Genomic DNA, 288,358 nt, shown 5'->3' on the forward strand with positions numbered 1-288,358 from the left:
TGAGATCGAGCCCCACATCGGGCTTGGTGCTGAGTGTGAATCCTGGTTGGGATTTGCTCTCTCTCTCTCTCTCTCCCACTCATGCTCTCTCTCTCAAAATCAATCAATCAATCAATAAATAAACAAACATAAAAAAAAAAGAACACATGTGGCCTATTAAGGGCACATCAAGAAGACCAGTGAGGCTGGAACACAACAGGAAAAGGGAAGAAGTGGTCAGGAAGGGGATCAGGACAGATTGGATGGCACAGTAGTTCTCAACCTCCATGAGCATGACAATCACTCAGTGTGCTTTAAAAACTCAAGATACCCTGGCACCACCCCACTGGTATTTCATGTTGACTTTTAGGCTCTCTGGTTTCTCCACTGAAAATGAATATTGTTGCTGCTATCATTGTTTATGAAAAAATACTTGCTCTTTGAAATTTTACTGCACCAAAGGCCATTAGCTCAAGCAGTTCAGACCCTCTCTGGAGAGTGTGTGTGAGGATAATGAGAGCACATGACTTTAAAGAGGTTGTTTCTTACCTGAGAGATCCAATTGGAAAGTAGTTGGGCTTCAGGGGGGTCAATAATCTTTAGACAGTTGAAGCTGCTAAAATATGGTGGCTGTCCCAGCTGGAGAGGTAAGCATCTTGATGAGCTTGGGTGAGGTGTATGCAGTTCCTGTTGGTTACATGGATTAACGTCGGAGTCAGGCTGGAAAGGTCAGGGAGCAGCCCTGGCAGTAGTTTTGCATGTGGAAGATGTCAAATAATAAAGTAAGTGGGGACAGAGCATTTCCTGCTTGCTCTGAGCCCTGACCCTCCCTTTGCTCCCTTTGGGTGTTGAGTATGCTTCATTGCTTCTCCATCTCCCTTTTCTCCTTCCTCCAGTCATTGCTTCACCAGCTGTGAAAAACCAGCCAACTCTTTCACTCTAAGATATTGCAGCAGATGGGAGCAACAGTATCTCCCATTCCATGTGCTGTTCTTTTAAGTTGACCGTGACGTTCCTCCCATTGAGTGGTGGAGTCTATGCTTTCTCTCTTTGAACTTGAACCTTTGGCTGCCTCAAACAATAGAGTATGGTTGGAGGATATGACTCCTGAGACTAAATAAAAAATATACTCTATATACTTCTACCTTCTTCTGTGGGAACACTCAGTCTTGGAACCCAGGTACCCAAATAAGTCTAGGTAGAGGGACCCCATCGAGAAACCCTACACAGGTGTCTTAATCAACAGCCCTGCTGAGGTCTTAGTCAAGTGCCAGCATTAACCACCAAATATGTGAGTGTAGCTATGTCCAGATGATCCCAGCCCCTAGCCATTTGGTTACCCCTGGCTTTCAGGTCTTAGTGAAATCTCTAAACATTGTGAAGCCATATTCTCTCTGAACTTCTGAGTCAGTTCAAATATCTACTTAAATAATAACTCCTTGGAGAGCACTTCCTTGACCACCTTTGTCTAAAATGGTATTTTTAAAAAATTGAGATATAATTGACATATAACATTATATTAGTTTCAGGTGTATAACATAATGATTCAATATTTGTATGTCTTGCTAAATGACCATCTCAATAAATCTAGTTAACATCCATCACCATGCATAGTTACAAATTTTTTTCTTGTGTTGAGAACTTTTAAGATCGACTGTCTTGGGGTGCCTGGCTGGCTCAGTTGGTTAAGTGTCCAACTTCAGCTCAGGTCACAATCTCATGGTTCATGGGTTTGGGCCCCACATCAGGCTCTGTGCTGACATCTCAGAGCCTGGAGCTTATTTTGTATTCTGTGTCTCCCTCACTCTGCCCCTCCCCCACTCATGCTTTTTCTCTCTCTCTCAAAAATAAACATTAAAAAAATTTAAAAAAAAAGATCTACTGTCTTAGCAATTTAAAAATATGCAATACAGTATTACTATTATTTTTTCTTTTTAAATTTAATTAACTTTAATTTAGAATTCCAGTATAGTTAGCTTATAGAGGGGGAGGCAGAGGGAGGGACAGAGAGGATCCCAAGCAGTCTCCACACTCAGCATAGAGCCTGACACAGGGCTCGATCTCACGACTGAGATCATGACCTGTGCTGAAATCAGGAGTCAGATGCTTAACTGACTGTGTCACCCAGGTGCTCCATCAGTGTATATTAGTTTCAGGTGTGCAATATAGTGATTCAACACTTTCATACATCCCCCCTGCTCATCACAGCAAGTGCACTCCTTAATCCCCATCACCTATTTCACCCAAACCCCCATTTACCTCCCCTCTGGTGACCATCAGTTTGTTCTCTATAGTTTGTCTCTCTCTTTCTCTTTCTCTCTTTTTTCTCCTTTGCTCATTTTTTTTTGTTTCTTAAATTCCACATACAGTATTTGTCTTTCTCTGACTTATTTTACTTAGCATAATACCCTTTAGTTCCATCCACATAATTGCAAGTGGCAAGTTTTCATTCTTTTTGATGGCTTAATAATATTCCATTGTGTACAATACAGTATTATTAATTATAGTCACCATGCTATACACTGCATCCCCAGGACTGACTTATTTTATATCTCAAAGTTTGTATCTGTTGACCACCTTCACCCATTTTGCCTTAAAATGTTATTCTTGAATACTTTCTATAGTCTTCTTTTTTTCCTTCGTAGCATTTACCTGGTAAGTCACTACAGGCTTCTCACAGTGTAATGTGAACTCTGTAGTGATAGGGACATTGACACTTAGAGAAGTGCCTACACATATTATAAAGGTATTTGTACAATAAATGTTTGTGGAATAATAAAACTTGACAATTACCACTAGTTAATTCTCCCAGAGTCATATCAGACACTTTTTTAAATTTTCTTTTTCTTTTTTTTTTTTATTAAGCACCTATTTATTTATTTTTAAAATTTACATCCAAGTTAGTATATAGTGCAATAATGATTTCAGGAGTAGATTCCAGTGATTCATCCCCTATGTATAACACCCAGTGCTCATCCTAACAAGTGTCTTCCTTAGTGCCCCTTACTCATTTAGCCCATCTCCCCACCAACAACCCCTCCAGAAACTCTCAGTTTGTTCTCTGTATTTAATAGTCTCTTAGGTTTGTCCCCCTGCCTGTTTTAATATTATTTTTATTTCCCTTCCCTTCTGTTCATTTGCTTTGTATCTTAAATTCCACATAGGAGTGAAGTCATATGATACTTGTCTTTGACTGACTAATTTTGCTTAGCATAATACCTTCTAGTTCCATCCAAGTTGTTGCAAATGGCAAGCTCTCATTCTTTTTGATTGCCAAGTAATGCTCTCTCTCTCTCTCTCTCTATATATATATATATATGCACCACTTCTTTATCCATTCAGCTGACGTCAGACACTTTTAAACAGTCCCAACACTCTTTGCCCTGGAGCCTGCATCATACCTCAGAATAACTCAATACAATCATGCATTACTTATCTGAGTTAGCAGATGAAATTAAACCTGTTTTCTATACCTGATCTATACTTGTTTTCTATACCTGATCTAATTTTGACATGTTCATTTATTATCTTATTGTTATTTGGGTGTGTCCAACCAGATACTAGATACAATCTGGAGACATAGATTCAGTCACATACTGTTTTTAGCACCTAGAAGTTAAAAAAGTTCTAGATGATTGTAATAATCATCGGATCAACCCTTTACCAAGGTAGAAGGAGAGCTTAATCAGCATGTGATCATGAGGCTTCCCAAGATAAGAGGTGAATACTTTGCACCACACGAGTACAAGAAATTTTGAAGACTGAATGAAAGGAAGCTACTTCCTAGCAAATACAGTGGATCAAAAAGTCAGGTCTGATGCCAGAGATTTGGGGTTACCAGGTACTCAATATGAAGCTTTGTAGGATTTGAAAAGCAGACCTTTCTCCACCTAACCCACCACAAAGCACCGACCTTCATTTGCATCGTCTGCTTGCTTTTGGTATGATGTGGCGCACATGGAATTTCTACAGGGCCAGTCCTAGAAGCAGAGGTTAGGCTTGGGGTGAGGGAGAAGGTGGGGTGGAAAAGTGACAGCTGTAATGCATTCCTTCAGACTTGAAGATCAAAGGGACCCCATTGACAGATTTTGCTGGGAATTTGCTCATTTGATTTAGGGCAAATGAGATTTGGAATAGTCCTCAACCTGGAAGGCCCTGATTTCCTGGGTGGACTTTGGGTCAAGTTTTTCTCAGTAGAAGCATGTTTTCCTGGCTGTCAGCTGAGGGCCTGACTCAGGCCAAGTGTTTTTAAGACAGGAGAGATATATCCTAATTGGTTATGAATGCAATCATTTTTGCTTCAGGAGATGCATAATCAAGAAGAACACTCTCAATGAAATTGAAGATAAATACCATTTTTGGAAAGAACTAGTTCCAATAAAAATTACCATCACACAGAGACATCATCCACCCACTACCAATACATCCGTCCAGCAAAAATAACCCAACCTATGAAAAGAATACAAAAAGATATTCCACTGGGATGAGCTCAGATATTTACCCCTCCCTGTACCTCTCATCTCAGTGAGTTGCAAATAGATATAGGGATCAATAAAACCATTCTATTCCCCAATGAACTGTTGGGATAAAACCAGAAAAATGATCCAATGGGAGACACTGCCCTATGCTGCAGTTGGAAAAGGTTGCTTAGTATTTGGGTAGCTGGAGGAATGCTCTGTTGTTTAGGAGACAGGTATAGATCCCACTGCTTAGGCTCCAGGCAATGACTTTACTTTAGGTGCTATGGTAGGCTCAATAAAAATCAGGCAGTGAACGCCATGAAAATCAAGCAGTTCATATTGGCATAAAATTGTAAAAGTCTACTTTAAATCTTTATTTAGCCTTTGATCATCTCTCCTGGACTGATTCTGTGTGTGTGTGTGGTGGGGGTGGGGGGGTGGGGCACGGAAGATGGTGGGGATATCAAGGGAGAATCAGAATTGCCATCTCGGGCCTTTTTCAGAAATTGCCATAAGTGTATAAAATGCTGTGTGACAGAAATTTGTTTAGGTTCAAGTAAATAATTATTAAATTTGTTTTTGCATAATCGAGGGAAAATTCAATGATGCCCTTTCGAATAAGGCCTTGTGTACATTTGTGGGAGGATGATTATGTTTGAGATTCTGTAATTTTGGCAAGTTAATCAAGGTGAATTTATCTTTTGATGTTGTTCAGAATGATTTCAGTAGCTTTTTGGCACAGAAGCAAAAGAGGATGCAAAATTTTTCACCCATATTTACTCACCGGCACATGACACTTCCATCAATGTGCCCATCAACTTGAACAGGTGTTTTTTCAGAAGTTCAAAATAGAGGTTAGTAGGCAGATTAGACTGTTCTCCTCCAAGATGCCCTCAGGTCCTTACTCTTCTGAATGTCCCCTCCATGACTTCCACTTACCTTTAACAGCCCATACTTGAGACTCTCATGGGAGGGTTTCCTTCAGGCTTCTGGAGCCACTTCCTTCAATTCTCTGATGCCAGAGAACCTTAAATTGTCAGGGATTTACAATTATCCCCACCCCTCCCCTGCCCAGAGCACTTAGCCTTTGATCACCATTGTAGGAATAAGAAATCCAACTCTGAGGTGTAGTTCATACTCCAGGGTATGCCTTGAGATCTAGCTGAGAGTGGGACTCCCTGAAACTGTCCCCTCCTCCTTTCTTCCTTCCTCTTAATGGTCTCACCTAAGGGCACTTCCTAAATAAATCACTAGAATGTGAATCTTCATCTCAGGGTCTGCTTCTGGGGAGTCCTATACCTTCCCCATAAGGTAAAGTTGTGAAAATTAAATGAGATAAATGCATGTAAAGTATTTATCATAGTGATTGGCCATGATATATATGAAAAATGATGTATTATTATTATTATGGCTCTCACATCACTTATTTAGGACTCTGGTAGATTGGTGCCTAGGCTTGGAACATCAATCCAAGTTATGGCACTGTGAAGAAACACTTGAATATTATTGGGAGAGTGTGTGAGAGTTCATCCTAGCAGTCTCACCACTCAGGCTCTCAACACAAATGTAAGCAAAATGAGAGCAAGGGTAACCAGCAGTACAGAATTTTCTGGGGAGATAGTCCAGATTATTATTTATTATTATTATTAAAGATTGGTGAGCCCATTTCTGTAATAGTTGAAGGTTAGAGTTAAGAAGGACCCACTATGACTACTTATTTGTATTTTTTTTTTAGTGTTTATTTTATTTTTGAGAGGGAGAGAGGGAAAGCATGCACAAATGTGGGATGGTGGAAGAGGCAGGGGAGGGGCAGAGAGAGAGAGAGAGAGACAGAGGATCCAAAGCAGGCACTGACAGCAGAGAGCCCAGCAGAGAGCCCGGCATGGGGCTTGAACTCACGAACCATGAGATTAATACCTGAGCCACTTAACTGACTGAACCACCCAAACATCCCATCTATGCTTATTTTTAAAGAGATCTCTGTGATTCACTAAGTAAAAGACTGTCTTGACAGTGGTGACGGTGAAGTCTGAGCATCCCAGTGGGAGTAGGGCTGGGAGGGAAATCACAGTGGCCTGAACACGCTCCATCTGATGAATTAAGAGGTGTTGTTTTCGGCTGACCACCAAAGGCAGGAAACTAGGAAAAAGGGAAGTTTTATATTCAAGTTGATAGATTCTAGGGAATTTAAGAATCATAAAGAAACTGAAAGCTCTGAGACAGTTTGAACAATCTACTGAATTTGTACTAGCAGTTTACTTTTCCTTTAGACTTCATGTGCCATAAAATTAGAAGGCAACCTTCAATTAGCATGCACAAGCCCAGCAAGGATTCTTTTAAGGCAGAAAATCAGGGATGTTAGTGTTCAAGGGGCTCCTGAGAGGCCATCTTGTCCTTTGGCATTTCGTGAGAGTCACAGGACACAAAATGCCAGAGCCAGATGGGATTGACTACCTCATTCCAGTAGGCCACAACTTTCACCATCAGGAGAGCCTCTTAGCCTCTCAGGTGGCAGGGAGTTAAGCCCATTTTCTCTTCTTGTGGGCCAGAGGACAGCAAGTGTCTGGGCTGTGTCAGAGCTTTGCAGGTTTTTTGAGTCTTGAATTCTATAGAATCCTATCAACCGACTGCTGGGAGCAGGGAAAGGTTTTCATCATTGAGTTCACTCACCAGTGAGTTCCCACATGTGTCCATCAGCTCAGAGGCTTTGGTTTATACATCTGGAGGGAGTCCCAGAATCTGTTTTTTAGATCTTGACCCCAGGGTGTGTGCGAGGAGGTTCGTTTGCAATGCCAGGGAGAGAGGATTAATGTTCCCATCACCAGTGGGATTGGAGAGTGAAGTGTGGATATGATCTAAGGAAAACCATGCAGCTATGGGAGGCATAGGACTGGGTGCAGTGTTATATGGCTGGGTTTCCAAAAACAATGTGGAGCCTGAAAGATGGATCAATGAAATTAATGATCGCACACCTGAAACAGCACTGTATCTAAGGATATCCACACATGTAAAGACATATATTGAACATGTTATGGGAGTGGGTATTATGAAAGAGAAGGGTCTTGTAGGACTGCAGCTGATAATGCTAAGCACTCAGGGCATTGAGGAGCCTGGTTAACTAGACTCTTCACATCCAAAAATAAGAAAAAAAGGTGACTGGGAGGAATGAAAGAGAAAATGCTCCAAAGGAATCAGAGACTCAAGCCAAGTTTGGCCTTGGGGTAGTGCAGCCCTTATTCTATAGAGACAGGGCAGCCTAGGGAGGGAGGAGCCCTTGTGGAAAGTGCTATACCTTCCTCCATATTGCCATTACCCGCCTTTACTTTCTGGCTTGTTTTTTTTATTTTCCCATAGCTTTTATTGTCTAATTTTTAAATCGCTGTCATGAAGCATTAAGCAGCAAGATTTTAAGGAAAAGAGGAAAAGCCCACATTGTTCTATTCTGAAACATGCAGTGTTGTACTCTCTCAGATTTCTTATCTTGGTAGTCAACGCGCTTAGATCACAGGTTCATTTACTGAGGGCTTACTATATGCCAGGAACTGTGCAAGTGCTTTGCTTAAATCATCTCATTTAATCTGCACCCAAAAAAGTGAAAACCATTCCCATGTTTTAGATGACTAAAGCTTAGGGAGGTTGTGTATCTTTTCACACAAAAGCTTATCCCCTGGGTAGATACCCACTCTGATCGGAACCACCATGAATCATCAAAGCAAAAGGATGTTTCTTTTTATTAGTCTGGGAGGGAATAATATAATAATAATAATAATAAAATGCCCAAACTTTGGTTGTGTCAATCTTAAAAAATAAAATAGCCAGTTACTTCCTAGCAAAATGAGTTTATTCAGGAACAGCGGTGGAGTTGCACTTCAGAACATGCAAGCTATGATGAACCACAGGCAAAGGGAAGGTCAGCTTTTATTAGGTTTTAGGAGGAAATTGAAGGCCGCTGTTTAAACAGCAGTTCATTGGAGAAGAACAAGAGTTTAAGGTTGTAGTGTTTCTCATTGGCTGCAGGTAGGAGGCTAGTGCGCTGTTGCTGGGGCAGGGAGGGATCTTCCTTGTTTTTCTTAAAAGCAGGAGATGAAATTCTTATGTGAAAAATGCCTCTCTTGTCAAGATAATTCTTCTTTCTGCTGTTTATGCAGGCTGCGGAGTGGTACATGTGTGAGAGCACCCCCTTCAGGGCTTCCTGACTTCGTTTTAAATGAGGTTTCCTTTATTTTCACCGTGGGCATCCAAGCAGAGAGAGAGAAGGGAATCAAGTTCTTTCCTCAATGATTGCCTGCAAAAATCTAACCATTCTCGTCTTTGGATTGAGAATGTGTTCAGGCTCAAAGGATTCAAATACTCCTTGCATGAGGCCGCATTTGCGTATTACCCATCTCATCTACATTCTACTGGATATTGTGTAACTGAGACGTTGTGTTCCTAGAAATTTTTGTGAGCAATAGGAGTGATTGCTGACAAGTCACTTCATGTCTCCTATCATTGTTTCTACCACTTTCATGCCTGTGGATGTGCAACTATGTGGTTGGTTTCTACCCAAGAGTTACTGCTCCTAAATTATTCCCATATTTTGTAGACTGTAGTCAGATAATACCTAACTTATGAGGCACCTACACATGAACCCAGTGAAAAACCATGAATCTAAATTGTTTAAGTAAACACATACAATTTAAAGGCATAAGATAGAGTTTTCAAGTCCAGCCAGAGGGAACAGAACAGCTTTCTAGAAGCATTGCGTTTACAAGTCACCAGTGTTGCCACACCAGTGTCTTTACATGTTGCATACATCACCTGCCTTCTAACTGGAAATTCAAGAAAGCAAAGTCTTCATCCAAAAATAAATTCAGCCATAAGATATGGAGTAATCTCAAAACTTGGCATTTTGAAACAGAGTACATCTGTGTCTCAGAGTGCTTACTGCAACTTTGAAGTGTGGCTTTGGTCAGTGCTTGTTCTCCGTTTTTCTTTTTTTCGTTCTTTTTTAAAATTATCTTTAGCATTTTGTTTGCTTTGTTGAGCTGCTTCTTCATTACACATATAACAGAAACACATTCTCCTTGGTTAACTTTTAACTCTATATCTTTTTTTTTTTTTTTTTGAGAGAGTGTGGGTGAGTGTGGGAAGGGCAGAGAGCGAAGGAGGGAGAGAATCCCAAGCAGGCTCTGCATTGTCAGCATGGAGTCTGACTCGGGGCTTGAAATCACAAACTATGAGATCATGACATGAGCCAAAATCAAGAATCGGATGCTTAACTGAGCCACCCAGGTGCCCCTTCTCTGTATCTTTAAGGCGATAGTCACGTTCTTCTAGGTAAGAGGAGTTATTGCTACTTGTCCACTAGCATCCAATTAGAGTATTGGATTAAAGAAATGCCCAATTCAAGAAGAAGCCTGATGGCCAAAATTAACTCAGGAAACAACAGATGTTGGTGAAGAGGTGGAGAAAGGGAACACTTTTGCACTCTTGGTGGGAATGCAAACTGGTGCAGCCACTGTGGAGAACAGTATGGAGGTTCCTCAAAAAGTTAAAAATAGAGTCACCCTATGACCCAGCAATTGCATTAGTAGGTATTTATCCAAAGGATACAAAAATGCTGATTTGAAGGGGCACACGCTCCCCAATGTTTATAGCAGTGCTATCGACAATAGCCAAAGTATGGAAAGAGCCCAAATGTCTACTGACTGATAAATGGATAAAGAAGATGTGGTTTATATATACAATGGAATATTACTCAGCGATCAAAAAGAATGAAATCTTGCCATTTGCAACAACGTGGATGGAACTAGAGTATATTATGCTCTAAAAAAAATGCCAAATAAGTCAGAGAAAGACAAATATCATATAATTTCACTCGTATGTGGAATTTAAGAAACACAACAGATGAACATAGGGGAAGGGAAGGAAAAATAAGATGAAAACAGAGAGGGAAGCAAACCATAAAAGACTCTTAAATACAGAGAACAAACTGAGGGTTGCTAGAAGGGAGATGGGTTGGGGGGGAAGGGTTAAATGGGTTGATGGGAATTAAGGACACTTGTTGGGATGAGCACTAGGTGTTCTATGTAAGTGATGAATCACTAAATTCTACTCCTGAAATCATTATTACACTATATGTTAACTAACTTCGATTTAAATAATAAAAAGAAAAGAAAGAGCCTGGTAAATCTTTAGCTTGCAGAAAGGCATTCATTTCAGAAATGCTATACTCATAAAATAGTTTTGAAACTCAGGATTCATTTTATTTTTTCCTCTGACTAGTAGAAGTCAATGTCACAGTGATGAAAACTGAATTTTGATAACTGATATACCATACAATGGAAACAAATGTGAAAAAAAAATCCTAGCAACACTGAATTCTTGCCTTTGAATGTCCATAAAGAAAATACTTGAGTGACCTCTGAACCAGTAGGATTTGTGGGTATTATAATGCCAATGTTGAAATCTTTGATGATTTGCCAGGCATTCCTCTGGGAGAAACTTAGATCAGTGCTTCCTATAGGTAGGACTTCATTGGTATATATTATGTAAATGGTGTCATGATATGGACTACCCACCTTTGAAAGGTGTGGGAAGGTGTTGGAAATCTCACTGTCTTTTCTCTGCAGTTATTTTGTATAGTTGTCAACTCCTTTCCATGGAGTTATAGGAGATATGCCACTCAGAAGAGTGCTGTTATGAGATCTCATTGGAGACCCTTCTTTCCTCTGAGTTTGGGTAGACATTATACTAACTAGAAGTCTAGAAATTGTTTACAGATTTTCCCATAGTCTTTCTTAGGTTTGCTTCTAAAGAAAATATTGATCTTCATAAGACCAAAATGCAACCTTTCACTTAATTGCTGGAAGAATTGTCCAAACCCAGACTATAATAAATCCATTAGGGTAGAGACACCATTTCTTTTTTTCTTTACGTTTATTTATTTATTTTGAGAGAGACAGAGAGAGCACCAGCTGGGGAGGGGCAGAGAGAGGGAGAGAGAGAGAGAGAATCCCAAGCAGGCTCTGGCTGTCAGTACAGAGCCCAATGTGGGGCTTGATCTCACAAAACATGAGATCATGATCTGAGCTGAAATCAGGAGTTGGACGCTTAACTGACTGAGCCACCCAGGAGCCCCCACACCATTTCTGCTTTTTCCAATGCTCTGTCATGTCTAGTGACATAACTGTATTATCCAAGGACAAAGAGCCAGATCCCTCATTTGGCATTTGATTGTCTGCTGGCAATACCAAAAAGATGACGGTCATTAACATGCCTTGTTATGGAAGCACACACAGCCCCCATGACCCAGCACCTTTATCATTTTGACTTTTTTTTTTAAAGCTATTAAAATTATACACATGATATTTTGGTAGTCCTTAAAAACAAAAAGGAGGCATTTTATAGCTAAACAGTTTTATTGGCTTTTTGTGAAATAAAAAACACGAAAACAAACCACCATGGTTAAAGGCCATAATCAGCATCAACCAAATGAACCAGCCACTTGGTTACAGTAGCTGATGACAAACACTAGTGGATATTATTGCTTATTCCCCAGGGTTCATTTACATGTCCATTATATTTTGGCAAGATTACAATCACATGGGAGCTTTGGTTGTATAAATTCAACTCTGACCATTCACTAAAAACTCAACTGTTGCCATTTTATGGTGGGATATATGTCAAATCGTCCTGAGTCTTGACATTTATCCTCTCATTCTGTCTCCTTTCTCCTTCTGTTAATGCTTTACAGCCCCACTGACCAAAAGTTAAAGTAAAAGCATTTACAACCATCCATCTCTACTCTAGTGCCCTCTCCTTTGTCATGAGAGGGTGATGCATTTCTGGGCCTCTCCAAACTCTTGTATCTGGTGTGTATCCACTGCCAGTAAATAAATGTCCATCCGTAATCTGGATAGATTTTCAAATGCATATGGTTGTCAACACTGGGTTTAGACTCAACTCTCTTCTAACTTCCGACAACTAGAAAAAAAATCAACAGCCTTTAGCATCAGTAAGTTGACCTCTCAACAAAATAAGCCCTAGCCCCCGCCATACAACATCCTATGGCAAGTATGGAGCTGTTGCCTTAAAATGCTCTGTATGAGTGCTGTAACGTTTTAATGTACAGAGAAGCAATGATTGACTGCTTCTATAAAGCTCCCCTGCTCAATGCTTTCTATTTTAACACTGAAAACTCAGAATGACAAAGGGTCAGGACTAACTCACAATAGCACCATTTCCTAGACTCTTGGAATAAGATTCCTGTCTGCGTTGGAGAATGCAGGGACCTCAGACGACCCAGCCTCCAGCTTTGTGCTTTCATAGGCCCCGCTGAATCTCAGTAGGGGTGGGTGGTCTGCCTCAGCCTACTTCTACAGTGGCATGAATTTTCCCTGGGAAGAATTAAAAATGCGTGTCTTACAAAGTGAAGTTGGCTGCAGGTGAGAGACCTGAGGAAGCCTGTTTCGGTTGGAAAGACGATGGGACAAAGTCTGGAGATCTTTCCCTCGCCCATCTCGATTCAAGTCATTAGAGAATCTGCATGCAGAAGCATGGCAAGATCAAGGAATACTGCATGACACAAACCCGAACACAGCAATCCAAACACCAACACTCTTATGGTATCTTTTGTATTCAGGTCCACTGGTGGGTTTGCCCTGGATAATGCTGGGATTTAATAAGCCCTTCTAATGATTATAAAGATTATCCTCTTGAATCTGGACATTTTAAACAACAGAAGATTTGATATCACTGTATTTTACATGGCACATATAACCATATAATTACTAGCACTTACACGGCAAATATTGTAAATACACATTCTTGGAGTTGACTTGGTAATTATACCAATGTTATTCAGCAGAACAAAGATTAAACACTCTCTAACTTGCGCTTGGGGGAATTTCATTCCAACCCTTTACTTTACAACGAAAGGATAACCCTCTAATTATGTAATAATGCTTGGTGGTCATGTGGGCAGAGAATCACAGGGTGACTTCATGGTTAATTTGTGGCCTGTAAAATAAAGTAATACATAGTATTTTCATTTCAACAAAATACAAGAGACCATATAAAAATATTTTCCAATTTGGAATTTGAAACATGAAAGCTGGATTTTTTTTCCTTTGTATAAAAACAAACGGAATAACGGACTAAAGTTTATTAAGCCTTCTAACAAAAAATATACATATAGGTTTAAGGAATGCAGTGAGCGTCAACTTCCCTTTTTGTCCAGGCTCATTGATGGGGAGGCTTGTGCTTTGATCCCAACAAAGATAAATGCACAAAAGTGGAGGAAGATCAGTGCCTGAAACCTGAACTATGACTTATCTCTAATAATAGGACTAATTTTACAGTAGTGCTTTTAAAAGTGTGTGTCAGATTACTGATTTTTGTTTCTCTTCCTCCTCAGGCGACTGCTGGAGATGAATTCCAGAAGCACCACTTCCGTCTCGAGTGATGTTTATTTAGTGCAATGTCTTCCTTCTCTCGTTCCCTTTTCACGCGCTGGTAGTGGTCTTCTTCCTTCAGGTACCACACAGGGGGCCAGCGGTGCCGCTCAAAGTATTCCTGGTTGTCTGATGAAGGAAAGATGAAGATGATAATACTCTTGGTTCATCGAATGCTTCCATATTCTAGGTTCTGTGCCTAATGTTTCTCATATATGCTCTCTTATGTATTCTCTCAACAGCCCGGTGTGTAGGACCATTTGCAGATAGTGACAGGCAAGTTTTGAGAGTTACCATCACTTGCCTGAAGTAGCTGGGCACAGAGAACCTGAACCCAGGACCGCCTACTTCAGAGTGTAGGCTTGGCCCTAGGCATGCCCCCCTAGACAAGGATGAGCAACAACCTCGGCTGGGTGTGCAGCAGGGAACCCCGATCCCCACTCCACCCAAATCCCTCAAGGATGAAGTTCTTCAAAGAGAATTCCCAACCCACAAGTCCTTGTGTCACGTCACATGCATGTGACTGCCAGCCAGTCACAAGGAATTCTCCATGAGCTGCCTGCTGCTCATGGACCTTCCCAAGGGCACAGAGGTAAATGCTTCGGTTGGAGGCGATGAGAGCCGGACACATAGGGACCCACAGTCTCACCTGCAGATTTCGATTTGATTTCCTTGCGGAACTTGGAACAAACGCTGTTGTAGTTGGTGCAGATGTGGTGCAAACACCAGGCGGCCAACTGGTGGGCGTTGTGGAACTACAGGGAAGTGACCAAAAAGGGGGGGGTCAGACTCTGCTTTCTAAAGTGGGGCCACAAAGAATAGGAAGCCATGAGAGGGGTGAAAGAGATAAAGGGCCCGTGTGACTAATTCAGTAAACCTCTTGTTTTGACTACAATGTTTTGACTTTGGCCATGGTTCCAACGCCAGCCAAATATAGTGTTTGGCACACCCCTTCCTTGCCCCTGTGATAGGCGCACCGAAAATAATCACCATGCCAGATCAGGAGCTGAGAGTGCGCCTTATCTCCCAGCTTCCCCCATTGCTGGCCCACTCGCGACAAATGACCAAGGCCTCAAGAAGGTGCCAGCCAGCAGTGGAGCAGGGACACCAACTCTGTTTAGGGAAGCCTAGGCCATGGAGCACTCTGTGTCGCATGTCAGAGCTCAACTTGCTGGGGCCGAAGATCTGAAAGAGGAGACTGAAGAATGTGTAACTGTCCTATACCTGTCCTTTGGTTACCTGAGAAGAGGGGGTGGTGTGGGCAGGGTGGCAGGGAGTCGACACTCACAGCATCTCCTTTCTGAGCAGGTGCCTGGGGAGGTAGCAGCTGAGGGAGCTGTGATCAGAACAGACTTCGTGCTCAAAGATCGACAGTCACCTCCCCATTTCTCCCCAAATTTGGCAGGTCTACACCTCACACTCTGTCAACGTCTTTCTCAGACATCCATTCAGTTGTTGGTCCTGAGGTTTCTTTGATTGGGTGAAGCCCCGAAAGTGACAGGGTGCTTCCTCTCTACCCATGTCTCTACCGTGAACAAAGGCCCAGAAGAAAGGCGAAGTCCTCAGAAAATAACTCAAGAAATTCTGAGAATTGCAACCCCAACATTATAGACAATTTTGGCTGACGCTTCCAACTTCTCCTGATAATCAGGTTTCTTTCGGAAAGTAAGATTAGGGCACTGGTGTCCTGGAGTTGGCCTGCACCCACCCAAGGGAGTCAGTTGTGCCTATTTCTTCCCTACTCTGAGTTCAACAATTTCACGTTGTTAAGGTGGGGGGATTTACACCGTGGAAACTGGAAAATGCAACAACAGATCAGGGTCTCACCTGTCCCCAGGCTCATTGTGAAACAAGCCGAGCATGCCACTAGGCCAGGGTATAATGAATGAGCTAAGATATGGAAGACACCATCCTCAACTCTTCCTGCCAATGCATGTCAGGGCAGGGACACAGAGCAAATCAACACAACTGCAAATCATTACCTCAAGTGGCCTCGCCCTATATGGAATTCTGGGTCATTTCATTTTTCTCCAGGAGGAGTATTTACTGGAGAGAGCACAAGTTGTAAACTATGCTCCAGACCTGTTTCAAAAGACCTCAGATTCCAAGTATGGACAACCAGTTAAAAAAATTTTTTTTTAACATTTTATTTTTGAGAGACAGAGAGAGACAGAGCGTGAGCAGGGGAGAGGCAGAGAGAGGGTAAGACACAGAATCTGAAGCAGGATCCAGGCTCTGAGCTGTCAGCACAGACCTTGATGCGGGGCTCCAACCCACAAACTGTGAGGTCATGACCTGAGCCGAGGTTGACCCCTGGCCTAATGAGCCACCCAGGCGCCCCTGGTTTTGATGGGAGCTTGCTAATCCTACTGCAACAGATGTCTGTTCTTGGTTTTAATTGTAACCTCTACTAGGCTGTGTTTCCCACTGGATTTTAGTAATTCATGCTTCTATTTCTGTCACTGCCTATGATTGCCCCATACCATTTGTAGCCACATGTCCTCTTGTCTAGGGTGGTGTCTGATATGTGGGGAGAAAATAAAAGTACTTGTTGCATGGTAAGTTACAATGAGCAGGTTGCTGTGAAGTCCTCTTCTGCCTTTTCCCCTTGGGAATCCCAGCCATCTCGGCCTGCTACTTCCTCCCCCCTTCTCCCTGAAACCACTTCCTCTCCCTTAACTGAGAAGGATCTAAGACTTAGTAAACCACTGCCCTAACACATAAAGGGAGCGAAAACCAAAGCCAGTGGGCTGAGCAAAGGACTGAAGAATTTTTTCTTAGTTCCTCCGTAAACTCATTGTCAGTGAAGTCTATGCCAGGGAGTAAGCATCCCGCATGGGTGCCTTGTATTGTGAGAGGGCTTCTACTCTTCACTGCTCTTTCTTGGACATTCTTTCCCACTTGATTCTCAAAATAATCTGTAAGGTTGACAGGATGATAAGGAAACTGAGGCAGAGTTTAGCTTTGTGCCTTGAGTAAGTTATGCATGACAAAGCTGGAGCTGGATCTTGGGTCCTCGCTGGAAGAGTGCAAGTGTGTACTGGGATTATGGAATCACAATATTGATATTAACAAATACTGATTTTGGAAAACCCCAGGAGAGCTGCAGTAAGATGTAGGGCATTACAGGGCTTCGTGGAGTTCTAGAAACTGTCTGATCTTGGCCAATATGTGTCCAAGAATTCAAACAAGGAGAGACAAAACCTTCCCCTATCATGCCCCACGTTGTTCTCCCACATGTGAAGCTGGTGCCTCGGGGGACAATGGGGCTGGCGTGGGGTAGGGTCCTTGTTGTTTTCTCAAACGAAGCCCAGCAGGGTGAATGGTGCATGAAACGTGAAACTCTCAGATCTTCTCAGTGTACACAGGGCCCTCTGTGACTCAGTGGTGACATCTTTATTTAGACAGATGCAACAGCGGAATGTTTTATCAGCATTAAGTGAACTGGTTGAACACACTGAAAAGGTGAAAGGCAAACTGTTACAGACCTGGGCCAGTTCCAAATAAGAGAGCACTTCCCCGTCGATGCCCACGCCGCTCATTGAGGCCTTCGTCAGCTCCTGAACAGCATATTGCTCTGGGGAAGAGACAGAACGGGAGAAAGTTGAACCATACCCTGTAAGCCAGACATCTCGCCTAGAGGGTCTGGTCTGGGACCACCTAACTGGAGAGGAAGTATGGGACACAGCTCTGGTAGCCATCTGAACTCAGCTCAGGGTGGCCTGTCAGCATGGGGAATTCTGGTCTCCAGCCACTGTACCAACAACTGTGGGACACTCGTTTGCACTTCTGAAATAGCCAGGGTCCTCCAGACCTTTGCTGTCCAGTATGGTAACTACCGGCCACATGAGACAAGTTCAACTTAAATTAAAATTAACTAAAATTAAAAATTCACACCCTCAGTCACACTGAAGTGCTCAATAGCCACATGTATATTGGGCAAAACAGATGCAGAACATTTCCATCCCTGCAGAAAGTTCTATCGGATAGTTCTGCTCTGGAGAATCCAGCGCCTTCATAGAATCCTCTAGACTCTCTGCTATCTTCCTGTTTCACAGTTTCTCCACTCCTATCACTCCAATTCTCAACAGTCTCTGACAGTGGAGGGACTGAGTATCAGAGGAATGGATCCATATGGGGAATTAAAAATTTGAATGCCTATGTCTGTCTCAACAGCTGAAGATGGGTGACATCTTTATTGCTCAGCGTCTTAGAGTCTAAAGACTGGGGAGACCTTCACCCAGAGGTAACAAAAATATGGTTGGGAGAGCCACTTAAGCCTGGGAGCTGCGTCCAAGGCTTGGAAGCTGAATTGGAATAGTGGCTCTGAGACTGAACTGTCTTTGCCTCTGTTTGGGGCCATCACCTGCATTTGGGATTGACCTGTGTGGGTACAATCTAGGCTCCCATTTCTAGCTCCTTGATGTCAAGGTGCTTTTTTCATCTCTAGCCACTGAATCTATTCTTCTAGTCCAATAAACTGTCTTAATCATGCTTACCTTCTGTTCTGGCTCTACGTACGTCTTAGTCAACATGCCTCTATCTGGTCAATACGAGATCTATGTTTGAATGGTTTCTTTGGCACAATCTTCCTTGGCTGGACTGACAAAGAACTATTTGGGACTAAATTTTCCAAAGAAGTCATTGGACTTTTTAATTTCAAGTTAATAGCAACATTTCTTGACATTCCTTTAACATGTAGGTTTGCAAAGCATTTTCACGCCACAAACTGATTTAAAAAAAAAAACAAAACATGTTCTAAACACTCTGTACTAACCAAACACTATAAATGATTAAGGGAATTTTCTTAGGAAGCTCTATATTAATCATAATAGTAATGATAGCATTTAATAACAAAAGGAAAGATGCACAGAAGTCTGTCGTTTACCCGAGAAGCTCTCTTTGATTCAGTTCCTTTCACGGAGAAGTCAGTCCCATGTTTTCATCACCATACTTAATATTTAAGCAGAAATGGCATTATTTTAAGATTAATCACAAACCTTCTTCAGCATATCTGGCTCCAAATTGGTTTTGACTATTTAAAAAAAAAATCAGTTCATCCTCAAAGGATAAATACTTGTAAAAACTGGATAGTCAAATGGATCAGAATCTCTACCTCTGAAAAAAGGAACTGCTTCCTGCAGCCTACTAGAGTTAGAATTTAAAAAATAAGTACACTCTGGGTGTACTGGTTAAAAATAGTTTTTAAAAAGTCAAATAGCAATGCTTCAACAATCTCTTTCTTTCCAGTGGGGGAAGAAGCAAGGCAAGGAGGACTTTGATCTCCTGGTAGAAACCTGGAGTCCAGAGGAATACATTTTCTTTTCTAAAGACACTGCCAGAAAGTCAAGTGCAGATAAGACCAGTTAGTTTGTTCCGACATTCATTTTCATTCACTTAATGATTCAACAGGTATTTACTGGGAAGCTAATATGCTCAGGCACTTTTCCGCATGAGGGGGGCAGGCAGGCCAATGTATGAAACTGGCACTATTTCTGCTTTCACGATTAACAGGCATCAGCTAACGTAGTGACAAACACCCAGATTGCTAACTGACACCTGCAGTGAATGAAGCTGAAGGTTTACATTTAAAAAAAAAGGTATGTGAATATATATATCCTATTTAGACCTGTTTCAGCTTACCAGCCGAACAAATCCAGAAATGACACATAGATTTTGAGAAGTGAAGCCAAGTCCCCCTTTTTCTTTCTCCCAAAATGCTCTTGACAATGTCAGAACATTTTCTAAAATAGCTTAAAAAAAAACCACTTACATAATGCTTACTAGGTGCCAGACACTGTTCTGAGAACTTTATATATATATCTTAACTCCTTAATCTTCGTAACAACTCTACAGTAGAATAACATGGTCCCCATTCCAAAGAGAGAGAAAGCGGAGACACAGTGGTTAAGTGTGAAGTCATCTAGCCAGGAAATGGTGGAGTCAGGATCTGAGCCCGAGAAATCTGGCTCTGTAGCCTATGTTCTTAGCCACTGCCTCCTACTGCCTCTTTCTTAGAGACTGTGTCTGAGCACACATTATGGGGATAATATGGACACAATAGTTTTATTTCAAATTCCATGGTCCACAAATGAGGCAGAGTGCATAGAGCTTCGGTCTCAAGAGCAGGGATCATGCGTTACTCATCTTGATAACTGCATCACCCAACAGGGCCTAGCACAAAGTAGGTGCTTAAGAAAATATTTGTGGAATTGAATTGGGCTGTCTGATTCATCTGATCAATTCCCACCACCCTGAACAAGACAGTTTTATGTTGGGTGATACAAAATTAATTTTTATTCCCTGGAAACATTATTTTTGTTTAAGTGTAATTTTGACAAGCCCGACAGTCAGACGCTGCATGGCCCCCAGTCATCGGCCTTACCTGCAAGTGCAACCAAGTGTGGCAGGCAAAATCTGTTTGCCAAGGCAATTAATTCCAGTGGGTCCAGGTCCAAGTTAGGTGACAACTGCTTGGTATAAAGATAATCCAATACCGCTTGCATTGACATCTTGTTTATGTTCGGGAGATACACCTGAAACGTTATTTAAAAAGCTAAGTTCTGCTGAAGAAAGCAGTGGGTACATTTTCAGGCTACACTGCTTATAAATATCCCAACTGCACGATTTGATATTGGCAAGTCTGGGACACTTGCTTTGAGGCTGTGTATAGAAGTCATTTACTATTTACTGCTTTACACATAACAGTGTGATTTGTAGATGACAAAAGAGTGGGGCTGCCTGACAAAGCCTGATTTGGAATTTTTAAATGGCTATTTGGACTTATAAATCAGACAAATGGGCTGTAAATGTATGATGACATTATGGGCTCTCTTTGCCAAGTACCTTATAATACTCTATTGTGGGGAAAGAAATCTCCTAGCGACATGACAGGTGTTGGGGGGAGCTGCAAACCACACTGTTGCTGACACACGATAGAGCCCAGCTCTCTAAGATGTCAAAACAGAGGATGAGGAACCACCTAGTTGCCACAGTGACTGGCTCGATTCCAACATTCTATCGATAGCAGCTAACACAATATACACACTTCATTGTTTTTCCTATGACACGACTGCATAGATTCAAAATTATCGGAACATTATCAGGTATCAGTAGATTCAGAGAACCCATAGAAATCCTTACCTGGGACATCTGGGGAATAGTTGGTTGGGCATCTTCTTTGTAGGATTTACCTAATCTGTCTCCTGAGTACCTGTAGTTGTTGCTAATATTAATATATGCTGGAGTTCATTAGAGAACCAAGGCATGGATCAATGAGGATGCACACTGCTGGGCAACATAGAGACTCTAAGTAACTCTACAAGACGGACCCCGGCACAGTACAGAACAGTACCATTGGTATTAGCTACTGGAATGATAATGATAAAAATTGAAGGCTTCTTATACACAAGGTACTGTGATCTACTCTGATCCTTGTATCCTCCCCAGGAAGAAGAGACTATTATTTTTGCCATTTTACAGGTATGGAAATTGAGGTTCAGGGAGGTTAAGTCCCAAATCCAAGGTCACAGAGCTAGTCAGTGTCTGGGATTTGAACTTAGGGAGCATAATTCTAAGGTCTGTGGTCAGAGCCACTGTGCAGTATAAGAAACCCTTCATGGCAAGGAAGCAAAGGTTTGTTTGGCACACAGTATAATAAAGTACTGTATTTCACTAACAGTTTTTAAGAATCAGATTTTAAGTTGAGAAGGATAAACAGTTATAAACTTCTGATTTCTGGTGCTTAGCAAACCTCTATATACCACAGAAAGATGATTACATCTCTATTATACATCTAATCTCTCCCTCCTTCTCTCTCTCTCCACAATCTACATGGGTCTCATGGTCAATGCATTCTAGTGTTGTGGTTCCAGAATCATTTAAGCTATCTCAGCCTTCTACGTCATTCTCCTGCATGGCCACCAGCCACCTCAGACAGGGACTGTCCTTTCAGACAGAGCTTTCTCGCTATGTATCAGAGGGAAGGCCCAAAGAACTTCCCAGAAATAGTAAGAAAATTCCACACACACCCCCTTTCAGACATAGTCAATGAAAACAGTTATGATTTGGTAAATAAGCTGTATGGGTTACTACCATCAAGGATTTGACAAAGGTCTTCATTTCAAGTTTCTAGGCAACCTCTACAGTAGATAGAACCTGGCAAGTAGACACTGTTACTGGTGTGATTTTAAAATAAAGAAGCTGTTGTATTGTAATTAATTCCTATTCCAGTGAATCTAATATCAGTTGTACCTGTGCATATGCTTACATACATATACGTTTTTGTACACATGCATTTATCTTATGCAGATCGTGTTTGGATTAGTACAATTTTATACATAATTGAAGGTTAAGTTGTGAAACTTTAAAATTTGGACCATTTTGGTAGTGAAGGTATGTACATTTTACAAAGTCCTAAGTGTGATAAAGTGTTAGTGATCATAAATATAAAAAGTCGCAGAGCTTTCTGTGAAAACCTGCTCTCTCAGCTACGGGGAGGTCTGCTGTTTTGAAAACAACGTCTTAGATGCCAGGGCAAGAGGCTGGGAAAGGCCTGGGGGTTTGTCACTAAAATGAGTGTGACCTTTGACTAATCATTCTCCCTCTCTGATCCTCGGTTTCCTCATCTGTTACATGGGAGAGATTTGGAAGAGGTGATAACCTTCAGCTTTTTCTTCTTCACGGAGACTCTGGATTTGGAAGCTATTCATATTACCTTAGCATTTTTTGTTAAGACTGTGTTCTAAGTCATGACAAAATGAACATCCTAAGTGAAAAGAAATTATTTCTAGCAACAAGAGATGACAGATTCCTGTAAGCAGCCCTGCCCCAATACTTTCAATGTCTTTGGAGTGTTCTGACATTTGATTAAAATAATTTTTTTAACGTTTATTTATTTTTGAGACTGAGAGAGAGAGAGAGAGAGAGAGAGAGAGAGAGATTGTAAGTGGGGGAGGGGCAGAGTGAGAATGACACAGAGAATCCATAGCAGGCTCCAGGCTCCAAGCTGTCAGCACAGAGCCCGATGCAGGGCTTGAACTTACAAGCCTCAAGATCATGACCTGAGCCGAAGTTGGAAGCTCAACCAACTGAGCCCCCCAGCTGCCCCTGGAGTGTTCTGACATTTATCATCATCTGTGGCTTGCTTTTTCCTTCTTGTGTAACATAAGGCAAACAATTTTTTGAAGTGATGGCTTTTTTTGGGCAAATAATGTTAAGGACCATTAGAGCAAATGAAAACAAACGAAAAACACGTTTAGAACACACACCATTCTCGTGTTTCTTTTTTTTTTAAGCCCGTTTCTGTCATTTCAACATTTATGTTTAACTGCATAACAATGGAGAGACTACTTTATAGAACTTTAAAAACAATATAAATGAAGCTATATAAGAAATGGAATTAAGAATTTTGCATCCTACCTGCTGGACATAGCTTAGAAGAAATAAGAGTCAACAAAGAGACTCTAATGCTATCCTAAACTACGTCTCTTATTCCAGTTTCGTTGGTTTAAAATTTTAATTGCAAAGATCAGCTCAGACTATTAGGCTTATAATTAGAGACAGTCTCACAGAGGATGAGAAAGTTTTCCAGATTCAGAGCATTGCTTACTACAATTCAGGCATGCATTTTTAATGAACCACTTGCTGAGCACCTCTGGGGAGAGAATTATGCTTACTGCTACATTAAAAGTAATGAGAAAAATAGAAGTAAAATACAATGTCTTCTTAAATATTAAATGACAAAAAATGTCAAAGTAACGTCAATGGGTATATCTTATTCCTTTCTGGATATGTATGAGAATTCTGTTAATGCCAAAAAGAAAGAAAGACTGAATTTTGAGGTTCGGGAAGTCAGGTTTTCACAGGACAATAAAGAGTTAAAAGGTGGCCTACAAAGGACAGATCCCAAGTCATGGAATATTTACTGAGCATTTAACTGATGTTCCTCCCTCCCCGTGACACGTCCACCACACTTGGCTGGTTTAGGAAGTGTGGAACTGGGGTTTTTTTTAACTTGGGGCTTTCAGGGGACAAAGACTTTCAATTACTCATGGAAAGAATTTAACAAGGATCCTCCAGGACAATGGTCACCAACATTTCTTGAGCTTTCATATGTTCCAAGCACCAAATTCCATGTTTTACACATGTACTCTCATGACTTATCTGCCCTCTGAAGAAGGTTCTCTTGTTATCCCCATATTAAAGATGAGGACACAGGTTTGGAGAGGGCCGGTCGCTTTCCCAAGGTCAAACTGAGACTAGAGTTCAAACTATATAACCATTATAGTCTACTCTGGAAATCAAGAGAAGGGGCAGATGAGGGCACACATGTCAACAGCTCATGGCATTCCTGATTCACTGGCTAAAGGAATTTGGCACAGACCTCCTGTTGCTTGGGTCCATGGTCTCTGTCTTCTAAGCTGGGTAGAAGCCATCCATATGTATTAGCCTCAGCTATCGTTCTAAGTGGCAAATGACCTAGTGTTTCTAAGAGGTAGTGCTAAACAGGTGGCCCCCTCCAAGAGAGGCTGTTAACCATAGACGAGTGCATTCATGTTCACTGCCAAGTTTTTGTTTTGGTCACCTCTCCTGCCCATTTTAATCTGGAGACGATTACAGTCCTTTCTGGGAAGGGATAAAGGGGATTAGCATTTGTGAGGTCAGCTCTGACAGTGTCTCTTTGTGCCTGGGTTCCTGACCTTGATCAAGTTCTCTGCTGGTTCAGTAGCAGGTGCTCTGCCGCACAATCAGCACACATTTCAGTGAGCTGGACACATAAGGGAAGCAAGCCTCTGGGCTCCTCATCTCTGGAGATTACTGGAGCTGGTGAAGTGCCATTCGGATGAAGGCTTATTAATCGGTGCTTCCCCAAATTTTCTTGGAAGTGAGAGTGAAAGAATATGAACACGACCGACATCAAAATAACACTAATGGCAGCGACCATTTACTTAATGCTCATGAGGATCTGCGAGTGTTGACTTTTGCACTTCACCACCACACTGTGGCTATTATCCTGCTTTCCAGAGAGGGAGGATGCCCAGGGCCACACAGCTTATATGTGGAGGAGCTGAGATTCAACCCCTGCGCCCTTCACTGGGCGGCGTCTACCACGCTGGCGTAGTTTCAGTGACATGGCTTGGAAACATCTTTGGTGGCACAGGAAAGACTTCACTACTCACAGCTGCAGACCTCCGGGCTTATAAAGGCCGGCAGACAGCTAGCGAGGTCATCAGAACAATCCTAACATTTCTCCTCCCCCCACAGCAGACAGGCTTTTGCTGGGAGTTGGTTTAGGAGCAGCTGCAGTTTGTTCTGAAAGCAGGAGGTGGCCTAGTGACCTCCTCTGCCCCAGCCATCCCTGCTTGTGAGGCCGTGACTCTGCTTCCCTACTTGGGGATGCAAATGCAGGCTCCCGGGTCACTGTGGGAGTGCTCAGATTTCTGGTGTGAGTGCCTTTCGAGAAGTTAGCTCTTGTTTTCTCTATTTCTTTTAAAAGTGTGGAGAGATGCTGAGATCAGCAAAGCGAGCCTCTTAGGACAATAAACTTGATGGGGTGTCCCCCTTTAAAAAAAAGATGGTTAAAAAATACTTTCAGAACTCAACAAAAATGCTTGCTCTTCTAGACTAAAGTTAGAAGTGCTTGAATGGAATTTTTCTTTCTTTTCCAACAGGGTTTGTAAAAAGATGAACACAGAATGGTTTCAAGATACTGCTTACTCTGCTCTAAGAATATCTTTTATTCGGAGATAGGGCCAGCGTCTGAGAAGTGACTCAGTGGCTTCCACTAGATCTAAGCATTGACAGCGGTGTGTTCAGAGGAATGGCCATTTGCTCCATTACTGTCTTCCTCCAGTTAACAAAGGCTTGGAGAAGATGAGTCGGGGCAGTGCCTCGGGGGATGCTGTAGCTCAAGGAGATGTCGAGGGCCATCCAGTGCACCCCTCATGGTGCAGATGAGAAGGCAGGGGCACAAGGATGTGGCTTCTCTGGTTGGGGGCTCAGCTGAGCCCAGGATGCGGGTAAGCGAAGAAACTTTTCACCCACCGAACTTCTGGAAGACAGACTGCCCCAATTGCATGTGAGTTTGATAGTGTCTTGCTTGGTGACATTTGAAAAAAGTATAGCTGATCATGTTTTACAAATGATAGCAGTGACCATAAAAGGGTGATGCGCAGGTACCACTCAGGTGCTCACACACCACGAGTGAACAGTGGACCATGGCTCCCCATAACAGCAAAATTAAGAAGAGGGTGACCTCCATGGAAGCAGTTGAAGAGCTGAAGTCGTCTGGTTAACCAAACACACACACAGTCATAAAGATACTACTTAGGCTTCTCGGAAGGCACATACCTCACTGTTGGCGCTTTCCACAAACGAGCCCCCAAACATGGCAGCCATCCACTTGCAGCTACAGATCAGCAACGGTTTGTGGGCACTGATGGCTCCATCATCCAACCTGAACGTCACATCTGCCCAAAGATCGAAGAAACATAACCATGAGCCAGCTTTGCTGAGAGTTCAACCCACAGTCACCAACCTGCGTCTCTTACTCTCTTTTCCGTGTCTCTACTTAGTGATTTGGTATCAACCACTACACCCAGATCCCTCTATGTCATCCAAGGATTGAGGAGTAAGTATATAAGATGACACATGAGATCACGATACAAATTCTCTGAACCACATGGTAACATAAAGGAGAGGAATAGTTTTTCTCCCTTACTATGAAAAATTTCAAACATACGGAACAGTGGAAGAAACAGTACAATGATAACTCATTTATCACACTGTTAACATTTTGCCATGTTTTCTTTAACTATGGGTGAATGAGTATGTGTGTGTGTATATGTAGTGAATATGTGTGTATGTGTATATATACGTGTGTAAACATTTTTTAAATGTTTATATTTATTTTTGAGACAGAGAGAGACAGAGCCTGAGTGTGGGAGGGGCAAAGAGAGAGAGAGACACAGAATCTGAAGCAGGCTCCAGGCTCTGAGCTGTCAGCACAGAGCCCAATGTGGCACTTGAACTCATCAACTGTGAGATCATGACCTGAGCGGAAGTCAGACACTTAACCAACTGAGCCACCCAGGTGACCCTATGTGTGTAGACATTTTTAAAAGCATGACACTTCTAACTACTTTATCAAGAGTTTTCTAAAAATAAGAATATACTTCTAGATAATCATATCATTATTACTCCTAAGAAAATTAGTAATATCATCGTCTAGTTCATACTCAAAATTTTCCAATTATCTCTAAATTGTATTTATAGGTTTTTTTTTTAAAGACAATCCAGTTGAAGTTCCATGTTGTATTTGGTCATTATGCCTTTGCATTAAGGGGAGGGCGATTCAATCCATTTCACTTAAGGTCCATTGTTTACTGCAGGTTTGTAACATTTCTTTTCATGATTGTTTCTATTTCATGATGGTCAATGTTTCAAGTAAATATTATTCATAAGTTTTAAAATTAATGAACAGACTCAGTAATCAATTACTGAATGTATAGTACTAAATATGTACTACCAAGGCATTATGAAAGATAAAGACAAAATGGAAGTATCCACGTAAATAAAAGTCAGGAAGTCAAACTTTAACAATGAAATACACACACACACACAGACACACACACACACACTCACACACACAGAAGGCTATTTCAGAATTTAGTAGAAACAAACAAGCAATTATGTGAGGACACTGTGGTCAGCATACAGCATAGTTATCAAGGATAAAGAAGAGGCAAGAGAAATAGAGAAGTGTAGGGTGGTAGAGTGCGAGAAAGGATAGGGAGGGGGAAAAGGACAGATGAGGCACCCTTGATAGGAAGGCAGAGGGTTGCCAAAATCACCTCAAGGATTTCAAGGCCAAAAGGTCAGTGGAGAGCAGATGTGGTCAGGGAAGGGAGCCTGAAGGAGTTGAACATCGAGCTGACTTGCTCTGGCTCTGGTGCAGGCTCAGGAGGAATGTGACCTAACTGAGAAGCGCCGTGAGGGTACTTTAGAGGGCAGCTTGCGTGCAAATGCTGGCTCTACCATTTACTACTGTACAACCTGGAGGCAATATGCCTAACCTCCCTGTCAATTTCCCCATCTTCAAAATGGAATAGTATTTGGCCCATTAGTCTGATAAGAATTAAATAGATGGATACATTCAAACTAGAAGGTTACATAAAAAAATAAGCATGGACACATGTTAGTGCTGGTTACTCTCTTGCCTATTTGGGAACAGCTAATGTTTGATAAATCACAATCAAAGGGATCGATGACTTTACCGTTGGACCCCTCACCTGAGAACGACCCTTTGCTGAGGCACTCTTTTATCCGATTGGCCTTCCTGACATGAAATGCTTTCGTAATCTCCTGGTTCATGAAGGCTTCCTTGTTCATGATGTTTTCCACCATCATCCTCAAATCAAACATCTCCAGAACCTCTGCGATCTGAGCCAGGCCCACCAAGTCCTTTTCCTTTTCATCCAGTTGTCCCGTATAAAGAAACTGGAGCAGGGTCCGGAAAGGGCCTGGCTGGACGGAGGAGTCCATCCTGACCACAGTGACAGGGCCCACGCGCTTTGAAACGGGATTGGCTTGCATTTCCTTGTGCATGCCAAGGAACCCCTTGCTCCAGCCTGATAAGGTCTGTGTCTCCGGAGTCGAGCTCTCGCCTTCCAGAGCCAGACTCTCCTGCTGGGACAGGTTCTGGCTCGAGGCCTTCCACTGATTGGCCTGAGGTGTCCTTGGCGTTCCTTCCTCCCGCTCCTCGTCTGGGTCAAGGCTCAATGCCGGCCCCTGGCAATCCCTGCTCTGCTTCTCTTTCTCACCAGCTCCTTCGCTCCAATTTGGGGTTTCTTCACATTCCATTAAAAAAAGATCATAAAATTTGGAAGAGGAGGTAGCGAGGTAAATTCGATGTGCAAAGATGTGCTCTTGGTCCTGAAGGATGAACAGGACGTCGGCACACAGAGGATTGTCCAGTAAACAGGCAGCTTCGCTTGTCCCCATGGAGGGACATTCTGGAACCTTGATGACCGGCGGAGGGGCTTTTGGAGGTAGGAATGGTGCCTGAAGTAAAGGCTTCTGGACTTTCTTTAGGTGGGATTTCCAGAACTGCAGGTGTCGGCGGGAAATCAGGGCTGCTCGGATCGCATTGTCAAACACGTCCTTGATTCCGAACTGGTCAAACACGCTTGTCTCATAGTACGGTATGCCCAGCTCCTTTGCAACCTCTCGGCCTTTTTCTGGGGGCAGAATATCCCCTCTCTTTATGGGCCTAAAATGGAGTATTTAAAAAAAATTATAATCAGCCTTATTTTAGGGAAAAAAAAAGTAACAAGGGTCTATCAAAGCACCTAATAGAATTGTGCCTTTAAAGTCCTTATTCAGACTTTTAATAAGGCTCTTGAAAAATCGATCTACCTCAAGCTTTCCAAATATAAAGGACTCAGGCCTGCAGGGGAAAATGCTTTCAGGAATAACTATAGTAACTGAAGTATCGGCCATTTGCTTGCTATTTGATCCTGGGCAAGTTACTTAACCTTCTTAAGCCTTGGTTCTCCCAACTGTAAAATAGGAATAAGAATAATAAACACCTACATCTTAAAGGACTACTGAGAAGTTGAAATGAGATCATATGCTTAGCATGGTGCCTGGTCCACAGGGAGTGCCTGACAAATATTAGCTGTTACAACGATCACAACTGTGACGTCTGCACCTTCATCACCACGTTATGCTTACATTTTGCTTGATAACTTTACAGTGAATCCATATACCTTTTCTCACTTGAGCCTCACAAAAACCCTAGGGGTGTTATTCGCATGCCACCTCGTGAAGAAACCGAGGCAGAGAGTCTAAAGGGTTTGCTTCAGGTCACATTCGCAAGTTGAAGAGAGACCCCTGCCCAGCAGTTAAGAGTCTAGAAGCCCCTAGTCCTAGACTAGTTAAACGGTCCCCATCCAATAGCCAATTAAGTCTCTTGCATCAGATCTGTGCTTCTCCTTTCATGCCTAACTGCTTCTCTTCTCTTCTGCCTCTGCAGTCACGCCCTCAGCCTCTTTCACTTGGACTACGGCATTAGCCTCTGCACTGTCTTTCTTCAGACTCTCCACATTTCAGCCCACAGTTTCCACTGCTGCACGAAACATCCTTACATCACACAAGCATGACTTTCAGCTGTAATTCTTTTTAAAAATTTCCTCTGGTTCCACACAGCCCTTCAGGCTGGCACACAAGGCCCCTTTACATTCTAATCAAACCCAGGGAGGCCAGGCGGAATAGTGCTGTGACTATGGCATAGCATAGTAAAAGACAGGTTCCAGAACATAATTAACTTTGTTGTTCCATTCTTCACAAACACACACTTGATTCTGAGACACACTCTTAGGAATTGATCTTCCTAAATAAATATTTGGCTTCCAAAATCGAAGGCAATGTGTGTGAAGTGCACTGGTCTTAGGAGAAATACGGTAATACTGGTTACCGAATTGGATCTGAAGCCCTGGACAGAGCACAAGGAAAAAAGGCAGGGTGTTGCAAAGGCAGAGGGAAGTGCAGGGAAGAAGACTTAACTTCAAAGTTTGCTTCTCTGGGCTTTTTGTGCTCCTTCTTCCTGGGACTGACTTGGAAATCACTAACTGGCAAAACTCTTCAAGGCTGCGCTCAAATACCAGCTCCTTCATGGGATCGGGACTGTCCCCTCTGCTGTCCTCTAGTGCTCTGTAACTCTCCTCCTGTCCTCCACACGTCTATGGTTGTGAGGCCTGATTATCTCAGCATATTCTTTTACACAGAAAGTTCTGGATGCCAGGGGCAGTCTCTCTTTCACTGTGAGTCCCCTTTCCCTCTATGTGGCTTCTAACATTCAATTCCTAGTCCATGCATTTAATAGAGGGACTGTGAAAACAACATGAAACATTTTCAGAAAATTTATCCAAAATGCAACAAGAACATCCGAAATTGTCTAAAGAAAATACTATTTGCTTTTGCTGTGAGAGTGTAAAAAGCTGTGTCTGTACAAAATTGCAACAAGCCTATCAGGCAAACATTGAAGGAAGGTATTAATATCAACACTTTTGGGAAAGCTATGCTCTCTGGCAAAAAATGTAGTTAAACATAAAATATATATAAAGTTATTTTCTTTTATGACAGGAAAATGGAAGGGGCATGGGCTTTAAAAAACTCTTACTTCCCCCTAATATTGGTATTCACATTTTATACAAGTAAAACAAATCCCCCCTCAGTTTGATTTTTAAAGTTGTGACATTTTAAAAAACATCTACTAGATGGAGCACCACTAGGGTGGCTCAGTCGGTTAAGCGTCCAACATCTGTGCAGGTCATGATCTCACGGTTCGTGGGTCTGAGCCCTGCATTGGGCGCTGCGCTGACAGCTCTGAGCTTCAGATTCTGTGTCTCCCTCTCTTTCTGCCCCTCCCTCACTCATGCTCTGTCTCTGTCTCTCTCTCAAAAAATAAATAAACATTAAAAAAAATTTAAAAACAATTACTAGTAACATTTAAATACCAGTGTTCCTGTTTTGCAACTATAGGTCCATATGATGTTTTAAAACTAGACACCACCATTTTGGGAATGAAATATTCTCAGAGGTTGGATTGGGGAAAACGAGAAGGTTAAAAACACTTGGATATGTGTATTTGCATGAACCTGATGTTCTGGGGGGCCAAGAACCGGGACTAGTCAATCTGAATGTTCATTAACTTTATTAAACTAATCATAGTTTCAAGAATGACATTACTATGAGTAGCTACTATTTTGTTTAGTATTTTGCAAATTTCAAGGCACTTATAATTTTTTTTTAAATATTTACTTATTTTTGAGAGACAGAGACAGAGACAGAGTGTGAGTGGGGGAGGGACAGAGACACATGAAGACACAGAATCCGAACTAGGCTCCAGGCTCTGAGCAGTCAGCACAGAGCCCAATGCAGGGCTGGAATGTGGGGCTCAAACTCGTGTCGCCAAAGTCAGACGCTTAACTGACTGAGCCACCCAGGTGCCTCAAGGCACTTAAAAAAATTATTTATTTATTTTGAGAAAGCACACGTGGGAGGGGCAGAGAGGGAAAGAGAGAATCCCAATCAGGCTCTGCACGGACAGTGCAACTCAGGGCTTGAACTCATGAACCATGAGATCATGACCTTAGCCAAAACCAAGAGTAGGTCGGTTAACTGACTGAGACACCCAGGTGCTCCCAAGACACTTTTATTCACACCAGGTTGCAATTATAAAATTCATTTCCAGAACTGGCCAACCAGTTTACAAAAATGGGTTCCTCACCTAAGAGGGGACGGTGAGCACGAGAAGGGTCAGTATTAACAAACTAACTTAAAGCATATGGCTGATTGATGGGGTCCCAGAACCACCGAAGAGCATAACCCTAGGCTACAGGGACATCTGTTACCTCTAAACTTTAATTTGGCCAGCACAGCAAAATACTGAGTCCCTTGGCTTACCTTGCTAAAGGGCGTCTGGCTCGATTAACAGCTTCAAGATCAGCATAGCGGAGATCTAGCTGGCAGCCAACTAGAACAACAGGTGTGCGAGGGCAAAAGTGCTTGATTTCTTGATACCACATGGTTTTCACATGATTTAGGGAATTGGGATTAGCAATCGAAAAACAGAGGACCACAACATCAGACCTAAAAAGAAATCACAAAAGAAGCTGTATTTCCATATAACTTTTTTTTCTTTTATCATTACAGTTCCTCCCCTCCCCCATCCATCTAATGCCATATCATGTCACAATTAAAAAAAAAAAAAGGATAGTATAATACATCTCGGAGTCATGCAAACAGCCGGATAAGCCCCCACATCCCAGCACCAAACACAGCCCGAGTTCATTTTCATATTGCACTGCAGAACGCCTATGTATTAAAGTTTCCAAAGATGTTCTTTTACAATACACATGACTACCCAAATTTGATTCAGTCCTGGAGCCACAACATGCTGAACTATTTCTGTTAATCACAAGAAATAGTTTCAAGATAAAATAAAATAATAAGAACTACCTTTTACCAGTTTAAACAGAAAGGTGATGATGACTCAACCCAATGAGATAAAGCAAACAGTTTAAACATTACTGAAAACATAACAGGTATTTGCTGTACAGGGTCAGCAAATACACAGAAGGATTTCTGCCCTTCTTCCCACTTAAGCACACATGTAGAGAGCACAACCACTTATCTGTTTCTGAAAAGAAAATGTCCTGAATTTGCAGGAATTTTGACTCTTTACTAGATATATGGCAAGAAGGTAGTATTTAACAGAAAACTAGCAATAGTTGGATGGGTAATAAGAGAATGTTGGAAGCAGATTTCTCAAATGGTATATATGACACAGCAGGTAAACGGGGAAAAGAAAAAGTATTTTACAGTCAATTTTGACATAAAGATCTTCTATTTTTACATAACAACTTACCATTTTAGAGGCCAAAGAACCGTTTCATAAAACGGTTGTTCAATTATGGTGTTTGACAGCTGCTAAAAGGTATCTTTAATAAGAATTATAAACCAATCATCTAGGTTAAAATATGCTGAATGGTGACTTTGAAAACATTGAGGCAAAAGAATATAAAGAACAGGAAAAATTATGCCCAAGGATTCAAGACTATCTTGCAGCTAAATTCAGAAATAAACTCTTACAATTTTATTAGATGTTAATTTATTGCCTTTATTGTTTATGTAATGAGAAGAATCAAGTCGATGAATCAAAACACCTTCTTTTTAAATCATTAATGAGCTTTTTCCCCCTACATATCAATGAAGACAAACAAATATATCCAGGCAACCATAAAATTTCTAAAAATAATCATTTGCAATGCAGAAAACTGCAGGGTGCTTACATTAAATGTAATTCACAAGTTGAGTCTTTAAATTTATACTCCAGGAAAACTGCATCAGACCATAGCAAGTAGAGGGGAAAATCCTGAGATTAAAATATTTACAAATTATAAAAGAGGACCTGGGACTCAAAGTAGATGAATGTATTAATCTGCAGGTTTAGAATGTCCTTGAAATGAAGATATTATCAGAGATTCATAGACACTGGAAAATATAATATGTGTAAAAATATGCATAAATATATAAATGAAAGGGAAGCCTGTCTTGTCGTCGGGATTCTGATTTAGTTAGTGGAATATTCTGTGCACAGCCTTACTTCTAATCAGCATAAATAACAGTACCCAGCAATGCTTTGAATTTTACATTTTTTAGGAGCTGAGTTTTCTATTATTCATAATCCTATTTGTATAGGACATCTGATACAGCTCTGCTATAAGCTTCATCCTGATCATAAAACAAAGCCACCGTGAATTTTGGCACAGTGAGATTAACATGGCAATATGTGAGGTTCAATACTGTAGAGGAAGAATTGAGGAATGTACCCAGCACCTAAATGTGGACTAGTATGTATATGCATAAAATTGTTCTAATTGGCGCCTATTTCCATATTGAAGCACATGGCTATAAAAGAAATATTCTCAGAGCTTAATTTATATGACAGACATGAAGCTAAATGTCAATTCTGTTATCTAATTTTATGATACAGCATGTGAGGTTTTGAAATCAGAGCTGGCTCGGTTGCCAAGGTTACGGTGATAACACTCAAGCCACTGAGCACACACGAGTTACTATTCGGTTGACCTGTAAACAAGTACAGACAGGACCTTGGGGGTTGGAAACAATGGAATCTCTTGATGATAATAGCATAATGCCGTCACCCAATACAGGTCCGGAGGGCCCGACTTCTAACTGTGTCGCAGCAATATCTCAATGCATGAAATGCTGTTGGATGGCTAGAAAAATAATTCCATGTTATGTAAATATTTTGCCTCAAAAGGATGATAGTTAAAGAGAAGAGGTTGTATTGAGCACAACACTACCTTTGAAGCTAAAATAATTCTTGATAATTCTCAATAAAATATTGAGTCAAAATTCTACTTGTATCCTTGGAATAAAGAAATTTTTTTCCTTTTTTTTTTTTTAATGCACAGTTAGGGGCTATGAGAATATATCTCCATTACTTTACACTCAAAGCACTTAAGAAATAAGATCATATTTTACCTACCAACTTGCTTCAGCGTCTTTGGTTTAACTGTTGTTGATCTAAATATGAATGCAAGTTAAGAAAACATTCTATATAAATTATAGAGGCCATTTTTCTGGCCTGCCCTAATAATGTAGTACCCTAACCCTGATTTTAACCAAAAGGCTGGGGAATCAGCGGATGTAGTGATACAGCTACAGAAAGATGCTGTTTTGACACATTGCTCCTTATTCTTTTCTCATTCTATATTCTTTTCTAATTCCTAATTCTTCACATAGCAGTATTCTCTGCTACATAAACACATATACAATCAAGTAACTATTTTGAGAACACCGCATATTCCCTGTAGATTTTTAGCCTCTTTTCTATCTAGTCAAGGAAGGCACAGGACCTGCAGCTAAGAATATCTCCCCCTTTAGGCAGAATTCCAAGGAACTAGAGCTATTAAATAACTTTTAATCAAAACATTCATTCCTGTGTGGAGACTGTTCAGTGTCTGACACAAGCTCGTGTTTAAAAATGCCATTCCTGTGGAAGATAAAAAGAAAAAGGCAGGTTCTAGCACCTCCACTTCCATGGCTCTGTTACATTTTTTTACTTTGAAGAGTTGAGTTTAAAAATAATTGGGAGGGGAATGTGTGATGAGGGCATTCTCACATATTATGCAGCAGGGTTAGCCTAGAAATGACCTCAGGGTTCCTATTTCAGCTGTAAAAAGAATCTGATAGGATTTAAATGGCGTCCTACAGCTATTTGGAGTAGAAAGCACAAAAATTTGAGAATTCTTTGCAGAAGCAAAGCACGGAGTAGACAAAACTCTAAACTCCAGCACTTGAATACTGAGAAGGGGTAGGAAGAGGTTTGGAATTTTTTGTTGTTGTTGTGGACCCGGCTAAGTGGCTTTATTAAAGAAAGCCAGGGTTACAAAGGACTTAAGCATGCAGGGTCTCAGTTGCTTGCCTACGGAATGTTTATTTTGGGGAGAAAAATGTAATTTCTTTTCCCTAAGGGGAAAATGTTACTGTAAAAGTTTCTCTAGGGTACTAACACATCAAATAATGCCCATGCAATGATGTTTTGATTAGTTAAGTAAAAAATAATCCAAAGTAAATCTGTGTGTGGAAATAATTGCGGATCTTGCTTCATACAGGGGTAGAGGGCAGCAGGGCGGGGGGGGGGGTGGGTGTCACAGAAGGCCCAAGTCCTCCAAAAATGCTTGTGCTGATAAAGCCAACCTGAGTTGTACCAGTTTTTCTTCAGATATTAAACAAACAAGACAGCATATTTTTTTTCAGTTATCTTTCAAGGAGAACACCGGCCAAAGATAGCATGTAAAAAATTGGCAAAGGTATTTGGATAACATAAGAAGTGTGTGCAAAGTTGGGACCAATCTTTATTGAAGGATGAAAGAGAAAAAAATCTGAACACAGTGCATCTTGCCCACATATCTTGGCCCAAGCTAGACTTGAAACAGCAAAGGCCGTACAAGTTCCCAAGGCCTGTCTTTGTAATATCTATAGTCAAATATAGCAAACGTGGTGGGAAAAGGTCAGAGAGGCAACCAGAAGCAATGCTGCTTTTCCAATCTGAAATACCAAATTCATCCTTTGAAGAAGTGGTTGAAACAGGGTAGATAGTCACTATAAAAAAATGTGTTGTTAAGAATGGATTTTCCAAGTTCTTTCCTATCACACAAGTGCTCTTATCTTCTTGGTTTATCTTTCCTTTCCTAGTCCCATCCAGTCCACCACCACTGTCGGCTAGGGGGCTGCCTTTGCATTTTCTTATCTGGTTAAGTGAAGGAAAAATACCTAAATTATCCTTTATCTAAGAGCCCAACATCAGGCCAGTCTGACAGGCCATTGTGAACGTTTGTGGGTTCCATCTGGTCCTCCACATAGCTGTGAGCAGGATGGCCAAATGCCCTTCTCCAAAAGGTCAATTCCTTGCTGACGAACACTTGGTGACCAATAAGTATGTCATTGTTAATATGCCCCTTGAAGTCTTTCATTCTGTGGTAGGACGCCACCTCTTTATATGTCAGTACTGCTTATTATTTCCTTTTCGAGTAGAAACTCCTATATCCTTTATATTGGTAGAGATCACAATCACATTTTAATGGCCTTCTTTCCTTTGCCAATGAGCACAGGTCTCCTTCTGGCAAAGGTTCACGCAGGAGTCCCTGACCTCCACCTTTGGGGCTTCAAGCTTCCTTCTCCCCCTACAACTTAGGTAGGTTCTTTACAGAAACATTTTTGAAACCATTCAAGTCAACAACACACCTTTCATGCATGTAGTCTGACAGCGCTATGCAAACAGATCAAAACAGCACAGAACAGCTGGGAGCATGGCAGAGAAAAGGAATGTGTAACACGTGGCTTTGGAGAATTTTAGTAGGGAAGCAGCCCGGTGTGTATGAGATGCAGGGGGAGTTGTCAGTGATTGGTGAACATAACCACCAGGAGATGAATGGCTCTGTAAGCTCATACTCATGGAAGATGGAGAGGTCTGTAGGGGAGCGCCTGGCAGGGGATCTGGGGAGAGCAGGGCAGGACCATGCAGTGCCCTGGATGTGAGCAGAGAAATCAAGTCAATACTTTACCAATAGCAGTGAGGCTTCTTAAGTACAGATGTTATGTGGGGAAAACTGTCAAAACACCCTGCAATATATCCAGATTTGGGAGTGATTAGCATGCGCAACTATTTCTTCTAAGCCCATAACTGCACGTTTAGTAGGAAGCAATACTTTAAACCAGTCTTTCCCCCACCCTCCAAAACTGAGTAGCCAAAGCAGTGCATGCTCTTAAGTGCAGGAAAGCCTTATCAACATCCCACCAATGCCACCAAACCCTGAGATAGATAAAACTTGAGTCTTAAGAACAGTTGCTTCTTCTATCACGATACAAATATCACAGGGGGCATTGGCCTCTACCACAGAAGGTTGTGGGTTATCATCCAATAGAAACTGGCTATTTTTCACTCAATATACCATTTTCCATACTGAACAATCTAAGCTCCATTTAGTATATTCTTAAATCTCATACAATCATCAGAAAAAGTTGAATGCATGGGAAATTGAGTGAAACACAAGTAATTTATTAGAAGAAATCTTATTTAACTCCTGGTCAATGAGAACAGAAAGCATTGACATAAAGAAGGCTTGTTTAACAGGAGAAGGTGAAATTGTGGTAATAAATTCCTTCCCATCACCACCTCTCATTTTCATTCCTTTTTGGCTTTCCCTGAAGAGAAATGATGGAGGTACTTCCTTCCTGTACTGTTCATGTTTTCTCCTGAGAGCAAGACTAGCTGTAGATACAGGAAAGCCTCCATATCAGCCTGAATGCCAGATGGGAGGTCTCTGGGATTAAGCTCCTTAACTCTTTTGAAAGGAAACTATGTAAACCAGCAAGATCATTCCACCACACAAGAAAGTGTGAAGTGAAAGGGTAAAGAGACTTTACCCAGACCTCTCAGCAATCTTCTCTGAATTCATAAAGGTGAAAGGACTTGTCCCATGCCACTTATCTAATAGTAATACACAGTCATTCCTCTCAGCAATATTAACTGATAATGCACTATGTATCAGGTACTCTTCTAGACACTGAGGATACAGCAATTAGCTAAAAATACAAATCACTCATGCTTATCTTCATGCTCATATTCTAGTGGAGAACAAAGACAATAAGCAAGAAAAATATGTACACTAGGTGCTGTGTTAGGTAGTGACAAGTGCCAAACAGAAAATAAAGCAAGGAAGAGGGACAGAAATATTAGGGAACAGAAGATACTTTTGGAATGAGGTGACCAGGGAGGGCCTCACTGAGCAGCTGACATTTCAGTAAAGACCTGAGGAGGTGAGGGAGCTAACATGCTGCTATCTGCGGGGGAGAGCCCTGTGGAAAAGGAAACAGCTCATGCAAAGGCTCTGAGGAAGGTTGTCTCCCTTGGGTGAGGGGGGGAAATAGCAGGAGCTGAGCTCAGGAAGGCAATGCTGGACTGAGGTAGGGAGGGCCTCATGGGGTCTGGCTCTTACTTTGAATGAACTGGTGGACCGTTGGGATTTTTTAAGCAGAATAACATAATTTATGTTTGAACAGGAGAGCTGACCAAACGGTGGTGGTGGTGTTGGTGGTAGTGATGGTGGTGGTGGAGGGGGCGTGTCAGGGGGAAAAGGCAGAAGGATGGAACCAGTGAAAAGGTAACAATCCCAAGAGAGGCGATTGGACTTTGGCCTGGGAGCAGTGCAGGTGGTGAGAGGTGGCCGCATTCCCTATATTTGCGCAGCGGGGAGCCAGCAGGGTTTGCTGACGGACCACGTGTGGGATATGCCCAAGAGGAGTCAAGGATGATGCTAGAGAGCTTGTGCTGAGTGATTCTGTATTCCCTGTTCCTGGTGCTGACATCTGTACTTTAGCATCTCTAACACTGAACTGTAATTATTATGTTGCTGTCTCCCTGCTGTACCCTGAGTTTCTTCTTCAGGGACTTTGTTCCATTCCTATTAGTTCCTCTTGCATGGTGTATATATAACACAGCATTTGTGACAAAAGAGGCTCCCAATGACTGTTTATCAAGTAAAATGGCCTTCTAGATATTGAAGGATAAAGGACATAGATGCAAATACGTCTGCAGTCCTAAAGTCTAAAAGAAAGGAGTTCAGGCGTATAGTAAGTCAGTTATGGAATACGTTTTAATAAAGAATGAAAACAGTATGTGAGCTATTATATTTCTTCAGACAATTACTGCTGAAAGGCAACCATATAATATCTCTGGTATACAGCAGAGATTAACCAGTTAATATATATTTCTTAATTATTGGAATTTATCTAAAAAATCCATTTACCCCATCTAATTGCATAGTTTTATAACACTGGGATAATAATGTATTAATGATCACTTCATGGAGTTAGATAATCTCCAGAAGCAAAGGAAATGTAAAGAAATAGGTTACTTTCAACCCACTAATTTCTGTGTTACACAGAATCAAGGCTGAAGGGAACACCCTCTATTTCACAGACCATCTTGTTTTTTTAAAAAAAAACATAGCAAACACTAAAAACAAAAATCAGTAAGATAGATAGCCAAGGTGATAAATTGAAAAGACAATCTGCTAATTTGCTTTATCTTTCTGTAATTCAGCACTGTCCTTCAGATGATATCTAGGCTGGGGACACAGGGGTTCCAGGGGAAGAATAAAGTGGTGGAACAATTTTGGAAACCTAATAAATGGCCAATATTAAAAGTTACTGATAGAACTGTTGACAAGGTTCACTAAGAAACATATCTGTGAAAGTGTTCTGCAAACTTTACACTACCAATTATTGTCCAACAAATATGATCATGGGTTCAAAAGTCACCACAGGATATATTTTATATGTTGTAGCCAATAAGAATTGCGGAATATTCTCATCACGAGATGTTTTCCTTTTGGTGTACCAGCTCATGTCGTTAACTGAAATATAACTGCTGAAAGCTAGTAACAGAATCATCCTCAGAAGACACTGCAGAATTACTCAACAGTCTCTTTTTTCTTACCACCTAATGTAAAAGGGAAAACTGTAGTGCTGAAATATATTTCCTCATCAGAATGTTATAGTATAGAAACATCACAAACTGATGAAAAGTTAACACACTTAGCTATTATTTGACCCAACTGGTCAAGCTTGCAGTTATTAAGTAGTAATAGAAAAAAAGGTAGTAAGAAGGCAGAACACAAGACGTTAATATACTGAACAATGTGTATGTCCTATTCTCCTTACCTATTCCAGTGGCCTCATTATTCATGTCTCTATGGCACCTTTTGAGGCCATCAATGCTTTTCTGGGCTGCCACAATGGACAGTTTTTCCTAGTCATGTGACCAGTGTTTGGGCAGCAGCCAGCATCTGTCTAGGTCCTGGAACACGAGTGACCCCACTCATCAATCAAATCCTGTTGCTATCTCATTTGGCACTGTTGTTTCTCAAGGACAGATTCATCCTGGGGCCAGGGCTCAGTTGGACAAAGAAATTCCAGCTTTCTGATGTTTTGTCTTCCGGTCACAATATGAGATGTAGCAGTTCAGAGCAGGAAGGACAGTGCGGGACAGTAGGCTGAGGGTGGTACAGAGCACGGCATGTTTTCTGTCTGCCGGATGATCTGGCATCACGGAAATCTTGTTTGGGTGTTTTAGTGCACAATCTACAAATCTCCACCACATTTAAGTTTTTGAATCCTTTCTATGCATTTAGTCTGATGCATTTTTGTTTATTTGTTTTGGTTAAGCACAAAGCAGTAATAATCCACCTTCAATTTTTCTACTCACTGCCCTCATCTTTGGGCAAATGAATTTAAAATAAATAAATAAATAAATAAATAAATTTAAAAATATGATTATTTAAAAAATATTTTTCAGTATTTATCTTTGAGAGAGAGAGAGAGAGAGAGAGAGAAAGCGAGAGCACGAGTAGGGTAGGCACAGAGAGGGAGACACAGAATCCAAAACAGACTCCAGGCTCTGAACTCTTAGTACAGAGCCCAATGTGGGGCTCGATCCCACAAACTGAACTATGAGATCATGACCTGAACCAAAGTCAGACGCTTAACTGACTGAACCACCCAGGTGCCCCTAAAATATGATTCTTATAAGGATCTTGGAAATGACACTAAGAGGACAAACAACCTTACAACTGGAAAATCGTTAGTATTGACATAAGTAATTTTCTATTTAAGAGGGCACCTGTTGGGATGAACACTGGGTGTTGTATAGAAACCCATTTGACAATAAATTTCATATTAAAAAAGAAAAAAGGAATACTCCTTCAAACAAGGCTTTACAAAAATAATTCACAAATCTAAAAATATTTGTGGAGAAAATGTGGGTTTCAGGGTGTGGGTCAGTGTACCTCCATTCTTTTTCTCCTGGTCTAGCTCATCTCCTAGCTAATCTTTTCATTTGCTCATTCATTAAGGAGAGGTTAGGCACCAGTGTTTTCTGTCTTTGTCACTTTCACATAGGTACATGATTTGTGATTCTTACTATAAAAATGCAAACATAAAATTCAACCTAGTGAAATAGTTTGGAGTTTGTTACAATGGCATTTCCTTGTAAATGCCTTAGAAGAGCCTGCCATGTACAAGACTGATGGACAGATTCATGCACTCATTCAACTAACATTCATTAAACTCTTACTATGTGCCACGCCCACGCATAGGGCAGACAGACAAAATTCCTGTTCTACAGATAGTAGGAGTCATAGCATAAGGGCAACTGAAGAAGATGATGAAGGAGCCAACTTTCAAGTGTGTGATCATAGTGATGAGAGGGATTTGCCAAGGAGTCCTGAGGAACATAAGGAGGGACATTTCACCTGGATCCTGAAGGTAACAGGGAGTTGGGGGAGAGTATGGAGGGGACTTCTGGGAATTTGTGCCTCTTATTCTAAAGTCTTAGAATAGTTGTGGTAATTAAGTAGGTAAAGAATAGGCAGGTGGGAGTATAATTTCTATGCAGGTGTAATGCACATTTGTGGGCCTAGAGGCTACAGACCATACACAATTAAAATATCAGGTTATGTCTGGAGCAAGACAGGAGGTTGGACAGGCAGGCTGGGACTCAGTCCAGAGAAACAAACCAGAGTGGAGCCTCATATCCAACGTGCAGCTACCTCACCCAGGGAAAGGACACTTCTCGTCCAGCTCTGCACCTGATTCTCAGCTAAGGTGAATGAGCACAAAACAGACAAGGTCATCTGTGCATTCCCACAGGTTCTCATTGCACCCTCCAGTTCCAGAATGAACCAACTACAAAAGACCACACGGTTACTATTTGATGGGGAAACAGAGAAATAGAAAACTTTCAGGGAACTGTGGGGTCAGCTATCACAGGATACCTGGTCCAATGTATCTTTTTAGAAAAAGATACAAACATAACCACAGCCGAAGACACAGGCCACTTGGTCAGACTCTGATCCACACAGCTGAGGGCTTATCTCTAGGAAAAGGGAATCAGCATGATTTGGGGACAATTTGACAGTGTTTCATTATTGAGCCTTGAGATTCAAGACCATCCTGTTTCCCATACTCTTCTATTAAGGATCTTGTCCCATTTCCCGCCCTAAGTGCACACAAATAATTTGTATTTCAGTGAGAATTAACTCTAAATTCTATAAATTAAAACATATGTTGTCTACCACATACATTTCCTCAGACATAATAGATTTTTTTTGTTCATTAAAATACTTGTACTTAAAAAATATTGAGATACAATTTAAATACAATAAACTTTGCAGACTTAAAATGTTCGGTCTGATTAGTTTTGACTTACGTATGCACCCCAATACTATCATCCCTATCAAAATCATGAACATTTCCATCACCTCCAAAGTTTCCTGTGTCCCTTTGCAATCCATCCCTCCCTCTTCGTCCTCTTTCCCAGGCAACCAGTGATCTACTTTCTATCACCATGGATTGCATTTTCCGGAATTTTATAGACATGATATCACACAGTATGTGTTCCTTTCCTCTGGTTTCCTTCACTTAAAAGCTTTGTCTCTAATCTTTAAGAGATTCTTCCCTTTTGGCTGAGGTTCAGTAAAGAGCATGATAATCATGATGATTCCACAGTAGTGCTTACCAAAGCATGCCTTGAGGACCACCTGCTTTATAATCATCCAGGGACTGGCTAAAATGTGCTGATTTACCTCTCCCTAGAACTCTGACATCAGAATAGCCAGCATATGTGGGCATACTTAAGCCTGCAATTTAGTTCAACCTTTTAGGGAACGACGGTTCCTGTTTCTGGGTCTAGCTACTTATTCCTCTAAGTCTTTCTATTGTTTTGTTTTTTTCTCTACATTTTTTTTTAACATTTATTCATTTTTGAGAGACAGAGAGAAACAGAGCGTGAGTGGGGGAGGGGCAGAGAGCGAGGGAGACACAGACTCTGAAGCAGGCTCCAGTCTCTGAGCTGTCAGCACAGAGCCCGACACGGGGCTCAAAACTACGGACCACGAGATCATGATCTGAGCCAAAGTCGGATGCTTAACCGACTGAGCCACCCAAGTGCCCTGGTCTTTCTACAGTTTTCTATAACCTGGGCAAACTTTTAGGCCACAGCAGGACACAGGACTTTAGGACAAAGGTTGCAATAATTTTCCTAGATCCCATTGTGCCCACATTTAGAAACGCGGTTTGAGTTACTTTTCCATATAGTACATGCATTGTGAACTTTCCTCCTTTTCAAGTCTACCATGGGGGTCAGGACTCTAGCGAAGACAGTCCTGTGAGTGAGTAGGACTCCTTTATCACAGGTGCAAAATTCAGTGAGGTGCCAAATAACTACATAATCCAGGTGCCCAATATTAAAAAAACAACAAACAAACAAAAAACAAAATTAAGGCAAAATAAATCCCTGATGAACAAAATACCAAAATATTAAATAAAGTCAGGACCAGTAACCTTGCCATACTGAGCCATACTGAGTTTGAAGCAGAAAGAAAAAATTAGTGATCCTATCTTTTAAAAGTTATTACTATTTATATTTTATGCCCAATGTGAGTGCCCTATTGCCTCAGCCTAGTCCTGGCCCAGACTCACCTCCACCTGATATATTTTACTGTCCAACAGGCTTTTTGCTGTCCTGAAATTGTCATTAGAATGTTACTTCTGGCCCAGCATTTATAATGTGCCAGGGACAAGAAGAGCTCATTCAAAGCACCCTATCTGGACACATTAGACATTTCCTACTTTTCCCCTTGCCATTAACCACAAGTACAGCCAATCCCAGACAAACACATAAACACTGGTCACCCATAGTCCTGAATTTTTAAAAGAGCCTCAACCAAGCATTCAAAATGGGATGTATTCATGGTGTATCTGATTACGTGTGCCTTCAGCATGAAACTAGACCTATCTAAATAGACACACAGAAACCATGGCTCTGATTAATATTATCATTTAAAACACATACTGCACTTCTCATAGGAGCTAACATTTGAGAAAAATCCACGCGTGAAAATAATCTGTATTAATAAATGAGTTTCAACCGAATAGAAAATATGCCCAGAAACTGGGGTGTAAGGGCATGTTTAAGTTCACTTTTTTTAGGGGAAAGCATGCCATATAAAGGACCCAAGGCTCCTACTCACTCTCAGAAAGTTCACTTGGATGTATTATTTTTAATGAAAATGAAAGCACTCATGTTTAGCTATACAAAGAATTAAGCTATTTGTTATGTATTAAAGAATTTACGAGGCACAATGGCATACTAGAGCTGGTGACAGATGGAGAATACTGGTCTTCAGTGTCCACATAGAACAGCATACAAATTAGACTGGACTAGGGATAAATTTAAGGTAAGCTTGTCATCAGCCATCATCACCAGCCATGACAGCACGGTGGAAAGGGAAGGTATGGGTTCTGGAGTCCGACAGAACTAGCAGGAAAAGTTCAGTTCTACTCTTTCCTAGCTGACTGACCTTGGCCCCTTTCTGTGCCTGTTTGCTCAACTGTGAAATGAGCCTACTTTGCAGGGTCACCACAAGAATGAAGTGGTGGACATCAGGCACAGGCCCGGCCTTGATTAAACTGTAGCTGTTGTTATCACCACCTTCAGTGCCACAAGCTTTATGATGTGTTTGAAGGTTATCCAATCCTGAGACAGATCAATGCTGGAGGTTTTCAAGGAAAGGAAACATAAAATTTGTAATTATTTACGTGTGGGGTGACTATACGAGAGGGACAGGGGCCCAGATATCCTGTTGAAAGGCAGAGCCCACCCTCCTTGTCTCCCTTTTTAGTGCCTAATTGTGAACATTTCATTCTTATAATAGTTTGAGAGAAAAACCGAGAGTGATACCCCTTTATTATTTTAGAGAGGGAGAGAGAGAGTGTGTGTGTGAGGAGGGGAGAGGGAGAGAGAGGGAGAATCTTAAGCAGGCTCTATGCTCAGCGTGGAGCCTGATGCGGGGCTCGATCCCATGACCCTGGGATCATGACCTGAGCCAAAGTCAAGACTCAGATGCTCAACAAACTGAGCCACCCAGCCCCAACCCCGCGCCCCCCCCACCCCCGCCGCCACTTTAAAAAGAGGCTGTTTTCTTGCCAAAAAAGGGCAGCTGATCACAGTCCTGGTTACTAGGTATAGTTTTGTTCTTGATATTTTAAAAGAGCCAGAAAAAGTTCATCCAAAGTGGATAGAAAGTAGGTGGTGGGAAGAAAGGCTGCGAGAGTTGGAGTCATTCACTCCAGACAAGACAGGGTTTGACGGATTCTAAATGTGTTAAGTGGTGCTGAGGCTGCTGTGCCACCTTCCTTCTCCATCCACAGAAGGACTCCCGTACTCAACATTTTTTCTTGGATGGATGATTTTCCTTCCTGAAGAAAAGGGGTCACCTAGATGACCTTGTGAGGCCTCTTCCAGTTCTAAGCCTTCGCACAAATACAGAAGAGCAAAGAGACACCCAGCTCGTCAATGTGGGGGTGGGTTGCAGCCGCATCTGTTTAAAATGAGGCTGAGGTAGCTTGGTACAGAAGAAAGAGTGGGGGCTGGGATTCAGGCAGAGGTGGGTTGGAATCTGCCTCTGAAACTCACTCTTGGGCAAGTTATGGGAGTGAAAGAACTCAGCTCTGTCCTCCCTTGTAGCATGGAGATAATCTCTGCCTTCTAGGGTTCCTGAAAGGATTAACTGAAATAATGTTGGCAAGGCACCTAATATTTTGACTGGCACATATAAGCCTTTGATAAATTGGAGCTATTATTCCAGTTGGTTGAAAAATGGGGTGAAAGATTAACGCCCTTCTGCTTATAGTTATACAAATTCCTGTAGGCAGACCAACACCACTGTGGCCCACAGGATCCACACTGCAAGTGGAGCCTGTCCACACCAGACGATGTTTGAGGGGACAACTTATTAACCACTGTGGTCCTTAGGGGCAGAAGACACCAAAGACAAGGCCTAAGGCATCTTGGTAGGGCTCTGGTTTCTCTCACTGTCACCAAAAGAATCACAGGAATTATTTTAAAAAGGTTCCAAATACATCCAGGTATAAAGAATATATCACATCCCACTGATTTGTCATTCACACCAAGTACAGTAAAAAACATCTGTCAAAAAGCAGGTTTGCAAACCAAATGGATTGTCAGAAATTGTAATTAGGATTATTTTCCTTCACGAATGACACAAAGCTAAAAATGGAAGTCATCAAGAAATTGATCAGCTCTTCAAAGCAATGAAATACAGTGGCCAGAACCCTATACCAAGTAAAAGGCACTCCTATTACCATCAGACTTTTCCACAAAATGCAATTTTTTGGTGTTACATGAATGTGGAATTGCATAATATTTAGCATTTACAGAAAGATGCTGGAGGCTGAGGCAGAACAGCTCTGCTTTTTGTTCTTTACCAATAGTGCGGTCCGTGGCAGGACACCTGTGAGGCTGTGGAGAACTGGAGAGGACAGAGGAAATGCAAGGTACAGACATGCATATAAAGTGAGGCCCACGGACAGCTGGGCCAGAAACATGGGAGTGTTTCCTGAAGCCCTTCTGTGTCATTCGGAGAATCAAACTTGGCTTGGAAAACACATCCTGTTTCCATCAAAGGAGGAACAGGTTACAGCTGATAGAACCGAGCTTTACAGACAAGGGAGCAGAACAATGCAGTCTCAACTGATGCAGTCACATGAAAGAGCAGCCTATTTTTGTTGGGCATAAACAAACACAGGCATGACACGTGGTGAAGTGACTCCAGATACATCAGGAGCTGGACAAGGCCCAGTGTGGATGTCTGTCAGTGTGAGATCTATGAAGGCCATCATGCCATTAAATCAATCCTAAGCAGGAATCTCACATGACAGTGAAGCAGCCCTTGTATTACCCAAAGATAAGCGTTACATTAAACCAAGTAAAACTCGGGGCCAAGTTAAAACTCGTTCTTTTCAGCTGTGTAACATTCCAGTGGCAACATGAAACGGTCCAGAGCAGCTAAACCCAAAACCTTCGGTAAGCTCATCAATAGGCCCATCATCTTCGGACAGCTGTTTGGAAGTGAGGGTGCAAAATGTCCACAGAAATCTATCACATCCATCCTTGCTTTGCTTAAAGTCATCATTTTATGATGCTTTAGATATTACAAATCCGACTGCATGGTCCTTAAATGGCACTTTACTATTATTGTTTGTATATGTGGAATAACTGGACAAAAGAAAAACCACAAAGTGGCAACTAATATAATAATCAAGAACACCATGGAAAGAAAAGAAATGATAAAACAGGATTTTCAAGGAGAGGAAAAGTATCTACAACTCTGGAAATTAACCTCAAAAGTCCTCATTACCAAGGGGACATTAACATCGATGTTTTACTTCCCAGATGCCCTTTTCTGAGTCCCCACGAACATCCTGGTCTAAGTGGCAGATTCTCTCAGGGTGTGAACAACTTCTTAGGAATAGGGCAAACCCTTTCAGCAGTTTATTGAGTAGCTCAGACCACTTGGATAAATGCCAATAAAAGTCTGCTCAGAGCCTTAGAGAGCCACCGGCTTGGAGAAACGTGCGGGGCTCCCAGGTGGCTGAGTACGTTGGGTGTCTAACTTCGGCTCAGGTCATGATCTCACGGTTCGTGGGTTCGAGCCCCACATCAGGCTCTGTGCTGATAGCTTGGAGCCTGGGGCCTGCTTTGGATGCTGTCTCTGTCTCTCTGTCTCTCTCTCTCTCTGCCCACCCCCGCTTGTGCTCTGTCTCTCAAAACTGAATAAACATTAAAAAAAAAAAAAAAAAGGACTAGAGGTGCTTTCAGAAATGATTATCTCAACGCCAAGGAGTAACTCATGTGGTTGTAGTATCTGCCTAATCCAATCCTGCGAGGTAACAGGACATTTGAGGTTAACGAGGGACAACTGATTCATGACACCTAAATTCTAAACTTACGATAAGATGTGTTAATTTACAATTAAGAGGTAAGAAAATCTCTGTATCTGGGTTTTGATAGCTTATAACACATTCATCGAGAGAAAGACCTTAAGTTATGGTGGCAAGAAGAAGTTGCTGAATATTCTAAGGCAATTTGACCATGTTCCTAGTCTTATTAATGTCCTTCTAGATTTACTACAGGGATTTCACTTGATTTTTCCTTCTTCTGGAATTTTGCTTGATTTTTAATGTAAAATACACATTAGTGCTTCAGTTCATTTTGGAAACGTGCCTTGTGAAGGATTTCAGAGATATTTTTCTTTCTTTTCAAAAACGACCTTCAAATAAAAATAATAGACTTTCAGATAACAAAGCCCAAAGCGAAAAACATCAGACTCTGCTAATGTGGTCAGGAAAAGACCAAAGAGACCTTCTGAAGTGGGGTGGCCGAGTGCTGAAATAACTTAAAACATTTTAGCAAAAGGTAAATAAAGTACCATTCAGGAAACCTGCCATCAAAGCAGCCAGGGCCGGAGGGCACACCAGAAACCTCTAGCTAACGTCCCAGTTTGACTAACACTGGTTGTTTCAAATGAGGGACTTCCTGGGAGGGACCTAGCGTCAAGGCAGACTGCTTTTCTTGACATCAGAAAACAATTCCACATTTTTTTTCTTTTTTCTTAAACACAGCACAGAATCCAACACATTTCAAGGCCATGTGACGTGGCTTTTGTTGCTTTATGAAGCAGCTGCAGGTTTGGAAAAGGAAATTGTATTCAGGTTCAAACACACTACACTGGTCTTGGTTTACCTGCCATATGCAAAACGCCTGTCTTTGTGATGATCGCCAAAAGTATCCCAAAGCCTGAGAGAAACGCTCACTTCATCAACAACATCCCGGGAACGCTCCAGGACCTGCAGGAGAGAGAGTGCAGTCCTGCTCAGTGTCACTCAGAGGCTCCTCAGGAGAAGGATGTCTAGGTCAGCACACCTCAAGGCTCACTTGACCCACCTGCCTTTAGTTTTGTCATTGCATCTAACAGGACTTGACTAAGTCCTAATTCTCTTTCTGGAATCATGTGACCCAAACCCTCATTCAAGAAACCGCAGCCATACGCCCGAGTTTGCGTTTTACTTTTGTTTTCTCTTGTGGCACTAAAAACATAAGCTTTCTTTCGCGTGCACAAGTTACCCGTACTCCCTGGCAATAGCAGGGGATGTGCCATCAAATCCGGACTGGCAATAGCAGTGATGTGCCCTTAGGAGTCTAAAGAAACTCTGTACGTCTTACCTCCTGGCACACTCGGTACTGGTCGATCGCCCACACGGTAGGCACGTGGGTGGCCAGCAGCTGATACTGCGTTAGCGTTGTGTTACACGCTCTGGCACAGATCAAGCGCGTCTTCCCCACGGCGTTGTCTCCCACGACCACACACTTGATGGTTTCAACGTTGGGTCTTTCGTAGTCCATGTCAGTGTCCATTTATAAAACTCTGGAAGAAGAGAGTTACAGAGCAATCACAGGGGAGAGGGGTTCAGGCCGTTTCCCCTTTGTCTGGGCTCTTCTTCGGAAGTGCCCAGGCATAAGCGAGAGGTTTGGAACTTCATACTAAGCCTAAGTGAAACTCAAGTTTTCTATTTATGTCTCACACAAGTGCAAAAACACCGCCGGCTTGTTATTTTGACCCCAAACGGTTTATGCCGGTTAACATGTTATTTTCTCCTTGGTTTTCTCTAAACACAACCTGCCTACTGAAAATCCATCCAGGCAAATGAGAGTGCTGGCACACATTTATAGCTCACTAGCTACTCATGTTGATCCACTAAAGACACTGGTCACCTGCAGGTTTAACCTTAGACACTGGGGCACGAGACACCTTGGCAATATTAGTGACCATGCCATCTCAATCTCCCAACGAGCCAATCTCTCTATCTGAAAAGCAGTTTCCTGCAGGCTCTACACCATCATGGTGACTTAGGGGAGGCTCAAAAGTGCAAGCAGAGAGGATTAGCCTGCTTTAAAGATGAGTCAACAGTCCAACTGAATTTTTATTTTTTGAATTTTGAATTTTATGAATCAAATTCATAAAAACAATATTCTTAAAAGGGGCACCATAAAGCAATGTATTTTTTTTTTAATTCTCTTTCTCTCTGTGTTTTCATTAAGAAATCTGGAGCATATGGTGAAGAATGATTTTACCAGGATGAGGAGCTAGTTTGGAATCTCCCTGAAAGCATCAAGAAAGGTTTAAGAGAGTTGCTGAGTGACAGGGCAAGAGGAAGAGAAAAAGCTGTCATGAGCTCTGCTTCCCCGGGGGGGTCAGGAACCTCCATAAAACGCAGAGCAGACTGCTTCTTGGCAGCAGTTGGATGGCTGGCCAACCATGGAAGATTCTAAGGTTTTAATGAATTATAATTGCCCTTTTGAAGAAGTCTACTGTTTTTTAATTTTGTTTTTAAAGTAGGCTTCACACCCAGTGCAGAGCCCAACACAGGGCTTGAACTCAAGACCCTGAGATCAAGACCTGAGCTGAGATCTACGGGTAGCATGCTTAAGCAACCGAGCCACCCAGGCACTCTGAGGAAGTAACTGTTAAAAGGAGAAAACTGGTTAGATGGTCACTTTTAATGAGCCAATAATGGTTTTAGTGGTCATATTGGTAAAGAAACTGCTCAGAGTAGGGCCTGATACATAACTGGGGCTCGGTAAGTGTTTGTTTAATTCAACTGATTTGAGAAAAATGATAATTTGGATAATATGAGATTAAGAGTACAGAAGGAGAGACAGAAGAAAGAATATGAAATAGGATGAATACTTTTTCCCAGTTAGGACCATCTGAACATGAGACTGTCTCCTGTAACACCATAACAGGAGGTGTTGAACCCGAGACTACAGACTATTTGGCAAGACTTGAGTGGAGTGATTCAAACAACAGATGTGTGGTGAGGTCAGGATCTGGTCTCAGGATCCTGTCTGTAGTTTACACACCATAGAGAGGCTTAAAATAGATATCTGTGCCCACCAGCAAATGTAGATTCTGAAGGTCTTGGGTGGAGAAAGAGAGGCTTAAGAAAAACTCCAATTCTGATGATCACCCACAGGTGGTGACTCCTCAAATTGATCTCTTCTAATTTCTAGTCTATGGTTTTATTAGTTCCCTATTTCATAGTCTAACGTGGCAAAAACCTGACTTTGGCATCAGATCAGTGGTCCTGCAATACCTGCCAGAGAACATTTAGCAAAGTCTGCAGACATCTTTGGCTGTCACAATGGGGTTGGGGGAGAGGCCAGAGATGTTTTGAAACATACTATAATACAAGGTACAGGTCCCACGACATGGAGTAATTGGGGCCCAATGGTCACAGTGCTGAGGTTGAGAAATCTCAGCCTTAGAGGAGATGTGACTTTGAATCCTACTCTCCCCATTTTCCAGCCATTTTGTCACTGACAAGACATTTGCACTTTCAGCCATAGCTTCCGCATCTGTTAAGTGGGAACTATAGTACCAGGCTCCTAAAGTAGTGAGGATTTGGTGAACTGACTGATGTACCTGACACACCCATGACTCCCAGGATTCTAATCGTGGTGCTGAAGGTGAGTTGAGTGCCTTGAAGGGACAACAAAACAGTCAGGGGAAGCCCAGGATTAGCCGTGAAATCATAAACTTAATAACCACGAAGATCTATACGAAGGACGAATTTCAGTAGAGCAATCACAGAGTAATTCAGTGAAAAACAAGCATAAATGCAAGATGGAGCAGAGCTGACTTTGCATCAAGAAGGCAGGGAAACTTCTGGGTGGGAGTTGGACACAGTTAGCTAAGCAATAATAGAATTGGAAAGGTAGGTTAGAAATATTTTCCTGGGGCATTTCTAGCTTCTAGGATAAAAAATGGTAACACTTGTTGTGGATAAGAAATTTGATATGTTTCTGGTGATATTACTGTAGGGTATATACCCTGTGTCAGAAAAACAGGATCTGTTTGGAGCTTCACAACTCTGGAAACTAAGGTACATTATTTTGATCATCCTAAGTGGTGGAAAATCTTACTCTTTTGAAAGTGAATTTTATTTTTTTAGATGGATAAAAGCCATGGAGAGCCAATCCTTAAAATTCGGGGGAACGTTTGGATTTAGTCAAAACTGAAATAGACACACACAAAACACACAGTTGGTTTTCTTGTCAGATTGCAAACTAGCTTTGAGAGCAGCCCCCTGAAAGGAACCCCCAAATAATTTGAATCATAACAGCATTGGTGGAAGAGCTGTGTAGCTTTTACACAAGACTACTTTGAAGGGGATGAAAGCTCTCCTGCTTTTATATTAAGGCTATGATTACAAAACTATCATTACTTATTTATAGACACACCTCATGCACAGTTCTGAAAAGAATTTCTGTGTCAAGGGTGAGAATAACATCCATGGGTCCTCTAATCTCTAGCAATCTGCTCAAAACCCAAGTGACTGCCAAAGGTGCTAAACCCTGTACAAAGGGGACAACATGGAAGGGAAGTGAAAGGCAGGGCAGAATTAAACACTCGTAGCCCAGCTCACTCACTGCAGACGTGGAATTTCCAGGAAGGGTTTTCTGGATTCCAAATACTGAAAATCTTTTCTTTGGGGTATAAATTTGATTTTGTGGTAATCTAAAAATTATTTTAAGTGTAAGAAGTCACAGCCAAGCATGCAAAGCCATGCTACACATGTATTATAAACTGTTCATCCTTTATAAATAAAGTTATGATAATTATAAAAATATGCAATATTATCCTTCTTTACTTGTTATGGGCTCTAATTTATTCATATTTAGCACTCTTACAGTTGAGTGAGCTCTTAGGACCATCTGGTTAATGACTATCTGGTTTCTGACTTTCATTTACCTAGAATGAGAGCAATAAATATTATTCCTTTAACACTGTTAATAAATTTCACCACCATGAACCCTGCCGATCAGTGCAGATACTCTTTTGCCTTTAGATACGAATCTGAGGAAACAAAGAAAGTATAAAAGAAAGAGCTAGAAAGGACTGACACTGGTAACCTATTACCACGGCAGCTTTGTAATCTTACTCAAAACTGACCTGACCTTCATTTCATACTTTTTCTGAATCCTCGGGACATGGATGCTGACCATTAAGTGTTGAAGGACATACCCGCACACTGTGGATGTCAGAAGCAGTTAAGTTTATTTAGAACTGACCAGTGAACAAGACAACGTGGTGGGTGGGGAGTGAGGACTCGGTGAGGTGGCCCAGGGTGGCTGCCCCCTGGGTGTTGGTGCCCACCATCAACTTAGAGACTGTGGTCACGATGGCCCCATGTGCTCACACCATGATTACTGTCACCTTCCAGACTTCAGGTCTCTCCTGAAGATCCACATTCACCACCAGCTCAGGCTTCTTGTCACGTCCACAGGGCAACACATCCTACATCTAGCCTCTCGGCTGCTCCACCTAACCTTCCCCACACTCTACTTGGGCTGTTCATGCTCTTGGCCATGTGCTGGATATTGTCATCCAGAAACATTTTACCCCTGAAATGTCGAGTTTCAAAATCCTACTCTCAAAGTAAAACTCCTATCTTTACAGCCTCTGCTTGGTGAAGCGTGGGCGCGGCAGCAACTCCCATCAGGAGACAGAATCTGTTTCCCTTCCTCTAGAATCTGAGCTAGCCTTGTGACTGCGTGGCCCATTCCAAAAGAATGTGGTGGTGATGCTCTGTGAGTTCCAGAGCCAGGGTCTCCAGAAGGCCTGCAGCTCCACCCTCACGCTGTTGGAATGCTGTCTTGAGGCTGTCCTCTGAGGAAGCTGGCCTAGCCCCACAGAGGATGAGAATTCCCAGTGAGAATAACTGAAGCAGCCCTGCCGATGGCTTCACCAGATGCCATATAATGTGAGGCTACCTGAATCCTCTAGCCCAGCCAACTGTCCAGGTGAATGAACCTTTATGAGTGAGCCCAGCTAAGGAATCACCTAGCCAACCTACAGAATCAGGAGAAAGTACAGTACGTTTTGGGGTGATTTGTTATCACGAGCAGGGGAGGGGCAGAGAGAGATGCACACAGAATCCGAAGCAGGCTCCAGGCTCTGAGCTGTCAGCACAGAGCCTGATGCAGGGCTCGAACCCATGAACCATGAGATCATGACCTGAGCCGAAGTTGGATGCTTAACTGACTGAGACACCCGGGTGCCCCTGGATGATCTTTTCTACCTAGGGTTGATGGATCACGCCAACTTTCTCTTCACCATCATCCTCAGCATCTTGTATTGCATATGTGGGAGGCAGAATAATGGTCCCTCAAGGATGTTAATGTCCTAATCTCTGGGATCTGTGAATACGTTCTGCTACATGGCATGGGGCAAATAGGGTAGCAGATGAAATTAAGGTTGCTAATCGGCTGACTTTAAGGAGCTCATTCCGGATTGTCTGGGAAGGCCCAATGTAGTCTCTCAGGTTCTTTCATATAGAAAAAGGAGGTAGGAGATCAGAGTCAGAGAGATATGTGAAGATGTTACATTGCTGGCTTTGAAGATGGAGCCAAGGGCCATAAACAAGGAGTGCACGTGACCTCTAGAAGCTGAAAAAGGAAGGAGACAGATTTTTCTCCTAGAGCTCCAGAAGGAACGCAGCCTACCAACATCTTAATTTTAGCCCAATGAAACCCATTTCAGATTTTTAACCTCCAGAACTATAAGATAATACATTTGTTTTGTTTTAAGCCATGACATTTTTGGTAACTTTTTATGGCAGTGATGGCATGATGGCATGCTTTTGCCCCACAAAATGGTTTCCTAAATTCTAAATGTCGTTGGCTGCTTCAGTCCCTTTAACATATACCATTCCTGCAGCCAACCCTCTACCACTCCTTGTCTGCCTGGAAAACTTCATTCGTTCCTTAAAACCTTATTCAGATATTACCTCCTCTAAAAAGCTTTCCTAATTGCCCTGCCTCCACACAGACTGATTTACTTTCTCCTCTGTAACATAAATGGTTCCGGGAGAATGAATCACAAGCACAAATACACATATACCCCCATTTTTCCTATATTAGCAAACCATAGAATGGTCATTTGTGAACTTTTTATTTTTCCTGTGGCTATACCTTCAAAGTGCACATCTAATGCCCTTAATGAATCATCAAGTGTTTCTGGGGTACTACGGTATGCCAAAGGGCTTGGAATATAAGACTATACCATGCCCCACTTTAGTAAAGCTTTCTTTGACTATTCATTCTGGTCCATAGGTCCTCCATTATTTGTGACCCTCTTTTAGGAACAACCATGACCCGAATAGTGACATAGCCAAATCTGAACTTAGCTGACCTCATCTCCTTTATAAATCATTTCTCTTCCCAATGGTGGTACTTTTTCCTACTTTCAGTCCTTGAGATGATGGCCTTCCTGGTGTCCTGTTCCTCTCTTAAGACACAGGCTCTTAGGAAGTGCCAGACACATTTACTATGGCTCAATGACCATCAGAGTCCTGTCTCCGTAATTCAATAATTCAGAGGCACTGTGGGTGATGAAACTCAAGATATTCTTGCTTGCTCTGGATAGGTGCATTTTAGTATAGAGCCACTCTTTTTTTTTTTTTAACGTTTACTTATTTTTGAGAAAGAGAGAGAGAGAGAGACAAAGAGAGAGAGACAGAGAGAGATAGAGCGCAAATGGGGGAGGGGCAGAGAGAGAGGGAAACACAGAATCTGAAGCAGGCTTCAGGCTCTGGGCTGTCAGCACAGAGCCCGACATGGGGCTCAAACCCATGAACCGTGAGATCATGACCTGAGCTGAAATTGGACGCTTAACCGACTGAGCCACCCAGACGCCCCAGTACAGAGCCACTCTTTACGTCCAGGTGAATGTGTGAGTCTCTTCTACCATGAGAAATTCAGATATTAGGGAGGGTGGGCAGGGAAAGTTTGTCATTTGTCTATGATATCTTACTAAAGCATTGTCTAATTGCTCTAAATCACCCACCATCGGAATATGCCACCTCTTCCCATGACCTGTGTTGTGTTTCTTGTTCTGCCTGCTCTTTGAATCAAAGTGTGGTGAGCAGTCCACTCAAAGACAAAACTCTAAGGCCAGAGAAGGCCTCTGTACTTCCAGTTCCATTCAGCTGTTCATAGACAGTTTGAACAATGCTATTGCACAACCACTAAATTTTCTTGTCCTTTAGAAAAGCATATAGTCTGAACTTTGAGAAATAATTTAACTTGGTCATTAAAAAAATACTAGTGGAACAAATTTTTGTGTGTTGGAAGAGTTAGCTCAGAAAGAAAAACTGGGAATTGTATATTATTGACAGAAACAAAAGAGAAATGTTAAGAGTTGCGTAATAACTGTAGCCAACAGCCAAGTTTCAACTGTGCAGATTTCATTATCCTGAGCTCTTAATCACCAGTCCTAGGCAGGCAGGAGCTGCTCTGTGCATAATATAAACATCTCAGCTGGAATGGAGAACGGGTCCAGATCTGGGAAAGAGGCAGTCAGGGCTGGGCTGCGCTTCCCTAAATCAAAAGTTTAAAGAAATATATCTCTAGCATAAAATCGCCTTTCACATCAACAATATTTTTTTCAACTCAAAGTTTTGATTAAAACAGAAAGGAAAAGAGTTTAAGTAACAGAAAGGACAGTGCATATAAGTTCAGGAATACAGATAATACAGAGACACCTTTTAAAACATCCACTCATTATCCTCACGAGAGCCCTGTGATAATGGAGATGTCCACAAGATCATGCTCCCCATCTTTTTTAAACTTGTCAGTGGGGAAGGTGAGCCAGGATTGGAAATAAAGTTGCTATCTATCCACTGACCTTAGTAAATGCTGTCCCAGTTGAAAAATAAGGAATAAAAAACTTAGCTTAAAAGATGCATACATAAAAAATCCAGGCTAATTTTCAGAACCACCATAAGTAAACTGTATGCTACGTTCTAGACATTCTGGTTGACTTTGTCTACAAATATGCCAGGTAACCTCTCCTTTGGTGACTTTGCTCTTGCTACTCTACTCAGACATCCTTTCTCATGCCCCTGACCCACCACTGAAATTGTTCTGCACCTTTAGGACTCAGGCAGTCGTAATTAAAGAAATAATAGGCTGAGTGCTTCATGAGTGGCAGGCCTACAGTATTAGGTATGCAGTGGTAAACAGGCCAGGCGCTATTCTTGCTCTCATGGACTTCGTAATGGGGGGGGGGGGGGGGGACAGGTAGTTGTAATCATAGACTTGATTTCAGTTCCTTGAAGAATGAAAGGGTGTTATGAGAAAATAATGGGTGGGAGGCCTGCAGGAAAGACGAGGGAGGCCTCTGTGAAGAGGGCCCATTTTCTGGCTACTTGAAGAATGAGCAGGGCCCAGGCATGAGGAGGGAAAGGAAGCAGGCCCACTGGAGCTGGGGGCAGGGGAACAGGAGAGAGGAAGGTCGGACAGGAGGCAGGTGTCACATTACACACAGCCTTTTGGACTACAAAGGGGAACCTGAATTTTGTTCTAAGTACAGTGAGAAGACACTGAAATGTTGTAGGCAGAAGAATAACAGGTTCTGATTTGCTTTTTAAAAGCATTACTGATGGGGCACCTGGGGGGCTCAGTCAGTTAACAGTCCAGGTCATGATCTCATGGTTTGTGAGTTCAAGCCCCTCTTCGGGCTCCATGCTGATAGTGCGGAGCCTGCTTGGGATTCCCTCCCTCTCTTTTTGCCACTCTCCCACTTGTGCACATGTGTGCTCTCTCTCTCTCTCAAAAAATAAACATTTAAAAAATGTTTTTTTTATTTTTATTTTATTATTTTTTTTAATTTTTATTTTTCAACATTTATTTATTTTTGGGACAGAGAGAGACAGAGCATGAATGGGGGAGGGGCAGCGAGAGAGGGAGACACAGAATGGGAAACAGGCTCCAGGCTCTGAGCCATCAGCCCAGAGCCTGACTCGGGGCTCGAACTCACGGACCGCGAGATCGTGACCTGGCTGAAGTCGGACGCTTAACCGACTGCGCCACCCAGGCGCCCCAAAAATGTTTTTTTTTTAAAGCAAACACTGAGACTGCTGTGTGGAGAACATAGCATGGGGAGTGGAAGGACTGGTTAGGATGCCCCCAGGTTCTCCGGGGAGGAGGATGGGGGCTTGGACCAGGAACTGGTCGAGATGGAGCAAAGTAGACAGATATAAGTTACACTTTAGAAGAAGGTGCACTGAAAACATTCTTCCTTTATACCAGGAATTCCTAGGGTATTCAACAAGTTCCAATTTGTCATATTGGCAGTTATGCTTATAGGTGTATGTGGTTGCTTTCACCTCACCAAGATTATACATTTTTGACAGCAGAGACTGTTATTCACCTTTAAATCCTCAAGTCTTTTCAATGCCTTGGCCATTTGTGGCTTTCAATAAATATTTGTTCAGTGGGATATCAAAGTACAGCGATTCCACCTTCCTCAGGAAACCCTCCACCTGGATCCGCTTGCAGACTTGCACTCGGCTATCTCTGGTGACTGATCACTAAGCCCGTGGCCTCGAGAGCAGCAGCATGTGGCTAAGCCCACAGTCAGTGAGAGGAACACCTTGAGGGACATCTGTGTGGCCCATCATGAGAGCGGTATTTGACAGATGGCATCACACCAGCCGTGGCTCCCCATCAGGAAGAGCATCAGTAACCATGGGAACCACCAGGGACCAAGAACCAGGCGCCTTCACCAAATGATAAGGCAGGGGGCAGGAGGGAGCCCATATATAGGCACAGTGGAGCTTAGGGCTGAATTTGGGGGAAAAAAAAGTAATGTCATCATTTGTCATGCTCTAGTGGGGAGAGCCAATTTATGAATCTCAATAATATTCACATGTAAGTGTCTCATAAAACTCCCATCAACTTGTGGACTTCAACATCCCCATTCAAGGGATTTCTAACCTTTTTGGCGAGTCACTAATTGGCTGGGAAAGAAGTGGAAAATGGAGGTACATGCACCCACTACCTATGGAGAGTGATTTATAAATGAACCTTGAATGAGGAAATTCAATCTATGCCTAAAAGACATCACAAGAGGCAATAGGTTGGACCTGAAGGCAAGACAGCATTGGAATACATGCCTTGGATCTCCTGCTACACAGTCTCACTGAAATTAACCTTATTCTGCACAAAGAGCAGACTCCACAACAGTATCAGAATAAAGCTAAGGAGTAACCATATACCAGAAATTGGAAGGATTTCTGCCAAATTCACTTCCATGGAGCCAAGTGAGAACATCACTGAAGACCAAGCAGACTGCCCATTTCCACAGGGAAAAGAGCTGGGCTGGGAGGTAAGTAGGATGCTCTTGGGCACAGATGCTCATAGTCTGGAGTAATGAGAGCTGGCCTGACATGGGACCGAGGTGGAAGAAACCAGCTGTGGAGCCACTGGAAAGTCATGAGGAACCTGGTATGCTGTCCTAGGGGAGGATTAGTTCCAGTAAGCACCCCTTGCTGAGGGTGTACCAGGTAGACAGCACTGAGCATGGAAAAGACTCATTTTTGTTTTTCCTCCCCCAGCCTGCTTAGCCAAGCTGTTTCAGTTTTGATACTGCCACAGAAGTGACTGATCTTGTTAATGTGACAGGGGTAGGGGTAGGGGTGCAACCTCTAAGGCTGACCATTGGTATATCTTCAGTGGTGACACTCCTCGCTAGTGGTCTTTTTAAAAATTTTTTTTATTGAAAACTTTTTTTTTTAACGTTTACTTATTTTTGAGACAGAGGGAGACAGAGTACAAGTGGGGGAGGGGCAGAGCGAGAGGGAGACATAGAATCTGAAGCAGGCTCCAGGCTCTGAGCTGTCAGCACAGAGCCTGGTGTGGGGCCCGAACTCACGAACCACAAGATTATGACCTGAGCCGAAGTCAGATGCCCAGCTGACTGAGCCACCCAGGCGCCCCCTCATTAGTGATCTTATCTTACCCTCCACAGATGTCTCTACATGCACAAGACTGAATAGCTTTGCTTGTCCACTCTGGAACTGAGTGGGCTCCTGAGTCACTATAGAGCCCTACTTTGCTCTCCAACACAGCCTAGGTTATCTAACCATTTGGAATATACTTTAATCCTTGGCCAGAGGAATCCTTTTCTATGTGGATGGAGTAAACAGAGACCAGCTAACATATGGTCTATTAAAAACCCTGACATGAAGGAAATGTCTTCTACTGAAGTAGATATACTGTAAGAAACAGCAAAAGAAGGGGTGCCTGGGTAGCTCAGACAGTTAGTGTCTAGCTTTTGATTTTGGCTCAGATCATGATCCCACAGTTTGTGAGATTGAGCCCTGCATTAGGCTCTGTGCTGATAGTGGGGAGCCTGCTTGGGATTCTCTCTCCTTGCCCTTCTTCCCACTCGTTTTTTCTCTCTCTCTCTCAAAATAAATAAATAAACTTAAAAAAAAAGAAAGAGCAGAAGAAAATATTTCTTTAAAAATATCTAAACCATGTAATTGATCACACAAAAGAAGATAATGCAGGTATACAAACTAATAGCACATGAGGCTATAAAGAGGCAAAAGACAAGTAAAGACCATGGATAAGTGAAATATAAGAGAGCCAAATTAAAAAGCATAATGGCAACAGTAAAGAGCTTTGAAAATGTAGTAAAATGGATTCATGAGGTACAGAACAGACATGAGAAACTATGTATAGAAGGAAGGCCACCTGCAAATGATGTAACCAAAGATAATAAAGAGGCTGACCATTGATAGGCAATCCCCGGATAGTATGGCTTCTTGAGGAACTAAAGGAGCAAACCTTGATTTAATAAAACAAAATTTTCCCAATACAAAAAGGAGAAGAAGGAAAAAAAAACACTCTAGATCTATTTTCAGTAAAAGGTTTAAATACCAGTGGCAGAAAAAACTATATAATAACCTTACAAATATTTTAGCAAAACATCTTCTAAAATTAACAGCCAAAGGCATTTCTTTCTAGAAGGAAATAATAATATGGACGACCACACACTTCACCAATACACTATTTTAAGACAGTAGAAAAACATAGAGCCTTGAAAGAAAAAGGACATAATAACAAGTTTCTGAATCTGGTCAAATTGTTATTTATGTAAAGGGAACCATAAGACTATTTTTAGGTATAAAAGACTCAGGGAGCAAAAACTCAGATTTCTTTGAATTAAACTGCTCAAGGATACTTGACAAAACACTCAGAGATAATTCAAGATTAAAAACTAAAACAAACAAACAAACCAAAAAACGTCTATTTCTGTGTAAAAGGACTGTGGAAACCAAAACCAACTGAAAATATAAAACTAACCTGCATAGTTATTTTGATTGTGATTTCAAAATTAGATAGAAAAAGTATCTGTAAAAGATAATTTAGGAGGTAAAAAAAAAGGCAATTTGTGGTAAAAGCATAACAGTAATAATGAACCTTCACAGACCAAAAAGCATACACTAAAAATGAAGACAAATTCTGTAAGGAGAAATCAATGAAAATTATCTACATGTAGGAGATGAAGAATCAGAATCAACATCAGATTAAGAAAGCAAAACTGAAAAACAACACAGGGAGGGCTTGAATAGCATAAAAAGTAGTGATAAATGGGGGTGCCTGGATGGCTCAGTACGTTAAACTTCCAACTTTGGTTCAGGTCAGGATTTCACAGTTGGTGAGTTTGAGCCCCACATCAGGCTGTTTGCTGTTAGCATGGAGCCTGCTTCTGATCCTCTGTCTTCCTCTCTCTCTCTGTCCCTCCCCTGCTCGTGTGCATGCTCTTTCTCTCTCTCAAAAATAAATAAACATTAAAAAAAGTGATAAATGAATAGATATCTCATATTCAATAAACTCCATGATAAGAGAGTGCACTGTCTTTTCAGGTGTTCTTGGCACATTTACAGAAGTTGACTAACCCACCAGAAGGAGAAAACCCCCCTCCCAAAGCATAAGTTGTATCAATCAAATTCCCTAGCCACACACACAAATAAATAAATAAATGAAAAAGTTAAAAGGAATGGTTTTATTGACAGCAACAACAACAAAAAGCTCAGCCATTTGGAAATTAAAAAAAAATATGTTCTGGTATATCCATCTAAGGAAATGACTTTGTAAAAAGAAAATGTTTTAAAAGCAAATATATTTATCACATCTTTATCAAGAATAAGAAAAAAAAGGAAAACCACCCAAATCTATGACAAGGGAGGGAATAATTAAGGCACTGGCTTATCTGATCTTGGGCCAATTACTTAATCTCTCTAAACTTCTGTATCCTTATCTGTAAACTGGGGACAGTTGCCTCCCCTGATGGGTTGTTGTAAAGATTAAATTAGATAATTCTTGTAAAATATTTTAATCACTATACCTGCCATCAAGAAAATACCCAAGAAGTCTTTTCTATTAAGACTGTCATTATTTACAATCATGTTTATGTTGAGTTTGCACTAATATAGAAAAATGCTAATGTTACCCTATCTACGGGCAAGACCAGGAGAGCAATCTAAAAAATAGTTGATGAAAACCAGATAAAATAAACAAATATGTGTAACTCAAATAAATTTGGGCCTCCTTGTTCTTTCATTTTAAATACCATCTTAGCACGGTGACACATCTAAAAGAAACGCAAATGTGACTTTTAGAAAGCTGGGAAACAACATGGGTATTTAAGGATTGAGGGGAGTGGTTGACATGATATATATTGGGCATCTCGCAGCTAAACTCCTAAAAAGTTTCTTTGAGATGTGTCCCTGAAGAGTTCCACCCCTTGTGGTAACTGCTCAGGTCTGTCTGTCTTTCTGCCTCTTGGGACCGCAGATATTTTCTCCTGAGATGCTTCTCTATTACCTCTCCATGATAGCCATGGCTATCTTCTTATTTTACTATATCTCCATCATTATTCCCCTCCACCATCTAAATGGATTTTCCTTGGATTTATCATTCCCACCCCCCTGCCCCCCAGGGGTAGGGGAGGAATAGGTGTGTATTAATATGTGAATACTTTAATAATTGTGTCTCCATCATTGAAAGGGAAGCTGTTCCTCTTGCAAGAGCAATATACAGAAGGAAAATTCGAAGGAAGTGCACTGAACAGATAACAGGGATTGCTGTTGGATAATGGGGCTAAAACTTGTTGCCATTCTCCTACTTTCCTTTACTTTACAAATTTTCTATGACAAAAATATATTACCTTTTTAACAAAATTGGGATAAAGGTCACATGTTATAAAACTCATCCTTTTAAAGCATACAGTTTGAGGTTTTTTATTACATTCACAAAGCCCTACAACCATGCCCACTATCTAATTCTGGAACATTTTCATCATCCCAAAAAGAAACATTGTGCCCATTAGCAGTCATTCTGTTCTCCACTGCCCCCCAACTCTGGAAACCATTAATTTACTTCCTGTCTCTATGAATTTGCCTGTTCTGTATATTTCTTATAAATGAAATCATACAATAAGCAGCCTTTTGTGTCTGTCTGCTTCTATTGAACAAAATGCTTTCAAGTTCATCCATGTTGTATCATATATTCATGCTTCATTACTTTTTATGGATGAATAATATTCTTAAATGTATTCTACAATGGGAGAAATATCTTAGTTTTTTAAAAAGCTAATGGGTACACAAGTCTAACCTTTGACTGTCAATTCTAATAAGAGTATATATATATATATACAGTTCAATAATAATAAATGATTTTTGATGATGTATAAATTATTTTTCAAAATCATGTATTTATAAAGCTTCATGAGACTGTTAAACTTTTTTTTTTCTCACTCAGGCTTTCAACTAAAAAACCCCCATGGGAATCTAAATGATAATCTAGCTGAATACCAGACAAAGAAATTGAACCACAGAGAGAGACAGCTGTGGACACCCAGGACACATATATTTCAAGCACAAGATGAAAAATTCTTGGCCTTTAAATTTTGAGTGTTCAGAAGGACTACTTAGAGTAACTGAAATGAGAAATTAAAAAAAAATTGTTTAGAAACATATCACATGAAATATTCTGTGATAATCAATTGTAGTTAAGATATTTGAAGCTTGGATCAATATAGTATAATTCAGCCTTACATTCATTAAGAAGAAAGAAATTCCAAATCTGTTTGTATGCACGCTGTGTATGTATTTGTGTACCTGCAAATCACAAACATATAGATACTGATGTACACTCAGTGTACAAATTTAATGTTATAATCTTTACTTGGAAAGGCAGATTGTACGTGTTTTCAGTTACAAGGGAGATAGCTCGATCAAAGCTGACTGCAGCTAGCTCACATTAAAGTGAGGGTTCAGTGAAAAATCAAATTCTATAAATGAATGACTTACCCAGGACATAAAATCTGGAGCATTTCAAACACACAGAGGGTGCACTGGGGTGATGTCCAAAAGTGGGGTGCTGGTGATATCGAGTTCTTGATCTAGGTGCTCATTACATATGTTCGGTTTTCAAAAATTCATCAAACTGTATACTTGTGATCTAAACACATTTCTCTATAGACATTATCCTTAAATATTTTTTTTAAGTTAAAAAAATTAAAGCAACAAAAGACACTACACATTGATTTTGGAGGGGCTGTGTATAAACCTTAGCTAAGGGCTGCATTAGGAAGATATGTCAAAAATTAATAATTAACACATTGGTTTAGTCTACAGAGAGATGTCAAAGTTGTAAGTGCTCATTTGAGAAAGCTAATATCAAGTCTGTAGACCAGATATGCTTAAAAATCCAACCTAATGAAGAAAGTCTCTGTTCACTGAAAGCATTCTCTGAAGATGTCACTGGGTCAGCTTCTGCAGGACCAGAGAGACCACTTGCTGTGAAACGTTCAGATACGATGACAGTAAAGCAACTGCATTTAATCATTTAGGAGACTATAATATGCCAGTTAGGATTAGGTTACGCTCTGATTCAGACAAATGAAGAAAACTGTTTTGTTTTTCTCTCCCAGGATTTTTTTTTAGCAAATTAGACCATAAATACAAAAGTGTTGTGGATAAAAAGCAGACTCCTTAAAATCTCATATTTTATTAGAGGTTTTTGGCTAACATCAATGCACAGATTCCAGCTAATAATTTCAGGACACGTCCCTATACCCTCCAACTCTAGCTACGACTTATCACATAGAAGATTGTACGTTTTTTGAAAGCGGGATGAGGCACTGTTTGTGGGAGTGGAAAATAATACCATTATTTTGGAGTGCAACTGGTACTCAGAAGACTTTAAAATGCCCATACTTTTCATCTAATTATAAGACTTTATTCCTGGATAAATAATTAGGGTATACAAAAAGATTCCATTAAAGGAATGTTATCATATCATTATTTGTGGAAACAAAGTATTGGAAACAATTTTGGAAATCCAACGACAGGGGGTTGATTAAAAACAAAGAAACCCACAACAATAAATGCCCACATAGTAGGAGAGTATATAGCCATCAAAAATGTGTTATAGGAGTACATTAATATTTATGTTTATGATAAACATATTTAAATGAAAAGAAGATTGCAAAAAAATTTACAGAATAACACCATTCCTTAAAAATTAAGTACCTAAATATACACAGCAACATTTGGCATCAAGAAACATTAAAATATTAATGCCAACTAGGATTATAATTGATTTAAACATTTTTCTTATCTATATATTCCATCTTTTCTAGAATAAACGTGTGTTATTTTATAACAAAGAAATTTTATAGAAAAGTGAGATGGGGAAGTAGGAAAACCAGGGACTAGAATATTTATGCATGTGAGAATGCATTCTTCCTTCATTAGGTGGAACTAATGTCTACTCTCTACCTTTGCTCTGCATACCTTGAAAGCTTTACGTTAAGTGCCTTTCAGTGCCTGCTGCCCCAGAAACCTTTCTTTAAATTCTGAGCAGCCATCCCACATCACCAGTGTTATCCTGGAGCTCCTGGTCATTCAGCTCCCTTGACTTAAATCAAAGGAACTAACATCTCAGTCGGCCCAAACACACACAAAACCACACAGCCACTCAGCCTAGAACAATGCGGCAAAGGATACACCTGCTGAACACCAGGGAAAACCTCCTTCTCTAATCTTTCCAGATCAAGTCATCAGACTTTGAGAGATTTCAGTTCTCTTTCAGAAGAGTCCTTGGTCTACTTCACATAAGTGGATTTTTAAAAATATTAGAATCTGAAATATTCTAAGGGTTCATTGTTGATTTTTGTTTGATAAACACAAAGGGAAACAATTCCCCTGCTTTGAAGCCTCTTTCTAGGATCCCTAATGATCAGCGGCCAAATTTAGCCTTGGCTGCATCTCCACTGTATCTATTATTCCTCCATGCTATTGATGTGAGGCTCAATCTCATCCCTATTTAGAGTGCACAAGAGCCAGCGTCTTGATGAAAGGGGAGGTTGGTGAACGTCAATTGAAAAGAGCCGGGAGAACATACTGTAATGAATGGAAACATACAACTTCATGGTTTATGGTACTAAAATTACATTCACACAAAAGAATCAATAGCCTTGATCATATTATATGAGAAATAAGAAAGGAGGGGGAGTTGTAGAGAAGGCAGTCAAGATATCAGCTGATTAGAATTATTCCAGGTAATTTATTTAGTTTTGTTTTAAGTACTTCTGCCGGTATGATATCATTTTTTAAAGTTATTTATTTATTTATTTATTTATTTATTTATTTATTTATAGCAATCTCTACACCCAACATGAGGCTCGAACCCACAACCTCAACATCAAGAGTCACACGCTCTTCACGCCAGGCGTCTCACGATTATTCTTGACAGCACTATTAATAATAGCCAACAGGTGGAAACAATCCACCAGCAGTAGAATAAAGAAGAATAAAGAAGAAATTGAACTCTAGTCATATACTGGGATACTACACAATGGATGAACTCTTGCTACATACATTAGGAATAAATCTCACAAACATAATATTGAGGGGATGAAGCCAGACACTAAAGAGATTTTGTTTATGTAAATGCTCAAAAGCAGGAAAATGAGTCTATGGTTACAAGTGAAGATAGCGGTTTCCTTGTTTGGGAAGTGACTGAGTAGGGATTTAAAAAGAGCTTCTGGGTGCTGGTGACTTTCTGTTTCTATATGTAGGTGCTGGTTATGTGGGTGTGTTCAGTTTGTGAAAAATCCTTTAAATTATATACTTATGATTTACGTATTTTTCTTTTAATAAGATACACATCAATAGGAATGTTTTAAATTCCAGTTCCTTGGCCCTGACTAAAATCTACTGACTTTAGGTTATGGTTTTCTTGGGGTAGTCCAATGTGAAGCAAAGGTTGAGACTCACTGGACCAGACCATCTCTATCTAGTGGTGTGCTACAGCCAGCCTCTACCAGCTTGTGAGAGCTGGCTGTTAAATTCCAGGATTTTTGCAAACCTGTTAAAGCCTAATGTACAGAGTTGTCAAGCTGTGATGTTGTACACATGAAATTAATGTAATATGTGTCACTATACTTCAGTTAAAAAAATAAACAAAATAGGTTCAGTATTAAAAATTAAATTAGATCAAGTTTCAAACAAAGAAATACTAAAAACAAAGGTACTAAATGCTCAAAGCTCATCATTTTCTAATTGTTGCATTACATTTTACAGTTACCTACATTTTGAGGTTATTTATGCCAATTTTGTCTGTATGATGGAAATACTTCACCACAGTGTTTATTGGGCCATCTCTCCCCAACTCCACACTCAGTGGCAATGGTAGCTTGAAACTGACTGAGGTGAGAGTCTGTATACCACAGAAATTGGCAACCACTACCAATTCAGGGCTTGCTTTGTTGTTTTGTTGCTTGACTTAAGAAAATGATTAAAAAATGTTAATGATGCAGATTAAATTTAGAAGTGTGTTACATGTGAATAGCACACTTTCGGAAATATCGTTATAGTATTTAAAAACTATTATCCGGTTCAGCAAAGAAGGTATTCGTATCTTTGATAAATGAGTACAATTCTGACATGCCTTTGTTGTTGCACTTTTATCCTGCTTATTAACATAATGGAAAATATCAGCCAATATTTATAAGGGAATTACACCCTTTCATCAATTGTACTGCAGGTAGCTTATGGATAAAAGAGTTGGACCAAAACCAGTGAGCATTCTATAAAACCCAACTGGCTTTACGGAATTTACAATAAAGAGTGTTGTATATTTTTTTATTATTTGTAAATTGTGTGCTACATACATTCTTTATGTCAGTAAAATTTATAATAGACTTATGTATGCACATAAATACATTCTTTTTTTTCCCAGAGACCTGGTTGATTTACTAGCCCACTGCTGTATATATCTCCTCCATGTTTAAGATTCCATGAGTGTCTATTATGATTTAATAAACAAGCAAAAAAAGAAAAAAAGAAAAAAGAAACAAGCAAACAAAATAAGCAGCCTGTAAGGCATGAGTTTCAGCATAAGATATAGCAAAACCTACGCTTTAGACCTTCACTATTCAAGATGTGGTCTTTGGCATCTATGGGGAGCTTGTGAGAAATTCATAATCCCACGCCAGAATTCCTCAATCAGAATCTGCATTTTATCAGGATGCCCAGGGGATTTGCATGCACAATTAAAGTTTGAGAGGGGCGCCTGGGTGGCTCAGTCAGTTAAGCGTCTGACTTCAACTCAAGTCATGATCTCACAGTCTGTGAGTTCGAGCCCCGTGTCGGGCTCTGTGCTGACAGCTCAGAGCCTGGAGCCTGCTTCAGACTCTGTGTCTCCCTCTCCCTCTGCCCCTCCCCTGCTCATGCTCTGTCTCTCTCTGTCTCAAAAATAAATAAAAATATTAAAAACAAATTTAAAAAAGTTTGAGAAGCACTGCTTTAAAAATAAACTCCTTGGTATGAACTGAAATTTACATAATCGATTTGGGATTAGTAATAAGGTTAGGGTCAGTCTAGCACCAGTTCAGCCCCTTCATAGCAAAGGAAAAAAACACATAATTGCTATACATAAACCTGAAGAAAAGGACATGCCTCTTACAATATAGCTTTGTCAAACACTGAAAGGGAGACTGTGCCACCAGGAAAATAAAGGCTATTCTGGGCCACTTGGATTAGTAACTTAAAAAGGGGGGGGAAAGCACAAGAAGGAAAAAATCACAACACTAGCTTCCCTCCATGTATGTGATGAATAAGACACGTTGCCAAAGACTTGGTTCCAAAAATCCAAAGCAGGGCAGTGACAGCCACATGACAGAGTGCGGCAGCTGGGGAGAGGAGTGTGAGGAAATACTTTCCAGAGATGTAATTTAGTCTAGGGTAGTTATCAAGTACGGAGGGTAAAAGGGGGAAATTGTAGTGCTTATGTTTTTCCTATCCATAGATCAGTCAGCAACATAGGACAAAAGGAAAAGCTAGGGCCAGAGCACAGAGAATACTTAATGCTACAGTTAATTGAAATGACGGTAGGAAAGTCTCGTGTATTTTGAAATTGAAAGCAAAAATGTTCTACTGGCGGTAATATTCTCTGAAAGTATTTCTTCGTTACTCGGCTGAAAATATAGTAGTTGCTTTGAGATGCAAAGGTCTGTGTGGAAAACGTGTTAGATACTTAAACAGTTCCGGAAGGAAATGGGAGCCACAAATCTCCAAGAGGAGCTTGGTATTAGTTTGTGGCAGATACTGAAGCAATAAAATAATTCAAGTAAGCCATAGCAACCCTAGAGTACAAAGAGAACAAATGTAGTTGTGACTGGGCCACTGGTACCCCAAGAGACCCCGGCATGTGTTTTTACCCAAGGAAAAAGGTTACTGTAATAACCCCCTGCAATATCAAAATTCAAACAACTCTAGTTCATTTAGGGAAAAAATGATAGGACTGCCCTAGTGTGTTATTAACATTTCCCCTTGAAATACTCTAGAAAGGCTTAGAAGAGAACTATCCCTTACTGAGCAACTACTATGTGCTTTACATGTGTCATTTCATAACATCCTCATAATTCTCAAAGAGAGGTGATACTGTCTGCATTTCATAGATGAGAAAAATGAGGTCCAAAGAAGATTTACAGACATAGTCTGTAAAGAGCCAGAGCTCCACAGACAAAATTGAAAAGCTCCATACTTGATTAAAACTGATCGTTCCACGAAGACAGAGTGGTAGGGATGGGAGTGTGGGGCTGCTATGCTTTAAGTAAGCAGGAAGACTGTTCTACACCACCATCAATGAACAGAATTCAGGTTTCTCTTAGTGCCCCGAGATCCTCTTATCACCCATTTTGGGATGTATCTTAGGTTTCAGATGGATTTCATACTTGATAGTTGTAATTTTGGCTATGCTGGAGGCTTTGGAAGACTTGGCACAGTTCAGGTAGTGTTATGTTCTAGAACTAAGTCCTGGGCTCAGACTTGGGGACCCAGGTTTGCTTCCAGATGCGTTAGATATTAACTATGAGAGGGGGTAAGCTCTATCACCTCTTTGGGTGGTAGGTTTTTCCACTTACATGAAGTTGTCTTAAGTATCTTTGAGGACCTTTCTGGATCCATGATTCTACCCTTCACAACTCAACTGTTTTAAGATTTGACTTTCATCAAAACATGTTAGAAATGACCTGGAAGGTTAACAAATTTGTCTGAACAAGCCAGCTATGTAGTTCAAGTCAGATTAAAAACAAAGCAAACAAAACAAAAAAACACCGTAACAACAATTATTTAACCCCTGTACTCCACCATCTGCAAAGCTAACCTGGGATAAAATGGTTTAAAGTGATTTTCCCCCCTTAGCAATTCATCTAAAACAAATGTATGTTCAAGTTCTTAAGCAGACCTGGGTGCAAATCCAAGCTCTACTTCCTGTTGCTCTTTGAACTTAGCATATCTGGAGTTCCATTTTTTGCTTCCACAAAATTGGAATTGATAATGAATATTAATTGAAATGCAGTAAAATGTCTGGCATCTAGTAGGAGCATATTAATTGCTGGTTATTGTTATTCTAGTGCTCATTAGGGGTTTGGACTATGGTTGAGTAACAGTTCAAAGGAACTTTCTTCACAGAGGGATGGAGCCTGAGATGGTAACCTCATTAGCACTGGGAACTTGGCATTAACGTGTGTCTAGGCACTAAATTAACAAAGGTGCAGAATGGAGACATGTAATTGCTTCTTCTGGACCTACTGGCATCCCTTTCTTTCTTTGTAAAACTTCCTAATTCACCCCTTAGTGGATAAAACCTTACCAGAGACATGCTAACATACTTTATGGGACAGCTGGAGGGAGTATTTGAAGAGAGAAGTGTCCTGGGGCACCTAGAAAGAGTGGTTGTCACACCCACAGTTCATATCAGGTTCTTTATTTGCCCATTTCCCGATTTCTGCCCTTTGTGCACAAAGAATATAGGGTTTCAGGAAGAGGAGGTGGAGACTTTGTTTATAAACTAACAAAAAAAATTCTGATGCTGACATGTAAACAACCAGTCCATACACATCCCATCTGTTTGAGTGACTGCCTCTTGGCCTCCACACCAAAGCTTTCCCCCTTCGGCCCTCCCCGCCCCCCCCCCATCCCACCTCCAGCCTCTTTCTATACAACATAAGTCACTCTTTTGTGACTTTATGTTTCCTTCCTTTCCCAAGTTTTGTTTTGGTGTTGTGAGGTTGGTGAGAAGCCTGAGTAGAGAAAAGAAGATGAACACAAAAACCAAATTCAGATCACCTGCACTCTTTGAACCCTATTTATATGAAACCAGAGTGAGACCTTCAAATAATGAGACTGAACTGCCTGTTTTCCAAAAGGAAGACCAATAGAAAAGATTAAAAAAATTTTTTTTTGTTTAGTATTTATTTATTTTTGAGGGGGGGGGAGGGGCAGAGAGAGAGAGGGAGACCCAGAATCAGAAGCAGGCTCCAGGCTCTGAGCTGTCAGCACAGCGCCTGACACAGGGCTCAAACTCGCAAACCGTGAGATCATGATCTGAGCTGAAGTCAGTCGCTTAACCGACTGAGCCACCCAGGCACCCCAGAAAGATTTTTAAAAATTCCTATTTACTACAGGTAAATTTCCCAAGTGAAAAACATAATAAAATTTCAAGTGTTTCCATCCATGTTTTGAAATAGGTCAAGCATATTAACCAAAGCCTTCTGAAGTTCAATAAAGCAAATGAATGACTGCCGATTAAATTATTACCAGGGATAACATGCTAATTATAAGGTCTCTTTTGGTCTCTTATGATTCAGAGTATAATTTTACTTTTTTACTTTTAGATTAAAAAAATTTTTTTTATGTTTATTTATTTTTGATAGAGACAGAGCACAAGTGGTGGAGGGGCAGAGAGCGAAGGAGACACAGAATCTGAAGCAGGCTCCAGGCTCTGAGCTGTCAGCACAGAGCCTGATGTGGGGCTCAAACTCACAAACCATGAGATCATGACCTGAGCCAAAATCGAACGCCCACCGACTGAGCCACCCAGGTGCCCCATAGATTTAGATTTTTTAAAGTAAACTCTATGCCCAGCATGGGGTGTGAACTCAGGACCCTAAGATCAAGACTCACATGCTCTACTGACTAAGCCAGACAGGCTCTCTTATTTTTACTTTTTAAATAATTACAGGTTTATAGTTGCTATATTGATATTTTTATGACATATCAGTCTTACAGTCAACCAAATATCAGTTGATGATGAGGTCTTAACCTGTAATTGGATCTTCTCAGTGTTCTTATGATCTATTCTGTAATAATACAGTATATAACAGCTTATACAGGACAAAGCTGTTATATAGGACAGCTTATAACAACCCCTTAAATGCTTAAAAGTATCTCTTAGCTAATTAAGGTTTTAGGGCTATTAGCTTGAGTTGGGGATATTAGTACATTTTAAAAAAGATGATATATGAAGGTTTTATCAATTGTTCTCCATTTCATTTTTAATTATTTTTATATAATACTCCCTAAGAAGGATTATTATATTGTATTGTAACAACTGTTACAAATTATTTTGCAAAAATAGGCAAGAGGGGAAGAGAAGGCTGTCAACCCTGGTAAAAATGGAAAATGTCCTGCTTAATCTTTACTGGCCATTTTCAGGACTTTGCTTGAGATTTATCTATTATGCATCCAAATCTATCTACATGGCACATTTTAGGCAAATTGAGGTTCCAAAAGGAATTGAGTGTTTTAAAGTATCATGCTAAATAGTAAAGCTTTCTCAAAGATGCTGTGCAGATTCAAACAGCTCACAATTTTGTTACAATGCTTTTGAAGCAATAACACCTTTGAGTATGAGATACTGTAATTTAGCAGTTCTAGATGACTGCATAATCTCTCCCTGTTGGGTTGAAATTCTGCCTTCTGTCTTTTCCTAAACTTGCACTCATTTATCATCTATCCAGACAAAATATGTGCTTGGACTTTCTTCCATGCATACATGGAATTGGAAAGTAATCCCACAGAATGGAAAATGCTGAACTTCTCGTAAATGTACCACTGACCTCCCAATTTAGCCTTTTGGCATGCATGATCTTGATGTATTCTTTAACTTTTCATACGTGGATGTTTAACATCTTGCCTTTTAAATCTGTTCATAAGATCCTTAAGACCACAGACCCCCTGATAAAAACTTTCTTAAATCTTAGAGAGTGCCATGCCAGAAAGTACACATGAATACTTATTATTTCACTGTTTTATTTAAGAGAATGGTATTTATTCTTTTTCAGCAGTTGGGCCATTTCATGTTATTATATGAACTGTAATCACCATGTTATCTTAGGCAAGTCACTTAACCTTTCTTTGCCCCAACTTCCCTATTGGAGAAGAATTTTTCAACTAGAAAGTTTAGGTTTTAGAGTAAGATGGGATTTTTAAAAAATCCTATTTCTTCCATTTACTAAAAGTAGGAATTGAATATATTATCTAACCTCTCTACACTTCCAATTCTTCACCTGTCTTATGGGGATCAAGAGAGTGGTTTTACTCCACAGGGTTTTTTGTTGGTTTTTGTTTTTAGGTGCAGAATGAGAACATAAATGTAAAGAATGCAGCACATTAACTGAAAATAAAAAGAGAGCTATTATTATATCAAGTTTCTTCCAGCTCTAGAGTGTTAAGATTAGGGTAGAAGTAAAACTTTAATAATCAAACACCCAGATCCCCAGTATCCTCAATGATTCTGGCATCCCTCTGATCCCAACATAAAAAAAAAAAAGTCAAAGTACAAACCTATTCAAGGTCCATTTTAGTGCCATTTTACTCACAGAGTAAATAGAATAATTTTATTAATCGTTGAACTTGTGATGCTCATAACTGAGTCCCTGAAAAAAATGTTAAAGTCAATTGTTTTAAGACAAATGACTAAGAAACCTGTTCTGAAATACATGCTCAGAATTAGACACAAGATGTCATCGAGCTATGGCCATGGGTTTGCACAAAGACACTGACCTGGCTTGCTGGAAGTGAAGAACAGAACACCCTGCTCACAGCTGGGCTCACCTACATAGAAAAGAGAAACACTTTATAAGACTTACTTCTGGCCAGAAGCACATGGACAACCACTAACATTTTCAACACATAATTTTCTGTCCCCCCACCCCCCGAAAGGGCAGAATCCGCTTTACTTTTGCCAAGTGCCAGTGTTAAAGTGGCATTTCTTTGGGTCAAATACTTCCTGAAATAGCTAGGTTAACATTTTGTAGCATTTGTGAAAAATGTATTTCTGAGCATTTGGGGATGATACAAAAAAAGCACTTGGCCCAAACCCACGGATGGGAACAAGGAAAACCTTACAGGCATTTTACCATACAGAAGTCATACACGTGGACACACTACTCTTCCTAAATAACATTTTTTGGGCTATATTATCATAAATAAAAGGCCATATGCTTCTAGGTTTTTCCTTTCAAGTTATATTTGAATAGTTTATAAGTTTATAACTTACAAAACTCGTCATTGGGTGAATGACATCAAATTATTTGTGTTTCTATTTTTACCTCTGTGATCACACACAGCACTACGTACTTACATTTGTACTACCTTCAAAATTTGGGATAAAAACAATCAATGGGCAAGGTCAGAAGAATACTGACCATGATTTTATTGTTTCCCAATAATCATTTCAAAGTCTTCCACACTGAGAGGAACTGGTTAAACCCCTTTCCCACTATATCTGCATATGATCCAGGAATCTCAGAGGCAACCTCATATAATAATTGACTGCTTACTCCACCTGCAGAGCAGTAGGCAGACATTATTTATACCGAAAATAACTCGTGTTTATTTTCTACCAACCAGTGACTCTTCTGCATCCACAAAGTTATTGGAAAGGAAATAGAATTCCAAATTTTAAAGTGTTTGTAAACAAACTTATCAATGTATGTTTAGAAAAGCCTGGAGCTTGTAGGAGGTCACACAACCACAGCCTATTGGCTATTTATATCTGCTGATAGTGAGAGGACTTTATACAAAGATGAAAACTACCAATAACAATATTTTCCTCAGTTTAGAGAGGATACACAGGCCAGTGTAAACTATACAGCATAGCCCTAGTTGAGGATGAGGGAGCCCCAAACTAGAGAAACCTCAAGTTGAGCACCTGGCTGGAGTCCAGCAGAACTGCATGAACAGAACAGGTTCGGGGGAGTTCAAAGTCAAGGCGACTCTTCTGGTCTTAACTTCCTGGATCTTCCTAGGCCTGGATGTCTTTGTATATATATCAACCTTCATGCAATTTTTCCCCCAGCAAATGTGTACAGTCAGCTCGAAAGGCACAGCTTGTGTGCTGACGTGCAAAGCCAAGTCAAAACCCTGCGCTTGGCGCTCCCTTCTAACTTTCTGGCTTGTCCAAGTCTAAATATTGACATTGCTCCTCAGTTGAGATGTTTGATACTGCTGAGGATAGAAAAGGCTCAGCTAAAAGTAGGATCTAATGATATATTTTTACATAGTTGTGCCTTCTTTCCACTCCTTCCTTCCTTCCTTCCTTCCTTCCTTCCTTCCTTTTTCTTTCTTTCGAAAGGGTGTTGGATTCCCTTGTCTGCACATCTCCCCTTCCCCACCCTTCACGCCATTGTTCTCCCCGAAAGCTGAGCACACAGAAGCAAGGTAAGGTGTTTTGCAAGCCCCTCATGGCAGCTCCTCCTGTTGTCACAGCAACTCACAACAGATTCCATAGACACGGGATTGGGGGTGGGGAGCGCCAAACTGTGGGCTGACCCGTCAACTCTCCAGGGGGTGCAAGCGTTAAAGGGACTAGCGATCCACCTTTTCAGGTCCTCCGGCTCCCCACCACTGTTCTTCGAAGGAAAAGAGCCCTGTCGTCGACGCGGCACCACCCCCTCCCTAGCGCCGCCAGCCTGCTAAGGGTGCCTGTTGTACATTTTCTCAGCTCCAAGAAGGGGTGCGGCTGTGCGGGCGCTCCTAGAAATCTCTTCGGCTTGCCTCTGCCGTGAGAGTTCCCGGCCTCGCAGAGAGGCGAGGGCGGCTCCCACAGCAGCTCGGTCCCACAACTCTCTCTCGGGACGCTGCGGGCCGCTTGGCGCGGCCCCGAGGCCCCCACCTGCCCCCCGCTGGGGCCCGGGCGGTGGGGAGGGGGGCCCCGCGGCGGCTGCTCCAAGAATAAGTTTCATACCATAGCGCACTCACGACACAGAACCTACCCAGAAGCCGAGCGAGACGCGAGCTCTCTCCGCCTTCAAGGGGTGGGGGGAGTGTGTAGGGGGGTCCCCGCCACTCAGCAGCAGCCACGACTGCGCGCGGTCGCGGGTGTGCGGGACCCCTGCGCGCCGCGTGCAGCCCGCCGCCCAACTTTGCACAAAGGCAGCATGGCACTGCCTCCCGGTTCGGGCTCGCCCGGCGCCGCGGCCGCTCTTCCCGGTCCGGGGGAGAGGGGCTCGCCCTTTGCCACCCCAGCCCTCCCCGCTTGCTTGTGCCCCCACCCCGCTCCCGGGCGGGCCAGCCTGGCGGAACCCAGCGGCCGGCCCCGAGCTCCGCCGCCGTGGCGGCCGCCGCTCGCACTGTGACGTTAGCAGCCTTCGCGGCTATTTATATCCACACGATTGGATTTCATTCATGAAACCAGGGCCTGGTGTGTCTGTGCGCTGGGGCGCCGGTGGCAAAGGTGCCTTAGCTTTACGCAGATCCGGGGGGGCCCGGGCTGGGAAGCGGGCTGCCCGGGACAAACAGGCGCAGAGCGGGGAGACCCCGACCCTTCTCCCACGCGGCAGGGAGGGTCGGGTCAGGGCGACCTGTGCCCCCTCTCTATTCCCCAGCGCCCCACCCACACCCCAACAACTGATGGCCCTTTGTCCCAGGCTCTGGAAAAGTAAGTTGGGCCACTAACCGGCTGGGCAGCATGGCTTTCTTCCCCCTAGGAGCTGACCGGCCGCGGACTCCGAGGGAGGACATTGGCTTTTGTTTCAAAAGCGAGCCCAGCTGCTGACTAAGGACTGCGTTAGCCCAGCCTCCTCCTCTCCTGGGAGGTTGCACGTGCTGCCGGGCTCCCCCCTCTGGGTTACCTTCCTCTGTGACTTGGGGTCCCCGCAGGGGGCGTAAGCACGACTTGGCTGTCCCCAGAACCGAGGAAGGAGGGGATTTACGACCTCCTACAAATGGCTGAGTGAGGAAGTGAAATTGGCGTCGGGCGCTCATGGGTTGTCAGTATTCTTGGAAGGCCAGGACAGTGCATTCCTCCTCATGAACTTTCCCCCCTCTTCTAGGCTGGCCGTGATCCCTGAGGACAGGACCAGGGGTAGTTTTCATGCATTCACATAACAAAAACTTATTGAGTGCTCACCCAGTGTCAGGTGCCCTGCGAAGCTCTAAGAGAGAGACAACGAACACAGCCAGCTTTGTCCTGGCCCTCAAGGAGCTTTCACTCAGTCTGCTAAAATTAGGGTGCCTTAAACCTCCTTAGTCCTGGCGGATAAAGAACTGGGGGATAAAGGTATTGATGTGTTCAGCTGCCTTAGGAACTTATTCATTTTATAAATGTAGATGGCTGTGTACCAAGGGGGATACAAAGATGGCAACAATGTGCCCTTAGTCCCCAAGGAGTTTTCAGGTACTGTGTTCCTAAGGTGTTGAAAAGCTAGGGAAAAGGGAGCCTTTTAAGGGCAACTGCTTTGTTCAAGCCATCCCCATTGAACTGTCTTTGGAAATGGAGTCATGGGTCCATAATCTTTGATATCCAGAAGAGAGAGAGGGTAGTGAAAAGTCAAACATGGGGATCTACTCTAAGAACTTCAAGACAGAGACCTGAGGAGGTGATCGTTTACTTGGCCCAAAACAGACCTCCCTTAGTCTATTTAAAAATGACCCTATTTTGAAAGGTTTAATCAATACAGATTCTTTTCAGGAACACATTTCTTGGGAAAAGTTAATTAACCCTGTTCATTGCTGGCAATCAGTCCTTTTTATTGCAAGCTATTTCTCTTCAAACTGCTCTGGGGACTAAGAAATAGGGTAGAAATTCAAAAGAAACAGGAACCAACATGTATTGCAGCACTCATATGTGGTAGGTGATAGTCTAGGAGGTTTAAAGCAATTTTCTCAATTAATACCAATGATGAGGTGGGTGCTATTATCATCATAACAATTTTATATATGAGAAACTGAGGCATGCAGAAGTAGGTGTTTGTTTTTGTTTTTTAGATTTTGACAGCTGCATTTGCACAGCTGTTAGCCTGGCCAAGACCTTCTTTTAACGATGTTGACAGCGTTAGCCCGGCCAAGACCTTCTTTTATCATTAACTTGCTTTTTGACATCCTTTCTTTCATTTCCTCAATTATAAATTTAAAAAGAATTAAGCAGCATGCTTAAGCACAAACAAGTACTAGGACCAGAAAGATACCTATACAAAGATACCCATACCCAGTTGACAGGCTACCTACCATTTGCCATCCACCCCCAGGGGACACAGAGGCTCACTTAGGTCTTCCAGAAGATGCTTCTTATAATAGGAGCTAAATAACAAATAGTCATCATGGAACTACCCAGTTTGATGTCTAAATTTGAGGGAAACTGACAGGAAGAACTTTCAGGAAAATAAACTGGTGTAAATGGTAAATCAGATAAGGCAGAGGAAAAGTCACTGTTCCAGGAAGTCCTTTCAAACAAAAGCAGTGATCTGAGGAAGAGATTGCCATAACGGTGCTTTGTAGCCCCCAAATGTTACACAGAAAACCCCTGATTCTGTAAAAGTGGGAGAAAATGAGCAAAAAATATAGACTATATTATGCCAACAAGAGCGAAAAGGAACACAAAGAATCCCTTGAGTCACTGCCATGAGTGTATCCTCGTTCTTATTACCGCAGAATAATTCACATTTAAATACTAAAATTGTTGCATGGTAATAAAATCAATACTATTAGCTTTTAATAAATATTCAAAATTGGTACTTCAGCTTAATTAAACCAACACTGTATTTAAACACTTTTGGAATTGCTTGAAAGCGGTGTAAAAACTTTTGACTAGCTTTTATGGTAAATATTTACCAAAGTCATAGGATTAAAAAAAATTCCCACAAGCAAGAAACAGAACTGTTTCATTATCACAAATGAACTTCCTCCTCCTACCTCTTTGTATTTGCATCCCCCCGCAACATTAATCTGTCCTTCATCACCAGAGTTTTGCCACTGTGAGACTGTTAAATTAACCGGTAGCATACAGTTGACTTTTTTTTTTTTTTAACGAAGCATAATGCCCTTGAAGTTCATCCAGGGTGTTACATGTATCACTAGCTCATTCCTTTTTATTACTAAATAAATTTCTATTGCATGGATGCATCAGAGTTTGTCCATCCATTTACCCACTGAAGGATGTTTGAGTAATTCTCAGTATTTTGCTGTTACCAATAACACTTCTGTAAACATTTGTGTATAGACATTTGTATGAACATGGGTTTTTATTTCTTTGGGATGAATGCCAAAGAATACAATTGTTGGGTCATATGCTAAGAAACTGTCAAACAGCGTTCCAGAGTACCATTTTACATTTCCACCACTAATGTTTGAGAGATCTAGTTTCTCCACATTCTCACCAGCCTTTGGTATTATCACTATTTTTTTAATTTCTTTTTTTTAAGTTTATTTATTTGAGAGAGAGGGAGAGCATATGCACATATGCATAAGCAAAGGGCAAAGAGAGAGACAGAGAGACAGAGAGACAGAGAGACAGAGAGAGAGAGAGAGAGAGAGAGAGAATCCCAAGCAGGCTCCACACTGTGGAGCCCTATTGAGGGCTGGAACATTAACCATGAGATCATGACCTGAGTCGAAGTTGGAAACTTAACCAACTGAACCACCCAGGCTCACTATTTTTTAAAAACACACTTGTTCAGTAATTTTGTTGGGACAACACATTGTTTTAATTTTCATTTCCCAAATGTCTAATGATTTTGAACATCTTTTCTTGTTCTTTTTTGCCATCCATATCCCTTTTTTGCTGAAATACCTGTTCATGTCTTTTGCTTATTTTATAATCGGAATATTACTATTTTTAATTACTGAGTTTTGAGAGTTTTTTCAAAAATATATTCTAGGATTGGGGCGCCTGGGTGGCGCAGTCGGTTAAGCGTCCGACTTCAGCCAGGTCACGATCTCGCGGTCCGGGAGTTCGAGCCCCGCGTCGGGCTCTGGGCTGATGGCTCAGAGCCTGGAGCCTGTTTCCGATTCTGTGTCTCCCTCTCTCTCTGCCCCTCCCCCATTCATGCTCTGTCTCTCTCTGTCCCAAAAATAAATAAACGTTGAAAAAAAAAATTTAAAAAAAAAAAATATATATATTCTAGGATAATAGAATTTTCAAAGTGCAAATTAAATACTACCGCAAGACCATTCTAATTTCGATGCCATCACTATTGTTCAACATTTCTGTTGCCATTAGTTTTATAGAGAACATTCTCAGACAGTTACATGAAGTATTCTAAAGCACTTACATGAAACCTCTCTAGTGAGAGCCCTTTCAGGGTTTTATAAACCTGCATTTCAGCGGTGGGTAACAGCCTCAGAACGGCCAGCGCACGGGGTTGCAGCCCAAGACCCCGAGACCACGCCGCCGCGCAGGCGCAAACGCTCCTCCAGCGCCCAGGCCCAGCGAGGCAGCTGCCCCAGCCGTGGGCGCCCTGAGGAGGACCGCCTTGCGCGGTAGGCGTCATCCCCCTTGGACGTGGGGAGGGTGTCGTTGCTATTTGGAGAATAGTATCCTGGGTGGCGAGTTCCAGGTGTTCCAGAGAAATTTCATGGGCAAGTACTACCAAGTGTTGAGCGCGTGGAAGGGAATGAACTCACCCATGTTTTTAAGAACAGGTGCGTTTGGTAGAAAGATGCTAAAAAAAACAGCTGTTGGAGCAGATTCCTGGAGTTACACGGCAGCTCACGTAACGGCCAACAAGTCCGCTGCACTGTGAAAATGCTAGTGGCATGGTTGATCTACTGACCCACATTTTTGGGTTTTCTGGCTTTTAAAGAAACGTTTCTGGACTCCTGAACAGAATAGGGTCTCTGGGCCCTGGCCTCAAGCGGTGGTTTAATGGCGACTTGCTTGTACATCTTGCATGCTAGAAGAACCATGACTCTAGCCCCCACTGCCTGGCAGTGGGGTCGGTCTGGTCAGTGGGGTCCAAAAGGCTGGGTGCGGCTCGGCTAATAATGACAGGCAGGTAAGATGGACCCTGGTGTGGGTCTCTTCATTAATGCCAAACATTGAAGGCTCAGAAAGGAAATGACCTGAGCCTTCTGGCATCTCTGTTTCTCCTGAAAGATTTTCTGTATTCAGGAATTCTAGTACTTCTTCTGCCAGAGTAGATACTTCTCCAAGGTGTCAGACTACTCCTAGGCCAGATGTTGTCCAGCATTCTTTAGGGAGGGTAGGGGCCCATCCCTAGCTTTCATGTAGTTGATACATCAATGAAATGGAGACACCTGAGGTCAGTGAATCCTTTCTGTCCCATATACTACAGGCAGGTTTTGCATGAATCTGTATGTTCATAGCTTTTTCACTTGGATAAAAGTAAAAACCCTTAAGTCCAAGTAGCTAAGCTGTGTGTGTGTGTGTGTGTGTGTGTGTGTGTGTGTGTGTTTGACTACTTGGAAATTTATCTCAGGTGTTACTCAAACCAGTTCTTGAGATCTCTGAAGGTTCTACTTTCTGTTCACTGTTTTGGGGAAATCTTGTCTGTGGGAATCAACGGAAAGAGATGTCCTTTACCTAAAAACTACAAGTGGAAATGAACTCCTAGTCTTGGGTTTGTGGTCCAGTTATCACTGTTTGTCCTAATTTAGTCTGTATGAGAAACTTAAAAAAATTTTTTTTAATGTTTATTTTTGAGAGAGAGAGACAGAGCACAAGCAGAGGAAAGGGGGAGAAAGAGAGACAGACAGACATGAAGACACAGAATATGAAGCAGGCTTCAGGCTCTGAGCTGTCAGCACAGAGCCCATCACGGGGCTTGAACCCACAAACTACAAGATCATAACCTAAGCTGAAGTCGTAAGTTAACCGACTGAGCCACCCAAGTGCCCCTGAGAAACTTTTTTTTTTAAAGAGCCATTTAAGTATAGATAGATATAGAAAGTATAGGTAGATGGACAGACAGATGAATACATGAATACTTAAAATAATCTAGTGGATCCAATCTTGGAATTTTCATGATACCCTTTTAAAGATAGAAACATTAAATATTAGGTACTTTTTAGTTCTATGAAGGCAAACATGTTTTTCATATTGGAGTTCCTGTTTTACTGGGCACTAATGGATATAGGCTATGTGCTGGAAATTGACACTAAGGTATTCTTTTTTTTATAGCATGTTAAATATATTTGTGCAGGTTTGCATAAAAATCCTTTCTGTATGGGGTGCCTGGGTGGCTCAGTCTGTTGAGTGGCTGACTCTTGATTTCAGCTCAAGTTATGATCCCAGAGTTGTGGGATCAAGGCCTCTGTTTGGCTCAGCATTGAACATGGAGCCTGCTTGAGATTCTCTCTCTCTTCCTCTGCCCCTCTCCCCTGCTTGCACTTCTCTCCCTCTCTCTCTTTAAAATAATAATAATAATAAATCCTTTATGGATCCGTTCATTAGGTTTTCTGTTGGCTTGGGGTGAGTCTGGCAAAAATGTGATTTTTGCAAGCTCCGCAAATCTAACTACATTTCTTCCTGCCCAAATCTCTCATACCAAGATGGTGTTCTGCTGGTCTAGCTCAGCAGAGGAGGTAAGAGGAGGTAAAAAATAGCTTTTGTGTTTATCTGCAGGTCTTTCTTTAGTATGGCATTACTAATTGGAAAATATATGTCATACCTTTAGAGAGAAGGAAAACACAACAATCTAATGCACAATGTATATATTTGATTTTTTTAAATATGATTTTTAAAGTAAAGGTATGATTCTTTCATAAAACTATGAAAACATGTATCATACCTCTAGTAAGCAGAAAAACACAACAGTCTAATGCACAATGTGTATCTTTGATTTTTTTTAAAGTAAATATGATAAAAAAATCTGCACGTGAAAAAAAATCTGCACGTGAAAGGGGTATTTCTTTCAGGAATAAGCTATATTTCTAATATTAAAAATGTGTTAATGCTAGACTTAAGATTTACCTAGTGAAAAGTATATGACAATATTTATGTATCATAACATATTTAAGGCTATCTTGCCTGACCAACTGTTTCATACAAAAAATACCAAACTGTTTCTCTTCATGAAACAAGTGAAAACAACAACAACAACAACAACAACAAAAACCCACCACCACCAAAACTCCAGAAAACCCAAACACACATAGTGTACTGGACACAGTAGGAAAATATAATTGTATTTTGGCTATCCCATCAACGAGCCACATAATTCTGTGCTCATCCCTTAGTCCATTGTATCTCAAAGTTCCATATATAAAATGAGGAAAAGAAACACAACTTTATAGAAGTTGTTAAGAGGACTATATGAACAAATGTTTGTGGAAAGTGTAAATATGAAGCTCTGTACACACTGGTAAATGTAAAAATGGACTCATCATGAGGCCACTCAAAAGCACTGTGCAGCACAGAGTATCACTTGATTTGGGAGTGCCAAAGATCAATCCTATAGGAACTATCTCATTCCCACAACTCATCTCTGAGTGCTGACTGTAAGTATTAGACATAATAGCTTCCACCAAACTCTCTCCATAAGGTAGAAAGTTTAATATTTGAGATTTGACTTTTTGCTCTGCCAGTGATTTGCAATTGCTGCATTTTCTCCCATCCATAGAAGTGAGCTAAACTACATTCAGAAACTAGAAAAATAAATGGACCACACAGACACACACAGCCCAATTCAGAAGAATAATTCCACCTATGTTCGTATCACATTTTTCTGCTTACCCAGCATCTCTAATATATGTGTCACTTAATCTTCATGACAAGCTTGAGAATTATCTCAAATATGAGAGATGGGAATGAAGTTTCCTAGACAGTGACTTGCTCTCCGTTAGTACAGGGGCACCAGAATTCTAACCTGATTGTCTGGCCATGTGGAAGTAACTATTCTGAGGTAATCTAGTGTACAGTAGACTAACTTGTGTGCAGATACCATTACACAACTTACGTATGGATACATGGTTGTAAGAAACACAAGTGGCCTGGAAGCAGACCCACCAGTCAGCCCCTAGGAAGAAAGCTGAGTTGTGGAGGCTTTTCCTTCATTGGCATTTGCCCTGTTTTCATAATGATTCCTTATCTGAAAACACAGAGGAGCTGACTCCTGGCCCTGGAGACAAGAGCAGCTGTATTTGTGCACACAACTGAGTCTCTCCTTAGCGCTGTAAATATTTATGTTTGCTGTAATATTTCACATGACCTCTAATGTACCACTTGGTAAACTCCCCTTTATGGACAAGTAGTTAGCTGCATCACATGTGAGTGAGATAAGCAGTTAGACGTCAAGATCGATACTGAAGGAGCACAATCCCTTAGCCTGTAAACATAAGCTGATGAGTCCTGGGCTCAGGCATAGGTTCTCACTTCCCATCCTCCTGTCAGTCTTAGAAAACACTGAGATTTTGCTGAAGGGCATGGCAGTGCCCTTGTGTTTCCATTTCTACAGAGCCTTGAACAGCAGGGTGGGCAAGAAGGCCCACACTGAATGGTTTTCAATAATGTTACATGAGAAAGCTTGTACCTTAGTTCTACCTTCTAACTACTCATATATACAGGCCACCTGTGTTACTTGTGAAAAAGCTGCAATCTTAAGGGAAAACTACCCTTCATGGTTTCATTTGTTCCACTGTAATCACGACATTACATTGGTCATTCGTGAAAAGGTACTTTGAGGTCCTGAAAGTGTTTTGCAAAGATTAAAGTGTAAAAATAAAAAGATAAGGTACTAGTATGCACAAATAATAGTAGTAAACACCAAGATCACCACCAGACGTTTTAATCCATAATTATATTAGTATTCAGTAAGCACCTGCTATGTGTTGGGCATGGTGCTAAATGCTTTCACATTGACATTAAATCCTTACAGTGACTTTATGAGAGAGGTACCACTATCATCCCCATTTTATAGATGAAGAAACTGGGGACCAGAAAGGTCAAATCACTTGCCAGAGGTAAAATACCTATTTAAGTATTATTCATTCTAAAGTTCATTTATTTTATTTTGAGAGAGAGAGAGAGAGAGAGAGAGAGAGAGTGCGTGCGTGAGCCTGAGAGGGGAAGGGGCAGAGAGAGAGGGAGACAGAGAATCCCAAGCAGGCAACTTGCTGTCAGCACGGGGCCCAACATGAGGATTGATCTCAGGAACCATGAGATCATGAGATAAGCTGAAATCAAGAGTAAGCCATTTAACCAACGGAATCACCTAGGTGCCCTAAGTATTATTCATTTTAAAATAGGAACTCCTGATAAAGATTCTACTTCCATATAATTAGCACTTCATATTTATGATTCCTTATTTATTCAAAGTAATGCTGTATGTATGACAGTGTATGACATTGCATTGTGTCATTGGACACTAATGGGCCACAGCGTCTCTTAAACTCTAATATCAAACTCAGGTAAACTGCCTTAATACTTTGTATTTTAGAAATCTCTGGTAGGTTAAAGGTTAAGTAGAGTTGAAGGGTGCTCATTTTTATGGGACGACAATTTCAGGATTCCCAGGGTCCTTGACAAGATGGCCAATACCTGTGGGTCAGGTGTGGATGAGTGATATGGCCTCACCACCACCATGTCACAGAAAGCACATAATTCATGGAAAAATATACGATGCAATCCCCAGTCCATTTCTTGATATTTCTTGAAATTAAAATATTGCTCTACTTCCTAATGGAACAAGTGGCATACTATAATGGTTTCACCTTGTGCCAGCAATGTCAAGTTGATGAGATAAGAGGGGAAGGTTATGCAGGAAAAACCCAGCTCATTTTAACAGATGATGTGATTATGAAGTCTGATTTAAATATATGGGTAATACAGATAAGGCAGGGACTTAGGCTCCTAGTGAGCTTATCATTCTCAATTACCAAGTGAAGGGTATTTCTTGATGTTTAAATATCCACGTCTATCTCCACATCTATCTAGTGAGGGAATAAGCTGTATACGTAAGAACTCATTAGTTTGAAACTGATGCTTCTTTCTTTCTCATTCTTGGCCAACCTGAAATCCCTGTTGAAGATGTGGCATCCCTCACTCCTTTCTCTGAGTCACATAGCACCTGAAGGGACAGTGGTATTTGTATGATGGGTACTAAATGCAAAACCCACAGGCAACAAAGCAGTACCTGAGTGTCTTCTTAGCAGTTTGCAATAGTCCAATCCAAACGATACCTCTTTTTAATAGTAAAGGTGATGTATCATCTGTGAATGGAAGTGGTTCTTCTGCTTTCTATAGAACAAAAACTGTGCTCGTATAAGCACTACTGCTTGTACTGTGAGATTATTGCTGGGCTTGATGTTTTTCTCAATAACACACTTGAGGTGACTAATGGATGAAAATAAGCATATATGTCCTGCACAATAGTTTATAAATAGAAACAGTAGGCACACAAAAGACATCCTGGTATTCTTTTTAAATTTGCACTCTTGCATACTATACAATAATGGGGGACTGAGACACTGGGAGATACTGAACCACCTTCTGACTGATGAAGGAAACATTAGCTTATATACAGTATAGTTAAAGCTTTAAATTTATTTTAATTGTATTCCGTTTTATTCTGATTTTATTAAGCTTCATTACTAAAATGTAGCTAACTTAATTAGCAACTATATTTTGGTAAACTTAGCAACTATAATTTAGAACACTTGATTAACTAGTTCATCACCTTTTTAAAGCCCTACCAAATATGTGCACAATGATAAAGATAGCCTTGTTGGCTTGCAAGTTAGGTAACAAGAACTTGAGACTGACAGTTTTCAACTCCTTGTGGGAGAATTTCCTTGAGCAAGTCAAGTCACTTCTCTCGGGGCTCAGTTTCCTCATCTATGAAATCAAGAGCTCACACTGGAGCATAAGAATTTATTTCAGTCTTGCGTTCCAGAGTGACTTCACTACTCATGTTGGAATTATTATAAAAAGGCCAAATATAGTTGTTTCAAAAAGTGTGTCATACTTTTGTTATTATGAAAGATTCAAGAAACATTCAGCAAGCATTGAATGAGTTCCTTGCATGTACTTATTACTAAATTAAGCTGAGTTCCTTTAATTACTCACTGATAGTCCTCATTTGGCTTGGGGTTAAAATACAGGACACCCAATTACATTTCAGTGTCTCATGCAATATTTGGGACATACTTATATTAAAAAATTATTGATTGTCTGAAATTCAAATGTAACTGGGTATCCAGTTCTTATTTTAATTAATTAATTTGCTATATCTGGCAATGTAATGGGTTGGAAAGGATAAGGAACAGGGAGAAAAATTGGATGGAAGGAAAGCAGACAAAAATATTTTTGGAATTATCAAATAGTGAATTTAATAGTAAATAGGAGATATATTAATCAAGTAGCTTTTCCCAATTCTCTTGGAGCAGTCCTGAGTGAAACTCTATTAATAAAGGGGAATAGACTTTGTTTATAAATGGTCAAGTAAGTTTGGGAAATACTTTGCATTCTGTCCTCTTCTTAAAGTTATATTTCTTATTGCAAGACTTCTCAGGATGTTTATATGTGACAGTAAATTATGCAACGATAAGAGGAAAATAGCCTTATGCTGAATAGCCCATATTTATTTGATGAGGAACCCTTCTTTTGATATTAGAATACCTATCAACAATCCAGTGTTCCACTGAATAATGCACTTCCTGAACATCAAAGTAAATAATAGAAAAACAGTGTACTGGTGGGGCATTCATTTCAAAGAACTTGATGTGGAGGCTTCCTTCTGATTGGGCAGACATGTGGGTCACTGTGGTCAATTATTCAAGGAATAGCTGTCCTGGGTTACCCCAAACCACAGATAATTGCCAGCTATCATTACATAGCACAAATACATTCATTTAAATTGCCAGTCCAGTATACACCAGCAGTGCTGATTATAAAGCAGTATAACTATTTAGGGTAATATAGAAGCACTGACACAGTATTAGAAAGCATTTTCTTAGTCTACATTTGTGGTCTATAACTTGTAGTCAGTGATAGATACTCAGGAGAGTCCAGTTTTTGATTGCATAAGAGATAGGAACCCACATGTGCACCAAGTTTGTTTGTTGTTTGGAAAAGAATTTTGCTGTTTTAACAATTAAAGTATGCTATTGTGGCTGATGACGTATCTTTCATTTAAACACGTTATTAAATTCATAACAATTTTTAGCCATTAGTTTTCTCAACGGATACATCAAATTACTCTCACGTGGGATTCTACAAAAGTTTTAGTTGGGACTCATTTGTTTATAGGCTGACAGTGCTCTTCTGAATGACTTCAGCTGTTCCCAAACAGTTTGGTGCTGTGCTGTACCCACCACTAAGTGTTAGGAGTCAGCTCAGATTCCCTCCTCCTCCTGTCTTCCAAACCAACCTGAATCAAATGCTATATGGTACTGAGAATGATGCAGGTCCAAGTGAGTAAGTAATAGAAGGGAAGAAAAAACACCACAAAGTTTTTGGATAATCACAAATTTAGTAGTCCCGTTCTGAGTAACTGAAAGATTTTCTTAATAATTTGTCCAATGATAATAACACAACAATATTTATTGATTGCTTACTCCATGGCTACACAGTGTTTAGTGGTTTGCATGCTTTATCTCATGTAATCCTCAAGGCAACTCTGTGAGGTACTTTTATCCTCTTGTTCAGGTGGGAAAGCTGAGGTATAGGGAGGTCAGTCACTTGTGCAAGGTCACATCCCTAGAAAGACGACTTCAAGGATTAACATCCTAAGTCTAAATTCAATCCCAAATTCATACTTGTTATATAGGACTGCTGCAAAGTGGAAGGACTTACTGTGAGCAGATACCACTTGTGAGTGTATTTTCTGTGCTTTACCAGAACAGACACAGATTTCACTGTTAATCGGATTAAAAAGTCAGTAATTGGATCCTCAAAACATGTGGTTAAAAGAGTCAGTGCAGGGAACAAAAAGGCTAATACCAAATTAAAGGAGGTGGAAAAGTCAAGCACCTCTAAGGAAGAAATCACAGGGAACTTGACTTGCTTCCATTTTTATATGTATAAAATCGAAGCTTGAAAACATTTAGTTTCAAGCACAGTGTATTAAAAGAATGCTAATGCAATCCTAAGTTTTCTGAAAAATGCTAAACTCTCATTTCTTTTAAAAACCAAAATTTATGTCGCACCTGGGTGGCTCAGTTGGTTAAGCATGTGACTCTTGATTTCGGCTCAGGTCATGATCTCACAGTTCGTGAGATGGAGCTCTGCATGGGGTTCTGCCCTGACAGCACAGAGCCTGATTGGGATCCTCTGTCTGCCCCTGCACCACTGCTCTCACTTGTTTGCTCTCTTTCTCAAAAATTAATTAATAAACTTTAGCCAAAAAAAAAAAACCCTCCAAAAAATTCCAAAATTTCCGAGCTGGCCATCTTGCAGAAGAAACTCAACAGGTTTTAGTTTTAAAGGGTTTGGGACCTTGATATTACACAGGTCAGAGGAGCTACATTACTTTTGATGAGTAAGCATAACTGGATCTTTAAAAACTTGGAATTAAAATATTGTTTACATATGAATTTCTAAAATATTTTTATTTGAGAAAATCTCACAAAATATCAACTATCGACCATATTTTCAACAGAGGACAATGTGCAATGGCACATTCTGCCTGTGGGTGGTAAGGGTGTCAGAATCTTCCAAGAAATGTCCCAGAAGGAACATCATTAATGTTAGGCCTTGAAGGATGACAGGGACTCTCATAGGAAGAGAGAGGTGTGGAGGAGAGTCATTCTGTGCAGAAGGAAGAACATTAGCAAAGTTCTGACAGTAGGAAACAGTATGATAGTTTTCAGTAATTAAAAGTAATCTGTGTGGCCATGTTGCAAGGTGAAGTATAAAGATTACCCAGCTATCCAAACAAACAGAACCCTTGGATGTCATTCTAATGAACTTGCTTAAGGACACAGTGAAACTATATGAGTGACTTTTAAAATTGTACTTAAATGAGGTGTAGTTTGCATACAGTGGAATGTCTATAACTTATGTTCATTATCTGTCAATACCTATGTGACCACCACTTGGATCAAGATGAAGCCATCATTAATACTCATGACAAAACTTGACATCATGAGCATATACCCACAAATCCTGAACATATTATCAAATAAAAAAACATTAGCAAATCTAGCAATTTAACAAAGGACAACATATCAAGACCAAGTGAACAGGAATGCAAGGTTGGTTTAACATTCAAAAACCAATAAAGTAAATCACTATATTAGTAGAATAGAAAACTATATGATCATCTCAATAGATACAGATACAGTAATTGATAAAATGCAAAATCCATTCATGATAAAAACCTATTATCTGAGTATTTAAAGCAAGGGAAAGGCATGGCCAGATCAGTGCTGCTTAGGGTAGAAGACCTTTTCTGAAGCAGTCATAGATTTTGGCCTTGGAATAGGGAGCTAAGGATGACATTCTCTAGGAGAAGCTTCCAGAGATATGGGAGAAAGCAAAATCCACAGACCTCTAACTTTACCACTTGAGAAACTGTGCCAAGTGCTGACTGCCAAGTGAGCAATAGATTTACTCCAGACCTCTTTAAGAGCAATGCAGACAAGCATAGGACTCAGACAGAGTCCATTAAAAATGTGATTGCACTACACATCACAGGCAGCAATGCTAATGGATATTGTTTACATGTCTCTGAGCCTGGCTGCTGTATGCTGAAACAGAAATAAGACAGAATAAAAAGCTGAAGAGCTCAGGCCTATAGTGATGGCTCAAGAAAATAAAGGTAACTGGTGGAAACCTGAGTCCCAGTTTTGTCTCCATTCTCCAGCTATGTGTCCTGTAGAAAGACAGGTTACTCCTCTGGGTCAATTTCTGTGTCTGTGAAATAAACAGATTAGCCTAGGTGGGCCATAAAATAAGTCAGATCTAGGTTTCAATCCTGGCTCTATACCATCTATGTGACCTGTGCCTCAGTTTCTACATCTGTATAATGAAAAGAAACCTCAAAGTGTTTCTCTATAGATTAAATAAGCTCATATAAGTGGAGCTGTTAACACATTCACTGAACATGAGCTCTCAATAAAAGTAGATGTTATTAATGTTTTTAAGAATTAGCTATTAGGCTTTAAAATGCCACAATGATAAACAGTAGACTGGAAATACTAATTTGTTCTGACATGGAGATTGGTAGGTGTTGTGGAAAGCTTTGAAATTCTGCATAGCCTGCCTATCATCACAGGTGGTACTGTAAGAAGCTAGATAATTTTAGCAGGAAGGAAAACAGAAGGGTAGATATTCTTTCATGATTTAATCTTGGTAATGTACCTATGCTTTCATTACCATGTGAAAAAAACTATGATGGCATTTCTTATATTTTGATAAGTACTAAGTGAAAAATCTAATTAAATGATGTGTCCATAGAATTTCTATAGAATATAATTAATGTGACAACCAGACCCCCCTATTGATTATGGTGGTGAATTTAATCAAATAGTATGTGTATTTAAGTAATTCAACAGAATTTGCTGTCCACAGACACACATGTGGTTTTTGCCAGTTGTTAATAAGCTGTTCACAGGAACAAAGTACTCCCTTTGAGAACTAGAAATTTAATCACCTGCATTTGCAACTTCACATACTGAATCAAATAAATTAGACTGCTTTTTCTGAGAGCCATTTTCATAGTATCTATCTGAGAGTTTGAACTACTTGGTTGGACCATGTATTCAAACTGAAAATACTCATAAGCAAAATGTAAATGATACTACTTTTGGATCATGCCCCTACTGTGCACTTTGGAGTCTTTCTTACTTGTGGGCAGTTGTAGCCCACGTTGTGAAGGGCTTGTGGTGACTACAGCTGGAATGCACCTTCTGTGGTCTCATCAGCTGTACTGGCAGCTTGGCTACTCCCATAGGCCTGTACCCTTAGGTGCCATTGGCTACTACTCCATTGTTTATCACCTCTAATACCCATGAACTGGCCATTTCAGGAAGACGCCCTGTCACCATGGTGTCAACAGGGCCGACAGCAGGATTGTGAAGTTTTTTTCAAACTTCTTTCTGTAGCCCTTCCTCATTTTTCTACTGACTTGGGGTTGGGTTTGTGGGTAGGGGAGTCATGACTCTGTCCTGTACTCAGAGAGTCAAGTGAGCTTTACTCAGACCCTCTTTTTCTTATAAGCCTTCAATCAACCAGAGAACAAGGAGGGGTGGCTGCCATTCTCAGAGGGCCCTGGGATTTCCTGTATTACTTCAGTTGTCCTCTGTTGATGCTCAAGGGACACTGTGCCATTCTACGCAAGTTATATGCAAAACAGCCCACACCAACATCATCCGGGCCATGTAGGAAACCTTGTATTCAATGAAAACACACAACAGTGAGGCAGAAAGAAGTCTGCAAAGAACTGCCTGACAGAGTGTTAAAGTAGAACACAGGAGAGGGAAAGCCCAGTCTAGAATAGGTGGCATTGGAAAGAAAAATGCTTTACTGGCAGCCACGTGGCTTTGGAGCCGGACACCCCCAGGTTGGAACCCCGACTCCACCGCTCTCTAGCTGTGTCATTCTGGATGCATTACTTAGCCTTGTTGGGGCTCTGCTTCCTCCTCCCTAAAAAGGAGACCTGTGTGTTGCCTACACATAATAAAAGCACCGCTGTGCATATGTTACATGTACATCTAAGTAGGCTGCCTGGTGTAAGAAAATGAACACAACCATGTGGTAAATACAGCCTCACTAGAATGTCACGTAGATCTAGACTCGAGTGAAGAGACCTTGCCTGGAAAGAGCTCAGCTATTTTCTAGCTATGTGACCTTGGGAAACTCCCCCAAGCTTTCTAATTCTTAGAAATGTCTGGAATGGACTTAACTACACCCACCTAGGATCAGCATGAGTTCAAGTGCATTACTCTGTGTGCAAGTGCTTTTACAAACTGTAAATTCTAAGCAAGATAGGTTATTCTGTGGATATGATATTGCAGTGCCATTAAATGTAGTGATCATTTATAATGTTTTTAAGGGAACTGGCCATTTTTCTGCACCCGACATCCAGTGGTAGGACTACTGTGAGTAGAAAGTTTCAAAATGAGCCACATGGTAGAAAATGTCTGCTGATTATATGCAGTTAGTGGTCTAATTCTTGTTGGAACTAACATGAAAATCATCTGGTTTTCCCTGGCTTCCAATAGAAACAGGAGATACTTTCCTACAACAGATAATATATCAGAATATACCCAATGGTTATATGTTCTTTTTAAACATGAGCACACAGAAAGAGCAGAGGAGAGAGGAATGATTAAGGTTTAATAGTAGCCATTTTATAGACTCATTTCAAATTGCAAATGCAAAATAAAGTTAGGAGTCCAAATTAGCTCTTATACTCTTTCTACAAACATTTTTTTTTTTGACTTTTAGGGGAAATTTCCACACCCTCAGAAAGAAGCAAGTTATGTAGTGTTTTTTTCTCCTCATAAAATGTCTAGTGTAAATGTCTAGATCCTTATAATTTTCCGTTTTTTTCTAAAGAAGTTTTCCACTTGACAAGTACTTAGAAGCTTATCTGTCCTTTGATAAGGTCTTAAGATGATTTACTATAGCTCTGGAAATAACAGTTGGCTTAGTCAGTTCTGGGCAAATAGAAATAATTTTAAATATGCTGTGGTTCCTGGTCCAGTGGTAACAATTTTGTTCCCTGGGTTAGTCCTGGCTTCGTCAGCCTAACCTGTCCACTGACAGTACTATGATCCTGCTACTTTAAATCTTGAAAGTAACTTCACTTAAATTATCCACCGGTTTCAATGTACTTAAACAAATACGTCATTCCTTAGAGTCAGAATATCATAAATGATTACCAGACATATTGTTAGGACTGAAAGTCCATTTTCTAGCATCTCAATAAAGCCTTGATTGTAATGCAGACTGAAGGCCACAGGTACAGATATGGTAGATTTCTCCCAGGAAGTATTGCAAATATGTATAATTCCCAGCCACAGTGATCTGCATAAACAAGCAGCCACATAAACAGACCTCAGCATTTGGTTTGACTAAAAGTTATGGCAAGAATGTTCTCAGAGCCACTCACTGCTGTATCGGTAGACAATTTTCATTATCCTCTGCTCTATACAGAAAACCCAAATGGCTTAGCAAATATTGACTGAATTATAATTCTGACATCATTAATCTTTTCCTTCACATACTTGAAATGCATGTTGCTCCCAATTTCACAAGATGAAAGTGAATAAAAAGTTTAATCAGCAAATAATCTGAATACAATAAAAGAGATCCCAGAAGATAAATTTACAGGTATTATAAGAGGCTTTTAGGGCAACCTTGCAAAAGTCTCTTTTGAAAGTTGCACCCTTTGCATAAAAATGTCTCTGAGCAGAATAAAATATTTAAACAGCAACATTAACTAAAAAAGAAAACCTCAGCATTAGTAAAGTGCTCACTCAGGCTCTCCCTTCCTACTTAGGAAGCTTCCTGTGGTTCGTCATCACCTTTTAAATATAAAGTTATGTGTTCTGTTGGAACAGGACAAGGATTTCTTCAGACCCATGGGCCTCCAAGAGAAAGCCAGAATGTTTGTAAAAGGCGCAACAATTTTTGATGTTACATTGCTACACAGTTCGTAATTATTTGGGTACATTACTGTGTCATCCTTCCCTGTATCACGTAATTTAGTGTCATTTTCTTAATTATAAGGTTCCTGAAGTAATTTCTCTGTTCCACACATTACTAAATGCAACACCTGATATATGGTTCTTACACATTAGGTAATTCTTTTTTTTTTTTTTTTCAACGTTTATTTATTTTTGGGACAGAGAGAGACAGAGCATGAACGGGGGAGGGGCAGAGAGAGAGGGAGACACAGAATCGGAAACAGGCTCCAGACTCTGAGCCATCAGCCCAGAGCCCGACACGGGGCTCGAACTCCCGGACCGCAAGATCGCGACCTGGCTGAAGTCGGACGCTTAACCGACTGCGCCACCCAGGCGCCCCATACGTTAGGTAATTCTTGAGTGAATAAATGAATGAATAGGTATTCGGTAATACTATGGTTTATTTCAAACCAACTAAAGGAAAAAATTGATTTCTTTGCTTTGACACATCTTATAATTTTTTTCCCAACCATCTCAAGCCATTGCCTACTCTAAAATGCATGAAAGGTGCATGATAGGACAGTTAGGATGTGGATGTGTGTTGATATATACACTTTCTTTTCTTTCAATCTCTGTAAAAACATACTTCATGCAACATTCTTGTCTAATATTTAATGGTTTTGCTAGTTAGGTACTCAGAAATAAACACTCAGAAATATCATTGTCAACTTGCTTACAGAAGACAGGTGTGTGAGAAATGGCAAAGGGACTGCAGTAGAGGCTGGCCCAGAGAGGATACAGGACTGACCAAAAAAAAAAAAAAAAAAAAAAAAAAAAATCTTTTCCTGTGTTTTGGGCCACCGCTGCCCTCTAGGGGACATATTGAAAATAAGCAAAGTCTCTTAAACTGCCAGAAATCCGAGAAGACCTTGGGGAATCATCTCATCTATCCAACTTTTATTGAGGAGGACATAATTAAAAACTAAAATTACTTCAAGGCTAGCTGTATAATCCCAAAAATATTTTTACATTTGCATGCTTTTTTAGGATTGCCTGAATTAGAGTTACTTTCAACACGTAAAAAATTCTTTCTTTTGTCTATCTTAATTTTCCTGCAGCATTTTAAACATGTTATTTCTTGTCCTGTTAAGGAACAGCTGTTTACTATGACTAACGTGTTAGTCACTGTTTGTACTTGCAGCAGAAACCAGAAACCCCAGCCCTTTCAGTCTTTCTTTATAAAGTTAGTTCATAAAGAGAAAATGTACAAACATTTACAACGTTGTGTAATTGTAACTCATTTCTGGACAAAGAAGCCTCACTAATTCAAAGTGAAGAGCAAATATGAACTTGTGATTTTCACATGGCAGATCCAATTTGAAATACCTTCTGATCAAACTTATTTATATAAAACTTGAAAAATTGGGGGTAATATCTATTGTAATCCGACTTTACAGGCAGAAATTAATCTGCTTTCATTTCTAGAATCTTGAAGCATAATTTATATGATTAATACAAAATGAAGTTTCTGGAAGTAAATATTTGGCTTTAAGAGAGAATTTCAGGGGCGCCTGGGTGGCGCAGTCGGTTAAGCGTCCGACTTCAGCCAGGTCACGATCTCGCGGTCCGTGAGTTCGAGCCCCGCGTCGGGCTCTGGGCTGATGGCTCGGAGCCTGGAGCCTGTTTCCGATTCTGTGTCTCCCTCTCTCTCTGCCCCTCCCCCGTTCATGCTCTGTCTCTCTCTGTCCCAAAAATAAATAAACGTTGAAAAAAAAATTAAAAAAAAAAAGAGAGAATTTCATCATTTTAGGGCAATATTGCAGAATTACTTACAAAACATCTATTTGTTCATGTATTTAACATTTGTTGAGTATTCCATCACTCATAACATACTATATTAAGGATTCTAAGTGTACAAAGAAATTTACCATTCAGAAGAGAGCATAATTAGTATTACAGTATCACATTTTGCCCTGTATTTAATTGTATTCAACAAGTATTATTGAATGCTTACCTTTTATGTATATTATCTACTAGATTTCAAGTATCTCAAGAATAGGGAATTTTGCTCATCTTTGGATTATAGTATGTTGGATGATTTAATTTCTCAAGTTTCATAGTAGTGCTTTAAGCCTGTGTTGTTATTCTCAGTTTATAGATGAAATAAACTATTCAGTAATTCTTAAGCTAGCACGTAGTGGAAATTAAACCCAAGTGTGTCTGTATCCTTGACATTACGATTCCTTCCTGCTTATGTGCCTGGTGTAGCACCTGGCACCTAGTAGGTGTTAAGTAACTATTTGTAAAATAATTGTGTGCTTTTCCTTAGTAGTGTGCAGTTGACAACACAGGTTTGACCTGTGTGGGTGTACTTAAACATGGATTTTTTTTGATAAATGTAGGACAATGCTGTAAATGTATTTTCTATATGATTTTATTAATATTCTCTGTAGCTTACTGTATTGTGAGAGGATGGTATAAAATACATATAATATACAAAATATGTGTTAATTGACTATGTTATTGGTAAGGCTTCTGGTCAGTAGCAGGCTATAAGTTGTTAAGCTTTTGGGGAGTCCAAAGTTACTCATGGAATTTTGACTGTGTGTTGGGGGGTGGTTAGTGCCCCTAACTCCTATGTTGTTCAAGGGTCAACTGTATTCTTTGCCTTTATTTTGGTATTTCAAGTGCTTCAAACAATTTTGGCACATAATGGGTCTTCAATAATTAATCATTGGATGGATGAGTGAATGAAGATTTCTTGGAAGTCTTTTGTGAGTATTTTCCCACTACCTAATTCTTATGGTATATCCATAATGGTAGAATAGTCTTAAGACTGAATGAGACAAGTATTTCGTGAGATACCGTATCAATGGTAGTCTCTAGCCAGCTATGCTGGAATTCATTTTCAATTAAACTAGGGACACCGATATATTATTGACCTGCCTTGTTGGCAATTTTATTGTTTAAAAATTTGAATTGAGAGAACTGATATTTCAGAAAAAAATGAAATTCTAGTTCATGAGGGGGAAACTGGCTGGCCATGTGGAAGTAACAGGAATTTTATAGAACAATAAAAATGTAGTTTTAAAAACTGTGATGGGGATAGAAAGTCTGAAAAATATCAGACAAATATGGCAAATTTATGAGAACAGATTTTTAAAAGTTCAGGGAACAGATTAGAAGAATTCTACAGCACAAGAATTTGAAAGGGAAGATGACTTGAAAAGATTGAGAAGTTAGCAGAAATTCTAAACATACTCCCAAACTCTTAAGATCAGTTTTCCCTAGTATTAGGATTGTGAGTAATTTCTTTTATTAAATTTTTTTTTAACATTTATTTATTTTTGAGAGAGAGAGTGTGTTCACAGGTGTGAGTCAGGAAAGGGCAGAGACAGAGGGAGACAGAGGATCTGAAGCAGGCTCTGTGCTGTGAGCGCAGAGCCCAATGTGGGGCTCAAACCCACGAACTGTGAGATCGTCACCTGATCCCAAATCAGGAGTTGGCTGCCGGACGAACTGAGCTACCCAGGGGCCACATAAGTAACTTATTTTAAGTTTTACCACTTTATTTTTTTACCTTGTCTAAAATTTTCAGATTATCAAAGCATTGCTGGTTATATTATATTCTACAGAATAAAAAAAAATTTACTTTAAAATGAGCCATTTCTACCATTAGCCATTTCTAGAAATTAGTTGTACATAATTCTGAAGTGAAAGAGAAGACAAAGAAGTCTTTGTCTGAGTATTTCTGAGTATTTGTCACTTCATGCATTGGGCATATGTTTATTGAGAAACTTCTGGGTAGCAGCACTGTTCTTGGCACTGGGGACGCTGATGTGAACAAGGCCAAGTCCTTGTTCTTAGAGGCCTTTTTTCTAGGCGGGGAGAAGGACAAAGAAGGTGTGTCTTTAATTGCATGCAGTAGTGTGTGCTTTTAAGAAAACCAGGGCTGAGTAGGGGAAAGGGAGAAACACAGTGTGATTGCTTCAGTCAGGGTGGTCGAGAGGCCATCTTTGAAAAGATGGCACTTCTTTGTCAGGGGCTTGAATACTATGAACTGGCCTTGGGAAAAGTCAGGTGAAGGGTTGTCCAGGCAGGAGGACAGCAAATATAAAGGGAAACCTGCAGACGACCTGAGACCTGTTGAAAAGAACGTCCGGATACATGTTTGCTTTTTTTTGTGTTTGTTTTGTTTTATTTTTTGTTTGTTTGCTTTTTAAGCTCATGGAGCACGTTGTTGTTCCAATAAAAGATGGACATGTAGCTTAGAGGTGACAGTAACACTGATGGATTAGAAAGAGAGCAGAATTGTAGGACTTCTGTTTTCTTTGTGTCAAGGAGAGACTGGGGATGACATACTGCTTCTGCTGAGAGGGAAGACAAGATGAACAGAGAGGGTGTAAGAGGATGCCCACGTTCTCCATGCCTTCCAGGACTCTTGGTAGTGGGAGCTGTGTCCCTGCACATCACTTTTTTTCAGTCCCTCAGAAATGACAGCAACCTTGGGGCAAAGAGACAGTGTTGGTGTTTCTGTAATTCTTTTGAGTATCTCAAATCTCAGTTACCAGGATTTTATTGAAATGTGAGATTTGTCATCATCACCTTCTTTGTTAGCGTGTTCCACCTGAAATTCTCCTTTCCTTCTGGCTTAAATTTCCCTAAGGAGTGTGATAAAAGGAGAGCTGTAGGTTATATTATGCTAGCAGAGGAGGGGCCAGGTCCTAAGAGAATTTGGCTCTGGAGATGAACAAAAGGGAACAGAGGAACAGAGAAAGGGTGCAGTGCTAGGGGCACAGAGGGATGAGGCCTCATGGAACAACTTGGAAGCCTCCCTCCCTTCTCCTCCAAAGTCTGGCTTTGCCTTCTTATATTCTTTAATGTCTCCACACCCCCAAACAATTCAAATATGGCTCCTTCTGAGCCTCAGTAGGAACACTAGTGCCCAGATGTCTCCAGGTGAAATCCAGACCATCTTTCTGTAAACCTGGGGGATGTCATTTACAACCACAGGAAGAAAGTGTGGCATGTGATCGGTTGTGAGAGTGTTCTTGGTTCAATTCAAAATTCTAATGTGGTGTATAAATTAATATGGTCTTCTGACCTATAAGATTCTTATTTTAGAGTTTTAAAAACATGAATATAAACACCCAAATATCAAGTTTGGACTGTGCTTTTCCTTTGTGTAAAAGTTTATTTATTAGAGAGAGAGAGAGAGAGAGAGAGAGAGAGAGCGGGGGAGGGGCAGAGAGCAGGAGAGAGAGAATCTCAAGCAGGCTCCACGCCATCAGTGTGGAGCCCGATGTGTGGCTCAGTCTCACAACCTTGGAATCAATGATCTGAGCTGATATTTTTGACTGAGTATTTTAACTTGAGTATTTTGAGTCCTTAAAAATAGTAGGATGCCTCTTCCATTCTAGACACTGTGCTAGGTGCTAGGGACAATGAATAAGCTGAGACCCCTGCAGCATATGAAACCTGTGACACCCCTGCTGACATTTCTGAGGGACTGTCGGGACTGTGAGAAGCATGAATGGAGATTGGCAGATGTGAATCTGATTTCTAAAGGGGCAGGGATGCAGATTCTTAAAATGTACATATCTGTGAGCCTCAAATCACTGTGGTAAGGCTCACAGCTGGATTCCAAAAGAGTCACCATGAAATAGATCATGTAGATGATGAACATCATTTCCTTCTCTGAAAGGGTTAATGGATTAGCCAATGGGGGTAACTAGTATATCTGGATTTCTGCAGGATATCTGCCAAGGGATTTGTGTAGTGTCTTGTTGGCTAAGGTGAAGATATGAGCTAAAAATCCAGGGTGTTGGCAATTTTGTTGAATAGCCACCCCTAGAGAATAGAAATGAATGATTAATGGCTACCTAGAAGGGCATTTCTTCTTCTTCTTCTTCTTTTTTTTTTAATGTTTATTTATTTTTGAGACAGACACAGAGAGAGAGAGTAGGGTGTGAATGTGGGAGGGGCAGAGAGAGAGGGAGACACAGAATCCGAAGCAGGCTCCAGGCTCTGAGCTGTCAGCACAGAGCCCGATGTGGGGCTTGAACTCAAGGACCATGAGATCATGACCTGAACCAAAGATGGATGCTCATGAAAGGGTATTTTTAATAGTGATGCCTCAGTCCTGTTATTGTCAACATTTAAAAAGATCAGGTATTAGGGCATGTCAGTGGCTCACTTGGTTAAGCATCTGACTCTTGCTTTCAGTTTATAATCTTATCTCATGGTTCATGAGTTCAAGCCCCATATCAGGCTCTGCCCTGGCAGCATGGAACCTTCTTGGGATTCCCTCTCTCTCTCTCTCTCTCTCTCTCTCTCTCTCTGCCCCTCCCCCACTCATGCTGTCTCTCTCTCAAAATAGATAAATACACTTTAAAAAGATCAGGTATTAATATAAATAGAGAATGTGCTAGTCAGATTTATAGATGATACTAGTTAGGATTTTACATAGTGGATAAGCGAGATGACAGGATTAGAATTCATTCTTCATTCCTCATGAAAAAACATTAAAGTTGGTAGGATGGAACAAATTTAATGAGGTAACATTAATGAAATCTACTATGATGGTCCAAAACCAGGAGACAAAAACTCAGCTACACAGGTACCGGATGGGGTACATGTGACTTAGTTTAGATATTTGAGAAGCACGTAGGAATTTCAAGTGTCACTCTGATATAGTTGCCACAACAGCAAATTCAGTATTAATAGCAAGACAGTGCTTGGAATTGTGTTTCATCCTGCGCAAGTCCCAATCATACTCTGAATTTGCGAAATGTTAAAAAATTGAACCATGTTCAGGGGATCTGGGTGGCTCAGTCAGTTAAGCATTGCAACTGACTCTTGATTTTGGCTCAGGTCATGGTCTCACAGTTTGTGAATTTGAGCCCTGTACTGTCAGTGCAGAGTCTGCTTGGGATTCTGTCTCTCTCTCTGCCCCTTCCCTCCTCAAAAATAAACAACATAAAAAAATTGGACCATGTTGAGAGGAAAGTGACAAGGGCATTGAGGAAGGAAACCAGAGAGAATGAGGAAGCATTGGAAAGGAACTTCTTGGAGTATCAAAGAGGACATAAACATTAAATTAGTTCCAAAGGTTACATTAAAGACCAGTAAGTGGAATTTGCAGAGAGCCACATTATAGTTAATGTAAGGACTTTGTATCAATTAGAGCAATCTGAAGTTGGGAGGACAAGAGATTGATTCCTATCATCACTGGTGTTTGAATATCACTTCAATCATCAGAAGAGTGTAGGATCATCATTTATGACCTTTAAGGTTCCCTTCAACCTTAAGAGTCTTTTAGTTCCAGAGCTGCTTGCCAACCATTTATTGTACAATGGCATTGACTTAGCTCTTTTGGTCACCGTCAGGCTGTACTTTTAGAAGTTTGGGAGATGGAGTAAGTGAGACCATACAGTCCCTTTCTCCATCTCAAGGTGAAAGCCCTGGAGAGCAGACGATGGGATTGCAGACATTTTTAACAGTCTGAGTTATGATGTCAGCAGGGGAAGAACTGGAAAACCAGGGCAACTGCTTAATTGATACATACAAGGCCAATGGGGTAAAACCATCACCCAGAAACTCCATTTCCAGTGTGGTCTCCAATGGTTTCTGGCAGAGCGAGCATTCAGTGCTATGGGTGAGTCTTGCTGTCATTTAGCAGAATGGCATGGTGATCCGTGATTGTTTGCCTATAATAGTGTCAGCTTTTCAAAAAAACATAGGTTGTGGTTGTTGACAGTTCTATTCCAATTATACACATTGCACTAAAAATACTTCTCAGTTTACGGGGTACCTGGGTGGCTCAGTCGGTTGAGCGTCCGACTTCGGCTCAGGTCATAATTTCACAGTCTCTGAGTTCCAGCCCCGTGTTGGGCTCTGTGCTGTCAGTTCAGAGTCTGGAGCCTGCTTTGTATTCTGTGTCTCCCTCTCTCTCTCTCTGCTCCTCCCCCACTCACACTCTGTGTCTCTCTCTCTCAAAAAATAAATAAATGTTAAAATAAAATAAAATAAATAAAATAAAATAAAATAAAATAAAATAAAATAAAATACTTCCCAGTTTTGAATAGAGTGGGGCTTACTGACATGATGTGAGTGGCAGGCAGACCTTACATTAGGCACAACCAAATGCTACCCTCTGTAGGTATATAAACCCACTATTCTACCCATAAGACATGTATTTATTCAAGAGACAAGGAATATGATAATACATGGCTTTTCTTTTTAGCAGCTTATATCAAGTATTTGCTGATCAATACAACTCAGATCTGTGTTTAATATTAATTCTATATTTCTTGGTTCTTGGCAAATGTATAAAGTTCAGTGCTGCCCATTTACTGGAGGAACTGATAAGTTTTTGATAAAAATAGTTCACTATGAAATTTCAGACTAATTTTTAACTCTAGTGTAATTCTTTTTGCACTTACGGTACACACAATAGAAAAGCTACCAAACAACACAAGAGTTAAATATTTTCTAACAATACTAAGCTCAGAAAAGAGCTTACATAGCATTTTTTCTGCTTGCTTTACATTTATATTTGTGTCACAATACAAATAGGGCTTTTACAGTCCAAGATTAATGCTATGGTTTTCTGTGTTCATTCTATATCATCCAAACTGCAGTTGGACCAAACAACAACAAAAAATAATCAACTGAATGCTGAACAACTCATTGAAAAATACTCATGGACGCTCCGAGTCAATATCAGAAAAAAAATGTCCCAGAATATATGCATAACTCACCATTTTTATTTTGGTAAAACTCCAGAGAATGGTTGTTGAGGATTCAATATAAATAATCTGTGTAAAGCTCTGCCAGAGATTAGCTCAGGGTAGCTAGTTTTTATGTAACACTCTTATCATCATCATTAGTAGTACTGATAATGTAATTAATAATATTAGCACCTGAATCTAGAGTCAAGTAGATCATCCATTTGATATGTGGAAGGGCTGTTTTTCACTTTATGTCTAAAGTTTTCCACTGGTTCAAAAACAGCTGATTAAAAAGCAATGAAAACTAATAATCTAATTTCTGTGCCTGCAAGTATCCTCACTGGCTGGGCACACACAACCAGTAGTGGTGGATTAAATGGCAGGCTCAAGGTCTGTTTAATCTAACTACAGCTAATCTTTACTAAACGGACTTGTCAGATGTAATTTGCTCTATGGCTGCCCCGCTCAGAAAGTAGCCTCGCTTGGAACTAAAATGTCTACTGGTACTAACATACGTCTCCTTTTTAAGTAGAAAAATTGTGGTATAGAAAGCAAGAATGGTTTTAGGTTTAAGAAAGTGGAGTTCATGAATCCTTTAACCACGTCTACAGGAGTAAATGTTTCTAATGCAGAACAATAAAGTCAAAAGTCAAGAAATAAATTGCATGTCATTATATAATATGTCTGCTAATTTTTCTTTTATGATTTTCTTTGGATTTAATGATTCAATATAGGCTGCCTTGAATATAAATGTAAGCAATTGTTAAGAAAATTACTTCCAAGAAAACAAGCAGAATCTTTCCTCCATTAAAAGGTTTTCATCTGTTAAACACTCTCATATCTTAGGGCAGATTAGATTTTAGTGTTTAGAGAAAATGAAATGCTGGAAGCTAAGATTATCACAGAGTCACAGGGCTGGAAGATCATCAAGAGGTCACTTAGTTCATCCTGTCACCGTTCAAAATAGCATCCAAGAAAGAAAAGTATTCATACTCTTCTTGAAAATTTTCAGCATAAACTCCATTTGAGCCTTATCTGAGATAGCCTTCTTTTGTTTGCTCTTTGTTTTTAATATGTAAATTTCTGAAGGAATTTTGAAAAAAATATTTAGGGGGTTATATCATAGAAGCATCAGAGCTACAGTGAGGAGGGCAACACCCTTTGGGTTTTATACTCCAAAGAAACAACCCTGACATCTGGAAACACGGAGACACCCATTAAGAAAGGAGGCCTGGGAGGATGCAGAGAATATAGATTCAAACCAAGCATTACAAGGATGAAGAACCAAGACTATGGAGAATAAATTAGTGCTACATTACTTGCAGAGGAGAAGATACGGGCCATTTTGGGAGAGACTTTACTTAGATATTAGGAAGAATTTACTCAAATTGAGGAGGTAGGCTAAACACTGAAATGAATTCCTGTTTGTATTATACAATATCAATCTTTAGTGATAATCTTTTCTTAAAGAAAGATTTTAATGTTGGAACTAGTTTAAGCAAAATAGTTTCCTGGAAAATGGAAGGATGACCTCATTAAATGAAGTCAAACTGACTGAATAAATATTTGATACCTATGATTCTTTTTTTTTTTTCAACGTTTATTTATTTTTTGGGGGGACAGAGAGAGACAGAGCATGAACGGGGGAGGGGCAGCGAGAGAGGGAGACACAGAATCGGAAACAGGCTCCAGGCTCTGAGCCATCAGCCCAGAGCCTGACGCGGGGCTCAAACTCACGGACCGCGAGATCGTGACCTGGCTGAAGTCGGACGCTTAACCGACTGCGCCACCCAGGCGCCCCGTATGATTCTTTTTTTTATTACAAAAATTTTTTAAGTGTTTATTTATTTTTGGCAGAGAGAGAGAGAGACAGAGCATGAATGGGGGAGGGGCAGAGAGAGAGGGAGACACAGAATTGGAAGCAGGCTCCAGGCTATGAGCTGTCAGCACAGAGCCCGACGCAGGGTGCTAACTCACAAACCGCGAAATCATGACCTGAGCCTAAGTCGGATGGTCCACCGACTCAGCCACCCAGGCGCCCCAATACCTGATTCTTTAAGATTTAAAAATCATCTCCAGAATTTTCTGTTCATCTCCATAACATGAAATATAATTCTCCTAATACCTAACATGCATGGTCAAAATCCAAAATATTTCATCTCTGTCTCACCAAGCTTATAATTAATTTAGGAGTGCCCTCACCTCTATTCCTACCAGCTCCAATTAAATAGGTTTAAGACCTTTTTCAGATTAGTTTTAGGTAAAAAATATAAAAGTATACTTGGGAACAATTAAAGCTATATTTCAATTAACAAAATGTAATAATGGGAGCTGGTTTCATAACTAGCCAGACCAAATAAAGAGATATGAATAGACAATGAAAGACAGCTATGAAATTGCTTGGTAAAATAATTATCATTTCTCTTTGCTTTTCCCGTTCCCTGGTAATATACAATCCATTCTTAAGTTTACTATGAACAAATGTCTTTGTGTTGAATTACTTTAAAAATCAGACTCCAATATATATATATAGCTAAATCATCAGACAAGGTTTCTGCACATGTCCATGAAGATAAAAGCGCCAGATAGAGAACACCAACTTCTTGGATGGGAGATTTGGGTTTAGGCTTGTTTAGAGGAAACAGCCAGTAGGATCAGTGTTTTTCTCTAGCAGCCAGGGAGTACTTACCTGCTTCTCCTAGTCACAGCCTATGTTGCTATAAGTGGATTCTAAGTAAAGACATAAGTTTAGTTGAAAGGGCATCTATCAGACCTGAGTTTTAATCTCTGTTAGTTACTGGTTGGGTGAACCTGAACAAATAACTTTCTTTGAGGATAGTGTGTAAGACTATCGACTATCATTTCTTACAAGCGTTAGTTCCCTTTCCTGTGGGGTGGGGAAGGCATTGTGATAGCATGTATGGGAGTGGCTATATTTTAAAAGCAAATATGGATGAGAAATGACTCTTTTTAGTCTCATGTTCCAGAAATGGAACTTTTACCTCTGTACGTGTGGCTGAGAATTTTATAATTTTAAAATGATCTCATTGACAATATTTATAGTAATTAAAAAGCGTCTTTACAGAAAAATCCCAATATATTAACTTATAATAAGAAATATATCCATCAACCTAATGAGTTATATTGACTGCTGTATTTTCTCCCTGTAGGTATAGATATATACACATAAGTAGATGAGAAGAAGAATTCTAATCAATGAACTGATTACCAAGTGAATGTGGGTTCAGGACCTGGCAAGTGTAAATGGCTGATGTTTCAAAGCCATGACAACCTAATGGATTTTTCTCTCTTCAGGGATATATTTGCTCCATGGTCTAGAGATCCATGTTCTCGGGCCAGGATCTTCTTACCCTATTAGGGCTGGAAAGGCACTTCCCATATTTACTCCTTTGAACTTCCTTCTTCTGTACCAACTTCTGATGGACAAGAATGCTTACTTGTAAGAGATTTTTAGTTAAGTGTAAACTAGAAGCTGAAATTTTAACCTGAAATACTTTTTATTAGTTTTCATGGAAGTTCTAGGTAATAACTGTGTAAATGCTATATTGACTTTATCAGGAAGCAAAATTGAGTTTCAGCAACTTCTCCATCTATGCAGTTCTGGAAAATCATGATACTTGGTGAAAAGTTCTCTCTTTAAAAAAGAATAAATGTTTTTCCTTAGCATGAACATTGTATTTCAGTTTTTCCATATAAGAATCCCTCCTCGAAGTGTTTCTTTTTGGCAAAAGCTTACAGAATTATATAAAAAGATGACAATTGATGAAAACAGAAACACCATAATAATGGATTCTGGGATTACGAGACTGAGAACTGGGAATCAAGCCCAGTTCAACATTTACAATAATGGGACACTCACTTGTGTTTCATGTTATGTGAGGGGTGGGTGGTGGAAAACAAGGAAGTGTGAGGGAGTCTTACGCTTTTCTGCCCATTTAGTTCATTGTTGCATCAGAAAGTGATATAACTCACAGTTCTCCTGTAAGGCTATGTAAGGACACCAAGTTCTCAGGGAAGATGATGTATCCAATTTAGAAGCTGCAATATGGGTCAAATAAATGTAAATGGGAATAATAAATGCCTTTGGGAAAGTCTTGGACTAGGAAAAGCCTTGGGGTATTAGATATTGGAACTGTGGCATGTAAGGAAACTATGATAGCACTCCATTTGGACATTTTATTAGATGGAACGATTTTTAAAAGGAAGAAATTTATGTATTTCATACATTTAATTTATACTTTAATACTTGAAATGTTTCTTCTGATGACACGTTTTCTCTATTTTTATAACAGAGTAAGGCTAAAATCTCTGTGTGTGTGCATTTACACACACACACACACACACACATATATATATATATATATATATATATATATGGAGAGAGAGAGTGGGAATCATTATATGAAAATAATCCACTGTGCTTATTTAAGGGTCAAGTCCATCTAATTCGGAGTTAGAAAATAGCACACTGGGGTGCTGATTCCTTTCATTACTGATCTCTAAGCAGGAAGCCTGGGGATGGTACTTCAGTGACCTTCCTCTCTGGTAATGCTCCTTGTTTTACAGATTTATTTTTAAAACATCTGTGTCCTGAATACATAGATACTGTTCAGTAGGTCCCATAGCAAATCACATAAATTTAAAAAATATTACTTCATAATATGTTATCTTACTAGTAGATCTGATGTAATGGAGTTTATATTTCAGTGTGTACAAAAAATTTTTATAATATTTATTTATTTTGAGATAGAGAGAGAGAGAGAGAGAGAGAGCGTGCAAGTGTGAGCAGGGGAGGGGAAGAAAGAGAGGGATACAGAGAATCCCAAGCAGACTCCACACTGTCAGGGCAGAGCCTTATGTGGGGCTCGATCCCATGAACTGTGAGATGTTAAGAGTCAGATGCTTAACTAACTGAGCCACCCAGGCGACCCCCAAATTTTTAATAATATAAATATTTTCACAAAATTGGCATCACTTCCTGGGTCTTTAAGTACATTTTAAGTTTGAAAGAGACAATTTCTGAATCTGGAAGCATTTAAGTATCCAGCACACACAATGTGTTTTAAATCATCTGCCTTTGACAGCTAACATGCCAATATTTAGACTTTTGCATGTGAAATTAGGGCTGGAATCTTTGCAATGAATTTTAAAAATCCTTAGCTTTATTGGCTAAATTTAAGAGTCTTGAGATCAATAAATAAGGGAAAATTATATGTTATGTTATTGTGAAAAGAAATTATATTTCTAATTAGCTAAAAAATTTGACTTATGGATGAATGAACTTCTTGGTGCTTTGTCCTCTATAGGGGTAAAGTATGAAATGATATTAGAGGGTATTGCTGAGTTAGTGCTTAGGGAGCATTTTGAGAACCTTGGACTTCATATGCCACACCCATTGAAAAGCAGTTTTGCTGATAGCTCACTAGAGCGCAATATGGAGAGAGAATGCAAATACTGTAGACACGTTATCCTTTTTATTAAGCCTTAATATATCACTCGTGTGGGGTTACTTATACTTGTTCATACCAGCAGCCACAACAACCATCTTAGTGAAGGAGAACTGATAAAGAAAATGAAAGGAAAAAATGGAGGCACATAAGAAAGAGGGAAGAAAAAACAGGCAAGGTAGAAGCCCCCCAATTGCAAGTTATTCTATAGGCAGATATAAATGATAAGATTTGTTTACTCTTGAACTTTGCCAGATGTAATTATAAACCTTTTGGTATTTCTCTTCAGTTAAGATTTTAAGCTCTGAAAATCTCAGCACATCTTTTCCATGTCACAGGACGGATGCCACGTGGTCATTTTATAGAAGGGCCATTGCTTACCCACATGGATGAGAGCAGGGAGAAAGGGCGCTGCTTGATTTAAATACCCTCACTCAGAATTTACTGTGGATTTAAAATCTCTGACTTAATGTTGCATTAACTACTGGTGACTGCTTTACTGCCTTTAAAACATGCATATATAATTGGATACTGTAATGCTTTGTCGGTAAAATAAATACCAACTCACACTAAAATAAATACTCTGCATGATGAAGTTCATGCAGACATAAATTAATCATTTACCAGTTAACCAATATGCAGGAAAGAAATAGATCACTTATTAAAGGTTGCCTCATCTATAAAATGGGAAAAATAAAATACCGATATATTTTACAGTGGCGCTGTGAGGAAAAATATATAAAATTATTGCTAAGCAGTTTATAAACCATAAAATGCAGTATGAACATTAAATTAATAATATTTGTACTAATTCAGATTCAACACCCTCTGCATTAAATATATCTTTTTGCCTATTGAAACACACACAAAACCAAGCTGAGGCTTTTTATTTAATTTTTAATGGTGTCTTCAGAATTCTGCAGAGCATTGCAGAAGTTATTGGTTATGTTAAAAACTTTTCAGTGGCTCACTCCCACCATTTCTAAGATACAGTTCTTGGCCATTCACATCCCCAAGCCCCTTTTTAAAATCCTCTCCCAGAGAGCTTTATGTCTTTCACTTGCATGGCCATAGTAGTTATGAAGGGAACATAGGCTTGAATTTTTTAATCAGGTGGAAGTTGTTAACATGCTATGTGCCTTGATTTATTCTAAATTTTAGGTTGAAATAGGGAAACATTGTTACACTGGGTGGAGGGCAGGTGCCTTGAGTCTCTGTTGCATAACTGCAGGGTAATCCTGTGCTGGGACCGCAGCATGGCCTGAAGCAGCAGGGTCTCCAGACCATCATGCTGCTCAGAATGTTAGAGGCTTTGGAGACAAATCAAGCTTCTGTTTCTCAGAAACAGTTTCTCAAGTCTAGAAATACCATTCAGGGGCACAAGGGAGAAGTAAGCAACGTAGAACATAGTTCCTTTTTTCTTCTACTACTTTTTTGAAAAAGGAGTCTTCTTGTTTAGAAGACCAACTTGTACAAAACCTGTAATCTACTCAGCACATTTTTAACATTGTCAGTGTCCCTTTGACTCTCAATGATAAAACACATCAGATGTTTCTTCACTCACTCCCTTATTACAGGGGCTGTTAATATAGAAATACCTCCTCATCTTCCACTGTGAAATGATAAATGGCTGACTGGAGATGTCTGAAATATTGCCAGATCTCCCCAACGTATCATGTGTCACCAGCAATAATAAACAGTGACTAATCTTTGGTCATGAACTATATTTATGGCTTTCTTGTCATCAGGAAGTACGTACTTTCTTGAATCAGGTTTAAGGATCTAATATTTATGCTAGGAACATGTGTGCTAAGAAAAGGATACCTATTTATAGAGCTTAGCATTTCCATCTCTCTCTCCCTCTCTCCCTCTCTTTTCCATCAAGATTCACCCAGGAGTGTTCTGATCAGGAATCTAATTTATCCCGGTCAGTTCACCATTTTGGTGATAACAATCTCCTCATCTAATAGGAAAGGAATATGGCTAAAATGCAAACTTAAGCCAGTAAAGCTTGTCAGTGACCAGTGAAAAGGAAGCACAGTTAAACTGTTTCTTCCATTTCCAAAATCCACCTGGGGGTTGGGGGATCAAAGATGTCCTATAGGAGCTATAATGGCAGAACACGAGAAGATAAGGACTAACAGAAGGGAAATGAAAGCTTTGAGGGAAATGAAATAAGGTCAATAAGTGTGTAATTTTACTTCAATTCAGTTTAACTAATATCTATCAAGTGTCTGCCAGATACTAGGCATTGGAGTAGGTGCTTGGTCAAAAATAACAAAAATTGCTGCCCTCATGAAGCTTACATTCTAGTGGAGGGAGACAGAAAACAAATAAGAAAACCACAGAAATTATTAGAGAATGACCAGTATTATGGAGAAAAATAAACCAAGGAAGGAAAATAGTGTGGGAAGGGGTTACATTTTTTTTCATTTATTTTTTATTTAAAAAAATTTTGGGGGCATGCCTGGGTGACTCAATCGGTTAAGAGTTTGACTGCAGCTCAGGTTATGTTCTCATGGTTCATGAGTTTGAGCCCCACATTGGGCTCTTCTGTTGACAGTGCAGAGCCTACTTTGGATCCTCTGTGCCCCCTTTCTCCCTGCCTCTCCCCACCCCCATCTCTCTCTCTCTCTCTCTCAAAAACAAACATGCTTATTTTTGAGAGAGAGATAGTGTGCGAGTGCAGGAGCATGTGTGCAAGTGGGGGAGGGGCAGAGGCAGAGAGAGAAGAAGACAGGATCCCAAGTGGTCTCTGCCTCGACAGCAGAGAGCTCGATGTGGGGCTTGAACTCAGGAGCTGCGAGATCATGACCAGAGACGAAGTCAGATGCTTAACTGGCTGAGCTACCCAGCCTCCCCGCCCTTTTTTTTTTTAAAGGAAGGGGTTGCATTTTTAGAAGAGTGGTCAGTGAAGGTCTTATTGAGAAGTTGACATTTGAACAAAGACTTGAAGGAGATGAGAGAGTAAATCATGTGTAGTCCTGGGGGAAGACTGTCTCAGACAAGAAATAGCAAGTGCAAAGGCCCTGAGACAGAGATATGTCTGGTATACCAGCAGAACTGTAAGGAAACCAGAGTAATTAGAGTGGAGTGAGTGTACAAGTTGGGGCAGGAGATGGTGGTCATGGTAGTCACATATATGGCATTGAGGACCATCATTAGGCTCTAGCTTTTACTCAGATTGAAGTGGATCTACTGGAGAGTTCTGAGTCAAGGAACAAAATTATCTGACTCATACTTTATTGAAAATAGACTGTAGGAGGCAAGGGGTGAAAGCAAGGAAATAATTAAAGTGAGAAGTTCACCTCTCTTGTCTGTATATGTTTAATGGATATGAGCCAGAAATTAATGAGAGACAATAGTATACAATTACATTCAAATATATTGAAGTTGTAATTACACAAAGCTAAAACTGATTGGAAGAGAGATTTAATAAAGCAATCAATTTATTAATCAATTAATAAAGCAAAAGTTGGTGAGTTTGAAAACATTTTAGACTAAGGTGATGAGCAACTAATGATAAAAAGTATATTAAGGATTGAGAAATTCAAACATCTATTGCTAAGGAATAGACTAAAAAGTAATCTCCCTCCTTGGCACAGTCTGGGTTGTGGAATTAAACCTTGAGACGGTCTCCTCACATGCCTTCCAGCCTCCTGCTTCTCAGGAGCTGGAAGTAAGGGAAACCTGAGTTGAGAAGACACCAAACTCCCAAGAAAATGAAGGAGGGTGTAGTTTGGATTATGTGTAAATGTTTTTGTTTTCAAATTTAAAACATTTGAATGATGGGAGCACAAAAAAAAAAAAAAAAGAGTTGGGTCTTCTCCAGGGAACAAAGAAAAGAGAAAAATAAAAATACCAATGAAAGGTGAACTTGGCCTTATTGTCAACCTTCCTGGCAGTGGGAATTATTAGGTTATGAAACACAGCTCTCCCCATCTCTCCTGGGCCAGTTAGCCTTAGAACAAATTGAACCTGAAAAAGTGTCAAAATTCACAGTAGGAGCGCCCACTCAGAGCTCCATTTCTCTCTCTGAAGTAGGTTACTACATTCACCTAGGGAAATTTCTATTGAATTATAATTAGGTGGCTAATTAAAAAGTGGATTATCAACTATATTAAAATATGCTGGAAAGATATGCACATCATTCATTCTTTAATTTAGGAAATCCATCTTTTCCTTAAAAAAAATTCTCACTGGGAAATTCCATGTATAATATGTACCTTTTCTTTTTTCTTCTTAAATCACTTTTATTGAAGTAAGTCTAAGATTTTTTGTTTATTGAGGCTATGAATTATTTTGGGCTTCCTCTGTTAATAAAAAGTATCTACACATCATAGTTACCATTCTTACAATAAAAACCAGTGGCTATGATAACAACCTCAAGGCAATGCAAGGTCTCCAGAAGAAATGGTAATAATTATTCACTACTGATAAATGTCAAATGCTGCAGGTATCATTTAATTCTCTCAACAACCCTGTGACATAATTTTCTGTCTATTAAACAGATGAGGAAACTGAGCTCAAAGAAGACAAACCATTCAAGGTCACACAGCTTGAAGGTCATAAAGCTGAAATTCAAACTCAGGTCTTTTTGACCTTGAAGGTTTTGCATTAAGCAAGAGTTTTTCCTCTCTAAACGGTTTTAACATAAAGCTAAAACTATTTTGTTGCATTCAATTTGTTTTAAAATTGATAACATTTGTGTACCATATATAGTCAAGATCTTATGTTAACCAGAAGACCATATTTCCATTTGCCAGACAAATGATGTCCAGATATCAACTTATTTTGTAAAGTAAATGATCATCAAGGGGCGCCTGGGTGGCTCAGTCAGTTAAGCGTCCGACTTCAGCTCAGGTCATGATCTCGCGGTCCGTGAGTTCGAGCCCCGCGTTGGGCTCTGCGCTGACCTCTCAGAGCCTGGAGCCTGTTTCGGATTCTGTGTCTCCCTCTCTCTCTGACCCTCTCCCATTCATGCTCTGTCTCTCTCTGTCTCAAAAATAAATAAACGTTAAAAAAAATAAAAAAAAATGATCATCAGGAGACTCATGAGCCATTACTAATAGCAAGAGTTAGAAAGTAATAGTCACCTGGTACAATAAGTTACTTTTTATTTGTCTTTTCCTGTTTTTTTCCTAATTTCTAAGAAGGTACAAATTACATGATAGCCCATGGACTTTGGTACAATCCTATCTGTGAGTTTGGTAGACTAGTCAGGCATTAAGTGGGTCAGTCCATTCCTGAAGGCACCTAAAAATTGGACAGTCCATCTGATGACTTAGCAGATAAGCATTATTGTACTGGAATGGGCTTACTGAATTGCTTGTAGTACCCAGTCCTGATACCACCAGGGTGATTTGGAGTTTCTTATCAAACAAATAATGACAACAATAACAATGTAATTATACTAATATTTTTTGAGGGCCTACTGTATTTCAGACATTATGCTCATTACATACATGACTTCACTGTTCTCCAGTGTTTCTCAGTCTTGGCACTATTGACCTTTGGACCAGTGGACTCTATTTTGGGGGCTGTCCTGTGCATCTTGTATAGCATCGTCCCTGGCTTCTACTCCCCAAATGCCCATATCACACCCACTGCCTCCAGTTGGGACAGGCCAAATCATCTCCAGGCATTACCAAATGTCTCCTGGTGGGAAAAAAAATCACCCCTAGTTTAAACGAACCTCTGTTTTACTTCCTCAATAACTTTAGGAGGTTGGTACTATTAGACTAGTAATATTATTGATGAGGAAACTGTGGCTCTGTGAGTTTCAAGTAAAATGCCTAAGGTCTCACAGTTAATAAATTATAGAGCTGGAATGCACATAGATTGCCTGCCTCTTTTGAAGGCTGTTACTATGTGGTTCGAACTCACAAGTGATCTTCACTTCTGTATCTTGTTGTGGGGTGTGGCCCTGGGAGGGAGGAAGGCATGCACATGACATAGTACGTGGAACTTTTATTGCACCATGGCCTTTTATTTGGCAGATTAATTCCATTTTAATTGGAGTTCTGGAAACTAATGAAAAAAAATTACAAGTGTTAGATGGTCTGTTCTTAGGGTTTTTGAATCTGTCTGATTTAATTCTAACCAATTAGCATGCTATTATGGAGCAGTATTATGTTGAGAATCAATATTGCACTAAACACTAATATTTTATTCAGTATTAAAAATTTATACGAGTGGTAATACATGTGCTTTATTTCTACTTTGTCTAAATGAGAAGAAATGCTTCCTTAGGGCGATTCCAACTACAAAGAAAATGTTATCTTCTTAGGATACTGTTGGCATTATGCTTTACATAGATCATGACTTGAATGAATTAATAAAACTTAATTGAATGAAAATTGCTTCTTTTACTATAAAGTGTATGAATTTTAAAGTGTATCAAAAATTGTTCTCCATTTTATACTTATATCTCATGTTAGATGTCAATAAAAGTACATTATTGTCCAATATTGCCAAAAAGGTCAAAATAATTCATACTTATCCTGATTTTAGGATATCCTTCCTCTTTCCCTCCCTCCCTTGCTTCCTTTTCTTTCTTTGTCCATTTGGATACTCTATCCTTTTTTGATTCTGCTATAAACTTAGGCTGGAATTGGTACCCAAATGTATCCAGACTCTGCATTTTGTGTCTTTTTTGCAAAGAGGAACTAATAAGCTAGATAAACTATAAATGGGGTGACATGTAATAACCATCTAGAGATAGTTCAGTTAGGTATGATTTCAGAACTGGATTTCCAGATCACCTTTCCAGATTGTGCCCCTGGATGCCTTTCCCAGCATCTGGCCTTGCCAAGTACTTGGGTCTTAGATCCTGGGCCCACTGTGTATATCCTGTGAGGCGCTTCCTGGCCTCTCTTCCATCTACTTTTTCTACTCTCCTAAATTCAGTAGCATTTTCAAGCTTCCAAACTTGGGCAGCACAGAAAAATTTCTACAGTTTGGATACAACAAAGGCATTTACAATTTTTATCACTTATGCACTTTAATTCACAACTTCTCAAATATTTGAAAACTAAGAGAAAACAAACCCTTAAAAAAATATCCCTAACTTGTTGAATTATTATACTTGTTCTTTAGTATTAGATTTAGAAAAGCTTTGCTTTGTGTTTTAGTGATCTCCCAACTGGGTTGGCAAGATCAATCAGTTAATATGCACATACCTTGAAAAAAACCACCCTTTGAGAAAAGGTCGCTTGTAATTCTAAAGGCGTATTAGAAGTTAAAAACTGCCATGCAAAATCAAAGCAAAAAAAAAATCATTGAATAAATTAAGCTAACCAAAAAATTAGAAATTGGAAGTATGTTCAGCATAGTAATCACCATTACAAATAGGAAAATTTAAACTAAAAAAAAACCATTTAATGGGTTGACTTTTCTAAAATATTGATTGAATTTCATTAATAACCATTTTATGCATATGGCTATTCTGAAAGTTCCTTTAAAAATGAAAGACTAATGCCTTAATGAGAGGTATTATTACATGAACATATTTGAATCTGGCTTATGAAAAATAGGACTTGAGAATTTAAAATGTGTGCATAAAATGCAAATGGATTTAATTAACTGAAAACCCATAAGACAGAACTTCTTCAAATAAGCAATTACTTTGGGGACTAATAGAGTAAATAGGATCCTGATTCATTAGCACAAATATCCATATGAGAGAAGGATCAGCAAATTTTATTCTTTAAGTTATTTATGCACACATGGTAATATCTCATTAATTTACGGCTTCAATAAATTTAAAATCTTTTGATAATTTGTTCATAAGCTGGGCTGATGTTTACCTTTGCTTTGCAAACACTTTACTTATAGGTAGGTAATATATGGTGTTTTAAACATTTATTTTCAATCTTGCATACACTTTTTAGACACAGAATAAACTATTTTCAGTGAACCTCAGGCACTTTACAAGCTCCTACACACATCCAATCTATATGCTAATAACAAAATGTTCATATGATTTATTATTACAGGTCTCCTTAAGGATTTCTACTTTGTAATGTTTTGTTGAAGTTACTACATGTAGTTTAAAGAATAAAAGCCACATCTATTTAAAAGTTATCTATAATTCAGCCTCCCCACAAATTCACATATGCCTCCCTCCCTAATTTGTTACAATGAATGAAATTTATTAATGAATATTCACAACTATACATATAAAATTTTTCCTTTAAACATGCATTAGCACATATAAAGAAAAATAAAATATAGTGAAGAGTGAAAATAACAGATGATTTTGTAGGTGGACAAAGGAATCAACTATCTCAAATCATTTTTAAATCCTTCAGGCACAATACCTAGAAGAACTTGATAATGTTGCCCTTTCTTTAAAACCCGATTTTGTTCATGTGGGATCAGTCAGTTCTAATCACTTGCAAGGGGATATGTCTTTCCAGTTAAAGACAGTTAGTGCCCAGGCCAAATGGGGGTGGATGCTCCAAGCTAGGGCTTCTGGGATGAAGAGAAATGCCCCTGCACAGCAACCTGGCAGTTCTAAACCTTCCTTGTATGTGGCCATGTTCAGAGTCCACATGTCAGTTTTCACTAGAGAATTACAAGTGTATATAAAGTGGGTAGAAGAGTTATGTTAATTACCCAAACTCGTATGTAGTTCAAAATGACTCCAATTCTAAACCAGATAAAACATGTTAAACTAGAATTTATAAAAACCACAACTGAACTGAAAAAATGGAAATTCTCCTTTTTAATGAAATATTCTGAAGACAAATCTGGATATTATTCACAAGTCATGCCACCTTCATACCAGGAGCATTTCCATTTCTTTTGTAAATACTGTGAGGAAATTAGGAGGAGGAGAAAGGCAATTCTGTTACCCAAATTCATAGTTACTTACCGTACGAAGGGGGAACATAAGCTTCAATTCCATTTTCATAACTTAATCAAGAATACTGGATGAGAGGCCTCTTTCATGTGCTTCTTGAATGTTATAAAATCTGGGGAGGACATACAAACATGGACTATTTCATCATCAAGAAGAAAACTGCTCAAAACAAGACTAGTTTCATATGTCAGTGATTAGTTTTCATCGGAACAAGAGCTATCCCAGCCAGCCATATGCCATGTACACATCGGCCAGCTGCCCACAGAAGTTTGAGCCACATAGGCTGAAATGACCACTCTGCCACTAGAGAAAGATGCCCCAGGGTTGAATTCCACTCAGTGTTTGTCTGGGTGAACTTTATGTCCTTAACCTCACTGAGACTCTGTTCCCTCATGGCTCTGGTGGGAGTAATAAGACCAGCTAGTCAATGGCTTGTTCTGACGATCAAGTGAGATGATGTCTGGAAAGACATTTAGTTAATAGTGAACGTACTTATTTATGCCCTGGCTTTTCATCTTAAGGATTTGGGGTGACTTCCAAAAAGAAAAATCATGAAATATGAATAAAAATAACAAGGTTGAGAGTGAAAAAGAAAGGAAGTTCATTATGCCACCTATATATTGGTCAACAGTTGAAATAATTGAAGTTACCATTTGGATTTGAATTTCTTGGAAATTTAGGTAAAAGGAGAACATAATTTCTTCTATAACACCTATTGTTAGGAGAAAAAATGCATTACTTCCCTCAAAGAAATATTCCTGACACAAAATTCATGGGAAAAAATTTCATGGAAAACAGGATACACAAACAGTGAAATAAAATCAACTATTTAACAAAAGCGGGAATGACTACCTACCATGAAAAATGAAGGGCAAAACAATACTTATGCTTGGAGGTAGTTGTTATTGCTATAAAATCGTATTACTCCTAGAGACAAACATGAAGCTTGAATTATGGAAATCCTAAATATAAACCCGGCTCTCCTCCCTTGTTGTGCCTTCCTAACACACACACACACACACACACACACACACACACACACACTCTCAATAGTTGGGAGGAGTTTCCCAAGGAAGTCACTGACTGCTGATGACTCTAGGCCAGTCACTGCTCATTAGTAAATAGTGGGTAGAGCTGCAAGCCTGAAGTGTGAACCTAGACGTGATACAACACTGGCAGCTGCACAGCCCATTTCTTGGGGCCAATCCAGAAGGGAAGAAAGAATGATACAACCAAATGATTATACACCTGAACCCTGAACAATGGAGGGGTTAGGGGGTGCTGACCCTGTGCAGTCACAAATCTGCATATAACTTTTGGCTTCCCCAAAACTTAAATACAAATAGCCTACTGTTGACTGGAAGCCTCACAGATAACATATGTTACATGTATTATATACTGTATTCTCATAACATAAGCTAGAGAAAGAAAATCATAAGGCAGAGAAAATACATTTATAGTACTGTATTGTATTTATAAAAAAAAAATCTACATATTAGTGGACTCCTGCATTTCAAACCCATGTTATTCAAGGGTCAGCTCTATAAATGAAACCTATCACAACATGAGTCCTTTTCCTTGAAGCTTTTTCTTGGCTTCCTTGAAATCTCACTTCTAATCTTGTAGGAAATGCCTCAAATTTTCCTTCTGGCCCTTCTCCCTTCCTTAAATGTGGGCCTTCACCAAGGTTCTCCACATAGAAGCAATTTCATTTACACCCATGACTTAAATGTCTTAATACCTTTTTTCACGCTTTCTAGCTAGATCCTCATCCCCATCATCTCCTGAATTTGCTTTTCTTTCATACCTAATACCAGTGGCATTGTCCCTCTCCCTGGCTTGAACACCTGGCGTCCTCTTCATTCTACCCCATCACCACACCTTCCAAACACACACCTCCAACTGATCATAACTACTTCGTGCACAAGAAGCTCAACTTCCCCTTTCCGTGTTCAAGGCTGTCGTCATGGCAGAAATTCACCCACCATCCACCATCTATCTCCCATCCAGACAGGGGCCTCCCATCTCATGTACTCCCTGCTTCCAGTCCCCATTGATTCGTAATTTTCCTGATGGTCCCAGTTTTCTTCCTAAACCTCATGCTTCCCCACTTGCCTGAAAACTTCTAACACTTCCAGTCACTGTAGGATCAAGTCTAGGACTCCTCAGCAGAGCTTTCCAGGATCCCAGATCTGTGCATTCACTGCTTTCCACACAGCCTCTCTAACCATACCAAACTATTTCTCCTCGCTCTTCTGGCTCCTCCAAAAAGTAGTTTTCTGCCACTGCGATTTTGCTTACTAGCTTTCTGCTATCTGAAAGTCTCATCTTTTAACACCCAGTTCCAATATTACCTCTTTCAGGGATCTTCCTGAATTCTTGTGTAAGAATTTATTGTACCTTTCTCTGCCTACCCAAGCATCCTTAATTGCAACCTAACTACAAAAATCCCATTTATAGTACTCGGACTTTATTTTCGATAGTTCTAAATAGAGCAAGGCCAAGAACCCTCATAAAGCTTATAATCTGGCCAGGGGAATACCGCTTTATTCACATTTCTAACTTCCATGGGGTGGTAATATTCAATACTCCAATATGTGAGTGCTCTATGAATTATACATTAGATGATTTCTAAACATCAAATAGTACTATGAGACGCTCTGAACATAGGCTTAAGAACACCATTCTAGAAGATATTTCCTGAATAAGTGATAGTAACAGAACTGTCCAAATTTGGGACACAGAAGGAATGAAAGGAGAGAGGATGAGGGAAAAAAAAAAGTACAGGTAGACATGTTCTTTTTCTCTTTTTTATCTTAACACAAACTTATTTGATCATTTCATAAAGATCAAGTAAGGTTTATATCTGAGGGAAGATGTTGCATTTGTTTCAACGAATCAGATCACAAAATATTTAGTCATTATGCATTCGAGAAATAGATCTTATGGCAGATCTTCCATTAAGGCTAGAAAATTTCTTCCTGGTGCCTTTCTTAGCACTAGACACATGTAAGATATTTTAATATTTGTTGATTAAGTGGTTGCTCATCCAGTTACCTCTCTCCAGCTGCCCTCCAATCTCTTGCTTCATCTTTCTAGCCAGACTACTGCAAGTAATTACCAATAGTCATCTTTCTTTTCTTAACCTCCCATTGGCAGCTCACACCTCTGCAATCTGACCTTTGTCTCCTCACAGCGTTCACTGGCTGAGGTATTAACTTCTACTCTGCGGTCTCCCTGCTGCTCCCCACCTCCCACCCCTGCCAGTGGGCATGCTCAGACTTTTGTGTGGTAGCAGGTGCAGGGAGAGAAGTTGAAGTTCACCTCAAAGAAATTGCCGAGAATGTGCCATACAATGTGTCAGCCCACAGCCTCCTTCTACAACACAGGGGTGCCAGCAAGTGGGTGAGGCGAGTCAACACTGCTTTGTGAACATTTGGTTTATTTACCCTGGTCACACTAGCACCACTGGGTGGAGGAACAGGCAGTGTTGTGCTCATAAAATTCCTTGCTGTCAGGTTCCTATTTTCTCTCCAGTTCAGACCCCAGGACCTCGACTCTTCTATTGTCAAAATCCACCCCAGTTCTTCTCTATAATGGTCAACAGCATGTCAAAATGACTTTCTTGTCTATCATGCTGGCTCCCCAAGTATCATGTTAAGAGAGATATAAAATATGAAATGTGAAATATTCTCAAACAGGCATGACCACAAATAGAACTAGTTATAACTCTATTTCCCATACATATCACTTAGTGATTTCTTTTTATTTTATTAAAAAAAAATTTTTTTAACGTTTATTTATTTTTGAGACAGAGAGAGACAGAGCATGAACGGGGGAGGGGCAGAGAGAGAGGGAGACACAGAATCCGAAGCAGGCTCCAGGCTCTGAGCCATCAGCCCAGAGCCCGACGTGGGGCTCGAACTCACGGACCGCGAGATGGTGACCTGAGCTGAAGTCGGACGCTTAACCGACTGAGACACCCAGGCGCCCCTGATTTCTTTTTATTTTAATTCAAAACAATTCTCTCCTGATCAGTGCTCTCCACTCTTGCTAAATAAAATAAACAGTTCTCAATCTTCCACATTCAAGCCAACTGACCACTCCCACCCTCCTGAAATGAAATCCTTGCTCCCTTCCCCTCCCCAGCCCCCCAGCCATGATCCAGCAGTTTCCAGGGTTTCCTTCTATTTCTCTCACTATCCCTTATTTCATCCTTTACAGGCTCATCCTTCACTACTTGGATGCATGGATTTGAATTTCTTAAGACTTTGGTCCTAGCATTCTCTTCTACCACTCACTTTATAATCTTTCCCTAGGCAGTCATATCCATCTATGGATCATATCCATCATATCCACAACTATGAATTAAAGATGTGTCACGAGTTTATATCCAAACTGTAGAGCTTTCTGACAAGCTCCACACCCATAATCCAATGTCTTTTTTGCTCTGTCCTGTAATGTTTCCTGAAGAACTCAAACTCCACATGTCCAACTGAACTTAGCATCTGTCTTTGCAAACTTGTTTCTCCTCTAGCGTTACCTGACACTTCTCATGGGCTCCACATAAATATTGCAGAAGATGGCCTGTCAGTTTACCTCCTCTATGTCTCTTGAATCCATTCACTTTTTATTTTATTTTATTTATTTTATTTATTTTTCAACGTTTTTTATTTATTTTTGGGACAGAGAAAGACAGAGCATGAACGGGGGAGGGGCAGAGAGAGAGGGAGATACAGAATCGGAAGCAGGCTCCAGGCTCTGAGCCATCAGCCCAGAGCCTGACGTGGGGCTCAAACTCACGGACTGCGAGATCGTGACCTGGCTGAAGCCGGACGCTTAACCGACTGCGCCACCCAGGTGCCCCACCATTCACTTTTTAGAAATCATGAACATCTCATCCTTTCTCCCCTTGGCCATGCTATCAGTATCTCTATGCTGAAAATGTTTAACTGGTTTGCATCACTATTCCCCTTGCCAACCCATACTCTGCATTCTAGCCAGAAATATTTTTTTGAAATACCGAATAGATGATGTAACTAATTACAATCTCCCTTCCCCTCCCCCAACCTTCACATTGGTCCCTAGGATAAATACATATTATTCACTATGGCTAAAAAGCCTTTCATGGTGATGGCCCCTGATCACATCTCTAGACTCCAGCTGTTCACCCCTGCCCTCTGTACTCCAATCACTTGATTTTCCTCCAGTTTCTCACATTGCTTCTTCTTTCTGCTTTCCATACATCATGGCTTTCCACCCCTTCCACGTCATGCCTTCTGCCTGTACTCCTTGTCTAGTTGACTCCTATCATTTAGATCTCATTTTCCAGAACCTTGTGTCTCTTCTTTGTGGCATATTTAGAAGAGTGTCAGTTTCATACCTATTTGTGTCATCCTTTTATTGTCTGTCTTCCCCACAAGCCTGTAGGCCCAATGAGGGCAGGGGATACCTGATGCAGTTCATTGTATGCTGAGAGTCCAGACATAGTGGGTACTCAGTAAAGTTGACTTTATCAAAGGCATGTGTACAAAATGAGTATGAAAATAAACAGATATAAATTCAGCGAGAAAAGCCTACCCATTGCATAGCGTTTGAAAATTCTAAAGATAAGCACAGTATTGAGATCAGTAAAAGAGCATTGGGAACTTTTAGAGGATTTAAGAAATTAAAGTAGGAGGGCTTCCTTTCTCATACAGATTTAGTAGTGGGTAGATGGAAGTGACGGGGATTTTTTTGTTTGTTTGTTTAATTGGGTACAAAAGGTGGTTTTATTAAAGCATGGGGAGAGGACCCATGGGCAGAAAGAGCTGCCCTGGGATTCTGAAGAGCAATTGATTGTATACTTGGGAGTTAGGGGAGGTAAAGACTAGAGGAAGTGTCCAAAAGGATATTCATGTGTTAAAGAAGACTCACAGGATCCTGGAGGCCTAGCTATTGTCAAGCTAAGGTTGATAGGGATTTTTTGAATGAAAAACTTCACTTGGGCCCAAGCAACTGCTTTAGCATGTAAGAAGTATGCCATGGTATGAAAGTAGTGCTTGCCAACCCTATTCTTGAGATTTTTGCCCCTGCATATGTTGAACAAGAGCCATTGCAAGGAGAGGAAGGGATGACTGAGACCAGGGACATGCTGGGGAGGCAAAAGAGAGAAGAGGTTTCAAGAATGTTTCAGTCTCTGGATTGTGGATATTCTGCTGGTTATGCCTTTTTATATCCTTCCTTCTAAAATCCATGTCATTTCATGCAATATAATTGTCTCTACTTCCATATGGCGACAGAATTCTAGCAACTATATCAGGATCTCAATAAATAGGCAAACTGAAAATGTTGCATAAGTTGTTTTCCCTCACTTACTTTCCAAATAGGAACTCCCCAATAATAAAACACAAATTTTGTAAATTAGCATAGTATCAGTTATGAATGTAATTTTGCAATTATGAGACTAAAAACATTCCACAATGAAATAAGAAATGCCATCTGATTTTGATTTAACTCAAAGGGGGAAAAACACATTCCATTTAAGAATGACAAATAAAGCTGTCAATGTGATCCATTTATAGCCCCTCAGAGAATGCCACAAATCCACATAATGTTCTGAGAAGCTAGTTATTGTATTTGCTCTCTCAGAGAAGGCGTAGAAGTCCCTGACAGACTGTTATCCAAGGAAACTAAGGTTGGGGGGAATAACTTACATTAGTCAACATCCTAGGTGCATATGCCTTAAAGGGGAGAAAGAGAGCTTCAGGCACCTTATTTAAATAGTGTGCAGCAGAGGAAAGGGTGGGGTGCTGCAGGAAGTGATGGGGTATAAGACAGTGGAGAAAACGGTTTTCCTCATCTGTCCCCACCCCTCCCCTTCTTAGTTCTATGCGGTCTTACTGCCCTAAGGAGGCTTCTTTCTGTAAGGCCTGCTAACAAAAAGAACAGAAGGTTATTACATCTTAATCATAAATGTCCAAAGTGCCAGTTATTTGTGAACATTTCTTATAGGTTATTTCAAGCTCAGGTACGAAGACACTTGCCATAAACAAACGTTGGAAATATAATCACCATTCCTTATTATGATAATAAAACTTCCTTCTTTTAAGAACCAGTTTGCTGTTAAATACACATACAGGTATTCATATTTAAGAATATATAAAATATGGCCCTCTGCAAGACATAACTGATTATATTTTTCTCCTTCACATTGGCTGCTAAAAAACTGAGAACAAAATTTGTTACTATCTTCTAGCAAGAGTGTTGAATTTCATGGCATAAATTTTGAGTATGAATCTCTCTACTGGCCCCATCTTACGTTCTTAGCCTTATTTTTTTCCTTTGACTTATTTTTTCATACCTATTTGAAATATATTTTATATTGCTGTACAGTATGTATTTTTATTAGCCTTTCTCTATAAGCCTTAAATCCTTTCCAGCATATAAATAAAACATTCAACATTTATAGATAGCCTTTTTTTCCCTTTGGAGGGTTGCACAATTTTCCCAAGGCAACATATAATTTATTATGATAGTATTACTATAAATGCATGAATATTAACACATTGGGATTTGTAGTAATTAAATTTTTGTGATATTTAGTTTAATATTTCAGTTAGATTTTCTTTATATATATACATATATATACATACATATATGTATATATATATACATATATATACATATATATAAAGAAAATCAAACTGAAATATTAAATATATATATATATATATATTTTTTTTTATAATGGGATTCCTAACCTGTGGTCCATGGACTCAAATTATGTGCAAAATTTTGAGCATGTAAAATTTCATTAATGAGGCACTTCATGATTTTAATCCAATTCTGAAAGGTGATTTTGACCCAAAAGGTATAAAAAAATTACTGCTCTGCAGTGGGATGACAGTAGAAGACCAAATATTGGTCTTCTGACATTCAACTAATTGACAGAATATTTACTGACTGCCTACTAAGTGCCTGGCACTGTAATAGATACTCAGTAGCATTTAGAGCAGTAGACAGCAGTAAACAGGTAGGCTTGACCTCTGACCACAGGGCACTTCTAGTCCAGTGGGGATGAGAATAGACAACAAAAAAATGAACATAAGCAATATCTGAGGGGAGAACATTTGAGATGGAGGGAGCAGCTAATGTGAAGACCTTAAGGGAAATGTTGTTCTAGGAAATAGAAATATGAATGGTAGATCTCCGAATTCACTTTCAGTACTTCAGTCTAGAAATATCAGACTAATGATCTTATGCATGAAAGTTAGAAGTCTTTTCCTTGTTTTCATTCTTTTAGGAGTTAAAATTCCTAATGTGAGGGAAAAGTATCCTCAGAAAAAGAATGCGATGTATTTTACTATACACTAAATTCATTCAATAAATATTTGAGTCTACCGTCTTGAAGGCACAATGGGACATGCCCTCAAGGTGCTCAGCACAGACCAAATAAAATATAACTGCCATACATGTAACTATAATGTACCTTAAACCAATCCTTATTGTTCTGTACTGTAGGTTCATGAGCCAACTAAATTCTAGGGCCCAGACGCTTTAATATATAGTTTGAAACCCAAAGCTCTCTAGAAAGGCACCAATCACCCTGTAAAAGTTGAAGATGGATAAGCTGGAGAAAGCAACACATAATGAAAATTGGGATTAGAAATTCTTTGAAATAAGAACACTGTACTCTGTGGTTTGGAAAATGCTCTAAATAGCCCTTGCTGTATAAATAAATAAATTAAGATGTGACTAAAGATCATAAATATCTCTCACATTTTTAGATGTTTTCCTGAAATAAATTCTTTATGCATATATTAAATAATATACTGATAAGATGAAGACGACACTGAGGTCACAGAATTCTATGTGACGCTTAACTGGGTACCGGAAACCACGTGAGAACTCTATGCCCATGCCCTTGGAGGTAAGGGAGATTATTACTTCTATTTTACAGATTGGGAGAAACTGAGGTTTGGAGAAGCAAAGCAATGTGGTCACAAAGCTAGTCACAGGAGGCAGCAGGGATGGGAACCTCAACGGTCTGACCCCAGAGCCCTTATGGTCCCGTCTTCGGTGTTCTCAGTCAGCTCTGTGGAGGCAGGTTGCTTCGTGAATTATTTCTGATAAACTCATCTGCTTTGCAGTTTAAATGGCTTTAGGGAGCATTTTGAATGATTAGTCTGAGCTTATCATGTGCAAATTAATTTAAATATTAGCCAAAATGATATAGGTAAGATGGCAAATCTATTAAGAGTAACACATGCAATTAAAAAACGTCTCCTTGACTTGGGATCAGAGTATATGATTTAGATTGTCCTTAATATTCCCTCTTCTAGGAAAAATAATGAAGAGTTGAATGTATTTAGTTTAAAATCCTCAGAAGTACAAACATTATTTTACTAACCAGTTTCTGCCTTCACAATTTTTGATAAAGAAATTTTAACTTGGAAAAGAGACATTTTAAAGCTTTCTCCAAATCCAGATCAAACAATCATTTTTCTCTTGTTTTACTCCCCCTGAAACCGCTCTTGCAGGCTGCTGGGCGACCACGCCCCCTTCAATAATAACAAGGGCAGTAGCAGCAGGAGCAGTGGATCATAGCCCCGGGGAACCCTGATTATATTATGTTATATTATCACATATTTATGCTGTGTCACCCACTGTGCCAAGCACCGTACAACTTCATTTTACCCTCACTACAACCCTATTAGCAGCTCCTTTTATTATTCTCAATTCCCAGCTTAGGAGATGGGGGCCCAGGGAAACTGCACACACACACAGAAGGCTTCCCAGCTTGTTAATGGAGGAGCTTACACCAGGCCTACTGACCCTAGAGCTGAGGCTGCCTGCAATTTCTCTCTGTGATCTCCCTTTGTCTGATCCTCATCCCTAACTGACACATCAGTAAGGACACACTTTTTCCCAGGATAGGCAGTCTAAACCCTTTAGAATTTAAGGCTGTCCACAAGCTGGGCTTTCAAAAACCAGCCCAAGCTAATTTTTCCATATTCCTTACTAAATACCCTCAAAACCTAGAGGAACCTGCCTTCTGTGAAAGCTTTAAGAAGTCTCTTAAACCCACAATACAGCTAAACTCTTCTGCTCTTAATGGCCCAGTTCACATTCCACTTTTCCAAGCTACCTTCCAGAGTCACCAACCCAAGTAGTCTGAAGAGCTGGCCTCTGCTGTCTACACTGCAGATGACTCTGATGTCCACAAGGGCTTTGGCAGCCTGGGGGGCGGGGTCCATGGAATAGTATGAGCGTTCTGTCGGAAAGTGCTCTCAGGAGCACATTCAGAGCTTTTATCAGTTTCTCAAAACTTAACAACCACTCAGCATTACTACCCCCCCTTCCCTGCCCCCCGCTGCCCCAACCCAAGTCCTGGAAACTAATAACATTAAATGCTAATGTTCACTGAGCAAGGTTCCCAGATTTAGCAAGTAAAACTATATGGGACATGCCTATATTAAAACATGATTTGTGCATTTGAAATTCAAATTTAACTGGGCATCCTGTGCTTGATCTGCAACCCTGTCCTTGAATGTTTTGTGGATATTAATCGTATCTCTCTACTATACTGAATATAGTCATCTAGAGGCAGGGGCTTCATTATTGCTCCACAGAACTTAACACTTAACTTTATTGCTAATTACTGATTTACTTTTGCAGTCCAATAGAAATATTTTGGAATGTTCCTGATTTGGGGCCAGTATCAAACGTAGGAACTATATCATGGTTTTACATACATGGCTTTGGCTACAAGGAAACAGATTCCCATCATACCCGTATGCTGTTTGCTAGATTGAAACACATTACACATCTTCCCCAATTATCTTTGTTTAAAAAAAACGTTTTGTAAGGAATCTGGGAAAATCAAAACATACTAAAATAATTACTGGATCTCAAAGTGAGGTCTTCAGACTATTTGATTGAGAAAATCTCGAAAGGTGTTAAAAATGCAGTTGTCTGGGTCCAATCTCAGACCTATTAATTCAGAAATGTGCAGAAAGGCTCTAAGCAATCGGTTTTTAAAAAGCCTTCCAGATGATTTTTATGCCCTCTAAAGTTTAAGGACTGCTTTTTTATGGGATGTAATACTCTAGCAAGGATTGCTCTTTAAGTTAGAGAAGAAAAGTTATTTTAGTCCTTAAAAACAAGCCATCATCATTTGGAGTTCAAAATATCAATCATCTTTTAAATGTATCTTGAATCTATCATGGTAGTGGTAAGTGCTCAGCACTGTCGTTTTGCCATTTGGAGCTCTCCAGCATTTAAACAGAACTGGTAAACTAATGATAGGTATTAAAAGTCTGCCTGGTGGATCATTAAAATAGTAAATGAGTTACTGAAATTTATACAGGCCATACAAAATTTAAAACTTAGATTATCTGAAGTAGAATGTTCTGCTGTGTACTAATGTTGCTATCCAGGATTGGTCTGGGAAACCTAAGCCTCTTTGGAATTTCTGGGGGGAAAAAGCATCATTGCCTAAAACTCCCTTCCCCTGTTCACTGGGTGGTCCCCGAGATTTTTGACTCCTTGGTGAAAGGTGTGCTGTTCTGGAAGTCAGGATGTATCTGTTACATATTTTATGTTCTGTGTGTCCTCATGAATAAAACAATGGTTTGGACCATTGGATGGTCTCCAATGCCCTTCTAAACCCAAGTTTTTATTATCATTCTGAGGCTCAGATTTCTCTGTTGTAAAGTATGGGGGTTGGACCATGTTCAGTGTGTCTGCTTGTCCTGTGTGTCCCAGGGTTGTCCTGCCATCTCTATTGCTATACTTGGATCCCCATTCATAATTCAGGCTCACTGTAACAGTGTAAGATTGGTGATACTTCATTTAGGTTTTCCCAGGGATGGGACGATATATTGGCCATTAGCACATGTCCTTTGTAGGAAATAATTATTCATTATAGAATTATAATCATATAATTCATAATTATTCAACGTACACTAATTGATCACCAACTATGTGCTCTGTGTCACTGTGGTAGACCTTGGGAATACAATAATGGAAAAAGTCAGACAAGAGGAGCTCTGGTCTCACATGGCTTACAGTCTGATGGTGGGAATGATGGAGGAGAAGATAAAAACACCAACCACATATATGCTGATGTGTAAATAAAGTAAGTGCAGTTGGTCATCAGTGTTAGAAGGGATCACTAGGCCTGAGCTAGAAAACAACAGAAGAGTATTTAGGAAAAGTCTCTTGGAGGAGGTGATATATACTTGGACCCACAGGAAGGAAAAAAGACCAAGGAGGGGGTTGGAGGAAAGGTCAGGGCAGGGAAGAACATTCTGGAAGCCCGTGGGAGGAATAGTTTATGTGGTTGGCATCTAAATATCCTTTCCATCTCTGAGAGATCATTTTTTTTTATATATGAAATTTAAATTGGTTTCCATACAACACCCAGTGCTCATCCCAAAAGGTGCCCTCCTCAATACCCATCACCCACCCTCCCCTCCCTCCCACCCCCCATCAACCCTCAGTTTGTTCTCAGTTTTTAACAGTCTGAGAGATCATTTAATCCAAAACTAGAGAAAGGAAATCAAAGGCCCAGAGGGTTTAAGGTCAAATGGCCAGATAGTGGGAGAACTCTTCCATGCCTTAGTCTAGAACATAAGCCCTTCTTAGGGATCAGGCTCACAATGCAGCAGTAAGTACCACAATGCTTTGCTTCAAATCCTGGCTCTTTGCTTGTCCTTGGGGACCAGAGCTTCTTTGAGACTCAGTTTTCTTTTGTGTGAAACATGGATGACATTTGCTGCATCAGGGATTTAATGAGATAAGGTGGCGCAGTGCCTGATGTATCATAGCTGCCTGATAAATGCAAACTCTTTTGATTTTTCACCTAGTGCACTTTCACCCATACCAAGCTGTTGGAAAATAAGTAGGGCAGAGGTTAAGTTACTTGGATAAAGGAAGAGTGCTGGCAGAGGAGAAGTTCTGGAATACTGGGCTGCGGCCTGTTTAGCGGCTGTCCATCTGAGAGCTGAGTGGAGAAAATGAGAAGAAAAGGCCACTGAAGGTGGGAAGATGTCAAGGAAAGACATTCCCAACTTCATGGTTTTGCTCAGAGCTTAATCTGTTAGTGGTGAATCTAGAGTTGTCTTCATAAGACAGCGAAGACCATCCATAGTAATATTTATACTTAAAATTAGCATGTAAGAAGCAGGTTTTACTTTAGGAAACCAGTAAGCAGAAAAATGACGTACTTTATTTTTAAATACATGTAAAGAGAAAAATATGATGTTACCATGTCACTCAATCCACTGGGAACAAATTAATCTAATTATCTGCAGGATATTAAAATAATTGCTCATATTAAGGATGCTTAAAAACCAAGCCCATGGTATTGGAAGAATGAATAATTTATCCAAGTAACTATAAAGATTTTCTTCATTATGAACAAAACCACAGATTGAACTTCAGCCTTAAAATATGGAGAGGCATATTTCGTGGATTAAAGTGGACTATCTATAAGGCCACAAAATCTGTTCGCTCTCTCCTTAGAATTCCCCAAAACATAAGGGAATATTTATGGTTCAGGCACACTCGAACCAGGGCTGAATATTTCTTAGTTTCAGAAGTTCACTGGGTCCCTTTCCCCCCAGCCATAAGGTAAGTGCCATTCCATATATAACTTTTTGAAATGCTGCTTACTTTATGATTCTCTGCCGATGGTGCCTTATGGGAGAAATTTTATTTCAAAGTTTAATAGGATGTGAATTGAACTCATTATTTTACTCCAAACTCATTGTTTAATTGACAGGAAACATGCATTCTAAATCATCTTGTATGCATGGCAGAAGCAGCTACATAAATTTAACAATGGGTGGATTATTACTATTTTGCATATTTATGGAATTTTATATTCAGGAAGCATTTTACAAATCTTTTATTAGTTAATCCTTACACTTACGAGTGAGTCTGACAGGTGGTAAACAATGCTTTGGGTTTTAAATTGCCAATTCGTGAAAACTTTAATGGGGAAAAAAATCTACAGCATTCTTCCTTGCTCCCAAACTTGCCAAGAGCACATTTTTGATACTTTTTTCCTCTCACCAGGGACCAAGGCTAGAGGCCTGGAAGCAGGTTCGTGCCCACCAGAAACACAGTATTACAAAAAGGGTACATACTGGGCTCTGTCTGGGGTCAGGTGGCCAACACCAGGGGAAACCTCACAGACACCAAGGTGATTATTGACAGCGTTCCCAACAAAGCTGCATCCCAGTAATAGAGACATAGAAAAACACGTAAGGAAGCAATTTTTCTAGAACTACACAGTAAACTTGGTTTTTAGTTCTAATGATGCCATACCTACTGGACTCACTATGTAATGCCATCATCAGTTCTCTTAAGATGAATGCATGTATATTAAAAGAATAAACCTAACTCAAACTAAAAGAGTGTATTTCCTTTTTTCAAAAAGTCACAAGTTAAAAACGCTAAGCTCCTTTGAACACTCACTTCAGACTTTTCGGATCCTCCAATCTGCCCCTCCTCCAGATACCAGAGATGTTGGAGAGCAGGGCACGAAAGCCTCCGTGGATCAGTCTCATTGTTGACCCAAACCTTTTACAGCCTGGGGCTTTCAGAGCTAACAAACCAAGAAAAATCAATCACACATCACCTGAGGGCTGGACACGAGGAGCCACAGATGCTGCACCTACTTTCTGAAGACTCCAGCTTGGACATGTCCTGTCCAGATTCTAATCTCTTCTGACTGACAGTGACTCTATCCCTCTAATCCCTCAGGCCCCCAATTCCGCCTGCCTGCGGGGGGCGGAGGGGGGTGGGAAGAAAGAGAGAGAGCGCGAGCGAGTGTGTGTGTGTGTGTGTGTTGGACAGTTAGGTTGGAGGGTGCAGAAAACACCCGAAGTATCTCGGAAGCTAGCACCCTCTGGGGCCCTGTGCTTTCTCAGTGCAGGTGGGCAGCTGTCAGGAGGTCAGCGTAAGGTAACCGGGTCACCCCCACCCCTGCCCCTTTCAGAGGTGCAAAAGGATGCTCCAAGCCCTCGCGTCTGCGGATAATATGGGTGCGCACACAGGGGGACCTTCTGAGTAACACCTCCCACCCAGGAGCGTCCCTCATCCCCCACCCCCACCCCGGACGCGGCCCCGCCCCGCCCTTGCCGACTCTACCTGCGGGCGCTGGAGGCGCGGCGGCGACTGCTGGCGGTGCTGCCGGCGGCCGCTCTGGCTATGTAAGGCCGCCTGACCCCACCCTCTCCCACCTCGGGCGCCCCCCGCCCTCCAGCCACCGCCCGGCTAGGCCACCTCGCTGCGGCCCGCCACCGCCTCTCCGCGGGGCGGGGGCTGCGGGGCCCTCCCCACTCTCGCGGCCTGCTGAGACTTTCGGGCGTGGCCCTGGGCCGCCCCCGCCCACCCGCTCCCCCCCCCCCGCCCCCGGCTGGCCCCCTGCTGCGCCGCCCCCCCCCCCAGGGCCCCCTCCCCCCCAGCCCTTGCCAGCCCAAGTGCGTGTGGCCCCGCCCTTGTCTGTGCAGGGCCGGAGGGACCTCGCCCCAGTGTCGGCGTCCCCACGACCCACCTCTGGGACTCTCGTGGGGCGCCCGCCAGCAGGGGGGCGACTCCTTCTACCAATGGAGGCCAAGTCTGGGGAAAGTTTCTGGCGGTGTCAAGGGTCAGCCTTTTCTTGTAGGGACGTTCTCTAGCAAAGAGATAGAAACCCAGGCGATTCTATCTGCGGTTTCTGCTGACATCACAAACCACACATCACTCGGTGTCGTGTTGGGTAGTTTACACAAAGAGTCTCTATCATTACTGCAGCCGTCTGCACGTTCCCCTTTCAAAACCCCAACCGAGTGACATTTCAGCAGAACGGTTAAAGGAACTTAATTTTTAAATAAAAAGTTACTGCTGGAAACCAGTACATTACATAGTAGCTCTGCCCCAAGTTCCAAGTATGGTCACGTCTGAATAATTCCAACCTTTTAGTGACGGGGATTATATAGGCCAGTCACTACTTTACACCCCCAAATCTCCACAACTTTTTCTATCTTTAGTCTTCAGTCTATTTACCTCGCTATATGGAGGAGTGGTGAAAATGAAATGCAACAAAAACAATTTGAATAGCTTTTAACAGCTGGTATAAAAGTTTATGGCAGACACAGCCTGCAATCATTGAAAATAAGATTTGAAAATTATCTGTAGACCTCACTCTTCAGTTTTGCCTTTTTGCTTGAGTTTGAATTACAGAAGGTTGGTGGTATGTATTATTTTTAGCAGAAATACTTTTCTAAGAATTATTAAACAGATTAAATGTATAATATGGTTATGATATCAGATCAGGGTAAAACTCCATTTACAGAAGAATGTGTTAACCACCTGATAGGAGACACATCCTTTTGGTGTAGTACAATTGGTTGTGTCTTAGAATTTAAATACTAGAAAAAGGTAACTTAGAAAACATTACAGAATCTTTATAGTCCTACCTGCCATCTAATGAGAATATTGCCTTCTTGGCACCCTATTTCTTTCAATTGCTACTTATAAGATATAATTTCAAGATTGCTCAAAGCTTATGGATATTCATTCATAAGTATTTAATGAGGTCTCAAAAACTGCCTGGCATTGACCTTGGTGCAGGTGATGTAAGAGTGAACTAGATAGAGAGATGTAAGTCCTACCTTCCAGGAGCTCACATTCTAATGGGGGAGAGATAGCTACTAAATAGACAAGTGCAGACATAATTAATGCACCTATGAAAAGTTGTATGTGGAAGTATGGAGTGCTAGGAGAGGACACCCTCCAAATGGTCTTTTAGATTGCTATTTTGTTTTGAACCCTAGAATTATTTCAATGCTGCAAAGATTTTTTTTTTTTGCTATCCTTTCTTTCATATCTCATATTCAGTTCATCAGGAAATCCTGATAGCTCCAGCTTCAAAATGTTTTCCAAGTCTAACCCCAACTACCCCTCTTCCAAACCAGCAGTGCCCATTTGGATTTCTGAAAAAGGCTCTGAACTTGTCTTACTGCTCTTAATCTTGCCCCTATGGTCTATTATCCATGTAGAATTTTGGGTGACCCTTTAAAAGTGTGTGTATTAGCTCATGCCAATCCTCTGCTCAAAAACCACCCCATGGCTTCCCATCACTTTCAGTCACTTTCCATGGTGACAGTTCAAACTTGACCTTAGCCACCAAGGCCTTACATGTCTGCCACCCCACCTCTCTTTACCTCTTTCTCCATCACTGTCCCCTCCCCAGCCCTGCCACCCTCACTGGCCTTTCTGCTGTTCTTTCAACCCATCTTGGCAACCCAAGATGCTCCTGCATCTTGGTCGTTGAGCCTGAGACAATTTCTCTAAATATTTAGAGGCTTGCTCCTCAGTAACACCAGATATTTTCTCCCTTGTCCTCATGTCTGAGAGGTAATCCCTGACCACCTGTTCTAATATAATATACATGTGCACACATGCATGTGCATGCACACACACACATACACATGCATACATTTATTGTTTGCTGTGTCTCCTCTAAAATGAGAACAACAACGGTTATAGTGTCATGCACATAGAAGACAAAACATAAATATTTGTTGAGAGAAAGCATATAAATTATGTAATGGACTGAATGTCTCCCCAAAATTCCTGTGTTGAAGCTCTAACCTCCAGCGTGACCGTATGTGGAAATAAGGTCTTTGTGGAAGTAATTAAGGTTAATGAGGTTATAATTGAAGGACCCTGATCTGATAGGATTAGTGTCTTCATAAGAAGAGACACTGGAGTGGCGCCTGGGTGGCGCAGTCGGTTAAGCGTCTGACTTCAGCCAGGTCACGACCTCGCGGTCCATGAGTTCGAGCCCCGCGTCAGGCTCTGGGCTGATGGCTCAGAGCCTGGAGCCTGTTTCCGATTCTGTGTCTCCCTCTCTCTCTGCCCCTCCCCCGTTCATGCTCTGTCTCTCTCTGTCCCAAAAATAAATAAACGTTGAAAAAAAATTAAAAAAAAAAAAAGAAGAGACACTGGAGAGCTCGCTCTAGTACTTAGGAAAGGCCATATGAACACACAGTGAGATGGCAATGGTCTGCAAACCAGGAAGAGAATTCTTACCAGGAACTAAGCCCACAGGCAACTTGATCTTGGACTCCCCAACTTCTAGAACTGTGAGAAACATATTTCTGTTGTTTAAGTCATCCCATCTATGGTATTTTGTTATGGCAGCGTCAGCAGACTAAGACAAATTATGAAGAATGTTAAAGAAAGAGTTTAGATACCATCTACACTCATACATTATATTATATATTATAGCTAATCATTTCAAGATTACTAATGCACAAAATGGTGTGATGGTGTAACTTTTAGCCAATGAACAAACTTTGGAGCACCTCCAAGGATCATTGAGGTTTGAAGATTAATCTTACCTGGACACAAGAATAGAGTTAAGTATTTAACACAAACAAATGCCTTTTATAACTTTGTTGTTGTTTGTTTCTGAGGGCATGAATGACTGAAGCTCGAAGGAATAAGAATGGTCTAGTCACTATCGTGAAAAGTGCTGTTTCAAGAGAGTACAGCCTCTAAACTCCATAAAAGTTTCCTACTGGTCAAGCTGAAGGACTCTTAAGCTGTGGTGTGCCTAGAACATAATCATGGCCCATTGATATTCAAGTAAAGTAGCAGATGCTTCAGGTAACAGCTCTCCTTATGTACTACAACTGCTTATACACTTTATCTCCAAAATAGGCTGTGGGGAGTAAACTTTGAACTTCTGTTTATGTTTTTTTTTTTAATTTCATAAAACTCTTTCATAAGCTCTTGCAAGTGTACAATATGCAGATTGATACTGGCCTCCCAGTTACCCATAGGTCCCTTGGTCTCCTATCCTCCCTCACAGAGGAATCTTGAAGAAATACTGGGAAATCCATAGTGTGGAGCAGCTAACATGTGATTCCTGCTCTTCTTTCAATTACATTGTGTTGCGTCTTACTGATTTTATGTTTGTTCATTTAAGGAATTAAAGATTCTATTATTCAGTATTAACTAAACCAGCAGTTACAAAATAGAAAAGTGGCTTCAAAGGATTTTTGTAAAGAAGATAATACTAATAATACAAGCATAAGCAAACAGGAAATTGGTAGAGTTGAAGCTTCTCTGACTGCAGTAAGAATTCTTTGACATAATGGGAGGTTAACAAAGTTGATGATTTGCTTAATTCAGTCTACCAAGAAATCAGCTTCTCTCTTTCATTGAAATGATCAAGAAGGCCTATGAAATATGGATTTAAATCTAATTCTGTTAACAATGAGCCTTGCCTTAAGTATATATTATACTTTGAGTCATAGGCTAATGATAAAATGAAGCACCGTGACTAGCATAAAATAAATATCTAGTTCATCATTAAGTGATTTTTAACACTTTTATTTATGCATATATTTCATAATGTATATTGGCATATGCAATAAGTAATCTGGTTAATAAATTAATAAATGAATAAATATTGGGGATATATACTGAACATTTTAACCGATGGACTGTCTATCAAAAGTGTTTGCGAATACTGATTTACATAACCAGGGGTAAAATAATTCATTAGAACCCAAAACGCTGCTCCTGAAAGAAAAAAGTGAATAAAACCAACTAATTAATCAGAGAATACCTATTCAGGGTATATCCAGTACCTTTTTTTTATATCTTTCTTCTGTTTTCTCTTTTGATCATTCCACAGTTTCAAGGGAAATAAGAGGAGAAGAAGCCCTGTTAATTTACTATGGTATTTGGCAGCAGAAATTAAACTTGCCAAATAAAAGTAACTTGGGGTCTACTTTGGAGTGTTGGCTTACCTTGTTATTCTAGTTTTGAATTGCAATAGCTTATAATAGTATGACTTTATATTCACCTGTCTTCTTTAAATTAGTTGACTTTTCTCTTAGAATGGAATGTACCCACAGAGCCTGGGATTTGAAATAATATGAAAACCCAGTCAAACTCTTCTGACTGTTCACCCGTAAGAAAGGTTTTCCCTGTTTTTTGCAAGCTCTTGAAAACTTCTCTTCTCCCTACTCTAAGACTTACTGTGTTTATCTGCAGGATAAATTTATAAATTTTCAGTTATTGAGCCACAACATTGTGTAACAATTGGTATCAGCATATTGTTACTAGAAGGACTTTCTGTTTAGTTCTGTTTTCTTAGATGAGTATCATTACACTATAACGTTTGGAGAGTCAGGGGAGGCTGGACTACAGTTCATTGTGTGAAAAAAGCAGCTGAGGCTTGGGATACCACAGGGCCTGCCTGCGGTCAAAGCTCTGAACTTTCTGACTTCTCATTCTGAGTACTTTTCGTTGTGATATGCTACCGCAGAATGAGCTGGGTGAGAATGTTGTTTTTCTTTCCAAGTATGAGTTAGAGAAAGTAGGACACGTTGGACGATTCCTCACTGTATCCATACACACATGTGTCTGGCAGCCCAGGGTGTTTTAGTTCCTCCAAAAACCCCTACCGCAAAGGGTGCCCACGAAGGCGAAGAGATCATTCTTTCCTAGAGATTTATTTTGCGATTAATAAAGGGTGAGATGAGGCCTTAGAGATTATTTTATTTTTATATTATTTATTTTCTTTTTCTCCTTGGGGTCTCAGAATTTAACTCAGCACTAAACCACTGCCAGCTCCTGTTTTCCTAATTAGAACTTTAACCTTCACAAAATAATATTATTTTGGTAATATAGTCTTAATGAAAAATAGTAATAAAAATATCAGTAAGACACAGGAGGGCAGAATACTTTAAACTAGTTGGTGGGGATTATTGGTTACTACTTAGCAATAATATCTAACAGTTTGGTAGAAAATTTTTGAGAGTGATGGAAACCTAATTTCCTGAGGTACGTAAAATAGGACCAAATAAAATAGTGAAGAGTGTATTGTAAAGATAATCTAGTTGCCCAGATGGGCTTTCCTTAGTTACAGCTTTTATGGCTCTTGAAATGTGTGTGTTCTTTATTCTTATATGAGAAAGTAAAGATTTTCTTTTTCCCAGGGGCAAGAAGTTACCCTGCAGTTTAGTTGTTAAAATACGCTGAATATTTTTTCTTTGTTACTTCTAGGGCACTTATATTTATTCTGGAACACACCTTAGTTTTTGTGTTTTCCCCCAACATTTGAATTTCTGGCTCTAGACTCCAGATTTTAATCTTGTTAGTTGTATTTCTCATGATATTCCTGATAAGCTAGTTAATATTAGATTTTATGGCATGGATTAAAGTAAGAAAATGCTATAATTTCATAATCTTATCTAACTTGGATATTTCCCCCCTCCCAAACTTTGAAAGTTGCAGTAGGGTGGAATATTTCTGAAAGGAATTTGGAAATTTATCTGTAGTCCTACAATTGTGACTTGTAAATTCTATAACCAAATTCCATGGATTGTGAACAAATTTTATTTAATTTTCTTATTAACAAAGTCTCGAATTTTTAAAGTTTATATTTTTACAGTACTATGCCTTTTGGGCTTTATTACAAAAGATAACATTGGATGGTAAAATATATCTCTGTAATGTCTGTCCAGATGGATTTTGTAAAGGTGGCACCATATTTTCTCCTTCCATAAAAGAAGACAAGTCCTTGATTGGAGGATTCTGTATGTTTCTTTCTCAATATGCTCTGCTTAATAAAATTATTTGATGGTGGTAGTGTTATCCATTTTCCACCTATAACATGCTTTGTGGGGAGAAACAGTAGAGCCTGGAATTTTGAAACCATTACTTTACAATGCCAATACAAGAGAGGATATTTCACCTTGGGAGGACATCTCCAACCTGAAGAGATGACACTCCTAAGTATAACTAAATATTAGTAAATTAAAATCTGACCTTGAATTTCCCACGAACTCCATATTTCCTGAGATAGAACTGATTGCAGAGGATGCATGCATGTCTTTCTAGTGTCTCCATATTCATTGTCAAAACTGATACATTATCTGTGCTTTAAAAAATTATGTGGTAATCGTGGCACTTCCTCCTTCAAATGTGGCTCCTATTGCATGTGGAATTCAGCTCTCTTAGCCTTGGCAGCGAGGCCCTGTAGGACCTGGCCATTCCTACCTTTTTCGTCTCTTCTACATATCTTCCCCTGGGTCACTAACCTCAGTAACACCAGACACCCTTCTGTTTCTTGAAGACAGCACACTCATTCCTGACCCTGTACCTATGAATGGGATGTTCCTCAGTCTGGAATGTTTCTAGCCCAGATTTTCAAATGATTGGCTCCTTTTCAATATTCCTCTCCTCCTCTCATCAAATGTTGCCACCCACCCTTCTAGTCCTTCTTCATTACTTTATTTTTTTTTCTTCATAGCACTTATCACTTCCAGAAATGATATTATCTATTTGCTTGCAACTTTATGATACGATCTCAATTAGAATGCGCAGAACTTGGAACGTACTAGGTGCTCAGTTATACACACACACACACACACACTTTAGAGAGTGTGTGTGAGCAGGGAAGAGGGGAGAGGGAGTGTGAACAAGGGAGAGGGGCAGAGAGAGAGAGAGAGAGAGAGAGAGAGAGAGAGAGAGAATCTCAAGCAGGCTCCATGCTCAATGTGGAGCCCAATGTGGGACTCTATCTTACGACCCTGGGATCATGACCTGAGGTGAAATCAAGAGTCTGACACAACCAACTAAACCACCCAGGAGCCCTGTCAGTAAATATTTATTTTTAATGAAAATATGGAAGCAGCAATAGTTTAAGCTAAAAGGGTAGGATTGAGATCTGTGATTAAATTCTGGCCTCTTGCTGAATAACCTTTCTCCAGTTCGTTGGTTGCTTTAATCATAATACGGTGATAAAAATACTGACCAGTGAAGACTGTTGTGGGGATTAGTTGAGGTGATGTATACAAGGTGCTTATCATATGCCTAACACATGACAGTTGCTCACTAAATAGTAGCTATAATAGTTTTTCCTTCAGATGGGAAAGGAACAGGGTGGGCTAGATGCCAAGTGCACTCTGAACTCTAGGGTATGCCAGGGGTAAAAAGCCAGGAAGAAAATTCTTTGATTAAAATCAAAAGCACAAACCTACAAAGTTCAGAATTTGGGTAGAGCAGGTGGGAGCAAGAAGCAAGGAAGAAACAAAGGTAGAAGGCTTAAGACAATTGCCACCAAAGCGATGGATCAGAGTGCCCTGAGCCCATTTTTATTGGAAGGATTGTACATGGATAATCCTATTTGGCTTAAAACCCCAGGAACAAGTCTAGAAACAGATTGTCTTAGTAGCTGGACCCTATATTACTTTGTTGGTTAAAATTTGAAACTATTTTGGATATTTTATGTATCTTGTCTGAAATAATTGAAAGAAGCCCAGTTTGATTATTCTGTAAACTATCCTCTTATATTTATTATATTTCTAATTTCATTCTGAAACTTGAAGGTCAGATAAACCTAACTTAATCACTTGATGGTAGTTGGTCCTAATTTAATATAGGCGCTAGCAAATAATGGGCAAACAAAGCCCTATTGAAAACAATTTAATCTTTGATTTTTTTGTTTGTTTTTTAATGTTTATTTTTGAGAGAAGGAGAGAGAGAGAAAGAACAAGTGGGAGAGGGGCAGAGATACAGGGAGACACAGAATTTGAAGCAGGCTCCAGGCTCTGACCTGTCAATACAGAGCCTGATGCAGGGCTCGAACCGACAAACCCTGAGATCATGACCTGAGCCGAAGTCAGATGCTTAACCAAGCCACCCAGATGCCCCAATCTTTGATGTTTAAAAAGAAAAAGAAAAAGAAAGAACAGCATAATTATCATGAGAAAGAAGTCAGAACTTTGTTAGAATTTCTTACACATATATGTGATTTTGCTTCATCAAACTGAATTAATTACATATGGATGGAGGGGTCAGGGCCAAACACAGTATCTCCAGTGTTCTGGCCTCTAAAGGTTTTGGTTCAATCCTCTCTAGACATGTTTTAGAAAATAAGATTGGGGTTTTAGACCTATCTCAGATCCCAGTTTCAAATTTTCAGCCTCAAACCCCAAATAACTTTTCCCTAAAACTGAACCAACCAAGGAAAACCAAAACCAAAACCACACAACCACAAACCCAAATCTTTTTGGAAGGAGTGTGTGTGGTGGTGGTAGCTGGGAGGATGCTATGAGTTACAAATTTTTTTCCAGGTGCACAACATTATACTTTGGCATCTCTATGTACTCCAGAATTATCACCATTAAAGCCTATTTATCATCTATCACCATACAATTGGCCCCCTTCACCCATTTCACCCACCTCCCAATCTGATTCCACAAAGGTAGCCACCAGTCTGTTCTCTGTATCTACAAGTTTGTTTTTGTTTTCTTTTGTTTGTTTTGTTTTTTTAGATTCCACCATATGCATGACATCATGTGGCATCTATCTTTCTTCATGTGACTTATTTCACTTAGCATAACACCTTCAGAGTTCATCTGTGTTGTCACACATGGCAAGGTTTCATTGTCTCTTATGACTGAGTAGTATTCTATTGTGTATATACACCACATCTTCTTCGTCCATTCATTCGTCAATGGACATTTAGGTGGTTTACATTTTTATTTTTTATTTATTTTTTAATATGAAATTTATTGTCAAATTGGTTTCCATACAACACCCAGTGCTCATCCCAACAGGTGCCCTCCTCAATGCCCATCACCCACTTTCCCCTCTCTCCTACCCCCCATCAACTCTCAGTTTATTCTCAGTTTTTAAGAGTCTTTTATGGTTTGGCTTCCTCCCTCTCTAACTTTTCTTTTTTTCCTTTCCCTCCCCCATGGTCTTCTGTTGTTTCTCAGGATCCACATAAGAGTGAAAACACATGGTATCTGTCTTTCTCTGTGTGACTTATTTCACTTAGCATAACACTCTCCAGTTCCATCCATGTTGTTACAAAAGGCCATATTTCATTTTTTCTCATTGCCACGTAATATTCCATTGTGTATATAAACCACAATTTCTTTACCCATTCATCAGTTGATGGACATTTAGGCTCTTTCCATAATTTGGCTATTGTTGAAAGTGCTGCTGCCATAAACATTGGGGTACAAGTGCCCGTATGCATCAGCACTCCTGTATCCCTTGGGTAAATTCCTAACAGTGCTATTCCTGGGTCATAGTGTAGATCTATTTTTAATTTTTTGAGGAACCTCCACACTGCTTTCCAGAGTGGCTGCACCAGTTTGCATTCCCACCAATAGTGCAAGTGGGTTTCCGTTTCTCCACATCCTCTCCAGTGTCTATAATCTCCTGATTTGTTCATTTTAGCCACTCTGACTGGCGTGAGGTGATATCTCAGTGTGGTTTTGATTTGTATTTCCCTGATGAGGAGTGATGATGAGCATCTTTTCATGTGCCTGTTGGCCATCTGGATGTCTTCTTTAGAGAACTGTCTATTCATGTTTTCTGCCTATTTCTTCACTGGATTATTTGTTTTTCAGGTGTAGAGTTTGGTAGATTGTTTACATTAAAAAAATTATTTACTTATTTTGAGAGAGAGCAAGTGCAAGTGGGGGAGAGGCAGAGAGAGAGGGAAAGGGAGAGAAAGAATCCCAGCTCAGTGTGGAGGCCAACGCAGGGTTCTATCTCACAACCATGTTATCATGACCTGAGCTGAAATCAAGAGTTGGCTACTTAACCGACTCGGCCAGCCAGGCGCCCCAGTTGTTTATATTTCTTGGCCATTGTAAATAATGCTGCAGTTATAATAAAAGTACATTTTATTTTTTGAATCAATATTCTGTATTCTTCAGATAAATACTCAGAAGTGGTGGCAAGCCTGGGTGGCTCAGTTGGTTAAATGTCCGACTCTTGATTTCAGCTCAGGTCATGATCTCATGGTTGTGAGATGGAGCCCCATGTTGAGGACAGAGCCTGCTTGGGATTTTCTCTCTCTTCCTCTTTGCCCTTTCTCTCTCTCTCTCTCTCTCTCTCTCTCTCTCTCAAAATAAGTAAATAAAATTTAAAGAAGTACTCAGAAGTGGAATAGCTGGATCATATGGTAATTCTGTTCTTTATTTTAAGGCATGTCCATACTGTTTTCCATGGTGTCTGTACCAATTGACATTTCCATCAGCAGTGTATGAGGGTTCTATTTTCTTCACAACATTGCCAACACTTGTTATATCTTGCGTTTTTGATAATAGCTGTTCTAACTTGTATGAGGTGATATCTCATTGTGGTTCTGATTTGCATTTACCTAATAATTAGTGATGTTCAACATCTTTTAATGTACCTATTGACCATCTGTATGTCTTGTGTGTAAAAATAACTGTTCAGTTCCTCTGCCTATTTTTTTAATTGGGTTGTTTGCATTTTTGTTATTCAGTATATGGATTCTTTATATACTTTGAGTATGAATCCCTTGTTGGATATATGATTTTCAAGTATCCCATTCAGTAGGTTTCCTTTTTGTTTTGATGATGGTTTCTTTTGCTGTGCAGAAGCTTTTTAGTTTGATGTAATCTTTTGCTTTTGTTTCCTTCACTTTTGGAGTCACATCCACAAAAGTATTGTAAGACCGATGTTGAGGAACTTACTGCCTATGTTTTCCTTTAGAAATATGTGGTTCAGGTCTTAACTTTTGTGTATGGTGTAAGATAGTTCTAGTTTCATTCTTTTGCATGTGGCTATCCAGTTTTCTCAGCACCATTTATTGAAGAGACTGGCCTTTCTCCACGTATGTTCATAGCTCCTTTATCATAAATCAGTTCTCCGTATATGTGTGGGTTTAATTCTGGGCTTTCATTTCTGTTCACTCATCTGTGGATCTGTTTTTATGCCAATGCCATACTATTTTGATTACTGTAGCTTTGTAGTATAGTTCAAAATCGGGACCGTGATACCAGCTTTGATCTTTCTCAAGATTGTTCTATACAAATTTTTGAATGATTTGTTCTAATTCTGTAAAAAAAAAAATTCCATTTGAATTTTGATAGGAAATGCACTGAATCTTTGGATTACTTTGGGTAGTATGGATATTTTGATAACATTAATTCTTCCAGTCCATGAGCATGGAATATTTTTCCATTTATTTGTGTTTTCTTCACTTTCTTTCACTAGAATCTTATAGCTTTCATTGTATAGATTTTTCACTTATTTGGTTAAAGTTATTCTTAGGCATTTTATTCTTTTTGATGCAATTTTAAATGGGATCTTTTTAAAAATTGCTTTTCTGATAATTTGCTAATTCAGTATGGAAACACCACAAATTTCTGTATATTGATTTTGTATCCTGCTACTTTGCTGAATAGAGTTATTACTTATTTATTTTAATACATTTTTGGTGGAGTCTTTTGGGTTTCCTATATGCAGTATCATGTCATCTGCAAATAGTGGGTTTTACTCCTTCCTTTCCAAATTGGATGACTTTTCTTGTTTACTTTTCTTTTTTCCTTTATCTAATTGCTGTGGTTAGGACATCTAATATTGTGTTGAATTAAAGTGGCAAGACTGGGAATCCTGTCTTATTCCCAATCTTAGCAGAAAAGTTTTGATTTTTCACCGTTTAGTATGATGTTAGCTGTGGGTTTGTCATTTATGGCTTTATTATGTTTATATGTTCCCTTTATACCTACTTCTTTGTTGGGAATTTTTATCATGAATGGATGTTGAATTTTGTCAAATACCTTTTCTGCATCTATGGAGATCATCATATGTTTTTTATCCTTCATTTTGCTAATTACACTAACTTTCTTTTAATTTCCATTTGCATGGAATATCTTTCTCTATCCCTTCACTTTCGGTCTCTGTGTTCTTTCCATCTGGAGTTAATCTTTTGTAGGAGGTTATAGATGAGTATTGGGGGTTTTGTTTGTTCGTTTTTATCCATTCAGCCACTTTTTGTCTTTTGATTAGAGAGGTTAATTTATTTACATTTTAAGTAATTATTGATATTTAATAAGTATCAATTATTGTTAATAAGTATTGTTAATAATAAATACTTAATGGCTTATTATTGTTTTGTTAATTGTTTTCTGGCTGTTTTTGTAGTTCCTCTCTGTTCCTTTTTCTCTCTTCCCTTGCAATTTGGTGACTTTCTTTAGTGTTAGGTTTAGATTCCTTGTCATTTACTTTTGTGTATTTACGATAAGTTTTTGCTTTGTGGTTACTGTGAGGTTCACATATAACTTCCTATGTATATAATGGTCTGTTTTGAGTTGACAGCAATTTAAATTTGAACACATTCCTCATCTTTTATATTTTTCATGTAACATTTTACATCTTTTTATTTTATGCATCCATTAGCTAATTATTGTACATTTAGTTAATTTTACTATATTTGTCTTTTGACCTTTATGCTACCTTTTTAAGTGATTGGTTTACTACTTTTCTGTGTTTACCTTTTCCAGTGAGATTTTTACTTTTGTATATTTTCCTGTTATTAATTAGTGCCATTTATTTTTAGTTGAAGGAAGTCCTTTATGTTTCTTGTAAAGCTAGTTTAGTGGTGATAAACTCCTTTAGCTTTTGTTTATCTGGAAAACTCTAATCTTTCCTTCAATTCTGAATGCCACATAGAGAATTCTTTTTTTAAAATTTTATTTATTTATCTATTTATTTTTAAATTTACATCCAAGTTATTTAGCATATAGTGCAATGATGATTTCAGGAGTAGATTCCAGTGATTCATCCCCTATGTATAACACCCAGTGCTCATCCCAAGTGTCTTCCTTAATACCCCTTACCCATTTAGCCCATCCCCCCCCACAATCCCTCCAGCAACCCTCAGTTTGTTCTCTGTATTTAAGAGTCTCTTATGTGTTGTCGCCCTCTTTGTTTTTGTATTAATTTTGCTTCCCTTCCCTTCTGTTCATCTGTTTTCTACCTTAAAAGCCCTCATATGAGTGAAGTCCTATTATATTTGTCTTTCTCTGACTAATTTCGCTTAGCATAATACCCTCTAGTTCCATCCAAGTTGTTGCAAATGGCAAGATTTCATTTTTTTTTATTGCTGAGTAATACTCCACTGTATATATATACCACATCTTCTTTATCCATTCATCCATTGATGGACATTTGGGCTCTTTCCATACTTTGGCTATTGTTGATAGTGCTGCTGTAAACATTGGGGTGCATGTGTCCCTTCAAAACAGCACACTTGTATCCCTTGGATAAATACCTAGTGTAATTGCTGGGTTGTAGGGTAGTTCTATTTTTAATTTTTTGAGAAACCTCCATACTGTTTTCCAGAGCGGCTGTACCAGTTGCATTCCCACCAGCAGTGCAAAAGAGATCCTCTTTCTCCACATCCTCACCAACATCTATTGTTGGCTGAGTTGTTAATTTCAGCCATTCTGACTGGTGTGAGGTGGTATCTCATTGTGGTTTTAATTTGTATTTCCTTGATGATGAGTGATGTTGAGCATTTTTTCATGTGTCAGTTGGCCATCTGGATGTCTTCTTTGGAGAAGTGTCTATTCATGTCTTTTGCCCATTTCTTCATGAATTATTTGTTTTTTGGGTGTTGAGTTTGTTAAGTTCTTTATAGATTTTGGATATCAACCCTTTATCTAATATGTCATTTGCAAATATCTTCTCCCATTCCATTGGTTGCCTTTTAGTTTTGCTGATTGTTTCCTTCACTGTGCAGAAGCTTTCTATTTTGATGGGGTACCAAGAGTTCATTTGTGCTTTTGTTTCCCTTGCCTCCAGAGACATGTCAAGTAAGAAGTTGCTGCAGCTGAGGTCAAAGAGGTTGTTGCCTGTTTTTTTCCTGTAGGATTTTGATGGCTTCCTGTCTGTTTAGATCTTTCATCCATTTTGAGTTTATTTTTGTGTATGGTGTAAGAAAGTGGTCCAGGTTCATTTTTCTGCAGTCACATAGGGAATTCTTGGTTGGACTTTTCTTCCCTTCAGCACTTTGAATATGTCAGGCCACTGTCTTCTAGCCTGCAAAGGCTCTGCTGAAAAGTCTGCTGATCATTTTATCAGTTTTTCTTGCATGTGATAAATTGTTTTTTTCTTGCTGCTTTTAAGATTCTCTCTTTATCTATAATTTTTACCATTTTAATTATAATGTGTCTTGTTGTAGATCTCTGTGGGCTCATCTTTTTTGTAACTCTCTGGGTTTCTTAGACCTAGGTGTGTTTCTTCTTCAGATTAGTGAAGATTTTAGCCGTTGTGTCTTCAAATAAATTTTCTGGCCCTTTCTCCCTATCCCTATCGAGGGCCCCTAAATGCAAACGTTATTCTGTTTGATGTTTTTCCAAAGGTCTCTTAAGGGAGCCCCTTTAAATTTTTTTTTCTTTTTGCTGTTCTGTCTGGGTGAGTTCTGTTGTGCTGTCTTCCAGCTCACTAATATGCTTTTCAGTTTCATCCAGTCTGCTGTGAAAACCTCTAGTATGTTTTTCAGTTCAGTTATTGTACTCTTCAGCTTCTAACTTCAGTTTGGAGCTTTTAAATATTTTCTGTCTTTGTTGAGGCTCTCACTGTGTACATCCATTTGTCTGAGTTTGACGAACATCTTTATGACCATTATTTGAATTATGATTGTTTATCTCCATTTCATTAATGTCTTTTTTTTTATGTCTTGTTCTTGTGTTTGGAACATGTTCCTCTGTTTCCTCATTTTGCCTGATTCTGTGTTTGTTTCTATGTATTAGAAATGAGCCACTTCTGTGAGTCTTTTTTTTTTAACTTTTAATGTTTATTTATTTGAGAGAGAGATATAGAGTGTGAACAGGGGAGGGGCAGAGAGAGGGAGACACAGAATCTGAAGCAGGCTCCAGGCTCTGAGTGGGCAGCACAGAGCCTGATGCAGGACTCGAACTCACGGATCGTGAGATCATGACCTGAGTCAAAGTCGGACGGTTAACCGACTGAGCCACCCATGTGCACGCCACTTCTGTGAGTCTTAGAGGAGTAGCCTTGTGTAGGAGATACTGCATGGAGCCCAGGAGTGCAATCCCTTCTGATCATCAGAGCTGGGCACTCAGATGTTGTCTTCTGTGTCCACTGTGCCCAATGGTCTGCTGTGGAGCAGCAGGAGGGCTAGGTGGGGCTGTCGCCTGGGGCTGCAGTGTGGGGCTTGGCAGGGCCTAGCTGAGATGTACAACTGTGATGGGGTGCAGGGGAGGTCTGGTCTGTTACCAGAGCCAGCTGTGATGTGTGATGGCTCTGCAGGGGTGAGCCCACTTGCTCTGGCAGGTTACAGATAGTTCCAAAATTGTTTCTGCCAGTTAGGTTACATTAGGCTGTTCTGTGGTAACAAACGACCCCAAGCTCTCAATGTCTTAACACAATAAAAGTTTATTTCTTGCTCAAACAAGGACCCACTGGGTTTGTCTGACTCTTTGTGGCAGTTATCCCGTCTGAGGTGCCTTGGCAATCCAAGCTCTTTTGATCTTGCGCCTCTGTAATCTCAATTCAAGACCTCCTTGATTATTGCGGTGTAGTAAGGAAAACCACATGGGCCTTTTGCTTTCTTCTAGCACTGAGAAGATACTCATTGTCTCTTTCACACTTCATTGGCCAGAACTACCCACATGGTCATACCGACCTGCAAGTGTGCCTGGAAGTGAGTTCACCTGTGTGAGTGAGGCATCTGATCTTAGTGTGGACTAGCTGTGTGTATTAGTCCCTGAAATTGAATTTTTTTTTTTTAAACAGGGATTTAGCTCAGAGCTCAATATTATTCAAAAGAGGGCCTTGGAACTTGTGTCAATTTATATTGTAAAAATTGGATTACTGGCCCCTGGAGAATTGGTGGAGTACTCAAGGATTGCATGAAAAAAAATATTTTTAATGCAGATGTGACATAGCCGACTCTACTTTCATAATGTCACCTTACTTATATTCTTTAACTTCCTGTAGAAAATTGGTTTTGTGTTTGCGATTTTGCCTAACCTTCCCACTTTTACAGGGACTCTGAAAAGGTTGAAGCTAGTCCACATCCTGCTATGGTAGACTGGCAAAGCTTACATGAACTTAGAATGATGTGTCATGAAAAACCCCAGAAAATTAGTTTGAGCCATATGAGATTACTGATATTTAACTTTTTTTTTAATTTACAAGACAAGTTTTATGTGTTTCATTCTTACAGTTAATCTTAGGTAGAAAGCAATGACTAAGATATTGTCATTTCCCCCTTTTAAACCTGTGTGCCATGGTGTAACCCTAATTTCAATCTTGTAATAAGATCTTTGAGGTCATTTCAAGTAAGGAATTTTGTACGAGTTTTGAATTGTAAGCATCATTGTTTTACACAGCCTCTTCAGCCGTGACCAAGCGGTTGACAGCATGACAAGTGGTTGATTTCAGTGAATTATTTAACAAGTTAATTATCCACAGTTTCCTCAGAGCATGTGGTTCTTCATGAGGTCAAGTTCTCATTGCCCATCTCCTAACTGCATGGCTTGTGGTGAAGAAAGATACTTGCATTTCCTTCTTTAGTCCAGCCCAAGCTTCGTTGTTTAACACTAACACACCAAGAGAAGTAGAAACGGCCGTCTAATTGCTTTCTGTTATTATTATTTTTTTTTTTTGCGTTGTTGCAGCATCCGTGACAAATGACATCTTACTTTTACCTGTTGTTTACCTCTTTTCTTTCTAAAAAAAATTTTTTTTTCAACGTTTATTTATTTTTGGACAGAGAGAGACAGAGCATGAACGGGGGAGGGGCAGAGAGAGAGGGAGACACAGAATCGGAAACAGGCTCCAGGCTCTGAGCCATCAGCCCAGAGCCTGATGCGGGGCTCGAACTCCCGGACCGCGAGATCGTGACCTGGCTGAAGTCGGACGCTTAACCGACTGTGCCACCCAGGCGCCCCTGTTTACCTCTTTTCTAACTGTGAGGCTAACCTGCCATTTATTGAATATGTGCTTTGTTTCCAAGAGTCTGCTAAATGCTTGCTTATATTACTTGACCTTCACAGCAGTGTTATTAGGGAATTAGCATAATTATGTCTAGTTTCTGGATGAGGAAAACTGAGGTTTAATCAAGTCGAATGACTTAGTCAAGGCGGTGTATCTGGTCAGTGGCAAAACCAGGATTGGAGTCTGGCTCTAACGGACCCTAAGCTCATACCAGTCACTGTGTCATCCTTGCTCCCCATTTTCAGTTTCTTTTTAAAAGCAATATGCCTCTTAAAAGTGTACTCATGTAATCACCCTTTTTGCTAAGTATCATTTCTATTTTAATTGAAATGAAATTTTAGTAGATGGTTTTGCAGATAAAAATGTAGTATTCCCATAGGCCTCAGAAGATCTGAGTATAAGGAATTCTAGATGAAAAATTGAGTTCTTGGTTCTGATATGTCCACCTGGATTTTTGTGTAATAAAAAAATAGGCTAAGAAATACTAATTCTTTCTTTAAATATTGTGAAACAGGTGTCTGTTTTATTTTCATAATTAAAAACAGACAAAATAAACCTGAGAGTCCAAAAGATAGCTCTTTGAGGGCGCTTTCCATGGAGTATGCTTTATAAGGTCTTGAATATGACAACCCTCAGTAAGCTTTTGATTTGTAAATACAGCAGCAGTTTTGAAATGGATCACAATGTGTTGTTTTGTTCTAAAGGCTATCTGGGTGAATTCTCATATTCTCGAAGTACTTATTGGCTTCCCAGTATAAATATTTAAACTGTTTAGATTTCATAGTTTTGAAAGCTCTTAAGTTTCATATTGTTTTGGCTTTAGGTTATAAAGCCAGGAAACATTTCTGATTTGTATGCTGTCTTCATTAAGATAATGTGTTAGGCATATTTTCTAAAATGCTTTTAAACTTTCAGAGGGAATGTGGTTTCATATCTATTTTATGCACATGATCCTTATGAATGTGATACTAATTGGACTACAGCAAATGGAAAATAATAAAGGGAACGATGAATATCAGATTTTACATATTTGCTTTTTTACAAAAATCAATTCATAAATGGATGGGATGGAATGTGGTACTATCAAAACCTTTGTGGTTAAATTTACTTTTAATCATTTTTGCCTTATTATCTTTTGGCAGCTGGAAAATCTTTAATCTTTGTGGAAAGAAATTGAACTTTAAACCTTACACACTGAAAAGAAAAAAACTGCTAAGGTACACAGTTAATAAGTTTACTAATTGTAAAATTAATCAGTCAACAGCACATTCACAGAAAACTATGCTGATAATTATATAATACTTGCATTGTTCTCCTACTTTGATTTATTATATTTGCTAATTTTGCAGTAATAATATTCATTATATTTTTGATAGCCTGTAATTCCTATTGCAAACATTTCAACTTGCACTCTGTATATACTTCTGGTTTTAAGACAGAATTTAAAAGTGACATGCAAACTTAAAGTTAAAGAAATAATTACACAAATAGATGAGCAGGTTCATCTGCTATCCCAAACAGTAATCTGAAGTGAAATTGGGTTCCAGTTCTATCTCCATCACTTATTAGCTCTTAACATTTGAGTGGTTATTTAACCTGTATAAGCCTTAGTTTTCTTATCTGTAAAATGGGGCTAATATAAGCTTCTACCTCATAGGATCCTGGAACATTAATGAAATCATCTGTGTTAACACACTTAGTGTCGGCACATGGCAAGTGCTCCATAAGCCTCAGCTATTATTTTTATTAACATGACAGTAATTTTTTGGGAGTAAGAGATTATCTGGTTCCTTTGAAGTTTATATAGACATATATATGCCCATGTGGATTATGTGGGACCTGATAAAACAAAGAGTAAATACATTAAGAGTGTTTCTAACAGTTATGGTTTATTGATAACATTTATAACAGTAATGTACTGCTTATAATAATGAAGATCCCCATGAACAAATCATATTTGTAATAATGAGTATAATTATAATGGATTAATAGCATAATTAGGATTGTGATGACTATTAAAAAACTGAATTAGAAAATATTAACTTTATGTATGTGTTCATATACATTGTTTATGCCAGAATGACATTGTGAATCTGAAAGTGATGAGATAGCAATCAGGGAACTTATGTTGCCTGAAAAGGAGAACTGCTTGCATGGAAATCCTCCTTTGACCAGAGAAATGGGCATCCATCTGAGAACAGAACATCTTACTAAAGTAAACATCCTGTAATCCACATGATAATAAGTCAAAAGAGGGTAGGACATCCCACAAAGAGTCAATATGCTGTTGCTATTCTGTATCATTCTGGAGTGTGGACTCTTAACATTTGACAAAGAATCTATTGAAGCAAGGTGGAGATGATTTGCATGCAAGGTCAGGGGAATGAATACTTTTGCAACTGGATTTCATATAAACTGAAACCATGCAAATACCTCTCTACCATGACTTTTTTTTTTTTTTTGAATTGCAGCTGAATAAAGGGTTCTTCATGCTTCCTCTCCTGTGAGATCTTCCTAGATTACATTAGACCTAATTATATTATGTTAATTACGAGCTGACCACATATGAAGCAAAATAAAATCACTAAGAATGAATGATTTTTATAGGGGGTGAAATTTTGAGATTAATAAAAGGTAAAAGGACAAAAAAGTCACAATTTTATCATCCCAGATAATTCACTCCAAACCTCTGCCCCCACCCCCAAAAAGATTTATACTTTGATACAAAATGTATCATTTATTTTATTTGGCTACTATTCTACTGAAACTAATTTTAAAATTCATTTAACTAGCTAAATTGATGAAAGTCTTATAGGTAAGTGCAATGAATAGGTACAGAATGGGACGAATGAGACACATCTCTTGCTCTCAACAAGCTTATCATCAAGAAGGGACGTTAACAGGCTAAGATTAGGCAAGAAGAGATCATGTATAAGAGATGTACTATGAGCATTATGCTGTAAAAAAGTCAACTTACATATAAGTGTCTGATGAGGTTCAGGACAATGATCTTTAGGCTATTTACAGAGGCAATGTAAACTTATACTTAAGTTCTCCTTACTGCTATGCTGTGGCAATCATCCATCCATCCATCCATCCATCCATATATCAAACATTCATAGAATGTCAAGTCTGCCAGGCACTAAGCCTATAAAAATGAATTAACCTTTTATGGAGTTCACAGCATAGTAGGGGAGACGTCACATTTTATTGCAGTTTATTTACTTTTCTCAATGGTAGGACTGAAATATGTATCAGGTGCATGGAAGTCAACGGGATGGAAGCTTAGAGTGTAAACATAATAATTATTGTTAAGGGTGGCTTAAAAACGATCAGTTTGGAAATGCAGGGTTTTAGATCTTAGGGGTCATAAAAATGACCTCCTACATTTTACACACGGAGAAAGGTTCAGGGAAGATAAATGATTTGTTCAAGGCCACATGGCTTATTGGCAACCAGACTGAGAATTGGATCCACCCCTGGTTCTTTCAGCTCCACTCTGCTCCTGTTTCCATCAAGTCCATTGCCTCAGGAGGGTTAATAGTTAATATAAATGTTTATGTAGTGCTTGAGCCAAAGAAACGTGCCCAGATTGTTGCTTAAAAGGGAAATAAATTGTTATATGAGCAATTTAATTGCAGGTACCAGATTATAAGTAGATTTACTCTGCAAAGACCAACAAAGGAATTAACACGGCTTTATGAAGAGATCACTTTACAAATTAGGGAGTCATCAGTATTCTGCCCGACTCTGATGTGTGAAAGCAGAGAGACATTTTATAAAACATTAAACCATGTAAAAACTGGGGGCAGATTAATAAAAGCTAAAAGAAAAATAACCATTCCAAGTAAAGGTAGAGGCTGAAGTAGACTTTTAATAAATTAAGTATCCTCCTTGGCTGTTTCTTTTTTTCTCTTTTTTTGCCAGACAAGAATTTGTAGGCCTATGTTCAATGGCTACTCCTGAAATAATTTGGATTCTAGGGTAGTCTACTGTAATACAACATTTTAGAAGGATGACATCTACTCAGCTATTGACTAGCTGTTGACTTGGGACAAGTTACTTAATCATTCTGAGCCTCAGTTTCTTCATTGATACTATGAAATACGGAATATGAAACCACTTAGGATTCCTTCCAGCTTTAAAACCTTATGCCTTTGCAATAGGTAATACTTGCTTGTTCAGAAACTATAACCACAAATGGTTAGTTGAGCTTTGTGTCCTACCTAATATGCACTGGTAAATAAAGTTGCTGATAACTAGGAATAGAAAGAAAAATGGTAGCTCACTCATTTTAATGAGAATGCTGAAAGCATATGCAATGGCTTATTATTAAACTATTCCACTAGTGGAGAAATTGGAAATATCACAATAAAAATTTTCAATTTTCCATTCCAGTAACTTTATTGAATTGCCAAGGCATATAACAACAGCCAAAGTTGATACATTAAATGTAGATGTTTAAGAACAAAGTTAATATGTGGTATTATTGTTTCTCATTTTAGTCCCTTTCTGCCAACCCTCTCCAAAGTTAAATAAATCTTCTTCCTTACGTATTGCCAAAAAGTGTCTTGCTATTTCTGATAGTTTGAATATTTTTTTCACCTAATTTTTATTCTTTTGTAAAGGTAGTAAATCACGATATATTTCTATTTCTTCACTGCCAAATCTAATACAATGTTAATATTTCTGTAGTTTCCACTGAGTCTGTCTTCTGCCTGCTATTTTCAGTTTATGATCTTTGTTTCTATATTTGGTAAAAGTCTGCTTATGTTTTTCAAATATGATGTAAGGCAATCTTTTAACAAAATGTTTCTGAGTGAAAGCAATCTGAATTGTTGTAATTTTAGATATATGCTTCCCAAGAAAGCAATATAATGCTTTTTTTAAAGGACAGAGTTGCTATTTGGTTTCAAATATTGTTACATTTTATGTATTTATTCTATAGTTAATAATATTCTCAGCCTTTTCTTTGATGCAAATGTTACTGTAGAAGCTGTCTGCTTTTTGACCCAGATTCTCTCTTTGTGTTTCCTTGCCAGGACAGATGAAATTTCTTCTGGGCTCTCTGTTTTCTGCATCAGCTGTGGACCTTCATCCTGGCCACTAGGGGACTTCGGTTTTGATCATATTCCAAAGATCTGGCAATTAATTAGCATGAACAGAGTTGTTAAGAAGTTGCATAAAGAGCTCGCAGTGTTATAATCCATGTTCTTTTATCTCAAAAAAATTCTGAGTAGATGTGTGATCCACAAGGATACATGATCTGTTAACTCTGAGAATGATCACTGATGACCTGGAGATTTGTTAGTATTTGGGGAAGTGTCAGCTATATTGGCAACGTTCTTCAAAGAAGCCGTGGTCTCTAGTGGGCCTCAGTGGTAGCCAGACTAGAGATGGTTTTGCTACTATTCAATTCCATCTGTGGGGGTGGGGTAAGATTAACATGATCCTTGATTAACAAGAGGAAAGCTTCTCACCAGTAGAGTGGAAGAAACCCCCTTGGGAAGTAGAAGACATAATCAGATTGCCTGGAAATCAGGCTTTACATGAACAGTTTATGGATGGTTTATACAGAAAATAAAATATTAAATTATCTCTCTTTGGGTAGAGGATGCAAGGGAAATCACATAGCACCTCCACATTTACTTCTCCCATTTTAGGACAAATATTTAGAAGAAGAAGAAGAAGAGGACCCAGCATATGATGTTGCAGAACCAGTTTGGAGACATAACCCAAACATTTAGTAAGATCAGCCAGGCTTTACCTTAGGAGCCAGGATGGGGAGGGACCAGGACTACCTCCAAGGGCTCATTTGCTTCAGCCTGTGCTGTGGAGGTCTGCCTCCCACAAGCTGACTGTATTGCCTGATTTCCAATTAGCCTTCCAACCACAGTCACAGCATGAATCTTGGATCAAGGGTCTCATCTCCCAGTAATCTACTGTTATTTTACTCACAACCTCTGCCTGAAGAACATATACCTTTCCTGACCAATAGTTATGCCCATCCTGAGTCTGACAGGCATGGTTTCCCTACATGTAAGAAATGTTTATTGATCACCTAATAGATGAAATGCAAATGTGAGCAGGAAACAGCCCCTATATTTGAGATGCTTCTAGTCTGTGGGGTGGGGGTGGGGGCAAAGGTAAACAGGTAATTATAATAGTATGTACAATAGTGGCATAAACACTGTCCTAAGAACCCATTGGAGGAGCACTCATTTTAATATTAGGCTCTACTAAATAGTTCAAAGGAGAACAACTTGCTTTATTTCTGGTTTTCAAAATGGCGGCCATCATGACTACTATATTTGGTTGACTAAGTTCATTGGATTCCAGTACCCCATAGATGGCTTCTCCCATGACTCCTAGACCAGGGAATAATGGTGTATGCAATAGTTGCACACTGTGGAGGCGTCACCGCTCACAGAGTTGCTCCAGCTCCACTTACCCTTTCTCTTTGCTATAGGTGACTGCAGCACAGATTAAAACTCCTTGGTAACAGCTAGCTGTTCTTTTTGGAGAATCTGCAAAAGTAAATCTTCCATATCATGGAAGCAGGTGGAAACCCTAAAAGGCAGCCCCTACAGAGGGGGCTCCTTAGACTTCTGCTGTTGAGAGTCCCCACATCTCAGCCCTGTTCTGCCCTTCCCAATCCTTGTTCCTCATCTTTAATTCTGCAAGACACTCTGGTATTCTAGTAATTTTTTATGCTTGAATTATCCATGTTTTGTGCTTGTAGCCCAAGAATGCTTATGATGTGCTTGAATATTCTTTAGTTCTATTTGTGTAATTTCGAAAAATATATCACTTGTGTTCAGACAATGCACACCAATTTTGCTGTTGTTAGCTGTAAGTGCTGAGGAATGTTTCTGACTTCCTACAACTCCATCTCTTTAGACAAAAAAGCAGAATTGATATCTCCTGGTTGCTAGGTTCAAAGGTCAGCTGAAGGCAGAAGTGGAATCAAGACATCTTCTAGAGCTTTCTCTGCTGCTTACTTTATTCAAGGCTAAAGGATTTGGGGGAGAAGAGGACCTAGTCCTTGTATTTCACTTTTCTAGTGTTTCTTGGCAAGCCAGGACTCTTGCTCTTAACTTCTGAAACCGATCTAGCTCTTATGTTTGCCTTAGATGGGCCAGGAGTCCCACCCACACTAACTCCCTATAGAGCCCCTCAGGTCTCTGCCTCTTTACTGGGAAACCTTCTTCTCTTCTCTGAGCTTTCTTATATCTGCCCTGTATGTGTGTACATGGATTATTCTAATGAAATGATGACTGTGTTGATCGTGATATGGCTCCTCTCCAAGATGATACCTCTGAAATCACCCTTCTCACTGTCTTGCACTACAGCCTATGGGCAAGTGGCATTGTCCTCTAACTTTAGTCCAGCTCTTTGGACTTCCACCTGTTTAAGTATCTTAATGTTTTTATATAAACCACTAAACTGGAAGCCATCTGACTATCCAAATCTTCTTCATCTGGCAAGTCTTCTGTTCTCTTCCACCAAGAAAACCTACTGAAAACACACTAGTGATTACACTATGCAATTTTGAAATTCATAGCATTTAAAAATACATCAATGGCTTTTTTTTAAAAAATTTTTTTCAACGTTTATTTATTTTGGGGACAGAGAGAGACAGAGCATGAACAGGGGAGGGGCAGAGAGAGAGGGAGACACAGAATCGGAAACAGGCTCCAGGCTCCGAGCCATCAGCCCAGAGCCTGACGCGGGGCTCGAACTCCTGGACCGCGAGATCGTGACCTGGCTGAAGTCGGACGCTTAACCGACTGCGCCACCCAGGCGCCCCATCAATGGCTTTTTAAAAAACAAATCTGAATCCCTTTCTTGATATGAAATTGTATGTGAATTTCCACTATAAAAAGTTAAAAAAAAACCCAGAAAACAAAAAACAAACACAAGAGTTACTCTGGTGGAGGTAGAATCTAGGTTGTGGATGGGGTGGAAGGGGGCTTGGCTGAAGTCCTACTCATTTGGAGCTTCTCTTCTCTTCTGCTGCTGCCTTGGGAGCTCCCCCCACCTGAATACTTGGGATTACCTGGAGCACTGTTTCTAAACCACTGACCTTAATATCATTCATTTGGCATTTATTCAGTTACTGTCTTTAGACAATTCTTACACTTCAGCCATATTATTACAATTTGCATGGTCTTTTAAATTTCCAAATATTTGTTTTGACTTCTCCACTAGATCATAATCTCTTTGAGAGTATGAAAAGTATCTTATGTCACAGGGGAGTCAAATCAAAATCCACATAGACAAAATCAGTGCTCAGCTCAAGGACACCCTGTCAATAATTACTGATCAATTGCTAATTCTGTCTGATCTCTAACACTCAAGAGAGCAAACTAGTAGGAACCTGGACATGAATAGGTAGCAGATCTAAGTAGCACAGCCAGGTGGTAAGTTGGGTTTTTCTTCTGTAAGATTAAGATATTGACCCCTTACTGCTGACATTCTTCTAAAGAATGCTATCAGGCACAGTGAGTCAGAAGTGTGTACTTCTTATTGATGACAGTGTTTGCTTGTTACTGGACTGATATGCTCATCAAAGACTGAGAGCACAGCTCCACCTGTTATTCCAGGTGTGACATTCATGTCAGCAAAGTTTCCAATCACAAGCAGAAGTGAAAGCAAATGCAATTTCTGTTCAGTACACAAGAAACCAGAAAAGATATAGGAAACCCAACCCCCTTATCAAAGCTGGCAGTGTGACTAATTACATGGAGAATGAATGGGCAATATTATGTGCAACACTTCAACAGTCAGTTTGGGGTGAAATTTTTCATTCTGTTCATTGGTGTTACCACTGATTAATAGCCAGCATGACTCAAAAAATGTGTTTGTATCCACAGTAGTTGGCTGACTCACATGATTGAGTGTTATTTATCCAACATATACTATCTGATGATAGTTGTATTTTTCAATATGCTTTATAATCAGAAACTACTTGTTTCTCTCAATGTGCACTGAATGCTTTATAAAGGAAGAATAAGCTTATATAATATCTACTATAGAAACGGAGTTTTAAAATTAATATCTGTGTTAAAGCTCTGAATGATTATTTAAATAAAGTTAAAACTAACTTGAGCAAGGCTCTTGAAAATATTTAACAGAGAATGATTATACAGTCACCTCCTATTGCTTCAAAATATCTTCACATTTCCAAAGTCTACATGATACAAAAGACTGGCATTATTACAGAGGAATTGCCCTTGCCTGGCCTTTTGTTTAAAACAGGCTTATTGAGGGGCGCCTGGGTGGCGCAGTCGGTTAAGCGTCCGACTTCAGCCAGGTCACGATCTCACGGTCCGTGGGTTTCAGCCCCACGTCAGGCTCTGGGCTGATGGCTCAGAGCCTGGAGCCTGTTTCCGATTCTGTGTCTCCCTCTCTCTCTGCCCCTCCCCCGTTCTCTGTCTCTCTCTGTCCCAAAAATAAATAAATGTTGAAAAAAATTAAAAAAAAAAAAAATAAAACAGGCTTATTGAATCCAATTTTTATTATTAATAATATAAGGTATGCATAAGTTCTATTCTGAAGAATACCTCCATGCATTTGATCTTATTCCTCTTTATGAATTCCCTATGCAGGAGAAATGGACAGAGATGGCCATGATCCTTTTAGAGCTAGAGCAACAGAAGAACAAAGAAGTAAAGGATTTGCCATAGTCACAAATGGATTGGGTTGACACTAACATCTCTAGTCTCCTAGTCCAGCATTCTATCAGTCATTGAATCCCTGTTTTGCTTTCCGATTGGAATCACTCTTGATAAACGAGACACATATTTCATGGATTGCAACACCAGTGACTTTCATAGGGTGTGTGTATACGTTTGTGTAGGAGGATGAGATTCCAAAGGGTGGTATCAGCGTTTTGGTGTGGTTGCAGAATTTTGGGATAGTTTTAACACGCTCCTAGACGAACTCTGAAAAATCATGGGCATTATGAAGGTATTTTCTGTACTTTTCTAAGTCTTTCCTTCTATACTTCCTACATTTTCCTAGGAGTCTAGAAATCTTTTATTTTGGAAGCTAAAATGGTTCCTGTTAGAATTACTCTTTATATAATACACATTGGCTGCTTCATTTAGACAGTGAACCCTTGCCATATTGATATTTTTGGTTTGGTTCAAGGTCAACCTGCTTCCCGATGAAACTCAACCTCTCTCTCCTAAGAGATTAGATGTGACCTGGCTCTTGGCTGTACATTTCCACACACCCTTGAAAGAGTACAAGTGGTCCTCTCCTGAGAGGGAGAGAGAGTTTCCTGAAGGGAACTTTCTGCTCACTCCTTGGATCCTGGCTGAGTCAACCAAATATTTCCCACGTTAACAGTAGTAATGACTACAAGGTAGACCAGACATCCTGAGGAGGTGGGCTGAGGGTTAGGGAGGGATGGAGAGAATGTAACTCTATTACCAGGACAATGAAGTGTTCTGCTTAAGACATGCCTTGGTGCGATGTAGAGACTCCAAAGGAATATGACCAGATCCAGAAGAATGTAGAAAGGTGTAAGGAGAGCTGTGATGAGGAGTGGTCTGAGATGGATTTGGTGGGCTGTGTGTGAGGGGGTGTCATATTCATTACTCCATACCCAACTTCCAAAGGAAAAACACATTTGTAACTGTCAGAAACACGATAGAATTGTCAAAGTATATGCAATTATATGCTCATTCAACAAATATTTGTTGAGGGTCTACAAAGTAGCAAAATTAGTGGCCATTAGTAGCAAAATTAACGGGACAGTGTGCCAGGCAGTGTGTAAAAAGCTTTGAATCCATTTTTAAAAATTTAATCCTTATAATTCTCTATATTAATTTTTAATTTAATCCTTATCATCGACTTATCAACTATGTCACTATTTTGGGGAAATTGAGACTCAGAGAAAAAGAGTAAAGTGTCTGAGGTTACACAGCTTGTGAGTGGAATCTGGCTTTGAGCACGTGTTGTTTGACCCCAGAGTACCCCCATATTTACCCATTGTACTCCATTCCTAGGGGCTCACACAGGAGATGCTCCAGAGTATAAAGCAGATACCTGCCTTTGTGGGACTTCCCTGTTAGGAGGAGAGCCAGCTGTCCTGGTTAGCTTGGGAATGTCCCAGTTTTAGCATTGAATCTCCTATCCTGGGACACCTCTCAGTCTTAGGCAAACCCAGGACTGAGGGGTGTCCCAGGATATGAGGATAGTTGGTCAGCAGATCTGCTAGTGCAAATCTGTGTTTCCTTTGAGTCTGTCCCAACTGTGTCCAATCTTTTATCCATCACATGAATTCTAATTGTGCTTTATTTATAGTTTGAAATCCTCCTTTCTAGACTGTAAACTTCTCGAGGGTGGAGACTGCACCATTTTATTTTTCACTACATTTTATTACCATTCAGTACAAAGCATGACATTTATTGAGCATGACTCAATAAATATTCCTTGAATCATTGAATAAATTATGTATCACAGAAATAATAGCATTTAATTTGAGTTCAACTGTTGAGATTTGCCTTCTGAAAAGCAAGAAGGGAAGAACTTAAGCTGTGTGATCTTAAGCTGTGATCTAGAGACTTTTCTAGTGTGTACAAAACCACTAACATAAGTGTATATTATGTGCCAACTGTGTATATAAATGTGTGTATGTGTGTATATGCATGTATGTGTATATACATATATATAAGTAATGCACACACACACTCTCACCTGATTTCATGAAAGATAAAACAAAGGCAGAAAGAGATTAAATAACATGTCAGATATTAGTATTAAGTTATATGAACATCTTAGTGACCTGAACTTAAACTTGGGAGACCTTATATCAGTTTTTCACCACTATGGAGAACTGTGCTATTTACATACTCTGTGGCTGACATTATGGGTGTGGTGGTCTGGCATTCCGGTTCTGGGCCATGAACCAGACTCCTTATGAGGCCCATGATCGAAATGGATGGGTCAAGAGGTACCCTCTTCCATCCCCAAAGGACTCTATAAATTTGCGTATATAATCCAATTTGTTTTTCTCTCATTAGCGAGAAGTAGTTTTTAAGCCTAAATAAAATTTGTCTTGGTGCTCATTTAGGAAATGAATGTTTATGTTCCCCTGTAAAACATCCAAAAGCATAGACTTGTTGATAGTTGCAGGAAAAGGAAAGGTTGAAACCGTTCAAAGATGAGAAAGAAAGTGAGGCTGCTGAGATAAGATTATTTTAAAGGACCGTGCGATTAGGACTTCAGATTTGAGCTACATTAAATCTAAATCTAAATACAAAATACAAAATTGTGATAGAGAGATCAGATAATACGTTAGTTATAAGTGCTGCTCAGGTCTCTCCTGGGCTCCAATGATCTTTCTGTGGAGCTGATTACACATCTTGGTCTTGGAATTACAGGTCCCCCCCACCACTCCCACCTTGTGACGTTGTAGCTGATGCTACCCTAGGTCCCCAGTACCCTTGCAGCAAATCCTGAACTTGCCTCTTCCAGCAGTCATAAAGAGCCCAAGTAACACAGCTATGCACTAAATGATGGACATGTACATATTTTTAAAAAATTCTAGGTTTTGAAGACCACAGCAGAAATTTTAGTGATGGCATTGGATGCACAAATACAAAGGACAATTATTTGTGATGAGTTTTATTCAATAGCTGACAGGTTCATTGATCCTTTGCATCGTGGGGATACTGTCCTTGTTTTAGGAGGGAAAGTAATTGTGAAGTAATAAGAGCAACTACATTACATACAAAATTTTGGCTCCTAATTGCTATAATAACAATGTGAGTGGGTTCTTCTACTTAGTATTTTGGCAAAAGGGTCTCAAATAGGGCAAACAGTAGGCAAAGCAAAGGGAATAAGGTATATTAGTTTTAGGTACATAACCTAAAACTCCATAGGAAACACTGAGATTTGATTATGGTATTTAAATATACTTTTCTGAATATCACATATATTCATAAATAGATTAAAGCACTCCATGATGCTTTGCTTTTGACCGATTAAATATTCCTTAAAATGGTGGTATAAAGAACAAAATGAAAATCAGTCAACCAAAACTTTTCCCACATCTTCAAATATCTGTAAAATCTCATCTAGTACTAATTGCTATAAACTTACAGTTAAGAGAAAGAAATTACAAATAAACTGATAAAGTTGGTGAGTTGACTCTTTGCTTAATTAATTTTTCAGCAGAATGATGTTTTGAAGATGAGTCCAGTTCCCAAAAGGCCTCCTTCCCCCAGCTGCCATCTGAAGCATGTCATGTCTCGTATCAAATGGTCATTGAATGCGAGCTGCTAAAATTACCCGGTGTTACCAGGCCCAGGGAAAGCTCAGATGTCTTTCCTGTTACCATGCTGACAATTGTTCTCCCCTGATGTGAAATTTCTTCTTTATTGAGTCTTCCACACACTTTCCTAGTATGTCCTAGTCTGTGCTTCATCCCTGGGACAGTCTTTTTCTCCATTTTTTATATTCTCTCTTCATCTAATCCTCAATTTCTTTACAGTTCCTCCCCATCCCGAACCTACAACCATGTTCATCCCTTTTTACAAACTCATTTCTTGGTGCTTCATGTCCTACCGGCCATGCTTCAAGCTGCTTACTGTCTTACTTCTCTCTGTGTCTTGAAAATATTGTTTGATACTCACTATTCTGGTTAATTACTACTTACTAAATTCTCAACCAACTGTATTTGGCTTGCCAAATTCCACTCTGCTCCACTGAAACTGCTCTTAAGATGATCAGCGATTTCTTAATTTCCAAACTCTGTGTCTTTTCATTGGTGAACATCCTTCAAGGTGCCTGTGCAGCATGTGAATCTCCTTTTTCCTTCTTCCTTTGACATTGTTCTCTCACTGTTCTCTTCCCTTCTGTTTGGCTCTTCCTTTTCGGTTGCTTTTGTTGGAATTTCTTCCACAGTTCTCTTCTTAATGTTGAGTTATACACAAATGTAAATGGAATTGTTGTGAATGACTTATTTATTATTATTTTTTTTAATTCCAGTATAATTAGCATATAGTGTTAAATATAGTGTTATATATTAGTTATATATATATATATATATATATATATATATATATATATATAGTGTTATATTAGTTCAGGTGTACAATATACTGATTCAACAATTCCATGGGCCACCTAGGTGGCTCAGTTGGTTGAGCGTCTGACTCTTGATTTCAGCTTAGGTCATGATCCCAGGGTTGTGGGATGGAGGCCTGAATCTGGCTCCACACTGAGCATGGACCCTGCTTGGGATTCTCTCTCTCACTCTCTCTCTCTCTCACTCTGCCCCTCCTCCTCCCCACTCACATTCACATGCTTGCTCTCTCTCTCACAATTCTATACATTAGTGCTCATCATGATAAGTGTACCCCTAATCCCCTGGTTTGTCTCATTTTTTCTTGGTTTATTCATTTGTTTTGTTTCTTAAATTCCACATACGAGTAAAATCATATGGTATTTGTCTTTTTCTGACTGATTTATTTTACTTAACATTGTGCCTTCTAGGTCTGTCCATGTTGTTGGAAATGGCAAGATATCATTTTTCTTTATGGTTGAGTAATATCCCATTGTTCATATATACCACACCTTCTTTGTCCATTCATCTATCAGTGGATACTTGGCCTGCTTCCATAATTGTTATTGTGAATAATGTTGCAGTAAACATAGGGGTGCATATATCCTTTCAAGTTAGTGTTTTTGTACTCATTGGGTATTTACCCAGTGGTGTGATTACTGGATCGTAGGTAGTTTTATTTTTAACTTTAACCTCCATACAGTTTTCCACAGTGGCTGCACTAGTTTGCATTCTCACCAACATTGCACGAGTGTTCCTTTTTCTCCATGTCCTCACCAACATTTGTTTTCTTCTGTTTTTGATTTTAGCCATTCTGACAGGTGCAAGGTGATATCTATTGTGATTTTGGTTTGCATTTCCCTGATGATGAGTGATATTGAGCATCTTTTCATGTGTCTGTTCACCATCTGGATGCCATCTTTGGAGAAACATCTATTAATGTCTTCTGACCATTTTAAATTGGGTTATTTGTTTTGTTGTTGTTGTTGTTGTTGTTGTTGTCGTGTGTGTGTTGAGTTTTATAAGTTCTTTATATTTTTTGGATATTAATCTCTTATTAGATATATGCTTTGCAAATATCTTCTCCCATTCAGCAGGTTGTCTTTTTTTTAATGTTTATTTATTTTTGAGACAATGCGAGAGACAGAGTGCAAGCAGCGGAGGGACAGACAGAGGGAGACACAGAATCTGAAGCAGTCTCCAGGCTCTGAGCTGTCAGCCCATAGCCCGATGTGGGGCTCGAACTTACCAACCATGAGATCACAACCCAAGCGGAAGTTGAACGCTTAACCGACTGAGCCACTCAGGCGCCCCCAGTAGGTTGTCTTTTTTTGTTGTTGATTATTTCCTTTGCTCTGCAGAAACTTTTTATGTTGATTTAATACCAATAGTTTATTTTTGCTTTTCTTTCCCTTGCTCAGGGAGACATATCTAAAAAAAAAGTTTCTATGGCCAATGTCAGAGAAACTGTGACAGATTTATTGATGCTTACATTCAAACAAGGAACTGGAGGTTTGTTTTCTATGTCAAGAAGAACACACACACACACACACACACACACACACACAGAGTTCAGTAGAATAAGCAAGTGACTCAGAATTCTACATAGAACTCTTTTTTCGCCCCTGGTTACTTTGGCAGTGGTAGAAAAGTAAGTGGAAGTAACTAATAGCTTCAGAGACACCATGGACCCTGGAATCAGAAAGAAGTCATGCTAAACCTGATTTTGGGACAGTAGGCTTAGCCAGAGGTGATCTGTGAAGACAGGAGCATGAGAAGTCAAGCTGCCAGATTCCTGGAGTTCAGAGTGTTATGGACTGAATTGTGCCTCTCCCCTAAAATTATATGTTGAAGTCTAATCTCCCAGTTCTTCAGAATGTAATGGTAGGTGGAGTTATACTCTTTAAAAGAAATGATTAAGTAAAATGACACTGTTTAAGGTGGGCCCCCAATCCTATAGGATTGATGTCCTCATAAGAAATGGAAGAGACACTAGGGTGTGTGGCAGAGGGACAGCCATGTGAAGAGACTGCAAGAGGATGGCCATTTGCAAGCCTCAGGAGAAACCAAATCTGCTGACATCTTGGTCTTGGGCTTAGAGCCTCCACAACTGGGAGAAAATAAGTTTCTGTTGTTTAAGCCACACAGTCTGCAGTATTTTGTTATAGCAGTCCTAGCAAACTAATTAATACATAGAGGAAGCTAAATTCCTGGATAATCAGTTTGGCACCTCAAAGCAGAGAGGCTTATTGGTAAAGGGGATTGTACCATAATGAGGTTTTCCTGCTAGGAGTAGGAAAAATCCTTTCTCATGAATATTTCCCCACAAATCAGGACGTTGGAATTTTCTAGCATTTCCAGAAGAGTGAAGTTACTCCCCTCAGTATCTTATTTGCATCTTTAGTTGGAGCCACTAGCTATGTATAACCTTCACATAACAAGAATTCTTTGTGACAATGATGTTGCAGATTTCAAAATTTGTCTCAACAAAGACCTAAAAAGCAAAGCAAAACAAAACAAAATGCCCAGTGTTTGAAGAGCTCACATCCCTTACTCCAGAAAAATATTTATGCAATTCAGACAAGTTTCCTGCATCAGTATTTGTGCTAGCTTCAACAGAAGACATACTAAAATTGGAATAGGGTTTTAAATTGGCTTCATGACAAAGGCTATAAATTATACTAGGTGACTCAAATTATTCATGAGAGAGAGGAGATCTTGATTTATGCACTAGTTTTGTATAAATTTCATTTTTGTAAAGTAAATCACTTTTCCCATTGACTCACATTACAATTTGAGATGCGCTTTATCTTCTTTTCTGAGTAATCTTCAATTGACAGAGGCTTTTTGCACTTCCATGCAAGCATTTAATGACCTAAATGCAAACACTTAAGTGAAGCATAGCTATTTACAGAAGTGGCAAGAGAACCATATATTCATCCAGCACACACACCAAACATATACCAAAGGTCAGCTATGAGGCAGAGACTGTGGATTCAAAGATAAGGACCTCCTGACTTCAAGACACTTACTGTCTTTGGTAGATTGGAAAATACTTTTGAGAAGCAAATAATCAGACTCCAAATCCAAATGCCCTGTAAGATCCATACAATGGATATCCTTGAAAAGTGAATTATATAGGGGTACCTGGGTGGCTCAGTCAGTTAAGCATCTGACTTCAGCTCAGGTCATGATCTCACAGCTTGTGGTTTTGAGCTCTGCATCGGGCTCTGTGCTGACAGCTCAGAGCCTGGAGCCTGCTTTGGATTCTGTGTCTCCCTCTCTTCTGCCCCTCCCTTGCTCACACACACTCTCTCTCTCCTTCAAAAATAAACATTAAAATTTTTTTAATAAAAAAGTGAATTATATAACATTTCAAAGAATTTTGTCATTGTTTGCTCACTATTGCTCATGAATATTTTCATGGCCCATTTTATTACTTTGGAAGGTCAGGGACCCTTAACCTCGAATCTGCTATGCTTTAAAAGATTTCTGGAACCACATAAAATGGTATGTAAAAGCAAGTGTGTGTGTGTGTGTGTGTGTGTGTGTGCGAATTTTTCTGGGGAGAGAGTTCATTATTTTTATCATTTTCTCAAAAGGATCATGATATTAACAATGATTAGAATAATAAACAATGAGTTTATTGTCTCAGTCCACTGTCTACAAATAGTATTCTTATCAATCCCAACTTTACTACAAGCAAGCAATTTTGAGACAGTTATTAGAGATGATTCATTCCTATACATGAAGCATTTATTGAGCACCTAACATATCAATTGTGTTGTAATCAGCCTTGCAGGGTCAGTAGGCAATGCCAAGATAGAGCTGAAGAAGCCATAGCATTTTTTTTAATTGGCCACTATCTTTGTGGTGTGGGGATGGGTAAGGCTAGCTTAGAGGAATAGGATCAAGATGGACAGTTGCCATGAACAGCTAATAGCTCCTTCAGGGACCATGTAATATTTGTACAGAAAATCCCATTAAACATAGATGGCCAGTTATGTAAGGGAATTTTTTTTAATATTGTGCTGGCCTGTAAGTAGTAAGCAAGTTATTGACTTGAAATGCTTTATTGCATGGAAAGCATTACTAACAGTATTTTCCATTTTCTATTCATGTTTTTCCTCATTATTTCTCTTGGGCTAATACTGTTTGGACACAATGAGCACATTAACAGTACCCACCCTTGAATGCTCTTTAGAAAAACACAAAGTATTTATTGATTCTTTATGGGTTTTTATACCTAATGAAAGCTAGTTAGAATCAACAACCTTAACAACAATGTGTTGTGTTCTCCCTGCTGCTAAAAAACAGCAGGAAAACATTTTTTAAGCAACAGAGTCATGCTGCAAGTTAGAAGTAAATGAGCACTTTCCAACAATAAGATCTGCTAAATTACTACATTTATATCCTTTCCTTAATCCCTATTATGAAGATCACACAATGAAGAATATCTCTGTATAATGAAGACTGTTGCTAACTCAAACACGATAACACAAAGCAAGATGCCATCTGTTAGAATAATGTTGGAACCTCTAATTTTACAATTGTTGGGAGCCCATCATTACTTTTCTATTTATTTAAAATATATATTCAAAAACCTAATGCTTCAAGCTTCATAATAAAGCTTTGGTGATATGTTCTATAAAAACATGTCACTATACTTTTCTCTGGGCTTGTCAGGCAATGTCTTTTACAAGGGAACAAAGGAAACCTTTAATATCGAATCCAAGACATTCAGAACTTTAAGAAAACAGATTGACAAAAATAGTCTATTAACTGTATTTATTGTGAGCTCTCGTACATGGAGTAGACCCTTGGACTCCATTATAGCAGTGGGGGATTTTGGATTTCTGAGAATTCTTCAATGTTACAGCATCCTGTCTTGGATTTTTTAGGAAGTGTGAGACCTTTCACCCTGGGCCCCTTTCAGGCAACATGTCGCCCCCCAAATCATGACAGACAGGAGCTCAGTTATCTCAGAGAACTTAGAAAAATGAGAAATACTGGTTGAGATCCAGGGCGCTTATACTGCTGAGGATAGCTTCCGGCTAACAGAAACCACAGGAAGCTGGTTTGTCAGCTGTGTGAAGGGAGACTCTTTCTAAAAGCTCAATTCTGCTCAGCCATTTGGTTTAAATATATTTAAACCAGTTATGAGTGGAGCTTGAGGGGTTGGAGACAGAACTGGGAAGGAACTTCCATTCTTTGGCAAACAACCTGAGATGCAGGAGGCACATTAGCAACTTGCTTATGGTCATACAAACCTTGAGAATAGCAGAGCTGGGGTTAGACTCCAGACCCACTGGACTTTTAGTCCAATATTGTTGCTTTTGTGTTACAATGCCTAACCTCAGGAGAGGTCATTCTATTTCTTCCCTTCTGTGCAGATTTAAATCACTTCCCCAAAAAGCCCCAGCCACCAGATTCTCCCTAGCACAGATTTGGGGCTCTATAACTACCAGTGGCCATTTTACTTGTATGCTAGTGCTCTCTTCCCCTTTTCCTCCATACTTATTTTATAATTCCACTTACTGTTGGGGTAGTCAAGAGATATGGGTAATGGTGAGACGAGAGAAGAACTCAAGGTACCGTTTCCAATTGCTTTGTTTCCCTTCTCAAGTCCTTGGGGGTAAAGCCGTCAGAAGTGATGAAAATGTACAGGTTCTCTCCCTCTGGACTGCAATGGTGACTCCCCACAACCCAGCGGGCTGGTCACATTGCTGAAATGTGCTGAAATCTCTTTGTTTTGGTTTCTTCATTTCTGAGATGAGGATAATACTTTATATCTCAATAGAATGGCAAGGAATTTATCTGATAATTATGAACAATTTTTTCCCCTTGCCTGGGTATTATAATTCCCCTGTGCATTAGGGGTGGGTTACAGCTTGGACAAAAACAACATCACATGGCAATGCCTGAAAGAAATTTATTCTGCACAAAAAGTATATCCTTCTACTCAGGACTTCTTCTCACTAAGGCTGTTATCTTTCACAGCCCTGTGGATTGTGCAGTTGAATTTCCTAACACGGTAACTGGGAGTTCTGATATACAGATGTCCCAGAAGCCAGCATGGGGCAGAATGAGAGAAGCAGGGTGCAGGAGACAAATAGGGATAACCAGTAAAAACCCTTCCCAGGTGGTGGGGTGGCTTGGGTGCTGGGCAGTCCATTCCCATCCCAGGCAAAGCCACCAAGTCACAGGTATTCTCCACAGTTCTTAGTTGCAAATGTTTGGTGGTTAAATATTATAGTATACACATGCATTTTTATTTTTCTAATATTCCTTGCTTCTCTGCTGGTGTATATGTCTTCTCTTCCACACTCAGCCACATTGGTTCCTGTTGCTCATTTGGTATTGCTGGCTTCATAAATATAAATTTTATGGTTTACTTCCTTGACTCTATCTTAAATGCTTCCCACTCTGTCAGTTTCCCATGCATTTTTGAGCTGCAGCCAGTTTTCTTTAACAAGCTGTAAGTTCCTTCACAGTCTGTTAAAAACCGCTATTTCTTTACTGCCGTCCTATAGACTCTTATCAATATTTCAAATCTTGTGATCACCAAGTTGCCCAAGAATAGCATCTGCAGTTAAATTAACAGGGATAAAATTACAAGATCTATCAATCTTCATGCTTCACGATGTAAGGAGGTCATTAACTGAGGTCAGAAGAAACTTTCCCCTGACAGCGAGCTCCTTCAGAGTCAGTGCATTATGGGAACATTTACAAATTAGTCTCATTATATTTAGGAGCATCTGGTATGAACTCCTTGTCACAATCATGATTCTGGGAAGGCAATTAATAGGTTCTTGTGAATTCTCAGTAACCTCCAGCCTCATTTAAAAAAGAAATTTGGATGAATTTCAGCTATTTTATCCAAAAAGACACCCCCTCCCCACACGTTGTTAATCCAGTGGCCAAGGACTCCATACCAAATGGAATCCTGGGACTGGCTATAATTCTACAAGTAATATTGGTTAACACAAGGTGACAGTGCCATTACTTGGCTTTTACATGCCCATGTCCTATGCCTTCCCATTAATTACTGGCCAGAGTCATAGAATGCTAGAGCTGGAAGAGATGACAGAAGTCACCTTTTCCAGTTTTTTTCAAAGTCTGTACTGTGAAGAACCACTTCTGTGTGATGCTGTAAGACATAACTGGGTGTGTGTGGGGGATATTTTTGTGGTCACATTATTTAATCACATGATTTCTCAGAACTTTGGGTCCCATTTGGGTTGGATCAGTGGTTGGTGTGAGTTAAGAGAAGGTTGGGTTATTCATTTCCCTGCTTCCTTCTTGCCATGGCTGCCGCAGGCTGTCTGCATCCCTCTGAAGGCCACAACTCCCTGTCAGATGGCATCCTCCAGATACCTGCCTCCACAGCTAATCGTTCTGGAATCTGGTTCTGGGAACCACTGGCTGCTCTTGCTCTTTTATGTCTAGGAGTGCTAATGGCACCTGCTGTTGCTAGTCCTAGAGGACTGCACTACATCTTTCTTTCTTTCATTTTTTTTTTGATTGCTTAGACCTTGACCTTAGTTTTGTAAACAATTCCTTTACTCAATTCTCTTTAAATTACACAGTTTGAATGTCTCATCTGTTTCCAGCCACGACTGTAACTGATGTGGTCACTTGTTAATCAGTGCTGTTTTGGGGCTGGCCTGACTTTTGCCCAGGCAGAGGGATGGCATGGCTTTGCAGGGCGCTGTGAGCACAAACAGACCCTGCAGTTAAAAATGTCTCTACTTCAGAGTGTTGGTTTGAAGACCAGGGAAAGGGACCTCTGATCTCAGGCAAGACCTGTAACACTGGTAATTGCTAGCAGTAATTTCCGCCCAGTGGAACTCCAGACTAGCAGCTATTCAGTTTGGAAGTTCAGATAAGATAATTATGTAACAATACTTTGGAAAAGTGAGACTTTCTAGTTTTACCATCATTCCGAGGTTGACAGAAATAATTGGGGACCTAATTGCCTTTATAGCACCACACTTTTAGGTAGGCTTTATATAAAAGTTAGACTCTACGGCAAAAACATACATCTGTAGGCAGCACAAGAGGCCAGGGGCTACAAGATTGGATCCCCTCCAGCCAAGCATCTTCCTTCTATAATGGAATTTACCAGTTGTTCGGTGTGGGTCAAGGCAGCATTTGGACATTGATGCAGGGTGCTGTGCTGTTACAGGACCCTCACCATTTGCAGGAAGTAGGATGTCTAAAAAGTGTTGAGATTGGACCCATATTCATGGACTATGCTAGAAACTTTCTAAATAATCCTGACCCAGAACCTCTTTTCTTAAATCTGCACCTGGACATAGCTTCAAGTTAGCCCCAAAGTTGTCCCAATTAGGCGATTAGTTCAGACTATGTAAAAGTTTTTAAATATTCATTTATTCAGCAAATATTTATTGATTTTGACTATGAGGCAGTTACGGTGCTTAGTACTTGGGGAAACTACAGTGATGAAGATAGGCAGTCCTTTCATGGGGAGAATGTTCTAGTGGGGAAGTCTGACAGAAACAAGAAAGAAACTAATTATAAATTGCGATGAATGGTAGAGAGATATAAACAAGGAACAGAAAGACAGAAGGATGGAAAAGAGATACTTAACTTTAGAGGGGGCACAGGGAAGATCTCCTAAGTACAAGGCATTTAGGCTCGGAGGGAAATGGTGAGAAGGTGCCAGCAGGGAAGAATTCTGTGGGCAAAGAGAACATGTCAAAGGCACTGAGACTGGCAAGAATCTTTGAAAGACTAAACAACAGGTGTCTCTAGTATGGACAGCAAATGCTATGGCCTGTTGAGGCAGTGGTGAAGATCATGGCCGAACTGTCTGGGTTTCAATCTTGATTCCAGTACTTACTAACTCTGTGACTTTGGGAAAGTCTCTTAATCTCTCTGTGCTCAGTTTTCTCATCTCTATAATAAGGATAAGAATTGTACCTACTGTTCTTAATACTAATTAATATGATTAAATTTACATTTGTAAAAATTTTAGGACTTTATAATAGTAAGTACTCTCATAAGTGCTGTTAACATGAGGTTGCATGTATACACAGGCCCAGAGGCCCATGTGGATTTCACATGGAAGAATAAACTATAGCTAAGATATTTAAAAAATTAAAACATAATAAAACACCTTTTTTTCAAGGCACATCATAAACATATGCCTGATGATGGAATGTGTAGTGTATAGTTTACTGGATTTATTTTTAAAGACAAATGTTCTTATGATCTTTTTGAATTCATCACGGGTAAAGAGAGCCCTCTTTTCTTCTCCCCAGCCAATAATCCACGCTGGTATATATAGATCATTCTTCTCAAGGAGATTTGAAAGTACAGATGTATGAGGTACTATTGATTATTTTACTAAGTGTACTATGCCTGTCATTTTATCTTGCTTTTATACCTCATCGGAATTTAAAACTATTTTTAGCTCTATGTGGGCATAATTGTATGTGATCTAAAAGGATTGTGGAAAGAATAATGCTGGACAAAATCTCAGGGGCTTGCTGTACGTTGTATGTCAAAAGAGTTCATTGCAAGATTTGTATGTAAGTCCTTTAGGAGTGTTGCTGTGTTAGTATATTTTATTTTCTAATTTTCCTCATATTTGAAGGGCAAAAAAACCCTACCCATAATTTTCATATATGTCTTCACTTGCAAAACTGGAATATGAGATGGTGAAGGAGTCAGAAAGATAGAGAAAATGTCCTGAAGCCATATGTTCAAAAATCTGTGCTAAAGAAATGGAAGAGCCTGGGGCTCCTGGGTGGCTCAGTCAGCTAAGCGTACGACTTTGGCTCAGGTCATGATCTCCTGGTTCATGAAGTTGCGCCCCATATCGGACTCTGTGCTGATAGCTGGGAGCCTGGAACCTGCTTCGGATTCTGTGCCTTCTTCTCTTTCTGCCCACCCCACCTCCCCCCGCTCATGCTCTGTCTCTCTTTCAAAAATAAATAAAACATTAAAAAAAAGAAATAAAAGGAGATAGAGGCACCAGAATAAATATTTGGTGAAAACTCTGAATGTGGTTGCACACCAGAAGTTTTCCAAAGCCTTTCATTTATCTTGGTATGCTTTCTGCACACAGTCCTAAAGAAGTTATTCTGCCCACTGCAAAATTGCTTCTTTGGAATAGGTTTCAGAATTGGTGTATATTCAGGCAGACTGCCTGATCCTAATTTAGAACTTGGGATGAATAGTTTAGAATATTGATGATGACATTCTTTCTAGTCTTGGCCAAGAGAATACACGCTCTAAGGGCCTTGACCAGAAAAGCCAACTGGAATAAATCGAGTTGAAACAATGCCTTTTACAATCCTCCATTTTAAAAGTGCACTTAAAAAAAATAGATATAGATATTAGGGATAGTCCATGCTGTCATGAACCAGTTACTGCATTTTTCTGTAGTTTTTAGAAAAACGGGAGCAAATGTAAGATAAAATAACATATTGGATACTAAGCTTTGATAAACTTCTTTTTAAAACTTTAAAAATTTCTTTTTTTAAATCAAAATATACTTGATATATAACATTATATTAGTTTGGAGCGTACAACATAGTGATTCTGTATTTGTTTACATTGCAAAATGATCACCACATAAGTCTTGTTACCATCCATCACCATACAGAGTTATAAATCATTTTTCTTATAAGGAGAACTTTCAAGATCTATTCTTAGTAACTTTCAAATATGCAATACAGTATTATTTACTATAGTCAACATACTGTACATTAAATCCCCATGACTTACTTATTTTATAACTGGAAGATTGTATTTCGTCTTCTTCAACCATTTAACCCATCTTTCGAACTCTGTCCTGTTTGGTAACCACCAATCTGTTCTTTGCATCTATGAGTTTTATCTTGTTTTGTTTTGATTTTCAGATTCCACATAGAAGTGAAATCATACAGTGTTTGTCTTTCCCTGTATGATTTATTTCACTTAGCATAATATCCTCAAGGCCCATTCATGCACAAATGGCAAGATTTCATTCTTTTTTATGGCTGAGTAGTATTCTAACACACACACACACACACACACACACACACACCACATTTTTTTTTTCATTTATCCATTGATGGACACTTAGGTTATTTCTATATCTTGGCTATTGTAAATAATGCTGCAATGAACATAGGGTTGCATATACTTTTTCAAATTAGTGTCTTGTCTTCGGATAATCCTTTAAAAGTGGATTTTCTGGAAAATATGGTAATTCTACTTTTAATTTTGGAGGGCGTGGGGGGGAACCTCTACACTGTTTTCCATAGTGATGGCATCAGATTTAATTCCTACCAACAGTGCATGTGTGTTATTTTTCCTTCACATCCTTGCCAATACTTATTTCTTGTCCTTTTTTTTTTTAATTTTTTTTCAACGTTTTTTATTTATTTTTGGGACAGAGAGAGACAGAGCATGAACGGGGGAGGAGCATAGAGAGAGGGAGACGCAGAATCAGAAACAGGCTCCAAGCTCCAAGCCATCAGCCCAGAGCCTGACGCGGGGCTCGAACTCACAGACCGAGAGATCGTGACCTGGCTGAAGTCGGACGCTTAACCGACTGCGCCACCCAGGCGCCCCTATTTCCTGTCTTTTTAGTAATAGCCACTCTAACTGGTGTGAGGTGATAGTTCATTGTGGTTTTGATTTGCATTTCCTGATGATGAATGATGTGGAGTATCATTTCATGTACCTGTTGGCCACCTGTATATCTTCTTTGGAAAAATGTCTATTCAGATCTTCTGCTGACATTTAGCCAGATTGTTTGTTCTTTTGTTACTTAGTTGTATGAGTTCTTTATATATTTTGGATATATGGTTTGCAAATTTCTTTACCCATTCAGTAGGTAGTCTTTTCATTTTTGTTTTTTTCGATGCTTTTCTTCACAGGACAAAAGCTTTAATGTTATATAGTCCCATTTGTTTGTTTTTGCTTTTGTTGCCCTTGCCTTTGGAATCAGGTTCAAAAAATCATCACCGAGAGTAGCTTATCACCTAAGTTTTCTTCTAGCAGTTCTATGGTTTCAGGTTTTACATTCAAGTCTTTAATCCATTTGGAGTAAATTTTTATATATGGCATAAGATAGTGGTCCAATTTCATTCCTTTGCATGTAGCTGTCATTTTTTTTCCCCAGCACCGTTAATTGAAGAGACTGTCCTTTGCTCCTTTGTGTATTCTTTCCTTGTATGTCATAAATTAATTGACTGCATAAGTGTGGGTTTATTTCTGGCTTTGTTTCATTGATCTGTATATCTGTTTTTATGCCAATACCATACTGTTTGGTCGCTATAGGTTTGTAATGTATTTTAAAATTGGGGACATGATGTCTTCAGCTTTTGTTCTTTTTTCTCAAGATTGCTTTGGCTTGTTGAGATATTTTGTAGTTTCATACCACTTTTAGGATTATTTGTTCTGTTTCTGTAAAAATTGCCACTGGAATTTTGATAAAGATTGCACTGAATCTGTAGACTGCTTAGGGTAATATGGGCATTTTAATATTAATTCTTCCAATCCATGAGCATAGAATATGTTTCCATTTATTTCTTTTTTCTCCAGTTTCTTTCATAAATGTATTATAGTTTTCAGCATATAGGTCTTTCACTTCCTTGGTTAAATTTTTTCTGAGTTTATTTATTTATTTATTTATTTAATTTTTGAGAGGGGTGGGGTGGGGTAGAGAGACAGAGGGATACAGAATCTGAAGCAGGCTCCAGGCTCGGAGCTGTGAGCACAGAGCCCAATGCGGTGCTCGAACTCATGAACTGAAAGATCATGACCTGAGCTGAAGTCGGATGCTTACCTGACTGAGCCACCCAGGTGCCCAGTTTTTATTCCTTTTGATACAATTGTAAATAAGTTTGTTTTATTACTATCTCTTTCTGATAGTTCATTTTTAGTATATAAAAATGTGACAGAATTTTGTACAGTGATCTTGTACCCTGCAATTTTACTGAATTTATTTGTTAGTTCTGTTTTTTGGGTCAAGATTTTTGAGTTTTCTATATTTAAAATCATGTCACCTCCAAATAGGGACAGTTTTACTTCTTCCTTTTCAATTTGGATGCCGTCTCTTTTTCCTGCCTACTTGTTCTGGCTAGGACTCCCAATACTATCTTGAATAAAAGTAGCAAGAGTGCATATGCTGTATATACAAGTAACTAGCTATGGACCTGGCATATATGACCCTTATTATATTGAGATATATTCCATTTATACCCACTTTGTGGATATATTTTTTTTGTCATCAGTGGATGTTGAATTTGGTTCAATGCTTCTTCATCTTTGAGATGACTATATGATTTTTATTCTTCATTTTGTTAATGAGTTATTATGTTGATTGATTTGCAGATGTTGAATCATCCTTGAATCCCTGAAATAAATCTCCCTTGATTATGATGTATGATCCTTTTAATGTATTGTTGAATTTGGCTTGCTAATATTCGTTGAGGATTTTTGCATCTATGTTCATCAGAGATATTAGCCTATAATCTTTTTGTGTGTATGTGGTGTTCTTATATGATTTTGGTATCAAGGTATGCTGGCCTCATGCAATTAGTTTGGAAGTGTTCTCTAGCATTTGGTCTATTTAGATTTTTCTGTTTCTTCATGAATCGGTTTTGGAAGGCTGTGTTTCTAGAATTTATCTATTTCTTCTAGATTGTCCAATTTGTTGGTATGTAATTGTTCATAATGATCTATTTTAATCCTTTGTATTTCTTTGATATTTGTTGTATATTTTCTTTCATATCTGATTTTGTTTGAGTCTTCTCTCTTTTTTAATAGTGAATTTCGCTAAAAGTTTGTGAATTTTGTTATCTTTTCAAATAACCAGATTTTGGTTTTGCTATTTTTTTCTATTGCCTTTTTAGCATTTATCTCATTTATTTTCACTTTAATTTTTATAATTTCCTTCCTTCTACTAACTTTGTGCTTTATTTTTTCCTCTTTAGGTATAAAGTTAGATTTCTTATTTGAGATTTTTCTTGTTTCTCCATGTAGGCCTGTGTTGCTATAAGCCTCTTTCTGAGAACTCCTTTTGTTGTATCCCAAAGATTTTGGCATGGTGCATTTCAATTTTAATTTGTCTGAAGGTATTTTTTGATTTCTCCTTTGATTTCTTTGCTGACCCATTGGTTGTTTTCTAGTATATTGTTTAATCTTTATGTATTTGTGCTTTTTCCAATTTTCTTTTTGTAATTCATTTCTTGTTTCATACTATTGTGGTTGGGAAAGATGTATGATATGATTTCAATCTTTTAAAATTTATTTTGAAACTTGTTTTGTTGCTTAACATATGATCTATCCTAGAGAATGTTTCCTGTTCACTTGAGAACAATGTGTTCTCATGTTTTTGGATAGAATGCTCTATACATAGCTATTAAGTACATCTGGCCTAATGTGTTGTTTAAGGCTGATGTCTTCTTATTGATTTTCTGTCTGGATGTTCCATTGATATAAGTGAGGTGTTAAAGCCCTCTATTATTATTGTATTGCTGTCAATTCCTCCTTTTAGGTCTTTTAATATTTGCTTTATATGTTTAGGTGGTCCTATATTGTGTACCTAAATATTTATAAATGTTATGTCTTCTTTTGGATTGACTGCTTTATCTTAATATAATGTCCTCTTTGTCTCTTATTATAGTCTTTGTTTTAAAGCCAATTTTGTCTGCTATAAGTATAGCTACCTCAGCATCTTCAGGCTTTGATTTACATGGAACATCTTTTTCCACCCCTTCAATTTCAGTCCATGTGTCCTTATATCTAAAGTGAGTCTCTTGTATGCAGCATATGCATAGGTCTCTTTTTTTATCCATTCAGTTTTTAAATCCATTTGTTTGGAGAATTTAGTCCATTTACATTTAAAATGATTATTGATAGGTGTGTACTTATTGCCATTTTGTTAATATTTTAATGACGTTTTGTAGTTCCTCTCTTCTTCTCTTATATTTTTCCTTTGTGGTTTAATGACATTTTTAATATTTGGCTTAGATTTCTTTCTTGTTTTTTGTGTGTATTTACTATAAGTTTTGCTTTGTGTTTACATTTATCATCCTTATACATAATAATCTATTTTAAGTAGATAGCAATTTAAGTTTGGACACATTCTTTCAAAATTTTTTTTAAATGTTTATTTATTTTTGAGAGAGAGAGAGAGAGTGCAAGCAGGGGAGGGACAGAGAAAGAGGGAGACACAGAATCCGAAGCAGGCTCCAGGCTCTGAGCTATCAGCACAGAGCCCGACGTGGGGCTTGAACTCACAAACTGTGAGATCATGACCTGAGTCAAAATCAGATGCTTAACTGACTGAGCCACCCAGGTACCCTGGGTACATTCTACATTTTTCTACCTGCTCTATTTCTTTTATTTATTTATTTATTTATTTATTTATTTTTGTTTCATTTTGTTTTTTTCATTTTATGTTTTTGGTGTCATATTTTACACCTTTCTATTTTGTGTATCCTGTAACTCATTATTATATCAGTAGTTACTTTTATTGTTTTTTTTTTAAATCTTCATAGTAGCTTTTTAAATGATTTAATTTACTACCTTTAGTAAATATTTACCTTTTCCAGTAAGATTTTTACTTTCCTATGTTTTTCTTGTTAGTAATTGATACACCATTTTTTTCAGTTTAAAAAAGTCCCTTTAACATTTCTTGTAGGGTTGGTTTCATGGTGATTAACTCCTTCAGCTTTTGCTTATTTGGAAAATTCTTTATCTCTTCTTTAATCCTGAAAGTTAATCTTGTCTCGTAGAGAATTCTTAGAAAATTTTTTTTTAATTTCAGTACCTTGAATATATTATACCACTCCCTTCTACTCTGCAAAGTTCTGATGAGAAATCTGTTGAGGGGTGCCTGGGTGGCTAAGTCAGTTAAGCATCTAAACTTCAGCTCAGGTCATAATACCATGGTTCATTGAGTTTGAGCCCCTATCGGGGCTGACAGTTCAGGGCCTGGAGCCTGCTTCAAATTTTGTGTCTACCTCTCTCTCTGCCCCTCCCCACTCATGCTCTGTCTCTCTCAAAAGTAAATGAACATTAAAAAAAAAATCTGGTGATAGTTTTGGTGGGGGGTTCCCTTGTATGTCACAAGTTTGTTTTTTTCTGTTGCTGCTTTTAAGAGTGTCTCCTTAACTTTTGACATTTTTGTGGGTCTCTTTGGGTTCATCTTGTTTGGAACTTTCTAGGCTTCTTGGATTTGGTTGTCTATTTCCTTCCCCAGGTTAGCAAAATTTTCAGCCATTATTTCCTCAAATAACTTTGTGCCTCATTCTCTCTCCTTTCTCCTTCATGCAAATGTTATTCTACTTGATGCTGTCTTAGAGGTCCTGTAAGCTATCTTTACTTTTTTTGCAAAAAATTTCTTTTTTCTTTTTTGCTATTGTGTTTGGGTAATTTCCTCTGCCCTGTCTCCCAGATCATTGATTCTTTCTTCTACCTCAGCTAGTCTGCTATTGAACCCCTTTAGTGTATTTTTCAGTTCTGTTGTGTTCTTCAGCTCTGTGATTGATATTTGGTACTTTCTTATATTTCTCTCTTTATTCTCACTGTGTCCGTCCATTTTTCTCCCAAGTTCAGTGAACATCTTTATGACCATTACTCTGAATTGTTTATCAGGTAGATTACTTGTCTCCATTTCATTTAAGGTTTTGTTTTGTTTTGCTTTGTTTTTCCCCTGAGATTTTCTCCAGTTCTTTTATTTGGAACATAATCTTCTATTTCTTCATTTCTCTGCATTTGTTTCTATGTATTAGGTGAAACAGCTATCTCTCCCAGTCTTGAAGGAGTGGCCTTGTGTAGGAGATGAACCTCATCATTGAACCTTGCCATAGCTCTTGGTTGTCCCTTGACACTTTGTGATTATCTAAGGAGCCTAATTTATTCTTGATAGGTCCGAGTTGTGGAAGGTGTTTCAAGACCTGTCAACATTCCAGATGAAGGGATCTCAGTCAACACCTAGTTTCAAGCTGATTGAAAGCTAATCCCTCAGGCAGCAGCTTATAAAGTATACAAATACATACAGTCCTGTGGGACCACAATTGTAAACCCTGCTGGATCTTCAGACCACATGATCTAGAGGTGTCCCCCTGGTGACAATTGTAAAAGTCATGGTTCCTGATGAGTGTATGAGCTTCTTTCTGGGAAGTGCCAGTGAAATCTAGTGACACCGAGGTAGAACACAAAGCTTCTGTTCCCTGAGAGCATTTCCATAACCTCTAGATGTATATTATTATTAAATTTTTTTAATGTTTATTATTTACTTTTGAGAGAGAGAGAGAGAGCGCTAACACAGGGAGGAGCAGAGAGAGAGGGAGACACAGAATCTGGAGCAGGCTCCAGGCTCTGAGCTGTCAGCACAGACACAGCCCCACCTGGGTTTGAACCCACAAACCGCGAGATCATGACACTTGACCGACTGAGCCACCCAGGCGCCCCATAGTTGCATATTAAACTGAAGTCTGCCACCAGGCTGACTCTGTAGGACAAATAAATAGGTCTTTTTTCACAAGAAGACTAAAGACCTATTTTAGTCTTTTGTCTAAGTGGTGCCCATGGGGGTGATACTCTGCTAGAACTGTCTTTTAATTAGTTTCAGACCTGTGAGACCCAGAAATGAAGTTCCCACTGGCCATCACACCCAGGAACTCAAGGGTGTCCCTTGTAGGCTGCTAATGCCCACTGTTTTTGGCAGCTCTGTGACTGCAGTGCAAGGGTGGGGCACTTGCAGGGTGGCTTTGGTGGGCCTGTGGCACAGGGTGAGGTGTGTGCCCCATCACTAACAGGTTGGAGGGAGAGTGCAAAAATGGTGGCTGCCAGTACTAGCACTAACAAGGTAGAGACAGAATTTCAAAGGGGTGCCTGCCAGTACCTCTGTCTGAAGAGAGAGTCTCAACAGATTCTTGCCCCTATGACACATGCTTTAAGATTAGCAAATGAATTGCCTTTACATATCGTCTAGGTGCTTTTCAAACTGCTGATTTTGTGATGGTCCTGGGGTGAGTGAATCTGTGTGTGGGCCCTCTAAAAGAGGAATCTCTCTTTGCTGCAGCCCTATGGCATCTCCTGGATGTATGCCCCATTGGTTTTCAAAGCCTGCTGTTTTGGGGGCTTGTCTCTGTTTCAGATCTCAAGGATTGGGGTGCCTGTTGTGGGGCACAAACCCCTCACTCCTCAGGGAGTTCTGTATTTGTGAGATTTCTTCTGATTGTGGGTTGCTGTGCTAGGGGTAAGGTTTTTGGTGAGATTGCATCTCTGCCTCTCCCACCTTTCTATCTGACCCTTTTGTCCTTTGTTGTGGAGGAACTGTTCAGCTAGTTGCTAGGTCTTTTTCATAAGGACTTGTTTAATATGTAGCTGTAAAATGTTTTGTGTCCCTGGGAAGAGGCGAGTTCAGGATCTTCCTATGCTGCCATCTTGAACCATCTTTTTGAGAAGCTTCCTAACTTTTGCACACAGACAGGGAGGATGCAAGGCACTCATTGGCTGGATAGAGCAGAAGAGTTATAAAATTGTATTTTTTGATGTTTTCTAATCTCCTATCCTGTCTCTATACTCACCCATTTTATCTTGCTGTTGTTTTTCTGCTGTGTATAGTGTTTTATAAGGAGGGGAATAAACCATTGGCCATCAGAGGCAGAAAAATATGTTTTAAAGCTTTACTTATGTTTGCCTCACATTTCTGACCTCACTGAAGAGGGGTAATGTAAAGTTCACAGTTGGCTACTGAAAAAATTTTAACTGAAACATTTTCAGTTTCCTTTAAGTGAATATAATGTGATTCACATTTTAGGTTTTTAAAAAGTATTGTATTTTAGGGTAACCAACTATCCCAGTGTGCCTGAGACTGAGGGGTTTCTAGGACATGTGACTTTTAATGCTAAAATTGCGACAACCAGGACAGTTGGTCATCTATAACACCACGATGTTATAGGATTTTGTTTCCTCTTTCTTTCCCCTCCTGGTTTCCCTCCCATTCCAGAGCTGCTGGGAAGAGGTTTTGCTTTAGTTCCAGATATGTTATGACGTGGGGACTTTTAGCAGGTGTTGTATCTGTTCCTCTCAGGCATCCAGTGCTCTGCCTATTAGTTCAGTTGAATTGGAAGATTATTACACCTAACACTTTTCACAGCAATTTCACATTCCCTGTATCCTTTGATTTTTTTACAACAATGCAGAATGCAGGCACCAAAGGCAGGTATTATCCCCACTTGACCAAAAAGAAAACAAGGGCTCAGAGAAGTTGCTGTTAATTTCCTGGGAACTTACACATAGATGAACTTGACCCCAGATCTCACATCAAAGGTCCTTTCAGTTCACAATGTTGAGTCTTTCCAAATTTTTGTTATGGACAGCTGGAGGATAGTCTTAGGATAAGAGGCAGAGCTATTCCTGGGGTTGGTAAATTGGATAGTGGAAAAGAACATTAGCCCGGAAGTCATGAGATGGCGTATGTTCCTAATCTCTGGCCTTATAAACACAGTGTCATTGGACAAGTCATCATCAATCTGTGCCTCATATTCTTCCCAGCAAAATGATGATGAGGTTGGACTAGATGATTCTTTCTGGTTCTAAATTGTATCTTGCATCCTGTCCCTTTTTGGATCTCTTGAAAATCATTTGAAGATATTTTACCTGGATATAAAGTTGGAAGGTGGTGGGAAACGCATAGCTGGCTGGCCGCCAGACTGTGAGCGTTAATGGTCTACACCATTAAGTCTATTGACACTTCCTATGTGTCCCAGATCTATACCTTTCTGGGGATAACTCTGATAGAACATTTTAGGTAAATGACCTCGCAGTCATACCTCTCAACTTGGGGACCAATCATATTGAGGTATAAGAAGGAATGGGAAATGGAGAAGACAGACACTAAAACTAGAAGAACAGCTATGTTCTGAAAGAAATGGGAAGTCTATGTTCTTTGGTATCGCAAGTTGAAAACTTCAAGTTTAGGTTAGATATTCTACATAGAATAGAAGGTAAAAATATGAGTGAACTGGATTTGTATGTTTCCTTAGAATGAAACAGATCTCTGTGGAGAAGCAAATGAGTCTTCCAACACACTCCCAGAAATCCCTGTCACTCAAAGTTTATACTCAAAGTTTATTCTAAGTTATTCTCAAAGTTTATACTAAGGACATATTGGTCCATATTGGTCCTAGGTCTTTGGTGTATTTTTTCTTTTTTCTTTTTCTTTCTTTCTTTCTTTCTTTCTTTCTTTCTTTCTTTCTTTCTTTCTTTCCTTTTAATGTTTGTTTGTTTGTTTGTTTGTTTCTTTGTTTTTAGAGAGAGAGAGGGAGAGGGAGGGAGAAAATGAGTTGGGGGAGGGGCAGGGAGAGAGGAGTGAATCCTAAGTAGGCTCTTTGCTGATAGCGTGGAGCATGAGATTGATGTGAGGCTCAATCTCACAAACCCATTAGATAATGAACTGAGCAGAAATCAAGAGTTGGGCACTTAACCAACTGACCATCCAGGCACCCCTGGTGTGCTTTCTAAGTATGGATTTCTAGACCTGTGCATAGGACCTAAGATAATGCTTAAGGATTTTCCACATGCGAGTTTGCAGAGCTCCAGAAAGAAGGAATTGGGCCAGCTGTCCTCTTACTTCCATTCTGGGGCATCTACAAAAGGGGGCAGAGCAGCAATAAGGGAAGGAGACACAAAGGTTTTCTTGAAGCTCATATACAGTCTACACAATTCAACCCCCGTGACGATGAGACAAAGTCATGAGTGGTGAGAAGCTAATGTCCCTTTCCACAGCATCTCCCATGATTGCTCTTGATGTTAAGGGACTTCCCCACACCATTTCACTGCAAATAAATAAAATACCTTTTAATCCCTCTGAAACCCTATCCCCAGCTCAGTGTTTATAGAAAAGTTTGGAATGGTTATGGGAAGCCATATGTGGGTAATTGACACACTGTGATTTAGAATCGAAAAGAAATAACAAAAGTGGTTTGGTAGATGGACAGATGATTGTGTCAGGCATTTTAGATGGAGTGGGTGTCTTTGGGACTGAACAAGTTCATACACTTCTCTCACAGAGAAACATCTGCTCATTGGGACAACTCACACAATTAGACAAGAAAGAAAACATCCTCTCACCATGAAACCATTGGATTTTGTTGGTTATTTCTATAACCAGTACAAGTTCCCAGAGACACAGTCAGTATCAAGCAGGGAATACTGTTTGTGTTTCATCAGTATACAGGTATAAAAATGTTTGAGGTTATATCTCCATGCCCTTTCCTGCCCACCCCCACTCCCAATAACTTCATGGTTCACAGACCTCCCTTCTAATTGCTCGGGTTGAGATCTTTGTGAAGCAGGGAGCACTTTCCCAGGGGCCAGGCTTAGCCGTTTGTGTCATAGCTTGAAGGGGACATCACTGGAGACCTTAAAGCTATGTGCTCTGTTTTTGGAGAAAGAACTGCAGTCCAAAAGCTGAAGTTACTGCTATTTGAAGGTATTGGGGCATTCCCTTTGGAATCTCAAAGAAATCTTTCAGAAGCTGCTTTGGTTCATGACTATACTTGGGGAAGTTTTAGTTCCTAAAAGTATTTAGGAACTCCAAATTATTCTTTAGTCACAAGAAAAGGGTTCAGTGACTAAAGAATAGTTTCTAATTTTGCCATTGCCCCAATGATAATTGATGGAGAATAGATTTGATTGGGACCCAGTGTGAGGAGATTCTAATTTATAGAAACATATCAGTTATATTGCAGAATAAAGGAAAAATGGTCATCTTCATTTAACCCATGGATGCTCAAGGATTTTAATAGGCCCAAACTCCCCATGCCTCAGCTTGCCAGGAGAGTGCAGTGAAGCCCCTTTAAAGTGTGGTCACACCTATAATTGTACAGCATTCATTGAGGGGCCGCCATTAGCTTCTGGGATGGGTACTTGCTCAAGATCCTCTAATTTAACCTTCACAACCCTCTCAGTGGGTACTTTTATGCCATTTTTTTCATATGAAGAAACTGAGACTTCGTGTCAAGATTGTACAGTTCAAGACCATACAGCCTTTCAGTGGTGAGGTGGATTGACCCAGGTCTCTCAGGCTCCTGGATCCGCACTCCACAGCTGTCTCTCTGAGGTCATCTGAACCACAAACAAAAATACTTGTTAAGCCATTAACAAATGTAATGAGTAAGATGAATGTTTAGTAATTAAGAGGAAGAGAGGAGAAGGGGAAAGGGATTAAGCGTTTCTTCCTTCCTTTCTAAAAATGAACAATGTTGTTTAGTAACTGTGCTGCCTGAGAGCAAACTTGATGTTTGTGAAATACTTGATGGTGGTCATTGCATTTTTCCAAACTGACTCCTCCTTCTGTGAGCCACTGAGCAATAAAGAACAGCTAGAAAAGAGTGGCAGAGACATCACACTTCTGCTAGGAAATCATTTTTGCATATGCTGTGTACTTTGGGTGAAGATGACAGAGGACACTGCAAAGAGCCTTGGATTTGAGGTGTGAAGAGGGGATCTTCTGGTCCCCACTCTCTCTTCCACATCAGATGTCCTTGGGCGGGCCCCTTACACTGTCTGAGCTTTAGTTTCTTCATCTGTGCCATGGACACTGTGCTGCAGATTCATAGAGAGAGAGTCATTGAGAAGACAAAATGGGGTGATGTATGTGATAGCTCCTAAAACACTGCTTGGTGCCAGGGAAATCCATTATGGAGCCTGAATAGTACTTCTGGTAAATGTTGTGTTATAAATGTGTTTCAATGTGCAGTAAAAACAAACATCCCAAGTTTGCTTCCACCTCAGGATTTTGGGGCTTGCTGTGCCCTCTTCCTGCACCATTCTTCTCACAGATCTGTGTCAAGTTCCCATGTCTTACCATTTAGTTCTTAGATTACATGTCCCTTTGGCTAAAAGGTCTTTCCTGACCACCATATCTAAAGAAAAATATTTAGGCACAAATTTCTCTTTTATTATCTTCATAGCACTGTTATTTAAAATTAATTATTCTTGTTCATTATTTCTTGCCTCTATTGGAGTGCAAGTTCCTGAAGGGTGGGGACTTGTCTGTTTCACTTACTGCTAAGCTGCCAAGACCTAGACCAGTGCGGTCCACTAACAGAATGCAGGCCATGTAAGCAACCTAACACATTATTGTAGCCACATTGAAAACAGGAACAAGAGAGGAGTAAAATTAATCTTGATAATGTATTTTACTTATTTAACCCAGCATATCCAAAATATCATATTCATATATAATCAATATAAAATCATCGGGTTTTTTTTTTTTTGCGTATTAAGTCTTTGTAATCTGATGTGTATTTGGCACAGCACATATCAAGTGTTTGATAGTAATGTGGGCCTCACGGCTGCAGAATTGGACAGTACCCACTGGCCTGGAGAACTAACATGCCTAGATATCCAGCATTTGTTAAAGAATATGTGTGGTTTTCCATCCTTATGTGAATGCTCCAAGCCTTTTGCTTTTAAATCAAGGAACTTTAGAACTAGACCTTTAGAGATTCCTTCCTCCCATTAGAGATGAGGAAACTTTGACTACAAGAGGGGAAATGTTAGTTTTCTACATTGTCCTACTCAAGGTTATAAGAGGTGGCAGAGCTGGGCCTGGACTCCTGTTCTTCTCAAGTGAGTGCCCTTTTCAAATATTCATGCTGATCTAGAGATTTGAAAACATTTTCTGTGATATAAACTGCATCATTTTATTTCTGAACACACCAAATGATCATATGCAATACTCTTTGACATAAATGGGTATAATTTCCAGAGTTTGGCATCAAACAATTGATCACATTTTAGGTACCATTGTAACAGGAAATCTTCATTCAGACCTTATTTAATTAAATCATTTAATCTAAATCACTCTGAAATCTTCTTAAGAACTTCAGCTTTAGCTTAAGATACAAAACTATTCATTTTCTTTCCTGGATTTTACATTCCAAGATGTTAAAAATTCAAATGTCTCCCACACACCTGTAGAGTACATGGTCACCTTGTTCACATTCCTTTCTCTCTCAAATGACGGGAAGAAGGCTAGCAGCTGCTTGTGGGATGGCAAAATATTGATTAACGGTGTCTATAGGAAATCAGCTGAAGACAATTAATTTTTACAGCAGCAGTTCTGTATTTTCAAGCATTCTATTAAAATTACGCATTTTAATTGATGCTGCTGGGAATTAGGAGCCAAGACCAGTTTGCCAAAAAGAGAAAGCAGGACACAACTCTGTTGCATATTCATATTGACTTTCTCCTTAATAATTCAGTGGGGAGGGGAAATCAGAGTTGTGATCTATCAAACCCACTATAGATGAAAATTTATTGCCGTTTCCTTTTATTTTTGAGTCACGTACATTAGGGATTGTGTTCTAAGATAATGAATCGTTTCTTCTGCCCACTGAGATACAGTGTCTATTTTGTCTATCTTCCACTTTTGAACCTCTAGGGGCAAATAATACAGAGTCCCCGTGCTGCGATATTCTTGCTGATTTAATTCTCTTTTAGTATCTATTTGCATCTCTAGAACACTAGCGAACATGGCTTCCCTGACATCTTCCCTGTGCAGTGTCTGGGAAATGAGACTGAAGAGAGACTTCCATAACCGCTGTGCACATCTCCAGGCACTAACCAGAATATGTTATAGAAAGGTCAGATTGAATGTGGATTCTAGCAGCACTAATTTCTTTGGCTTAGAGAAGAATTATTTTTCTTTGTTTTAAAGTCTTCATTTTAATACCTCCAGCAAACCAGGAAGAAATATATCTCTTAAAAATGGTGGAAGTGAGGACACCTGGGTGGTTCAGTCAGTTGAGCATCCAACTCTTGATTTTGGCTCAGGTCACAATCCCAGGGATTGAGTTCCCTGTTGGGCTCCATGCTGGGTGTGGAGCCTGCTTGTGATTCTCTCTCCGTCTCCTTCTACCCCTCTCCCCGACTTGCGCACATGCTCTCTCTCTCAAGTAAAAAAATAAAAATTAAAAAAATTAAAAAGAATGGTGGAAGTGGGCTAAAATCCTGAATGTTATTGCTGAAATAAAAATGTCTTTATTTTGAGTTGGGTGTTTCAGTTAGTTGTTTTAGATTCCAAGGTTTGTTTTTACCTTTCAAAATTGATAACTACTCATCATTCATTGATTCTTTTTTTATTGATGTATGATTGATGTACACTATTCTATTAGTTTCAGGTGTATATCATAGTTATTTGATATTTTTATACATTGTGAAGTGATCCCATGATAAGTCTAGTTAGCATCTGTAACATACAAAGTTATCACTATATTATTGCGTCTATTCCCTATGCTTCTCCATGACTTATTTATTTTATAACTGGAAACTTGTACCTCTTAATGCCTTTCACTGATTTCCCCTGCTCCCAACTCCTCCCCTCTGTACTAACCAACAGCTTATTTTCTGTATCTATGCATCTGTTTCTTTTTTGTTTTGTTTGTTCATTTGTTTTGTTTTGTTTTGTTTTAGATTCCAAATATAAGTGAAGTCATATGGTATTTTTCTTTCTCTGACTTATTTCACTTAGCATAATACTCTTTAGATCACAAGTGGAAAGATTTCATTCTTTTTTTATAGCTGGGTAATATTGCATTGCATATGTATTCCACCTCTTTATCCATTAATCTATTGATGGACAGTTGGGTTGCTTTCATATCTTGGTTATTGTAAATAATGCTGCAGTGAACATTGATTCTTCATTTGAAAGGTGCCCTCTGGTCTCAGTGAGATTGGAAATAGGGGATGGATAAGAAATGTAACTGAAGGAATAAGCTTTGGATATCTGGCAGTTTGGAGTGTGTGTGTATTCAGAGGCTAGTCAGGATGGAGTTGAGGCTTCAGGCTGTGGAGTCTTATGGATAGGAGTCCAACCGTTGCCAGCTCTGTGATCGTGGGCAAAGTACTTAGCTCCTTGAACTCAGTTTCTTCATTTGTAAAATTGAGATCATCTTAGACACCATCTTAAAATGGTTTTGGTTTAATGAGAAAATACATGTAAAACTTCTGGTATGTTCTGAATGTCCAATAAACGTTAATGACTATCATCATGATTGCAGTTCTCACTGAGTCAAAGTGGCTTTATCCCAGTGTAAAGCAATTGATATCTGTAAACTGTAAGAACTGTGTATTTTTGATATATTACTATGCAATGCAGGTCTTTACCATTTTTTCATTGTCTTAATTGAATTTATTTTTCATACTCATATATATTTGAGTTTTGAATGTATATAGTATTTGAAAATAATAAAACCATCTTTTAAAATGATTAAAAACATGGCTTTCCATTGACTCCTTGGCTTTCCCATCCCCAAATTTCTGAGATTTTTAAGAGAGTGTATTGTGATTTTGTGTCATCTGAGAATGACAGCCCTAATATAATTGCAATATAAGGGTCAAGGCAGAATGTCACAAATTCATTGTTGTCTGCAGTTTCAGTCTAAGATTCTATCTGCACAATACCATGACAACCAGTTAGAAAGAGAAAAATTTAGTTAATCGTGCAGTTATTTTAGCTACATGAAGCCAAACAACTGGTTTCAATCTTATTTTCTTCTGCTTCATTGATTGATGAGATTCAACCTGTAGTTCTGACATCACCTGTGTGACCTAAATCACATTCTTGTACATTCTGGAAATGGCTTTAATTGAGTATTTAATGGATTATTTGCTCCATTCGAAAGACCTTTCTTTGCACGTACGCATGTGAGGAGAATTGTAATACAGTGATTATGTGTGCTTGGAGGGGGCTGTGCTTGTGTTGGGGCTTTCTTTTTCCTATGGTTGAATGGGGGTGGGTGATTTTAGGTCAGGCTCTGCAGAGTAGTTTCATGCCAGTGAAAGCCTGTTTCAATGATGGGCGTTCGTGCATGATTTATTTCTTGTTTGTAGTTCTCCCGGGATCTACCCATGACTATTTGCTATATATTGTGTCAGATAGGAATGAGTGTTCTGAAGTTAGAAAGACTCTTCTAAGTTTAAGAGGAAAGACTCTTAGGCAAGACATGTCACTTCCCTAAACTTCTGCTTCTTCATCAGTAAAGCGGTTTTTTGGTTAGAAGGAAATTAGGCAATGCAGTGGCTATTTTTATGTCTTCTGTGCTCATACCAATGGCCTTAGTATGTTGGACACACACACACACACCTTATTTTCCCATTAATTTTTCCTACTGATGAAAACCTTTTAAAAAACTCTTCCATTCCAAAGGATATGTCTGGCATATGATTTTTGGTTAAAAAAATGTTCATCTATTTTTCTTGTACTAGAGATTTGGGTTCCAAGAAGAGGTCCACAGGGACCTTCTGATCTTGTGTGAAAGACCATGTGAGAAAAGTTCTTGGAGATGGGCTGGTGTTTCCTCTCCCTGCAGCTCCAGGACTTGGTGGCAATGACAAATGGCTACTCGACGTGGTTTTCCAAAGTCTTCTTTAAAACAAGCCAAAGATTTCCTGTTTGATTTGGCTGTTTACTGTGATTCTTACATGAAAAGAAAGGTTTGGCAAGAAGAGATTTCAGAATTTTGCCACAAGGGAGCTTCCAAGAGTCAGTGTGTCACTGGGCAGTCATTCAATCTGCCGGAGCAACATCACTGAAACTCAGCTTGAATAGTCCCCACTTCTCTGTGGACCGCATCTCTGAGAACAGCTTTTTAGACTCACATGTGGGTTGCAAGCGCATTCACATCCTTAAAACTGTTTTAACTTTTATTTTGGAATCATTTCAGACTTACAGGAAAGCTACAAAAATAGCACAGTTTTTCCCACAATAACATTGTATATAACCATGGAGAATTCCATTCTTATTAATTCAATGCCTATGATAAACCTTGAAATTTTGTTGATAATAATATTCTTCATTCTTTTCAAAATCCTATGACTAGGTGGAATGAATATTTTCTTCATATTTGTGAATGAGGAAATTGAGACATAGGTCACAGAGCCAGCTAGGGCTAAGTCAGAACTGAACTTGGTGTACTTGACTCCTTACCCTGACATCTTTTAATCAAAATTTATTATTTTTTATTAAGAGGTAGATATAAATAAGTGTTCAAAGTAATGTGAATCATCACTTTGTTGGTGGGCTAATAAAATGCTGGATGCATCCACATACTCCCACTAACATTTAGTTCACTCCCCTCCTCTAAATATCTCTAGAACCTATTTCCTGCTTCAAATACTACAACTGCTAGCTGGAATATATATCTTCTCCTTCCTTTACCTGTACTTTCACACAAATTCCTTATTCATCTCCCTGACTCCACACTGTTGTCAGAGAAATCATTCTAAACCACACATCTAAACATGTCATTCTTCTGTTTAACTCCTTCAGCGGGCTCTTTTGTACTGTCTACTCATACCATACAGGGCATTAAACATCCATCATCACCTTCAATCCACACAACAACTGTACAGAGTAGGCATTTTGTGATTACGTTAATTTGATAGGTTTATGCTTTGAGATCATGTAGAAGCTAAATGGTTGAGCCAGAATTTGAACTAGAGAGTGTCAGATTACTCAGGTTTCCTGAGGCAGTCAGCTCAGATTCTGGCTTGACTTTAGATTGTCTTTATATCAGCTTGGTTCTTTGTACCCTGTGCTTAGCTACACCAAACTTCTTCCCCTACTTTTTTCTTCATACCACCATGCTTGTTCAAATATGGGGCTGTCTCTCTCTGAAAGGATCTTCCATGTCTTCTCTGTTTAGCCAGACCTAGCTCAAATTCACAGTGGCATGCCAGGGGTGGTGGTGGTGATGGTGGGGACAGTTCACCTGGGTGTGGTCAGAAGCCAGTGCATTGGTTGTAGACTGTTTAACACAAAACAAAACTGACTAAAAGTTGCCTGCTTTTATTAGTACCAGTGCCAGCAATTGTAGTGTTAGTGACAAGACTCCATTCTGTGGCATACTCCCTGGCAAATTTATCACCTGTTTTGTTTTTTCCAGCTTTATTGAGATATGATTGATAATTCAATAAGCATTATGTATCTCATTACAATACCGTGCGAGTTTAAGGTATATATCACGTTGATTTGATACATATATATTACAATATGATTATCACCTTAGTGTTAGCTAACATCTCTTTCACATTACATAACTTCCATTTCTTTTTTTGTGGTGAGAACATTTAAGATCTACTCTCTTAGCAACATCAAGTATCTAGTACATTATTGTTATTCTTTATCATAATGCTGTGCATTATATCCCCAGGATGCATTTATCCTATAACTGGAAGTTTGCACTCTTTGACCAACATCTTCCCAACTGCCCACCTAACCCCTTCAAGACTCTGGTAACCACCATTCTACTCTGTACCTATGACTTGCACTTCTTCGATTTCATATTTAAGTAATCTCATACAGCAATTGTCTTTCTCTCTCTGACTTATTTCACTTAGCATAATGCCCTCAAGATCTACCTATTTTGTTGCAAATGGCAGGATTTTATTCTAATGACCAAATAACATTTCATTGTATATATGTATATATAACACATTTCCTTTAACCTTTGGTGGACAGTTAGGTTGTTTCTGTATCTCGGCTATTGTGAATGATGTTAAAATGAACATGGAGTGAAGATATCTCTCTGTATCCTGTTTTCACTTCCTCTAGATATATACCCAGAAGTGGGACTACTGGATCCCATGGTAGTTCTATTTTTAATTTTTTGAGGAACCTTCATGCTTTTTCCATAGCTGTACCAATTTACATCCCCACCAACAGTGTGCAAGAATTCTCTTCTCCATTTCCTTGCCAGCATTTGTTAGCTTTTGTCTTTTTGATGATAGCCATTCTAACACGGGTGAGATGATATCTCATTGTATCTTTGATTTGTATCTCCCTGAGGGTTAGTATTGTTGGGCATCTTTTTATGTGCCTGTTGGCGATTTTTATGTCTACTTTGGAAAACTGTCTGTTTAGTCCCTCTGCCCATTTTTAAATTGGGTTGCTTTTTTTTTTGTTACTGAATTATGTGAGTTCTTTATATATGTTGGATATTAACCTCTTACTAGACCTGCATCACAAACATTTGTGATCTGCAAGTTTTCTCCCATTCCATAGGTTGTTTTTTCATACTGTTGATTATTTCTTTTGCTGTGCAGAAGCTTTTTAGTTTTGTGTAGAATTGCTTATTTGTTTTTGCCTTGTTGCTTGTGTTTCTGGTGTCATATCTAAAAAATCATCACCAAGACCAATGTCAAGGAGCTTTCCCCTATTCAGGAGATGTATAACTTCAGGTCATATGTTTAAGTCTTCCATTCATTTTGAGTTAATTTTTGTGAGTGGTGTAAAATAGGGATCCAATTTCATTCTTCTGCATGTGGTTATTCAGTTTTCCCAGCACAATTTGTTGAACTAATATTCTACGAGGACGCTAAGAATACACAATAGAAAAAGGATAGTGTGTTGGGAAAACAGAGCATGATGTGAAGTTCAAACTCACAGACCATGAGATCACGACCTTTGCTGAAGTTGGATGCTTAAGCCAGCCAGGTGCCCTCCAAATAGTATTTTGATCATTGTAGATTTGTAGTATAGTTTGAAATCAGGAGGTATAGTGCTTCCACCTTTGTTCTTATTTAGAATTGCTTTGGCTATATACAAATTTTAGGATTTTAGGATTGTTTCCTCTATTTCTGAGAAAAATGTCACTGGAATCTTGATAGGGATTGCACTCTATCTATAGATTGCTTTGGGTAGTATGGACATTTTAACAATATTCACTCTTCCGACCCATGAACACAGAATATATTTCTATTTGTCTGTATCTTATTCAGTTTTTCGTCAAAGTGTGTAGTTGTTAAAAAAAAATCTTTTTTTTTTAACGTTTATTTATTTTTGGGACAGAGAGAGACAGAGCATGAACGGGGGAGGGGCAGAGAGAGGGAGACACAGAATCGGAAACAGGCTCCAGGCTCTGAGCCATCAGCCCAGAGCCCGACGCGGGGCTCGAACTCCCGGACCGCGAGATCGTGACCTGGCTGAAGTCGGACGCTTAACCGACTGCGCCACCCAGGCGCCCCGTGTGTAGTTTTTAGTATACAGATCTTTCACCTCTTTAAATTTATTTATAATTATTTATTATTTTTGATGCTATTGTTAATGGGGTTGTTTTCTTTTTCAGATATTTCATTGTTAGTGTATAGAAACACAACCGATTTCAGTATGTTGATTTTATATCCTGCAACTTTACTAAATTCATTGATTAGTTCTTACAGTTTTTGAGTGGAGTCTTTAGGCTTTTCCATATATACTGAGCCACTCAGGTGTCCCTGGATGCATTTTATTTCTTTAATTTTTTTTTCATTTTTTAAATTTATTTTTGAGAGAAAGGGCCAGAGTATGAGTGGTGGAGGAACAGAGACAGAGGGAGACACAGAACCTGAAGCAGGCTCCAGGCTCCAAGCTGTCAGCACAGAGACCAATGTGGGGCTTGAGCCCATGAACTGTGAGATTATGACCTGAGCTGAAGTCAAACACTTAACTGAGCCACCCAGGTGCCCCAATTTTATTTATTTTTTAATTGAAGTATAATTAACATACAGTGGTGTATTAGTTTCAGATGTACAATATAATAATTCAACAATTCTATACATAGTGTCCATCATGCTTAAACTCCTTTTTCTATTTCACCCATCCCCCTACTTACCTTTCTTCTGGCAACCACCAGTTTGGTCTCTATATTAAGAGTCTGTTTTTGGGGTGTTTGGTTGGCTCAGTTGGTTGAGCATCTGACTCTTGATTTCAGCTCAAGTCATGATCCCTTGGTTGTGGGGTCAAATCCCACACTGGACTCTGTGCCTAGTATGGAGCCTGCTTAAAATTCTCTTTTTCCCTCTGCTCCTCTCCCCCCACTGACATGCTCTCTCTCTCTCAAAAAGAAAAAAGGAAAAGAAAAAAAATACTCTGGTTTCTATTTGTTTGTCTAATTTTTTTGTTCATTTGTTTTGTTTCTTAAATTCCACATATGAATGAAATCATATAGTATTATCTTTCTCTGTCTGACTTATTTCACCTAACATTATACCCTCTAGGTCCATCCATGTTGTAAATGGCAGTATCTCATTCTTTTTTATGGCTGAGTAATATTCTATTACACACACACACACACACAAACACACACACACACACACACCACATCTTCTTTATCCATTCATCAGTCAGTGGGCACTTGTGTTGTTTCCATATCTTGACTATTATAAATTATGCTGAAATGAACATAGGAGTACATATATCTTTTTTGTTTTCTTTGGGAAAATAGTAGTGGAATTATTGCATCATATGGTGTTTCTATTTTTAATATTTTGGAGAATATCCATATTCTCCCAGGTTGCATTCCCACCAACAGTGCATGAGAGTGTCTTTTTTCCACACCCTCACCAATACTTGTTTCTTGTCTTTTTGATTCTAGTTATTCTGATAGGCATAATGTGATATTTCATTGTGGTTTTGGTTTGCATTTCCCTGATGATGAATGATGTTGAGCATCTTTTCATGTGTTTGTTGGCCATCTGTGTGTCTTCCTTGGAAAAAGGTCTATTCAGGTCCACTGCCCATTTTAATCAGGTTATTATTATTATTATTAGGTGTTGAATTATATAAGTTCTTTATATATTTTGGATGCTAGCCTCTTATTGGATATATCATTTGAAAATATCTTTTCCCATTCAGTAGGTTGCCTTGTCATTTTGTTGGTGGTTTCCTTCATTGTGCAAAAAGCTTTTTATTCTGGGGGCGCCTGGGTGGCGCAGTCGGTTAAGCGTCCGACTTCAGCCAGGTCACGATCTCGCGGTCCGTGAGTTCGAGCCCCGCGTCAGGCTCTGGGCTGATGGCTCGGAGCCTGGAGTCTGTTTCTGATTCTGTGTCTCCCTCTCTCTCTGCCCCTCCCCCATTCATGCTCTGTCTCTCTCTGTCCCAAAATAAATTAAAAACGTTGAAAAAAAAATTAAAAAAAAAAAAGCTTTTTATTCTGGTATAGTCCCAAGTTTATTTTTGCTTTTGTTTCCTTTGCTTGAGGAGACATAGCTAGGAAAATGTTTCTACAGCCAATGAATGTCAAAGAAATTACTGCCTATGTTTTCTTCTAGAAATTTTATGGTTTTAGGTCTCACATTTTAGGGCCTTTTGATTTAAAGTCCATTTGATTTTATTTTTGTGTTTGTGGTAAAAAGGTGGTCCAGTTTCATTCTTTTGCATGTTTCTTTCCAGTTTTCCCAACACCATTTCTTGACCAGACTGTCTTTTCCCCATTGCATATTTCTTGCCATTAATTGTGGGTTTATTTCTGGGCTCTCTGTTCTGTTCTATTGATCTATGTGTCTGTTTTTGTGCTGGATGACTTTTATTTCTTTTTCATGCTTGATCGTTTTAGTACAGACTTCCAGTACTCTGTTGAATAGAAGTGATGAGAATTGATACCCTTTTCTTGGTCTTGGTCTTAGAAGAAAGGCTCTCAACGTTTCACTGTTGGTATGATGTTAGTTGTTGGCTTGTCATATATGGCTTTCATTGTGTTGAGATATGTTCCTTCTATAACCAGTTTGTTGAGTTTTCATCACCTCTTGCTTCTGCAGTGTTTAGGGTAGATCTCTATTAGAACTGTTGGTGGGAGGGCAGGGAAGAGGGGAAAATGGGTGATGGGCATTGAAGAAGGCGCTTGTTGGGATGAGCACTGGGTATTGTATGTAAGCGATGAATCACAGGAATCTACCCCCCAAACCAAGAGCACACTGTATACACTGTATGTTAGCCAACTTGACAATAAGTTATATAGATATACTTTTTCAATGACAAAACTATCATAAACCTTTAGACAATAAATTATATCTAAAAAAAAAAGAACTGCTGGGATATCATGTTACAGCTGCTTAATTATCTCACACAGACCACAGGCTCCTTGAGGACAATAATATTATCTTAGACATCTTGGTGTTCTCAGTGCTGAGTACAAGCCTAGAGTATTTGTATGAATGAGTTAAAAGTCCAAGGATTATTCCTTTTATATCCTTCCTTGGAAGTACTTTCTTATTAGTAATATGTATTTATACTTTCTGTTCCAAAGAAATTTTGTGCAGGAGCATTTAGTATTTTTAAATTATATAATTGCATGTTATAACCACTGACTTAAAAAATTATGTGAAACCATTTTTAATAGTTTTTTTAATTTTAGAGAGAAAGAGAGAGCTCAGGGGAGGGAAGGAAGGAGAGAGAGAGAGAGAGAGAGAGAGAGAAACTTAAGCAGGTTCCACACTCAGTGCAGAGCCTGACGTGGGGCTCAATGCCACAACCCTGAGCCGATTCAAGATTCAGATGCTTTCAGGGAAATAAAAACCAAAGCCACACTGAGATACCATCTCACACCAGTCAGAGTGGCTAAAATGAACAAATCGGGAAACTATAGATGCTGGTGAGGATGTGGAGAAATGGGAACCCTCTTGTACTGTTGGTGGGAATGCAAATTGGTACAGCCACTCTGGAAAACAGTGTGGAGCTTCCTCACAAAATTAAAAATAGAACTACCCTATGACCCAACAATAGCACTGTTAGGAATTTACCGAAGGGATGCAGGAGTGGTTTCAAAGGGACACATGCACCCTAAAGTTTGTAGCAGCACTATCGACAATAGCCAAAGTATGGAAAGAGCACAAATGTCCATTGATGGATGAATGGATAAAGAAGATGTGGTTTATATATACAATGGATTACTACTTGGCAATGAGAAAGAATGAAATCTGGCCATTTGCAGCAACGTGGATGGAACTGGAGGGTATCATGCTAAGTGAAATAAGTCAGTCAGAGAAAGACAGGTATCATATGTTTTCACTCACATGTGGATCTTGAGAAACTTAACAGAAGACCATGGGGGAAGGGAAGGGAAAAATACAGTTACAGAGAGGGAGGGAGGCAAACCATAAGAGACTCTTAAATACAGAGAACAAACTGAGGATTGATGGGGGATGTGGCAGTGGGGAAAGTGGGTGATAGGCATTGAGGAGGACACTGTTGGGATGAGCACTGGGTTTTGTATGGAAGCCAATTTGACAATAAATTATATTAAAAAAATGATTCAGATGCTTAACTGATGGAGTCACACTCAAACGCCCCATGAAGCCATTTAAAAAATAAAATCTGGATATTCTAAAGACTTGGAGCCTTTAGTTGAGTAGCATTAAAATTACTTATTCTGGGGGCTCTTGATAGCATTATATCGATGAGTACAAGCTTTGGAGTCCAAGAGACCAGAGGCCAAGTCATGGCTATTGCCTTTCACATTACAGTGACTGTGGGCAACTTATTATCTCTGGCACTTAATTTTCTCAGTGCTGTGAAAAATAACTGTATAAATATAGATAGTGTGTCTATGTTTATTAGTAGGGTCTGGTACATAAACATACTAATGATTATTGATTTTCAAAATTTTGACCTAATTAGGAATATTTCACATGAACATTTTTATGAGATCAAGAAGAAAAGGCAACTTCATAGTGGAGTGTTTCCATAGGTATTACCTTGATTTTGGTCCACTGAAATGTTAACCTTGCAACTGATCGTTATGCTAGGATGTTAGACCAAGGAGATAATATTTATCTTGACAATGGTTTAATACCTAAAGGCTACAAATATAAATTTTGGTAAAAGTGCTACCTTGTTCATATTGAAAATAGGGTTTACTTGGAATGACCATGGTAGAAGCCCTATTATCCGATGTGATTGGCACTGGTCAAAAAATTTGTCAGTAAATTGAAAGGGGATTCATGATTAATGATTAGTCAACATTACTAATTACCAGGGAAATGCAAATCAAAACCTCAGTGAGACATCACCTTACACCTGTCAGAATAATTAGAATAAAAGAGACATACGTGTTGGGGAGGATGTGGAGAAAAAGGAAACCTCATTCACTGTTGGTGGGACAGTGACTGTGAAATTGGTACAGCCACTGTGAAAAACAATATGGAAGTTCCTCAAAAAATTAAAAATAGAAATACTATTTGATCTTGTAATTCTGCTACTGGGTATTTACCCAAAGAAAACAAAAACAGTAATTCAAAATGATATATGCATCACTATGTTTATTTCACCATTATTTACAGTAGCCAAGATATACAAGCATCTTAAGTATTTATGGATAAATGATTGGATACGGAAGATGTGGTACACACACACACACACACACACACACACACACACTGGAATACTACAAAGCATTAAAAAGGATGAGATTGTACCATTTCTTTTTTGCTTTGTAATCAGTATATTAAGGAGACATTCATATAGTTCAAGAATTGGTTAATTCTGATATCCAGATTCAAGCTTGTGAACATAACTTATAAACATACAATTAAAGCTATGCATCATAATTTACTATACTACCAACATTTAAATTATGGGGTGTAAGTTAAATGGCTTAAAGTAAGCCTGTAACATACCTAAGAAACACCTTCCTAGCTCATACATGCAAATTCACTTCTCCATGCAAATGTCTCTTCACTCTAAGTTACCCTGCTCCCAAAGTCATTACTCTGAAGCTTATCATGGTACAAAGAGAAGGAAAAAAAGTGTAACCAAGACTGATTTTATATGTATATAAAATGTAAATAAATATAAAAAATATACATAAGATAGAAAATTTTATATAATATATATAAGATGGCACAGCAGAAGGGAATGCAATTCTATAAGTGCAAGACCTCAAATGGCAGATTATGATAAATGCTTCTTTAGCAAGGTACCTTTCCACCACTGATACCACAGGCCCAATTAATCACACAGCATGCCATCTTCAAATAACAGTTGAGGCAATAGAATAATTGCAGAAGCATCACAATCAATCCCACTGAATAGAACTACAGACCAACACTTCCCTACAAGTTAAGTTCTTCTTCTGACTGCCAATTAAACACAAGTTTTAACTTCATAGTTTGCCAATTAAGGGTCATACACTGAAATCAATACATACACCTAGCATTTCAGTCTAAACTATTTCAGGTACCTAGAGCTGAAATCAGTTACAAGGTATGGCCTAACAAATGCTAGGGGAGATTTTTTTTTTAAGTAGTTTTTACGAGTGTTAAACTTATCTTGCACACTGAAGTCATCATACATATGGGGCAAAGGCAGAGTTTTAATATTTGAGTTTATTCTTCATTTAACTTTTAAAACATTACAATTGTTGAATATTAAAACAAAAACAATGAGCTGTGATTACAGTCCTTCTCTCATTCACTACTGCATACAAGATGCCAGCAGGTTATTCACAGGCCCCATTAAGAGGTCCGACACTGAACACCATCCCCAGGAAGATGTTCATCATTCTCATATGCTTCTCCATTGTGATGGTGCCATCTTTCCTGATTTGGACCAAAGTCCACCAGTTCTACCTCGTCCATTTCATCAGTCTCTTCTACTTCCTTCTTCTCAGATAGGAGTTTTTCTAGCAAAGAGTGTATCAGGAGAGAGAAAGCCGCTCTCAGGAAAGTTTACCTTAATTTCGATGAATTGGTGACCCTTTTCATATTCACCCTACAATAAATTGGCATGCCTTCATTTAGCACACTTGATATCTCTCTGCTTGACAGTCTGACCTGGATGAGAGGTGATGACAATGGTTCTGTTGTCACGAGTAGATATTGGCTTTTGAAAGCCATACAGTGCTTCAACCAGCTGTATGTCCATATACAAGAGAAGATCCTCTCCTCACCAAGTAAAAACAGCATGGCCCTTCAGATCTAAAATAATGATAATAGCTCGTGGCTCCAGTCCTGGTTCTTAGTCTCCTTCACCATGGAATGTTATTTTCTGGTCATCTTTCATGCCCTTGTCAATATGAACTTCTAGAATCTTCCTTTCTCGAATTCTCTTCCTTCTATTGCAGCTTTTACATCTATCTTTAGGACTGATCCATTCCCTAGGGTCCTGGCACTCAATGCACACAGATTGAATTTGCTGAACCATTCCAGGTCCTGTCTGATGAATTCTTACTTGCACTCTAGTACCTCAGCCATTGGGACAACATTCTACCACTCCTTTCTTACCACCTTGGCCTTCATATTTGTCGCAAATCACATTCTTCTACAGAACTGGTTTTCTTATTGCACTGTTACATAAATCTCCTAAGGTTACAGAGAGCTGATGTACAACATTTTCACCTCTCCCTTCTCTCTGCATCCTTCCTCCTCCTCCAAAAAACATATCAAAGGTGTCCATGGAAGAGTCCAAACCACTGCCTCCTCCACCTTCTTTAATTGCCTGTTCTCCTCCTTTGTCATATAATTCCCTTTTCTTTGCATCAGAGAGCACTTCATAAGCTTGAGAAATCTGTTTAAACTTCTCTCCTTCATTTGGATTCTTGTCAGGGTGGTACTTCAAAGCCAGTTTCCTGTAAGCCTTTTTCAATTCTTCCTGGGTAGCACTGGGTTTGACCCCCAAACATCACAGTAGTTTCTTTCACCATTTTCTACAGCAGGTGAGCAGGCCAAGGTTGGTGTGAGGGAGTGGGAAGGAGCTCATTCCTGGGTGTAGTTTGGCCAGCCATGGCTCCTCCACTTCTGACCAAGCATTCTGGAAAGTTCTGCCCAAGATTGTACCATTTGAGACAACCTAGATGGACAAAGAATGTGTAATGCTAAGTGAAATAAGTCAGACTAAGAAAGACAAATACCATATGATTTCAGTCATATGTGAAATCTAAAAAAAACAAATGAATGAACAAAGAAACAAAAAGCAGAATCAGATCAATGAATACAGAGAACAAACTGATGGCTGCTAGAAGGTGGACAAGATGGGTGAAAGGGAGGGAGATATAGGCTTCCAGTTATGGAATGAATAAGTCATGGGGATAAAAGGCAAAGCATAGAGAATGTCATGAGTGACATTATAACAATGTTGTATGGTGACAAATGGTAGCTACGCTTGTGGTGAGCATAGCATGATGTATAGAATTGTCCAATCACTATGCTGTACACCTGAAACTAATGTAACAATGTATGTCAACTATACTCAAATAGGAACATAAAAGAAAGGACTCATGAAAACAATATATACATGTTTTGTTTTTTGAAATTAATTAATTAATTAATTAATTTTTAAAGTTGATTTATTTATTTTGAGAAAGAGCGAGAGAGCAAGAGCACAAGCAGGTGAGGGGCAGAGAGAGAGAGGGTGGGAGACAGAATTCAAAGCAGCCTCTGTGCCATCAATGCAGAGCCCAGTGAGGGGCTCTAACACATGAACCATGAGATCATGACCTGGGTCGAGATCAAGAGTCAGATGGTTAACGACTGAGGCACCCAGGTGCCCCAATATAAACATGTTTTAAATATTCATGTTGTTCACTAATATTTGATGAAGAGTCAAGGTCCCTCTTTTCAGTGTTCTGAGGAGAGCTCAGTCATCTTCCTTGCGTCCTGCATACCCACAAGACACTGTCTCCTGTGTCTCCTAGTTTTAATTTACTAAAAGCAGAGCTAGAAGTTAAGGGGTTGTGAGGTAGCCTGAGAGCAGAATCTGCCTGGATTGTTAAATATACCTCACACTCTTTCACAAATATCTTACCACAATAATTTTCTTGCCTTTGTCAACTCTTTCTGAAGTATTCGACCAGGTTTTCATAGAATCCCCAAACTCCCACACTGCTATTGCATCAGTTTGTGTACATTTAATTAAGTTATGTAATTGCAATAGCAAGAAAAATTGGCATAAACTGACTTGAGAGAAACATAGAGAACTCAGAGTGAACATTAAACATATGTGTGGGCATTCTAGAAACTAACCTACTAGTGGTAATTGTCCAATGTAAAATCAGTCAGATATTTTACAGAGAAAAGGAACCCATGGCTTAGTCAAGTGGACTGGTTAAGTGGAAGTGGTCAGGATCATCAGCTGTGTTTAATCTTGAGCGTTTACCTTCCTTCTATGAACTGAACTTTGCTAATTAGAAATGCTGTGAGATTCTGAGCTTTTGACACTTGAAGTGTTTTAAACTTTTATGACCTTGTTAGGTTATTTCAAGGCAATTCAATTTAGGACGTTGGGTGGTATTTGAATTTTCTCTCTTGCCAACCCATTTCTTTTTTCATGATCTCCTCTAATCCACATGCCCCAATAAAAATACTAGTTTAATTTTAAAATGCAAGATAGATGAACAATCCTATCCTGTGGAAACAGCGTCTGCCAAATGCTTGCTGAGGAAAAACCACCCATAATGTCCTGACTCTCAGCTGCACTCATATCCCTGGATCCTTCCTGAGCAGTCAAGCTTTTAAGAATACCTCCTGACACTTTTACCTAATTTGATGTTGAAAGTTTTAATGCAAGCCACGGAAAATGGATCTTTTGTCAATTTACATAAAGTCTCTTTTGGTCTCTTATTAGTACAAGTATTTTCTTAAATAGGAAAATTCAGTACTCTTTGTTTAGACTAGCATCCATATTTCAAAGGATTATGAAATAAGTGTTTGATACAGAAGAGATAAAAAGAAGGCGCCCATTTGAAAATCTTGATATAATTGATCTGATAAATTCTTAACTCCTGCTGATGTTGATGAGAGTGGTGCATGCAAAGAGCCAGAGGTCACGTTTGAGGTATTTGAAATTTGGAACAGTCTCCCAGAGGGTTCTCTAAACCTTCCTGATACTACTCTCTTCTTGAAGAGCCATTTGACTGGCAAAGATAAAAATTTGCATGACTATAATGTGATAGATTCAGTTGGTTTAAATTTACAGATTTTTCTTTTTTCTTTCTAGTGTTTGAAAAGTTGGGACATTTTATGGTTCAAGAATGAAGCATAGGGAGACAACAGGCATATGCTGTTGCGTGACAGCAACAGGCGGGAGCGAAGTAGCTGTTGCCCCTCAGATGGGGCTTGCTCTCTTCAATTCCCTGTGGTCTCCCTCTTGCCTGTGGCTGCCTGTGGCCAGTCATTGATGTTACCTCCTGACTCCTCCAGGCAGGTGAATTTGCAATCCCTGTCAGGGACTTTAACTATTTCTTCATGTAAGCTTTGTGTACAGAGATATATTGATCTAGAAGAATTAAGTTCATCCAATGTAATAAATTGTACCCCCTGCTGTCTGCATGAGGCTATTGAGCTGTCCCCTAATCTGCTATAAACACTCAGAGTGGAAGGTGCCTCCCCCCAAACATTAAGGATCCCAGTTTAGCCAGATTTAAAAATATACAGTTTTAATATTTATATATTTTTAATGTTTGTATATTTATTTTTGAGAGAGAGAGAGCATGAGCAAGCACAAACAGGGGAAAGACAGAGAAAGAGACGGAGACACAGAATCCAAAGGAGGCTTCAGGCTCTGAGCTGTCAGCACAGAGCCTGACACAGGTCTTGAACTCATGAACTGTGAGATCATGACCTGAGTTGAAGTCAGACACTTAACAGACTGAGCCACCCAGTTGCCCCCAAAATGTGCAGCTTTAATGTGAATGAAAATCTTGCAAACCTTCAGATGAATATCTCCTCAAAGCCAAGTCACATGTGGTCATTTATTTACCTTTTGAGTGCTCTAGTCCTGGATTATCTAATTTCTCAGGTTTCATGGGATGTCATGGAAATAGTATTGAATAAAGTACAAGGGAAGCCCAGAATTGACTCTCAGCTTTTGTCCTGATTTCCTGAAACAGCTGAGTGGGTTTCAGCAGGTTTCCTTGGCCTTGCCCTCAAACTTCTTCATGGTTCTTCCCCAGCGGTTTAGCATAAGGAACAGTAGGGTTGTAACTCATCTGGCAAGGAGAAGGTATCTGAGGACAGAGACCCATTGACAATGACAGGGAGGTTGGAGAAAATATGGCAGATAGGATCAGGCCAGGGGGGTCATGGCAAGATACAACTAAGGGTAATGGCTAAAGGGGAAGTGAAGCTAGAAACCAGGGGGAAAAGTATGAAAAGTTTCTTGGTCTCTTGTTTTCATATTCATTGCTTAGGTTGGAAATTCATTTCTACTGAACAAGAAATATATGACCAGCAGGATCTCTGGGATTACATGGAGGTTGAAGAGAAAAAAAGAGATTTCACATGAAATACACATTTATTCTCAGTTATGTAGAACACTTCACATGTATTTGAGGCTTTGGTTTGGGTCATCAGCAAATGCAAGGATAAGTTTGCTAATGTGAATTTTATGCTTAAGTGGCTTCCTTATCCTTAGATTCTCTTTGTAGACTGGTGGCCTGTCTGTGACAGATACCAATATTAGCAAAGTCATTTCTTGTCACCTGTTTACAGCTCCTTCTCTGGGAACCACAGTAAGAAGTCCGTGCCTGGAAGAGGGGGAGGAGGTGGGTTGTGTGTGGTTTGACTAGAGGAAGCACAGCTTATTAGGCTAACTAGCCAAGTTTTAAAATCCTGATATAAATAAAATGTTTTTCTAAATATTATTGTTTGGCTCATTTCCTGGGTAAGTGCATGAACCATACATCTTTGACCTTGGCTCTAAAATATAGATTTTCATCTTTAAAGAATTTGGGATCATAGGTTAGAGATCATAGGTTGTTTCAGCTGGAAAGGATTTGGAGATCTGCTAGTCTACTCAATTTTATGGATGAAAAAATTATTCCCAAACTCTGTCATATCTAAATCTCTTTTTTCTTGACTTTAATTTTTTTAAGTTTCAAGCTTTATTGAAATACAATTGACATAATATTATATAAGTTTAAAGTATACACGTATTGATTTGATACACTTATAAACTGCAAAATGATTACTATCATAGCATTAGCTAAAAGCTTCATCATGTCACATAATTATCATTTCTTTTTTATGGTGAGAACATTTAAGATTTACTCTCTAAGCAACTTCCAAGTATGTACTATGGGATTATTACCTATTCTAAATAACTCTTTTTTTTTTTTTTTAAAGTTATGCCCAGTGCGGAGCTTGGGCTTGAATTTAAACCCCTGAGATTAGACCTGATCTGAGATCAAGACTCAGATGCTTGACTGACTGAGCAGCCTAGGTTCCCCCATAAATAACTCAATAGATTGAAACACATTAAGTAATATGTTTAGTTTTAATTAGGTTTTTTTAGAGAGGGAACTTCTGGGGAACCCTCTTTGCTTCTGCTCTAGTCTGGATTAGTGCTTTCTGGGCCTGGGCACAACAGTCACTCTACACTTCCCTTCTTTACCATTCTAGGACACATTTTGCCTCATTTTTTCATTGGGTCCCGAGTTTCCTTATTTCCATGTCTTTCTGTTTCCTGGTTTATACCTTCATTTTGGTGGAGAGCATTGTTTATCCTGTACTTTCTAGAGTAGGGGGCCACAGGAGGTAAATTTCTTGAGGACTTGTATACCTAAAAAGTCCTTATGATCACATTTATTTGATAATTTGGATAAGTGTACAATTTTGGAGATCAGTCTTCCCGCTGAATCTTTTTTAAAAAATTTTAAAAATATTTTATTTATTTTTGATAGACAGAGACAGAGCACAAGTGGGGGAGGGGCAGAGAGAAAAAGAGACACAGAATCTGAAGCAGGGTCCAGGCTCCGAGCCATCAGCACAGAGCTGGATGCAGGGCTCAAACTCACAAACTGCGAGATCATGACTTGGGCTGAAGTTGGACGCTCAACCAACTGAGCCACCCAGATGCCCCACTTCTCATTGAATCTTGAAGACGTTATTATTTCTTTGAGTTTTAGCTTCTGGTGTTGGTTTTGCATCATCTGATGCCAATCTGACTCCTGATTTCTTCCATATGACAATTTTTTTCATTCCGTTAGGTTTTATTGCTGATTTACTGGTGATGGGTCTTTGATTTGTCTTATTCATTGTCAGGTGTAGTAGGTTAGCCCATTAAGTTTGGAAACTTTTATATTTCAGTTTTATGAATGTGGCATCCATTACTAATTGGATTCTCCTATTCTATCTTTTGTGCAGTTTCTTTTGGGAGCTTCTAGACTATTTCTCTAATTTTCTGATCCTTTCTCTTCTTTTTCAATATTTTTGTCTTTGTGTCTATTTTCTAAGGAAATTTCCTTAAGTTTCTCTCCTGACCCTTTAGTTGAATTCTTTCGATTCCTGCTCTTGTAATTTTCACTTCTAAGAGTTCTTTTATTTCTCTAAATATTACTTCTTTTTGTGACACCCTGTATTTTGATGTATGCAATATTCAGTATTATTGCTGATGCTGTCATAATAGTTTTGTAAGTTATCTTCTGATAATATTTTTGTAACTTTTCCTTTTTGTTGTTTTCTTATAATGTTTATTTTTTTGAGAGAGAGTGGAGGAGGGGCAGAGAGAGAGGGACAGAGGATCTAAAGCAGCTTTTAGCACAGAGCCTGATGCAGAACTTGAACTCACGAACTATGAGATCATGACCTGCACTGCAGGCCAATGCTTAACTGACTGAGCCACCTAGGCGCCCCTCATCTCTGTCGTTTTTAATGTGTTTCTCCATTTTCTTTCATTGTGGAGAATTTCTTTATATTTTTGGTAACCTTGGTTTTCCTCTCCCTAGTGAGGACCAAGGAACTAAATCTGGTTTTAAAGTTTGTGAGCATGAGTGAAATTCATGAACTGCTGGGCTTGTGTGTTTATAATTTGTTATTGTATTAATAGGTTTTGAGAGGGAATGAAACTAAATGTATACGTTCAGTGCACGATATTTAACTAGAAGTCCTGGTTCCTGCACTCTTATACTAGTTGCCGTGTTTCTAGGACCTAATAAAGCTTTGGTGCTTGTCTCTCAACCTTTCTCTCCTTACCAGCACCCTATCTCTCTCTCCTTCCTCGTGCATCCCTTCTGCCATATTCATGCCACATTCAGGGGACATTTGCTCGGTAGATCTGTTTTCCTTTAGCATCCTGAACAATTTGGAAATAGCCATTATGGAAAACACTCTAAAAAAGAGTAAGATCCATAACTGTCCTTGTCTAAGGACAGGGCTTTAGGTTAGGAAGATATCAGCAAATAACCAGCCAGGTACCTTCTATTTAATTCAGGAGATATTTATTGAGCTCCAATTATGTGCATGGCATAAAATTGCCACTGAAAGAGGAGTAAACAAACAAACAAAAAGTAAAATAGTATGTCCTATTCCAAAAGGCTCATATGCTAATACTTTAAGCCTGAGCCATGACATTGGACCTACCACTGCTCATTGCATGATTTTGAAAGGAATTCTGAGTTAGTTAATAGAAATGTCAAATTAATTAAGGTCCTCAAAAGCTTTAAATTGGAATGTTAAGCTTTTTTTTTCCTTTTATCATTAGATTTTCAAAGGTAACAACCTTACCTTGAACTTTTTTGTATTTTTCTCAAACTATCTTGCATCACGTTTTACCTGGAAGGTATGCCATGTGTGTTTGTGGCCAATGATGCTGACATTAGAACTGGTCACTATGGCTACAACCTGTTAGACTTTGATAGAAAAATCAATGCCTTGCTTAAACTTGGGATGTAGGGAGCAAACACAAAGATTGCCACCATAATTGCCACTTGTGGTGAGGCAGATTCTAAAGTTATGTCCATGTTTGGAGAAAGGGATCATGGCATTAGTTAGTAGTTGTACCTTGTTTTGCTGTTTCTCAGGTAAGCAGTTTCCATGGTTCCTCCATGAATATCATAACTGGGACTCATGAGAGAAGCAGTGACTAATTGGCTCAAAGTCAGCTCTTTCATCTTCCATGTCCACTGTAAGGTTGTCCCACACAGGGGATTTATAACCTTCCTGCCTGCTGGGACTGGGTGGAGCAGGCCCCGAATGTTCTCACCACGACTCTATCTCTGGACCTTCAGTTTGAATACAGGAAGGGTCATGTAGCCCTTCCCCTAAAAAATGGCTGTATAAATGAAGGTCTGTCTGTACACAATGTCAATTAACAGCATTTTAATGGTTAAGACTCATTATTCACACTAGTTATGTTTTGCAAAGTCACTGAACCATTACTTCTAGGGAAAATACAGGGTTAGACTCCTATGAGGCTCTGGTCACAACATCATCATTAACTGATCCATACATAACCTTGTTTTATGTGACAGTTTATTTAATATATATTCTTGGCCCATTGACATTGAATTCATAGCCAATAACACGATAACTCTTACCTGAACAAAGCTTGCCTAACACATGTCTATTTTCCATAAGGCACATCACACTGTTTTGTGCTTTGGAACAGTGTATGGCACTTCAGCATTACGCTTGGGGGCCGTTTTTAACCAGTGAAATCATCAGCAAAAACACAAAAATGTGGAAAACATGGCCCTACATGGACTGTGAAAAGGATACTTTTTTATAATAGGCAGCTGAAATAAGGCAGGGCATCACCTTGTTTACCTCAGTTGGGAACATGTGTGGCTGACATTTTTTGTAGACTCCATTCATGTCTGCACATGTTCACAAAACATCATTGGTATTGATTTTGGGATAACAATTTTTTTGCAGGTAGGCAAATTTGCAAATAAAGAATCTGCAAATAATGAAGGTTGAATGTGTGTGTGTGTATGGACAAATGGAAAACCAAACAAAATTAATCCCCAAAGCTTGATGACCTTTTCATCTTCATATGTATGTGAGAATTGACCACCCTGACCTTGACATTTTACCCAGTAGAGGGACAGATCCTATTCCTTCCTATCAGCAGCAGTTACCAGCCAATACTTCACATGAGCTCCAGGTTTATTTTCCTTTCCCCTTATTTTAAGTTCTGTTTTATGGGAGAAGCCAGGTGAGCACACAGTGACCAATATTGTGGGCTGAAAATGGGTAGGCATTATTGAAACAGCTGAAGCAAGCCTCCTTCTGCCTGGGGCTGAGATCTTAAACTCTAACTACTGAGAGCTGTCCGAATTTCCAGAACCATCTGCTGTTGAATTATTTAGTCAGACCACATAGACAAGTTTTGATCTGTTTCATTTCTTTGTCCTAGTTCATGACATTTAAAAAATGTATTCTGCTTGAGTAATTTCTATTCTTGTCACATGGCATAGGGACTTACCTGAATCTGGAAGGCAATAGCAAATCTATTTGGTACCAAGAGGGGGAAAAACAGTGTGGGGAATATTGGTGATTATATTCACTCATACTGTGGATGAGTAAAATTGTGAAAGCTGTCAATATTTGGTAAATTTATCTGAACTGTATAAAATAAATTTGTAGCAACAATGTACTTTAAAAAAAATTGAGTAATTTATTTTGAAGTAGTTTCCTGACTCTTCCTAAGTGTTGCCATTGGGATGTTGGTATTTTATGACACTGCATTGAGGTGGAATAATGGTATGGGGAGCATGGTAGCAGAGGGAGAACTATCATGGTCCCCCAAACCTTCTTCAGCTTAACTTCCATGAGTCAGAGGTAGGTTATATAACAACCTTAACCCTCATTGATATTAATCTTTAGGCTAGTCAGGACTTTTTCTTATTTAAAATGGAAAAAAAATGTATTCAAATGGCTTTTTTCACCTCCAGCTTTATTGAAGTATTATTGACAAATAAAAATTATATATATTTAGGTTGTGTGATGTGTTAGTAGTAAAATGTGATGATTTAATATACATATCCATACCATAGTCATGCTAATTAACATATCCATCACTTCACATAGTTATCATTTGTGTGTGTGTGTGGTGAGAACACTTAAGATCTACTTTTTTTTTCTTTCAAATTTTATTTAAATTCTAGTTAACATTAGTTTCAGGAGTAGAATTTAATGATTCATCACTTACATATAACACCCAGTGCTCATCATAACAAGTGCTCTCCATTTGAGATCTACTCTTAGTAAATTTCAAATACAGTATTGTTAACTATAGTTACCATGTTGTACATTAGATTCCCCAGAACTTACTCTAACTGAAAGTTTGTATCCTTTGACCAACATCTCTCCCAATTTCCCCCACCCCCTCATCCCTGTCAACCACCATTCTGCTATGAGTTGTATGATTTCAACTTTTTTAGATTTTGCCTGTAAGTGAGATTACACAGTATTTGTCTTTCTGTGTCTGGCTTATTTAATTTAGCATAATGTATTCCAGGTTCATCCATGTTGTCACAAATGGCAGGATCTCCCTTTTTTATGGCTGAAAAATATTCTTATGTGTATATGGTACATATATCACATCTTTTTATTCATTCATTCATAGATGGATACTTTGCTCCCATATATTAGCTATTGTGAATAATGATGCAGTAAACATGAGAGTGCAGATATCTCTTGGATATCCTGTTTTCATTTCCTTTGAATATATACCCAGAAGTGGGACTGTTTGGTAATATGGCAGTTCTATTTTTAACTTGTGGAGGAGCCTCCATACTATTTTCCATAATGATTGTACCAATTTACATTCCCACGGATACTGTACAAGGATTTCCTTTTTATCCACACTCTTGCCAATATTTGCCATCTTTTGTCTTTTTGACAATTGCCATTTTAACAGGTGTGAAGTGATATCTCATTGTGATTTTGATTTGCATTTCCCTGTTGATTATTGATATTGAGCACCTTTCCATGTACCTGTCAGCCATTCATATGTCTTTTTTAGAAAAATGCATATTCAGGTATTTAGCTAATTTTTTAATTAGGTTATTTTATTTATTGATTGATTGCTGTTGTGTTGTAGGAATTCTTTGTATATTTTGGTTATTAACCCCTTATCAGATATATAGTTTGCAAACATTTTCTCTCAATCTGTAATTACCTTTTGTTGATTGTTTTGCTGTACATAACCTTTTCTTATTGGTTCACTTACCAAAACTCTTTTATGTAGGCTTTAGGTGTTGGCTGGATCCAGGGGTTCAAAAGATGTCATTAAGAGTCAATATTTTTTCGGGGCGCCTGGGTGGCGCAGTCGGTTAAGCGTCCGACTTCAGCCAGGTCACGATCTCGCGGTCCGGGAGTTCGAGCCCCGCGTCGGGCTCTGGGCTGATGGCTCAGAGCCTGGAGCCTGTTTCCGATTCTGTGTCTCCCTCTCTCGCTGCCCCTCCCCCGTTCATGCTCTGTCTCTCTCTGTCCCAAAAATAAAATAAACGTTGAAAAAAAAAATTTTAAAAAAGAGTCAATATTTTTTCTCTTTTTCTCAGTTCTGGTGTCTTTGTAATGTCCTTCCCTTGTAATATCAAATTAATTTACATCCTAATGTCACAGAAACTTCTTCAAAAATAAGTTATTTTGGTTTCCTAACAATTTCACAGAAGCCTCAGAATTCAGGTTTTTCCCTTCCTTCCTTTCTTCCTTCCTCCCTCTTTCTTTCTCTCTCCCTTTCCTTCTTTCTTTCTACCTTCCTTCCTGTTCCTCCCTCCTTCCCCTCTCTTTCCCCCCCTCTCCCTTTCTTTAATCCTTACTTTCTTCCTCTCTCTCTTCCTTCCTTTCCCTCTTTCTTTCTTTCTTCTCTCTCTCTCTCTCTCTCTCTCTCTCTGTCTCTTTTGGCAAGTGCTTATTCTTGAATCAATCACCAGAGTCTGGGGGATGTTGTGCCCTGATAGGCCCGGCATCTATCACATGACCATGTGTAGAGCCAGGACTGGAGTTAGTGCCACCTGTATCACTTGGAATAGAATAAGTGTAGGAATCCTTCATGAGGGAAAATCAGAGTGCTAGTATCATAAGAAAAGTAAATGAATGCTGGGGAGGCAAAATAATAAATGAGTATTTTGGATTCATTTAAACCATTGGCTTGCTATATGTTTAAATTAAGACCATGAATGTAGAAGTGCTTTGAAAACAACACATATAAATGTAGTATATTTTCCTTCTCCTTATTGGGTATAAATAACATCAATTTAATTAAATATACATTATATGTATATGTCTACAGAGCTACTGCCCCCTGTTGACTAGGCATTAGATATCAAGGTGACTAGGGAATAATCTTCATCCTCAAGAAGCTTAGAATTTAGTGGGAATATAGGCAAGTAAAAAACAGTTAGCTATAATATGAGGCAGGAGGAAATAAATAAATAAAGAGCAACATGGATGGGAAAGCACAGAATGTTGGTAGATGTTCATTTTGAGCAAAGTAAGTTTAGAGCATGTATTAGTGCCTTAGAAAAACCGGAAGATCTCACACTTCTTGAAAAGAGCACTGGAGCCTTTGCCAAGTCTATTGGGTGGGGCAGGACAAAAGAGAAAAGAGAAATAGAGGAAGAAGAGAACAGGAGAGTTGAGGGTGAATATTAATATTAAAATAGGAAAGCAGTACTTGGGAGGGGGGCGGTAATAATCCAGAGGGGTTAGTCCCTGTGGTTTTCAGCCCTCTAGGAGACTTTAAAAACACAACGAGGTATTGCCCTTCTTTTGACTTTCAGAAGAATCTCCAGCAAGGGCCCCAGGCATGCTTGAACAAGTGAACAAGTTAAACCTGGGACTTTGAAGTGCGTGACTGGTATAATTCTTTGAAGATTCATCAGAAGAATGTTCGTTAATATGCTGCCTTTTATTTCTCTCCCCAAACATTTGTGATCCCAAATTACTACTTTGCTCTTTAAGCGTTAAATTATGCTTTATACTCAATAATATCTTATTTACATTGCACACCAAGGTTGCATAATTTGGGGATGGAAATAAGTTAGTCTTGAAACTTGAATTGTTTCCTTAAGCCTTCAATTGAAAAGAATTTATATAATATCATGCTTCATTAATACCTCATTTATCAGGATGTCACCTAACCAGCCACATCAACTACTGAGAAGTTAGCTAAGAGCCAGTCTGAGAAGTCAAAAATGTGGCTGTAGTTTCCAGTAACTTGAGATCCTGCACTGTACTCTTATGGGAGTCTTTAAAGGCTGGCTACAGTCATCTCTCTCTCTCTCTCACACACACACACACACACACACACTTCTAAAAATCTAATCCATTTGTCCAGAGCAAATTAGAAATAAGGAATTAGAGTAAGAGGGATTTTGGGTAGCTGAGAAAGACTATAGAATTATCAACCTGAAATGATACCAAACAGCTGAAATTGAAAAGGAGACTGAAAAATTATAAAAAGCCAAATCAAAATATATAGCAATATTAGGATACTAATAATCTTAGTTAATACTAATAATCTTAGATTAACATATGCACACATTTTCTTGATTAAGGATCTGTGTTATTAAGAAGCGTAGGTGGGGGCGCCTGGGTGGCGCAGTCGGTTAAGCGTCCGACTTCAGCCAGGTCACGATCTCGCGGTCCGTGAGTTCGAGCCCCGCGTCAGGCTCTGGGCTGATGGCTCAGAGCCTGGAGCCTGCTTCCCATTCTGTGTCTCCCTCTCTCTCTGCCCCTCCCCCGTTCATGCTCTGTCTCTCTCTGTCCCAAAAATAAAAATAAAAACGTTGAAAAAAAAATTAAAAAAAAAAAAAGAAGCGTACGTGTTCAATGCCGTTTGTTTTAAAAGGCAAAAAAAGACTCATATATTTAATATATAAAACATAATTTATATGGTACACTGTAAAATTATAACTTATATACATTTGTATCACATATACTTTATTTATCTACCTGTTAAACTTTTAAGAAGTTGATGCTTAATGGGGTAAATTTCAAGTTATTTGGAAAATTCATTCACCTGTAACTTAGTGCTCTCTGACTGTATCTGTTAAATGAGACATTACAGCATTTTATGATTTAATTTCCCTCTGAGATCTGATATTTCATATGTGAGGAGTATGGCTCGGGAAGAAACAGTGGTATATATATTTCTAAAAAATACCACTTTGTTTTGTCAGTTAAGATTATTTCCTAGCAAACCAGCAAATCAGGAACTGGTTTAATCACCTTCTCATGACCAGGGTCATTACTATTAATAAAATATACCTGACATTTTGTCACAAGTGTTTCCTCCTGAGGATAGCAATATCTTTCTTTGTGGAATGAGGCTGGGGGTACTGGGGTTCAGACCTCAATGGAGACCTGAACTGAAGCCTGAAATTTTCTTGGATAATCTAAAGTCGGAACCTGGCAGAGATCACAGGGTCATATCCCAGGGGGCTCCTGACTATTATTCCTTGTCTGCTGGAGTCCCTTATTTCTCAGTTTGCTAAAAATGAAACAAATACATAGCAACAAGCCTGTGGTTATTCACAAGGGGTTATAATTTAAAGCTCTCTGCAAATCTCTGTAGTGATGAATACAAGCAGACATTTCATATTCAGTGTGTAATGTTAAGGTGGCTGTAGACTGTCTGACATTACAGTAGAATGAAAGGGTTGGATTCCCTCCAGATTCTCATGCAGTGCCTTTTAGATGTACATTTAATTGCAGTCTCAAGTCAAGTATGTTAACATTCAATATTCTTGTTGGAGAATGACAGTTCATTGCTGAATCAGCTCATCAGTGTTTCCTTGTGTCCATTTGAAACTTGAAGAATGGTGAATTGGATAAATGTATCTATTCTGTTTTATAATTATACATTTGGTTCTACTTATTATTGTTCTATTCTATTTTTTATTATTAAAAATTAAAATAACTTGGTCAATGGTTGGCTAATATTGACTGTGGTCAGAGCTTGGCTGAACCCCTAATTTGACTTAGTGTTTGAAATGCACAATTTGGAATATTTCTGCAGAGAAATATGTTATCTTGATAAATGGAAAGCAGTGTTATAGTTGATGCCTTTCCCTTCTGTCTCCTACAAGTCTGGTCTTCTAGAGAAAAGGTGGGACATTCTTCATTAGCCTGAAATTTGTTCAATTCTTGGTTTGATCTCCTGCCCTGAAGTGGTAAGTTGAAAAAATTCATTCAGGGGCGCCTGGGTGGCTCAGTTGGTTAAGCGTCTGACTTCGGCTCACGTCATGATATCATGGTGCTTGAGTTTGAGCCCCGTGTTGGGCTCTGTGCTCACAGCTCAGAGCCTGCAGCCTGCTTCAGATTCTGGTCTCACTCTCTCTCTGCCCCTCCCCTGCTCATGCTCTGTTTCTGTCTCAAAAATAAATAAAAAACATTAAAAAAATTAAAAAAAAAGAAAAAAATCATTCAGATCTCATGAGCAAAGACTTTATTTATATATGTTAGTTCACCTGGGATTGGGCTCATTTTGAAAAATTTTAATGATTCATGTCAAAAGCTTTCAAAAAATTAAGGGTAAAAGAAAACACATTCTGCTTCTTTACAAATAGTTTTCCGAAAGCATGAACTCTTATCAAAAACATTTCCTCTGAGGTTTAGCAAATGCCGAGGACCTCAGATTTTCAAGACTTTGGAGATTAAGATCTCCTTTGTGGCCCCACTTAGTTATCTTTATTGCCCTTGAGTTATTCCAAGGCTTACTAAAAGGTGAAGAAGAATTGGGCGTCAGCAGGTGCTCAAAGCTGGCATGCATTGCTCCCATCCAAAGTGAAATACCATGATTCCTTGTTTGCTTCTTCACAACAGTTTTTCAGGACCCCCAAATGAACACCATTTAATCACTTCTGTAAACCAGGCAATCTCATAATTGGAGCTGAATAATTTTAATATTCAGATCAGATCCTTCATCAGATCCTTCAGCCTCATGGCTTGTGTTTGGGTTTGGGATAATGATGTGGTGTCAAAGAATCTGCAGATATATATATATATATATATATATATATATATTTTTTTTTTTTTTTTCCAAAATGGATGTTTCTAATTTAGAAAAGGGAAGGTTTTCTGGAGAAATGAGGAAGTTTTGATTTTTCTGGCTTTTATCCTTTGCCACAGATGTACTGCTGAGGCAGATGAAATGCCTGATTCCTCAGTCACCAACACCACCCTTTAATGACAAGCCATTAACTTTAGTTAAAAGTGAGGCTTTGGTGAGAATCCAGGAGATGGAGTGAGCATTGCATGTAATCTCTTATAAAGAACTCAGGAATCAGACCTTCAGAAGCAGACAAAGGAGAGGGAGACATTCAGAGTAGATCTTTTAGAATAGGGGGTGGGGAACTTTCACTCCTATGGGGGGGGGGTGCTAAACGATACAGGAAAGAAACATAGCCGGCCAGGAAAGATGCCTGAACAGGTGAATGTGAGCTGCAGGTGACTACAGTGTCAGCAGCTGCTCATTTCCAGCCAGTTTAGGCTTCCCAGAAAACTGGGACACAGTGATGCTCAGTCTATGCAATATTTTCAAAAGAAGATAAAGATTCAGATTTTATGTGAAACCTCCCCATATATAAACGTTTGTCTATGTTGAGGCTGGAATGATGTGCGTGGGCTCTCTTTTTGCACTTTCAGGTTTAGAATGTCAATGTCCTCACACCAAACTTAATATGAAGTTAATTGTCATATGTTGCTCAAGTAGGCAGTAATCTCAAAGAACACAAACTCATCTAGATATATATGTATGTAGGTATGTGTGTGTATATAGATGTACATATATATATGCTTTTTGTTGTTGTTAAGACTACAACTGGCTATCTCATAAATATCATACATGATGGAAAAGAAATTGATCCAGGATTCACAGAGACAGGAGTGAGATCTAGAAATCAGGAACCATGGTATCTTTCTCTGTATCTTTCTGAGGACACACAGTCATGTTTCTGCCTTTCCAGGCATGTACCTCCATATCTCCCTGCAGGTTGGCTCCCTCTGTTACTTCTGGGTGTCGCTGTCCCACATCTGAGGCATGTACAAGGCTTTAGTCAGCTGAGTAGTGGACTCTGGCTCTTGAGCTGTATGACTTTTTTTTTTTATTGAGCAATAATTGACATAACATTAGTTTCAGGTATGCAACATAATGATTCAATATTTGTAGATATTGTGAAATGGTCACCACAATAAGTCAGCCAACATCTGTCACTATACATAGTTGTAGAATTGTTTTATTATTATAATAACTTTTAAGATTTTCTTCCTTAACAACTTTCAAATATGCAATATAGGACTTATTTATTTTATAGCTGGAAGCTTGTACTTTTTTACCCTTTTCACACATTTTGTCACCCATCCCTGCTTCTGGCAACTACCAGTCTGTTCTCAAAATATGAGGTTTTTAAAACAATATGCTCCACATATAAGTTAGATCATACAGTATTTGTTTTTCTCTGTTTGACTTACTTCGCTTAGCATGATGCCTTCTCTAGATGACTTTATAGCCCCAGAGCCTACCAGTTAGTAGTGACAGTCTCTATGTCTGAGTTAGAAAATCTGACAGAGCCAGGCCTGTGGATTTGTTCCCATTGGATAAGGAGCTTTCACTTCTTCAACTTCAGAGGATTGAATGTCATCTTCTCCAAGGTCCATGGGCACCTTAGATGAAGACAAAAGGGGAAGTTGGCATGGAAGCAGGTGTGTATAAACTATACATATTAATGCTGACATTTTAGATTTTAAAAGTTGACAAATTGGCTGCCTGGGTGGTTCAGTTGGTTAAGCATCTGACTTCAGCTCAGGTCATGATCATGGCTTGTGAGTTTGAGTCTTGCTCCGTGCCAACAGTCCAGAGCCTTCTTGGTGTTCTAGCTCTCTCCTCTCACTCTGCCCCTCTCTCACTTGCACCTTCTCTCTCTCTCTCAAAATAAATAAACTTTTTCTCTCTCTCTCAAAATAAATAAACTTTTAAAAAGCTTTTTAAAAAATAATAAAAAATAAAAGTTAACAAATTTAAATTAAAAGAAGTAATATGTGATCATAGAGAAAATTTGAGAAATTCTGTAAAAGACAAATAGTAAAATTATCCATAATCTCATTACCCAGAGTCAAATCAAATACAGACATTTTGGTATATTCATTTCAAGGCTTTTTTTTTCTAGATCTGAAAATGCTGTATTTAATAAGAGCAGATCCTAAAAGGATGAGATGATGTGGGTTAAAATGAAAGATGTGGATTAAAATGAATTTTAATGAATTAAATAGATTTTAAGTAATAAATTTGATGGAAGACTTAAAAATATTGCCTTTGATCTACTAGCTTCATATTTAGTGATCTTCTCTGAAGTAATTCTCAGAGATGTGTACAAAGATGTATGTATAAAGATATTCACCAATGCATTATTGATCATGGTCAGAAACTAGAAACACTTGAAATGTCCAACAATAAAAGATTAAGAAAAGTGTAAAACGGGTACCAGATGGAATATTTTGTGATCAATAAACAATTTTGGGAGAAATATATTTACTGAAGTAAAAATGTTCACAATAAGTTGCTAAGCAGATTGCAAAATTAAATGTGCATTTCAGTATTTTCTACTATTTTTGTATGGAGCATGTATTAGCTTTATAATGTGTAAACAAATAAACCCAATATACACAGTGAATAAAAAAAATGAATTTACTCACATAGAACTGTGTGAAAACAAGGAGGAAAATTATGGCACGAGATATTTTAGCAGTTTCTGAAGTCAGTGAAGAGGAAAGTTGGCATAGGGCTCTTTGACCAGAGTTTCTTTTAGGAAGCTGTCCCACCATGCAAGTAAAAATCAAAATGTATGCACCTCCTTCCTCACCCCATTAGTGCATCAGGTGGAATTGAAATGTATCTCCCTTTATTTGATAATTGAGGTCTTTCAAGTTCTCATTCCTGATCTCCCCCTACTCCCTGAGAGCTTTTATTCTCTTTTCATCTACTGAAAGTAATATGTCTCCCTTTTGCAAAATCAAGAAAATATCAAAAGATACAAAGAAGCAGAAAAAAAATACCTCATAGTTCTACACTGTTACCTTTCTAACTTAAGTCCAGGGGAATTGATGTGAATCTATACTGGGCATGCTTGGAAACTAAATTTTTCCACTAGATCAGAAACAGAGTGAGCTGTGTATATGTGTGTTTCTTCTCTCCTTGTGTGGTGAAATGAGGCAAAGCAAGAGTCACAATGGTAGTGGGACCCACAGCATTTCTGGATAAGGATTCTAAGTAATCAAGAGGTTACTTCATTTGTGATGAACTTAGCATATTTTCAAAGGCTAAATGCTGAAATCCTTCCTGAGTGTATCAGACTCTGCAGGTCAGATGAAACTATTTCTGCTCATTTCTGTCTACCTCTTTGTCTTTAGTTTGAAGATAGATTGCAGTATCAAACGGGTAAATATGGGCTTTAAGGAAGTTTGCAATGGCTGGAAAATGACCCCCCTGATTCTGAAATGCATCAATGTTGAGCATCCACCAAAGAAATACAAAAGGCACAGACAGCCTCTCAATTGGTTTGGGATTGAGGTAGATAGACGCTGTTTTGTCTTTCTAACAATGCATTAAAGTTAATTTTATTTAATGCTCATGGTTTAAAGAGTCAAATAGTATAGAAACACTTAGAATGAAAAGCAATAATTCTTGGCTTCTGGTAATTTCCTCACTCCAGTCTCACTTGTAAGAGTCAACTACTTATCATTGTCTTTGCTTTTGTCTATTCATGTATTTTTCTCCATTTCTTCATATAAAATTGTCACATTGCTGTTTCTTAATTTATCTTTCTTGACTTATCAGTGTTCTATTATGATGTACAAAGAGTTAGCTTAGTAATACTGGCCTCTACGTCCTTCTCCCCATTTCTATCCACTCCTAGTTTCTTCACTGGTCAGTTTTTCAACTCCCAGCAGTAATTAGCCACCACTTCCTCTTGCATCATAATGGACAGTATTTACTCACTACCCACTGTGAGGATAATGACATCAATGTTCCCATGCTTTCCTCCACTGCCTTTCATCTCATTCTATCCTTGGTCAGTTACAGCTTTCCTCTTACACTGGCAGGGTTGAGAATACATACATTCTGATCAGTAGTCATAGCAAAGTATTCCCCAGTTTGTGTGCAAGTTGATTCTAAAAATTGAAAATAAATAAAAATGTATATTATTTTGTCAAGGCATAACAATGTCTTCTATCTCAATCTCTTTGTCCTACACTCTGAGAAATTTGCTTGATTTAATATTATAATGTGTCATTTTTTTTTAAATTTGACAATTTTGGGATTTCTAAGAGGTTTTTTTTTTGTTTTTGTTTTTTTTTTTGGCCTTTGTACTGTTTTCATAGCCTCCTCTTCTTGGTTTATGTTTGCCATATCTTCTCTGTCATCCTCTGTGGGAACACTAACCAGAAGTAGTTTTGTTCTTTCTCTTTCTCTCTCTTTTCCTCTCTCCCTGAATTATTCTGGTTCATCTTCAGTCATTTTTGCCTAATGTCATTATATTGCTGGTTTTAGCTGTCTTCAATGCCATCATTGGTGGGATTAAAAAACGGACTGCGAGCCTTGTGTATGTGGGTGGAACTTGGTGAAGGGGAAGGAGTCGGTTATGTTAAGGGGTTAGAAAAGCAAAGATGATGCATTGAGATTCCTTAATGCCAGCATGATGAGCAATTTGCTCAGGGGTGCTAGTTGCTATACTGACTGCTCTACTTCCTCACAGATAATTTATTCACCATATCCAGAGGATGCCTTTTTTCCCCCTGGAAGATAAATATCTCACTTTAGAGTGTTCTGCATGGGAGTAGGTGAGAGGGAGAGTGTTGACTGTTCCATCTGTAGACTTTCAGTGAATCCTCATTTCAAGCCTATTCTTTAAATCTGTCCTCTGCCATACCTGGTGATCCTGAGTGTTCTAGGGCAGACCTGTTTTCTTTTATTGAGTGCAGTCTACTTCATTAGTATTCTTAGTTACGGTTTTCTCCATCTTTCTCCATTAGTGTTCAGACTCATCCGTTTTTTTGTCTTACAGAAATTTTGAGATCCCTTGCTTACTGGTGAATTACATTGTCATTCCCTTTGTGCTTTTGGGTTTATCTGTTTTTGTTTTTCCAGAATCAGTATGATGGTGTCTCAAAAGGGAGAGGGAATAAATGCAGATTCCATATGGAAATGTAAGCCACCACTATCCTTCTGAGCTCTAAGTTCAGAAGGCCATAAATATTCGAGCAAGATGAATGAAAAACAAGATTTAACAGATACATAGATTTCATATGGCATTAAGCCTCCATGTATTGCCCTAGAAGAGGAGGATATAATTTTTGATTAAGTGAAACAAGAGATTTATTGAATGTGAAAGGTGGAGGACTGTGATTTAGAAATTTGCAGCCATGAATTCTATCCAGTTGATGCATTCAGAAAAACAAGAACGGACAATGTGGTGTATGCTGTATAACAAAAATAGATTGTCATAGGTGGAGTGATGTTTTTAGTAACAGAATAATAGATTCAGATGTTTTTAATAGATTGGTGAAGCCAATGAAAATACACTAGTATATACTGATTGAAATATTTAAAAAAATCATGGTTGCCTGAATAGAAAATTAGGGACTTAAAAATAACCACAGTTGACAAAAGTCAACTAATAACTATTTAAAAGTTAAATATCCCCATATTGAAATAAAGTGATTTCTTCTAGAATGTAGGATGCTATAGTTTGTAAAAGGCAGACAATGTTGGCTTGGTTTTGGCAAGGTATGTTCCAAAAGAACACACCGGAACTTCTCTAGTTTATTCTAACTATATTCTTATTTTCTACAGGATATTTGCTAAGACCAGCTATCATTTTCTGAGTGTTTGCTTTATGACGATGCTGTACTAGATACTTTACATATATTACTAAACATCTAGTATAATATGTGCCTTTCCAACATATTTTAATAATTATTAATAAAATATTAATGCTGTATACTTATTTATTCATAGAATTCATTGTAAATCCAATTAACAGCCTCATTCTTTCAGATGCATCACCTAAATCCAAAAATCAAACTCTTAAGAGAGCATATCTAGTTGTCTGCATGAAATGAAGGTTTGTTAGGTGCAAGCAGATTTTGTCAAATGTCTATTCCTGTGAGTCCTCAGATGTGCACAGAATTTTTACACAGACTTTTATGTACTTTATCATTTTTCAAAATAGGGGATAATATTTTACCATTACAGTTGTAGGAATTAGAATATTAGATTTTAAAGATTAAGTAATAAATAAATGCCAAGAAAAACATTATTATTAAAGCAGCCCCTCCTTTTTTTTTCTTTCTTAAAACATTTTTAAATTTTATTTTAGAGAGAGAGAGAGAGAGAGACAGAGCATGAGTGGGGGAGGGGCAGAGAGAGAGGGAGACACAGAATCCAAAGCAGGCTTCAGGCTTGGAGCTGTCAGCACAGGGCCTGATGTGGGGCCTGAAATCACCAACCCTGAGATCATGACGTGAGCCAAAGTCAGACACTTAACCAACTGAGCCACCTGGGTGCCCCTGTTTCTATTTTTTTTTTAAGTTTATTGTTTTGAGACAGAAAGAGAGCCAGGAGGGCAAGAGAGGGGGAGGGAGAGAAAGAGAATCCCAAACAGGCTCTGCACTGTCCGCACAGGGCCCGACATGGGGCTTGAGCCCCAGAACTGTGAGATCATGATCTGAGCCAAAATCAAGAGCCAGATACTTAACCGACTGGGCCACTGAGGAACCCTAGCAACCCCTCCTTTTCATCTTTTGGTTGCTGGCATTAGAATTAATAGACACAGTTTTCATGAAATGTGTGTTTATTGACAAGTTTGGTCATATGATCCCCAGCTAAACCTTCTGGCAACAGTGAAAATTGCACTTACCTATCTTTAGGTTTAGAAGCTTGCCAAGCCACAACAAGGTAGATGTAGCTTCACTTGTTTTGCAGCAGGGGAAGGAGAAGCTTACAGAAGGCAGGCAGTTCCCCAAGGACATCAATTCTAGTCCAGCGATGGGACCAGGATTCACATCAATGCTAGTTCAATGATGGCTTCAAACCCAGATGTGCAACTGGCTTTTTTGCTAACCTGCCTGGATTCTACACACAAGAGGCTGTCTGAAGCCATTTGCCTCCTTGCGAGGCCCCTCACTTTATTTAACAACAGAAAGGCAAGGAAAAAATATATTATTTTTACAGTTGACCTAGCAAAGGTATTCTTTACATGGCTACTTGGGAGGTCAAATGATGGGCTTCAACATTAACTTCCCTTCCCTCAGAGTCCATACCACATAAGAAAGAGGAGCCAGTGAAGCACTAATGATGTACAAAAGAAATTCTTTATCAAAATATTTGAATTAGGATGGCTATGAAACCTGCCTGTCAGCATAATATTTTAAAATTCATCTAATTTGAGAAGAAATGTAGACAGGATATAATTATTCACCATCAGCTCAGCTGAAAAGATGGCCATATCCTTTTTGAAATTTGAGTCTGAAAACGCAAAGTTTGAGCTCTCAGGGCACATTATTGTTCTGCTGCAGAAATGTCCTTCCATTTCCATTTTTCTGAACATCACTCTGTTATCTCTGATCTCTGTTTTTTCTCTTCTGCACATGCTTGACAATGTGAAGGTCTATGCATGCCAGTCCAGGCGGGTACCCCAGATCTGTGTCAGCAATGCTCGGCTCCCCTACTGACATTTACTAATGGCTCTCCTGCTCTGGACCATTGCCTGTGTGGTCCTCTGTCTCTCTGGCCATGGTATGCCTTGCGAGATGTTCCTTGTGCTGGGATGCCAGATGCAGACTCCCATGAAGGCACATCGGTCTCTCTCCTCCACTGCTTTTAAGCTATACCTTAACATAGAACTATTTTTCTTCAAATACCTTAATTTCATTAGTATTCCTCTTTTCATTAAATTTTTGTCCCTTGGAAGGTTAGTTCTTCGTCTTGAAAGAAAATTTCTTAGATTTGGATTAAATAGATAATGCTTTTGTGTAATGAACAATTTAAATCGGGGGGAAAGGTCTAAAGTTGCTCTTGACACAGAATTAAGCCCCCCAGAATTATTAGTTTGCTTTTTTCCTGCCAGATTCAGATACTGTGCTGTGTGTGTGTGTGTGTGTGTGTGGGTGTGTGTGTGTTGTTATTGTTGTTGTTGTGGTGGTGGTGGTGTTTTTGGTTTTAATTTAAATTCCAGTATAGTTAACATACAGTGCAATATTAGTTTCAGGTGTACAGTCTTGTGACTCAGCACTTCCATACACTACCCCGTGCTCATCACAGGTGCATCCTTAATCCTCATCACCTATTTCACCCATCCCCCCACCCAACTCTTCTCTACTAACCATCTGTTTGTTCTCTAGAGTTAAGAGTCTGTTCTTGGCTTGCCTCTTTTTCTCTTTTTTCCTTTTGTTTCTTTGTTTTATTTCTTAAGTTGCACATATGAATGGAATCACTTGGTATTTGTCTTTCTCTGACTGACTTATTTCTCTTAGCATAATACATTCTAGCTGCATCCATGTCATTGCAAACGGCAAGATTTCACTCTTTTTAATGGCTGAGTAATATTCCAGCGTGTGTGTGTGTGTGTGTGTGTGTGTGTAAACCATATCTTTTTTATCCATTCATCAATTGATGGACACTTTGACTATTTCCATAATTTTTCAATTGTAATTAATGCTGGAATAAATATAGGAGTGCATATTTCCCTTCAAATCAGTATTTTTGTATCCTTTGGGTAAATGCCTAGTAGTGTGATTGCTGGATCATAGGGTAGTTTTTTTGTTTTGTTTTGTTTTGTTTTGTTTTACTTTTTGTGTAGTTAGTTTTTAAAACATGTTCAGAACTCAGATAGAATTTTGTAAGGATTTACTGTTTACCTTAGATATGTGGGTGTATATATATGTATATGTTCTATGTATCTACTGAATTTATCTTATATATAATAACTATTGAACAAGTGCTCTGCAGTGGGGCTGGTTTGAGCCTCAGATTCCTCCTCACAGAGTTCTTGGTGATAATCTTTAATAAGTATCATATCAGATCAGTGTATTTTTGCACCAATATATGTAGACTTATACTTGATTCATAAGAGCGCCTATGGGACAGGGTGCTGTAAGTTACCATATGTAAGATACCTCAAGGAGTGCCTGGCATCTCATAAGAACCATGGGAGTGCTTGGACCCTGAAGACACTCCCAGCTCTGCAACGTCTCAGCTGTGTCATCTTGGCAGGTTCTGATGCCTCAGTTTCTGCAGCCATAAAATGGAGACAACAATAGAACTGCTTCACAGGGTGTTGTGAGATTAAATAAATGCTTTAACGTTTATTTATTTTTGAGACAGAGAGAGACAGAGCATGAGTGGGGGAGGGTCAGAGATCGAGAGGGAGACACAGAATCTGAAACAGGCGCCAGTCTCTGAGCTGTCAGCACAGAGCCCATCGCAGGGCTCGAACTCACGGACTGCAAGATCATGACCTGAGCTGAAGTCGGACACTTAACCAACTGAGCCACCCAGGCGTGCCAAATAAATGCTTTAAATAATGCCCAGCACACAAAAATGTTAGCTATATTTTATCAGTACTTCCGGAATTGCTGTTACTGCCCAAAGGTTTGTGTTTATCTGTGGGGCCTGCATAGTACTTCTCTCCCTGTTCTGTCTCCTCCACCCTTACCTCTGGACTCTCCTAGTGAGTGTATCTGGCCTTACTCAGGTTGGCACAGGAGTATTTCCTAGCTCCACGTTCTTGTCCTAGCCTGGTCGTGCATATTTCATGTTGTAGACACATCTCTTTGCCTTCAGTTCTTTTCTGGCAACTCCAGGGACTCTACTTTCTGGATTTTTCCTTGCTTCCTAAACCTACCTTTACACAAAAGAGTTTCCTTTTGCCCCAGGAATGACATCAGAGCCCTTCACATACTTCCATGCTTGACATTGGCTCCCAGATTCTGGCCTGGGAGCACACCTCTGGAGCCCTTGCTGGCTCTGATGAGAGGTGGGGAAGACGGTAGGGGGCAGGTGGATAATATAATTCCCCAAACGCTGGGGGCTGCCAGGCTTTATTGTTGAACTGTGGAGATCACTTGAGTGGTCTTTGTCTTTTGTCTTCAGCTTGCTATTTTTTTTCCGCTCTGATTAGCATTCTTTGCAGGCTGTTGCTCTTCTTTTTTTATTTTTTTATTTTTAAAATTTTTTTTTCAACGTTTATTATTATTTTTTTTGGGGACAGAGAGAGACAGAGCATGAACGGGGGAGGGGCAGAGAGAGAGGGAGACACAGAATCGGAAACAGGTTCCAGCCTCTGAGCCATCAGCCCAGAGCCTGACGCAGGGCTCGAACTCACGGACTGCGAGATCCTGACCTGGCTGAAGTCGGACGCTTAACCGACTGCACCACCCAGGCGCCCCAGGCTGTTGCTCTTCAAGAGGGGGCGTTTTAAACTCTGTTTTGAAGGAAGACTTATTGATTGGTTGGAGTCCACTCTGAAGGCGGCTCCCTCATTGTACAGAAAAAGAAACTTTCCATATAACACCTTTCAGTACCTCTGGCATGACCCTTTCAAATGTCACCCCATTTAACCCTCGCAACAGCTAATAATAACAAGTATTATTACTACTTAACGGATAAAGAAATGGAAGGCCAGACTAGGAAGTCTGTGTGGTCACCTCTACATTCTAGCTGCTTGAGAACACCAGAGTCTGAAGTATCTCCTTTCCATGACCCCTTATATAGATGGTCAAAATGCTCACCTGCAGTTTCTCGGAGAATGACCTTGGAATCAACAGCTTGGGAAGAGGCCTCAAGCACACTCATTTAAAAAGTTTTACTTATAGGGAGTTGCTAAAGCAAGTGGTATTAATATCTGTCTTGTTCTCACAGTTACAGGAGAGTCAAAGAATAAATGAGAGGTGTTTTTCTCTTTTCTACCTTCCAGACAGCAAGTGAGCTTAGAGTCCCAGAAACTGGACATTTATTGCCCTCAGGGGGAGGTCGCCAATTCTTTGTGCTTTGAAAATCTAGACTCACTAAGTGAATGGATTATTTGAAAAGGAGGTGGCCTCCAAGGACTGGAGGAAGGATATGTAGTTTGACCTTGGAGGGAGAGAGATGGATTTCCTCACTGCCATCCTGAGATGGCTGTGCCTCAGATGGGAATGACAGCATAAATGCCTGAAAAGTCTATACACTAGGTTCCAGCCATAGCAAAAGATGCTGTGCCTGAGCTTGCCAAGAGGTGGGGAAACACTTGCCTTTAGATGACCTGTGTGTGTGTGTGTGTGTGTGTGTGTGTGTGTGTGAGATAATGAACATCTCAAAGATAGTCATGATGGTCTGAAGACAAGAGGCCTCTTTCTCCAATGTTAAGGACTGTATACACTCTTTGGGACTATTAAATAATCCTCTAGAGAGGGGGAGGGCCTCCCTAAATATGTCTGGGATTCAGTTTATGAAAACTCTGAGTGAGGGGCTTAGTACCAGAGTGAACTCAATTTAGAACAAATAAAGTAAGAGGCATTTCAGTGTCAAACATATTGACACCCCTTATATGATATAATATGATATACCCATATACCCAGTATATGCTTTATTTATAGACTCAAACTTAGTTCTGGAATTGAGGGCTAACAGGCCAGGAAATGAAAGAAGGAGAGAGGATGTTACAAGGGAAAGTAGGTGGGAAAAAAAGAAGAGAGAAAGAAGAGAATACCTGTGAGAAGGACAGGTAAGGCAGTAAGGGCAGACTGGTTACGGACAGTGAGTTTTTGGCAGACCTGTGTAGTGAGGTGATTGTGTGTGGCCTGTGTGTGGGAGTTGACCAGAGTATGTATAATGCATGGGAGAAGAAATAGGAAAGACAACAAGCTTGGCACCATTTTCTAAATGTGGAAGCGGTTGATAATTCCCATGATTGCTCAGGGCCTGAATTTCTATGTTGCTCATGATCCTAGTTTTTGAGAACCACGACAGCCATGGATGCCCACTGGCCCCCGGCACAGTGCCACAGCTACACTGATGCCTCCAGGCTCTTGATAAATAAGAAGCAGGTAACATCTTGTTGAGAAGTGGAGTAGGTCTGCTCTGGGTGCCTGCCTAGTACATTCTTCCTTTTTTTAGAACTGTCCCCAGTTACAGTGTTTGCAGAAAGGATGGGCCATGGTCCTCATGGTGCAACTGCCTCTGCTGTTTCCCACTCTTGCCCCACCCTCTTGTACCAGAGATAAACCTGATTTGCCAGAGACAGACCAGATTTTCTGTGGTGTGAGTCTGTTGTCAAAGACAGTGTGTCTTCATAGGGTGGTGCATGCTTGAATGCAGACACCATGTAGCAGCGGGTCTGGCATGGGGTGCATTTTCAGCCACGTGCCTCAACAGGCAGAGAGAACTGGTCTTCAAAGAGAAGCAGGTGAGGGAAGGCAGCAAGCAGAGGGAAGTAGGGAAGACACCAGTAGGCTTGAGAGAGAGAGAGAGAGAGAGAGAGAGAGAGAGAGAGAAGCTAGGTAGCTGCCATGGTCACTGACACCTTTGAAACTTTCCCCACATCCTTCCAATTGTCCTCCTTTATGTGAGCTGTTTTGAGTGAGCATCTGTTGCGTGTATTTTGCAATTTCCGATGACGAAGAAATGCTACCATTTAATGAGTGGGCTTTATAAACAGGAGATGTCCTGAAAATGGCTAGTTCTGCCCCAGGCCTCTGCAGACACACAGAGGAATCACATTTGTGAAGAGACATTCTAATCCTAGGGAAAATAAGTGTTTATTAAGCCATATTTTGGTGTCGGTCACAGTCTACTCTTTCATTTAATCCTAACAGTAACCCTGCAAGATACATAGTTATTCCCAATTTACAGATGAAGACACAGAGACCTAGAAAAGCAATCACTCCCTTTACATGAAAGATCCAGGAATCAAAACCACATTCTTTTTTTTCTTTCATTTTACCATGCTCTTTCATCTGACTTCATTTAAACTGGAATATTGAAAATTTTCTTTCTTCATGGTATTGCTTTAAAATTTCACTCAATTTGCTTGCCTTGTTAAGTAAGTAGGAGCTATTTTTGAACTTAGAAATATTATTCATGATTCTCTGGGAACATATGAAGAATTTTTATCTGTACTTCTAACCTGGGTCCCTCAGACTCTGAAGACGTCAGACCCTGTTGAGAAAGTGTTGTTGAAACCAACGAGGTGCAGAGGGCGCTGGAGGAATCTGGGTGAATTCAAGAAGAATGCAAAGTAATTCTTCTGAAGAGCCCAATCATTTTTACTGGTGGATCATTAGCCGAGTAACTCTCAGGAGCCACTTGGTTGGCTGTGATTATATAATTTAAGAAATTACTGGAAGAATGTAAGACATTGCTTATGACACTTAAAATTTAGAGGGGGAAAAATATCTTGGAATCTGCCCCGAGGACATTCTGAATGGATTCCAGGCATGCCATACTGTTCTTTACTGATTGATGTTCTGTTTAGTTAAATCCTGCTGTTTTGCAGTTTCAGTGCCATCCTATAACTTCATAGAAATTCCCAGAAGCAAAATTAGCATCTGTCCTGTATTCTCCATCACCTTAAAGAATTATTGTCGAAGACAGTGAGAGAATGTTTTAGGAACTTGTGAGCTGCTCAAATCTGTCCACCAATCAGAACTTTCTCTAAATCTTGAGGATATTTTTGGATACTTGAAATTTCAGATGGACCTTAAACTAGTTTTGGGGTAAAATTACACTACTTAAAATCTATGTTGAACATGCTCCTAATTTTGAACGATGCTAAATAATCTGTGGATTTACAAACATGTTTTCCAAAGAGATAATTTTGAGTTGAACCTCTTTGCTTTGATGTGAACTCTAAAGCGTGGTTCCTATGATTTCTGATCACGCAACAAGAATGGGGAGACCTACTCAGTAAATAGAGTTGTAAGTGACGCTATTAAGGGAATACTCATGAAATGTAGGCTTCAGTTCATTATAAATTGCCCCCAGATTTTTCAGTCGGAATCCCCCCGAGAGAGATCCACTTTCCCATCAGATTTTCATTAGGATCTCTTTGCCTGAAACTCCGTCTGTTACTCTGCTTTTGGAATGTCTTGAGAATCAATCATTCTGTTTTATTTGCTTGAATGTCATACAAATATAAAAACACATGGCTGAAGGCTTGTGATCAGTTAACCATGAAAAGCACTCCTTACATTTGTTTTCCTATAGATGTGGCTTTCCGTTATTGAGGCAGAACATACTGGCGCTCACTTCAGTGGGAAATATGACCACTACAAGTTGCTTTGTGTTTAAAACTGCAGGCGCTGTCATAAAATGATTATTTTTCACAAATTTCTTCCAAGGCCAGAATCACTCCCATGACACGCTGTAGGACCAACCTGTACAAGTTAGTGCCATCTAAGTACAACCACAGACTAATAATTGAATGTCCCAGTCTCTCCTGCCTAACATTTCTCTGGTTCTTCTTCGCTGGGATATAATTCGGCATATGTGGGGACTCTGAAAAAGATTCGAACATTCCCATGAAATATTTGAAAATTGCAGCTTGCTTTTCTTTTGAAAGATTTCTAACACCCTTTGGCCTCTGAGGCTGAAGGTCGAACGTTTTATCCATTTTCCTTTTCCTGCTTTTTATAACTTAAATCGATTCAAGCATTTGCCAAGTATAATTCAGACTTTCTGGTTACAGGCCAACTTTTCACACTGAGCATGATTTGCAATGAATTCGTAACATTTTAGTATTCATGGTAATAACACTGATCATTATGAAAAGATTTAATATTCATGAGGGTTACACTGCTATTTTCTCAGGTGCCATGATAATTTTTAATAATAATTCCACATTTCTTTGTGGGCAGTTGGCATAATAGAGTGTGATCCTAGAGTTTTGGTTATAGGATATTAGGGAAATGAAAGCAGGGCATTAATACAAATTTTAAAACTTGATCTTCCATGAGAGCGTTTGATCAGTATTATTCTGTATTATTAAAACAAGCTGTCTCTGTTAAACGGCTCTAAAAAGTCAAGCAAATCTCTCCACTGAGCATGCATGCTGGTGACTGGTGTAGTTCATGGTTTAAAAGGACAGGAAAAAACAAAAATGTCCATAAGTCCATTTTTCTGAGGAAAAAGTACTTTTAGTATTTGTGTCATCCTTGGCCTTTGTGTCCTTAAATTTGCTTTTTACCAGCTCATACACTTCAGAATATTTTTTTTTCCAGTACGCCATCTGTTTCTTTGCAATTGGGGATGGTTGAATAATTTCCTGAGGAATTGCTGACAAGATGTGGTCCAGGAACAGTAATCCAGCAGGACCAGATTTCTCATTAAAATTGCTAAGCTCAGCTGTGTTACAGCAAGCTCTTGATTTAAGGTGGTCACCCTGGGCTGGCGAAGGTCAGTGGCCAGCAGCGACCCATTTTTTTCTATAAATAGGACAGTGAAATCTGTGTATACACGTTGTAAATGGTCCTATATACGGGATCATTTAGGAGGGAAAGTGCCATTTGTCCCAAAGGGTTTTTGGGTTTTTTTTTGGTTACTTCAGTAGTAGTGACCATTCTTGCTTCTGTTCACATCATACAGGCTTTCACCCCTGAGTTGACTCAGGTGGAGGGGGCGTCTCACATCACACCTGTTTTACCTCAGACAACTGCCCTTTTCTTCTCCCGGAAACGGATGGATGGGGGCTGGGGGGGGGCATATTTGCTTTCCCAGAATTTTCCATGATTCTTTTAGCAGAGTCTAGCCCTCTTGCTCAGTTGCTCTGGAAGGAGGAGGAGGCATTTGGACTCAGCAAAAGTGCCAGGCAGGGTACCAGGAGATTTGGACTTCACTTGTGTCCCCTCACTCAATGTCCACAACAACCCTGTGGCTCCAGTATTATTACTGTTCTCATTTTACAGATGAAGAAACTGAGTCACAGAACATTTCATAACTTGTCCCAAATCACACAGCTAGTAAGGAATGGACCAGTAAGGAATGGACCAAGAAAACTATTGCCAGTTTTCTTTACCACCTGCAAAGCATACTGTGTTGTAATCCTGTTTCCCTAGACTGGTTCGTCCCCAAATGTAGTCAGCCGATCACCAAGATCAGATGCAGCAGAACTCTTAAAAATGAAACTCCTGCCCCCACTTGAGACTTCCTGAATCAGAAACTCTGGGTTGGTGGGCGCCTGGAGTTTTTAACAAGCTCCCTTGGCAATTCTGATGCATACTAAAATATGAGAACCACTGTCCTGCAGCATAATAAATGTTATTTAATTAATTGGTTCATTAAATATTGAACAGTTAAAGTCATTATAAAGCTAAGAGTAAAGTTGGGTGAAATTAAAAGTAAAAATCTAAAGCTATGGTTGGGGTGGGGGGTGGGGTTGAGGCCTAACAAAAGGAAACCAAGGCAGGGACCCTTTTCTATGGAGTAAATCACAACAAGGTTTGGTATGGCATTTTGATACAGTAGCAATGATGGCTTCAAATTGAACGGGTCCTAGCTGACGCCCTTGTTTCACACCTCATCTGACTTACTTGAAGGTGGGCCACGCCTTCTAGCTGCCCTGTTGCCGTAGCCTCTTACGTCTCTGGGAAAACCAGGGGATACAGCCGCTCCACATCTGTATGTACAGTGTTCTAAGTACAAGGGCTTGAAATAAGGAAGCTGCTGTTTCAAATAAATATTCAGCATGTTGTATTTTTGCTTACTTTCTCTATAAAAATTTGATTAAATTTGGAATGAGGCCTCTTAAAAATTTTTTTTGATGTTTATTTATTTTTGAAAGAGAAAGAGACAGAGACAGAGCAGGGGAGGGGAAGAGAGAAAGGGAGACACAGAATCTGAAGCAGGCTCCAGGCTCTGAGCTGTCAGCACAGAGTCTGGCATGGGGCTTGAAACCACCAGGAACCATGAGATCATTACCTGAGCCAAAACTGGACACTCAACCGACTGAGCCACCCAGGTGCCTGAGGATGAGGTTTCTTAAGATATACCATGAATTTGATTTTCTAATCAGCCACCTTTGAACTGAAAAGGGGTTGTTTGTTTAGTTAAAAAAATTTTTTTATGTTTATAGATTTTTGAGAGAGAGTGGGAGAGAGAGAGAGTGCACGAGCCAGTGGGGAAGGGGAAGAGAGAGAGGGGGACAGAGGTTCTGGTGTGGGGTTTGAACTCATGAACCATGAGATCATGATCTGAGCTGAAGTTAGTCATTTGACCAACTAAGTGACCCAGTTGCCCCACTTTTTAAATGGTATAACATCCTGGATCGAACTTGGTAATGTTTACAAAATAGAACTACTGTTGACCTCATCAGGTCCTACAAACAGGTAAGAATGGGCTTATAAAAGGAAGCAGAGGGGGAGCACTGGGGTGGCTCAGTCGGTTAAGTATCTGACTTTTGATTTTTGCTCAGGTCATGATCTCACAGTTAGTGAGTTCGAGCCCCACATTGGGCTCTGTGCTAACAGTATGGAGCTTTCTTGGGATTCTCTCTCTCTCTCTCTCTGACCCTCCCCCACTTCTTCCCTTTCTCTCTCTCTTAAAATAAATAAACATTTTTTTTTAAAAAGGAAGTGTAGGAGTGTTTATTATGACGGTACAGATATGTCTCAAGGAGCCCAAAGACTGAAGAGCTGACAGGCCTCAGGATGCAATTAGAAACAAGCACTGTGGTCCCTGGAACTTTCTCTCTGCTTCCAGGCTTTGCTTTATCCCTCTGTATCACCCTTCTAGTGCTCAGGCTGTGCCATCTGACAGTCACTCCTTAGATGCCCTTATGTCTCCTCTATTCAAGAGAACTCAGACCGTTTCTTACATCCTACTCCCAATTACAGGGGTACACAGTCAGATCAGTTTAGCTTGGGGCAAGTCCTGCTGCCATACAGGGATGTGTAAGGATAAAGGGTTGGAGGATGTGGAAGAGGGTCAGGCATTCAGTTGGACAAGAGGCAAGTCCTAGCTTCCTCATGGAAAGGGCCTGGGAAGACTTTCCAAAAGTTAATTCTTCAAGAAATGAACAGAAAGCACATTGTCAGTGCCTCACATCTTGCTTTCTCTCTGGGTGGAAGAGGTGTGAGGGACAGCAGTGGGACAAGGAGTACAGGAAGCAGAGCTTTGCAGAGAAAAACTAAATTTAATATGTCCTCCAAAACTTGGGAGCAGTTTTCTTCCCCCCACTTAAGGCATCCTCTCCTAAGATTAAACCATTCTGGTAAAAAACAAAAACAAACAAACAGAAATCATGGTTAGGTGGAAGACATATGGATTTATATGTAATGCATCCTGCAGTTAAGTCTTAATGACTCAATATTGTGTGTATAACTTCTTATGCATGACTTAATGTCATCATCTTAAAATAATATTCATAAAGAGTATGAAAAGAATAGTAATATTTTCAATTTGACATTGAATGAGGCAGTGAAAGTCCACACCATCTGAAGTCCAGTCCATGTATAACGACATCTGGACTAGGGTCCTTTAGAAGTATTTGTTTAACAGAGAAGAAATATTTGATGGCAACTTCTCTCAGACATTTCCATAAATCTTAGTGGTCTAAAGAGTGCTTCTCTTTGTAGAGCAAAGATAAAAATTAATGCTATCCCATTCTGACAATCCCAGCTGCTGCTCTCCAATATCAGGACTTCCTATGGTATCTGTCACTCAGCTGGAGGGAAAGAAATAGTTTTGATGTCTTCATTCAATAATAAGTGTTTATTGTATATGTCACAGGTTAAAAACTGGTGACCTCTGGACTGCACTTGACCTGCAAGGGTGTGTGTGTGTGTGTGTGTGTGTGTGTGTGTGTGGAGATGGAGGAACATATTTATCTCCATATATAGAGAGAGGGTTTATTTAAAAAAAATTTTTTTTTAACGTTTATTTATTTTTGAGACAGAGAGAGACAGAGCATGAACAGGGGAGGGGCAGAGAGAGAGGGAGACACAGAATCTGAAACAGGCTCCAGGCTCTGAGCTGTCAGCACAGAGCCTGACGTGGGGCTCGAACTCACGGACCGCGAGATCATGACCTGAGCCGAAGTCGGACACTTAACCGACCGAGCCACCCAGGTCCCCCTAGAGAGAGGGTTTAAAAATGTTCAGTTGGTCACCAACATTTAAAGTTAGGAGAATTTTACATTAAAATTCAGATTTCCAGTTTTGCTTGAAAAATGAGGAAATGTGTGAACAGTTTCCACCTCTACAAGGTAATACTAGCTAGAATTCTAGAAAGCGGAGCCTCTGTTCTCCAGTTTGTGACAATTCCCAGCACCCCTATCATTTGCACTTGGCTAATTTTACCCATTTGTATTTGACATGCTGATTCCTGTGAGCTTTTGCATTTTCAAACCTCTATATATTTATACCATATTAACTTACTAAATAGTTGTACTAGATACTCTCCTGAACCTTAAAACAAACAAATAAACATACAGTTAACCTGAAAAATGAAACCCTTAGTTTATCAGCAAAAATGGGTTTATTTGGGAAGAGCAGAGAATTGCAACTTGGGACAAGTAGCTACAGCAAAACCACAGGCAAGTCCAGAGAACAAAGGAGAGGAGAGCTATTTTATGGAGGAAAGAGGGAGGTTGGGAAGGATGTTATAAACTGAAAGTCCATTGGAGTTCAAAGTATAGTGGCTTTTCATTGGTTGAATTGTGACAGATTCTCATTAACTGGGCTGTTGCCAGGGGAGGAGAAAAATCTTCCTTCCTCTCGGGGGTGAGGGAAGGAGTGGGTAGTAAAATACCTAAAGTAGTATATTTTTCTGGACCAACAAATTGCTCAAACTCCTGAAATTTGACAGGATTGTCAACTTAAAATGGACCATTTTATAGATCCCTCAAATAACTTGCTAAATTCACCCTGGGTCCCAGACTAATTTAAGTCCTACCTCCTAAGTAAAGTGTTGCCTGTTTATACCAACAGACTGAATTCACCTTGCTGCCCTCCTGTTACACCCCTTATTTTACCAGTACTTCCCAAACTGTTATATACACTGGATCGTGTCCTCCCCAAAATTCATATGCCAATATGGCTGCATTTTGAGATAGAGCTTTTAGAGGTAATGAAAGTTAAATGAAGTCATAGAGGTGGTGCTCCAATCTGATAGGATTGGTGGCTTCATAACAAGATGAAGAGCCCCTCCCCTTCTGTCTCTCTCTCTCTCTCTCTCTCTCTCTCTCTCTCTTTCTGCTATGTGAGGACACAGTGAGAAGGCAGCCATCTGCAAGCCAGGAAGAGAGTCCTTACTGTAAACTCACCAGGCTGGCACCCTGATATCAGTCTTCTAGCTTCCAGAACTAGGAGAAAATAAACTCCTGTTGGTTAAGCCACCCGGTCTATGCTATTTTGTTATGGCAGCCCAAGCCAAGACACAAACCATGTTCTGAAAAACATTGAATATTAATAGGTATTCCAGTAGGGGGAAGAATGGATGGTCAATTAATTTTAGGAGGTACTAAATTAAGTTAAATAGGGTTCTTTATCACATGACTTCTCAGAGCCCTTAATTGTTAATGTGCATTATGAATCTCCAAAGGGAGGTATTTTCATGCAAGATTTTCTAAACTAATTTAACTGTAAAGCAGTTTTCTCAAGAAATACATTTTAATATCTTGAGCAAAACTAATGTTTTACATGGTACAATTTTGAAAATGTGTCTATTAACCTGACAATTATTTTATTATTATTATTTTTTTTTTCTTTTTTCTGAAATTTATTGACAAATTGGTTTCCATACAACACCCAGTGCTCATCCCAAAAGGTGCCCTCCTCAATACCCATCACCCACCCTCTCCTCCCTCCCACCCCCCATCAACCCTCAGTTTGTTCTCAGTTTTCAACAGTCTCTTATGCTTTGGCTCTCTCCCATTCTAACCTCTTTTTTTTTTTTCCTTCCCCTCCCCCATGGGTTCCTGTGAAGTTTCTCAGGATCCACATAAGAGTGAAACCATATGGTATCTGTCTTTCTCTGTATGGCTTATTTCACTTAGCATCACACTCTCCAGTTCCATCCACGTTGCTACAAAAGGCCATATTTCATTTTTTCTCATTGCCACGTAATATTCCATTGTGTATATAAACCACAATTTCTTTATCCATTCCTCAGTTGATGGACATTTAGGCTCTTTCCATAATTTGGCTATTGTTGAGAGTGCTGCTATGAACATTGGGGTACAAGTGGCCCTATGCATCAGTGCTCCTGTATCCCTTGGATAAATTCCTAGCAGTGCTATTGCTGGGTCATAGGGTAGGTCTATTTTTAATTTTCTGAGGACCCTCCACACTGCTTTCCAGAGCGGCTGCACCACTTTGCATTCCCACCAACAGTGCAAGAGGGTTCCCGTTTCTCCACATCCTCTCCAGCATCTATAGTCTCCTGATTTGTTCATTTTGGCCACTCTGACTGGCGTGAGGTGATACCTGAGTGTGGTTTTGATTTGTATTTCCCTGATAAGGAGCGATGCTGAACATCTTTTCATGTGCCTGTTGGCCATCTGGATGTCTTCTTTAGAGAAGTGCCTATTCATGTTTTCTGCCCATTTCTTCACTGGGTTATTTGTTTTTCGGGTGTGGAGTTTGGTGAGCTGTTTATAGATTTTGGATACTAGCCCTTTGTCCGATATGTCATTTGCGAATATCTTTTCCCATTCCATTGGTTGCCTTTTAGTTTTGTTGGTTGTTTCCTTTGCTGTGCAGAAGCTTTTTATCTTCATAAGGTCCCAGTAATTCACTTTTGCTTTTAATTCCCTTGCCTTTGGGGATGTGTCGAGTAAGAGATTGCTACGGCTGAGGTCAGAGAGGTCTTTTCCTGCTTTCTCCTCTAAGGTTTTGATGGTTTCCTGTCTCACATTTAGGTCCTTTATCCATTTTGAGTTTATTTTTGTGAATGGTGTGAGAAAGTGGTCTAGTTTCAACCTTCTGCATGTTGCTGTCCAGTTCTCCCAGCACCATTTGTTAAAGAGGCTGTCTTTTTTCCATTGGATGTTCTTTCCTGCTTTGTCAAAGATGAGTTGGCCATACGTTTGTGGGTCTAGTTCTGGGGTTTCTATTCTATTCCATTGGTCTATGTGTCTGTTTTGGTGCCAATACCATGCTGTCTTGATGATGACAGCTTTGTAGTAGAGGCTAAAGTCTGGGATTGTGATGCCTCCTGCTTTGGTCTTCTTCTTCAAAATTCCTTTGGCTATTCGGGGCCTTTTGTGGTTCCATATGAATTTTAGGATTGCTTGTTCTAGTTTCGAGAAGAATGCTGGTGCAATTTTGATTGGGATTGCATTGAATGTGTAGATAGCTTTGGGTAGTATTGACATTTTGACAATATTTATTTTTCCAATCCATGAGCAGGGAATGTCTTTCCATTTCTTTAAATCTTCTTCAATTTCCTTCATAAGCTTTCTATAGTTTTCAGCATACAGATCCTTTACACCTTTGGTTAGATTTATTCCTAGGTATTTTATGCTTCTTGGTGCAATTGTGAATGGGATCAGTTTCTTTATTTGTCTTTCTGTTGCTTCATTGTTAGTGTATAAGAATGCAACTGATTTCTGTACATTGATTTTGTATCCTGCAACTTTGCTGAATTCCTGTATCAGTTCTAGCAGACTTTTGCTGGAGTCTATCGGATTTTCCATGTATAATATCATGTCATCTGCAAAAAGCGAAAGCTTGACTTCATCTTTGCCAATTTTGATGCCTTTGATTTCCTTTTGTTGTCTGATTGCTGATGCTAGAACTTCCAGCACTATGTTAAACAGCAGCGGTGAGAGTGGGCATCCTTGTCGTGTTCCTGATCTCAGGGAAAAAGCTTTCAGTTTTTCCCCGTTGAGGATGATGTTAGCTGTGGGCTTTTCATAAATGGCTTTTATGATCTTTAAGTATGTTCCTTCTATCCCGACTTTCTCAAGGGTTTTTATTAAGAAAGGGTGCTGGATTTTGTCGAAGGCCTTTTCTGCATCGATTGACAGGATCATATGGTTCTTCTCTCTTTTTTTGTTAATGTGATGTATCACGTTGATTGATTTGCGAATGTTGAACCAGCCCTGCATCCCAGGAATGAATCCCACTTGATCATGGTGAATAATTCTTTTTATATGCCGTTGAATTCGATTTGCTAGTATCTTATTGAGATTTTTGCATCCATATTCATCAGGGATATTGGCCTGTAGTTCTCTTTTTTTACTGGGTCTCTGTCTGGTTTAGGAATCAAAGTAATACTGGCTTCATAGAATGAGTCTGGGAGTTTTCCTTCCCTTTCTATTTCTTGGAATAGCTTGAGAAGGATAGGTATTATCTCTGCTTTAAACGTCTGGTAGAACTCCCCTGGGAAGCCATCTGGTCCTGGACTCTTATTTGTTGGGAGATTTTTGATAACCGATTCAATTTCTTCGCTGGTTATGGGTCTGTTCAAGCTTTCTATTTCCTCCTGATTGAGTTTTGGAAGAGTGTGGGTGTTCAGGAATTTGTCCATTTCTTCCAGGTTGTCCAATTTGTTGGCATATAAGTTTTCATAGTATTCCCTGATAATTGTTTGTATCTCTGAGGGATTGGTTGTAATCATTCCATTTTCATTCATGATTTTATCTATTTGGGTCATTTCCCTTTTCTTTTTGAGAAGCCTGGCTAGAGGTTTGTCAATTTTGTTTATTTTTTCAAAAAACCAACTCTTGGTTTCGTTGATCTGCTCTACAGTTTTTTTAGTTTCTATATTGTTTATTTCTGCTCTGATCTTTATTATTTCTCTTCTTCTGCTGGGTTTAGGCTGCCTTTGCTGTTCTGCTTCTAGTTCCTTTAGGTGTGCTGTTAGATTTTGTATTTGGGATTTTTCTTGTTTCTTGAGATAGGCCTGGATTGCAATGTATTTTCCTCTCAGGACTGCCTTTGCTGCGTCCCAAAGCGTTTGGATTGTTGTATTTTCATTTTCGTTTGTTTCCATATATTTTTTAATTTCTTCTCTAATTGCCTGGTTGACCCACTCATTCGTTAGTAGGGTGTTCTTTAACCTCCATGCTTTTGGAGGTTTTCCAGACTTTTTTCTGTGGTTGATTTCAAGCTTCATAGCATTGTGGTCTGAAAGTAAGCATGGTATAATTTCAATTCTTGTAAACTTATGAAGGGCTGTTTTGTGACCCAGTATATGATCTATCTTGGAGAATGTTCCATGTGCACTCGAGAAGAAAGTATATTCTGTTGCTTTGGGATGCAGAGTTCTAAATATATCTGTCAAGTCCATCTGATCCAATGTGTCATTCAGGGCCCTTGTTTCTTTATTGACCGTGTGTCTAGATGATCTATCCATTTCTGTAAGTGGTGTATTAAAGTCCCCTGCAATTACCACATTCTTATCAATAAGGTTGCTTATGTTTATGAGTAATTGTTTTATATATTTGGGGGCTCCGGTATTCGGTGCATAGACATTTATAATTGTTAGCTCTTCCTGATGGATAGACCCTGTAACTATTATATAATGTCCTTCTTCATCTCTTGTTACAGCCTTTAATTTAAAGTCTAGTTTGTCTGATATAAGTGTGGCTACTCCAGCTTTCTTTTGGCTTCCAGTCGCATGATAAATAGTTCTCCATCCCCTCACTCTCAATCTAAAGGTGTCCTCAGGTCTAAAATGAGTCTCTTGTAGACAGCAAATAGATGGGTCTTGTTTTTTTATCCATTCTGATACCCTATGTCTTTTGGTTGGCGCATTTAATCCATTTACATTCAGTGTTATTATAGAAAGATACGGGTTTAGAGTCATTGTGATGTCTGTATGTTTTATGCTTATAGTGATGTCTCTGGGACTTTGTCTCACAGGGTCCCCCTTAGGATCTCTTGTAGGGCTGGTTTAGTGGTGACAAATTCCTTCAGTTTTTGTTTGTTTGGGAAGACCTTTATCTCTCCTTCTATTCTAAATGACAGACTTGCTGGATAAAGGATTCTCGGCTGCATATTTTTTCTGTCTAGCACCCTGAAAATCTCGTGCCAATTCTTTCTGGCCTGCCAAGTTTCAAAAGAGAGATCAGTCACGAGTCTTATAGGTCTCCCTTTATATGTGAGGGCACGTTTACCCCTTGCTGCTTTCAGAATTTTCTCTTTATCCTTGTATTTTGCCAGTTTCACTATGATATGTCGTGCAGAAGATCGATTCAAGTTACGTCTGAAGGGAGTTCTCTGTGCCTCTTGGATTGCAATGCCTTTTTCCTTCCCCAGTTCAGGGAAGTTCTCAGCTATGATTTCTTCAAGTACCCCTTCAGCACCTTTCCCTCTCTCTTCCTCCTCTGGGATACCAATTATGCGTATATTATTTCTTTTTAGTGTATCACTTAATTCTCTAATTTTCCCCTCATACTCCTGGATTTTTTTATCTCTCTTTTTCTCAGCTTCCTCTTTTTCCATAACTTTATCTTCTAGTTCACCTATTCTCTCCTCTGCCTCTTCAAGCCGAGCTGTGGTGGTTTCCATTTTGTTATGCATTTCGTTTAAAGCGTTTTTCAGCTCCTCGTGACTGTTCCTTAGTCCCTTGATCTCTGTAGCAAGAGATTCTCTGCTGTCCTGTATACTGTTTTCAAGCCCAGCGATTAATTTTATGACTATTATTCTAAATTCACTTTCTGTTATATTATTTAAGTCCTTTTTGATCAGCTCATTAGCTGTTGTTATTTCCTGGAGATTCTTCTGAGGGGAGTTCTTCCGCTTGGTCATTTTGGATAGTCCCTGGCGTGGTGAGGACCTGCAGGGAACTTCCCCTGTGCTGTGGTGTATACCTGGAGATGGTGGGCGGGGCCGCAGTCAGACCTGATGTCTGCCCCCAGCCCACCGCTGGGGCCACAGTCAGACTGGTGTGTGCCTTCTCTTCCCCTCTCCTAGGGGCGGGATTCACTGTGGGGTGGTGTGGCTCCTCTGGGCTACTTGCACCCTGCCAGGCTTGTGATGCTGGGGATCTGGCGTATTAGCTGGGGTGGGTAGGCAAGGTGCTCGGGGGCAGGAGGGGCAGGCTTAGATCGCTTCTCCTTAGGTGATCCACTTCAGGAGGGGCCCTGTGGCAGCGGGAGGGAGTCAGATCCGCTGCCGGAGGTTTGGCTCCGCCGAAGCGCAGAGTTGGGTGTTTGCGCGGAGCGAGCAAGTTCCCTGGCAGGAACCGGTTCCCTTTGGGATTTCGGCTGGGGGATGGGCGGGGGAAATGGCGCTGGCGAGCGCCTTTGTTCCCCACCAAACTGAGTTCTGTTGTCAGGGGGCTCAGCAGCTCTCCCTCCCTTTGTCCTCCAGCCTTCCCGCTTTCCGAGCAGAACTGTTAATTTATGACCTCCCAGACGCTAAGTCGCGCTTGCTGTCGGAACACAGTCCGCCCGGCCCCTCCGCTTTTGCAAGCCAGACTCGGGGACTCTGCTTGGCCGGCGAGCCGCCCCTCCGCCCCGGCTCCCTCCCGCCAGTCCGTGGAGCGCGCACCGCCTCGCCGCCCTTCCTACCCTCTTCCGTGGGCCTCTCGTCTGCGTTTGGCTCTGGCGACTCCGTTCTGCTAATCCTCTGGCGGTTTTCTGGGTTATTTAGGCAGGTGTAGATGGCATCTAAGTGATCAGCAGGACGTGCGGTGAGCCCAGCGTCCTCCTAAGCCGCCATCTTGCCGCAACTCCCTGACAATTATTTTAAAATTGCTTTATGATAGCTCTTACCCTGTTGAATTGTGTATTTTACTATTCATTCATTCATTCATTCATTCATTTAAAATTTCAGTCTACAAAAATTTAATCAGAACCTATTGAGTATCAAGCAACAAACAAGCCCCAAATTGCAGTGGCTTACTACAAGAGATATTTTACTTACCGCTTATGTTACATGAGAGCCACAGTTTGCTTGTGGCTTTGCTGGGCTTGGCTGAGTTCGGCTGGGTTTGGTTTAGTTTGAGGTGTTTCAGTTTGGCTCATGTCCATGTGTTTCTCATTCCTGGGCCCAAGCCAAAGGAAGAATCACTATATGGGATATGCTGTTCTCATGGTAGGGGCTTAAGGTTAAAGGTGCAAACAACACCTCTTCAACTCTCTGGTTAGAACTGGCACACTGTATCTTTTACCCACATTCCATTGGCCAAAGCAAGTCACATAACCAAGTTGAAAGTACAGTTGTGTGTACTTAAAAAATTTTTTTGAGAGAAAGAGGAGGGGGAGGGGCAGAGGAAGAGGGAGAGAGAATCCTAAGCAGGCTCTGCGCTGAGAGTGCAGAACCTGATGCAGGGCTTGATCTCATGAACTGTGAGATCATGAACCGAGCCAACCAAGAGTTATATGCTTAACCAGCTGAACCACCCAGGTGCCCCTAGAGTTGTGTGTATTTTGCATATTCTACTTGGTGGCACTGCATAATCCATGGTGAAGGCTATGGATAGGTAATCTTTTTATAAGGAAAGAGTGAAAAATTGGAACAATCGATCTACTTTGTCATACTTTGCAGTTTTCAGACCTTTTCAGAATTAAGCCTTAACCTTAAATCTTAACTCTGTAACTGGTAGACAACTCTTGACACATTTATTGGGAAGCATCAATAATCTTATTGGTCTGAAAAAGTGGGTGTAAGCTGTATGTGACATAGAGGGCTATGTTGTAGAGGTAAATGGTCTCCTGTCTGAGATTACAGTGGGTAGGCAAACTTTTGTAGCAGGATGATTCTCCGTTCCATTATTACCTTGGTTTCTTACCATTCTCACACTGGTATGAAGGGTTGTTTAAGCATAACAATCCATCAAGTTTATGCCATGACATGCTCTCCATATCAGTGAGAGAGGAGTTGGGATATGTTACCCAATCTAAGGAATGTACATGCCCAGTCTCACCAGGAGGAGTGGGACAGGAACATATCTCTCTGGCCTTGGGCATAAGGATAGCCACAGAATGAACCAGGAATTTGGGGAAAGCTGAGAGGTTGAAAAGAAGGGAAAGAGACCAAGGAGAAGAGACTTGTGGATATCTATGTGACATGGACATAATTAGAAAATAAATGTTTTGCACCATTCTATGGATTCTGAATTTGTTTATGGTCAGCCAAGGGTAGGATGATTTCTTTGGTGTTGCACGCCCTTCAAGATAATCATGCTTCAAAATGTCAGGATTGTACTATCTAGATTTTAGACTGTGGTTCTCCAGGAGTAAGAAAGGAGGCAAAGGGTAAGGGACTGAGGAGTTCTGTTTCAGAGTATGCAAGGTGCTGAAAGTTGGCAGGTCAGTCTGGACTAGTGATTGGGAACGTCTGGAACAGGCAGTCTCTGAGGGAAGGGACTGCTTTTAAAGGCCTGGCTACCAGATTCTTCGCCTTTTGGTGCTGATCCATTCCAGACTCCACACATTTCCACTGAGGCAGGAAGAATGGAGGTTTAAGCAGCCTTTTGTGTCTTAGTGTCTTCTGTTGCCTGGGTCACTGGGGACTCTTTACCATTGTTAGTTAAAAGCTTGATAACTGTGTGTTCTGTTATGATATAATTAAATATTTGATTAATTGCTTCAGCCTTATTCCATAGAGTATGCAGTTTTCCTGAATCAAAGAGTTTGTCTCAGCACGGTGTCAAAAAACATGAAGATTTAAGGCTCATCCAAGCATCAACTCAGAGCTAATGTAGGCGCCCTGGCTCTTGAGGCTGCTGAACGGTAGAATTAAACAAACATTATAAAAAGGGGGATTGCTGACGCTACTGAAGAGGAGTCATAATAAAATGTGTTAAATATAGAACATTACCAGGCTCACATTTTTGTTTCCGTAGCATGTGCTCTGGCTTCTGTTTTTGGTCTTCCCTGTTAATAGAGGAAAATGAGGTTTAATCTGTAAGAGAGGTCAAGGTGTTGAATAAATGCAGATAGGGAGAAAGTCATTCCTCAGTCACCAAGCATATATTAATCATTTTGTGTACCAGACACAAAGTGATTAAATGTATTAATCACTTAAATAAAGAAGTAACGTTGCTTTCAAGATGCTCATGTTCTGCCAGTGGATATAGACCTTGGTAAAATACATTCCAATATACATGAATGCAAATAAATGCAAAAATAGAGGGAGCATGGTTAATGTGGTGGGGCATGACAACTGTGGGAAAGGAAGGAGGTCAGAATAAAACAAATACTAAAATAACTGAGTTTTTTAAGAGTCTCTAAAAAAATTCTGAACGAGTGGGTTGAGAAGAAGGAGAGATGTATGGATAACTTTAAATGCATGTCATTGTGACTACCTTTCACATTTGTGCTGAGGAGAAAGCACCACTTAGAAGTCAGAACACCTGGGTTGGAGTAACTGTTCTGTTCAGTTCCTGCTCTATGTGATTTTCAGTGGCTTTACCTCTAAAACTATAGCAGGGATGGCTACCTGAATACTCCCAATCCATGCTTTCTTCCATAGTATGGATTTGCCTCTGGGAAGCTGCTATCCAACCAAGGACTACCTTTCCCTCTTTCTTGGCTTTTTAGCCAAAGTCATGTGACTAGTTCTGGCCAATGGAATGTGAGTGGATTGATGGGTGTCATTTCTGAAGAGGTGGAGTATCTGGCATACTTTCTCTTGCTCTGCCCTCTTGCTGGCTTGGTGTTGGTGATAATGACGTCACAAGGGCATCTCTGAAGGCTGCTTCGTCTGCATTAGACTCAACATTAGCAAAAAATAAACTTTGATTGTTTTGAGTCACTGAGCTTTTGGGGTTGTGAATTGTAGCAATTAGCCTACCATAAATAGTACAAAAATGCAAACAATATCCACTCTACCTTCCACATGGTTATTGAGAGTCTCAAATATGATTATATGTGAAAGGCATTGTAAAATCTTAAGTACTAGAAAAATATTAGTGTTTGTTATTGGAAAGAAAATAAAAATGTATTTATTGAAAATTAGGTAGTGAATTTTATAAGAAATGCAATTAACTCAGTTTAGAGCATGTTTTAAAAGATTGCTATTGTAGTGTTATATGCTGTATGACATCTTTAAATCTCAACTGAAGGCCTTTTGTTTTGAGTGATACCCAACAATACAAAATGTTTACTCTGAACATAAACTTGAGGTTCATAATTATGACATCTGATCAGTATTTTGTTTGCTTTTTAACAAAATGTGAATTGACTATCTCATGGGAGACACAACTTGAATTGGCAACAATTAAGACCAGAAAAGAAATGAATGTGAGGATTTATAGGGAAAAATCATGAATTGGTCAGAAGTATTTCAGGTGCAAGTGATAAAAATTTAACTTGAAGTAGCTCGAACCAAAGGGGGATGTTATTGATGAGATGTAATTGTAAGAATGGCAGGGGCCTACAGTGTCCATACGTTCTTCCTGCTGCCCTATTTCTGCTTTTCTCTGAATATTGCTACATATTCCTATTGGGCACTGCTTTTTTTTTTTCCATGGCTGCTAACATCTCCCTGGTTCCCATCCTAAACTGTCAGCCACCAAGGCAGGCACTACCTATAAACTGTTTTCTTCCAAGTCCTAACATTCCAGGAAAGGGATTTACTGGGTTATTTGAGTTCTGTGCCTACACCTTGAGGGTGTGAAGTCACTAGCATGCAAGTTCTGGATTAGTCAAATGCATCATGGGAGAATTTACTAGAAGGGAATCCTAGATGCAAATTTAGCAGCTAAGAAAATTTTAATGCACAGTTGTTGATTAAACCAATCACCATTAAGATACAATTCTAGACTGTTGAGGAAATGTACTAATGAGCAGATGTATCTATTGTCTAATCCATTATCTAATGTGGAGGTAAGACTAATAGGTTTTTAAAAGCTTATTTTTAATATTATTGGAATCCTGCAAGGCAGATTTTTATTTACCTTTATTTAACATACATGATTTCTCTTATGATTGAAAAGTCTTGAATCTTGGACAGTATACAAACACGTGCCTCATGTATTTTGGGAGTCTCACCAACTTTAAGATTCTAAAGAAGTTTCCCAGTTTAGTAATATTGTATTGCTAATTTCAGCCACCCTTTGTAAAAATCTATATTTGAGGTTTCTGGGTTTTTTTTCTTTTTTTATCTCCATTTTGAGATCACGAAAAGGGAACCTGTGTCATGGCAACAGAAACTTACCATAAAAGATAATAGTGTTTGTCTTTGATCATCTGCACCAGAATGTTGATACAGTTTTAACTGAATGTTCCTGAAAGGACACTGAAATTAACACCTGCATGGACAGAATTTGTTTAAATTTGTCTGTGTTCTGAGATATCTGATTAAGGAATCTTGAATCTTGTCCTTTGTTGTCCGAGTCTCATTTATTATTACTCTCATAAGAATAGAAGACCACCAAGACCTGGGGTGAGGTGGAGGAAGATTGTATTTAAGAAGGGAAAGAATCAAAAGGATTTGCTTTCAAGGAACACTGATGAGAGCATCTCAGGTAATAACTGTGTGTAGCTGTAGAGTCAATCTGTTTAGGGCATAAACACAATGATTTGAAACCCTTCTCAAGGATTCTTTGCATGAATTGGCAATGATACTGAATTACAGGCTGATCTCTTAACCATCCCAAATTGGAGTGCTATTTTTTTTCCCACCAAAGTCACTGATGGAAAGGAAATGTAAGAATGTAAGACAAGGACCTACTGGGCTCTTCTTTCCTCTCTCCACACCCAACCTTCACATTTTGAGGCTTCCCAAGTATGTAAATGGGATCTGATTTGAGAGTCATCAAAGAGCCTTCTTGTTCTCAATATGTCCTCTGCTTGTTGCACCCAAAACCTTCACCACTGAACTCACTTAGGTTGGTTATATTGCTGTGCAGCTAAGAGTCTTCAGTCCAGCCTGGGAGGTCAGTGGTGCTGAGTAAATCTGGAGAGGCATATAAATTGAGTCCAATACAGTATTTTAAAAATTTGTGCTGTACTACAAAAGGTGATGTGTATCCTACAAAAATCTTCTAGAGAAATGGAATAATACTATGCTTACCTGTTTATATATATATTTTAAATTTTTTAAGTGTTTATTTAAATTTTGAGAGACAGAGAGAGACAGAGCATGAGCAGGGCAGAGAGAGGGAGTCACAGAATCCGAAGCAGGTTCTAGGCTCTGAGCTGTAAGCACAGAGCCTGACATGGGGCTCAAACTCATGAACCATGAGATCATGACCTAAGCTGAAGACAGACACTTAACCTACCAAGCCACCCAGGTGCCCCCCCTTTTATTTGATTACAAAATATTAAAGCATATTTTACTACTTTATTAATTCTATTATTGTTGAATATTTAGGTTGTTTCTGAAAGTTTACACACATAAATTGCTTTGTAATAAACTTCCTTATAGTTAGACCTTCATTTACCTTTTTGATTATTGATTAAGTATTCTTTATTAGAAGTGTAACGAATAGGCCAAAACACAAGTATGAATTTTTTTTCTATACAAAAAATTTCTGGTTTCCCCCCAAAAGATTATAAAAGTGTACACTACTAAACTGCCCTCCAGAAGCGCAAAAAGCCTAATTATCAGCATATTCTTTGAAAACTCAATATTAAAAATTTTGAAGAATATTGACCATTTTACAGCTGAGTTTCTGTAACATTTTTGTTTAATTTATATTTTTATTACTAATGAAGTTAAATATACTCATGTTTATTAAATGTTTATATTTGCTTATTTGTGAATTGTATCTATATCCTTTGCTCATTTTAATCTTGAGTGATTATATTTTTTCTTATTGATTTGTAAATACTATTTATCTATTAAGGATAATAGCTTTATATTTTATATATTGGAAATATTATATTTCTCCTCAGTTTGAAAATATCTTTTACATTTTTATAGCATTCATTTTACATAAAAAACTTATAAATGTATACTTTTTATGTGGTCAGATCTATTCCTCTTTTCTATTTTTCTTGGTTTTCCTCTTTGGTGTTATGCTAAAAAAGATTTTAAAGCTGCCAGATTTATGTATGTATGTGTGTGTATATATATATATATATATATATATATATACGTGTGTGTGTGTGTATTTTTTTCCTAGTCAATTTATAGTTACAATTTGTTATGTCATTTCATTTTTTTAAGAGAGAGATGAAAGTGGGGGAGGGGCAGAAGGAGGAGAGAGAGACTCTCAAGCAGGCTCCACACCAGTGCAGAGCCCAATGTGGGGCTCAATCCCCTGACCCTGAGATCATTAGCTGAGCTGAAATCAAGAGTCAGAGGCTTAACCGACTGAGCCACCCAGGTGCCCCAAAGATTTTTTATATTCTTCTGCCTTTCGTTATTTCTGTTGAGAAATTAGCTGTAAATCACATTAGGCTTTCTTTGAAGGTAATATGTATTTTCTCTGGCATCTTTGAAGATTTTCTTTTTGTCCTTATGTTCCAGTAGTTTTACTATGATGCTTTCCGTAGTTTTATTATTACATGCTTTTGTATTTATTCTCTTTGTAAATCTTTGTCTTAGTATTTTTTTATTTTTTATTTTATTTTTTATTTGAGAGAGTGAGAGCAGGAACAGAGCAGGAGGGGCAAAGGGAGAGAGAGAAAGAAGAGAGAGGGAAAGAGAATCTTAAGCAGGCTCCACTCTCAACATGGAGCCAGAGGTGAGGCTTGATCCCACGTCCCTGGGATCATGACTTGAGCTGAAATCGAGTCTGATGCTAAATGGACTGAGCCACCCTGTTTCCCCAAGTCTTAGTATTTTTGATGATAATAATGACTGATAAGGCAATCACAGCCTGATTCTCTTCTAGTCAAGCTTTTACTTTGTGCAATAATTTGGGATAATCTTTCTGGGCCTATCATGGGGGCTAGATGGGACCACAGGACATTTGAGAATGAGAATGAATGAGCTGGTTTGTGATTCTGTGTCTATAAATGTGAGCATTGGACTCGTGGAAATGGCATCCTGTGTTTATGCTGGAAGTGGGAACAGTATGAGACAGAGAAAGAAAGTGTTCATGTGTAGATGGGAGCATGTTTCACTTAGAATACCGTGGGTTACCAAAGATCCATACTAAACCTATTAAAAGGGAATTTGTTGTCTCCCATAACTTAAAATTCAGTTGCAGGTTTGGTCGTAGGCTAGGATCAGTTTTGGAACCCAGAGTATGTTATCAGGTGCTGGATTCTCTTTCAGTGTCTCTCAGCTGATCTTCTCTATTGGAGTTATTCTCAGGTTTTTTCCTTATGTTGGAAATATTGGCTCTACCAATCTAACCTATAGTTTTTCAGATTCCAGTCTCATAAGAAAAAGCACTGTCCTACTTTCCATAGTTTCAGAGTCGTAGACACATTGTGTCTTATTTGCTCTGATTTGGTCCTCGAATAATTATTATGGCCAAAGAAAGGAAATCCCAGGTGGCTAGACCAACATCAGATGGCCACTCCATCCTAGGTCTGGGAGTGTCATTAAGTCAAGTCAAAGGGTCTTAGCTGATAGCAAGGGGATGGGTTATTTGTCAGAGGAAAACTGTCAGATCAACTGTGTTGATCTGCATCCATTTCTTCTTCCTTTGGCCTTCTGAGACTGAAATTGGTTGATTTTAAATCTTCAATATTTTATGACTGAGAATATTCAACGTTTTCTTAAGTGGCTGTTTTGAAGTGTTACATACTTGTGAGATGCCTGTATGCACTCACACCCCACATCAAAGCTTGCAGTTCCTTACTCAAATAGCCTTCAGTCATCTTATAAGTAGAGGCAGCCCCTGGGGTTCTGAATCCTGGATGCACATTAGGCATTTGGACACAGGAAAAGTGGGTTCTAAATGTTTCCAAGGTTTGGGCATTGTTTTCAAATGATAATTGATGAAAATCTTGAATTTTAAATGTCAAATTTTATATTATTTTTCCCCCTCTGGCTTAAATCCATAGGAGTAACATAGCAGTGGTGAGTCTTTCCATGGCTGGCCCCAATACATTTTTGTCTATAAGGGTCATTTCCTTAATTTTTATTTCTGTATTAATTTTTTGCCTGAGAGTAAAGAGTAGCCTACCTTCCACCTGCCCGCCTTCAGATGTGGGGATCAAAGAAGACAGGGACTCACCGGAGCTGTTCTTCAATTCTATCATCCTTCTGTCACTGCCTCTGTTTTCAGCCTGTTTTTCCTTTTTGCCCACAGTCTTGCTTCTAGCCCAGAGCCTCTCTTGCTCAGTGATTTGCATTATGCCTCCCTGCGGCAGATTCTGGACTGTGGGTTGTTCTGCTGTTTCTTCCATCAGTGTGCTTCTGTCTGCTTTGTAATTCCAGAAATGTGAAGAACTAGTCTCTTCCCCCATTCTGTGTGTTTCTATGATTGTGTTCCTTTGTCCTGGTATACTCTTTTGGGGCAGGGTTTTGGATAGAGAGAGAGGCGAATCCCTGCTCTGAGATCCTGTACCTGAAACTCTTCTGCTTTTCTTTTTTTACTCTACAGTATTGTGTGTAGTTGTTCATCTTACCATTCAATGGAACATACCATAATGGTTGATTTGGGAAGTAAATTTACTCAAATCTGTTAGGTTTGGATCCAGATGAGCAAAGTAGTTATTCTTGGGGAGAAAAAAAAGAGTCTTACTGTTGGTTCTATTCCTGAAGTTTCCTATGAGATTTCAGAAAGTAATTTAAAAACCAAATAGGTGAAAGGTTTTACGGTGTATTTTATAGAATTTTATTAGAATGATAAATGACTATGGAATTAAAAGAATGAAGCTTTTGGCAGACTATAGGACATTCACCTAAGAATAAATTACTTTGGAACTTTTGTTACTTTCTTAATATTTGTCACCAGTTTTTGCCTAAGGCATGATGCCAAGCGGTTCCAAATGTATGAATTATTACCCACAGTTCATACCATTTTATCTTTTCTTTTGTTTGTTTAATTAAATATGTCTCCCATCTCTTTATCAAGAGGAATAAAACTCAATGGCTATGTATTTATTCCATTCCAGCTTATTTTCCTGGTACTTTTAAAAAGGCAACTCTATGCCATATGCTATGCACCAGAATGGCTGTAAATAATCATAAAATTAAATGCCAGAATTTACCACTACATGTGGTTTCTCATTAAGGTTTGATGTGGCTTCTCTAAACTGAAAATGGTTGAAGGGTTGATTTCTTGTATTATCAAGCTGTTTTCTGAGCTTTCTTGCTGGCCCACCTACCTGGATATATAATTAACTTCAGCTCTCAAAGGCTTTTGGTAGATTTGGGCTATATCTTTGGGAAACTAAGAGGTTATTCCCTGAAACACATATGTGCTGTAGGAATAGCAACTCCAAAGTATCTTTTGTGGTTGTTCCCTAATATGATGGTGACCATATGTTCTGGATATTCCCTAGCAATCCTATGTCATGTACCCTGATTCGGGGTTTGGAAAATATAGCTGATACCATATGTAACACTTACTAAGTAGGGAGAATAGATCAGGCTGCTATTGCTAATGAGCTAAATGTTATTTTAGGATGAATCCCAAAGTAACCCAGACTATACCAGTCATTATTTTAGATTCTTGCCTTGAATTTTCTTCTTTAAATATTATTGCATTCAAGATAATTAGAAATTTCCATGTAGTGAAGACCATGGTCCTATGGCAACAAATCCATTTACAGGAGAGATTATATAGATTCAAATTAATATGGATTAGACTATATCTTTTTTTTAGATATCTTGCTTTGATAGTCCTCTTTAGATGTTGCTGCTCTTGAGAATTAGCAATTTATGTATAGAGGAAAATGGTCCCATGTTTAAAAATCCATTTAGAGAAGAGATGATATGAATTAAAATTAAGCTTTTCTGTGTGCATTTTGTTTTGCTATCATGGTAACTATAAAGCTCAGTTCCACTGAGCGGTGTATTAATATTTCCATACCTTCCAATGGATTCAGTTTTAATTTAATCACTGATAATAACAGGGATAGTTATTTCAATAACAAATATTTTGAATACCATTTGTTGTACACAATACTATGTTGGTGATGAGGGCACCCAAAAGTAAATATCTTGATTTTTGCTCCAAAACAGATCGAACGCTAGTGGTTTGAGGAGAGTACAACGTGTGGATAAGTTCCAGAAGTCAGACAAATGTAGGCTTGTCACTTGTTAGCTGTGTGCCTTGAGCAAGTTAAATAACTTCCCTTGAGCCTCAGTTTTCTCATTTGTAAGCTGGGGAAAATAATACCTACACTGCAGGTGGTTGCACAGGTTAAATGAGGTGATAGCAGTGAAGTGCTCAGTACAGTTTTCACAGTGGAACATGGTAATTCAACAAGTATTGGCAAAAGTAGTCATAATCATTATAATAATGTAGCTTCTGTTAAAATTGATCAATGATATTTGTCTGTGTTAGGCCATGCTTCCATTCAGCAAAAAGGATGGAAAGTATTTACCTTGGTTTGGTAGTAATAAATCTAGACAGGAGTGCAGTTGAGATGTGGCAAGAATAACACAGATTGCATCTCTGCTCCCTACTGGTTGACATCACTAATTTTTAGAAACTCTATTCCTATGCATTTCTCCCAGTCACTCTACTCTCCCTACACCTAGTAGTACCCAATCCTAATTAAGTCTATGCAGCTTCCTAGAGTACGAAGGAATTGTTCTGCTTGATGGTGGAGCTGGTCTTTCTCCAGCATCAAACATAAATTCAGGGACCAGAGCTAGGAATTGGACAGAAAGACAGAAAATAATTTATTCCTTGATTTTTGAATTTATTTACATAAGCAACTTTAGAATGTAAGAAATTTTTATCTCACCCAGCGAATTAGCTTGATTAATATAGCTAAGCTTAAATGAAATATTTACTGTACTGGAACATCATGGTTGCTCTGAGTATAGGTTGTCTATGAAACGTACCACCTTAATGAAAAGCGAAGGAGAACATCTCCATGACAAAGAAAGCTGAAATGCCAGGTGGATTAACGGACACCTCATCTTCCTTAAAAATAATTTATTCTTACTTAAGCAGAATCTAAGGCAAAAGTGATGATCAGAAAAAGAATGAATGTATGCTCATTCTCCTTGTTTTATTTCTTCTGAAAGACTCATAGTCTTTTCTGAGAAAGACCTAATAGACCATCTAGCTCGGTGCTTTTCAACATTTTTGCTTTAAAGCGATGTCAGCCTTTGTTGTTATGAAATCCTCCATGGAGCCCACAGGTATGAAACTGAGAATAACTAACCTGTGTGGAAGTGAACGTGGAGACCTGGAGCCTGCCTGCTTGGTTTCCTGTCTCCCCTACCTCATTGCTGTCTTCACTTTCACCATGGCTACTTGAGGGATTCCCTGCGGTTTTAAACACCGTAAACTATAGTGAGCGTATTGAACCCTTTCTTTATATAGATGAAGAAACCAAGACCTAGAAAAAGAAAATTGTATGTTTAAAATCATGAGCTACTTAATGTCGAAGTAGGTCCTGGAACCTAGGTCTCCTAATGCCCAGGCTACCACTGTTTTCCCTTCCAGTGTCTTCCCTTCCAGTGTGCCCTCTCCTCATTAAGATTAAGTCTGTTTCCTTTGGGAGTCTCAGTGGAGAGAAAACAGCTGAGCACAATGTGCCATAAAGGATACTACTACTATACCACAACTACTACCTACTACTATAACTTTTACAAAATGGAAAAGGGAAAACAAACACACCAATGATTAGAATCTTAATATTATCCATATGTACACCTGGACCCTATGGGTTCCCCTCTTTACAAACACATTTTTTAGATTGACCAAATTCTGATTGTACTTGAGGAGATACCATATATATAAGAGAGAAACTTCTTAATCGAAATGGATTAGCTGCGTATGTTCTTTTCAATAGAATCTTGACTTTGAGCATCTTATCAGAAGGGAATCATTCCATGATTTCCTCTGAAATAGATTCTGTGGTCCACTGAAGAAGATGACAGAGGAGACATGAAAACATTGCTCTAGGCACTTATGCCAAATGCCAGATGTTATCATTGAAAAAAGAAGAGAAAACAGTATCGAATACCAAGTCTAACCTTTGCTTTTGCTTCCACCAGGATAAAGCAGTGCCGTTTACTGCAGGGATATTTAATAGTTCTGTTGACTGACTTTTACGTGCATTTGTCAACATATTGGTTTCCTATCGCTACATAACAAATTACCTAAAATTTGGTGGCTTATAAAAATGTCAGTTTATTATCTCATAGTTTCTACGGGTTAAGAGTCTGGATACAAATTAGATATACCCTCTGTTCAGGCTGAAATCAAGGTTTTGGCTGAGACTTGGAGTGTCCTCGCAAGCTCACTAGTTGTTGGCAGATTTATTTCTGTGTGGCTGTATGACAGAGTTCTCTGTTTTCCTGCTAGCTATTGGCCGGGACAACTCTCAGCTCCTAGAGGCCACCCTCTTTTCACAATATGGCAATTTTCTTTCTTCCAGGCCAGGAGGAGAGTGTCCCATCCAGGTTTTATTCTGTCCACAGTTAGGGGAACGACGGGGTTGGTCAGGGATTGTATCCCAGAGAGCTGGAATCTTGGGGGAATCTAAGTCAGCTTAGAACACTGCCTACCACATTCAGATTTTCTAATTATTGCCATGGTAAATGGACCTCAGGCAAAATTATCACTTAAAGCAAGTTTCTCTTTAGCGTCTTCTCATTACCCTTAGGAGTATCTTGTTAGCACCCCCCCCCCAAATAGATTGTCAAAAGAATATTTTTTAATTTTAATTTTTTTTGTGGGGAAAGGTTTCCAGTGGAGGAGGGAAGAGAGAAAAGGCCCTTCTCAAACTACGAAAGACCTACTTAGAATAATACAAAGTTTATATTGAGGATGGCACCTTTTGGGATGAGCACTGGGTGTTGTATGGAAACCAATTTAACAATAAATTTCATATATTGAAAAAAAATTAAAAAAAAAAGAATACAAAGTTTATCCCTTAGCATGTTTCTCAAAAACAGGGAACTCAATACTTTGGTAGCAACCAGCAACAGTGTTGAAACTGTTTTCCTACCAGTTATAATTGTTATTGTCATTAGTATTTTTGAAAACAAACAGAAACAAATCCTCCTGAGTCAAGTTCCAGGGTTTTACCAGACCTATTAATGCAGTTCAGATCTGGTTGCCAGCTTACAGGGATAAAACCCAAAACACTCAATAATAACTTTATGACTAAACATTCTGAGTTAAAAAAAAAAAAAGGCAGGAGGGAACTGTTTTGGCAAGAGTGAATCATCAGTTGAATAAAGAATAATTCATTGTGTTAAAAGATAAACCAAGGCTTATTTAAAATTTTAAGAGTGTATTGGAGCAAAAATTAATTCGCATTAAGCAGCATCCTATCTAGTAATAAAAAGGAGCTCTGAGGAGCTGTACAAAATAACTTTTATAGTCAGGAACAAGGAAGTTACACTAGGTAAAAAAACCTGTTGATTGTTACAAGGTTACTTTAAAGGATGGAAGGGGTCTGTCAGGCAGATTACCTAACTAGTGCTGATCAGGTGATTCCTGGTTGACTGGTTTGAGAGTCCATTTCTGGAAAAGCCATACCTGCAATTACCTCTTGATTTGGTGACTTGGAGTTTAGCACAAGCAACTCCCTTTTGAGCCTGTTGTCTTGTTTTTAATGAGTGTCAAAACAGTTTCAGCTCTGTCTTACGAAAAGAAGTAATGTAATTTCTGGCAATTTTCTCTTTGATTTGGTTCATAAAGAATTACTTCCTACTCATTTCCAACTTCCCTTAGAGTTTCAGGGTGAATTGTTTATAAACTCTTTCAAGTGTACTCTACCTCCAAGATGCCTCAGTGGAACTCCTGGATCGGGCTCTATTTCAGTAGAAAATATTCATGAAGTTTCCGTGGATCGAGATTAAGATCAGATAGGTTACAGATTCTGAAACTGTGCTTTTGGCTTTGATTTCAGATTGGAGTGCCAGCATTTGGTTGAGTTGCTGTACAAATGCTTCTGGGTTCAAGGTCACTGAAACTGGTCTAGTATTTTAGTGGGGCACCGGCTCCTCTCCACCGGGAGTTTGTTTATTTTACTTGTAATTCGGCTGTTCTTTGTGGCTCTCCCCACACCTTAGTACTTAGTACTTCTAGTACATAGTGGATCAGCTCAGTTGCCGAATGTGGTCTCACATTCCAGTATTTTCAACACCCAAAGTCTCCCAGATAGGTAAAAAAAGGGAAAACCTGGGGTATAAATGGGAATTATGTCTCTATGTTAATATTATTGCCCTTCCTCTACACATTCTTCCTTACTTTCTCTCACTTTCTCTTCCCTTTGGTAGGCTGGGGGGAAACCCAGGAAAAAAAGAACAGAAAAGACTCTCAAGAATCCAGGGTTGGACAGAGCCACAGATAGAATTTGTGGTCCCCATGTCCTTAGACTTTTGTTAAGACACATGTGAATGACAACAGTCGTGCTTTAGCTTCTCAGGGGATCCAAAGGCTGGTTCTTTAATTAGGGATTCAGATTCTCTAAGACTCTGGCTTAAGGTTCTTGAAACCAGGGAGATTATGACATCTTTCTGAAGATGTTTTCCTTCCTTCCATTTTCCCTTCTTTCCTCCCTCCCTCTCTTCTTTATTGATGGCAAATATTTTATAACTGTGGTAATAACTAAGGTGATAAGTGATTCTGATTAAGAATCTCACTCTTAAAATGATCTAGCCATGCTCAGTTGTTTTAACAATTATGCCCTTTGATTAAGTTGTTTCAATGACATTTGCATTGTTTTCCACAGATAAAATACCTATTTCCAATACACAAAATGTCTGGAGTACATTACTTCTAGTGGTATTGCTGTGTGGTACCAATGAACTAACTTTTAAACTGGCCAACACATGGTTAGCCAGGACGGTGATCTTTAGGGGGAGCAAGATGTTAAGTGACTGATGTCAGAGGGACATATGTTTTCCAATTTGTCTTGGGCCTCAGAATGGCAGTGAGGGCATTTTCTGCAGCTGCTCTTATATATTAAATAATTCTACTTTTTTCTGCCCTTTGAATAAAGTGACCCTTATTCAGAGGAAGCAGTATGAAAGGATTCTCACTGTTGGCCAAGTGTGAATTTGAGAAAAAGAACATGGCTCATTTTCTCATTGCCATTTAAAAATTTACAGCCAAATCAGTGTCATACTTATATCTCAAAAATCTTTGCCACCAAAAAGATTATATTTTTTTCTTCTAAAGCAGACAAATTAGGCTCTTAAATTCAGACAAACCTTTTTTCTATACCACTCAGAACCCTCTGAAGAGCTTCATGATGTCAGTAGTGTTGGGAAATGAAACTGAGCTAAGTGCTTAATACTCAAGTTGAGTTTTGAATTCCCATAGAAGTCATGCTTTTTACAAAGTTCGTATAATAATTTCAGATATGTGGCGTTACCAAAGAGTCATGGGATCATAGCAGAGGACGGATAAATCAGTAACACACTCATGCCCAAGATATTCTATTTTCTTTTAGTTGATTGTTTTATTCTAAAGAAAAAACAACAACAAAACAAAAACTAAACAAAAACCCAAGGCTGCATTCTCGAAATCATTACCTTCTGCTAAAACATTGCTTTTCAAGTTTAAAATATTCTGTTCCTGCTACTTTTTAAACCCTGCAATTCATAATAATATAGACTTTCAAATGACAGACACTGTCTATTTTAGTGAACCCCTGGAAAATTATTCTGGATAGGAAGTTAGACCAAGTGTAGAAATATCCAGCAAGTGCCTAAAACCTAGGACATGGGCTGAGTCTCATAATTCTTGTAATCATATCCCACAACCTTGGCTCATGTAACATGTAAGAATCATGTGACAGCCGTGAGCCTCTCTTCCCTCACAGCTACCACTCACTCTTCCTAAGGCTTTCTACTCAAGAGGATGATCTTTTCAGACGAGAGTGTTCTTCAGCCAAATGTAGATGCTTTATTGCTGGAGCCTTCAAGCAAACAAACAATCCTGAAGCGAAAGAATTTACTCTCTTAATTATAATAAGGTCATTCTGAGTAAGAGCAATGGATAGGCATAACAACAGAACATTTTTGTGCTGCTTCTCTGTTGTGCACTGTAAATCTGTGCATGAAAAAGGCGTTTATGCTTATACAAAACAATGCTCCTGATTTCGTGTCAAGAGGAGCTATATTTTTAATGTCTTCTACACATTCTGGTTCAGGTTGTCTTTATGCAACAAGCATTTCCTCAAGAGCCTACTAAGAATCTGGCATGTGATGAGTACTCAATGGGCAGTCCTCACTTTTGGGAACTCCCATCTAGTACAGTGACAGCTATGCTCGTGGTTAGATACAATGTGATATTCTGAGTGCCATGCAGGAGATACAGGTGCATTCAATACCAAATGTGAAGGAGTTGAATGAGTCAAGATTGGGTCCATATACAAATGAAAGAAACTGAAAGTTTCTTTCTTTCTCACATAAATAGTTTCTGGCAGTGGGCAGTCCATGCTTCCCAGTGACTTTATACTCATCAGGAACTAACTAGCCATTCTTGCCATCATCAACACTTGACTTCTACCTCATGGTCTAAAATGGCTGCTCAAGTATCAGCCGCTAAGTCCACTTGAGCAATCAGAAAGAGGGAAAGAGTCAAGAACTGCTCTATATGAGGACGTGTCCTAGAAATAGGACAGGATACTTCTGTCTACATCCTGTTCACCAAACTGTGGTCACATGGCTGGCCATACCCAGGGTGTTCTGAGAGGCTGATACGGTCTTTATTCTGGAAAGCCCTTTGTTGGCTGAAGCCCAGAAGTTCATAAGCAAGTAGAAAGAGAGTATAGTTATTGGAAGAAAATGGATGCGTTCTGTCTCAGGCATTCACATGAGAGAGAGATAATTTTATCCGGGAAGGAAGAGCAGATCTGGAAAGCTTCTTGGAGGGCTTCCTGGAGGAGGTAACATTTAACTTAGTCTCTGAGGGAGAGCAGGGGCATGACAAATATAGAATCAAGGGAAGCATTATATAGGCAGAGGGAAGTATGAGAGCTTTCAGGAAGCAGCCAGCCTGAATAAAGAATGTAGTGAGTTACCATAGATCAGGAATAGCTTTTCTTCTGTTCAATGCTGACTGGGAATCTAAAGGAAACATTATATGATGTTCTCAATAGCTGAACTACTTTGTCTAATCACATATATTTAGTTGCTAAAGACTGAATTATCATATCATGCCTGCAGAAGCTAAAAATAATTTAAAAAATACATCTAGTGAAATTATTACCCATTGCATTAAAAGGATAACCACTTACTAAATTAGGAAAGATACGTTGATGAAATCTGGATTCTGATTATAACATGTGACAAGCATGTCATAATTCTCTCCAAGACGCTTTGCACACATACTCATTTACTAATAGCATCATAATAGCACAGCATCTTGCTTAAAACAAAGAAACAATTAGGCCTGAAATAGAGTAGCAGACATCACTGGGTGGGCAGTATAGCAGAAATAGTAATAATTCTAAGAGGAGATGCTGAGCGAGCGCTTGCCATGTGTGTGCCGAGGCGTGCTTCTGAGCGCATGGCATGTATTCACTTACTGGCTCTTCACAACGCTGCTGTGAGTTGGGTTTCTATTACCGTCTCCATTTTTAAAGACCATGAACTGAGTGAGTTTCAGAAAGGCTAAGCAACGTGCTCCAGTCCCACTGCTACTATACAGCCAAGCTCAGACATAACCCCACGCAGCCTGACTCCTTAACCACTCTGCTAGGTGGTAAAAGGGTAAAAAGGTAAAAGGGTGATGGGGTGCGGGATGCATCCTAGCTCCAGTGCTAACTAGCAGTGAGACTCTAGGGAGAGTTGTTTCATTCTTCTATGTCTCAGTTTCTCACAGTTTCTATGACTGAATGAGAAGCTGTGTATGTCAAAGATTTAGCCCGGGGCCAGGCACAAGGTGAGTGCCCAATGGTTAAAAGACTGAGGCATTCATTGTCAACACCAGCCCATATTTAGTCCTTAACCATACAAACCAAAAGAGGGACCAAAAGCTATCTCTGACGTGGCATTAAATTCTCTTTCAGAACAATAAAATCTCTCCTTCTTTCACCTATTTATCCCAATCCCCTGAGGTCTCTCAGCTCGTTCTTGAATTTGAGCTGCTTTTTATAGCCATCTGCTACAGGGTTGTGTAACAACAAACAATATCCTCCTAAAAATGTTTACAAATGCTTCTTACATTACTGCTATATATTTTTTCATTAAGCTGTGACATCGCCATTGAAAAATTATTTTAATCATTGCAAACTGAATTACACAAGGAGAAAGCATAAAGAGGTAGCACTTAAAAGGCTGAATGTACATTAATTGCTTCAGCTAATGAAAGAAACATGACTTAGCCAATGTACACAACATGAATCCTAAGATGCACGGACAATTGACTACGGTAATAAAACAAGTATTAGTGTGTTACATCTGAAATCCTCATTATGCTTCATGCAGCAAAACCCACTGAGTACCTGCTGTTTAGTGTGTGCTTCCCCCTCTTGACACCACGAGCTAATTCTAGCACGGAGCACGGGGTAAAAGCATGTGACCTATATGTTTCCACAGTTTGGGGACCTTCAAAAACCATGCAAAGTTATTTATGGTGACTCTTCTTTTTCTTTTTCAAACTGATGAACATAGGTGTTGGTCAAATGATTTTGGACTGCCCTAGTGTTCCATAGGCAATTTTAATTAAAGTATGAATTATTTAAATATGCACACAGTTTTTTTTTTCACTTACATTGGGAATCTTGCTTATCTTCCTTGGCTCTCTAAACCAGTAAATTATTAACTCAGAATAATTTACGTCACAGTGTTCAAGATGCTGTCCATTGATTATTTTTTCTGGGGGGGGGTACTGTCTTTTCATTTCATGAACCTTAAAATAAAGATCATGATAAAGGCATGGCATTTAAGAGATGGAAAGAGAAATGAGTATCTTATTTTTGCAATTCATCTAGAATCACAAAGCAAAGAGGTTATTAGTAGCTTGTAAACAGTCTGTATTAACACACAACAGAGATGCACAGGCTAAAAATATCACTGTTAGGACCCTCAGTAAAACTTCATAAAACCATAAGTGTCTTCTCCCCAACTTTTTATTTTTTAATTTTTTTTTACATTTATTCATTTTTGAGAGACAGAGACAAAGCACAAGTGGGGGAGGGGCAAAGAGACAGGGAGACAGAATCTGAAGCAGATTCCAGGCTCTGAGCTCTCAGCACAGAGCCTGACACAGGGCTTGAACTCACAAACCACGAGATCATAACCTGAGCCAAAGTTGGACTCTTAACCGACTGAGCCACCCAGGCGCCCCTCTCCAACTTTTTAAAACTTTGAGGGCACTGCTAGTACTTCAAGGGATATGTAATTGTATGTAACAGTTGGTTTAATCCAAAGTCAATGTTTTTACAGATGAAAATCCTTCTTTTCTGGTAGGACTAGAGCTGGAAAGCAAGTCTTTCTGTTTTGTTTTGTTTTGTTTGTTTTTGTTTTTTGTATTTTATCCTACATGTTGCCTTTTTGTTATTTTCGATGTAAAATTTTGATTATGTTAAACTGTATTTCCTTGTCATTCCTTTCCAGATATATTAAGTAAATTGGCTTCTTTAGCACCAACTAGCCTTAAATTTTGGATGGACACGAGGGGCTTGCAAAATTCTTTAAAGTTGGCCACTGAGAAACAGTCCTGGAGGCCAGATCCTCAAAGGCCATACTTCAATAGGGAGGGTGTAAATTGAGTAGAAACTCCAGGATCACAGCAAGATTTGTTTCGGGGAGTTTTGCACTAGGGGTGAGAAATGCAGGGGCGGGAATAATAGAAAATGACTTCATTCTGCTCCATCTATGGCCTCTTAGTGTTAATTACAATTGCCTGATAAATTTATGAATTTGATATTCACCCCTATTCCCCCAAAGATTGATTACATTCCAGGTGAGTCCTGGTAGCGTAGCTTACATGCACCCCAAGTGATTCTGAAGTAGGTTGTCTGAAATGGTATCGAAACCGGCATCAAGTGTTGACTTCCAGAAATTAAGCCATCATTACTCATTTAGTTATTCAATAAATATTTAATGAATCTCTAATCCTCTCACCCAGTCTCAGCCCTCAAGGAGCTTGGAATATGGTGGCGGAGATAAACAAGAAAGTAGCCAATTTCAGTTTAGCACAATGAGTGCTACACTGGCATAAGAATGGGGTGCTCTCAGGAGTATGTACAAAGATAATCAATCCAGTCTATGGTGTCATAAAGGGCTGGCCTCTAAAGCTGAACCATGATGGGTTAAGGAGTAATAGGAGGAGTACACCAGTGTTGTTTTCTATTGTTGGCCAAGAGGCTGTGAGCCATGGGGGTAGGGGCAGGAGAAGGGGTGGGGCGTGTGAACAAGAGGTCAGAAGGTTAAAGAACTTGTAAGAAACATTTCCAGGTCTCAAGAGGCTTTCAATATAATTGGAGAGATAAATGATAGCAGAAGATTTGGGTAATAGATGAGACAAGAGGAGTGACTTCCTCAGAAGTCTTTTGATTAATTAATAACTGATGAATAATACAGACTCACCCCGCTACAGGATTTCTCTGGAGAAAGTACTTAGACTCTTCGTGCAATAAAATTCTATGACTTATGATTTCAATCTGTAGTAGGAAGAGAAGGCTTCATGGAAGATAGAGGATCCACTTGGGCCTTGAAAAATGGGGAGATTTTTGTAACTTTTTATTTTGATATTATTTTAAATGTATAGAAAAGTTACAAGAATAGTACAAGATGCCACCTAATACTTCATCCAGATTCACTCTTGCTTACCTCTTACCCCATTTGCTCTTGTCCTCTGTCATACACACACAGGTAATTTTTTTCTGAACCTTTTGAGAGTAAGTTGGAGACGATTAGCTCCTTTACTCCTAAACACTTTAGTGTATATTTGCTATGAAAAAGGATGGGCTCTTACGTGATCACAGTAAAATAATTAAACTTAAGATATTTAATGTTGGTACAACACTGTTATTGAATCCACAGGACATAATCAGATTTTGTTAGTTGTCTCTCCCAGTGCAGGATCCAATCCAGATTCATACATCGCATTTAGTTGTCTCTGCAGTTGTCCTCTCATTTTAAACAGTTCTTAAACCTTTGTCTTTCATGTCTTTGCATTTTTGTAAGGTAGGAACCATTTATTTTGTGGAATGCCCTTCAACCTGGGCTGAGCTAATGTTTCTTTATGACTAGATTCAGGTTATGCATTTTTGAAAAGAAAGAAGTTAGGTTGTATCCTCCTTGGTGTGTCATAGGATAAGGCACTTAATGTAGGTTTGTCCCAAAGTCAGTGATACTGACATTGATAACTTAGGATGATGTTCACTAAATTTCTTCACTATAACATTAATTTTCCTCTTTTTAATTATCAGGGTTTTTGTGGGGACACTCTGAGGCTATGTAACTATCATGTTCCTTATCAAACTTTTAACTGATAGTTTGAGCATCCATTACTGATTTTCTTTTTTTTTTACTTAAAAAAATTTGTATATTTCCCCCCCCCCCAAGTTTTTATTTAAACTCCAGCAAATTAACATTCAGTGCAATATTGGTTTCAGGTGTAGAATTCAGTGATTCATCACTTACACACAACACCCAGTGCTCATCACAGCAAGTGCATGCCTTCATCCCTGTTGTCTGTTTAACCCAATTCCCACCACCTCCCCTCTGGTAGTCACCAGTTTCTTCTCTATATTTAAGAATTTGTTTCTTGGTTTGCCTTTCTTTCTTTCCTCACTAGGTTCATTTATTTTGTTTGTTTTTGTTTGTTTGTTTGAGAGAGAGAGAGAGAGACAGAGAGAGAGAGACAGAGAGACAGAGAGACAGAGAGAGGGAGAGAGGGAGAGACAGAGAGAGGGAGAGAGAGAGAGAATCTTAAGGAGGCTCCACACCAAGCATGGAGCCTGATGCGGGGCTCGAACCCACTAACTGTGGGATCATTACCTGAGCCAAAATCAAGAGTCAGACACTTAACCAACTGAACCACTCAGACACCCCTCATTTGTTTTGTTTGTTTTTTTTTTAAATTCTACATATGAGTGAAATCTTATGGTATTTTTCTTTCTCTGACTGACTTCTTTCACTTGGCATTAATACTCTTTAGCTCCATCCATGTCGTTGCAAATGGCAAGATTCCATTCTTTTTGATGGCTGAGTAATAGTCCATTATATATACATACATGCATAGATACATACACATACATACATTCATCAGTTAATGGACATTTGGGCTAATGCTGCTATAAGCATTGGGGTGCATGTATCGCTTCCATTTAGTATGTTTGTAATCTTTGGGTAAATACCTAGTAGTACAATTGCTGTATTGTAGGGTAGTTCTATTTTTAACTTTTTGAGGAAACTCTGTATTGTTTTCTAGAATAGCTGCAATCCCACCAACAGTGTAAGGAGGATTCCTCTTTCTCTGCATCCTTGCCAGCACCTGTTGTTTCCCGTGTTGTTAATTTTAGCCATTCTGACAGGTGTGAGGTTATATCTCATTGTAGTTTTGATTTGTATTTCCCTGATGATGAATGATGTTGAGCATCTTTTCATGTGTCTGTTGGCCATCTGGAAATCTTCTTTGGAAAAGTCTATTTATGCCTTCTGCCTATTTTTTTAAACCTGGATTATTTGCTTTTTTTGGGGGGTGTTGAATTTGATTAGTTCTTTATAGATTTTGGATACTAGCCCTTAATCAGATATGTCATTTGCAAATATCTTCTCCAATTCCATAGCTTGTCTTTTAGTTTTGTGGATTGTGTCCTCCACTGTGCAGAAGCTTTTTATTTTGATGAAGTCCTAAGAGGTTATTTTTGCTTTTGTTTCCCCATTGTTGATTTTTTAACTCATAATTGCTTTTGTATTTATATTACTATATCTATATTACTGTTAGGAAGAGCTTTTCTGCTCTCCTCATCTATGTATTTACTTATTTATATCAGTATGGACTCATGGATTTTCTTTTAAAAAATTTTTTAAAAATGTTTATTTATTTTTGAGACAGACACAGAGTGAGTGAGCATGAGCAGGGGAGGGGCAGAGAGAGAGAGAGAGAGAGAGAGAGACAGAATATGGAATAAACTCCAGGTTCTGAGCTGTCAGCACAGACCCCAATGAGGGGTTTGAACTCATGAACCGTGAGATCATGACCTGAGCCAAAGTCAGACACTTAACCAACTGAGCCACCCAGTCGATCTCCCTTTTTCTTTTAATTTTTTAAATGTTTATTTATTTTTGAGAGAGAGAGAGAGAGAGAGAGAGAGAGAGAGAGCATGAGAAGGGGAGGGGCAGAGAGAGAGAGAATCCGAAACAAGCTCCAGGCTCCATGCTATCAGCACAGAGCCTGACATGGGGCTTGGACCCATGAATTGCAAGATCATGACCTGAGCTGAAGTCAGACTCATGGATTTCTTCTTAAAAATAAGTTATAATCCACTATGTCATTTATTCCGATGTTCAAATTGTCCCTGATTTTCCCTCTGAGAATCCCTTCAAATTAGTTTCTGTATGCTTTTGATAGTCTCTACCATTCTTTGGATACTTTCTGACTTCTAGAGCAATATAGTACAACAGAGATCATTTGGTACTCTCTTTGTTCCAGTCTTAGAATCCTCCTTTGTCCAGAGAGCACTCATTCCTAGTACTAAAATTTGGGTGTACTCATTACTATTGGAGTGTTAATATTTCCAATTACTTTTCTAGACAGAGCTAGGAAATATGTGTGTGTGTATATATATGTATACATGTAAATATATATATTTTAACATTTGCACTTATATTTATATGTATTTGTATATAATATATTTCTATATTATGTATTATGTATATGTTTTTTTGTCTGTTTAAAAAAACCGTGAGTTCATACTGATAATAGTACATTCTAGTCTTTCCTTTTTTTCATATTTGCAACTCCAATATCCAACTGAGAATCCTAGCTCAGAACGAATATATTTTTAAAAGGCAGAGAGAAATGAAGTTTTTTGATCTTGAAGAATGTGAGACATCCAGGTGGAGAAAGGTCTGGATCTTTATTGTTTTTACCAAAGGAAAAATTGCCTTTAACTTATTGCAGTTTATACAGAAGTATAAATGCTAAGGAGGTCAAAGATGCAGGGTCTGCATGGGATTAGGGATTATATATTCGTGTATATGCCTCCCAATTCCTTTAAAAAGAAACTATTATTTCTGCCTTCATTGTGGATGGTGGGGAGCTCCCCCAGTGCAAAGTGTTTATATTAATGTCAATAACTTCTTGCTTTCAACATCAAGATATTTAAGACTAACCTCTGATTGAATTATTTGTAATATCAGGTGTCTGTACCAGAGACCATGGACTTGGCAATAAATCCTATAACACAAATCTCTCTTTTTTAAAAAAAAAACCCTCTTTTCCAATAAGTTTTGGTAGGGAGTTCATCTGTAAGGTTAAGTGGTAAAACCTCTTCAAAACATAATTGCTAAGTTTTGGTCAAAAATCAAGAAATTTCATGACCTGTATCCTTTTGTAAACCTTTGTAACATGGGCAAACACTATTATGCTAGTCATTGTTGAGAAAGATGATGATGATGATGATGATGATGATTTCTATTTTTGTGATGTCTTGAAGATGATTTCAGATTTCAAAGTCAGGTGCTAGACTATTGGATGACTGTGATTTATTTTTCAGCATGAAAGAAAAACCATTTCATACCTTCATGTAGGAGGTGCAAAATGCTTCCAAGTTAGGTCGAAACCTGTTTGCTTCTTACTATTGGAGAAGGAACACTGTGCATGGACATGCCTCAGAGACACTGTGGGTTCGGTTCCAGACCACCACAATTAGGAGGATATCACAATAAAGTGAGTCAAATGAAATTGTTTTTGGTTTCCTAGTGCATAAAAAACTATGTTTACACTATGCCATAGTCTTTTATGTGTGCAGTAGCATTATGTCTAAAAAAACAATGTACATATTCTAATAAAATACTTTATTGCTAAAGTATTTAATAAAATACTTTGATGCTAATCAACTTCTGAGCTTTCAACGAAGCATGACCTTTCTGCTGGTGGAGGGTCTTGTCTTGATGTCAATGGCTGCTGACTCATCAGGGTGGTGGTTGCTGAAGGCTGGGGTGACTGTAGCAATTTCTTAAAAGAAAACAACAATGAAGTTTGCCACATTGATGGACTCTTCCTTTCATGAATGTTTTCTGTACAGCATGGGATGCTGTTTGATAAAATTTTACCAAGAGTGGAGCTTTTTTCAAAATTTGAGCTAATCCTCTCAAAACCTGATTTTGCTATATCAAATAAGTTTATGTAATATTCTAAATCCTCTGTTGTCATTTCAACCATCTTCAAAGTCTCTTCACCAGGAGTAGATTCTGTTTCAAGAAACCACTCTCTTTAGTTATCCATAAGAAGCAATTCCTCATCCATTCAGGTTTTATCATGAAATTGCAGCAATTCAGGCCCGTCTTCAGGCTCCACTTTTGTTTTTAATTTTTATTTTTGACAGAGAGAGAGAGAGAGCACAAGTGGGGGTGAGGGGAAGAGAGAGGGAGAGAATCCTAAGCAGGCTCCATGCTCAGCATGGAGCCCAATGCGGGGGATCAGTCCCATGACCCTGGGATTTTTGACTTGAGCTGAAATTAAGAGTTGGACACTCAACTGACAAGGCCAACCAGGCACCCCCATGTTCTGCTTTTGACTCTAGTTTTCTTGCTGTTTCCACCATATCTGTAGTTACTTCCTCCATTGAAGTCTTGAATCTCTCAAAGTCATCCATGAGGGTTGGAATCAGTTTCTTCCAAACCTTTGTTAATGTTGATATTTTGATTCCTCCAATGGATCACAAGTGTTCTGAATGGCACTTAGAATGGTGAATCCTTTCCTGAAAACTTTCCATTTTCTTTGCCTGGATCCATCAGAGGAATCACTATCTGTACCAGGAATAGCCTTACAAAATGCATCTCTTAAATAATGAGACCTGTAAATCAAAATTACTCCTGACCCATGAGCTGCAGAATGGATGTTGTGTTAGCAGGCATGAAAACCACAAGAATATCACTGTCCATCTCCATTAGCGTTCTTGGGTGATCAGGTGCATTATAGATGAGCAGTGATATTTTGAAAGGAATCTTCTTCTGAGAAGTAGGTCCCAACATTGGGTTTAAGATATTCAGTAAACCATGCTATATGCAGATGTGCTGTCACCCAGGCTTTGTTGTTTTATTTATGGAGCATAGACAGAGTAGATTTAGCATAATTCTTAAGGGCCCTAGGTTTTTTGGAGGGATAAATGAGCATTGGTTTCAACTTCCAGGATCCAGCTGCATTAGTCCCTAAGAAGAGAATCAGCCTGTTCTTAGAAGCTTTGAAGCCAGGCATTGACTTCTCCTCTCTCGCTATGGAAGTCCCAGATGGCATCTTCTTCTAACAGACTACTCTTCCAATATACTGAAAATCTGTCATTTAGTGTAGCCACCTCCATTATCTTAGCAGAATCTTCTGGATAACTTGCTGCAGCTTCTACATCAGCACTTGATGCTTCACCTTGCACGTTTATGTTAACAGAGATGGCTTCTTTCCTTAAGCCTCGTGAACTAACCTCTGCTGGCTTCAAACTTTTCTTCTGCAGATTCCTCACCTCTCTCAGCCTTCATGGAATTGAAGAGAGTTAGGGCCTTGATATGGATTAGGCTTTGGTTTAAGGGAATGTTGTGGCTGGTTTAAACATTTCTCTATATCAGCAATAAGGCTGTTTTGCCTTCTTATCATTCATGTGATCACCGGAGGAGCACTATAAATTTCCTTTAAGAATTTTTCCTTTGCATTCACAACTTGGCTGACTGGTACAAAAAGCCTAGCTTTTGGCCTTAGTTTTGACATACCTTCCTTTAAAAAAAACCCTCTTTTTTTAATGTTTATTTTTGAGAGAGAGAGAGAGAGACTGCGAGCAAGGGAGGGGCAGAGAGAGACAGAGGGAGACACAGAATCGAAGCAGGCTCCAGGCTCCAAGCTGTCAGCACAGAGCCTGATGTAGGCCTTGAACCCACAAAAAGCAAGATCATGACCTGAGCCAGAAGTCAGACGCTTAACTGACTGAGCCACCCAGGCACCCCTTGACATGCCTTCCTAGCTAAGCTCTATCATTTCTAGCTTTCAGTTTAAAGTGGAAGACATATGATTTCTTTTCACTTGAACACTTAGAGGCCATTATAAGGTAATTAATTGGCCTAGTTTAAATATTGCTCTGTCTCAGGGAATAGGGAGATCCTGAGGAGTGGGAGATGGGGATCAGTTCATTGGTGGAGCAGTCAGAATACATACCACATTTATGGGCTGTTTGCTCTCTTATATGGGCATGGCACCCCAAAACAATTACAATAGTAACATCAAAGATCACGGATCACAGATCACCATAACAAATATAATAATAATGAAAAGTTTAGGAATATTGTGAGAAGTACCAAAATGTGACCCAGAGACGTGAAGTGAACCAAAGCTGTTGGCAAAATGGCACCGACAGACTTGTTCCATGCAGGGTTTGCCATGAGCCTTCAATTCGTAAAAAATGCAGTATCTGTGAAGCACAGAAATTGAAGTAAAATAAAACAAGAAATGCCTGTGCTAGATGAACAATTCTGTCTGTGAGGGAAGTGATACTGTGTCGATTGGAAAGAAAATTTTCCCTCTTTCAAGTGAATAGTAATTGCAGAATATAATGCTTTCACTGAAACCTTGGCACAAAGGTGCAGGTGGCTTTTATAGAGTTACAGAGCTTGGAAGAATTTAGCCTGTGCTAGGGAAAAGGCTGCAAGTTCTGAGCTAGGCCTAAAAATTATGTCTGAGGCAAGGAGTTTAGCATTTACATCAGGACCAACCCTTTTTGCCTTTTATTATTAAAAAAAAATTTTTTTTCTTACGTTTATTTATTTTTGAGACAGAGAGAGACAGACCATGAACGGGGGAGGGGCAGAGAGAGAGGGAGACACAGAATCGGAAGCAGGCTCCAGGCTCCGAGCCATCAGCACAGAGCCCGATGCGGGGCTCGAACTCACGGACTGCGATATCGTGACCTGAGCTGAAGTCGGACGCTCAACCGACTGAGCCACCCAGGCACCCCCCTTTTTGCCTTTTAAAGGGAGCAGCAAGGCAGGCTGGCAGAGGACTGGCTCCTGAAACAAATATATTGTATATTGAGTGAAGCATCTTTCTGAGATAATTTTTCCTTTATTTGTTTTTTAAAAATTTATTTATTTTGAGAGAGAGAGTGAGAGAGAGAGAGAGAGAGTGTGTGTGAGGGAGGGGAGGGGAAAAGAGAGAGGGAGAGAGAGAGAATCCCAAGCAGGCTCAAGGCTGAGCTTGGAGCCCAACATGGGGCTTGATCTCACAACCATGAGATCATGACCTGAGCCGAAATCAACAGCTGGATATTTAACTGACTGAGCCACCCAGGAGCCCCTAATTTCCTTTATAATTAGGTTTTGGGGCCAGAGCCAGGCTAATCAATAAGTGAAGTAGGCATTGCTTTATGTCCTCTTTTACTCTTCTGGAATCTTCTTCACAGACTCCTCAAAGTTTGGCACTCCCTTAACAAAGGACCCCCCCTTTTGTTCTATAATAATGTTTTAATACAAAAGCCAAAATAATGAACATAAAACACTTAACATGGTGTGTGTCACATAGAAAATATCCAGTGTTTATCAGTAATGATGATTATTTTGCAGTTATGAAGTTTTCTTCACAAAACAGGATGTTAGAAACGTCACATAATTTCCTTTAGATAGAATTAAATGTAGTCTGAAGCCTTCTGTATGCTGGTTGGCAGGAAGTCTACTGTCAGCATTCTTAGACCTCCCTTATCTCAGTCTTTGGGGCCTAATAGAGAAAATAATTTTCTAAGCACAAATAGCTACTTGATGTTAAGGGACTCAGGGGATGTCTGCCTGGTTTAGTCCTGGGGACCCTGGAACATGCCCTGAGGCCAAAGGCCCAGACTCCTGCAGGATAATAGCCCCTCTCCAGTGAGGTCCTGTACCCTCTCCCTTGTGCGAGGGGTAGACTCAGGACCATTTCTGTGAGGGCTTCTCAGAAGCTGCCCTAGTGTTGGGTTTCTCTCCCTCCTGCTATTTTCTTCTCCCTTCTTTATCCCCCTGTCGTGTTTGCAAAGGCTCTTCCCCTTTACCCTACAGTAGGATTGCCAGATTTAGCAAAAAAACAAAATGGAAGAAATCACCCAGTTAAACTTGGATTTCAGCTAAACAATGAATAACTTTTTAGCATAAGAATGTCCCTTGTAATACTGGAGATATATTTACACTGAAAAAAACTATTACTTATCTGCAGTTCACATTTAACCAGGCACCCTGTATTGCTCTTGCAGCTGTACCCTAAGAGCTCCTGCTTTTGAAAGATCCAGAAATAGAAGTTGTGTGTAGGATTGGGTCTTTTCAGTGCATATCTTCAGTGAGGTAGAAAGAACAGCCTGGATACTTAGGAAGATGCAGGGGAAAACCCAGCCTGGACAAACACAAAATATATCCATAAGTAATCCTCTTATGCTCATCATTATGTTCATCATCCTCAGCATTGCCCATGGTGAGTTGTTGCTTAAGAGTCAATCCCCCTGGGGAAAGCAATATTAATGGATCCTTTCCTGAGTATAGTGTTAATTAAGATAAAGGAGAAGGAGAGACAAGCAAGCACTGGAAGTCTGCAGGCCGGGAAAGTGGAAAAGGAAGCAAGGGGACGAGGTACAGAGAGCTTAGGGTCAGAAGGGCGGCCTCACACCTCACACTTTCACTAGTTGGCCTGATGTGGGGCATCATGCAGCACACAACGGACGAACTAACACAGACCTGATTCCGATCAACTTCCAGCACTGCCACCACCACCTTCAAGCCATGTAGCCTGGGCAAGTCACCAGACTTGTCTCTGCAGCTCAGACCTCTCTCGTGAGAATCAAGCCCAGATGTACTCTTGAATGTTTCATAGGTGCCCCAGAGTTGATATTTGCAAACGTGAACTCATCCTCTTCCTCTCCAGACCTGCTCTTTCTGTGTTCTCTGTGACATCCATCTGCCCAGGCATCCAGGAGGGACATCTACCTGTCATTCTGGACCTGGCAGGGAAGACTTCTCCCTGGTGGTTGCCAGGTGGGTCAGGTTCATGTGGCTGGCTCTGCGTGTGTCCCTTGCCTCTTTCATTGCTATCAAAGGTGAGGACTTCTCAGATAGGAGATACTTTTTCCAGGAGGACAAGGTCACTTGGGGGGTGGCCAGAGGGAAGAAGAAATGTTTTTTCTGTACATTTGGGAGAAAATTGAATTAAATGCATTCTTGTACCTTTTATAATGACTTTGTGATTATCCCCTCTACCTTTTTCTTTCTTTTTTTTCAAACATCAAAGATTTTTTTTAAATTGAAGAATAATTGACATAAAACATTATATTAGTTTCAGGTGTACAATATAATGATTTGCTATTTATATATATTGTGAAATCATCACCACAGTAAGTCTAGTTAATGTTCAATCTCCCTTTTCTTCAAGTGAAATTAATGAGTCTCTGTTCCTGTCTATCAAAATAACTTAATAAACAGATAATCATTTTACTTTCTTTTTCTCAATGGATATTTTACCAGGAGATGTGGAATAAATAAAATTAGGGAGGCAGGGAATATACTAGGGGCTACTTACGCCCTGAGAAACTTCTTGTTTTATTTGGAACTCAAAAATACATGTCAGAATATACCACAGTGGCAATTCCTCAATGATACCCAATGATCAGTTATTTTAAATGAATCCATTGAGATTTGAGTCTAACAGAACAAGGTAAGAAGGCATCTGAAAATAATTAACTAATCTTCTCTACTCTTGAAATACCTTCTCTTCCCCAGGAAAGAGGAAGGAAGCCAAATAATAGGGGAGTGGATGAGAAAGTACAATAGTACTTCATGGTTCCCACTTGGAAAGATAAAAAAATCATTCATAATCACACATCCTTTCCAAGTTGTTTCATGGTAAGGAGTATGGCCAAAGGATTGGAGGAAAAGCAGAGTCATTAGCCATGTTTGAAAAATGGTGAAATTGTTGTGAAAAAGGGGGGAAATCTCATTTTAATAATCACAGAGAAATACAACTTAAGTGAATCATTTCAGAATTAATCCAGCCCAGTTAATGGAAAGGTTCAAATAGCCTGAAGCAATGAGGTGAATTTGTTACACAATCACCCTAGGGGGAAATACCCCCCCCCCCACTGTATATATATTTTTATGAATTTATGTGTATGAAATGATATCTATTTAAAATATATATTGCTGGCACTTAAAGTTTTGACACTCTTCAAACAAAAATCAGATTTAGAATTAAGTGTGGATCCTCATCCAATGATGCTAGGCACCTGATAAATTTGATAGGATTTGAATGTAGAAGGCAGGTGTTTTCTGTCTTTTGAGTTCCACTAAAATCCAGTCCGTATATTTGTGTGTGTAAGTGCTTATGATTTTTTCCTTTATCGTTTGCAATCATTCCACTCTGCTTGTGCCTCTCAGATCATTAGCCAGAGAAGTAGTCTGGAGTTGATAACTGCCATTCCAATACTGGATCATAGCCAGAAATGGTTAGTGAATTTAATGAAGATGTAGCTTAAGAAACTGTTTATTGAGTGTCTACTAAGTCTTAAGTATCTTCTTTATGACAATCTGCTAGTTCAGAATTTTATCTATTTTATAGGCAGGGAATAAAGTTAAGTCACTTACTCAGGGTCACATTTTTTATTTTATTTTATTCTATTCATTTTAATTCCAGTGTAGTTAACATACAGTGTTATATTAATTTCAGGGATATAATATAGTGATTCAACAATTCTATACATTACTCACTGCTCATCATGATAAGTGTACTGTTAATACCCTTCACCTATTTCACCCATCCCCCACCCACCTCCCCTAGGTAACCATCAGTTTGTCTCTATAGTTAAGAGTCTGTTTTTTGGTTTGTCTCTTTTTTTTCCTTTGTTCATTTGTTTTGTTTTTTAAATTCCACATATGAATGAAATTGTATGGTATTGGTCTTTCTCTGACTGATTTATCTCACTTAGCGTAATATTCTCCAGATCCATCAGTGTTGTTGCAAATGGCAAGATTTCATTCTTTTGTATGGCTGAGTAATATTCCATTGTGCTTGCACAATGGCATCCCATTGTACCTCGAAGTAAGTAAGTAAGAAATCAGTTCCTTAGTGCCAAACATGAAAGCCCATGATCTTTCCCTGTCAAGTGATGATGTGTGTAAGTGGTTAGGAACATGGACTCTGGAGCATGACTCAGTTTGAATCCTGCTTCTGTTGCTTTCTAGTATGGACAAAATTACATAACTTCTGTGTTCAGTTTCCTTACCTGTAAAATGGGAGTAACATTTTAAAATTACTTAATAAGGCTATTAAAAGGGTTAAATAATTATATATGCATATTAATGTATAGAAATGATTTTACATACATATATATACACACATACACACACACATACACACACACATATATATATATGTGTGTATATATATATATATATATACACATAAATATACGAGTATATATGAAGTGTTTGTTTCCCCCATCCATTGTAAGACCCCAGCCTGTGTTGGTTGTTGTCATTATTGTTATTCTACACTTGAGCAGGGGATTCAAACTTTGACTCTCTCATGCTCAGGAAGCTGCTAGCTTACTATCAGTTGCTCCAGGGGCTGGTTGGTTCCCAATCAGCAGCAACTGTTCCAACACTTCCTTTATTCTCTTGCTTCTAAATGGAGAATTCCCCAGGGTATGGTTGCTCACCAAACTCAGTCAAGATTTTTCCCAAATGCTTTTTGGGCTCCAGAGAACTGACAAGCCCATGTTTACTTTCCAGATTATTTGGGAAAAGTCTGTGAGCCTGGTGAGGGTAGGATGGCTTTTCGCTTAGAACTACCTTATCCAAAATTCATAGATATATTTTCCTTCTGGGAAATATAACTTACTTGATTCTAGTGTCCAAAATACAACTTCTCTGAATGCCTCCCACCATGGTGCCTGAGTGAGGGGCTTTCCACCTCAGAATGAAGTCATAAAGATGCAATTATTCTTCTCCACAGAGTTGACTCTACCAGGTTCATTTACAAAGTTACTCAGCTGTGACTTGGCCACTTAAATAACTCTGTTGCCTAAAGATATCCCTTGCTGCAGCCTTTTACCTCCAAGAATCATGTTCATGTTACAGAGAAACACAAATATAAGCACGTTCTGCACCAGCAGTGTTACAGAGCCATATTTTGTCAGTCGTAAATTATAACTGGTCTTGGGTAGGAGGTAGTCAACAATTCTATATTCTGTGAAAGGATTTTATGAGAGATATTAGACCCTCATAATTTGGAAGTCTCATATGCTAGTTGTATTTTGTTCTGGCAGATTTTAGAAGCAAACAATTCTCTGGATGCCTGAAAGTAATGCCTGGGTTTCTGTTTTTACATATTTAAGCTATGCATTTAGATACAATTCAAGCATTCCAGAGTGTTAACGGTGTTTACAAAGGAAACTGCCAGAGGCAAATTCAGGCAGTTCCTTAAATTAATAATGCTTTTGTTCGCAGTCCAATTTTTCCTTCCAGTTCTGCTAGAGCCAATGTTCATTTTCTCCATTTATTCAGGGGATAATGATGACAATTTCCATTTACACATTGCATTTCATCTGGAAGGCTCACTCTCTTTCACAGTGTCTGCCACTTTCTGCATGGCAACAGAAAATGCAAACTGCATCATCCCAGTCATTGGTCAGTGAGGATGAGAAGCCCAAAAGCAAATACTCAAAGAAAGGCCGTCAAAAGAAAGGCAAGATGTGCAGAAGGAAACTCAATATGTTGCCATGTTTCCTTAGAAGAAGAGGGGCCTGGCTCCAGAAGCAGAATGTTCCCTCTGGTAACCACCCATGCACCTTTGTAGGAATAATTAGTGCCCTCGAATGAGCGGCTTGGAGCTAGTCAGTTCCACATTTAAGTCCTTGACCTATCACTTCTTCCTCGAATGTCTTTAGGCAAATCATGTGACCTCTGAGACTTGGTTTTTGCATCCGTAATAGGGGTATATTAATTTCTACTTTCGAAGGTTCTACTTTCGAAGGTTGGATAAGTAAAGTATGTTATAAGGGGTTAGCAAATGATCATCAGTATTTACTTTCCGATGATTACTAGTACTGTTATAATTATCATAGTCACTAATGTCTGTACAATTGCATCTGACAGGTGCTATAACCTTTCAAGGGGCCACCCATGCTTTGCCTGGCTCCACCTGCCTGAGATTTAGTCACACCAATGAAAACAATCTTGAGGTTCACACAAAAAAGAGAGGGGTATTATCACCCAAAGGCCTAAATATAAAGCCCGTTGAGGGCCAAGGAGAGTATCTGGTGTTCTATTAGCATGGGCTCTAACACAAATACTTTAGGCAGTATTTTATTTATTTATTCATTTATTTATTCATTCATTCATTTATTTATGAGGGGACAGGAGGGGCAGAGAGTGTGAGAGAGAATCTCAAGCCGGCCCCATGCTGTCAGTGCAGAGCCCGACTCGGGGCTTGATCCCGTGAACTGTGAGATCATGATCTGAGCCAAAATCGAGTTCAGATGCTAACTGAATAAACCACCAGCCACCCCTAGACAGTATTTTAGATACAAATTTTATTGTGCATAAAAGTCATCTGGAGGATTTTTAAAAATACAGGTTGCATGGGGCGCCTGGGTGGCTCCTTCAGTTAAGCGTCCGACTTCAGCTCAGGTCACGATCTCACGGTCCATGAGTTCGAGCCCTGCATCGGGCTCTGGACTGATGGCTCAGAGCCTGGAGCCTGCTTCCGATTCTGTGTCTCCCTCTCTCTCTGACCCTCCCCCGTTCATGCTCTGTCTCTGTCTCAAAAATAAATAAACGTTAAAAAAAAAATAAAAAAAAAAAACAGGTTGCAGAGCCCTGTCCTAGAGTTTCTGATACAGTAGATTCTGAATTATTCAATCCAATAATTTGAATTTCTAAATAGTTCCCAGGTGGTGCCAATGTGTCTGGTGTGGGAACTACACTTTGAGAACCCCTGTGTGTCCAGTAGCTAATTATTACTTGGAAGCCATAGAGAGCCTAATCTGCAGAGAGTTTCTTTTGGGGCCTAGAGGGTCCAGCGGGGGGGGGGGGGGCATTTAAGGTGAAGTCAGGGATAGGTTGAACACCTGCAGAAGATGAAGACCAAAGGATAGGATGGGCTTTGAGACCCCATGCACCAAGTGCACAGCACAGGCCGACACGCTTTTGGGTTGGTTTCTCTCCTTTCTCTTCTTTCTCCTGGTTCCCTCTGTCTTTAATGACTCTTACTCCCATGGGTTTTCTTTTCTTCCACCAAGTCACCTCCAGTTAGGCCTGATGAAGAGACATGGAGAGAGGGTTTCAGGTAGTGGAAAAAGCATGGCATCATGGCCTGGAAGTTGGATTTGAGGAGCTAAAAGCAGTTCAACTTGTCTGGAGCCTCAGGTACAAAGAGATTCAAGTTTGGGAGAACGTTTGGGCAACACAGCAGAAGTCAGCTCATGAATTGAACCTGATCCTAAGTACTGTGGGAAGCTACTGCAGGGTATCAATCAAGGGAGTGACACTAGCTGATTTGTAATTTCAGGCTCACCCTGCCAACACTGTGGGAAATTGACTGGAGGGGCCTGAACCAGATGGGGATACCAGAGAAGTGACTCCTGTAGGTGTCTGGGCATGAGGCTGTGGTGGCCTGGACCAGGGTAAAGCCAGGCAGGAAGGGAAAGACTCCTTGAGTCCCTATTTAACTGTAACAAAGTTATTGGACCATTTTTGTCATTTATTCCAGGAGTTTCTTCCAGTGGCTCCCATACTTTAATATACTAACAAGTGTATTTCAGAATCACCTGGAGGGCTTATTAAAACACAACCATATGAATTTCTGTTTCAGTGTGTGGGGGTGAGGCCTGAGAATTCCCATTTGTAACAAACTTCCGGGGGATGCAGATGCTGCTGGTCCAGGGACCACACTTTGGCGACCACTGATTTATTCCTACCTTTTTATGAAGAGGAAAGTAGCCATGGGCCTTTCCAGCTGATAGAGTCCTCAGCTTTTGGTAACCAGAATCTTGGTGTTTAAGTAAAACATTGAGTCAGCTTCCTGAGGTCCTACCCCTCAGCATCTGCGTTAGCTCACCAAGCTCTCTCAGGCTCAACTAATTTGTCTTCATGAACCATCGGCATTGCCCTGACTTTTCCAACAACTGCTTCATCTGAGGCTTCACTTGGCTCCTATAGGAAGTGGAATCTGCTCATTCCCAAGTGATTCCAATTAACTCACTCCCTGAGTGAATGACTTGAATAAATCAACATGACTGTGATGTTTTATTTATTTAAAGATTCTGAACTTTTTTTTACCCCACAATCCTATGGTAAACAAGGACACACCAAAACACAGCCATGAGTTAAAAAATGTTTCTTTATTCCCGGAGTTGATCCTTTGTTCTCTGACTCTTTCCATATTCCTTTAATGCTCACAGATGGCCAACCTTTTCTGATTTTAATTTTGGCAAGGGCCCTCTTGCCCCATGCAGGATCACATTAAACATGCTTTGATGATGAGACTAGAAAGTAAAAATTAACTGCAAGGTTGCCTTCCTGGTCTGTTATTAACAGGTTGTCCTTCCTTTGGAAGCATTAGCAAAGTATTCATCAGTTAGAGGCCTTGTCTGTTTCTTCCTTTTTTTCCTTCTAGATCCAGTCCTTCCAGGCTAGTTTTTCTGGAATTTGAAATTGCTTGTCAATGTGGTTACCACATCTACCACAGTGAACCCGCATGCTTTCCACGTGTCCTCCAGAGACATGCCCGCTATCGGCTATCGGAGGCCCTGCTGTACCTTCAGCTCCCTGTGGGATCAAGCACCTCAGTCACACAGTGACTTTAGGACCTGAGAGTGGATTCCTCAAAGCACTCCTCTGGCATTGACTAACAGGCAGGGAGAGGGGAGGGGAGAGAGCCACAGAGGAAAATAAAATGTTAGCACTCCTTTGTTCTGCACAGCAGTCAAGGCTGCCTTCCCAGTCCCTGAGGGGAGGAGACCAGGATTCAGAAGAGAAGAGTAATTGAGGAGGAGACACAGGGCAAAGGTGACTTCAGAACTGAGCCTGAGAAAACCTTACACCACCCATTATAGTGCTGTCAAGTAGTCAGGAAGGAGAGGACTGAGGGATTTGGAGGGAGGAACCTTGGTTCAAGAGGACTTCTTTCAGGCATCACTCCCTGTGCAATGTGTGGGTGTGTTCCCTCAAGTGGAGTTTATAAAACAAATCACTTAGAGTCAATCTAGTTTCCCCATTGAGTTCATTATTAAAATTATTTTACAATGTAATTTTATGGCATAAATGTATTTTCACATATTTATATGATACATATTTAAATATATATTTGTACTATATATCTATATTGACACTGTAATATAAGCATATTTATAAATGATTCTGATGGAGATTACTTTTATAAGTTATATAAATAATTCCAATGAACAAAGTAAGATTTTTTTTTTAAAGTTTATGTATTTGTTTTGAGAGTGAGAGAGATCTGTGTGCAGGGAAGGAGCAGAGAGAGGGAGAGGGAGAGAATCCCAAGCAGCCTCTGCACTGTCAGCATGGAGCTCAATGTGGGGCTTGAACTCATGAACCCTGAGATCATGACCTGAGCCAAAACCAAGAGTAGGGCACTTGACCGACTGAGCCACCCAGATGCCCCCAAAGTAAGCACTTTTGATGAGGGAAGGGATCAAACTGATGACTAGACATTTGAAACAATTGGATAGGATTTTATTTTTCACATTTGCCTTGTCTTTGTTCCTACAATCTAATCCTTTAATGAGAGGATCCATCCTCCCCCTCTACAACTGATTGAGGTTATTTATTTCATACTTAGAAGCCCCCTCCTTCCATATTTACATTGGGCATTTACAATGCTGAAATGTATCTCCTAATCTTTTGTCTAATTTGAGTGTAGAAGGCATATATATATATTTTTTATTGATTTGGATCTCACAAGTTTAGAATTTGTGAATTTTCAGAGGGTCACTTTTAGAGAAATAAAATTCACTTAATACTTTTTCGAGATAGGGTTGTGAAATGTTTATCCACTTAAGAGAACAAAGCAGCTTTAAGAACTTTGGGAACACCCATTTAAAAAGAATTAATTGCAATTTAAGGCATATCACTACAGTTCAGGCTGAATATTTGCTGTGCTCGTCAAAAAATACTTTCTGTAAGGGTCTAGTACACCTCACCTTTAGCCTAGGTTGAATTATGTAGACTAGTTGAAGGTGATAAAAGCATATGACAGTGATTTTTTTCCTGTCACGGATTTTCCCCAATTCAGTCTGGCTTTTTTCCATTGTGTCTGAGTTAGAAAGGTTTGACTGCATTGCAATATTCGATAGTCCTGGTTTACAATACTACACTTTACCAATAGGTGTCACTGTCTAACACATGATATATTCAAACAAAATTCTTACATGTGGAGTTCCAGGTTCCATAATCCTGATCAATTCTGTACTTTATCGTGGGGAAGGGTAGACACTTTGAGCCTTAAATTTCTGTAAAGCAAGGACTCCAGAGGCTGGTGGGAGCCGAGGAAGCGTTTTAGCTATTTCAGGGAGAAGTTACGTGCACTGCAGAGATCTTGAACAACCCCCACCCCCCTCCCCGGCATTCAGAGATCTGTCACCAGCTGACGATCCAAGTACCTTTTAATGATTGCTTGTTGAGGTTTGCTTTATTTATTTATTTCTCACTTAGGCAAGGCCTTCAAATAATAGTGGAGGGTCAGTTAATTCAAAGTCTGTTCAGGGTTCAGAAAGGTTTTTGTCCTGCTACACATAACTGAGTCAGGATACCCCTGCTCAAGGTTTTCATCTTTGTCCTATATCAGTGGTGATGTGTAGACAGGTGTTCTGTGATAAATTAAGGAGTTGGCCTTGAACGCTTGACGATACAGGCAATATTTACCTATTGGAAAGAGAGAAGGGAATCACTGTTGGGTCAAATTCTCTGCCTGAAGAGTTGAAGGCCTAAGTAGACTTTCTTCTCCATGATACAAGAGGAAAAGTGGCATTTTCCAGTTTCAGTAAACCTTTTGGAAAAGTTCTTTTTTCTTCAGCTGCTTTTTGAAAAATAAAATTGTTGGGGCGCCTGGGTGGCGCAGTCGGTTAAGCGTCCGACTTCAGCCAGGTCACGATCTCGCAGAGCCTGGAGCCTGTTTCCGATTCTGTGTCTCACTCTCTCTCTGCCCCTCCCTTGTTCATGCTCTGTCTCTCTCTGTCCCAAAAATAAATAAACGTTGAAAAAAAAATATTTAAAAAGAAAAATAAAATTGTTACGGAAGTTTTGAGCATACATAAAATTAGAAGAAATAGTCGGATAAATCTCCATATGCCTGTTTCCCTGATTCATCTATTATCAGCACATGGTGGGCCCTATTTTATCCACACGGTCTCTCCTATGCCTTACCCCTATCTGTTGGATAACTTGGAGTAAATAGTAGACACAATATTACTTCACTCCTAAATATTTCAGTATGTATCTCTAAGAGATGAGACACTATTTTTTTTTAAATCACTATTACAGCTTACCCCCCCCCCTAAAAAAACTACTTAACATGATTTCTTCTTAAAAAAAAAACAAAACCCTAAAGAACATTTTTTTTTTCACTAAGACCTGATCTTGAAGATACAATGAAACTGTCACCACTCCCACCCCAACTTGAACAAGGGTTAGTATGGTGAATGTTATAAAGCAGATATGAATAGTTTGAAGGACTGGAACCAGTATTCACTGACAAAAATCAACTTCTGTCTATATTATTAAAAGGTTTATGTTAAATAAAAGTTGGGGGCAAGGGGCCATGGGGATTTCAGATTGACCAAGGTCCTCCCATTTCATCGAATACATTCAATTCTGGCTAGAGTGTACACAATGGAAACAGGATTCCTAGAACACAAAACTTCCCCTGCAGCACACTGGACATACCTGTGTTCCAAGCCCACCCCCAACCCCCAATGCCTCCTACTCAACTATTTCCTGGCATGTTGGACCTGCCAACAAGGGAGCATGTAGATTTTCTCTTTAATCCAGTCCTTGTTATGAGGTTGGCATGCCTGGGTATTAGCTCTGCAAACAAGGCAGCTGAGGTCTGCCAGATCATCGATAAAATCAACTGACTGATATCATATGTGATAGAGGGGCTGTTGGGATTCATTCTCTTCGGATGCTCTTCATAATTTTACAAATGCATTCAATGCCTTCATTCACAGATTCAAAGGTAAGTTCTGCCTTCTGGCCTCTTGGTAGGCTGTACCGGCAAAATTGTGTGAGACGTGGCCCCAACCAAACTCTTTCTGCTGCTGCTGCGGACGCCACCACTACATGAAACACCATTTCTTTAATATCATTAAATATACTTTCAGTATTCACCAAGTTTACCTTATTTTTTCCATAACATTTTTTAAACTGACTTGTTTGAATGAGAATTCAAATAAAGTCCATGTATTGCATTTGGTGTTTCCTAAAATTCTTTAAATCTATAAATTTTCTCCTCCCTCTTTCTCTTTTTTAATGCATTTATTTGTTGAAGAAACTGGATCTTGTGTCTTATAGCATATCCTACACTCTGGGATTAGCTGATTTCATCCCTGTGGTGTCATTTGACATGTTTGTCTGTGTATTTCCTTTGTGTATTTCCTGTAAACTGGTAGTTACATGTAGCTAAGATCCTTGATCATATTCAAATTCAATGTTTTGGTAGGACATTTCATAAGTGTTGCTGTGGACTCACTATTATATCACATCAGAGGCATCTGATGCTTGACACACTTTCTTTTCATTGTATTTTATTTTATCTTATTTTATTTTTTGTTACGTTAAGATTGACTGGAGGTTTCAGATATTTTCAGCCTGACCCATGCATCATTTCCCAGATGGTTTTAGCAACCCTGGATGACCATTGTCTATAGCTATTATTTCATTAGGGGCTACAAAAGATAGATATTTTAATTTAATCATTCATTTTGTAATTACTAAGTGGAATTCTTCTATAGAGAAGAATTACTTTTCATCAATTATTTGATTACACTAGAATCTAGTTAGTACACGAACGGTGGAATAATTTATCCCCCTTTAGAAAATCTTAGAATGAGAGGTTCATGCCCTAATAAACCTTCAAATGGAACCACCGATTTTTTAAAAATATATCATTATAACCTCATAGATTTTTTTTAACTTGGCGTGACATGTATCGTATGTTTGTATTTTTTTTTTATTTGAATGTACTTGACACATTGTGTTCATTAGTTTCAGTGCACAAGGCAAGAAATAACAAGTTTTGGGTAGGATGTGGAGAAAAAGGAACCCTGGCACTCTGTTGGTGGGAATGTAAATTGTTACATCCACTGTGGAAACCAGTATGACCTCATAGATTCTTAAAAAACATATCTGATTTAATTCATTATAGTTATTATACTTTTTGATGCACAAACTATCTCATCTTTGGCCAGTGGGAGTCCCTTTCACTTGGCTCCTATTATCTCTTGACATGACCTCAGTGAATGTGGATAGCTTCTTTGCTTTCTCATATGACATGATGTTGTAGGCTTATATTGATTTGTTGCACCAGACCTGGAATCAGCCATCTTGCTGAGGATTTCAGCGTTGATTTTTATTATTATTATTATTATTATTGTTATTTAGAAATGGTATTTAGAAACCACAATCTGGACACTAGGGGCACTCCTTGCCACTGAGTGAGTTATTGCTAACTAGACTTTCTAGTTATTGCTTCTAGAAGAGTTAGGTAATAATTTTTTAAAAATTATACCATGAGTATATTTTAACTTGGTTGAAATGGAAGTCTACAAACCTCATTGTTCCGTATTTCCCTTAACCACGCTTCAAGATTTTATAAGATTCAGCTTAGGGAAAATTGAGTTCATGATATTTAGTTGGGTTTAGTGAGTTATATCTATGTGATTTTTCAGTCACTATTGTGTAGTTAAGCCACTGCTG

The 288,358-nt window shown here is 39.4% G+C and overlaps 1 protein-coding gene and 1 pseudogene across 9 annotated transcripts; both read right to left on the reverse strand.

Moving 5' to 3' along the window:
* Nucleotides 1-11,823: 11,823 nt before the first annotated feature.
* On the reverse strand, nucleotides 11,824-134,663 carry RHOBTB1 (Rho related BTB domain containing 1). Of its 9 annotated transcripts, XM_047825543.1 has the most exons (13): nucleotides 134,125-134,226; nucleotides 133,450-133,579; nucleotides 118,996-119,095; nucleotides 75,170-75,220; nucleotides 50,118-50,319; nucleotides 49,638-49,741; nucleotides 32,345-32,530; nucleotides 28,168-29,147; nucleotides 26,228-26,346; nucleotides 20,262-20,412; nucleotides 17,365-17,453; nucleotides 14,526-14,631; nucleotides 11,824-14,005 (listed from the first exon to the last, which is right to left on the reverse strand). In XM_047825543.1, exons 5-13 carry the CDS (start codon nucleotides 50,307-50,309, stop codon nucleotides 13,836-13,838), a joined length of 2,097 nt encoding a protein of 698 aa, XP_047681499.1. In that variant the 5' UTR covers nucleotides 50,310-50,319; nucleotides 75,170-75,220; nucleotides 118,996-119,095; nucleotides 133,450-133,579; nucleotides 134,125-134,226; the 3' UTR covers nucleotides 11,824-13,835. The 9 variants fall into 9 exon arrangements, with proteins under 9 accessions (XP_047681499.1, XP_047681500.1, XP_047681501.1 ...); XM_047825544.1 differs by lacking the exons at nucleotides 133,450-133,579; nucleotides 134,125-134,226 and adding an exon at nucleotides 134,531-134,663; XM_047825545.1 differs by lacking the exon at nucleotides 133,450-133,579 and having other exon boundaries at nucleotides 134,125-134,244.
* Nucleotides 134,664-203,122: 68,459 nt separating this feature from the next.
* LOC125148222 (dnaJ homolog subfamily A member 1-like) lies at nucleotides 203,123-204,309 on the reverse strand (annotated as a pseudogene).
* Between the last annotated feature and the right edge of the window lie 84,049 nt (nucleotides 204,310-288,358).

Source organism: Prionailurus viverrinus, chromosome D2 (assembly GCF_022837055.1).
Source record: "Prionailurus viverrinus isolate Anna chromosome D2, UM_Priviv_1.0, whole genome shotgun sequence".
NCBI lineage: Eukaryota > Metazoa > Chordata > Mammalia > Carnivora > Felidae > Prionailurus > Prionailurus viverrinus.

Excerpts from the sequence above, each read along its gene's own strand:
- RHOBTB1 (XM_047825544.1), bottom strand. The coding sequence starts at position 50,309 with ATGGACACTGACATGGACTACGAAAGACCCAACGTTGAAACCATCAAG. Across the intron at positions 26,347-28,167 it reads CAGCAAAGGGTCGTTCTCAG|ATGTGACGTTCAGGTTGGAT; the intron begins GTGAGGGGTCCA and ends ATCTTTGGGCAG. Across the intron at positions 14,632-17,364 it reads CTTATTTGGAACTGGCCCAG|TTCCACAACGCCCACCAGTT; the intron begins GTCTGTAACAGT and ends ACTTCCCTGTAG.